Consider the following 207,387-nt stretch of genomic DNA (forward strand, 5'->3'; position numbering starts at 1 on the left):
AGAGAGATCTTGGTTACACACCAATGTCCACCACAGAACCTCATTCAAACAGTTCATTTTTCTTCTCCCTTGTTTTCAACTCTGAGTGAAGAGCAGTCCAGCAAAGCTTCACACTAGAAGGCTTCCTGTCCAAGCCCCTCTGGTACGCTCAAATTCCAATCCTTTATGCATCGTGGTGGCATTGAGAACACATTGAGGCTTGAGAAGGAATGGTTTTGTGTGAGATGGGAGAAGGTAAGGTGACACTGCCTAAATGAATGAAATAAGCCAAGCAAGGATTTGACAGACCCAAACCTTCCGTTTATCTCAGGTTAAAACACCTTTCTTTTGATTATTATTTTTTTTGGGTTCATTTCTGGATCAAAAAATGGACTCTAAAGAGTAATGTGAGTATGATCACTAGGCTGTGAAATGATCCTGTGATTATAAGGAATCATCTTAGAAAGTATACTTGTAGAGATAAACAAGACAAGGTCATGAATTTGCTTTTGCTTTTATTATAAAAGTAAAATAAAAAATAGCATTTATAAATCCAACATTTTTTCCTTTAAAGTATTTGATCTAAAAAACATATTTACAATAGCAAAATGCAGAAAAAGGGGGAAAATACCATTTTCAGCACTGATTGTAACCATGTTTAAATATTGACATGTACATGATCTTTTTTAAATCACAGAGATAACCACATTAGAAAAAGTAGTAAGCCTTTTTTTATTATACACTTAGTAACTCTCATTTTAAAATATCCCTTTTGCTAATTCTTAATCTGAATGCACACTCAGTGGACGGCCAGGAGGAATGCCAGGTGGGGCCTGTGATACCTTTTAATGACAGTGGGAATGCAGCAGAGGGACAGCAGCAATGACAGGAAGCAGCTGGTAAAGCTCAAGAAGCCATCTCACCCCCAACGAGGCATCAGCCCAGCAGAGTGCTGTGACTGCTAGACACTATCTGTAAGTGAACCGAATTAAAAATTCATTTAGGAATCAAGAAAGGAAGCCAACTTGAAAAGGCTGAATTAAATCCAGAACGATCCAGGCAGGCTGGTTTTCCTCTGAGCACCTCTGGATGCATGTTATCTTTCTTCACTTGGATAATGTGGTGGAATTTCAGAGCTTTGGTTTGCGTGGTGTTGGGAAATGCCAGTGGGCTAAATTTTGCCTTCTATAGGTCCTTCCTGCCCATACTCGTGGGGCATTTTGTTAAGAGTTAGCAATGAGCTGCCGCTGGTCAGAGACTCTGTAAAGCTGAGTTTGCGGAAGGACGTCTCCACGCCACTGTCACAGATGCTGTCATCTCGGAGCTCATCTGAGTGGGGAGCAAGCACAGAGTCACTGAGGAACAGTGGGACTAAGGTGAAGCCTTCACTCTTGTAGCGCTTTCCATTCTAGCCTGGTTCCAAGTACAGCTCTTAAAGGCTTGTGGGCTCCATCAGCTTCTACCAGTCCCACGTCCAACCTACATTGCCCTGCTAGTTGCTACTATTCAGTGGGTGGGGAGCAGAAAACACAGACTAATATAAAAGTGAAGGCATTAAAATTAACCAAAGGTTTTTCTTTGTTTAGCCTTGTGTTTATCAGGATCCTTTCTGAATTCTCTTGACTCAAGGTACCTTTTTATCTTTAGAAATCAGGTGTTCTTTTCCAACCACTGAGTTACTTGTTTAAAGTGGGGGAGATTGCTAAACCCAGGCAGAATGGAGACAGAAGTAGTAACTAAAATTGAGATATCTCTCTGGGCTGTCTATGCTATTAAACACTATATACTGCCCCAAAAACATTTTGATAGCAAAAATGTAAGATGATTTTGATGAAAATGAGTTTCTACTGGACAGTTGGGTCAAATTCTCTTTGTTGAGAAATATCTTTAGGATCTGAACAATATGAATTCTTTCTTAGAGTAACCAAGGGAAGAGAAGTCTAATACACACACATTGAAATGCTATCATCTTGTATGTTAAATTCCAATATTAAAATGTTAGGACTTTAATAGCAGTCACATAGCTATTTTCTTGTTACTGATTTATTCAGTTAACCAATCTTAATGCCAGGCATGAGCTATTATAAAAGAATTACAAATCAAGGGCTTAATGCTTTTTAAGCATTGTGTGGAAAGAGCATGAGGCCATGAGAAAGATATAGATCGTTTTCCTAGTGGGTATGTCATTCCTTTCTAAAGTGTGCATGACAGCTGTCCTTGTGCCCCTAGGAACGCCTGCCAGACAAGGGACGCTGGTGCTGAAAGTGAATGGTAAGGAGAAGCCAGCCAGGTGAGGGTCTCTGCACGGAAGGGGAAGGAAGGCTCAGAGGTACTACTGCTGAATCCCGCTGTGAGCAGGAGGAACACATGGGGGCTGCAAGGCAGAGGGGGTGGGAGGAAGGGCGAACAAAGGTGACGTGTTTAAGAGAGAGAATGAATAAAGAGGGGATATTGCCCTTCTTGGCCCCTGACCCACCTTCATGGCCTCAAACAGTGCTAGGTACCCAGGCTGACCTCAGCAGGGATTTGCTGAATGGGTGAATGAACTGGAGGGTATGTTAGTATGTACTAACAATCTCATTATTTTTTTTAAAACTGTAACACTACATGCTGTCCAGAGAATGGACTGGAGAGAGATTGGCACCGGGGAAACTGATTAGGAGCTGCTGCAGGAGTCAAGGCAAGAAATGAAGGTGGATGGACGAGAGCAGCTATCACAGAGAGGAAGGACCTGGGCTGATGAGCGGTGGTAGGAGCAGTAAGTAGTGGTGGGCAACTCGTAGGTTTTTTTCTTCACCTCCTGGTGGAAGGGCAGTATTTCTACTTATACGGCGAGCTCTGAGTGTGGGCAAGTGTCCTGTGTAAGCAGGGGGAGTCAGCGGGCCCAGGACTGGGCTCTGGGGGGCTAACACTTTACAAGGTGAGTGTGCCGTGGCAAAGGCCAGAGTGGAGCCTGTGGGAAGCGGGAGGCAGGGGCCGACCGTGATCACGCCTGGAGCAGGGAAGCAGGGTGCAGAGTGGGTCTGCCCTGATACTGCTCACCACCACAGGAGCAGCTGGGTGGGTGGTGGGCTGGAGCTGCCAGGCGTCAAGGAGAGGAGAGAAGGTGAAGAGGCAGAAAGGATAACTCTCAAAAAATTCTTATAGAAGCTCTGCTGTGTACGGGAACAGAGATACTGGGCTGTAGCTAAAGGGGATGTGGGGTAAAGGGAGCGATTTTTTTCCCATTTGTTCTATTTTGAAAAGCTGAGAGAAACTACAGCATGCTCGCTGGTGATCCCATCGGGAGGGAGACACTGCTAGTGTGGGAGAGGCCACAGTGAGAAGGGGTGGAGATGGGGCGCGGCAGGAAGGGGAGGTGGGGGGGTGGGCTGAGCTTGCCGCACACACACCATCCTCTGACGGACAGGGTGGTGCAGGCGCAGGCTGGTGACTCAGCACCAAGGTGAGAGAATTCTAGTAGTTCCTCTGTTAACAGAATGTGAAGTGAGGTGGCTGGATGTTACCCATCCAGTGAGAGGGAGGGGTTTGGGGGCCTGGGAAGAGAAAGTGGGCAATTGTTGTTTAAAGAGTGGGAGAATCCATTTAAAGGGAAATAAGGGATTTGGGGGATGTGAAGAGAGGCCACTATGTTCTATGTTTTAGGTGGGAGACAGGGTCAGGGTTAGAGTGCAGGGACAGGCGGAAGGGGGGAAGACCCCTGCAGGCAGGAGCTGGAAGGACCAAGCTCATGTGGCAGTGATCACAGCATCAGCCAGTCTGGCCCTAGTCCTGGTTCTGTAAACCTTGCTCTATGCAGTTCTCTCGTTTTTCAATTTAAGAAGTGAGAGAATTAATATTTACCTTAATCACCCACATCATGATGTTCTTAGTATTTATTGTTCATCTAAGAAACTCATGTGTCAATGTGACTGTCCCTGGGAACAGCCTCCTCTCCTTAATGGTAGTGTCAAGAGGGGCAGCAGGAGAGCTTGTGAGCCCAGGGGAGACAGACACGTGGGACAGAACATTCAGGAGACATGGTGGGAGGACCTACTACCTCCCAGGGGGCTGGGGACATTGGCCTGGGGAGCAGGAGACTATCTCAGCTGCTTTTCCTGTTTTCTCTTTACCTATTTGTTGCCTTGTGGAGGCAGGTGAGAGAGGCAGCGAGGCGGCCTGACAGGAGGTCTGGCCCGGGCTGGGGGCTGCAGTTCCAGAAGTGTGGAAGGCCGCCTGGATCACTTCAATGGCTTCAGTGTAGCCCATCTGTCTCAGGGCCTCCACCAGCTCTTTTATTGTTCCCCCAGAGACCTGCGAGAGAGAAATAATGAAGAAAGGGTATATTCTTGTGTTCAGATGTGTGCAAGGAACAGCCAGGCAGGCTGTAAACACACCAGCACACCCCTTCCCTGCTGCCTCCCCACGGTGAGGGAGCCAGGCAGTCCTGGGAAGGTCAGAGTGAAGACATTTAAGAAAATACAGTGTTTTTGAATCGAGTTTCCTGTTTCAGCTCAGAGACCACTCAGGAAATCACAGAGAAGTGGCTTCTATTAAGCCGAGAGAGTGAGGAGAGTGAGAAGGTGCTGAGCTGGTGAAACTGGCAGAGTGAAGCGACACAGTATTCCTGTTTAAGCTGAAGCTCTGAAAACCACTGAGAAATAAGGGCTAAAAACAACATTTCAGCAGCAAATAATTTCACCCCTTGTTTTTCTATCTTTTAGTTCTAGAAATGAGAGCATCGCGTCCCAGAGAGCTCCTGACACGTGGCCAAGGCCCAGTCTCAGACAGGAAGATGTGCGCCATATTGATCACAGTCTAGCGCTTGTCCCGTAACAACCCTGACCTCCCAATGACATTATTACAGGAAATCTCAAGGTATCTGAAAACAGCCTTGTTAGGAAGGTGGGTTCCATCCTGGCCTGGTGCGCCTCCAGGGTGAGGACTGATTCCTTCCTCAAGGGGGAAGAGGGAAGGGAACTGTGCCAGGTCAGTGGTATCGAATGAAGATGGTCAAGGACCTCAGGTGATGCGTTACCTCGTAGTTATCCATAAGCGTTTTAGAAGGAGCAGGACTTAGCCGGAAGGCATTATTTAGTATCCCCAGACCCAATTTTTGTGCCAGAGTAGCCCAGTTTTTGTCTGGATCAGGGATTTCTAGCAACTTGTAGAGCTGCACCTTCGCATCTTCAGTCAGCTGTTTCATGTCTCCTGAAGGAAAAGAAGAAATACAGAGTTCTAGTTGGCCACAGGCTTCAGAGGGACTGGCCACGGCCACGCTGCTTGCCCTACGGTGACTCGTGGGAGCGATCAGGTTCCTTCACTGAAGGCAGAAGTCCGGCTGAGTAACAGCAGTGTATATTCTAGCTTATGACTGGATATTCTCCTTTGCATGCTTTCACGATCTTCGGATTCTGAAATAAGCCTCTGTGCCATTCACAGGACACCCTGGGTAATGCTGGCTTCCCCCTCTCCCCGTTAAGTGACAGTGAGGAGATAACCCTGGTTAAGAGAGCCCAGTTCTGCAACTCACCTTGCGCCGGTGAGTCATCGGATGTAAACTCTGGCTCGTATGGTTTCCCATTTAATATGTCAAATACCTGTTGGGAAGAAAAACATGGGGAAACATTACACATTAAGGCATCATGAAGAGAACTTGCTTCTTTGTAATAAAGGACCATCATGTCCTTGTTAGGAGGGCCAGGACCCCCGATGGAGGATTGGGGAGGAGTCAGTACCAGTGCCCTGTGGGGCAAGGGCCCTGGCAGTTCTGGGCTTGGGAGGATGTGCGGTACAGGGGCTGCCGGGGGGGTGGGGCTCACAGACTCAGGGCTGCGGTCCTTCTAAGGCACAGGTAGTCTGGGCCACCAAATCAGTCATGTATTGGTCCAGCAGTAGCTGGTAAGTGATGCCTCCCTGAGAGCCAGGGCAAGGGCTGAGCTTACTCGGAGCTGTGAGCTTACTTCCTTGCCACCCCTCCTCCCTGGTAAAAGGCTTATGGGAATGAGTTGTATAAACTTGCTCAAACCAAGGCATATATATGGTCACAAGGCTTGGTGTTAGCTTTCTGCCACCATCTGCATTTTAACTGAGGGGCCAGAAAGTCTTAGGTTGAAAGAAAAACAGTTCCATAGCTACAGAGGCCTTTCATGTTCTCTGCAGTCACTTGGTGCTGGCCTGGGTAAGGACAACATAGGTCACTGAAGTGGGTTACTTTCTGCATTCTGTGGTGAGGCTTCTGGGAAGGATGGGTGCTTGAGGTAAAAGGAAAACTACGTGGTCTCTCTGCCAGGGTCACTTAGCTCAACCCACGCAGGCACAAATGGCAGTTTCTGGATATGGAGCAGTGCCCCTAAGAAAGTCCATTTTTGTCACGTAGGGCTCTGTAGGCTGCCCACCTCCTCCCTCTGGCTCTTCTCCCTGTCTCCAAACACCCAGCAACTGCTTGTCGCCTTCAGATCCCAGCTCACTGGAGTTCTGAGGAAAGCTTTCCATCTGTTTATTCTATGTTTATTGAGATCCTCAGAAGAACCCCAGTTTCTTTTTCTGTTCAGAAATCACTCACCAAAGTTCTAAACAAACCATAACGTTTACTCTAGCTTCGGAAATTGAGATGGGGACAATTCTGGTGTGAGTTCACAATGGGACATTCCTGCCTGAATTTTCCATTTTCTCTGGCCCAGCCCTCTCTCACAACGGAGCCCTCATCTGAGGAGGCACACGCTTTCACACTCAGAATGCTGCTGACCCAGATCTTCTATGGATAGGCTTTTCAAGTTAAATATGGCTCCTGACAAGCAGACTTTCTTAAAAATAAAAGGCATCTGCTTTGGGGAATAAATAACCAAGAAGCCCATCTGTTCTTGCATTCTGAACTGTTAGCTCCCTCAGGAGCTGCCATCAAACAGATGGGAGCCACACTCACCTGCCAGTTGGTGGCCATATCTAGTGGTGTGGTTCCAGGCACGACTCCTTCGTCCTCCCCATCCTTTTCCCAGGAGTCGTCCAGGTCATAGAGAGGCTCAAAGTTCTCCACCAGGGGATCTGCTCCTGTGAAGTCAAGTCACACAGCATTAGGTAAACCCAGGTCTTGTCAACTTCAGCTGCCTACAGGGGTCAGATTTCCCAAGGCAAAGCCCAGTAGCCACTGGAGACAGTTACCTGGATAAGTTTTAATACATAAAATATGTTTCTACTGAAATAATTCAGAGAACTTTTAAATTCTAATTAGTTTTGACTGAAAGGTGTCTGTGATACACTGTGTAGCCAAGGACACTTTTAAAAGCAAAAGACTTCGAATACGCTGACCCTCACATTTGACTCTCTAAACCAGTTTTCAACTGAATGATGCGTCATTAATCTGAGGAACATAATGACAGCCATTTACAGGGACTGGAGTGGGGTGACCCCTTAGGATTAAGGTCCTAAATGTTCAAATTTATGCCACCAGTCTGCACTTCTCAGCCTCTTCTCCCATTTGCTCAAAAGAGCAAATATGCTTGCTGTCTGATGGCAACATGTTCCATTTTATTCCTGGCTAGAGCACTGCCAGGGCCCTGATACTTAAAGAAAAACACCAAAAAAAGGAAAAAGAAAACCCACAAAAAAACACCCTGCTAGGATGTATAGTTATTGAAAAATGCAGGGTTTATCTTGGAAAATCCAGTCTGTCCCGCAGCCTGCAGCAAGAAACCACCAAAAGAGCAGGGGTTAGAGCTAGAGTCAATGTCTCAAAGGCTCGGAGACTATGTTTATGGGAGAGTGTTTAGCTGGATGCCTAGTGAATAGCAGTAAGTTCAGCACATCCTTTGGGGAAAAGAACTTATTTTTATCCTGCTAGAAGAACATTATATTTCTGCCAATTTCAATAATAAGAGGGTGTCAATGCAACTCAAAGAAGGATCTTAATGCCATTTCTCATTTCTGTCTCCCAGTCCTAGCCTGACCTGTGAAGAGGCAGGAGGTATCTCCTGACCATGAAAACACTGGAGAAACAAACTTATAATCAGTAACGTTCATTAGAGCTAATGAACAATTTACAGCCATGAAGGGAGATGCTGAGCTGTGTTCCATGAGTGACCTTCATGACTTTGAGCTCATGATTCAGCTTTCCATCTGAGTTTGTGGAGATTGTTACTTGCTACTTCTTCCATGGAATACTGAGAATTCATGAGAAAGCATTTTTTAAAGGGTTATAGCTTCTTGACTGAAGGCATTTCTTAATTATAACCAGTGAGTTCCCAAAGTATATGCAATCAGAGTCTCTTGTTTAAGAAAAAGTTCAAGTTGACAAAAGAGAAAAGGCTGCTGCTTATTTGGGATATGATTTTACTTGCCAAAAAAAATGTGCTGCCCCTAAGAAAAAAGTTCCTGTATCTTCCTGGACTCACTTTTTAAAGAAGATATTTAACCTGCTTTGTTTTCTTGAATTTATGAAGTGTTTACTTTCTAAAAATATTTTAATAACCTCTAAAATAAATCTGTTGTTGAAGAATTGTGATACTAATTTCATTAAACATTCCTGAGATTCTAAATATACAAGACAACAGAGGTATGAGGATGAGTAGGAATACTTTCCGGTACGCCTCAGGACTAGAGGATTAAATGGAATAACACCTGTGATCTTTTAGCAAAGCAGGGGAGAGAAACACAGTAGAGAGAATGTAGTCCAGAAGTTTAGAGTGATTGGGTGTGATTTACAGCTATGCGCTGCCTGGGACCCTGGTCTCTCTAGTCTGTTTCCTTGGCTGTAAGATGGGACACAATAATGGTACTTATCTCAAAGGGCTACTGTGGATTAAATGAGCCAGTGTGTGTGAAGTGCCTAGCATAGTGCCTGGTACTTGGTACACAATTTCTAGCGCCTTGCACATGGCAGTACTCAATCCATGACCCGTTTTTTCCTATTATTCTGACTTCTCAGAGACCTTTCCTACAAAAGGAAGCTTATAATTACTTCTTATACCAATAAACTTTTCTTCTGGGGAACTTTTTATGTGATCTGAGGCTGGTACTGCTCAGAGTTCTGCAAGGAATTAAATTCAACTTTAAGATCTCGTCATAAACACACACAGTCCAAAACAAACAGGTTCATTAAAGAGTGAAAACTAACCTGTCAGGAGGAAGCCTAGGACTGCTAGTTCAAACACTGCCTTTGGGGCAGTTAAAGTGTGATTTCCACAGAACTTTTATTTACTTATGCCTTTGAGCCGCAGGTCTGTGGCTTAAAGGTGACATGGCTGCTCTACTGAAGCGAGTTTGCATGCCTGAAACCTTTTCCTGTCACTATCTGCCAGGTCGCCTTACCTGCTGCTTTGAGAAGAGCTGCCAGTCTGGTGGACCCTCTCCCAGCTGCTATGTGCAGGGGTGTAGTTCCATCGTAGGTGGTACTGTCTACATGGGCATCACCCTAAACCCAGCCCACACAGAAAAGGGTTAATGGACGTGCACTCCCCTTTCTGTCCCCACCTCCCATCTGCATGGCCTCCCAGGTTATATTACTGTTCCATTGCTGTTTGGGCCAGGCTCTGCCATTGAATATATCCCGACCTGGACGTGTCTGGCAAATGGTGATAGGAATGCCCAGAGCTGCCACTCTGAAGCCTTGAGTAGATACTAAACAAAATAGAGCTGACAATAGGGAGAAATGCTATTACCGGCATTCATCTTTGAAAAGAGTTTCCTAAATCTGACTTGGGGATTTAATGCAAAGGCAAACAAGCACGCCCTTCACCTCCAGGAGCAGGCAGCCAGCCAGGGAGATGTTGTCGTGCTCCACGGCCAGGTGCAGTGCCGTGCGCCCAGACTTGCGCTCCTGGGCGTTGACGTCCGCCCCAGCGGCTACCAGCAGCAGCAGACAGGGCATGCTGTTGCTCATCGTGGCTATGTGGGTGGCGTTCAGACCTGCAGCCCAAGCAGAGACAGTCACGGGGTCGGAAGGCTCTCCCAGACGGCCCTCTGTGAAGCTGAAGGCAATGGCAAAACTGGATCACAGGGATGGGATGCTGCTGGGGTCAGCATCTAGTGCTGAGAGTCTTTGCTCCAGAGAGCCTTTAAAGGTGCTGTAAATCTGTCATTCTGCATGTAAACCCACAATCTCCTTTTATGTTCTCAGGAGACACTGGTAGCACATAAAAATTCTCCAAATAAATGATGCTTTCTACACTTCAAGATTCTGCTTTTCCCTCCTACTAGCTATTCCAAATCATCTTTAAAGGGATTAGCTACGGCAAGCAAGTTCTCATAAAAGATGATGAACTCCAGGTGACTAAGGAAAGCACTGTCGGGTGCAAACCAATAAACGCATTTATCAAACACCTACTAACTGGCTGGAAAACAGATAATGTCACACTGTGATGTGTGACTGTCTCTTACCTTCCCCATTGGGGAGGTCGATAAGTAGTGCCGCCTTTTTGTGCTTGAGTAAAATACTGAGAAGTCTGTCATGTCCTCCTTTGGCAGCTAGGTGCAAAACAGAGTTACCCAAGCGGTCCAGGAGGCTCAGGTCGGCTCCCGCTCTCAGCAAGTCCTCCACCACAGCCTCCTGCTCGGTGATCACTGCCAAGTGCAAGGGCGTCTGGGAAGCAAAGAAGAGACAGATACTGGTCAGCAGCAAACACCTGTAACCCTTCAACTTAGCAGCTGCCGCTGCAATACTGGAGTCATACTGCGGGGCCATTTCCCATTCCCAGATTAACTCCCACCTTTAAAAATAAGTTACTCTCTGTGTCACATCATGTGTCCATTAATGGACTAATATTTAGCCATTTATTTAAGATTATAATTCTTAATAGTTTTATTGTTCTTTACTACAGTCCACTGATTGTTGATATGTTAACTCAGCTAATCATAAATTTAGTTTTCTTGAATTTCTTATAGGAATCTATCTTCAGCTGATAATACCATATGTTAACAAAATCAAATCAAGGCTGTGGTTTTACTGAAGAAGTTGAAGTGAACTACTCAATAGAAAGTAGTTAACAAAAGGTGCTGGCCTTCTATATGCCATGGGAAATAAATTTGCTAAATTAAAAATACTGTTCCATGGACTGGCTTCATGAGACCAATCAGTAGAACTCTTGCACCCCCATCTTAAAAAAGGTGTCAGAAGATGCTGAAAGTCATAATCAGGACAAAAGAACCATCTCACCAAGAAGGCTCGGATGAACAAACAAGATGAGCTGCTGACACCCAATAGGAACATAAATAGTTATTTGATCACTCTGCCCGCAAAGTGGTGCCTCAGTGAATCCAAATGAGATGTTTTGAAAACTTTGTTTTTAAAATGACCAAGATAAACACAATCATGAAAGTATCTTTCAAAGAATTGAGGTTACCACCCAAGAAGAGCAATATATTTTTATACAAATCAGTCTATTTCAGAGGAGCCTGTGAAATCCAGTCTGTCTGGTGACAATTTGCCTAAACTTGCCCTCTCAGTGAGCAGTTACTGGCTGCAGCAGCGACAGCAGGTGGGCCACCCAGCATCTGGGCAGGTGCAGAGCAAGCACAGCACTTCAGAGCTGGGTGAAAGATGCGCTGGCCAGCTAAGTCTTCATTACAGTGATTGTTTAATACAGCAGAAACAAGACAAGGTTTTTTGCCAAATTTCCACTCTCATGTTTTTTCATCTTTTAGGACTATACCCCCGCTTGAAATGGAATGATGTTTTCAAACTTTACATTCTGTGGCTAAGAGGTTTCCTCTTGAAAAATTAGTAAGTAACAAAAGGCTGTATTTATTAACATGAAATTCCATTTGGGGAGATGAGGAAAGTCTGAAAAAGAATGAGATTGTAAAAAAGATCTGAAATTATAATATACTATTCAGAAATTAGGAATTACTTCTAATATAATTTTTTCAAATTACACAAATTCTCTCACCATGAGTAAGAGAAACTTTTTTAAAAAAAGTTTTCTTCCATGGTCACATCAAAGGTTTTCTGTGATATTTCAGGCTTTAGATCTTAAATCCCAGAATTATATCAAACAGTTACACAGTGTGGAGATCCAGAAACCCACATGCTATGCTTGTGAATGTGTGGACTGATACAGACACTGTGGAGAACCAGATACACAAAAGCCTCCCAGCCCAACTCATACATATATATCTGAGTGACACAATCTACAAGGGGATGTAGATGAGCATATTCTTTGCAGCATTATCTATGGAGGTGGGAAGCAAAAAGCTTACTAAGTGTCTACTGCTGGGGAACAGGTACATTATAGGTGGAAGATGTACACTATAGAATTCCCTTCAGGAATAGGAAGTGTACTAGCTGTACACACAGCTGCATAGACAGATCTATATATATCAAAGGCATATATATTGATGTGTAGAACAAAGCTACTCATGCATTAAAAAAAATGCAGAAAGAACTCTACACACACAAATGAGTGCATGTAAAATTGGTGAAGCCCAAATAAGATCTGTGGATTGTACTCATGTCAACGTCCTGGTTTTGATACCGTTTTACAGTTATGCAAGATGCTAGCACTGGGGAAACTTGGGTGAAGGGTACTTTTTGGCAACTGCTCATGAATCTATAATTATATCCAATTAAAAATTAAAAGGTTAATGTAGAGCAAGAGCACTATGTATAATATGATGTAGACTCTGTGTGAGAGGAGACTAAAATATCTATATACTTAAAGTAAATATGCTTATGTAGCTAATATCTGGAAAAATACAAATAGAATAGTTATATTTGGGAATGGGGCTGGGAGACTTGCATGCTGCCAAGGGAGGGCAACTTTGATTATCTAGTGTATTTTCTTGTGTACCACTGAAAAATGAGGAATATATATTTGCAATAAGAATATAAAAGAAAAAATACATGCACTAAAAACCCCACTAATGTTCTATATGAACATATGCATTTAAAACTACCCCTATCAAACACTGAGGTAGTTGTCTATTTTGGGGGAGGGGGCTGGGAGAGAAGAATGGGGATTAAAGGCAATAGATGTCAGAAATATTTTCAGAAAAATCCTAACTCTATGCACTTGGATTATTTTGTGTGTGGATCTAGAGGGTGGGTGGGGAGGGAGATTTGATCATGACAGATGGTCACAAAATGTACTAGAATTAGTGAGTGGTATTTTGGGAGACTGTCTAAGACAATTGCCAAATAATCCAAATTACTTAAGAGAACTGTATGATTTTTCCATTAGGTATAGTTAATAGGGAACCTTTATGACAGATAAATGAAAGTCCAAATCTTAGCCTTTTCTAGTTCAAAGTTGCCACTGGGTGGCATTTGAGACCTAAAAGGCATACAAGGGGATCCAGATCCTTGCCCACCAGTGAGAACAGTGTAAGGAGGGGAAAAATGAACCTGTATTCTCCTGAGAGTCCCCAAATCAGAAGGCACGGAAGGGCCCGAAGTGGCAGTTTCAAGTATTTTGCCTCTAGCACATGGGGGAGCCTCAATATATGTAACCAAAGATGCAGGAAGGAGTTTAGCACATCATAAATCACAACTACTAACCCTGTTGTGTGGTGTCCTCTGCAAGTCCTATTTATAAACAGAAAAACAAGTAATTCCTTGAATCTGACCTACAGGCAATGAAGTTAAGCAGTCTTTGAAATGAGAACTGAGAAGCAGCAATATCCTGTTCCTAGTTTTATTAGTACAATTGTGAGGGTTAAAAAGAAGTAATCAGTCCAAAAACCTGAAAGAATCAAGCTTTATGGGTCAAATGCCTTCACAAATACTATCAACTGCTGAGATGGTATGAAAATTTTGAGAAGATACCCTTTCAATGTCTATCTAAAATTAGACGTCACCCTAGTTATTTTATATTCTGAGTCAGTAAAGAATCCCCAACTTCATTTTTCTTTTGACATTACGCATGACAGCCAGAGGAAGAGGCCTAAAGCCTTAGATCAAATGGGAAACTTATTTTCTCTTATCAGGAAATGCCTATTCACAGATAAAAATCTCTTGAGAGCTACATATAAACATTTTAGCACTTTTGCTTTGAGAACATAAAAATGATTCACGTAGCCTACTTTTAAAATTAAGAACTAGGACTGGCACCTTTACTGTGCAAATAATTGTACATGATTGTTGTCCATATTTTGAGACAGGGAGATATGCTTATATGAGGCATCGGAACACACCATCTGGGCCGAGGAGGACTGGGGGGCAAAGTGAAGGGAACAGGAGGCTGAAGAGGGCATGAGGCCAGGAGCCAGTAGGGCAGGGGAAAGACAGCCAGGAGGGAAAGCGCCCCTCGGGGAGGAGGGGGCAGCCCTGTAGAGCGAGCCCTGCTCCCGGTGCATGTGGTAGTGTTGTCCTTTGGCCAAAGGCTGGCCCAGCTCTCCACCTCCCAACCCCTGGGATACAGGCGCTGGTTCTGCCCAAGAAGTTTCAGTATCTTTTCCTCCCCTGAAATCTGCTTGTGCCTGTCAGGCAGCCTCATTACATCTCCAGCTCCCTTCTCTCTCAGCAGTATCTGGAGACCTCTGCAACAGAGTTAGTTCCTCCAGGTGCTTTTGAGTCCACCTAATTTCTCTTTAAACCTGATTTGGGCAAAAATCTTCAGTGTTCTCCTTTTACCTCACTTTGAACTGTCTTTCTGGTTTTGAAAGACATTATCCCCTCCTCAAGCAACCTTTTACCTTTCTGTGTTTTGATTCCAGGATCCTTTATTTAATATATGTTTTAATCTTTATGTCAAAATGTGTTTCAGTAGACTTCAGGATTCTTGTATATTATTGACTCTTCAATGTTTTTCAATTTTCTTTTTCTTGACAGATGTGCCTTATTTACTCTAGGTTCTCATTCTAAAATGGCTTGGCTAGGGTTGGGAGTAGTGGGTGGATAAATGGGTGAAAGGGGTTGAAAGGTGCAAACTTCCAGTTATGAAATAAATGTCATGGAGATATAATGTACAGTGTAGTTACTAGCTAATAGTACTGCACTGCATATTTGAAAATTGCCAAGAGTAGATCTTAGAAGTTCTCATCACAAAAAAATTGATGACTTTGTGGTGACAGATGGTGACAAAACTTATTTTGGTGATCAATATCATGTCATTATGTTGTACACCTGAAACTATTATTATGTCAATTATACTTCAATAAAAAAAGAAGGGGAAAACAGTGGAGACTCTTAACAGATTTCTGAAGTTCAAAGTTTGTCTTTCCTCAACAGGATGCTGAATTTCATTGTGGGGTACTTGCTATTTATACCCACAGGTTAAAGAATCCTAATGCATAAAATAACATTCCCAAGTAATGGCCTTTTAGAGTATTAACACAAAACAAAGTATTTTGTTGAATTTTTCTCCTGTTAATATTATTAGAAATAACAGGTACAGACACACATATGTGTACGTGCAATTTATGGATTTTTCTTCAGTTCTCTCCACGGTATGTCTGCTTACCTGGTAGAGATCATTTCTCATGTTGATAATGTCATCAGAAATCAAACCAGATGTGACTTCTAGCAAGTCCCTCACAAGCTGAGCATGAAGGTGGATGATTGCTAAGTGTAAGACACTGGAATGAAAACATAGTGGCAGTAATCAGCTAAAGTTTTAATAAGAAGACAAAGATTCCCAACATATGATCAGATATGCAGACTGAACTTGACTTTCATACCTTGGCCCCCAAATGGTTTGAATGTATAAAGTGTCTTGAATATGAGGCGGGGATGTTCTGTTGCTGACCCAAGACTGCTCTCCTCATTTATGGTGCCTGCCTGGCTCTGGGGACATGCATGTTGGACTCTTTGAGGTATAAAGGCACCCAGGCTTTGAGGCGAAGAGACCTAAATTCAAATCCCAATCCTGCCACTGCACTGTGGTTTCAGGACCTTTTCTGCTCTAGCTTTTCTGACTTCCCTTGACATACAGATGATACACATAAAATGCCTGGCAGTAGGAACTGTTCCAAAAAAAATGCAGTTACATCACTTAGCCCTGCCACCCTCCTCCAAAATACAGTGTAGTGGCTTTTTAAAGATCTTCCTAGATGCCAAGAGGGAAAATGGATCCAGGCTTTTCGTTACTGAGAGAAGAGATCTGAGGCAAACTTCTGAAGGAACAATGTGATTATATTTTTCACCCTCAATTATTCCCTCTGCCTGGGCAAAGCCTACTCCATCCTTCATATTCCAATTCAAACCTTACATCTTCTCTCAGCAACTTAGGCAGAGCACGTAGAGTCCCTTCAGTTTACTGCTTGGTTATGCAAGTTTTCTGCAGGCCTCTCTGCCTCTTCGGCTGGTGACCTCCACTGGGGCTGGTTCTCTGGCTCAGCCTTATAGCCCTGGCACACAATTTAGGCTCTGAAGGTCAGTATGTTAGAATGAACCCAAGGGCTTATACGAATGAGGCCAAAAATAGTGGTGAGTACCAAGCACCACTTCCAGGGACAAAGGTTTTTTCATTGTAAAAAACCATACCTTTACAATTAATTAGAAGTGACTCAACAATAACAATAAAAGTGGTTACTATTTGTTTAGAGTGCCCATTCACCAGCTGATGCTAAGCATCTGATGTACATTATTTGCTATAACAATAATCCTGTGTGGTCGGCAATAGTATCCTCATTTTTCAGATGATAACACTGAGATTTGTAGGTATAACAGAACTCAACCCAGGTCACATAACTAGTGAGTGGCAAAACTGGGATTCAAGTCAGGTCTGTCTTGCTCCAAAGCTGTCTCTTAACTCCATAAACTATCCTGCTTGAGTACGTGTGCACTACTCTGCAGAGTTGCAGATGAATATCTAAGACGATAACTATTCCACAGTATGGACAGACTGCGAGGCAGAGCACACTTAAAAGTATAACATGGTGTCAATACATCTGGGATTTGAGGCACAGGCTGAATGTTTAATTAAAGCTATTAGGTATCATTTTATTCAGGCCACTTTCTTAGCAACAGCAAGTACATTTTACTTGGGAGTGACAACTGCACAGGAGGGCCTAGCAAACTAACATGTGACTCAATTACTTGAGACAGACTTTCAGATAGTGCTTTCAGGGTTTCACCTCGTCTCTTGAAATACGAGGCTGGAAGATGACTCCTGAGAAGTGCTTACCATCTGACACGGGCATGATGCACGTATACTAAGACAGCCCAGTACTTTGAAAACTGCCTAAAAATTTCCCTGGGCAGTTAAGCATTTCATAGCAGAAGTACATTTCCCCTCCTCCATAAATCCTCACACCCAATGGGACTTTCCCCAATACCAGAAGTTTTTATTATTTTTTTTCTTTATTGTATTTTCTGTGATGACTAATGTCCACAGGATTCAGATTAGCTGAATATGGCAAGTTCAATCCAAACATGAGGCCTGAGCTGTGAAGGCCAACAGCTATCCCTTGTCCACATTCTTAAAAGGACTCCTCTTTGGCCCCCCCCATGTCTCATCTAGCTGTCCTCTCACTTGTAGGAGTATGTTTGGGGTCCTAGGAAGGAACTCTAAGCATTCATTTTCTGCTTGGGGGGAGAAGGCCACCTCATTGGCCCCTCCATACGTGTCCAGGGACCATACATGTGTGTGTGCTTTCCCCTCAGTGCACCCACTTGCACGCATATACTTTGTAACCCTTTCAACAGTCCCTTTCTAGCTTGTATGTGCTCTTCTTTCTGAGGTTCAATTCAGCCCCTAAAAATGTCGCTTGAAACACCACTGTCTTGTCTTGGTTAACTGCTTTCTCTTGTGGCTATATGCAATTGAATGCTAATTGGATTATTTAACCCTGTAAAACACAGTTGGCTGTTCACAGCATTACACAAAGAAGGTTGTACCAGTTCCTCACATACTGCATAACAAGGCCAGTGGTTATACCACATCCTTGGTTACACTGCAAGGAATGAGAACAAAGGTCTCTGTTTGAAACCCTGAGGTTGGCACTTTCCTGAAGCATTTGATTCAAGTTTTAAACTGAGGTTTAAAACACAGCACTCAAGAGCTCTTCCATAGAAAAGGATTTCTTAGTGTTGATACTATTTTAGGAAGGTTTTAGATAAGGCACCTGACTTGAATCTGAGGGCTGCTGTCTTGGTATGTTTACAGGCTTTTGAGATCATTGCAGAAGTCTTTTTGAAAGGATTGAGAACCGTTTTAGAAGCAGACAGGTGGCTTTTCATATGTAAGCCCAGAAACAGCAGAAGTGGGAGGCACGGCGTTTGGAATGTCAGGCTGCCACATGATGGGGCCTGAGCAGCCACAGCAGTGCAGTCTGGTTACAGACTGGTGACACTGAAAGGCAGTGAGGAAGGAACCAGGGCTGGGGAGGAATGACAAGGACCCCTCAGTCACTGTGTTGCTGTTGTCACACTGTGTTTGCGGAGCTTTCTCTCAGGTACATTGGCATCACAAACGTGCAAACTGGGAATGACACGCCCTGTGGGGACCTGTTGGACCAAATGTTTGCTTACTAAATATCACTCCAATAAATAAAGCAAGGCTTTTCAAAAAGTCCCATTCCCCCCTCAGCTTAGTTTTCTTGCCCATAAGCATGTACTCTTAGATGTAGTCTCGCTGTTCTTTGTCCAATGGGCCAGAGCCACAGGACAGGGGAAGAAATTATGCTCTTCAGCCTCAGTGACACATTCCTTCCCTTGAGAGAGTGTTCCAGTCACAGGACCCAGCGGCTTTGAACAATTCTTTTTGTCTCTAGCTAGAATGCATACAACACTTTTCTCTCCTCCCTACCTAAAACAACCCTTGTTTGCCAAAGTCCCGACTTACCTGTCCCCGTTCTCATCCTGCACTGCAGTGAGATGGCGCTGGACAGCCAGCAGCATCTTCACATCTCCTGTCACTGCGTAGTCAAAAAGGGCATTGGCGTGGCGCTTGGCAAGCTGCATAGCCTTCTCTAGAAATAAGTTATCTGCAAGGTAATGACCACAAGCATAGTTGAGTTTCCTATACTTGCTCTACTGGTATGATGTGCTCGAGGCCCACACCATTGGCATCAGTGTTCTGACACCTCGACACACATTTTAGTTGGACATGCTCCTTTCAGTGCTTCTGGACTGTGTTCACTAGAAAAAGCACAATTAGAAGGTGGCTCACTGACAAATACAGAGTCTGATATGAAAAATCTTTCTACATTTTGTTAGGGGAAAAGAAGCTCAGAAATGTCTTATTTACATAGACCATTGGTGTTCTTGTCAAGTTCACTTCCCAAAAGTCAGGGGAAGGCAAATTGTAGCCCACAGACCAAATCCTGTGTGTGAGCATGATTTGTACATTTTTTAAAGAGGTATATAAAAAAAAGAGAATATGTAATAGATCATATGTGGCCACCAAGCCTAAATATTAACTATCTTTCCCTTTATAGAAAAAGTCTTCCAAGTATGATCTAGGATGACCTAGATCCATAACACATACTCTAATTGTTCAAAATACACACGAAAGTGCACTGTCCCACCTAATCTTAATTCTTCAAAGAGGGCATCAGGATAAAAGGGAAAAGTTCTTATTTGCAGGCAAAGTTCCACTTCAGTAAGACAGTCAAGCTGCAGTCTAGAGACATTAAAGTCATGGAAACTGTGCTCTATTATCGATGGTAGAGATGAATTTGATTATCTCTGAGGATACCCAACCTACATCATGCCTGGAGAATGCATATGTAAATTTCAGGACTTGTATTCAGAGTAACACTGGGAAATAAAAATCCTAGTGTGCATAAAATGACCAAACACATGCTTTTCAAAAGGCATAGAGGACTGTGAAGAGCACACCCAACCAGATATTGATATTTCCTCTTTAGATTCATAGGAAATAAACCTTCTTCTGGAAACAGCTTCTACACCTAGAACAGGCCCCTTCCCCTCACCAACCATCACAGTGTGATCACTGCTGTGCTCACTTACCTTGAAATCTGTAATTCTCTTCTTTTGCTCCAACTGTATACATCAGAGTAACCTCATCATCCCCATTGCCAGACAGCTTATCTTGTTCTGTGGTTTTAGTTAGCTTCCCAGAGAGATTTCCTGCCTGTCTGTCATCATAGCTGTCACAGCCTTCAGGGTCATCTTCAGATGGGGTGACTATGGTACCTGAGATAAAAGCAAAAACATCAGCTTGTTCTCAGGAGTATCTTTCAATTAGGTTACAGTTCACAGAGTCAATGGTGGTCAGATGAAGGAGGCAAGAGGCAAATTTACTGCAAAGGATAAAGAAAAACAATTTAAAATTCCTTTTAAAATAGCCATCTCATAAGTAACATGTTTTGGAGCTATTTTAAACTCTCACATCTAAAAAACATTTTAAAAAATGGATGTATAGATGGGAGGAGCCAAGATGGTGGCATGAATAGGGTAGCTGAAATATCCTTCCAAAACCATATATATTTTTGAAAATACAACAAATACAACTATTCCTAAAAGAAAGACCAGAAGATACAACAGTGAGGCTACATCTACATCTGTGAGAACTCAGCATCTCACGAAGGGGGTAAGATACAAGCCGCGGCCTGGCGGGACCCAAGTGCGACCCTGACACCAGCTCAACAGTGGGAGGAAAGGAGTAAGAGCAGGGAGGGAGAGGGAGCCCAGGACTGCTAAATACCCAGCCCTAGTCATCTGCACTGGGAGTGCACACAGTGCATAGTGTGCTGGATATTAGGGAAATGGAACAGTAAAACCTGCGAGCGGGTTTACACAGTTGGCACCCCTGGGACAAAAGAAAAGTCAGTGCTTTTTGAAAGTCTTAAAGGGACAGGGGCTCCACAGCTGGACGGAATCGTCCCGGCACACTCGGCCCAGCAGGCTGGGAATCCCGGGGAACTTTGAGCACCCTGACCCCCTGGGTGGCAGTGCAGCTCAGAAGCCTCTCGCGGTGATAAACAGCCTCCCATCCATTCCCCCTCTGGTGCGGCCCCACCACAGCAAGGGAGCAGCCTGAGAGTGGCCACACCCACAGCAGCTGCCCAGAGCCTCCTCCACAGCTACCTGGGCCAGACACAGAGGCCCTGTCAGTGTGTGGCTGACCGGCACAGACAGAGGAAGCTGGGACAAGGCGCGAAGGGTTGCTGTTCTTGCAGGAGAGCACAACCGGCATGCCTGCCACTTCCCGCAGGGCTCTGGGCTGCCCTGACAGCTGCCCTGCACACAGCAGTTCAGGAAATAAAACCAGAAGCTGCTCCCTGTGTGCAGGTAACCGGCACAGGCAGTGGAGAAGGGCAAAGAGACCAGCAAGCAGGAAGAGATTTTGTTCTCCCAGCTGACACATGCACTACCTGCCTACAGCAACCTCTATCACCATGAAAAGGCAGAAGAATTTTATCCAGTCCAGAATTACCCAGACAACCCACAAGAGGGAACCTGGGGAGATAGATTTAACCAATCTTCCTGAAAAAGAATTCAAAATAAAGGTCATAACCATGCTGATGGAGCAGCAGAGAAATATGCAAGAGCTAACAGATAAAGTTGGGAGGGAGAATACAGAAATAAAACAATCTCTGGAAGGACTTAAGAGCAGACTGGATGAGGTGCAAGAGGCTGTTAATGGAATAGAAATCAGAGAACAGGAACACAGAGAAGCTAAGGCAGAGAGAGATAAAAGGATCTCCAGGAATGAAAGAATATTAAGAGAACTGTGTGACCAATCCAAACAGAACAATATCCACATTATAGGGGTACCAGAAGAAGAAGAAGAGAGAGAAAAAGGGATATAGAAAGTGTCTTTGAAGAAATAATTGCTGAAAACTTCCCCAAACTGGGGGAGGAAATAGGCTCTCAGACCATGGAATCTCACAGATCTCCCAACACAAGGGACGCAAGGAGGACAACACCAAGACACATAATAATTAAAATGGCAAAGATCGAGCACAAGGACAGAGTTTTAAAGGCAGCCAGAGAGAAAAAAGGTCACCTACAAAGGAAAACCCATCAGGCTATCATCAGACTTCTCAACAGAAACCTTACAGGCCAGAAGAGAATGGCACGATGTATTTAATGCAGTGAAACAGAAGGGCCTTGAACCAAGAATACTGTATCCAGCACAATTATCATTTAAATATGAAGGAGGGATTAAACAATTTCCAGACAAGCAAAAGTTGAGGGAATTTGCCTCCCACAAACCACCTCTACAGGATATTTTAAGGGACTGCTCTAGATAGAAGCACTCCTAAGGCTAAATAGATGTCACCAGAGAAAATAAAATCACACCAAAGAAAGGAGACCAACCAAACACTAACTAAAGGCAAAAAATAAAATCAACTACTCACAAAAGCAGTCAAAGGAAACACAAAAGAGTACAGAATAAAAGACCTAACATATAAAGAATGGAGGAGGAGGTATAAAAAGAGAGAGAAATAAAGAATCATTGAACTATGTTTATAATAGCTTAATAAGCGAGTTAAGTTAGATGGTTAGATATTAAAGAAGCTACCCTTGAACCTTTGGTAACCATGAATCTAAAGCCTGCAATGGCAATAAGTACATATCTATCAATAATCACCCTAAATGTAAATGGACTGAATGCACCAATTAAAAGACACAGAGAAACAGAATGGATAAAAAAGCAAGACCCATTTATATGCTGCTTACAAGAGGCTCACCTCAAACCCAAAGACATACACAGACTAAAAGTCAAGAGAAGGAAAAAGATATTTCATACAAACAATAGGGAGAAAAAAGCAGGTGTTGCAGTACTAGTATCAGATAAAATAGACTTCAAAACAAAGAAAGTAACAAGAGATAAAGAAGGACATTACATAATGATAAAGGGCTCAGTCCAACAAGAGGATATAACCATTATAAACATATATGCACCCAATACAGGAGCACCAACAGATGTGAAACAAATACTAGAAGAATTAAAGGAGGAAATAGAATGCAATGCATTCATTTTAGGAGACTTCAACACACCACTCACTGCAAAGGACAGATCCACCAGACAGAAAATAAGTAAGGACACAGAGGCACTCAACAACACACTAGAACAGATGGACCTAACAGAAATCTACAGAACTCTACATCAAAAGCAGCAGGATACACATTCTTCTCAAGTGCACATGGAACATTTTCCAGAAGAGACCACATACTAGGCCACAAAAAGAGCCTCAGTAATTTCAAAAAGACTGAAATTCTACCAACCAATTTTTCAGACCACAAAGGCATAAAACTGTAAATAAATTGTACAAAGAAAACAAAAAGGCTCACAAACACATGGAGGCTTAACAACATGCTCCTATATAATCAATGGATCAATGACCAAATTAAAACAGAGATCAAGCAATATATGGAGACAAATGACAACAACAGCACAAAGCCCCAACTTCTGTGGGACACAGCGAAGGCAGTTCTAAGCAGAAAGTGTATAGCAATCCAGGCCTATTTAAAGAAGGAAGAACAATCCCAAATGAACAGTCTAAAGTCACAATTATTGAAATTGGAAAAAGAAGAAAAATGAGGCCAAGTCAGCAGAAGGAGGGACATAATAAAGATCAGAGAAGAAATAAATAAAATTGAGAAGAATAAAACAATAGAAAAAAATCAATGAAACCAGGAGTTGGTTCATTGAGAAAATAAACAAAGCCCCTGGCCAGACTTATGAAGAGAAAAAGAGAATCAACACACATCAACATAATCAGAAACGAGAAAGGAAAAATCATGATGGACCCCACAGAAATACAAAGAATCATTAGAGAACACTATGAGAATCTATATGCAAACAAGCTGGAAAACCTAGAAGAAATGAACAACTTCCTAGAAAAATACAACTTTCCAAGACTGACCAAGGAAGAAAGAGAAAATCTAAACAGACCAATTACCAGCAACAAAATTGAATCTGTAATCAAAAAACTCTCCAAGAGCAAAACCCATGAGCCAGTTTGATATGCCACGGAATTTTATCGGACATACAGAGAAGACATAATACCCATTCTCCTTAACGTTTCCCAAAAAATGAAAGAGGAGGGAATACTTCCAAACTCATACTATGAAGCCAGCATCTCTCTAACACCAAAACCAGGCAAAGACCCCACCAAAAAAGAAAATTACAGACCAATATCCCTGATGAACATAGATGCAAAAATACTTAACAAAATATTAGCTAAGTGAATTCAGAAATACATCAACAGGATCATACACCATGACCAAGTGGGATTCATCCCAGGGATGCAAGGATGGTACAACATTTGAAAATCCATCAACATCATCCACCATATCAACAAAAGGAAGGACAAAAACCACATGATCATCTTCATAGATGCTGAAAAAGCATTTGACAAAATTCAACATCCATTCATGATAAAAACTCTCAACAAAATGGGTATAGAGGGCAAGTACCGCAACATAATAAAGGCCATATATGAGAAACCCACAGGCAACATCATACTTAACAATGAGAAGCTAAAAGCTTTTCCTATAAGATTGGGAACAAGACAGGGATGCCCACTCTCCCCACTGTTATCCAACATAGTACTGGAGGTCCTAGCCAGAGCAATCAGACAAAACAAAGAAATGCAAGGCATCCAGATTGGCAATGAAGAAGTTAAACTGTATTGTACATAAAAAACCCTAAAGATTCCACTCTAAAACTACTACAACTAATATCGGAATGCAGCAAAGTTGCAGGATACAAAATTAATACACAGAAATCTGTTGCTTTCGTATACACTAATGATGAACTAGCAGAAAGAGAAATCCGGAAAACAATTCCATTCACAATTGCATCAAAAAGAATAAAATACCTAGGAATAAATCTAACCAAGGAAGTGAAAGAACTATACCCTGAAAACTACAAGACACTCTTAAGAGAAATTAAAGAGGACACTAACAAGTGGAAACTCATCCCATGCTCTTGGTTATGAAGAATTAATATTGTCAAAATGGCCATCCTGTCCAAAGCAATATAGAGATTTGATGCAATCCCTATCAAAGTACCAACAGCATTCTTCAACAAACTAGAACAAATAGTTCAAAAATTCATATGGAATCAGCAAAGACCCCGAATAGCCAAAGCAATCCTGAGAAGGAAGAATAAAGTCGGGGAAATCTCGCTTCCTGACTTCAAGCTCTACTACAAAGCCACAGTAATCAAGACAATTTGGTACTGGCAGAAGAAGAGAGCCACAGACTAGTGGAACAGAATAGGGAGTCCAGATATTAACCCAAACATATAATGGTCAATTAATATATGATAAAGGAGCCATGGACATACAATGCGGAAATGACAGTCTCTTCAACAGATGGTGCTGGCAAAACTGGACAGCTACATGTAAGAGAATGCAAGAAACTGGATCACTGTCTAACCACATGCACAAAAGTAAATTCGAAATGGATCAAAGACCTGAGTGTAAGTCATGAAACCATAAAACTCTTAGAAAAAAACATAGGCAACATGTCTTGGACATAAACATGAGCAACTTCTTCATGAATGTAACTTATCTCCCTGGGCAAGGGAAACAAAAGCAAAAATGAACAAGTGGGACTATATCAAGCTGAAAAGATTCTGTACAGAAAAGGACACCACCAATGGAACAAAAAGGCATCCTACAGTATGGGAGAATATATTCATAAAAGACAGATCCAATAAAGGCTTGATATCCAAAATAAATAAAGAGCTCATGCACCTCAACAGACAAAGAGCAAGTAATCCAATTAAAAAATGGGCAGAGTAGCTGAACAAACAGTTCTCCAAAGAAGAAATTCAGATGGCCAACAGACATATGAAAAGATGTTCCACATCGCTAGTCATCAGAGAAATGCAAATTAAAACCACAATGAGATATCACCTCACACCAGTAAGGATGGCCACTATCCAAAAGACAAACAACAACAAATGTTGTCGAGGCTGTGGAGAAAGGGGAACCCTCCTACACTGCTGGTGGGAATGTAAACTAGTTCAACCATTGTGGAAAGCAGTATGGAGGTTCCTCAGAAAACTAAAAATAGAAATACCATTTGACCCAGGAATTCCACTTCTAGGAATTTACCCTAAGAATGCAGCAGCCCTGTTTGAAAAAGAAAGGTGCACCCCTATGTTTATCGCTGCACTATTTACAATAGCCAAGAAATGGAAGCAACCTAAGTGTCCATCAGTAGATGAATGGATAAAGAAGATGTGGTACATATACAATGTGGAATATTATTCAGCCATAAGAATAAAACAAATCTTATCATTTGCAACAACATGGATGGTGCTAGAGGGTATTATGCTCAGTGAAATAAGCCAGGCAGAGAAAGACAAGTACCTGATTTCACTCATATGTGGAGTATAAGAACAAAGAAAAAACTGAAGGAACAAAACAGCAGCAGAATCACAGAACCCAAGAATGGACTAACAGACTGGGGAGGATGGGTGGGAAGGGTGGGATAAGGGTGGGCTAAAAAGAAAGGGGGCATTATGATTAGCATGTATAATGTGTGGTGGTGGGGGCACAGGGAGGGCTGTGCAACACAGAGAAAACAAGTAGTGATTCTACAACATCTTACATGCTGATGGATAGTGACTGTAATGGGGTTTGTGGGGGGTACTTGGTGATGGGGGGAGTCTAGTAATCAATGTTCCTCATGTAATTGTAGATTAGTGATACCAAAAAAAATGGAGGTATAATTGACAATATAATATGTGCATTTTAGGAATACATGATATATTTGTATATGTTGCAAAATGATCACCACAATAAGCCTAGTTAACATCCATCAGCATACACAGAAAATTTTTTTCTTGTGATGAGAATGTTTAAGGTCTTAAAAAACTTTTTTTTTTCACTTCTAAAAGCTTGTATCTCTTTCTCCTTATTTGTAAAGGAGAAAAATGAAGTAAAGCTCTTCTGTGAACTGCAGGGTAGTGGAAATTTTAATGTTCTTGAAAGCAGAGCAGTTATTTTTTCGTAATGCTAATTAGCCAAGCAAGTTATAAAGACATGATCTCAATTCACTTTCTTTAGTGGGGAAGCTATTCAGTGCATATTTCTAATCATGCTCTTTAGGTTTGACTATGTCATCTGACAGGTACTATGAGAGCACCTAGGATTTATGGGCAGTCTTGCTTCAAATTCTGGCTCTGCCAGTAACAGGGATGTGCCTTCAGCAAGTGCGTGAACATTTCTGAACCTTGGTGTCCTCTGTCTGTAAAATGGAGATACTAATATTTTCCTTATGGAGCAGTCATGAATATTCCAGTAAAACATGTAAAAGCATATGACATAAAAGAGGCATTCAATATTTGAGAAGAATATACTGTTTTCATGTAGTGTGACACTGCAAATGAGGGAAGGCATTTGATGGGAAAAGGCCATACCTATAAAAGTCAAAATGTCTTCAAACGTGTAGTATTTGAGAAAAAATGAGAGCAAATAGATAAGTTTGGTGACTTTTTTATGTTTGAATAGTCAAGTTTCTACATCCTCTTTTCATGTTTTCTTCCCCTGTTTATGCCACTTACAAAGTAAATATAAATATAAACAAAGCATCAGGAATAGAATTTATACTCTCCATAGTATAATAATTTTTTAGAAAAGTATCTTCTTGGTTTATTTGCATTGCACTTATTCACAATTTATTCCATGAATTTTTTTGAAGATGATAATGTGATAAGTAATGATTAAGCCCTTTTTGGCATTAATTTTTTATTCCTTTCTCAGTATTAAAAAAATTAATATATATGTGTATACACACACACACACACACACACACACACACACACACACACACACAGATCTTACCATGCTTCATCCCAGCATTAGATTTAGTGGTTCCAGGGTGGAAGGTAATTCCACCATATGTAGGAAATCCGTAGTGGGGGAAGCCATACCCTGAAATGGCAAGTAAGACAAATGAATCCTCATGATGATTTTTTTTTTTTTTTTTTTTGCGAAGACTCAACAAACCTTACTGTCCTTCTCTCAGGCAGGCAGAGGCTTTGGTGTGGGAGGGCAGGGTGCCCGATGGGGTGCTTCTGTTGAGAGTTAGTAAGACACACAGTGGGGGGCATGGGATGATCAGAATCCCACTCTGTGAAGTTTACATGCTGGCAACTCAGGCAGCTCCAGGCTGGGGGCAACGTGGAGGAGTCACTGCTGGAGAAATCTCCCAGCCCCACGTGGAGGGAATGCTACAGTGAGCAGCCACCACCCCAACTCACACTTGCCAGCACAGAAGACATTAACACACCCTCTGGAGGGAAAAACTGAACCAAACAAAATACAGAGAAATATACTGACACCTCAACGGAAACATGGCTACCACTGTTTATTCTCATGCATTTTGGTAGAAGCATAAACTGGTTAAAATTCTTTGTGGCTGTTATTAGATATCATACTCTCTGACATAGTAATTTTATTTCAAAGAACACAATTTACAAAAATAATCTGGAATAAAAGAAAAGCAATGTGGATAGAGGAGTTTGGTACAGCATTTTATGTAAAAACCAGAAAACAGCATTCAAGAAAGTTATGCTACGGTTTGTTTACTTGATAAAATAATACAAGTCATTAAAATGATGCTTAAAAAATTGTGCTAACGTAAAGTTTGTATTACCATGGGAAATGGCTTGTGTTAACTTGTTAGGGAAAGGCAGCATATCTGACCCAATATACACAGTCATGATGTGATGACAATAAATAAATAATACATGTAACTGAACTGAAATACTCTGCATAATGAGGATCAGAGCTGTATCTGGGGAAATGCAGGTATGTACTATATCGTATGCACAGAAAAAAAACTAGAAGTAGTTAAGCTTTGATGGCAGGATTTTATGTGTTTTGCAAATTTCCTACATATGTGGTATATGTAACATGAAATCGTTTCAGTGTTTCTCCAAAGAATACCTAGACAACCATGCCAAAAAGGAGAAGAGAGAATATACGGGAAAACGTTACCAGAGATGTTCTGGGCATAAGTGACCCTGAGTGACTCTTTTTCTTCTTACAGTTTTTGTTATTCTCTAAATATTATAAAATGAACATGCCCCTTTTTGAAAAAAAATGTATTTGTTGGGCATTTTAATGATCACACCCGATAATGGCAGCCACTGAGCCCACAGACGAGCTGGGAAATGGAGTAATAGGAAAGTCTGTCTCCCAAGGAGAAGAAGCTGTAGAGAAAGCAGACCTGGCTCGTACCTGGGCCCGCATTTCCGGCGCCACCGCCGCCGCCGCCGAACATGCCCCCGCCGCCGGCCCCAGCACCGCTGCCGCCGCCGAAGCTATCAGAGAAATTGGGCATGAGCTTCTGTCGCTTCCTCTGCACTTCCTCTTTATCTGTAGTTAAGGGAAGAGAAACCAGAGGAGAAAAGATTAATTCAGTTCCACCACTAGCCACAGAAAGAATATTGATTCTGACGATATTTTTAAACATCTTAAAGGGAAACAGAGAGCCCCCGAGGAGGAAGAGATGCCACATTTCAAGAAGCGTAATATTTATTCCTATGGATTCAGAGACTGAGAACCAGCCTCAGAGACCACAGAACAGTACACACCCAAATCCTCCCAGCAAGTTTCTTAAACCCCTAATGTCATTCAAATTAGTAAGAGACTCAATTGCCCATCAAAGATTAAGATGCAGAAGATACTGAATATGAAAAACATTATTAAGCATTTCACAACTATTACTAATCAGCTAACATTTATTATGCATCTACTGTGAGCTAAGTGCTAAAGTATATCAGGGAAATAGACATAATGTCTTTGCTGTCAAGAACCCTCCAATATGATTTTAAGGCTGTGGGGAAAGATTTAGAGAGAGAACACTATAATGCTATGTATGTTAAATTCTTGGTGCAAATCAGTGTTCTAGGAGTTCAAGGAAGGACTTCTAGGGAATCCTTGTGGCTGGAAACTCAGGAAAGGCTTTCCAGAACCAACTTTATATCAGGGAGAGGACAAAGGGAGGATGTTCTGGGAAAGGGACGTAGAGGAAAGTAATGAAGGAAACAATGTGCACTGCATGCTTATGAGAACAGCAGTGGATCAGCTTAGCTGAAGAGAAAGTTTAGTATGAGGAATTCTTGAGAAATGGGGCTGATGTGGGACCACATTGTGGAGCACCTGGATTATGAACCCAAGGGATTTAATTTATAGACAGAAGAGCCACTGAATGTCTTTGAACTGGGGAATGATGTTTTATTTTAGGAAGATTCATCTGTCTGTCATTGGTGATTAGGACAAAATAAAGAATCAAAGTGAGAGGCAGAGACAGTGCAGACAGAGGGTGATGGAAGTTGTTCCTGCGTGGTCCCCATGATAATACAAATGGGTGGGCCCAAAAGTACAGTGAAGGAAGGATCTGTAGCCTTTGGTGACCAATGAGATATGGGAAGCTATAAGTCTAAGACCACTACATGACTAAAAGGAGATGTCCCCTTAGATTTTTGTCCAGGTCTGGACGCTATGCAGACTTTCTCCCCCTATTCCTCATGTGGCTGTTCTGTTCCCTTTTGTGCCTCGCTATCTAGCTTCTCACCCACCCCACTGGCCCTCCAAGCTCTGTCACTGGTTTTGTGGTCTGCTATTGTATTCTTGTTTCCTGTTTCCCTTTCTTTCTCTTCTCTGATTTGCCTGCCACACATTTTTTTTCCCCTGCTCTCCTTTGGGCTGAAGGAGTGAAGAAAGTTTTTTGTTAAATACTCAATGCTGTATTCTTTTTTTCAATCATCAACCTAATACTTAACAATCATCTTATTTCTAATTCTTCAGGGTCAATTTTGATACTTGTTGATGTTCAAAAAAATCTTCACTTCTAATTCTGTGGTTGTTCCAGTCATCTGAGGGCTAGAAAGAATGCTGTTTTCTGATTATCTCTCCATCACCTAAGTGCAGTTGAAAGACTGAAGCAGGGGAAAGTAGGGTAGCAAAGTATACTTAAAAATAGTCATTTAAAAATTTATCATGTCCAGACTTGTTAGGAAGAAAAAACCAATGTGGATAAACTCTGAAGAAAATGTGCTTCCACTAGAAAGGGGTAAGTAACCTCACAGTGGAGAAACTTCAATATTTTCCTTATCAGAGGTTTTGGACAAATTTATAAAATTTCTCCATCAGTTGTACCGAAACTAATAGTCATGCTTATTACTCATCTATAAGCTATTGCCCTCATATAGATGGTTAATTCATTAGCTATATGAAACACAAGAGGGAAGCAGACATCTTCAGAAATAAATGTCACCTATTGACATGTCTTCTAGCAAAGAGATCACTTGGTATTTACTCCTTGCTATGTACTGCTTCTGACTTATAAACAGAGATGATCGCTGGTTATACTTCACTGTAGAGTGGAAATTTTGGGAGTCAATTAAAAAAATTATTCTATAGCTCTTAAGATTTCAATGACAAGAAACTGATACAGAAAATTCCATATGACAAGCTTTTTTAAAATAAAAGAAACTGCATGGAATTTCCATGAATTGAACAAGGAGGTTTTTTTAAAATTAAAATATCATTGATCACAATCTTATGAAGGTTTCATATGAACAACACTGCGGTTTCAGCATTCATTCATATTATCAAGTCCTCACACCCCCTATTGCAGCCACTGTCAGTCAGTGTAGTTTGGTGCCACAGAGTCATTACTTTGAATGTGGAGATTTTCACACTAGGTTTATCTGTCCCGTGGTCTGCTTTTGACAGTGGCACCATAGGAAGTACTTACTATGAAACATTAACCTAGAAAGGACCTAAGAGTTACCCACTATAAGCCCCCTTTCTACAGAAGAGGAAAATGAAGCGAGGATAATAAAGGGACTTACTTGTCTGAGATCAGGTCAGAGAAAAGGTCAGATCCAAAGTCTAGTGAGAGTCTCATTACATTAGGCCAGTGTGCTTTGGAAAACACTCTGAAATACCTTATCTGCCTTAAATAATAAATGACTTAATAGTTTAGTTCACGAATATAAACTTTTATCCTCTGCCACCTTTTGCTGTGCATGTGCCTTGTAAGTCTCTTATTCTCCCTTTTCAGGTTCTAGTGTGCCAGCCAGTAAAGATGCCTGCATCTATCCTGACCATACCTTTCGTAATTTAAAGATTATGATGGTTTCTAATATCCATCTTTTCAGAATGAAAAGTCACTATGGTCTTTGCTTTTGTATATAGCAGTTTCTCAAGTATCTTCTTCCCTTGCCAATCATCCCTTTCTTGATTCTCTTGTCTCCCCTGGACCCAGCCATCCCCTCTGCGTCGTAGAGGATGCAGAGCTCAGGGCTGGGAGATTCTGTACGATGAGACGGATGTGTTCTGCTTCTTTGTCTAATGCCTAACTCACTAGCACCCAACAAATTACCAGTCTTTGGATTAGGATGGTAACTGGGTTGGTCAGTCAGTAAGTTAGCTTTCAGATATTTAATAAGTATCAACTAGATGACTTATACTGTTCCAGATGCTGGAAATGTAGCGATGAACATGAAAGATCAAATTTGTGACTGAAAGTATATTCTTCCTACTGGAGGTAGAAAGAAGACAACAGACACATAAATGACACATAAATGAACAGATAAGACAACTTTAAAAATTGATAAAAATAATGAAGAAAATAAAATTAGGCAATGAAATAGGGAGTAACTACAGGGGATGGGGGAGATGGAAGTGTGTTCCATGACTTCAAGGTGTCATTGTATAATTTGGCTTGTATAATGTGCATAAAATTATACAATATACATTGCATAATTTTGGTTGTATAGTTTGGACTCACTTTCATATACTTACTCTTATGTTAAATAGTCTGCTACTTTTCTGATCAGTTATATGCCTTGTTGATTATTTCTCCTTGTGATTATTTCATCTTGGGATTTTATAATCCAGAAGGTTTTAAAGACTAATTGTTATCTTGAGTAAAACAGTTCTAATCTCACAATCAGTCAGTCACAATACATGTTGGCCATTCTTTCTGTGGAGCCCAACTCCTAACTCTTAATTTTCTAGATGGTTTTTATTACATGGTTTGTGTTGCATTGAGCTTCTTATCAATGACAGACTTAAAAGATAAGTGCTTGTGGCATATGGGTGGGATATGGAACTTTCAGGAGATCCCACTCTCTAACCCCAGCCTCTTAACCCCATATGACTGCGTAGCAATGAAAGTAATAGTCTGAACATGCCCCTGCTGTGTCATACTCTTTTGATGCACAGATACTTTTGATGAGTAGAAAGGCAGTCTACAAACCAAGCTCAGCTTTGCATGTTTCTAGGCTCATGCATGAGTAGGTAAACTGTGTTTCCTTTCTGACATGATTCTCTGTTAGAAAAATGGATATTATTTTGGAGACATCTATTAGGAGAGAAATCTATTTTTCTTTCTTTAGAAAGTCCAAAAAAGCTTGCCATATTTCTTTTCTGTGTCCTACTCTTAAAGAAGGATGTTTAATACAAAGCAGTAACTTCCAAATTTTATGCAGTCTGAAGCATTCAGAAGACCTCAGGCTGCTCCAAGTGGGGAAGTGAGTGGAGGGGAGAGCGTTTCTGTGAAGGCCAAGTGACAAGGCTTTTCACCTCGACTTTAACCAGAGCCCATCTCATTTATGTACTGGGATTTTGCATGAAATTTCATGTGGAGCAAAAGAAGGCAACTCTGCTGATGGTGTTTTCACACCACCAATAACGGAATGCACTATAAAACTGACCCATCCATGAGGAGGTCACAACCTCAGAAAAGAAATAAATACTTACGCAACCATTTCTTAATGCTCCTGCCACACCATGAATTCCAGGAAAAGCAAGCCCTCTTCAAAGAGTACCTGTCACAAGACTCAATGCCTGTGCGGATGTTCCTGTGGCCCCTCTGTGGTTTCCACCCTCAGCCAGGCCCTGGGTGCCCGTGGCGGCCATCCACCGACCTCCCTCTAGGGCCTCATTTCCCTCTAATCCAGGCGTTTCTAGTTTTGTTTGTTCCCCAGCCTCTTTTGCAGACTGGAGAAGTCTCTGGATCTCTATTTAGTATCATAGTTTTCAATATGTAGAATATAAAATAGGTTACAAAAAAAGCTAATTATATTGGAGTACATTTCTATCCACGGACCCCTTGGCGACCAGAGGACTCTAGGTCAAGAAATACGTTTGAACAATTACCAAGTTTTGGGGCCTGTTACACTCATTCTGAGGGAATTCTCAGTGCTGGATTTCCCAACCCACCCTCTGCAGTTGCAGTTCTGCCTCTTAATTGGCCTATTAGGAATGTGCCACTTGGGCATAAAATGCAACATGTTTTAAACTGAGCTCCCTCTCTGCCCATCCAAACCTACTTTTACCCCTTTGATTCTTTCATCAACTCAGTCATACCACAGGGCTCCTAAGGTGGGGATTCCTATAACCACAGGCCTCCTGAATTTCTCAATGAGCGTCGGGGTTCTCTTGAGGCCATCATGGCGCTGCTTCTCAAGTCCACCTCCTCCTTTTGTTCCCCACACTAATGCCTTCACTAGCTTACCATCTCTCACTTGGTTCTTGCATTAATTACTCTTCTGACTCATTGTCTGTGGCCAATAGCCTCCTCAGTGTGTATATGAAAAAGAGCCATCATTCCAAATCCAAAAGGCCTGGTCATTCCCATCTCCAGAATCAACGCAAACTGCCTTAGCTGCCAGTCAGAGCACCTCAGAGCCTGGCCAGGCCTCCCTTTCCTGCCAGGCTTTCAGAAGTCCATCTCAGCACTTGTAACACTCACTGTCCCCTGTCTACACACGGGCTGTTCTAGCTCCTCAGGTTTCCTAAGCCCAGAAAACCCTTTTCTTTGGTTTCACACCCGACTCCTGAAATCGACCCCCAATTTTAAGGACTGAAGACAACTTCTTCGTGGTGGCGTCTTTGGAATCAAGCGTTTTCCTCAGCATTCTCTATGTGTTTGTGGATGCTTCACTTTTGGGATTTATCAAAATCGTAATTTTCATTCTAACTATTTAAGGAGACTAATATCTCCCCTTCTCAGCATGTTGTTTGTGAGGAAAAGAATGGCACTTCATTCAGTTTTACAGTTCTGCATAGCACAGTGGCTGGGTCTTCTGTTCAACTGCCTGAGGACCGGTGACTGAGTGGCTGGTTCTCCTAAACAGCAAGCGTTCTCTCTTCATCTGAACTGCCTGAACCCCAAGCTGCTCAATAAGTGGCAGGTGCCCAAATTCAAAGACAAATTCTCCAATATCTAAATCTCATAAACTTGATGGAATAACATTATTTTAAAAGGCTGGACTTTATTTCCTGATTCCCCCAGAAAGTATATTCTCTTCTCTCTTTTCTAAAAATAAGTACCATGGACCCAGAGGCCAGTTTCCAGGAAGCTGTTCAAATGAAGTAACTAACTGATCTTTTCTGTTCAGCTTGTCCTCTTATAAGAACAAGCATGAGAGTTTAAACAACTGAGTTACCTTTGATTTCAGGGTAGTAGAGAAAAGGTTTTGGTTCGCTAGTTTCCAAATCAGATTTCCTCCGAAGTTGGACGAACACGGAGGCTGGTTTTGTAATGTTGACATCCTTATACTTTGGAGTTTTGAAGACGATGGCAAACTGCAGGATATAAAGATCCAAATGTTGGGGTAGGACTACATTTTTTTCCAGCATCGCTACTCATTAAATACATTCTTTATGCCCAATGTTTAAACACAGTGCACTAAACCATACAGCATTCTAGAAAAAGTTACACACTCAGAATTTTATCTCCATACATTTTAATTGGCACTGAATTAAATGTGAATTTGAAATGTAAGACTATGTCAATCTATTACAAATATTTATTATTTCATTTGTCTAATATTTCAAATGCCTTCCAGTAAATAACCATATGAATAAAATAGATTGCATACACCTCCTTCTCCTCTTCCAAATCAGCCTTAAAAGCTTCTAAGATTATTTACAGCACCATGAGAAAGACTGGCTGTAGAAAAGAGAGATGAGGAAAGTGGTACCATAGGTCAGTCAACAAGGAGAGGAAACTAAATTCTGCAAGGGAGACATCATAATAGAGTCCATGTATTTTGAGGTGAGGATGGCCAAGGCTGTAGGCGTCTGTGGGGCATTCTGTAACACTCTGAGACAGCCTCCTTCTTCATTCCTGGTAGTGCTACAACAGTGAGGCATTTTTATAATTTTTCAGTTTGATTTTTTGACTACGTAATATACTCACAGGGATCAAGACTTTATAAAATATAAAAGGGTGCACAATGGTGTACATTGACAATTCTTGCCACTCCTGTCTCCTATCCGGTGATCCCTAATGTGTACCTGCCTCCAGAGGTCAACACAAATAAGTTCACTTCTTTTAGATTTTTTTCAGAATTTCTTTATACATGTGCAAACATGAACATAGAATCTTTTTTACATACATTTTGTTTTACATCTATAAAAATTTTTAATATATCTTGGAGATCTTTCCATAGTAATTCATAGAGTACTCATTCTTTTTAATAACTAAAATATTCCATTACATAACTACACATAATTTATTTAACTGACCACTTATTGACGGATGTTTGTTTCCAATTTTTTTGTGTGTGAATATAGTATTCCTCAGTCACTCAGAGTAATCACTAAGATGGGGACTTAGCATTTTCATTCCTTAGTAATATACTCAGTTGTCACTGGGAAGTCTTATCATGACATCAGCTTCAACTAGAAGACTCTTCCTTTCCACATTTTTCACTAGAATACCCTTTTAACAGGTCTTACCATAATTACCTGGTGGAACATGTTACTGACTGACTGTCACCCTAAAATTTATATATTGAAGCCCTGGCCCCTACTGTGGCTCTATTTGGAGTTAGTGCTTTTGCAGAAATAATTAAGGTTAAATGAGGTCATAGGGTAGAGCTCTGATCAGACAGGACTCATGTTCTCATAAAGAGAGACACCAGAGGGTCTGCTCTCTGTCCACCACATGAGGACACAGCCAGAAGACGGCTGTCTGGAAGCCAAGAAGAGAGCTCTTACAGGGAACTGACCCTGCTAGATTTTGAATGGGACTTCTAGCCTCCAGAACTGTGAGAAATAAATTTCTGTTTTTTAATCCACCCAATGTATGATATTGTTAAGGCATCCTGAGCAGACTAATACAGACACTGAAACCACTTCCTCTGAAGGACCTGAGGGCCACTGACTTATGGCAGTGAGGCGGTCAGACACCCAGGATTCAGAGGCAGTGAACTAACAGAGCCTTGCCCATAACTCTATGGTAGGTAACTGCTGGAAGACCTGCAAGAGTCTTAAACCTAGTACTCTTTTATGAAAGTCAAATATATATGATTTTTCCTTTTTCACATATGGAAACTAAGTACTGAATTCCAACAAGGCAGAAAATATAAAATCATAACCACCATCATCTACTTACTTGTCTATGAACATCTGTGGGGGAAAAATCTCCAAATCCTTCCCAGATTCCACCATTTTCCTCCTCTTCATAAAATCGAATCTGGATGTCATCTGCAAACAGTTGTAAACAGTTGTATTCAGGTGCGTTATTTTATATAGTGTAATAATTTTTATAAACATGCTGAAAAATAAAGCTGGTTCAGGACTCTACATACTATGTACTTACATTTTTTTAAAGTAATTAATATAAAATAGATACGTGAATCATTTATGATTTTCATAAAACACTGAAGTTTTTTTATTAGTTATCACTGTAATGGGCCCCAAGCTTCATTTATGAATTAATAAATGCTAGATTTACCTATTCAGTCTGAGTTTTCTCTTAACCTTGACCTTCCCACTTCTCCATCCCCAAACCATTTCACTCCTGAGAAACATGAAAGATAGTGAGGAACATCAGAATCCTAAAAGGCGGTTCATCTTGATATAGATCTATAATAATGTTAAGAAGTTTACTATATGGTAGACACAGTTCTAAGTGATTGATATTTATATATTAACTGATTTAATCCTCACAACAACTTTGTGATACATTGTGATTTAACCCTCAACTTTATGAGGATTAATATCCTCATTTGTCAGAAGAGAAACTGGAGTCCAGAGAGGTTAAGTAACCTATCCAAAGTTTAACAGCTAGTAAATGGAGAAGCCAGGATTTGAACACAGACAATAAACTTTCAAACTCCAGGCTATTAAACATTCTACTCTGCTGCCTCCCTATGATACTTTATTAGTCCATTTTGAGAAATTGTTAAAAATATTATGTTGGTCAAACCCTTTGGATTAAATTAGAATGCCTAAATTTCATACTTCAATCATGGATTCTACCTCTGCAGATTTATGACAATGTAAGTCGGTCATGTTGGCATCTAGCTTCCCATTTCATAGGAAGGACTGAACTTTTGACTTATAAAAACTGAGTTTACATTTCTTTTTCAACAGATTAAAAAATATTAGGGTTGGATAAAACATCACTGGTCCATTCCTTTGCCTTCAGATAGGACGACTGTGGACCTATTTATTCAGATTCTTTAAGCCAGGTACAAAATTTCTCTTAATAAACTATTCTAATGTAATGATAATGATTAAGAATCACATTTAGAAATAAAGGTACTTAGATTGTGATTACTCACAGTATGCACACCCAGGAATCTAGAAATGTGCATTACTTGGATAGAATGGGTTAAGAGAAGGCTGATGCTGATAGCAGAATATGCAGAGAAAGTGTAAACATTTTTTGGATAAAGAAATATATACCTTTACTTTGAAGTCTGATCTCATTTTTCTCCTGAAGTTTTACGGCAGGACTTTTAACCTTGAATGGAAATTTTCTTTTTTTTTTAAGCCCTAATTCTTTTATTTAGGGGCTTTATTTTCAGGTATGCATCTGCTTACTTTGAAAATGCTCATTACTTTGTAGTGAGTAGATCTTTATTTTCCTATAGTTTCTATCATTTTATTTTAAATATGAGTAAAGTTTGAGAAAATAACACAATTGCCATCAACTTTTGCTAATTTATCAAACTTGTACATAATGAGAGATAAATGCCAAGAACCTTTCTGAAAGTGAAATTATGAGAGAAATATGTTCTGAGAATTTCCCTGTAGTTCTTATTCTCTTTCTTTTTCTAAACTGACATCATAATGTCATGTGAAAATATTTGGAGAAGCTCTCTCAGTGTTGCAGTGAAGCACTGTGAGATAAAAAAATAAACAATTTTATACTATGTAAAACATTATTCTGTGCAAGTGTAAGTATGAAGCATGGGCTATTACTTAGTTTAAGATCAGATACCAGAGTATAAGTATAAAAACACTGAAATGTCACTGATTAATATTATCACTATTTTCTTATTTCTGTTGAAAAATTTAAAATTAATTAGTTGGCCTAAAAAAAATAACACAGACTTCTAAATATGGGAAAGTATTATTCACAAAATTGTTTTTTCATTGCAATGTAATTAGTCAAGAAAATGTCCTGCTATAGGAAATGATTCATTAAAATGTGGCAATCCACTTGAAGAAAATTAATCATTAAAATTCTGTTTAGAGAAAAAAGTAACACAGCCAGCTTAAATTTGGAGGAGGTGAAATGTACATATTTTTTATAGAAGTTCTATGGCAGAAGAGGGATATTACTGGGTCCAGTGCCAAAAACTAACTTAGACACACTCAGAATTTTATTTCACATGATGAGCTCAGGGCATATATATTTACCTTTTTGAACCTTGTCACAAAGAAGATAAATTTCTTCCCCTCCAGTTACGCATCCAGCCGTCCTGTCCATTCTTACAATTTTCAAGTTGGACGCATTGGGGGCTTCTGTGCATGGGAGAAAAATAACATCATGATTTATCCTCAGCTTCCCAAGCCATTCTCTATGTGGGACTCTATCCTTTGTATAATTAACCGAAAGAAAGTTTGAATAGATGCTTTCACTAATGTTGCCTTAACAACAACACAAATCATATAAAAATGCCTTCTGAAGTACTTCTTGGGCATGGGTTGTTCATTATCACCAAACAGAAGAGGCAGAAAGGAGCAGTATGTATTTCTCCCACTAACAGAGCAAGAGAGGTTAACACAAAGAGAAAGAGCTTTTCTGATGTTTCAGGAAGTACCAAGCCGAAGGACTTGTGGGATTTCAAGTAGGTCGACGCTTTAACTTCAACCTTATTTCCATGATACTGATTTATTATTCACAAGTCCTAGAAATTTAAGAAAAGCATAGCTTTCTTAAATTATGCATTACTTTTTATTCTACAGAAAAGAAAAATGGAGATGTTACATTTTTTTCCCTCATGCACTAAATTAGAATTCTGTGTGGTTAGGGGGCAAAAGTTTCATGTGGCATAGTCTAAGGCTTCCCTTTTTTTTTTTTCTCTCCAACAGCTGCATTTTAAGGTGATCTTTAGCACACAAGTCTACATCATTTTATAACTCTTTCACTTCCTTTCAAACTTGTTTAAATCAGAGAAATCAGTTAGTTGTACTTGGAACATGGACTTTTCTGCTTAGACTAAACTCTATAAACTTTTAATGAGCCTAAATACTGCACTTGCAGGATTTTTAGAAATATCTGTTTAATATATCTCATGCATACCAAACAGGAAATTTGCGTGGTAAGTTCCGAAGACCACTGTAAAACTCTTAAAAAATATTCTAGGAACTATAGACAAATAGAGTTTTGAAGTCATATACTCTCCATACTGTTCAGTCAGCTAACTTGAAGTTCCTATCCTGATAAAACTATAACATGCAAAATGAAGATGGATAGGAATAGTAGTTGTTTTTTATGAACTTCTCTTCAGAGCCTCAACAGAAAGCCCAAGATACTTTTCCCACATTAAGAGTACCAACAATATATCCTTATAGCAAAAAATCCACAAATAATGAGATTTGGCATCACATGTAAGACTAAAATGCACATCTGAGGAAGGAGAACTATATTTATTTAGCAACTCAGCATTTTCACTTTTAATCTAGACATCAACTTTTTAAGCTGGATTTTAGTATTCCTATTTTGCAAATGATAAACCTGAGGCTGCAAGTGATTAAGTCATTTGTCCCAGGACTCAGAGCTAATAAGTAACTGCCAGGGCAGGGATGGGAATCTGTTCTTGACCTCATAATAAACTGCCTCCTGCTAGAAGTCAAGTACTCACTGCTGTCATAGATGGCATCTGACACCACAGGCTCGAGGCGCCTTGTGAAGCTGCCTGTGCTGTCTGGAAGAAAAGCTGTAAACATGAGCCGCACCACACTGAGGTCCATCTCCTTTGTCTGCTGAAGAGCTGCCTGGCGGATGATCTCCTTTTCCCGATCTAGGACCGCACAACAGTGCATTCGTGCCCAGGGAAAGAGTAAAGCACGAACATTTTAGACAGGATGATTTTATAAAACCCCAATAAAGATCATAAAATAAAAATGTTTTTCTTTTGCAATCCCTCATAATGCTAATAAAATTCTTATTTATGGCATCCAAAATTAAAGGCATCCAAAGAAGACCTGCATTTTCTCTGGATTACAGTTAAAACTGTCTTACGTGTATCAAACTGCCTCTCTCCTTTCCAATCTTACCCCAACCTCTCTTTCTTTCCCCCCTGCGGTAAGAGTTAAAGGAATAGACAATGTGATAGAATGGAAAGCAATAAGCCAGTTATACCTCAGTTATATTGAGAAATATGAAAATTAAGTATTCCAGAAGCTCTTTGAGCTCAGGGACTGTGTTCATTCCACAGCACCCAGCACAGTGTCTGGCACATTCTCCATACTCAGAAAGTACTTGTGAAGGAATTAAATGACTGATTTGCATTTGGCTCCTTCCTTCCTTCCTTCCTGATGGAGCTTTCAGGCTGATGGATATAGTTTTACTAACTTATAATATCATAAGAGGTGATAATTCAAGTCATAAGTATTATAGAAGAGCCACAGATGAAGAGATACGGAATTTCAACGGAGGGGATAATCCAGAGGCTTTGGAACAGAAGAGACATTTGCTCTAAATCTCAAAGGGATGGTAGAACTTGCACTTATGAAGAAAGTGAGTAAGGGCATTCCAGGAAGAGGGAATGTCAAGAACAGAAAGAATGTGTGAGCAAGGAAGTGAGAATCATGGCGCTCCTCTGGAGCAGCTCTGTCTGACATAAAGGGCATAGTGGGGAACAGCTGGAAATGCAGCTGGGGGCCAGCTCTCAGGAGATCTAAAATGCCAGCTTGAAGATTTTGTAGGCAGTGGGGAGACACTGAGTAGTGAGCTCTAGGCTTTAGTGGGATCTAGCTGGCCATAAGGTGTAAAGTGCTTTGGAAGTGGAGAGGGATAGAGACAGAGCAACAAGAAGAGTGGAGCAGCAGAGAGCACAGGATAGCTGGACCACAAACTGTAGCTGTAGCGCAGGTGACGAGGAGTCAAAGATGACATGAAGGTTTTGAGTCTGGATATCAGGGGGTGAAACATGTTTAGTGGAAAAATGATCAGCCTTGTTGCCTGAGTATGAGAAAGACAGGTGGCCATACTAAAAGAGAACACATACATGCAGAAATGGTGTATGTGGTGGGACAAGGAAAGGGGCTCAAAGAAAAGAAATGAGTGAAGGCAGGAAAACATAAAGCACAGCATTGTCATGATAAAGAGAATAGTTTATAACATGCTTGAAGAGTCCAAAGGAAGATTTCTTATAATAAGGTGAGCTGGGGAAGGTATAACAGAGGGTGTTCATTGCACCAAGTCTTGAATTATGAATTGGTTTTGACAGGTTGAAAGGGGAAAGGTAGGGTGTTTTAGGTAGAGGAAGGTACAAATATGCAGCAGTGTTCAGGTGGCAGTGATGGGGAGAGGCGGGTGCTGGGAGGACTGCGGAGGAGGTTGGGAAGGTGGCTGGGGCCACACTGAGAGGCTTTGTATGCCAGGCTACGGAATTGCAGATTTTATTCAAAAGTACCCAATGCCATCGAAGGTTTCTGAGCAGGGAAAGGGAGCAGCTTGGCAGACAGACTTGGAGAAGGAGAAACCTGGGGCACAGAGATGAGCACCTAGCCCACACACAAGAAAAGAAGAGCCTGAACTCAAAGCAGCAAGGCTAGGAGGGTGACACTCACCTGTGAGCTGCCGGTCGCCTCCACCTTCTGCTTGCAAATAGGCAAGATCAGGGTGCACCAAGAGTCCAGGATTATAACCCCTGGTACAAGCCTCTGTCATTCGTGCTTCCAGGGTTTCAAATACTTTTTTCTTTGTCACATGAAGTATACCCAGGTTTGCAAAGCTGAAGAAAAAACAATAATGGCAACAACAATCAAAAGTTAGGCAATCACTACAGAGTCCAGTTTCATTTTAGCAAAGTGGGTTTAAAAAAAAATGCACAGGCCCTCCATCTCTGGGGCCCACACAACAGTCAAACACAATACAATTTCTACAGTGAAACATATAAAATAGACCCACCAAATGGAATAATAAAGACTATAAACAACTGAACAACAGGTCAGACTGGGTTTTCCACCAAATGAGTTTGTGGTAAGCTTAGAAAAATCTTCTGTTTTTCAGAGCTTGTTAGACTTCCAAAGCACGATGACAGGAGTCGGGTATGTAAGTTTGTATGCATAGGTGTGTGTGTGTGTGTATGTGTATTTATTTATCTTTTTAAGGAAGTTTTACCCAGACTCCTTTTAAAGTATTTTCCAGGAGAGTTGTATAAAAAGAATTTTTAATTCCAAATGTAGTAATAAGTTTTCTAACTTTTTTTTAAAGGGTAAGAAGAATATTATATTTAGAAGGACTTGTGGGTTTTTTTCTGGATCACCCTTGAGTTTCTGGATGGGATTTAAAGTCTAACCAGAATCCCATCTCTTCCTGGGTTATCTATAAGGTTGGCGTTAATTATTACCACTAGAATGTCATCTAATTCTACATGTACTCAGGCCTGAAGGTATATCTGTAATCAGAGATGGAGAACCTTTTAGCTCATGAAGGTTACACACCCATAGAGACAAAATATATTAATAAGCTAAATAAACTAATGTAAGGGATTTTTAAGAAAACATATAAAATGCTCCAGCCATTCATTTTTTAAATAAAGTGCATGAAACAAATTAGTATATTCAATGAATGCATATAGCAAACAAACAAAACAGCACTTTACCAAGGAGATTCATTCATTTAACAAATGTGCCAGGCGGTGTCCTAGGCACTCTTGTCAGCAATGAGGGAATACGTACCTTCATAGAACTTATATGCAGGTGCAACCACAAAGAAGAAACAAAGAAGCAAATTTTACAGTATAATTTACAAGGTAATAATGTCACCAAGAAAAATAAAGAAGGAATGGAGGGGAGGACAGGAAAGGTAGTAACAGAAGGCATGATACTTTAAAATAGGGAGAGGCCAGAAAAGGTGACAATTGAGCAGACGTGAAGAAAGTGAGGGGGAAGATATGGATATATGGAAGAAGAGCATTCAAAGCAGAAGGAACAGCAGGTGCAGAGACCCTGAGGTAGACCATGCCTGGTGTTTCCAAAAGACAACAATGGCAAGGAGGTCAATGTGGTTGCAGGAAAATGAACAAGAGGTCAATAGTCAGTGAGTAGTTCAAAGAGGTAAGTGGGGGCACAGATATTTTTTTAAAGCCTTTTAAACTTTTGCAAAGACTCTTCTTTGATTCTTTTATACAGAAAGAGAAAGATTAATTGGAGAAAGATAGAAATATTATAACAAATGAACTGAATGAGACAAAGAAAAAGATAATATAGGAAAACAAGACAAACTAGGGAGAGAGAATACAAGAAGTAAGGCAGAATGAGATAAGCCCTCATACAGAGGCCCTGAGACAGAATGAGACATGTGTCCAGTCACTGAAAGAAAAATGTGGGACAGCTGAGAGACACACAGAAAAAAGAACACACCAATAGAATATAAGCCCCTTGAAGGCAGAGATCTCTGGTGCCTACAATAGTGCTTGACATGGGTGTCTAATATGTGTCTACTGAATGAATGTATGAATTAACATAGTCCAGAAAAATATTCAACATGGCATGCTGATGTGCATGGAGGCACAGGCAATTTTTCAGAAACAACACCTTCCACTTTTGGCCTTTTAGGCTTTAGTACCATACAGACTATCCACACAACAGGAAAGCAAGGTGATGGCAGTGACGGGCCCCTACGCAGCACTTTCCACTTTACCAGCTATAAAGTGCTTTTCTTTTATAAATATTATTTAATCTAATCCCTGTGAAAAAGGAATCATCCTTATTATTCATTTTGTGAATAATGAATTTACTTTGGTAATAAATAAAACAATACAGAGTCAGTATTCTACTTGTGGTAATAATAGAGTAACAGAGACTGGACTGAACCTCTCACCTTAAACAACAAAATCAGCATGAATAAAAAAAGGTTTTCAGACATGGAACAAGCAGCACAGAATGGTTATCCCTAAGAAAAGGGAAACAAACAAGGAGAATCCTATAACTATGCTGGCTTACTGCGTAGTTTCCGGGACAGAAACTGGCAATCCCCCTGGCTTGGGAGACAGAGGAGGCCAAAGAGGACAGAATTCACAGGCAGGGCACCAGAGAGGAAAGAAACACATACAGAGAGACCACATTCAGGAGATCCACCTCAAGCCTTCAGCTCAGCGCTGATCAGAGCATGTGTGTGAGAAAGGGACCCGAGGCTAGGAAAAGAACCAGCAGAAAGCAGCAGGCACAACACTTCCTGGAGCACACACAGGGCTGGAACCGTTCAAGGAGTCTTGTAACACATGAATCATCAGGGTGAATATTCAGAAAGGTATTGCCTTAGTAATAGCGTCAAATCAACCCTAGAAGAAAGGCTGCTCTGCTCTCCCTAACTAAGCTTAAAAGTAAGTCTAGAAAGGATCAAACTGTTTCCAAATTTAATTTTATCCCAATGTTCAAAAATATTTAAATGTACACAAAAAAGAAATCCACAATGCAAAATTCAAAATGTTTGCCATCCAACAAAAAATTACCACACATGCAAAGAAGTAGGAAAAAAACAACTCATAATGTGGATAAATAAAAATGAATAATAGAAACAAATCCAGAAATGAGATGGAACACAGAATTTGTAGATAAGTACATTGAAATAGCTATTATAGATATATTCCATATGGTCAAGAAGGTAGCTAAGTAGAAATACTTTTCTTATTTAAAATTTATTTAAAAGATAATTAACCACTTAAAGGAAACACAAAAAACAATATTAGTGGAATTTATAACATATGTAGATGTAAAATATAATATACAATGGCACAAAGGCTGAGAGAAGAGAAATGAAAGTGTACTGTTCATATACTATACATGAAGAGGTATATATAGGTAGGCTATGATTGATTAAAGATGTACAGTATCAACTGTAACACAACTGCTGAAAAACTAAACAAAAAAAAAGAAAAGAAATCATAACAAATAATCTAAAAGAAGGCAGAGAAAGAGGGAATTGGTAACAAAGAATAGATGTGACAAGCAGAAAACAAATAGCAAGATGGTAGATTTAAACATAGCCATATCAGTGATCAGATCAAGTATACATTATTTAATTACTCCAGTTAAAAGTCAGAGTGTCAGATGGCACAAAAAGGTAAGACCCAGTGCATATCGACTTTGAATATAAAGACACAAACAGGTTAAAACTAAGAAGACTGGTAAAAATATTCCAAGATAATATTAATTAAAAGAAAGCTGAAGTAGCTGTAACAGTATCAGTCAAGGTAGATTCTAGGGCAAAGAATATTACCAGGGATAGAAGAGGATCATTTAATAATAATAACAGGATCACTTAAGAGGATATAAGAATCCTAATTTTTTATGTATCTAATAAGAGAGCTTCACAATAGAAGAAGTAAAATCTTCTAGAACTGGATGCATCTATAAATACAGTCAGAGATTTTAATACCTCTCTCTCAATAATTGATAGAACAAGTAGAGAGAAAATCAGTAAGGATAAAGAAGACTAAACAACACTGTCAAACAACTTGACCTTAATGACATTTATAGAACATTCATTCATCTTGATCAGACAGGCTAATTGTTCTTTTTAAGGGCACAAGAAACATTTACCAAAACAGACCATATTCTGATCCATATTACATTTCTCAATAAATTAAAAAGTATCCATATCATACCAAGTATTCTCTTACCACAATGGAACTAAATCAGATATCAATAACTGAAAGACATCTAGGTAAAGTATATTCAAATCAAGTTTAGCTACATAACAATTGTTGAAGCTGGCTGATGGGTATAATGGGGGTTCATTATGCTATTCTTTCAACTTTGGTATATGTTTGAAAATTTCTATAATAAAATGCAAAAGAAAATTAGAGCAGACTGCAACAGAAAAAACTAAGGGTCCTAAACGTTAATACATGGAAATTAGCACATGCAATAAAAAATCTGATCATAAATGCTAATACTTGGAAATGCAAAGCCACTTTGGAAAACAATTTGGTGGTTTCTTATCAAGATAAAGCACTCTTAGCATATATTGTTGCAATTCCACTTCTCAATATATTTCGTAAGCCCAAGAGAAATGAAAACTTATGTTCACACAAAAAGTGGTTTTGTTATCAAAAACTGGAAACAAACCAAATATTCTTCAACAGGTGGATGGATAAACAAACTGTGATACATCAATACAATGCAATGAATGCTATTTAGTAACTAAAAGGAATAAATTACTGGTATACACAACCAACCTGAGGAATAGCAAATGCACTGTACTAAGTGAAAGAAGCTACACTCAGAAAGGCTACATATTGTATGATTCTATTTTCATGTAGTTCTGGAAAAGGCTAAATAGGGATAGAAAACACATCAGGGGTTCCCGGTGACTGGAATGAGAGGTGGAGTTGACTCCAAAGGGGCTCACAGGGATGTTGGTAGGGGTGAAGAACTATTCTGTACCTTGATTGTGAGGCTTATATGAGTATTTGTCAAAATTCACAGACTATGCAGATTAAAGGATTAATATTACAGTATTTAAATTATACTTCAACAAAATCTGACATAAAAAAATAAGAAAGGCTAACATAGCTAATAATAGGCCTGAAACTATAATCCTGTTTCTTACTCAAAATGCCATATTTTTCCACACCACGTTCTCGGTGTTGTTCTGCAGACCAGTAGTGTCAACATTATCTGAGAACTGACTAAAATTGCATTTCGGGGCCCACCCTAGACCTACTGAATCAGACACTCTGAGGGTGAGCTCAGCTACCTTGGGTCTGAAGAAATCCTCCAGGGGATTCCAATACACCCTGAAGTTTGAGAACCACTGCTGCACTCTATGCAAGGCCAATGCGATCAAACTCTCTAGGAGGAGGGCCTAGCATCAATATTTTGTTTTGCTTTGTTTTTTAATTAAGGTATCATTGATATACAATTTTATGAAGGTTTCACATGAGCAACGTTGTGGTTACAACATTCACCCATATTATCAAGTCCCCCCCGCTACCCCATTGCAGTCCTTGTCCATCAGTGGTAAGATGCTATAGAGTCACTACTTGCCTTCTCTGTGCTGTATTGCCTTCCCTGTGACCTACCTATATTGTGTGCCTAGCATCAGCATTTTTATGAAATGACCAAATAGCAGCCATGTTTGAAATCTTTCGCACTACTCCAGATGTTTCCATCATCACAATCATCTGGAAATCTCTGCTGCTCTCTGGGTGGGTTCAAATCCCCATGTTTGGGGATTCTAAAGTAGCCCCTCCTTCTGGCCTTTCTTCCTGTCAGGACTCAAACACTGATTTTGCAACTGGCATCGGATTTAAAAGCCACCCGATCCACAATACACACTCTAATTTGGAAGTTGGATACTTCCAGTCTAAGTCCATACTTTTTCCATTTTCCCCAAAACAGTTCCTTTTCTGCGAATTAAGTTTGAACCATACAAAACTGACAATAATCATTTGTTTGGGGACCTACAAAAACAGCAATTTAATATGGTCTACACTAGAGTGAGAACCACTGGTGTGGAGGAAAATGGCATTCTGAGTAGGAAACAGGATTGTAGTCACCGTCCCATTATTAGCTGTGTTAGCATTTCTTTAAAATTTTTTTATGTCAGATGTTATTGAAGTATAATTTAAATATTATAATATTCACCCTTTAAAGTGTACAGTTCTGTGAATTTTGACAAGTGCTCATATAGGCACCACAATCAAGGTATAGAATAGTTCACCACCACCCTGAACTGCACTCATTAAGGGAAGCCTTATTTCTCTTTTGTAGTTTTGTGTTTATAAATCTACTTCTAGCACTTAACAATTGGTATATGGCATAAATATTAGTAAAAATAAAAGACTTTACTTCTCTCTAAATCAGGGCTCCAGGAAGCAAACAGAGGGTGTGGTGATTATTGGTGAGGAAGGTGCCTTAAAGCAGAGGCAAGTAGCAGCTTCCACTGAATGAAAATTTCAAGACAATTCAAATGTTGTTAAAACAAATTGTTAATATTCTGGGTCAAAATAAAACACCAAACTAAGATTATTTTTATAAGGACAGACACTAAAAGCTAACTAAAAAAGTAAGAAATAAAAAAAACAAAATTAAAGCTAACTAAAAAAAAATTTTTAAAGCCAATCCCCAAGTTGAAGCAATATATAGTCATTCATGACTTTTTACCTAGAACATGAATATTTTAATACAGATAACAGAATATCTTTAAAAATAGAAACTAAGTTTTGTTTAGAACCCCCAAAGAAAGGTAATTCTTTGGTTTTGATAACTTTAAAGTTATTTTTCTACTCAGTGTCATTTTCTACATATCTTTTTTTATCTGTTGGATCAGTACCCTACTTGTGAGTCCATCTATATTCTTAGCCTGAACTGTACTATTGGAAACAGGTTATCTTAGTTCTATTTCTAGTACTGACAAGTCTAAGGAATAATTTTGGCCATCTTTCTAAATTTCTCTATGTATTATTCTTACCTACAAGTTAGAATTGACTAATAATAATTGATGACATACCATAAATACATATATAGAAAGTCTGCTCATGTTATTTCATATTAGCTAATATTATTTCAGTCTTGAATTTTGGAGATGTAAAGGGCCTGGAGATAAATTCTGTGCCCAACATGAATATTTTTACATGGGAAGAAATACAGTCCCCAAGAAGTCATGCAAATTGTCCCCAGTCCTATTGTTGAGATTGACAGAAATGAAAAAGGAATTCTGCTTTCCAGACTACCAGAGTGATATTCTTTCTACCAAAATGTAACAATTTCTGATACTGCAAACTTAAAAAAAATAAGAAAGACAAATGAATCATGAAAGAAATACTGTATTTTGGACAACATTGTAAGAAAAATTTCTCAGTTAAAAATCAGACTACAAAAGGATGAATTAGCAATGTTTCCTAGAACACTCTGAATAGGAAAGTTTACTGAGTCTATTGTAACTCTCAAGTGGCATCCTCTTGATTAAATGTCTTGGTGAGATTGGACAGGGTTAGAAAATCCCAGTGCTATGAGCCATCTCAATGCTCAAATTTAGGAGCTTAGATGCTCAAAATGTTTGTTGAATGAATGAATGAGTGCATGAATGAGTTCTCTCAACTTCTGAACCCCACATTTCAATATTACAAGAGACAAAACGATTTCCTCACTTTCCTTAGAAAGAGAATTACTTCGATTCTGCTGTAGGTCCCAAATTAAATAACCATTAGTTCCTTCTAAAGTCCTGAAAGATTATTAAGCCAAACCACAGAAACACCAAATTACAGACAACATACTGGAAGTTTTATAAGAATAAATATTATTAGCAGGAACTTCATCAATAATTTCCTCTAAAGGATATGATTATTACACAGATCAGGTAGGACCAAAGAGAATAAATACTTGAAACTGACAACAGCCTACTGAAGTAAATCTGCAGAAACACTAAGTGATCAATTAATCTGAAACTCTGACCATTATTGTCCCTGAATCTCAAAGTACTCCTGGATCAGTCAGGAACTGTAAGAGTTCCAACACAGGCAATGAATCACCTGTAACATACAACAGGAAACAGGCCGGTCTTTGAAGAGGATGTTGAAACAAGTTCGTATAAAGCATAGTTGAATTTTTCACATCAATTTAAGCTTCTTCCTCTAATTTATAGTCTTTTTTTCCCCTAACATCAAAAGAATCAGATTTTAGTGATTTAAAAGCTCTGTCTCTAGGTTTTTCACACTTGAATATTTTCACAGTCAAACAAAGCAATACCTAGGAACATGAAAGCTCAGCCTACCCAATAACAACCAACATGAAACTTGATCAGAATTCAGAGCCTGAAATATAATAATCAGCTTAATGACAGTTGATTTAAACAATTCCTTTCTTTTGAGTGAATAGTCGATTAATTAGGATTTTGTCATAAACTATTTAAACCAGTATTAGGAAACTCTGAAAGATATTCTTAAAAATTAAACAAAATAGGAGGATCACGGGAAGATGGCGGCGTGAGTAGTTCAGAGGAAATCTCCTCCCCAAAACATATATATTTATGAAAATACAATAAATACAACTATTCCTAAAAGAGACACCAGTGTATGTAGTACAACAGCCAGGATACATCTACATCTGTGAGAACTCAGCATCACATGAAGGGGGTAAGATACAAGTCGCGGCCAGGCGGGACCTGAATGCTCGCCCACCCCAAAACCTGGCGGGAAGAAAGGAGTCGGAACGGGGAGGGAGTGAAAGCCCAGGACTGCTAAACAACCAGCTCTAGAAATCCGCACCCGGAACGCAGACACAAGGTGCATGGGGTGCTGGATATTAGATAAACGGAAAAGCAAAACCTGTGGGCAGGTCCCCACAACCGGCAACCCTGAGACAAAAGAAAATCGAGTGCTTTCTGCAAGTCTTAAAGAGACAGGGACCCCATAGCTGGATGAAGTTGTCCCGGCAGCTGGGAATACCCGGGAAACTTAGGTGCCCTAAATGGAGGAAGTGCAGCTCTGAAGCCCCTCACAGGACTAGGCAGCCTGCCAGTCATTCCTCCAACTGGCACGGACCCCGACACATGGGCCCAGTAGCAGGAGAGTGGGTGCATGCGCCGGGGGCAGAAGCACTGGAAGGAACCAAGAAAAGATCCATGCACTGCAGGAGAGGCTTGTGCTAGCCCGCAGTGGCGTGACCAAACAGCCCGGGTGTGGCTTGCATGCACCAGTGGCAGTGAAGCCAGAGCCCGGAAGAAGCCTGCGCGGAAAAGCCCCGCATGCACCGGCAGTGGAGTCAGAGGGAGCAGGCGCGCTCCCAGGAGCCGACCGGAATCCCAGCCCAATGGACAGCTGCCCGGGCCAGATCAAAAGGCCACTGCTGTCACACAGCTGCCCGGCAGGGGTGCTGCTAGCACGGGGAGCGCACCTGGCATGCCTGCCACTCCCTGCAGGGCTCCACACTGCTCTGACAGACACCCCGCCCACAGAAGCTTAGAAGATTAACCCGGTGGCTGCTCCAGGAGTGCAGGTAGCTGTCACAGGAAGCAGAGAAGGGCAAGGCATCCAGCAAGCAGGAAAGGACTTTCTTCTCCCAGCTGACACACCCGCAACCTGCCTACAGCCACTGCTATCACCATGAAAAGGCAAAAAAAAATCTGGTCCAGTCCAAGATAGTTACACCTGAGAAAGGATCTGCAGAGGCAGACCTAACCAATCTCCCTGAAAAAGAATTCAAAATAAACATCATAAACATGCTGACAGAGCTGCAGAGAAATATGCAAGAGCTAAGGGATGAAGTCTGGAGGGAGATTACAGACGTCCAGAGGGAGATCACAGATGTATGGAGGGAGATTACAGAAGTGAAACAAACTATGGAAGGATTCATAAGCAGAATGGATAAGATGCAAGAGGCCATTGATGCAACAGAAACCAGAGAACAGGAATGCATAGAAGCTGACACAGAGAGAGATAAAAGGATCTACAGGAATGAAACAATATTAAGAGAATTGTGTGACCAATCCAAAAGGAACAATATCCGCATTATAGGGGTACCAAGGAAGAAGACAGAGAGAAAAGGGATAGAAAGTGTCTTTGAAGAAATAATTGCTGAGAATGTCCCCGAACTGGGGGAGGAAATAGTTGCTCAGACTACGAAGGCACACAGAACTCCCGAGAGACGGGATCCAAAGAGGTCAACACCAAGACACATAATAATTAAAATGGCAAAGATCAAGGACAGGGACAGAGTATTAAAGGCAGCCAGAGAGAGTAAAAAGGTCACCTATAAAGGAAAACCCATCAGACTATCATCAGACGTCTCAACAGAAACCTTACGGGCCAGAAGAGAATGGCATGATATATTTAATGCAATGAAACAGAAAGGCCTTGAACCAAGGATACTGTATCCAGCATGATTATCATTTAAATATGAAGGAGGGATTAAACAATTTCCAGACAAGCAAAAGTTGAGGGAATTTGCCTCCCACAAACCACCTCTACAGGGCATCTTACAGGGACTGCTTTGGAGGGGAGCACTCCTAAAAAGAGCACAGAACAAAACACCCAACATATGAAGAATGGAGGAGGAGGAATAAGAAGGCAGAGAAATAAAGAATCATCAGACCGTGTTTATAATAGCTCAATAAGTGAGTTAAGTTAGACAGTAAGAAAGTAAAGAAGCTAACCTTGAACCTTTGGTAACCACAAACTTAAAGCCTGCAATGGCAATAAGTACATACCTTTCAATAATCACCCTAAATGTAAATGGACTGAATGCACCAATCAAAAGACACAGAGTAATAGAATGGATAAAAAAGCAAGACCCATCTATATGCTGCTTACAAGAGACTCACCTCAAACCCAAAGATATGCAGAGATTAAAAGTCAAGGGTTGGAGAAAGATATTTCATGCAAACAACAGAGAGAAAAAAGCAGGTGTTGCTATACTAGTATCAGACAAAATAGACTTCATAATAAAGAAAGTAGCAAGAGATAAAGAAGGACATTACATAATGATAAAGGGCTCAGTCCAACAAGAGGATATAACCATTATAAACATATATGTACTCAAAACAGGAGCACCAATATATGTGAAACAAATACTAACAGAATTAAAGGAGGAAATAGAATGCAATGAATTCATTTTGGGAGACTTTAACACACCACTCACCCTAAACGACTGATCCACCAGACAGAAAATAAGTAAGGACACAGAGGCACTGAACAACACACTAGAACAGATGGACCTAATAGATATCTATAGAACTCTACATCCAAAAGCAACAGGATACACATTCTTCTCAGGCACATGGAACATTCTCCAGAATAGACCACATACTAGGCCACAAAAAGAACCTCAGTAAATTCCAAAAGATTGAAATCCTACCAGCCAACTTTTCAAACCACAAAGGTATAAAAACTAGAAAGCAAAAAGGCTCACAAACACATAGAGGCTTAACAACATGCTCCTAAATAATCAATGGATTAATGACCAAATTAAAATGGAGATCCAGCAATATATGGAAACAAATGACAACAATAACACAGAGCCCCAACTTCTGTGGGATGCAGCAAAAGCAGTCTTAAGAGGAAGGTATATAGCAATCCAGGCATATTTAAAAAAGGAAGAACAATCCCAAATGAATAGTCTAATGTCACAATTATCGAAATTGGAAAAAGAAGAACAAATGAGGCCTAAGGTCAGCAGATGGAGGGACATAATAAGATCAGAGAAGAAATAAATAAAATTGAGAATAAAACAATAGAAAAAATCAATGAAACCAAGAATTGGTTCTTCAAGAAAATAAACAAAAGAGATAAGCCTCTAGACGGAGTTATTAAGAGAAAAAGAGAGTCAACACACATCAACAGAATTAGAAACGAGAAAGGAAAACTCATGACAGAACCCACAGAAATACAAAGAATTATTAGAGAATACTATGAAAACCTATATGCTAACAAGCTGGAAAACCTAGGAAAAATGGACAGCTTCTTAGAAAAATATAACCTTCCAGGACTGACCCAGAAAGAACCAGAAAATCTAAACAGATCAATTACCAGCAATGAAATTGAATCGGTAATCAAAAAACTACCCAAGAACAAAACCCCTGGGCCAGATAAATTTACCTTGGAATTTTATCAGACATACAGAGAAGACATAACACCCATTCCCCTTAAAGTTTTCCAAAAAATAGAAGTGGAGGGAATACTCCCAAACTCATTCTATGAAGCCAACATCACCCTAATACCAAAACCAGGCAAAGACCCCACCAAAAAAGAAAACTACAGACCAATATCCCTGATGAACATAGATGCAAAAATATTCAACAAAATATTAGCAAACCAAATTCAAAAATACATCAAGAGGATCATACACCATGACCAAGTGGGATTCATCCCAGGGATGCAAGGATGGTACAACATTCGAAAATCCATTAACATCATCCACCACATCAACAAAAACAAGGACAAAAACTACATGATCATCTCCATAGATGCTGAAAAAGCAATCAACAAAATTCAACATCCATTCATGATAAAAACTCTCAGCAAAATGGGTATAGAGGGCAAGTACCTCAACATAATAAAGGCCATATATGATAAACCCACAGCTAACATCATACTGAACAGTGAGAAGCTGAAAGCTTTTCCTCTGAGATCGGGAACAAGATAGGATGCCCACTCTCCCCACTGTTATTCAACGTGGTACTGGAGGTCCTAGCCATGGAAATCAGACCAAACAAAGAAATACAAGGAATCCAGATTGGTAAAGAAGAAGTCAAACTGTCACTATTTGGAGATGACATGATATTGTACATAAAAAACCCTAAAGACTCCACTGCAAAACTACTAGAACTAATATTGGAATTAGGCAAGGTTGCAGGATACAAAATTAACACACAGAAATCTGTAGCTTTCCTAAACACTAACAATGAACTAACAGAAAGAGAAATCAGGAAGACAATTCCATTCACAATAGCATCAAAAAGAATAAAAGACCTAGGAATAAACCTAACCAAGGAAGTGAAAGACCTATACCCTGAAAACTACAAGACACTCTTAAGAGAAATTAAAGAGGTCACTAACAAATGGAAACTCATCCCATGCTCCTGGCTAGGAAGAATTAATTTAATCAAAATGGCCATCCTGCCCAAAGCAATATACAGATTTGATGCAATTTTTATCAAACTACCAACAGCATTCTTCAATGAACTGGAACAAATAGTTCAAAAATTCATATGGAATCATCAAGGACCCCGAATAGCCAACACAATCCCGAGAAGGAAGAAAAAAGTGGAGGGATCTCGCTCCCCAACTTCAAGCTCTACTACAAAGCCACAGTAATGAAGATAATTTGGTACTGGCACAAGAACAGAGCCACAGACCAGTGGAACAGAATAGAGACTCCAGACATTAACCCAAACATATATGGCCAATTAATATTTGATAAAGGAGCCATGGACATACAATGGGGAAATGACAGTCTCTTCAACAGATGGTGCTGGCAAAACTGGAGAGATACATGTAAGAGAATGAAACTGGATCACTGTCTAACCCCATACACAAAAGTAAACTCCAAATGGATCAAAGACCTGAATGTAAGTCATGAAAACTTAAAACTCTTAGAAAAAAACATAGGCAAAAATCTCTTAGACATAAACATGAGTGACCTCTTCTTGAACATATCTCCCCGGGCAAGGGGAGCAAATGCAAAAATGAACAAATGGGACTATATCAAGCTAAAAAGCTTCTGTACAGCAAAGGACACCATCAATAGAACAAAAAGGTATCCTACAGTATGGGAGAACATATTCATAAATGACAGACCCGATAAAGGACTGACATCCAAAATATATAACGAGCTCATACACCTCAACAAACTAAAAGCAAATAATCCAATTAAAAAATGGGCTGAGGAGCTGAATAGACAGTTCTCTAAAGAAGAAACCCAGATGGCCAACAGGCACATGAAAAAATGCTCCGTATCGCTAATCATCAGAGTAATGCAAATTAAAACCACAATGAGATATTACCTCACACCAGTAAGGATCGCCATCATCGAAAAGACAAACAACAACAAATGTTGGCGAGGTTGTGGAGAAAGGGGAACCCTCCCTCACTGCTGGTGGGAATGTAAACTAGTTCGACCATGTGGAAAGCAGTATGGAGGTTCCTCAAAAAACTAAAAATAGAAATACCATTTGACCCAGGAATTCCACTTCTAGGAATTTACCCTAAGAATGCAGCACTCCAGTTTGAAAAAGACAGATGCACCCCTATGTTTTTCGCTGCACTGTTTACAATAGCCAAGATATGGAAGCAACCTAAATGTCCATCAGTAGATGAATGGATAAAGAAGAGGTGGTACAGATACACAAAGGAATATTACACAGCCATAAGAAAAAAACAGATCCTACCATTCGCAACAACATGGATGGAGCTAGAGGGTATTATGCTCAGTGGAATAAGCCAAGCAGAGAAGGACAAGTACCAAATGATTTCACTCATATGCAGAGCATAAGAACAAAGGAAAACTGAAGGAACAAAACAGCAGCAGAATCACAGAACCCTAGACTGGACTAACAGTTACCAAAGGGAAAGGGACTTGGGACGATGGGCGGGAAGGGAGGGATAAGGGCAAGGAAAAAGAAAGAGGGCATTACGATTAGCATGTATAGTGCGTGGGGGGCACGGGGAGGGCTGCGCAACACAGAGAAGACAAGTAGTGATTTTACAGCCTCTTACTACGCAGATGGACAGTGACTGTGAAGGGGTATGTGGGGGGTACTTGGTGAAGGGGGGAGCTTAGTAAACATAATGTTCTTTCTGTAATTGTAGATTAATGATACCAAAATAAAATAATAAATAAAATAAAATAAATATAATAAAATAAATAAAATAAATTATCATATAACATAAGCATTCTAACCTCAAAAAAAAAAAAACAGCATCAATAAACCATAAGAAGGAAGCCTCCAAAAAAAAAATTAAAGAAAATCAATTTAAAATGTCTTACTTTTTTTGGACTGAATTTATTTTTATAACATTTAATACATTTCTGATTGCTTGTTTTCTCTGTCTGGCTAACCCTTAAATCAACACACCACTTTGTATTTACATTTAAGTCTAATGAATGTCAACACAAATTTGCATCCTTGGCTTCTTATCTGTGCATACTTTTTAAGCAGCACAGAACTGAAACAATATCTATCTATTTCATGCTCAAATTGTTCACATCATAAATCCAGTCAATAGCTCATTAAAGGAATAATCAAGAGTATAAAACTATGCATAAGTATTCATATCTGCAATAGTTACAGTTCTTCTAATTTGTCCTCATCTTTTATTTTATGAAGGAAAATATTGCTAGAATGGGCACAAATGCCTCATAGGCCAGGTGACCACATGATTTATCATCCAAACTGAGTACCTTCTGAGAAAGAAATGGGGTGCTATAAATAATTAGACCAAGACCACAGGTTCAGAGTGGGCTGTCTAAGGGAAATTCAGACATGTGGGCATCCTGTTCCTTGGCATCCAAGTGAGAGCTCATATTTTCACTTTCAGGCCCTCTGAGGCCCTGATGAAGCAGGCAAGTTCAATCAAAGTGCCTGGGTGCCCTGTTCTAGTGCTTCCCCCTTGCACCACACCCCGGCTCTCACTTACCCGACCACCATGTCCTTGGGGCCAGCGGTCACAGTGCAGATGCCATCCTCACAGTGCTTCCCCACCAGGCTGTGCGCATGAAGGTGGATGTTTTTGCCATTTGTGACCAACTGAACAATAACCTTTGCAGGTCCCACATAGTTGCAGATCTATATAAGAAGCACATGTCAGAAGTTAGTACATCTGACTATACTGCACCAGGGAACAATGCATATAACAAGCCAGTAAGGATAAACAGTAAATTACAAAATTAGGCACACCTATACATGTATGACAACAGCTGTCTTTAAAAATATGTGATAAATAACTGATGGGATGGAAATAAAATGCTACTGGTGGTTGTTTTCTATGTGGAGGATATGATTCAGAAAGCAGACCATTTCTAAACCAGTATGTATTATTAAAGTTGGAACAGCACATCTTGGAGATTTCTGTGTAGATGTGAAACATCTTCCTACTAACCAAGCAAACTTTTTTATCTGCATCCTTATCACAATGTTCAGTGAAAAAAGCTGGGCAAAAGATCTGTGAGAAGATACCTGGGGCTGATGGATTGATGAAAATCAAAGAAAGGAGAGAGGCAAGAGGAAACAGTTTACCCTAAATCTCTGCCATGAGATTAGGCAGGAGAGAGAGCCTTGCCATGGACAAGTTGAAGGCTGGCCATGGACAACCAAAAAGCCTGTGGATTTGGCCTACAGCAATCTGAGGATAATTCAACTTTTGGCAGCACTTTCTGCTATGAGCTCTGATAACTGAGTTACCCATTTTCAGGTTGTAGAAAGTTTCTTCAATTCAAGTAAGTGTTTTCCCTAAGTGCAAATCCTTGGACCCAACATGTGTTCAGCTCTTGTTTTATAAAATCAGATTTTATATTAAGGTAATTCATCTTTTCTATTGTTATACCTTTAAAGTGATGACAATAGTAATAAATAAGAAATAGCATGGAGATGATGACACCTTAAGCGGAGAGCTTGAACACCCTGTCTCCTCTAGTTTGTCCTCCAGGCCCTTATAGTGGACTACAGATTCCTTGAGAAGCTCCAACACTAAAATCACATCAATAGAGAAGACCAATAGCCTTATTTTTACCTTCCTGAATCCTGTGATAAATTCAGCCAGAATGTTGGAAATGCACTGTATCTTCTTAAAGGGTGACCAGCCATCCTGGTCTGCCTGGAACTGAGAGGGTTTCCTGGGAAACGTTCAGGCCAATTCTGGGAAGAGTTGATCCCCCTATTACCTTAATTCATATTGTCTCTTTTTTAGGAAGTGCATGACTTAAATCGAGGATTTCCCACCTATACAATTATTAGAAATATTTCAATCTGCACACGGAGCACTTAGCTGAGAAGAAAAAGAAAGGGGACAGGAATCCCATTGAGCAGTGGACCCTTCACGTAAGTCTTTGTGACAAACTCGAGGAAGAACCTACACTTGCCAATAAAATTGCCAATAAAATTTCTTGGGAACAGAACCTCTTTCCACCAGTCTACTTCCACTATAAATGTCACACTGGTGCACAGGCCACTGCAGCAGTGTTCTGGTAGGGCTTTTTAGGTACGGATTTTTTTCCTGATCCAATCTTTAAATGTACGAGTTGAGGAGAGGTTGATCAGAGCTGGGATTACTGCATGTGGGACTAGCCTCCAGGGCTTGCAGATCATGCTAATTACAAGGAACATGTAGGATTAAATGAGGTTTTGACCACCTCAGGTAACCAATACATAATTTTTAAAAGAGGTATATAGCACTTAAAAAAGCCCTTCAGGCATAAAACTAATTATCAATTTAGTGCTTTCCCTTTTACAACAAGCAGAAAGCCTTTGTCCTTCAGGGCAGGACAGGGAAAGGAAAGTTCTGGGTTTGCTCCAATGTTGGCCGGTGTCCTACAGACTCTCAGGATTGCTGATGCCAGTTCTAGGCCTTGGTGATGACACCTGATATCAGTCTTCGTTAGGATGATATATTCCACAGAGAGTTTTTCAGCAGTAAATGAACAGTGAAAGAACACTAAATAGACCATGTAATTTTAAGTGCTCTAGACATAGGAATGCAACAGTGTAAGGCATGATGTGATGCTTCACTTGGGTGAAATCAGGGAGGCTTTCCATTTGAGCAGGACACCAGAAGGAATGCAGTGGTTAAAGCCTAGTCCCTTTGGATGGCTGGACCCTTCAGGGTCACCATTATGAAGGAATCAGTCACTGACACTGAAGGCAAGAGGTAGGGTGTCCTCAAAAAGCACATCTTTTTCTTGCTATTACTTCATGATCAAAGGGTGGCAAGAATGAGGAACTGGGTAGCCTCTGAAGTAAAGGACTGAAAAATTTGCCAGTGACTAATGTGCTGCTTGATCCATTTGAAAGAGTTCAAGTCAGCATGGCATCATCTGGTTTTTACATCAACCACAGGGCAATGACACGGAGGCCCCTGGGTTTTGTGGATTTTCCAAAATACTGACTGAAAGAAGAAAGCTGCAGTGTGAAAGAAGAAAAACAGATATAATTTTGAGGTTATATGGCAAATGAAGACAATGGAATTCTAACTTAGGGGAGGGCATATTTTATAAAATGCCACTATGACTGCGAGCTATTTGCAACTGATTCAGAAATTCATTTGCTCTATGGAGAATTTGATTATTTTTATTCAGTGCCCCTCTTCTTTGAATAGTGGGTTCCCTTGAAAATTATGTTTATACAAAGCAGTGTCTTCCAGAAAAGGTGGGTTCTTTTTGAAAGAGTCTGGACATAGCAGGCTCTTAGTAAACACTTATAAACGCTAATGACTTAAACCAAATTAAGCTTTCAATTAGAGCCAAGGAAATCAAGGTGACAACTTGAGTAATCAGCTACCAAGTGATACTGTGAGAGCTTGAAGGGTAAACTAGTGAGAGTTTAAGACAGTTCCACCATTTACTAGCTGTGTGACCATGGGCAATGTTTAGTTCCCCAGCTATAAAATGGGGACAATAATATGAGCTCACAGGTTTGCTATAAAGATTAAATACATAAATGCATGTAAAATCTTTAGAACACTGCCCAGTAAATAACAGCAGTACACAAATGTTAACTATTATCTTACTTTTTATTGTAAAGTACTTTTCTACCTAGAGGTATTTTAATATAACTGTCTTACGATTTAAAAAAAAATCCTGTCTAAAGGCAGGTAGTGGGAATAATGACCATTTCAAGTCACTTTTGTTCCTCAGAGTAAGTCTTTTTTTCCCCCAGAATGCCATATTTTATTGGGGCTTATTAATTTTTAATTAGTAAATTAACTTATTAATTAGTAACAATTACATTATTTTAGTAACAGTTATCATTTTTTGGTGGTCTTAGAATTTCTTTGCTTCCCTGATGAAATTTTAAGCCTCTTTTCCAGGAGCTTTATGATTCAGTACCTACTGATGACCACAGGCTAGATCTACTTTTTGAGTAAGAAATAAAAACCAAGTGTCTCAGATAATACCAAACTTAGTCAAATCACTGCCTTTTATTTAAAACAACTCTGTCATCCTCAGCAAATTACAAACTGGTTCTTTAAAGGTGATTAAGAGAAGTAGTCTAGAATTTCCTGGGAATAAGAATTTGAAATATCCAGTTTACTTGCCGAGTAAATTTGACCAAATCACTTTGGCAGAATGTAGAACCAACATGATTAGGACCTGACACAAGAAGTTGTGCTTTTCTGCTTAGTTTTTCACACAAAGTGATGATGATGATAACTGAAAAAGAGGAGGAAGAAAAATCCACAGTTTTCAAACAGAAATTTACCCTGACTTTACTTGTGTGCCGAACTTTGTCTCCTGCTGCTAAAGCAGCAGAGCAATATGGTTCAATCTAAAAGCTCTGGGGCCAGGCTGCTGAGCTCTAACCCCTCTTTTGCCACTTACTAGCTGGGCCAGCAGGGAAAGATGCCCTGGACGTCAGTTTCTTCATCTTTAAAACAAAAGTAATAACGCACTTATTTCACAGGACTGTTTTAAGGGTTAACTAATTAACACAGTGCTTGGCATCTGAATGAGATTAGCAATCTTAAATATAAACCCTCTTTCCCATCCATGTTATAACCTCACTGATAACCAAAACATTTCCATTTATTCAATGAGTATTTATTAAGCCCTTTCTATATCCCACACACTATAGTAGGTCAGGGAGTGAAGGGATACACAGTGAGTGCAAAACAGACATAACCCCTGTTTTTATGGGAATTAAAGAGCGGGACTGATACTAATCAAACTCCTAAATGAATGTAAACATAAAACTGTGAAGCACTTACAAAGGACACAGCTAACAGGAATCTGAAATCAAGAAAGTTTCTTGAGGGAATAATGAAGGCTGTGTCTGAAAGAGGAGCAGGAAGGTAACAAGGGAAGGGCTGGGTAGGAGGCCAGGGAGTTGAGAAGAACATTCCTGGCAGGAAGAACAGCATGTACAGAGGCTCTGTGGTGAGAGTCCCACTTATTATCTCCTCAGTCAGGCTCATTACCACTTCTCAGGGTTCCCTTCAGGTGGTGCCTACCACCTGGGGGTGTCCCTTCCTTTTCTTTCTGATCTAGAACCACTCATTCTTCAAGGGTAAGACCTAAGTCTGAATCTCCCATGACACTCTCCTCACCACTTTAGCCTACAAAACTCCACTACTCTCCCTTTTTTGGGGAAAGTGACTGGAGGCAGGGACAGGTGTACTATATGCAACTTACTGCAACAAGAAGATGGTAAAATCAATTAGCAACTGAAGGGGTAGAGTCTTACCTCTCTTGCTGGTTAAATTCCCAGAGCACACACATCTTACACTTTTTAACTGTTTTTATGGTAGGGACAAGAACATGTTAACTCACCAATCTTCACATAGGCCCTGTCAATAGTGGTACCGCCTTCCAGAACTGAGGGAACTGGGACACATTAAGATGAAGCCGACTGCCATCCTTCCCATAACCGGAGTGACTGGGCAGCCCCTTGAACTTGGGTTTGCCCACCTCCAAAACCCATTCATATTTTCCAATTTACACTGGCTACCACTTGGTTTGATCACTTTTTCTCTTGTATATGCCCAACCTGCCCAGTGTTTTCTAGCTCTTTTGCTGAGCACCATGCTGGTACATGACAGTTATTCCTGAAAAACTTGCTGGTCTGGTTTGGCTGGCGTATGTTGTGAGAAAAGAGGTCTGAGAGACAGCAGTGAGGTGGCAGAAGTGCACTTGCTGTCTTGCGAGCCTCCTTCGTAAAAAAAAAATCATGCCACAGATATCATTAAACTATGTATTGATTCTTCTCTTTTAGGGTGCAATTCACATTATAAAACAGAGGAGGAGGAGCATAAGAAAAATACAGTTTTCAAAATACATCTTCTCTCAGTGATGAAAAATAGTCAGACTTGATTGTTCTTTATCATTTATTATTTGTTGAGCCCCTAAGAAGTACAGAATAACCTTTATTAAGCAAGATAGCTCAGAACCATGTCTAACAGTTTCTGACACAGAGTACAAAGATGACCAGTAAAGATAGTTCTTTCTTTTTAAGGCAGGGGGTTTTAAGTTGATCCGATCTGTGGCCAAATCCCAGCTCTTTATTCCTCCAGCTCTGTGGGTGTACACAAGTTAGATAACCTCTCTGAGCTCCACATTTCACATCTGCAAAAAGGCCAATACGGGACCTCAGGGCTGTTGTGAGAACTACACAGTGCCTGGCACATGGCAGGTGCATGGAAGCACCAGTTTCTTTCCTTATTTATAAAGGGCCTGTTTTCCACCTAGGTCTTCTAAGGACCCTGTGAGGTAGACAGGATTGGCAGTATCGTCCCCATGTTGCAGGTAAGGAAACAGAAGGCCAGACAGATTAAGGAGTGACATAGCCCAAGGTCAGTCAGTCAAGACACAGAAACCTTGGAATTCATCTTGAGTCTTCTGAATGTAAAATGCAGCGTTCTCAGTAAGGTAGGATGACATGAAAATACCCTCTTTGATCCACTCACTGTTGATGACATGGCTGTTCTTCCAATAGGGCACCTGGATTTGAGTTGATTTATTCACATTCTTTCACCTTTCTTAGCACCCTACTTGTTTGACCAAGAACACATATGGCTCAGATGTTAGGCCTGAGACTGGAAGAGCAAACTGTGCCATGAAATTCCACAAAATGGGTTAAGATGGTCTCATCATCTACACAGAGAAGAGGAATAAAATCTCTCTACATATAACTCGGCTTTGAAAGTTTTGAGTTTTCTATCATATTTTGACCTAGTGTTTCTTTTGTTTTGTTTATTTTAATTTACAGTTTCATTACAACAAATACAGTTGCTTATAAATCATGCTTTCAGAAAATCAAGTAACACACTATTGCTAAATCCAAAAATTTTGGGGGACTTGTATCTCAACAGGTGTCAATACCTTATTAATAAATTACAAATAAATCCTTACCCTTTGCATGGCTCAATTATCAATCATCCATGGTTGCAAAAGAATATGGGAAGAGTAGAGAATTTTTAACTTACAGATGAACTGTGTATGAATGTTCATTTATAAGCCAGTTTTTTGGAACTTGAGTTTACTCCTAGACAGAAAATAAACTTTACAATCATGGTATTCTGATACCATTGCTTTTCTACATCTCTTACCCTCCTTATTGCACTATGTGTATTCTTGAATTATTTTTTGAATGAAGCATAAAATATAAAATATCTAGTCAGACCTGCAAAAGATATCTCAAATCTGACCACTTTTCACCACCTCCACTGCTACGCCTTGGTTTCAAAGCCCCATGATCAGTCTCCTATGTTTCCTGTGCCTGCCCCACTTCCCAATGGCCTATTTTCCTGACTGATTCTATTCAAGTCAGGTCATGCTAAGTCATAGGACTCCTCTGCTCAAAGTCTTTCAGAAGTGACTTTCAGAAGTCTTTCAAAGTCTTGTTGAAGCTGAATGATTAGTACAAGGGGACGCATCATATTATTGTGTGTATATGTGATTAAAATTTTCCATGATATAAAGTTATCATGGAAACCTTCGAAGAGTCCAAGTCTTTACAATAGCATACAAGGCCCTGGGCAATCTGACACATCCTCCACCCCCATTTCCTCTTTGATGTTCTTTCTTACTACCGCCATGAAGCGACATCAGTCTCCTTGCCGTTCCTGATCTTGCCAGCTCAGCTCCCATCTGAGGGCTCCTTTACCTGCTGTGTCCTCTGCCTACAACATGCTTTTCCTTGATATCTCCATGTTCTCCAACCTTCCTTCAGGTTTTTCAGAAATACCATTCTCTAAGTGAGGCTTTCATTGACCACCGTAACCACTATAGAAACTTTTACCACTTAGATCCCCACTTTCCTTACTCTTTTCCCCTGTTATATTTTTTTCTCCCTGCATCACTTACCATTTAATACACTACACACTTGACTTATTTTGATTATTGCCTATCTTCCTCATTAGAATAGAGGTTTTATGGGTGGGGACACTGATTTCTTCGTTGAGATAACCCCAGTGCCTGCAATAATGTTTGTCAAATTGTGGATATTTAATAATTAATTCCTTAGTGAATGTATGCATTGAATAATTAAGACATAATTAGAGTGTTATTTATGGAAGGCAGTTTATTAAAATAAAAAAGATTGTGTTAGGTAGGGGATAGAAATAAAGTATGTTCTTTTTTCTCTTGTCTTTTTTTAAAAAATGGCTAGATCCTACTGTAGCCTCTGAGTAGGCTGTTTCTCTTAGAATGTGATTATTATACCCCAGGCCAGAACATTAGCCAAAGTTGGAAGAAGGGTGTCTGGATGGGCACTCTGGCCCCGCAGTATGGTTAGGAGGAATCTAACTGCTGAGCAGTAGGGATTCTGGCAGCTGTGAGAAAGTGACTCTAAAATCACTTCCCTTGGGAAACCAAGGTAGCAGTTCTCCTCTGAAGGTCCAAGGAACCCCCTTGTGCTTCCCTCTTCCCACCCTAACTGCTGTTGCCCAGAAGGCATTCTCCCACTGTATTGAAGAGTCTTAGCACCTGACTCAAGTATTTCCTCTATTCCTTGCTTTGTTATTGCCTGAAGGGATCCAGAATTCACATTTCTGGGTCACTCCAGTTCACAGTCCCTTACTCCTTAGATGAGAGGGCCCTTCTTTGAAAGAATTCTTTGATGTTCACTCTGGTGACTGACAGTAATAACCTCCCCACGGGATCTTATCATGACATAATGCAGGGCTGCACCTCCAAGACCTCTAACTCCTGCTGGGCTCCTCTCATACAAGCTCTGCAGTCAGATGGGCCGGCTTCTCCCATTTCTAGCTGTGCAACCCTAGGCAAGTTTACCTAGCCTTTGACTTGTTTACTCATCTATGTACTGTGAGTACAAATACATCACCTCTGAATTTTCACAAGGATTAAAGGAGATAATTTAAAATTCTTGATACCTAGTGATGCAGAATAAATGAGATCATTTGTATTTGTCTCTTCATGCCTTAAACAGATGTCTTCTGACGTTAATGAGAAGGTGGAAACCACTGCATGCAGGTCTCCTCAATTGCGGTTACCCAGGATCAGGGCGTTCTATTACTTCACAGATCCTCTCCCAGTTCAGGGAAAGGTAGGTCTGTTCCCTTTTCCAGGGATAACCACTTGGTTTTTGTCCATAATGCCATACTTATTCCAGACATAAATTATCCTCCTCCCTCCCTCTCCAAAGGAACCTTTACCTTAGTACACAAAACATGCACACTCTTCTTCCTATTCTAAAAAAAAATATCTTTCCTGATAATGATGACAACTTGGAAGTTTGGCATTTACTGAAACCTATGGGCCAGGCACTATACCCATCAATGTAGATATATAGAACAATTCTTTAATTTGATCGTCCCTAGAATCAGTGAGAATTCTTAAAAGCACTTATATCTGCTTCAGTGTCATTCTCTTTTTCCTTACCAAGTACAAAAGAAAAGCTCTAATCACCAATGCTGAGACACCTACTTAATCTGTAATCCTTTGCAAATTAACTGATCTCCCATCCCTTAAATGAAAAAGTCCTTAAAGATCATCACAGACTGCATGTTTCCAAACCCACTAGTCATTTCTAATTCCTCATCCCAACTGACCCCTCTGAAACCTGGGATTTGTTACTATTCCCAACTTCAAACTCTTCCCTCCCATTCACTGATGCTTCTGCTAAGACACACTTTTTCCTCCCCAAAGAGAAGTGTCACCAGAGATCAGTCCTTGGTCCATTTCTTTACAATTACTCCCCTGACACTCTTATCTGGTCTCCAAAATTAATTATCTGCTCCATGCAGAAGACTCCTCAATTTAAATCTCATGTGCTTACCTTCTTTTAAGCATCTGTAACATTTCCAGTGGCTTGCAGGCATCTTCCTGTCCAGAACATCTTTATAACTCAATTTGCACATGACTAAACAAATCGCCCTCCTTCTGAAACCTACTCTACCTCCTATTAAATGGAACCACCACCTTTTAAGCAATTGCACTGAAATCCTCCTATCATCCTGGATTCCTCTGTTGTCTTCTACATTTAATTGGTTGCCAAATTTTGGTCAGGTGGTACCTCCGAAACCCCTAGCATTTATCCCTTTGCTCTATTTTCACCACCTTTGTTCCCCTCTCTCAGCCTGGGCTCTGAGTTTAACTCATGAAGAATCACTGCAGTTCCTCCAGCTGGTGTCCCGGTGCCTTTCCCTTCCAAAATACCTTAGCAAATTGGTATTTTGGTTTATATCCAGGTTTATATCCCTAAAGCACAATGCTGATTAAAGCACAGTATTCCCATTGTAAAACTTACAATCTACCCATTTTCTACAAAACCCAGTCTAAATTCTTGAGTCTTGCACAATTGGTCCCCATTGTACCTCTTGCCTTATTCCCACCTTTTCCTTTCATGTAGTCTGCACTTCAGCAGAATTATTCACTATTCCCATTGAACTTCAGAGATTCCTAGTTTTGAGCCCTTGCTGCTGCCTTTTCTGCTTGTGTTATTTTCTCTAGTTAGATCTTTGCTTTCATATTTATGCTTTTCCTTCAAGATCCAGCCCAAAATGCAACCTCTGCCTTGAGTCTTTTATGACCATCCTAACCAGGTGGCCCTTATGAATTAGTCTTTAGCTTAGAGCTGTTAGGTCCCTCATTCTTTCATTTAAAGAATACTTCATTCAACAATTCCTATATAGTAGCTACAGCTGCTGGGTCTACAGTGGCGAATTAAAAAAAATACAGTATTATTATATGTCAGATATTTAAGGATGTATCTTAGTTCCATTATTAAAACGGATTGATTCTTGAAGACAAAGGTGCTAATTCTTCTATTTTCCCTACTCCTAGCACAGAACCTGTACCTAGTTAATCATTATTTGTTAAAAGAACTCGTGGCTGAATAAAGCCTTGGCTTCAGGCCACACTGAAGAAGGAGGGAGCAGTCAAGTGGCCAAGGGCAGCTGGTCAAGATGCTGATGTCAGGGCCCACCAGGCCGTCCTGCCTTAAGGGCTGCTGTCCAGTGGCCAGGCTCCTCTCACTATTGTAACTATGAGGGGTCACCTGAGGAGTTTCTGGAAAGGTTTAGCAAAAGGTGAGTACATGAAGCCAATTACTTGTGAAATTCTACAGATTCTTTGGCTTGAATTCACAGTTGGGAACACCTAACCCTGCACTATTTTTAATTCTAAGAGGATTGTTTTTAAGGCATTTGTAGTCCCTTAGGCTTTTCTACTGAGAAAAAATAGCTGCCATTTACAGATATACTGGATGCAGAGATGCTAAAACAGCTTTAATTTTTATAAATTCAATTCTTACGTAGAATTTAACCCTGATATAAAATTTCCTAATTGTGCCAGGGTTTGGACAAGATGGTTAGGATAGGTGGGCAACAATCACCAGGGGTGATTCCAGGTAAAACAGAAGTGAAACTGGGAGTTGGAGAAGCACTGTCTTGGCCACAGGCCCTGTGTAATCTGCATAGTCAACCTCACATTGACCATCCCAGCTAACCTCTGCCAGGCCAGCTGCGAGGAGAGGGCTTTCCCCACCAGAATCCCAGAGGCACACTGTTGAAAACACTCTTAACTTTGTGATGTGAGTTTACACTTCTGCGTCACTGAAAAACATCCCAGAAGTGTGAAATCAGGAAACTTGAACCTAGCCAAAGTTGTAATTTAGTTTCAAGTATGATTCCAGGTTTGGAGCAAACAATCGGATCACATGATAGCACAGTTTCTGTAGTTTGAATAAATTGTGCTTAACATAAATGAGTCACAATTCTTAAATTTGTGGAAGAATGTTCTTCTGAAGTCTGAAAATTTTCAGATAAGAACATTTAGATTAATTTGTAGTGTTCCAGTAAGCGGCCAGAGTTCTTGTCACCAGTTACCTGCTATGACCTTGCATTAGTCACCTAATCTCTTTGTGCCTCTGAATTCTTCATTTGTAGAATCATTAGATAATGTCTAATATGTCTTCCAGTTCTACAGTTCTATGATTCCTAGTCATAAGTATAGGACACAACAGGACAACACCCAAAGATCACATTTTCAAACTGGAAAAAAAAAGTTTGAAATCACAGAATTTCTGAGTTGGAAGGAACCTAATAGGTGAACTTAACTTTAAAATTGTGAACATTTTAAATACATATCACCACAATTACAAACTGAGCAAACATACAATCAACACTCAAATTACCTGTTGCAAGGGGGCCTCTGAGAGCGTGGAAAAAATCAGAATTTAAAGACAAAGAAAAATCTTTATGTTAGGCAAAGATTTTAACTTTTGTCATTAAAACTGAAATTGAGTACCCAATGTGTTTATTTTCAGTAAATTCAAGAAGGGCCCTGCCCTGGGTAGTTAAATCCTGAGAATAAAGAACTGTCTTTCCTTTGGAAATATCAGAAATGCTTCAATTACACAAGGGGGGTAAAAATTAGGCAAAACAAAAACAATGAGAAATATTAACCTATAATTGTTTAAATCTTTATAAACTACATAAAAATAATTAGAAGGATTAGCCTACAAGGTATGATTGAAATACATTCAAAATAAAATTTTTAGGTTCCTAATTCTTTGAAAATAGAAATTATTATTGTAAGTTTTTAACATTCTTTTAAAATAGTTTTAAAGTTCCTCAGCACATTGTTTTGACCCAAACTTGTGGTAAGTAAGAATATCTTCTTACTCTGTGATACTGGAATTCACTTGGGATTAAATATACCTGATTTCTTTCTTCTTAAAGGTATTTTTCTTGCTTAGAAATCCTATACAGTCACCTTCATTGAAACCCAATGGTTAGAGAAGTAAATAAATAATTTGGCTCTTCATGATTAAAAGTACTTTAGAGACATTTTATGTATAATTTAATTTTTACTATGGTAAATATAGTTGTCTATGTAAGAATCTGGACCACTTTGGGTAGAAGACAACTAACTCTTCCTTTCTTTAGAAGGAAAGTACATAAGACAAAGCATTTCAACTATTCTGTGATTTCCTGTGGAAAGCCCCTGCTAAATTAGGAGAATTACAAGTGAGAAGAACTGGGAAATTTTCTTTGTCTGATTTCTTGGTGCCACTTTATTGGTTAATTTTCATCCCAGACATTGACAGGGCAAAAGAAAAAACACAGTCTAAATATCAGACTGAGGTTAACCAACATATTATACCATCTACATACTACGATGTAAGCAAGAAGAGGAAAGGGGAAACATCAAAATTTCTAACAAGATTTAGGATGACATCAGCCAGTAATTTGGAAAAATGGCACTACTTTAAACCTGAAAAAAAAAACCTTCAGTGTGATAACCCTTCACCCTGTGAAAAAAACTAAAACACAAAGTATATGAAATAAATCATACACTTTGATGCTTGGATGAAATAGTCTCCAAGCTATTGATTTTTATCATTTTTAGCAGTTCACCAGAAAATTGTAACCACCCTATATAACCCAATCTTGATTTTTCCTTATTATGAAGTTATAATTTATCAAGTAAAAAATCTTTTTAAAGGCAAAAAAAAAAAAAAGGAATTTACTAGTTGTGAAAGATCTTAACACAAGTTAGCTTCCCTACCCTGTAGTGCTCCAGTTTATTTTTCAACCAGTCCAGGGGCAATGAACTTCAGACATTCCACCCTCAGGCAGCTCCGACTCTGAGATGACTGAAACCTCCTTCTGGGGCTTCCACTCATTGCTCCTTATCTCATCCTCTTCTGACAAACAAATACATTTCAGCTTTCTTTTCCATAACAGCCATTCAGATATTTGAAGACAACAAAATTCTAAGTGATTAATATTCTCAGGTTCAATGTCTACTCCCCTTATGAGGAATGTTTAATTTCTGTCACCATTCTCCTCTAAATGCACTCAAGCTGGTTTCTAATTCTCCACAAATGTGGTGTCTAGCCATCTACCGTATTCCTGGGTTGACCTTTCCATATAGGTTGGGGGTGAAACCATGACCTCCTGGGTCTAATGTACCACACCTCTAACAGAGTGGTGCTGAGACCACTGTCTCCTTGGTCTAATGTACCATGCCTCTAATAGAGTGGGGGTAAGACCATGGCCTCCTTGGTCTAACAGACCATACTTCTCTTAATGCAGCCTGCAATTACTTAGTTGGCAGTTACAATGCATTGTTAGCTCATGGTGAGCCCATTATTATTATTTTTTTTTATTAAGGTATCATTAATATACACTCTTATGAAGGTTTCACAAGAAAAACAATGTGGTTATTTCATTCACCCTTATTATCAAGTCCCCCCACCCATACCCCATTGCAGTCACTGTCCATCAGTGTAGTAAGATGCCACAGAGTCTCTATTTGTCTTCTCTGAGATACAGTGTCTTCCCTGTGACCACACACACACCATGTGCCCCAATCAGGATACCCCAAAATCCCCTTCTCCCTCCCTCCCCTCCCCCTCCCCTTTTGTAACTGCTAGTCCCTTCTTGGAGTCTGTGAGTCTGCTGCTATCTTGTTCCTTCAGTTTTTGCTTTGTTCTTTTACTCCACAAATGAGGGAAATCATTTGGTATTTGTCTTTCTCTGCCTGACTTATTTCACTAAGCATAATACCCTCTAGCTCTATCCATGTTGTTGCAAATGGTAGGATGTTTCTTTCTTATGGCTGAATAGTATTCCATTGTGTATATGTACATCTTCTTTATCCATTCATCTACTGATGGACACTTAGGTTGCTTCCATATCTTGGCTATTGTAAACAGTGCTGCGATAAACATAGGGGTGCATATGTCTTTTTGAATCTGAGAAGTTGTTTTCTTTGGGTTAATTCTTAGGAGTGGAATTCCTGGGTCAAATGGTATTTCTTGTTGAGTCCATTATTAACTAAAACTTATATATTTCTTTGCATGCATCTTTATCCCACCCTGTCCTTGTGATAATTTTTCTGGATGCATTCATCTCATTTAAATACCATTGCTTAAGAATTTAGCCCTTTGCTCCAGCTTTTCAAAATTAACTTGAACTCAAATTATCTTTCACTTCATGTCACTGCTAGTTTGATACAGCCTCCACTTATCAGAAGACACTGATAAAATATATAGGAATGGCTGTGGAAAGATCCTTGGGCTGAAACTATCCCTCCAGGTTGAAATCACCAGCATGAGAAATATATGATCCTCTGAAGTGCCAAACCAACATTTCACTATTTCAGCACTCTAAAAGCCCCATCAAAGAAGACAGTAAGGTACATTTGGTATGATTTATTCTAAGATGCCTGAGATGGATATCCAGCTCTCTAGTCTCTGGTTTGGAAATATACCTATCAAATACCAGAAGCATTCTGTCACAGAGAGAGGGAGTTGGGACTATCTGTCCAAGTAAGGGTACCTTTCCCTTCAGCCCTCCCAGCACGTGCGCACACACACACACACACACACACACACACACACACACAAACACTGCAAAGGCATTTGCATTTTGAAGAGGCATTCCTCCAGCAAATCCTGGGTAACACCCATATTATCATACTGCATGTATCTGTTGCCTGACTGTTCCAAGTAACCCTGGTGGCAGAGGTGACCACATTCATGTGTGCAACCATAGAGCTCAGCAACATTCTCAGCATGTAGGGTGCACTAGATAAATAAATGCTACATGAACATTAGGAAGGGAGGAGGGCCAAGAGGGCTCTGAAACCTACCAATGGAATGTTCTAGGTTTACATGGATTCAGGTTTCTGTAAAATCTGGAACACATTAAATAAATCAAGGCCCTGACTGATCCCTTTCCTGTCTATATGCATACTTTGAAAAGTAATAAAACAACTTGACTTTTTAATGACTTTTAAGGGGTCTAATTAATCACAAGCAAATGAAAGATGAGATTGATAAATATTGATATTCAAAAAATAAAATTAAATAAATAAGCATGGGAAACCCCTACAACTGAATACAAACCAAAAATTTGACTAACTACATATCCCAATGACACCATAACTACATAGAAAGAAAAAAAATAATCCAAGAAACTTTTGAACACATTGCTTTGACTGCATACACTCTCTTGAATATATCTGAAGGTCAAAAGAATTGCAAAGGAATTCTGATCTGTTTTTGGAAGTTTGTAGCTAATATTGACAGTAATTAGTATAGCAGTTCTGAAGCTACTCTGTATGTATATACTATAAGGTTGGGCAAAATGAGGAAGTACCCTGGTATGGTAACTCATTACTGGAGGAAAGGCAATACAAATGCAGAACTGGGGAAAGGAAGAAACCTGAGGGTGTCGGACTGGATTTAGAGGTATTGTATAAATTCAGAATTTAAAAAAAAATTGATTTTCTAGTTTTGCCTAATGAAAGACCCCAGAAGAAATTTCTCCAATAAAAAGAACCACGGTTTCTTGGAGAGCTGGATGACCCCAGGACTGGGGTAGCAAAAGTATAGGGTGAGCCTAGAGCATCGTATTATTCCAGAAAAAAGGAAGTGTTCAAAATTGACTGGGGCTGTGCCAAGGGGACATAGGAGCTAGCACTAAAAACTACTATTGTCCAAGCATGGGGGCAATTCAAGCATCAAAAGAGATAATGACAGTAATGGCTTATAGTACACTGAATAACAATGTAATCCATGAGTACATACTGCTTTTTTTTAACAGAAATCCAACTAACAAAAAGTAAAAGGAACAATGTAAATAGAAAACCACAAATTTGTAATCATCAGTTACTAATAATAATTGATTATGGAAAGAGTCATCCTTTGATGCTAAAACTATTAGGAGAAAGGATGGTTGCTTGTACCCGGGTAGCAGCAGTGGAGATACTAATGAGTGATTAGAGTCTAAGTTTTGAAGGCTCAGCCAATAGGATGGTCTGATAGAGCAGATGTGGGGTGTGAGAAGAAGAGAAGTTCAAGATAATCCCAAGGCTTTTGGACTGACCAACTGAAAGGATGGAGCTGCTTATTTTCTGAGAAGGGAAAGATATTAGGAGGAGCAGGTCGATGAGGAAGATTTGGAATTCAGTTTTGGGCATGGTAAATCCACCAGACATCCAAATAATAAAGTCAACCAAGCCACCGAGCCTGGAGATGAGATTTCAGAGTAGAAGTCTATGCTGGAGAAAAGAATCTGGAATTATCAGCATATATATGCTACTAAAGCCAGAAGAGGAAGGAAACAGAGAAAGAGAAACACTGTTTATCTAGTTGAACACTTCTTAAAAACCAGTTAAACAAGTTAATTTCTACTTAAATTTAAGTGTCTGTTTCTGATTGGTAAGCAAGAATTGGATTTTAATCTATTCCAATAACACTGTGAGGTAGGTGTTTTCTATTCTCCTTTTGTAGAGACACGGAGAGGTTAACCAACTTATCCAAGATTACACAGTCTATAAGGGGCAGAACTGGATTTGAACCCAGGGTTAGTGAGCTCTAGAGCTATTAATCATCTTGCTATGTCACTTGCCTAAGGTCTATAAGCTACTGAGGAATGTCGTACAAAATTCACTAAATGAGCAAAGCAAGGGGCAGAGTATTTTATAGATTAATAGAATATGTGTTTAAATGCTTTTATTATTTAGATATACAAACACATATGCTTATACACACAAACATACCTACATAGCCTTATATATGGAGTATTTCTGGAAGCCTAACCAAGACAGTGGTAATGGAGCATCTCTCTGGAGAGGATAGGGATCCTGGATAGAAGGGAAAGTTACTTTTCACTATCTATATCTTTGTATTACTTGAATTTTTATTAAATGCATGTGATACTTTGAAATAAATTTAAAAAAATAGTTTTTCCTTTTTTAAAAAATAAACAATGGGAATGACACATAGACTAGACATTCTCTGGAAAGAGTACACAGGATCATACAATTGTAGTAACAAAGGGGGTTTAGAAATCTTTGCTCACGAGTGAAGAAATTAATTGACGTTCATTACTTTTGCTCCTTCTGAATTTTACCAGCACTTATATTTTTTGTTTGGGGACCCATCTACCCCCCATTCAGTCCACATGTTTGATCCACCGACTGCCCACCCACGTACGGGAATGGCTGTTAATGTACTCTTTTCCATAGTCCTTGTCCCCAGTGTTACTCTAGGGGTGGCTGTGAAACAATGCAGACCAGTGAGGACCTAGACATCTCCAACTTGGGGCCTCTTAAGCCTCTGTTCTAGGTAAGCAGACTCCCCATGGCAGGACTTTCTACCCTGACAGGAAGAGGCTCCCCCTTCTGGAGTGGTAGGTGGAGCCTGACGCAGCAGTCAGAGCTGAGCGTCGGAGGGGCCAATGGGGTAGTGCCAGCTCTGAATCCAGGGGAGGTTAGCTTTGGACTTTTCAGCTTATTAAACAAATTATGTTTCCATTTTTTGCATACTTTAGTTGGTTTTCCTCTCAGTTGCCATAGAAAGATTTCACTGGATAGAGAAATTAAGGCAGAAAAAGTCCATTTCACCCCAGAAAATTTTGGTGACAAACCCAATGTCTAAGTTAGTGTCCCAGCTCACTGGGAATAGACATGGATCACCTGATTCCTAGTCAGGTAATGTAGGAAAGGAAAGAGAAAAGAAGGCTGGTGAGAAGAAGGTATGAAGAAGTTGATGGAACAGCAGTTGGAGGGGAGCCTTGAAGACTTGCTGTTTCCAATAACCACCTGCTATTATAGTATCGTGTTATCTGTTTCTTCTTTCACTAATAATGACAATACTACTGCTTCTTTGGGGAAGGGGAGTCTGGCATTTCTTGCACATTGGCCATTCTTTCATTATACAAATAATTACTAGCCGCCTACTACCTACTATATATTATTCCAGGTGCTACAGCTACAGCAGTAACCAAAACAGAAAAACAAACAAACAAACTCTGCCTTCATGGAGATATCATATTCCAAGCATATTTCATGATTTTTTATTAAAAACATAAACATGTCCTGAATATTTAATGCTATAGATGTGCCACTGCTTTTATGTCAATTCACTTAATCCTAATACTATTCCTGTGAGGTAGGTATTTTTATTTTTATCTTACAAATGGGGAAAATACAGTTTCAAGAGATTAAGTGACTTGCTGAAGATCATACCATCTGTAAGTGGCACAATCTTGGGTTAAGATCTAGCTTTTGCTTTCAAGTATGGTATTTTGCTCATGAAACCACAGCTCTATTTAGTTACTATATGGCAGATGTCTTCACTTTAGCAACTTAACGGGTTTACTGAGATCCTACAAAGTCCCTGGCGTTATGTAACACATGAATAAAGAACCTTATATGAAGCAATATATTATCTTCTCCTGATCTGACTTTTGCAAATTGGGTTAATATCTAGGATGTGATCTTATGTTTTCTTTACGAAAACTTGCAGTGGTTGGTTATGTTGGAGTTGACTGTTAAATTTTCAGAAATTTTGCGGCGAGTTGACTTCACATTGATGGCTTGAAATTGATGATGGTGGGAGTATTTACATCAAGAAATTGACAAATACTATAAATAAGGGGTTTGGCTCTGTTTACTGGAGAGCTAGTTAAACATATACTAGCACAATACTGTTTTTAAGGCCCATCAATCTATTCAGTGGGAAATATAAGAATTATTTTCTTAAGTAGATTATTCAAAATATCGACAAACTTCTCCAATTGAAAAGGTTTTCTAAATATACATTAAAAATATATTAAAAATTAAAGATACATGTAAATGGCTCTCCAAGGGCATCATAGGGCTAAAAAGGTCATATCCCATATTTTCAGGACCACTGGATTATAAACTTAATGACATAATATACTTCTAATGGATTGAATAGTGTCCTCCATAAATTCATGTCTATCCCAAACCTCAGAATGTGACCTTATTTGGAAATGGGGTCTTTAATATGGATGAGGTAATATTGGATTATAGTGGGCCCTAAATGCAATGGCTGGAGCTTTGTAAGCAAAAGGAGAAGGAGACTCAGATACAGAGAGACAGAGGGAAGACAGATACGGGAAGGCAGAAGCAAAACTGGAGTGATACATAGGCAAAACTCACTTGAATACAAACATGAGCAACTTTTTCATGAACGTATCTCCCTGGGCAAGGGAAACAAAAGCAAGAATGAACACATGGGACTACATCAAACTAAAAAGCTTCTGTACAGCAAAGGACACCAGCAATAGAACAAAAAGGCATCCTACGGTATGGGAGAATATATTCACAAATGACATATCCAATAAGGGGTTGACATATAGAATATATAAAGAGCTCATGTACCTCAACAAACAAAAAGCAAATAATCCAATTAAAAAATGGGCAGAGTATCTGAACAGACACTTCTCCAAAGAAGAAATTCAGATGGCCAACAGGCCCATGAAAAGATGCTCCCCATCACTAATGATCAGAGAAATGCAAATTAAAACCACAATGAGATATCACCTCACACCAGTTAGGATGGCCAACATCCAAAAGACAAACAAATGTTGGCGAGCATGTGGAGAAAGCAGAACCCTCCTACACTGCTGGTGGGAAAGTAAATTAGTTCAACCATGTGGAAAGCAGTATGGAGGTTCCTCAAAAAACTAAAAATTGAAATACCATTTGACCCAGGAATTCCACTCCTAGGAATTCACACTAGGAATGCAGGAGCCCAGTTTGAAAAAGACATATGCACTCCTATGTTTATCGCAGCACTGTTTACAATAGCCAAGAAATGGAAGCAACCTAAGTGTCCATCAGTAGATGAATGGATAAAGAAGATGTGGTACATATACAATATGGAATACTACTCAGCCATAAGAAGAAAACAAATCCTACCATTTGTAACAACATGGATGGAGCTAGAGGGTATTATGCTCAGTAAAATAAGCCAGGTGGAGAAGGACAAGTACCAAATGATTTCACTCATCTGTGGAGCATAAGAACAAAGCAAAAACTGAAGGAACAAAACAGCAGCAGTCTCACAGAATCCAAGAATGGACTAACAGTTACCAAAGGGAATGGGACTGGGGAGGCTGAGTGGGAAGGGAGGGACAAGGGGAATAAAGGGCATTATGATTAGCACACATAATGTAGTGAGAGGGCATGGGGAAGGCAGTTCAACACAGAGGAGACAATTAGTGACTCTATAGCATCTTACTATGCTGATGGACAGTGACTATAATCGGGTATGTGGTGGGCACTTGATAATGGGGGGAATCTAGTAACCACAATGTTGCTTATGTGATTGTATATTAATGATATAAAAAAAATTGGAGTGATACAGCTACAAGTCAAGAAATGTCAAGGCTTGCCAGCAACCCTCATTAGCTAGAAAAAGGCAAAGGAGGACTCTTCCTAGAGCCTTTAGAGGGAGTATGGCCCTGCTGAAAATTTGATTCTGGAGATTTAGCTTTCAGAATTATGAGAGAATAAATTTCTGTTGCTTTAAATGACCTGGTTTGTGGCAATGTGTTACAGCAGCCCTAGGAAACTAACACAGTACTCGTGCAGTTTTGTATATGCATCATGTCTAAGGAAACAGAGTTAAGGAACCTAACAGGAATTTAATAAATTCCTTTCTGGCCTGCTATCAATAATATTTTCAAAAGAAATCATGTGCTACATCTAAAAGTAAGCTTTTGGGGTGGCATCTATTTTCAATATTCTACCTTAGTAATCCCAGATAGAAGGGAGGATATGGTGTAGATAGCATGGAAGCAATACTAATTATTGCTGCGCTGAAGTTGCGCTGAAAATAAAATAGTGCACTGGTGAAGCTTTTGTGTGGCTCCATGATTCCATAAACCAATCAGCAAAGTTGCCATTCAATACTCAAATTAGTGTATCTGAGGATATAACAATAGAAGCAACTATTATTTTAAAGTGCTTACTATGTGCCATGAATTGAACAATTCAATTTATACATATCCTATGAAGTAAATGTTTTTTTATCTCAATTAAACAAATAAAGAAACTAAGGCTTGGCCAAGTTGAGTAACACTGCTGCTAAGAGGTAAAACTAGCAATCAGCATCATGCCAAGCCCTGAACTAATTAACTTTAGGGCCAATGCTTTAAACCTACAAGTGTGGTCCACAAGCTCCCTGAACCTCACCCCAGACTGAGAACCTCTAAGTGCAGAACCACAAATCTGCATCTTTACTGCCTCTTTCTAGGACTCAGTTAGACACCTGTTACCCTTTCTCTTGTACCCTGTCACTCACTCTTTCAAGTTTTCCATCTCTCTGTGCTACATTTTAGGAAATTACTTCAGATCTAGTTTTTGGCTTCATAAATTTTTCTTCTGTTGTTTCTAATCTTGATTAACTCATTCACTAAATCATTTCAATGATATTTTTAAATTTAGAATCCTACTATTTTCTTAACATTAGATCATGAGCAGTTTCCTATGTTGTCCAGAGTCTTCATAATTATTTTTTAAAACAGTGACATAATGTTCTAGTCCATGGTTACACTATGATGTACTTATTTATTCATCTGTTGTTGTATCTTGTTATTATATGACATGAGTCCTTAGAAATTATCGTAAACTTATCACAGACTCCAAGACTGGCTAAATGACCCACTGTGATTTTTCATGTGTGGAGTGGGTCCCAGGCATCTCTGTAGTTAGAATATTCTTGGGGGATTCTGATGCACATCCATGACTAAAAACCATAGGCTTGAAGGACCTCCATGAGTAGAAACAGATCCCTAATATGATAATTAATAGTACCCTATGATGGTTAAAAGTGTGGAGTTTGAAATCAACACTGCCTGCACTGAAATCTTGGGCTCTATCCCTGAAAGGCTGTGAGACCCAGGGTAAACTTCTGAACTTCTCTAGGCTTCAGTGTCTTCATTTATCAAATGAGGATCATAGAACCTACCTCAGCAGATTGCTGTGATGATTAACTGAGATGATGTACGTAGGCACAGCATGCCATGCTTATAATCATTCTGTTGGGTGGATGGGGACCTAAAGGTGAGAGGCATTGTCTGTAACAGTCTGCAAGGTACCTTCCAGTCCACCCTCACAAGACCTCAGAGAGGCGAATGCCAATGAGAGGATTCTGATCTGGAATCCATAGGAGGGCAAGGAGAGGAGACTGAGACTTTATGGTAGTTTACGGCCTCACTTCTAGACCTGCTGACAGGTTGAAAAAGAGCTTGTCTGTGGAGGAAGAAGATGTGTCACATTTGGGGGCTTCAGTACTTCTGTATGTTTTACCTTATCACAAATTACCAGTGTATGACTTTATAAGGCCCAAATTCCTGAAGAGAATGGGGAGACACTACATAATAATCAGACTGAGACCACTGTGCTTAGAAACAGTCATCTGAGATTTGCTTCAGATTGAATAATGGTCCTGGGAAAAATCATGTATTTAAAAAGAGAAGAGGGGAGAAAAATGGGAATGGCCAGCAGAGAATGGTCATCAAGCATGGACTGACAAACACAAAACAGAATTCAGACAATTTATAAATTCAAAAAGCCTATGGTTCTCCCAATACTTTGTAAGGCTTAAGTTTCACAATTATGATCTGTGCTAATGAGTAGCTTTCTTGAGTTCATAGCAGAGACTGAATACATACAGTGAATTTAGAGGGCTATTTTTAAAACATTTTAAAAGGCAATATTTTGTTCTAGGAGCCAAAGGCAAAACTTCTGAGCTACTTGAAAGAAAAACTATCTACAAGTGTAGGTTGTGGTTACATATGGGAGGGAGTTTTGTTTGTGCCTAGAGTAGGACCTGACATATGGTATTTAACGAATATTTGTTAAATGAATTGTTTTCTCTCTTTGGCTTCAACCACTAATGTTGGTTTATACACCAGTGTTTTAATTAGCTGCTGTCAAAAAGTAAAGTGGCAGTTACTCTATAACACTGGTTTTTAAGCATGTTTGAGTCCTTCCTTTGAAAATCTGATAAAAAGTTATTTATTGTCCCAGAAAAACATATTTTATACATAAAAAATCCTGCATAAAAATTCAGAAGTCCAAAATCCCTTTGAAACCACCAAAAGGGATCCAGGTTGCAAACCCTCCTCTTCCATATACAGAGCACAGGGCTCTGCACATAGAGGATATGGTTATTGTCTCTTATTAACACATATGTAAATAGTAAAGAGCTTAAGGGTGTTAATGGAAATTTTAATAAATGCTATCAGCTAGGTTCAGTATGCATGCCTAACTGATTATTGTTGATCTTCTTCCTTGTTTTCAGTAATTGAGTCAGATTATTTAAAATTAGTACTACAACTAGATCCTTAAAATGGCAAACCTCCTGAATCAGACAAGTCTATACAATGGAAAAGGAGGTTATGCAAGGATATGTGATAGCCTTAAATGCCACAGCTGATCAGCCAGTTTTTATGTGACCCTGACAGAAATTTAACATTGAGCATTTTTAAGTGAGAGGCACCAAGAATGGAGACTTTTAAAAAATCAATTGGGGTAGGGGGCAGGGGCAATAAAAAAAAACGCTATTGACTTAAACATTTCAACACAGGCCTTCTGTTCAACATAAAACACTCAGGGAAGAAAACATATGCGAGAACCAGCTTCCAGAAAACATTTGAGTAAAAGTAGTTGCACTTACATCAGCTGTGTTTCAAGTTGTAGTCCACTGCATTTGATATTTATAACTAAAGAGAAAATAAGAATACCAACTGGTAAGCTATTTGTTTTTTAGAATCAAGGTCATTGACTCTGATTTCTGTCTGGCAGAGAGTGGGCCATGCTGGAGGATGTCACATCAGTTGAGGATGGTGCTTCCTGGCTACTCTGGGGGAGAATCCGGAAGCATTCTGGGGCCCCATGGGGCTGCTCCCACTGGCACCTTTCCACCTCTGTGAAGAGGAAGGCAGATGGATTAATAAAAATCTCATGCATAACTTTCGGGAAAAAGAGGGAAATGAGCCTTCCCTGGCACTCCTTGCTGAGTCAAAAACAGGCAGGGACAAGCTTGGCCTCGAGGAAGGTTCTGTGCTCCTTTGCCAGTCTCTCCCATCAGGAGCTCTGTGATGAATTTAGAACTGAGGAAACTTTTTAAAGGGAAACTTTATGGAACACATAATAGATTACTAAATTTTAACAAGAGAGTTTTTCTTTAAAGACATAAGTCTGTATATTTACTTCACCTAGATTGTTCTCTGATTATTATTATTTTTTTACTGTAAGAGCCAAAAGAAATTGTGAGTGAATAAATTTTATCTAGATGACAAAGAAGAATCAATAGGAACACTAGTTTTAATGGAGCCCAGGCTTAACTCTTATTTGCCCTGAAAAGGAGTCATCATATAAAATAGAAAATTTAGGGTGAGGCCAGTAAAAATTAATTTTGATGAAAATGCCCATATTTATGGAAGCATGCTTATGTAGCAAAAATATTAAAACATAAAAGAGAATGAAAATTCAGAAAATGGTTTACCTATGAAGAAGGGAAAAGTGATGGATGGATGGGACTTCAGCTGTAACTATGTTTTACTTTAGAAAGAGCAGAACAAATATAGATAAATGTTAGTAATCTAAGTGGTGGTACATGGTATCTGATATCAATTTTTAAGTGTTCTGTATGCTTAGAATATTTTATAATTAAAACAATTAAAAAAATAATGCAAATGCAACAAGATTCTAGAAAGCTAAATGGGATTCTTGGACATGAAAGAAATATGCAGAGCCCCGGATGGGCCAGTAGCCCAGGTTCTAGAACAAATCTCAACATGGTAAGAGAGTATCTAAGCCTAGCCTACACCCAGCTTCTGTGAAAGAGGGTTTTAAGCATGGGACAAAATTCCAATAGAAAAAGGAAGATTGGGATAGACTCCTAGAGTTGGTTTTGATATGACTTAACTTGAGGTATCATATTTGGACAATCAGCAAGAGTCACCCCAGCAGGTTATGTGTTTACATGTTTTTTAAGGTACGTTTAGGGCCTGTAGCATCCAAACCACAGGCAGCCCCAATAGCTTTGCTCTGCTGATGCCTGCGTATGACATGACTGAGTGCACGCTGAACCACAGCCCTTGGGGCCTCTCAAAGAACTGGTTGGTGTGCTCTCCCAGGGACATCATGGGAAGACAGGGAGAGGTTGGAGAACTGTTTATAAATAAAATAACTTTAAATAAAAACAATTTGAATGCACCAAGACTCTAGAAAGTCACATGTATTCTTTGATGTGAAAAGAAACATGATGGACCAGTTGCCTGAGTTCTAGAACTAATCTCAACATGGTAAGAAAGTGTCTAGGCCTAGTCTACACCCAGCTTATCTGAAGGAGGGTTTTAAGAGAAGAACAAGAGACTGTAAGTGAGGGAATGGCAGAGTCCATACCACTTTACTGTTGAGCCTGAAACAAATGTACTTTAATAAATATATAGTGTATGTCAATCTTGGAAATATCATTTCTTCCCAGTGAATATAAACACCCTCCCTCTGAAGTTCCTGTGGGAATGCATTCTGGGAGGGAGTGGGAGCACTCTCCATTATACCTCCTTCCACCAGAAGGGAGGACGTGGACTATTGCATAGATGCTCCCATCAGTCACACACAGCAGCTCTGCAGGTTCACAGCCTTGACTGAACCCATCTCCACTTTCACTTTCTCTTCTGTAACAGTTTAACCAAGAGCCAAATGAATTTCTAGTTAACTTTTAGATATGCAGATATCACAGAATATGAAATGTTTAGGTATGCTTTTTTTCTTTTCTTTTCTATCTTTTTCCTTACTATCCAGGTATAGAGCTCAAATTCTAGAAGAAATGAAAATAAGTAACTACTAATAATCAGGAAAAGTACATATGTTTGCAAAATAATATACTTAGGCAATTGCATATAACCTATGTGTTACAGCTTCATTGTAGAAAAGTATGCAAAAGAGAAAGGTTAAGTTTGATTTGCTACTGCATCAAGATCAGGGGTTCTCAAGCAGGTGGTTTTACCACCAGGGAACATTGGGCAGTGTCTGGATGCATTTCTAACTGTTACAGTTGTGAGGATGCTATCAGTATCTAGTTGGTAGAAGCCAGAGATGCTGCTGAATTTCCTACAATGTACTGGAAAGCACCCCCACAACAGAGTTGTGTGGCCCCAAATGTCAGTAGTGCCAAGTTTGAGAAACCCTGAACTAATTTTATCTGTCCTACCACCTCCCTTAAAGCCTTACATCAAGCAGCTGCCTAGTTAACTACTGAGGAAGACATGTACAATTTTAGAAATATTACTGCTAAGAGAGATACACTGAGAACAATTCTTTCCTCTGCCTAAATTTTTTATGGAAAAAGGATTTTAAATCCCTTTGTAAACTGAAAGGTCACCCAGAGATATCCTTTACGAAAAAGACTGTAAAAAGTGATATTTGGAGAAGAATTCTGGAAAAAATACTTTGTGGTTGTCTCTTTCCCTTTTCCCCATTCTTCTAATTAAGAGCCTCTAAGACAAGTAAAATTACTTCCTTTAACTATTACAAACAGCAGACCCACTTCAACTCTCAGTGAATGATGACAGGCTAAGAGAACAATGATAGTTTGTAATGGATTCTCTGAACTGTCCTTTACTCACAACTGGATTAAATGTTTAATAAATATATGTTAAGTTAGTGAATAAAAAATAAAAGATTGGGTGAATAAAAAATAATGATGCTATAGCTGAAGTTTATTAATGACCAATCTTACAAATTTATATTTAACTTTCCTTAATATTAATTGTTTATATATCTCCATTTTCCATGAAGTATTAAACTATTTATTATAGAAACTATGATTTAATAAGAATATCTAATAACCATTAGGTTGTTTCATTTCTAAGTTATTTTGTAACTGTGGGGCAGCAACCACTATGTGAGAAGGATATATGAAGACAGAATATAAATGGATATATAAAGATTTTTATTAGGTAATAATAAATTTGCAACAAAGCTAATGCATATATTTGTTAGTATCAAGAATTGTTCTTAGTGGAATAAGTATTCCTATTCCACAACAGACCAGAGCAATAGAAGTAAACAGTCCATCAAAATACCATAATTAATATTTTTTGTACAGAGCCAGTCCAGAAAAAACTCCCAGTTTTTCTCGTACTGTTAGTCCTTACCTAGTGTAATCAGTGTCAACTCTGGTAACATGTATCTTTCAATTATCCTTACCACAGCAAATACATATAAACACATAAAATATTTATATATATATGACACACAGACACACATGTTAAAAAGGCAAGTGCTAGCTCTGACTTCCTAATGTCTAAGTACCTTTTGCCCCCAGCACCTCTCCCATTTTCCAGGGTTATAATTCTCAGTGCCTTAGTTCAGTATTGTCCTCCCATGTCCTCTCCCCAGGTCCCTGCTCCCAGGCCCACACAAACACATACTCCATGGAAGAGTTCAATGAGCAACAGTCTGCTGTCAGACAAAGAGCCACCAGGCCAGTGAGAAAGGTGAGCTAATGCCTCTCTGGGCCTCAGGTGACCCACAGGCATTATTACACTTTACACCTATGAGGGTTGTTACAAGGACTAGAAGGGAGAATGTAAGGCACTTGGCAAATCTTTGGAGCTTAATAAATGCTGATTTCCTTGTATAACTGCTGCTCCTTTTTCCTCATGCAGATTCTACAGGGTTTTTGGTCTCCTTCTATGGGCTAACACAAGAGCTAGGAGACAAAATGCAAATATGGCTGGGTGAACACGTGTGTTTCACACAAAAGGTAAGGAATAATATCACGGTATTTTGTCTTCCATTTTGGAACTGGGATAAGAAGCGGAAAGGCCTGGGCCTAGAAGTGGGTGTGAGAAGAGGCAGGAGACCAGGATGCAAGGCTGGTGAAACCAAAGGCAGATCTCCTTGACACCACGGTGTCACTGAGGGCCTGTCCTGTTGCTCTTCACCTATTGACATAAACCAACCAACAAAAAGATGGAGGCTGAACGCATGTTACATCCTGAGGGGCACACACCTTAGTGGAAACTGGTTCAATAACCTTTTGCTGAAGCCTTGAATTAATGAAAAAATAACATTTTAATAAATGATGAAATTGCAACTATTGAAGGGCTTATCTGCAAAACTATTACCAGATCATGAAACATGACACCATACTGTGAAAACAAAAAAATTTATATTAACTCAGAGAAAGATATTCTCCACTAAATTAACAAACAGAAAAAGAACCTGAAGATGTATAAAAGGCTTGACCAAGCACACCACAGGCATGTCATGAAGCAGGACATACCAAGGACCACATGTCATTACACGGTTGCTCAAGCACAGACCCTATGGTACTTCCAGGCTCTGTACAACATTTTTACACATTTTCTCATTTAATCTCTAAGAAACCCTATGAAGTATAGACCATTAACATTTCTGCACTTTACACATTAGGGTACTGAGGATTAGAAGTGTTAAACAGCCTAGATAAACTAGTCAAAGCCACACAGCTAGTAACAGTCTGGATCTGAATTCGCCATCTTAAATATAATCCATTGTCAGTCATCTGTTTTGTTTTTCACTAAATCTCCAAAGAGCTGAAGTGAGGCACTTCTTTCAAAGATCTTACTGAAGTTTTAGGAGGTACACAATTAAAAAATTCAAGACCAAGAAACAGTTGAAGTGTGTTCGTGTTGAAATAATTTCTACTAAATGGAACTACTAACAGTTTTAAAATCCGTCACTTCTATTGCTAGGAGACAAATTTCTATTTGAAAATTATAATAATCATGTGAACACTTCAGAGAAAAGGCAACTGTATTATTTAAAGCACTCCTTTCTTTTGCTCTAGAAAATAAAATCTCCCAGAATTCATAAAGAAGGACACCCCAAACTCACTTTGACCTGAGGGTAGGACTTCTTGTTCTTTTCACTGGATGCACCAGGAAGTCCACCATGGGATGGGCCTTCACACACATAACGGAAACGAAATCCTCTCTGTAAAGGTGAATGTAGAGCCAACAAGTTTGAGAAATGCTTATTAAAAATTATAGGGACAAAGTTACATACAAATTTTTAATTCTTGTGTGTATTAGAGGAGAGAGGAAAAACATAAACTGGGACAGAGGACTTTTTAAATGAGAATCACTTTTCCCATAACCTTATTATGAACATTGATATTCATTGATGTTTGTGCACTGAGTTGTGGCTTAAAAGCCAGACCCTTAACCCTGCAGAACCCTCCCACCATGCATATGTAGAAAGCAAACTATTGAAGAGTTTAAGCCTTGGACCTGATGTGCTACAGCTTGTTTGAATCAGAGTTCTCTCATCTCAAATTGCTGCTGCCAAGCTCTGAACCTGACCATATTACTCAAAGTTATCCTTCTTTGACACTTACTTAAAAGAATTCCTTTATCTACTCTGATTACAGGTGGTTCAGGAGGGAATACTGAAATGTCTTGTTAAACATATCCCATCAGTGTTGTAGAATGATGCTAGACCCTGGCATCTGGCTAGCTTCTCTCAGCATTTCAGAAGATAAGATTTTTTATTTTATGATTATTGATATTATTAAGCTCAAATTTGACATATCAACTAAACTGAATGTTTCCAAAACCAGATAGTCTCTTTTAATATTAACTCAAGAATTTTACAGATACAGTAAATCAATGAAGAGGTTAACTGGAAATCTTTACTATGTGAACTATTGTGGGATGTGATATACACCAAAATTCTATGTCTTTTAATTTGTACAAATGAGAAGATTAGACCATGTTTGTTTCTTCAGATTATAGCATTTTATGATTTACAAAGCTAACAATTATACTAGCACATATTTGTATGCAAAGAATAAAATGAGGACAATTATGGGAATGGATCTCATCATCACATTAAGGGAGTTTTCAGTGTTTTCCCTTAAAGACTCAATTTTATATTGATGCCAGTCAATCTGTGGTAGTGTTAGCAGTTTATAATTATACAATCACTTAACCAGATGGTTTTTCTTTTTTCAAAGTTATCCTTTGGTGAAAATAATATGTTAGTATACTTTAAGGGATAACCTTACCTTTCATGTATCTCTATGTGGGACTGAATATAAGCAGGGCTAGACCCCTAGGCCATCATGAGCTCCACACACCCACTCCTTGCTGGTGGGGGCTTTCTGCCTTGCATACTCATAGCCACTGTGGAACTGGCAAACACAAAGGTCTTACAGCTTTGAGCTCTGAACCAATGTAAACCCTTTGCCCTCCTTAGAGTACACTACACTTCATTATGCTTCATAGGATCTTGCAAGACAGCTGAATTGTCAGGGCCCTGAACTAATTTAAATATGGAACTGTTCCTACATTCTCTGAGAAGTTTCTGATTTCCAAACAGGATCAGTCCTGAAAAGCATATCTTATGGGGTTAGTAAGACCTGAAGTAAATTTTCTATGGTGGGAAACTTCCTCATGTCATATATGGGTCTGGAGTGTATGATCAATTCATTAAAGCAGGACCTAAAACAACTCTGGGTTATGGCTCCTCAGAAAATTCCAAACCTAAGTACTAAGGAAGCCTTTTGAGGTGAGGTTAATCATTAGGACCAATCCCTCTGTTTTCCTTCTCACAAAATTCAAGCTAAAAATGTTACAAATTCAGCTCTACACCTTTTACAAATGTAGTAACGGCTATTGGATTATTTTTAATCATTAAAGGAAATTTTAATGAAGAAGCAATAGCATGTTTAGACACTTTTAGCCTCCAGAACCAGTTAACCAAAAAGATAGAGATTTACTTGGTGGCTAGTCAATTTAAACACAACTTCAGTTTTGAAACAATATTAGATAATTAGCACTAAATAATATGTAATGGAACTGGCTATTCTAAAAGTTAGTATTCTGGGCTATGACTCATCTCTGTTAGAGCTGGGAGAAACTGTGGCAAAGAGACCCCATGGGGGATAGAAACATTTTTCAAAATTCTGTTCTTAAAAATTTTATAAGTTAAATTTATTTTATTTTTATCTTTAATAAAAAAATTTATCTAGGATACTTGGAGGAATATATGTATACATGTATACGTTTACATCTTATTGGAAGTGGTGTCCCACAGAAGATAAGTAAAGAGACATGCCTTAGTAGCCTGCTAATATTTGAAAAACAACAGATAACATTTACTGCAGAAGAGTGTCTAAACTTCAATGCAAAGGAAATTTTAATGTGAGAATGGAAATTTATTACCATTTTTCCAGGAAGATAGAATGTCTTCAAATGCACAGTCTGGATGCATTTCTGAATCTATATTTTTTATATTAAGTGTCTGCCAATCCACAGCTATTCATCTCAGTAACTCCATCTGCTTACAATGAGTCAGTCACCAACCTCAAAGACAAAGCTGAATCCATCCGATCAGAAAGTCTGACTTACATACAATCTTTTTACTTTCACTGGAGTCAGACATTGAAATAACATCAGTTGGTAAACAAACATTGTTTTACTCAGATAAGCTTTTACACATCCACATATAGAATTAAAATTTGAATCACTGAACTAAATAATCCTTCAGGTAAATCATAAATGTCAATTTTTCCTTATGACTGTTGCATCCATAATGAGGAATTGCACTTAAAAATTCTCATTGTAGTGCTATGCTTATGAAAATGGATATTTGAAAAAAACACACTTTGCTTTGTATGCACACAAATAAATTATAGTTCATTTCCCAGTTTCATGGATTACCCAGACATTACAAGCCAGAAAATTTTCAGGAAGCCAGACCACTGCATAGAATTTTAGGAGATAAACTTCCAGTGGGACAGTCTGAGAGAATCGGTGACCTCCTGTGAGATGTCACTGCTACGGAACTGGACATGAAGGTAAAACAAAGTCATGTCAGCAGTCTGTGGAGTTCAAGAGTGTGCTGCTTGCCAGTAACTAGAACCATGCCCCGAAGTCTCATGTGGGATACCTGTCCCCAAGTCAAAATCTTCTGTCTAAATTCAAGCTTATCAGGATAGTCTATTTGGTCATAGTTAAGATATTTATATCCTTTAAATTCTGGCCCAAATCCAAATACATATATTATGCCACGAGTATAGTAACCAGAGTGGATGCTTTATTTAAATTTTTGACCTAGTTAGTCATTTATTAAATGTTACACAATGCAAAAGTGTTAAACTCACTCATCACATGTGCTACTAAAAACATACAGGAAAGGTATTGGGCAATATAACTGCAAGAGAGCAGGTGTATGCATCCTCAGTCTCACACAATGTGGTAAATGCATCCAGAGATTTACTGACTTTATCCTCCTTCTCTGGAGGACTATACCATTACTTCCATCCCCTAATAATTAAAATCTTCTATAGACAGACATTAAAGATTCTTTTTCCTCTTTCATATAACTGTTTCCATCTAATTTCCAATAAATATTTATCCACAGAGTTGCGGCACAGTGAGGAGGCCACTTCAATTCCCAGGTATCCCCTACAGACCCCAGTGGTAAGAGGAAGTCGGCTCTTCTCCTGATCCAAAGAGGCTGCGTCTATAGCTAACACCAGAGGGAAGAGGACTCAAATGTCCATTCTAAAACTTTATCTACCCCATACTGAAACTTTTAGTATCTTAGGTTACATGTTACAAAAACAGAACAGAAAATACTGGAGCTACTAAAGAAAGGAGGAAAGTTAAGAAGCACTGCATGGACATGGACAGAGCTGATGGATAATTCAGTGTAAGTGAACTGCATGTACGTGTACTTCCTTATAAATGAAAATGGAGGTAGCCTATGCCTTCCCTAAGAGTGGCTGTTGAGACAGTGGGATACCAAGGATCTATAATGAACTATTTTACAGAACTATGTGCTGAGGGTCAGAACAAGATGAAGAATGACTAGGAGAAATGTAAAGTGAACAAATAAAATTGTTACACAATTTGCTAGGTTGTTGATTTCCTAGATAAGCTGCTTCCTTCATAAAATTTACTTACTATTTTATTTGGCATTTGGGATATTAATATTAGACTTACAGCTCTAACATTTAAAAAGAAAATCTCACCCCTTTAATCATCTTACCTGTTTAGGTTGCTCTAATATGTGAAGGTATGGGCCATCTGCAAAAAACAAAAAGACACCAAAAGAATCCATGAAGCTTCTCAAATTTGGTATGAAATACAATGCAAGTGAAAAACTGAAATTACATTTTTAAACAGGTTTTAAATAAACTTTTAGCTAAAATTCACAAGGATATAATTTATCTTCCTTGTTTAGATGTTAAATTTATCCTTATTTTAACAACAGTTTCATCCCTTTAAAGAACCACAATAAATAAAAGTTGATTAAATGGTGATTGCACAACTAAACCAAGGGCATGATGTCTGGCAAGGATTAAGATGCCAATAGCTTTCACAATCTTGTCTACTAACAAAGTATTTTTTTAAATAACACAAATACCAATTAAAAGCGGCAACCACTTTCTGAGCACTACAACATTTTCTTTTGCCTTCTCTTCATCATACCTTGACTTCCATTCCTCAAAGAAAATGTGCTTAATATGAAATTACAAGAGGCTGAGCTAGCATCTACATGTGTGTAATACACAGATAATGACTGCAGGCTATCTGCTTTTCATTACAGGAGTTTTTGATCCCTTTCCCTTGAACCCATAGCAGTGCTTTCACCCTCTAAGTGGCTTGCTTTGCTCCCCGCCCCTTCCCAAATTTAATTTGGTCTCTCAGACATGGTGAGCTTTTCTTATTAATCCACAGCTTTTGATATTAGTATATAATTTTTGAAAACTGTGCTCTCATATAGAAATTCTGTTCTAAAGTAGTACAAGCACTTTTTAAAACCCTGAAAATAACTAAAGATAGATGTATGCCAATTAACTATTATAAAAACATGAAGAAAACTAGTTTAATCCATACTGCAACTGTAACTGACATTGGAAATTCAAAGGAAAATTCAAAACCTCTGACAGTATAAATACAAATTTGTTCAATGTGAGAAAGTCCCTAAGCTCCCTAGTTTTTATATCAATGGTATAATAACTCATAGCTATGCAATAAATAAAGGCATATGGTAGTGTTTCTCACTTGTTGACTAAAATTAAGATGTTTGGTACTAAAAAAATTCTAGGAGAATGCTTCTGTAACCATTTCAATCTTCACAACCTCTTAGTCAGAAGTTTAAGAACTCATATTTTAGGCAAACAAATTTACAAAGAATAGCTAAACCTTCAGGTTGAAATTGAAAATAAACTATAACTTAGTAATTCATTTTTATCTTAGTATTATGATAAATCAGGATAAGGCTGGAGAACCTTAGGAAACAAAGGTATAATTATTTCCTGTTTTATTCAAGAAGTTTACAAGGAAGTCAATTGAAGAATGACGATTTGAAGTGAAATATAAACAAAGAAGGAAAAATGGGTAGTGACTGACCAATGTGGTATAATTTAGGTAAATTATCTTCTCTTGTCTGTATGAAGTTTATCCTTGGACATTTTAAACTACTTTTAGCAAAGAGATTGCAATTTAAAAATTCCAAAAAAATGTCTAGAGTTTACTTTTGATAAGAAAATATAACTGATTAAAATTAAAATATTTTCACACTACTAATAAATAGCTTGTATGACAATGTAAGAAATCTATTCTTAAAAACATTCCCTCTAGAATGTTAAATGAACATATCAAGAAGAGAGGCCTCTATTATGATTAGTATACATGGTGTGGGGGGGATCGCAGGGAAGACAGTGTAGCACAGAGAAGACAAGTAGTAACTCTGTGGCATCTTACTACACTGATGGACAGTGACTGCAACGTGGTATGGGGGGGACTCGATAATATGGGTGAATGTAGTAACCACATTGTTTTCTTATGAAACCTTCATAAGAGTGTATACCAATGATACCTTAATAAAAATAAATAAATAAAAAGAAGAGAGGCCTCTAAGGAAACATTTGGATGTCATGGAAAATGGGAGTTGGAGCATGCTTACATTAAACTTCAAGTCTTTCACTTACTAACTCTTCTAAGAATACTTGAAGTCTTGCTACTATTTTTGCTGTATGATTTAATTTCCTTTAATATGTGAAATTCCAAGGTTTGGGAATTTTACAGTGAAATAGGGCTATTTTTCTCTTTTAGGAACACACTCAAAAGTTAAATTGACTATAAAGTTAGATTTGATATGCATGCATTTGTTTGAATGCCAATTTTCTTTTGGCCACATTTCTACCATGAGATGACATCCTATGATGTAGAGAAATTTAAATGACAGCATAATGTTATAGACCTAATGGTTGTACCATATCCCATAGAGTTTTTAACAAGTAGTAGAACTAACAGTTTTAGATTTCAGGAAGATACACTAATCCATATGAAAATTACAAGTCAATATTGGTTTATTTAACCTCTCTACCCTTTGTTAACATAAACAAAACATCCATACATCTTTTTTTTATTATTCATAAATCTTGGATTATAAAAATTGGACTATGCCACTGAAAATACACCAATAAAAATGATGAGGTAATAACTGGAAATAAGGTGTATTTAAATTTTTTTCCTAATATTAAATTTGAGGTGTATTAAAATTTTTTTTCCTAATATTATAACAAAATAATCTCTACAAGATGAAGCTCTGATCACAGATTATTTACTAAGACAGTTCTTTTGATAGTCTTATTTTTATCTCCATAAATGATGAAATAAAAATGTAAGAAAGCATCGGCCTCCAGATATTGTTGGGCATCTATAAGACATGAGGTGAAAATGTGTATGTTTCCTGAGGGAAAAACTAAGTTCACATGTCTGCAATAAAGTATTAACACTAAGAAAAATACTTTGAACCCCAGAATAAAAAGCTCATAGGAAACTGATGCTACCAAGACATTTACTTGTTCACAGGAAGCTGACCTAGAGCTCAAATTGGACAGCCCTTCACAAGATCTCAGATATGGTAGCCTACAAAATATGTTTTGTGGGGTAAAGAGAGAAAGATCTCAGCAATACAAACTTGGGGAGTGAAGGTGAATGCATAGCAGATTAATTTTTTTCCCTTCCATGATCTGCTAGAAATAATACAGATAAAATGCAGAAAATAACACAGATAAAAATGATGTAAAAAAATCTAAATTATTGTTACCAGAGTAACAATAATAATTTCCTCCAAATAAAAACAAGCAAGTCCATAGTAAACAGAAGATCTGATGTCCACTTCAGTGATTATAAAACTCTGTTTATATACAACTGCCATAATTTACTCACTTTTGAGCATCTGCTAAATCCTGCTGGTGATGTCAAGAGCACATAAAAAGAGCCATCACACTGAGCTTACATATAAATCAATAAATAAAAAGAGACTACATGAGTTGGTTTTTTAAATCACTCATATGGGATTAAACAATCTGTCAATAGGGATGATTAACACAGTCACACTAGAAGGAAGGATGTGTATCATGAATTTTATCCAACTGATCAGAATGTAAAGCAAAAAGCTTTTTAAAAAGATAATGTTTCTGCTGAGATGATTTTAATGATTTCAGTATATTATGTTTCCCCAGTTTCTGGCATACTGGCTGGCACGCTATAGGAACTCAAGTGTTTTTGGAATAGATTTCAGAGTTGACACAGTTTCATGCATGTCTGGGACAAAGAAAAGATGACTTATAAAGGACCCAGAGATAATAAGATTAGGTGAAAAGGGAAATCCTTATACGGAGTGAAGAATGTCCTTCTGAACTGTCCTAGCAGTTACCAGCAACAATGACACCATGGGTAACTGAGATGAAACATTTTTGTGCCGAGTTCAAAAAAGCATATTGAAAGACTGGTTTTTAAAGCAAAAATCACCATTTCCTTTCTAGGTACATAGTGGGCTTTCTAAAAGAGGCTGTTAGCAAATCTTGGATTTTAAGACTGAAAGTAAAATGACAAGGCAGCAGGGATGTTTTCTTACCTGTTGCTAGAGGCATCTCTGATGAAAATAATTCTGGATTAAATATTGTATGAGTCAAAGGATCCAAATGAAACATCTGTATAAAAGAATATTTAAGTATTTCAGTCATTATTTTTCCACCAGAGTATTAAAAATTTGAATTTGAAACACCTGAAAACATAATTACAGGAATAAAAAGTAAAACTGAAAGCAAAAACCTGAAAATATTCCAAATCATGATTTAAAATATGCGTTCATGAGACCTAGCTAACTTCTTGTATAGATGGAACTTTACATAGGGTTGGGTTATGTTTATGTGACAGAGGAATTTGAAAAGAATGACCTAGCTATGAAGTCCACAGAAGAGAGGACCTGCTCACTTGTACAACTTCAGGGCCCAATGTATGTTTATCACACAGTGGATACTTAATAAGTATTTTGTGAATGAATGATTCAAAGCTTATACCCTCTTAGAAATATAAGCAAAGGAATATAATCCTAGAAATCTCCCTCCCTTTTATGATGGGAAATAAATTACTACTCTAACCATCCAAATTCAAGGACTGAAAGAATTACGTAGCAGCCCTGGAACAATTTACAGAAAAACTGAACCACTAACTTAGAGTCCAAGGAGCAAGCAAATACCTGAGCACTGAGTTCCCTCACTTTCTCTTTTTCACCTTTGTTTACCTAGCACAATGCAAAACATCTGGTATTTAGTGAGTATGGCAGGCTAAATAATGGCTCCCTCAGACACATCCACATCCTAACCCTCACAACGTGTGAATACTATCTCATATAGCAAAAGGGATTTTGCAGATATCATTAAGGTAAGAATACAGATACAGGGAGAGTATCCTGCATTATTCAGGGGGGCCCGATAAGAAGGATGTGGGGGATCAGAGTGCATATAGGAGATGTGGCAATGGAAGGAAGGGGATGGAGTAACAGAGGGGTCACAAGCCAAGGATCACAAGTCTCTAGAAGCTCAAAAGGCAAGGAAATAAAAGCCTTTTTATTAAAATTCCTCCAGAAGGAATGCAGTCCTGCCAACACCTTGATTTTAGACTTCTGACCTAGAGACTGCAAGGGAATGAATATATTTGTGTTGTTTTAATCTACTAAATTAGTGGTAATTTGTTACAGTAGCAATGGAAAACTAATTCAGTGGGCAAGCAGTATATTTTGATCAAATTATATTCCATTTTGTTAAGTTATTAATTATCACTTGTCTGAAGAGAAAAATTTTCTTTCCATTTATTCCATTCAAGACTTAAAATTCATATACCTCTGAACTTGGTATTTGTTTCAAACTCAACAATTCCTCTGTTTGAAATGTCTGTGGAGAGCACAGAAACCATATTTCATCATTTATGATATGCTGGTTACTAAGTATGCTCGAGCTGGTACTGTTTTTTGAAAGCCCTGATATTAATTACAATTTATGCCTTCTCTTTATTAGCATATATTGGAGGTTCTGGGGTACTTTAAGAACCTAGTATGCCTACTTAACTCAAGAGTAAGAAACAGTGTTTAAATAAGGAACACTTCAGATCTAGTTGTGAGGCATGCACATTTTCTTTTTTTTTTAATGGTAACATTTGTCAATATAAAACAGAAGTGACTAATCATAAATTTATCATCTTATCTACTTCATATTCTTTTTTTATTGAAGTATACTTGATATACAATCTTATATTGATTTTAAGTATACAACCCACTGGTTCAACAGTTATCCACATTATGCAAATTTTCATTTAAGCAACAATAAATGTGCTCCACTTGAATGCTGAAGAATAAAGTTCATCTACACTATTCATTGTTGGCTGAAAAGGAAATACAGGAATGAAAAAACACACAGTATTCACCCATGTCAGAGCAGAAAAGATGACTTAGCAGGAAAAAAATATTTCCTAGTCCCGCAGGTGGCTTAAATTACTGATTAGAGAACAAAAGTATTGATCTCAGGAGAGAGACACACTCTACTTCAGATGAAGAAGAAAGAAGCTGTGTTGTGCACTTCAGCTTGCCCTGTGTATTAGATCAGCACTGGGGAGCAATTCCAGAATACACTGAAACACTGAGGACATGTAAAACTCAGGAAATATATGCCATTAAACTCAGGACAAGGAAAAAAACCCCTAAACTTCAAGGACTTTTCCTCTCAAAAATGGAAATATCAGAACACGCTCACCCCTGTTGTTGATGATCACAAAAATGCCCACATAAGAAAAACTTTCAAAATGAATGTTTTCAGCGGATTTTATTCTCAGGTGGCATAAAGGACCATCTCTTCTTGATAAGATTTCCTGTGTATAGACAGGAAAGCATGGTGTAAAACCAAGCAGAAACAGCCCTACTGCTGGTTAGTGTTTGCCTTTAATTGTTAGAGATAGCATATTAAAAGCGAAAGGTAAAACAAGATTTTGATAATACGAGTAGCCAAATATTTTTCATGCTGTAATCAAAGAAAATGTTTCTAGATTTATCCTGTATCACCCTTTGTTAATGAAGTTCAAAAGAAGTATCTTAATGTGAAAAGCAATGCATATTCATTCTTTTTAAGTCAATCAGAGTATTATCAAGAGGAATGAATACTACATAAGTCTATTTTATTTAAAGAAACAATAAACATTCCTTAAAACGTATTTCACTTTTGGTTTTATTTTTCTGACTGGTTCCTTGAATGCATAAATTCAGGAAATCCATTTTTTACATGGTTGCCACTGAAGTTTAAGTGTGAAATGATTGTAAATATGAACGAGGGTGTCCTGGTACCTAGTGTTCCCTCTCCTTGTCTAGACTCACAAACTCCATTTTTCAAATCTCAATTTACATAGACTTTCTTTGGGAAGTCCTTCATAAACCTGGTCATTCCCCAAGACAGCATGGAGTGATCCCTATCCACATTTCTGTTCCACTTTCTTCAGACTACTACTACAGTTTTTATCACCATAAGGAAACTATTCATGTCTCTATCTCTCCTATTAGGATGGCAGCTTCCTGAAATTGGGATCTACATATCTTTTATTTTTTAAACCTTCTGTAACTGGCACATTGTAATGCCTCAATAAATAGCTGATCAATGATAATCTCAGTATTTTAAATACTTCTTAAAAATCACTAATTAAAATTTAATACTGCATTATAATTACCCCAGAAGCTGATAACTGCTTTCATATAGTTTATTTAGTATATATAAATACCAAATATTTATATTCATTATATTTGAAAAATAAAAATTTATTTTATGTATATATTAAATGTACACACACATATATATGTAAGAGAGTGAGACAGAGAGAAGAAAATATTAATAACAAAGATTTGTGGGACTAGTCAATATTTCTACAATCTTGATATTTTTCAAAGGAAAAAGTAAGAGAAAAAAGGACACTGGTATCCCTTCATAATTGCTAATATAATTACAAACAAGTTTTACGTTCCCAAAGCATGTCCGCTACTCATTAAGTATTTTCAACACCCCTGTAAGTGTGGGCCTTGCACCCCTATTTTTCAAATAAGAAAGTGAGAATCAGTGGTGCTAAATGATTCCTCGAGTTTTAAGAACTCATCAGTAGCAGCTGGCACCACATAAAGATATGTGACTTCTAAGTCCAAAGGTCATTTCACTACACCCGTATGCCTCCTCATTATATGAGTTTTAGATTCAAGTCCTAACCCCCAGCATCTGTGGATGTGACTTTACATAGAAACAAGGTCTTTGCAGATGTAATCAAGCTAAGATGAGGTCACACTGAAGGGTGGGCCCTAAATCCAATGATGATGCCTTTGTAAGAGAAAAGAGGGAGATTTGGATTCAGAGACACAAGAGACACACAGACAAGAAGGCCAATGTGTTGATGTGATGTAGGTACAAGCCAAGGGACGCCAAGAACTGCTAGCAATCACTGGAAGCTAGGAGAGAGGTGTGAACAGATTCTCCTTCAGAACTTCCAGAAGTAACCAGTCCTGTCATCCTGATTTTTGGCCATCAGCCTCTAGAACTGTGAGAGAATTTATTTTTGTTGTTTAAAGCCACCCAGTTTGTGGTAATTTGTTACAGCAGTCCTACAAAACTAATATAGTACTTATCATTTGATGTAGCACACATAATATTTATGCAACAATATGTGTGAGAGCAGAGTTTAAGTTACTGATTTGACATGACACGTTCCCTCTGACCTTACATAGAGGGATAGGGAAAACTGCAACAATTTAAAAGAAATTTCTACCAATTTTAGAGTTTTCTTGATAATTACCATTGGAGCCTATGTACATTTAAAAATATGAAAACATTTACAAAAAATATCAATGAGATTATAATACTTACTTGTTCATGCCCTCCTAAATATGGATTGTCTTCTGCCATTCTGGAGCTGTATATAAAACAGAACAAAACAAAACTGAAGACTGGACTGAACCTTAAAAATATCATCATGCAGCAGTAAATATATTATTCCAAGAAGACCAATTGTAACCCTTTTTTAAAGACCTTAGGAGGAGTACATGGTATAGTTCCTCTTTGAAATTCTAAATCTAACAGCAGAAAGATTGAATAATCAAGGAATTACCACTTACGTATAACCCAAACCCCTATGACAAGCTCACAACAGTGTCCTGGAGTTTGGTACAACTAATCTTCATCCTTTCTATAAAAATCATGGGTAACTGGATTCTTCAGAGGCCATTTCTTTTCATCACTATCTAAACTTCAAGGATTTACAGTCTTAGCTGTTTGTGTAGATTATTTTCCAATCCTGCGAATTCTGTGACAGTCCTTGAAATGTCCCCAAGCACTACATACTGCCTGGGCTGAGAAGCTCAGAGGGGGTCATTCAGAGGGCCTGGTCAGCGCTTTGCTTAGCAAGGGGAGGATGGCTATACTGTGCTCTGTCCTCTGGTGTGTTCCACTGTAGCAGGCCATTTCCTGCCAATCAGAGTGGTATAGAAACACTGCAATATTAAAAGTGCAATCAAAAGACACAAAAATAAAAGCACTTATTACCAAGGCTAGAGTCTCAAATTTAGTCAATCCCAGCCAGATATTAATATATTACAGGCCCTAGCAATCATGTATTTCCCAGAGACTCTAAGAAAGGTGAAGAACAACATGGCCAGTTAAAATAGTATCTAAAACTATGCATTATTTTGGATCTGCTTACTTAAGAAATATCCTTTTTATTTAAATTTACTTAGATAAAATTTTTGAAATATTACATGAAAAATCAGAAGATTAAAAAAACAAGGCTGTAAGCATATATGAATTCCTGAGGCAAATTTTTTTTCATGAAGTCTATATGGCACTCAACGGCACTCGGGACCAGGGCTAATAATGTCAGCTATGCACCAAAATCTGTTCTTTTCTTTCCCACAGTAAGAGAGGTGTAGTTGGAAATGTGACTGCTCAGCTGCAGTCTATGCCACACTCCCGTGAAGTTGGGGATGAAATGCTTGCTGTTGGACTGTCAGAACTGTCATGTGCCATGTCAGGTCTGCGCTTAAGGCCCTTGACATGCTTCCTCCATGTTTTTGTTTTGTCTCTTTCCTGCTGGATAAAACCTAGACATGGAGAAGACCCAGCTTCTATCACATAGATTATGATGAATGGCAACTAATAGTGGTGATGATGTGAGAAAGAAAGAAACTTGTTTGTTCTTTACCCTAGTGTACTGTGGGGTCTCTTTGTTAAAACAGTTAAGCTCTCACCCTAATGAACACATCACCTAACACTCCAGTAAGGACAAAATCCTCCAAAGAGGATCCTGATTGTCAGTGAAATCCTCTCTTGCCAGAGCCTTGTGTGACTGGTGAGGAGCCAGAAAGCCTCATGAGGATTCCCAGTGGGATAGAGTAGTGTCCAAGTTCAACACATGGGAAACAGGTAGCTTGAGTCCTAGGGAACAAGAATTCCATGCAGATTTACAAGGAAATATTTGTCTAAAGCAAGAAACTACTGAGTGAAGATTTGCAAACAGCTGAATTAAGCAGTTACAAAAGGGAAATTGACCTGATATAGTAAAGAAGAAATAAGTCATTTGAAATTCAAAAGTTCTGCCCCTGCTAGGTGTGTGACATTAGATACACAACTAAACTCACTGGTGCCTCTGTTTCCTCATCTGTAAAATGAGAGATTTTCATGGGAGGGAGTTTTGCGAAAAGTAGAATTTTGTTGAGCCCAGAAGATGTGAGCTAATAAATCCTTACTCAAAGAACAAATCACAAATTGCAACTCTTTTTTACAAACTTGGATTTTTATATGTACTTAGGTATTTATATTGAAGAATCATTAACATAATTTTCAGACTACTAGTAAAATAATAAGTAATACTATTTACAAAAGTCCATATGAAAAATCCTTATTTTTAGACCACCACAGGAACATAAACTTCTAAGAAATATATTAAGACCATTTTTTGCCTTTAGGCTTTCCATTAATTTAGGATGATCTGAATCCTCTCAAACAGTGTTAGCCCACAGTCTTCCAAAGCAGAGGTAACTCTGTTGACTTGTTAAACTGACAGAATCTCTTCAGTACCTCTATTACACCAATTGTACACACACACACATACTTAAATCTGTGGATGGTTTTCTGACCTTTGAATGCATGAATTTACTAGAGACTGGTCCTCACCCTAATTTTAAAAACTCAGCTAAATCTACCTTACTAGAACTGATGCAGGATTATTACCATGATCACTATTATAGTTAAAACCTTAATGAAGATCTCTACATTACAGGCACTACAAAACACCCAATTAAACACAATTCTCTCTCCAATGTCCCTGCTATGATTTATGCTCAAATGTGTGCCAGAACATCACAGTTTTAAAAGCCCAACAGCAGCTGAAGAGATACCTTGGGTGGTGGTTTAAATCTGAACTTCTACAGCCTTTGTAAGACAGTTGAGTTCATTGTAAAGAACTGAGTAACCCTAAAGTGATGTCACTGTTAATTCATGATTTAAAAATAAAATGTCAAAAGAAACCAAGAATTATTTGGGAAGGATGAATCACTGAGTAATATTTGCATTAATTGTAAAAGCAGGTTTTACTTCAAAATTTTGAGACACCAACTAAGCCTTTGGAACTGATGGGTTAGGAAAGACCAGGGAAAACCCCTACTGCCCCCCTGCTCCCTGAGTCCTTCCCCTCACTTTCCCTTTGCACAGTTCTGTGCTTTTGAGGAAGGACCTTGAAACAGAAAGGGAGATACTGGGTTGACTGGTGAGAAGATGGGCCTAACTCTGCATCTCTCTGTTGTTCAGTGATGAGGTTTTCAGGAAATTTTTCATACTACGGAAAGAGAAATAAAAAATGTAGCTAGCTAGCAATAAATATAATACCTTCTTCAGTGAATTTTATTTCTCACACTAGAGGCATAGTATTATAACTGGCTAAGTTCTGAATATGTGATGAATTGTACATGAAATGCCTAATAGATTATTTTCTGCACATCTGTGACAATCTCACCACCAACATCAGAGCCAGTACATTAAGGATAGAGTTGGGGCATGTCCCTCCTTGTAACTGGGGAAATTTTCTAGGATCAGATATATCTACACTTTTTGACCAGGGCCCACAGTAAGAAAACATTCTTTTCATCCTATGAGATTTCATTAGGAAAAAAAAAAAACCTCTTCAAACACACTAAAATGATTTAATGACCCATTAATGGGTTATAATCTGCAATTTGAAAAACAGAATTTTAGGTGCCATCTAGAGGGTACAGCTGGGAATCAAGAGAGAGTCTCTATTTTCAAGATTAAATTCAGCCACAACAGACACCACTTAGGTGTAATTTTAATATCTCATCTTGGATAGCAGTAAGGATGAAATTACAAGAAAAAGAGTGACTTTCACCACTTCTCTGTTGAATAATAAATTGGTAAAGACAAAGGACATGCTAGAGTCTCTTTCTATAAAGTAATTTTTGGGAGGAAACTTGCTCTAAGGAATATGCATATGTGTACTATGTATAACATGAAACATTTAAATGAGTGTAATCTTTTGACTTTTCCCTAAGTTGTATGTTCTTATGTTTTGATTTTCCAACTCAATTATGTAATTGGAAACATACATATTTAATAGAAAAAAAGAGAAAATCAAACGTTGTCCTGAATTTAAAGTTTAACTCTGATATTATCAGATAAAGAATGTTTATGATAAATTAATGTAAGAGTAACAGAGACAGTACAAGTTTTAGGCATTCTGAGAAGAATCAAGTATTTTTCTTTCTTTCGCTTCCTACATGTATTGTTACACTGTCATATTCTACCCCATCCCTATCCTTTTCACTGCTAGGAAAATGTTTGTATCTTGCCTCCAGGGGCATTTGGAAATGTCTGGAGACATTTTAGCTGTCACAACTGGGCAGGAGTTCCTACTAGCATCTAGTGTGTAGAAGACAGAAATGCTGCTAAATACCCTACAATGCACGGACATCCCTTTACAATAAAGAAATATCTGACCTCAAATGTCAATAAAGCCACGGACAAGGAACGCTTATCAATGCCATTGCACCATGACCGTGCTTTAGTTCACAGAGAGAGGGAAAAAAAACTTTATTGAAGTATACAAGAGTGATGCATTTCCTGTACTCATGGAATTCATTTTACAGTTGTGGTAGACTGAAAACAATGACAAAAAAATTATTTGCAACTCCATCCAACAAAAGGAAAAATCTATTTCTCCACCCCTTGAATCTTGGCAGGTGTGTAAATTGCTCTGACCTATAGGATGAGATAGAAGAGTGAATTTTAAATGCAAGTGTCAAGAGGCTTTGCAGTGACTATTCTTGCTCTCTTGGAACACTGTTGCCATGTGACAAGCCTGGGCTTGCGCACTGCAGGATGAGAGAACCATGTAGAGGAGAGAGAGGAGGTTCTAGCTAAGGCTCCCCTAGACTAAATAGCACCAACTGAGCAGCCGAAAGACTTCAGAGATCAGCAGAGCCAGCCCAGACCAGATGACCTAGACAGCCCACTGAACTGGGAAAAATAGCCAATGTTTGTGTTTTAATTAGCATTGTGGTGATTTTTTTAATGTGGCAAAAGTTAACTAATGCAACCGCTTAGTAAGCAGAAAGCCAAATAGGCAAAGGCAGTGCAACATGGTAAGTGCCATGGGAAATGCAACGTGTTTGGGGTAGTGTTAGCTATCTGGGTAATTCAGTAATTACATGTTCTGTCTTAGGGTCCTATTCAGACTCTCCTTTGCACTCATTTTTACTCTATCAACTTAGTTCCCAATGGAACAAAAGAAACAAGTACATTAGCCAAAAAACACTAGTGTAAACAAATAAAATCAGTACTGTTCAAACTTTCAAAATGTAAATATTAATAAATTGCTGCTTGTGAGCCAATATAAAACAAGTTGATAATGGTTTTAATGTCTTCAACTCTCTAATATCTAAAACCAAATTCATTATTCCTGGGGGCAATGGATCCCCTTCTAGATGCCCTGCCCCAGTTTCTCCCAATGTATCATTCTCTCAGGTACTCAGAGTCAAAAGTGCAGTAACCTTCTTCTCCTTTTCCCTTTCCTTATCTCACAGATACCCAGTCAATAACCAATTTCTGTGGACTGTTTCTTTGTAGTATTTCCTATATTTGTTCCTCCTTTCCATTTCTATTGTTGATCCAAGTTAAACCTTCTCTGCCTCACCTCTTGAAGACAGTAATAGCCTCCCTACTGTTTTCTCCTCCTGTGGTGATTCTTCTTCCTTTAGCATCTTTCACATCACTGTCATACTACCTATAAGATAAAGTCAAAAGCCCTCAACTGTTCAGCATATTATATTATTATTTTCAATCATATTATATCATAATCACTATTACCATGCCCTCTACCACAGGAAAACTAATCATTTAAAAAATGCTACCCACTCCTCAAGCCTTTACTCTTAGCCAACCTCTATGAAGAAATCCTATATTTTTCCTGTAACCTATAGGTCTCAGTCCATACAAGGGCTATAACACTAATGTGTATTGGTGAGTTTAACTTGACAACATACTATTCTACTGCAATCTAACTTGATCTACATATTTACCATCTTCTTAAGTGGATATAAATTACACAAAAATTATAAAAAACATTTGAAGCAATAATTAAAGACACTGGACAAGAGACAGCTTTAGGGCTGTATAATATAAGAAAATGGAAACACTTGAGGTGAGCTCTAAATTCACTTTTTGACTGAGGGCACATTCCAAATCATGACACAAGCAAGGAGAGCCCAACTAGAGAGCAGCAATTTCACTGGGCAAGATTTCAGAAAGCAGGGATTTACACAAAGAGGCTCAGAAATCTGCATAGGGGTCACCTCTGGTTCTTGGCTAAATACTAAGAGGTACTCGTGCAGGACAAGATTCTGCAAAGCCTACTAGAAAACAGCTGCTGGGAATCTAAGAGCTGAATGGAGATTTCAGAAGTTCCTGGAACTTCTGAGAACCACTGAAGTTCCAATCATCTGGGGTGAAGAAACATCACTGAACAATCTAAGCATTCAGGTGTGACCCCAAAAAAGACCATGCAATTGGGGACTAAGGGATATATACTAGATTAAGGTCCACTCTAACACATCTAATAAAACCAGATGATCCACGAGTAAATTTACTGCCTGTTATAACAAAATTTAACACTTTTTAAAGAAAGACATAAATCCACTCTTTACAATGTAGTACCCACAATGTGTAGCAAAAAAATATGACAAAACATGCAAAGAGGTAGCAAAATATGACTCACAAGATAAAACAATGACACAAATTTGGAATTAGCAACCAATGACTTTAAAACCACTAACAGTGATATATTCAATAATGTAAAGGAAACAATGTACAAAATGAATGCACAGATAGGGAATCTCAGCAGCAAAATGTAAACTATTAAAAAATAAAAGGAAAATTCTAGACCAAGATGAAAGTTCACTAGATGGACTTATCAGCATATTGAATACTGCAGAAGAAAGGATCAATAAACTTGAAGAAAGGTTAACAAAAACTATCCAATTGAAGCACAAAGGAAAAAAAGGCAGAAAGAAATTAACATACCTTCAGTGACCTATGAAACAACATCAAATGGTCTTACCTATGTGTAATTTAAAGTCCTAGAGAGAGAGAGAGGAGGGGGAAAAATATTTGAAGAAATAACAGTCAACAATTTCCCAAATGTGATTTTAAAAAAATCAAATAATAGATTCAAAAATATCAAAGATTCCCATATTGGATAAAGGCAAACACCATACTTAATCCTATTATAGCCAAACTGTTAAAAACTAATGCTAAAGAAAATATCCTAAAAGCATCCAAGGACAAGGGGGAATACTGTTAAGTATCATAGCTGACTTCTCATCAGAAACTATGAAAATGCTGAAAGGAAAGAGATCAGTGTACAGTTTTATACTGAACAAAAAAAAAAACCTTTAAAAATAAAGGTGAAATTGACATTTTTTTTCAAATAAATAAGAGGGAATTTGTTGTCAGCAGGACTGTTAAAAGATATGCTAAATAAAGTTCTTTATGCTAAAGGGAAATGATTCCAGACAGAAACTTGGAACTACATGAAAGAATGAAAAATATCAAAGATGATGAATATGTGGTAAGTATAAGATTTTTTCCTTGTTTGCTATTAAAAATACAACATATTTTGGGGCTAATAGCATATGCAGAAATAAAATATAATAACAACAGCACAGAGGAAGGAAAGAGGATGAATGAAGTACACCATTGTCAAGTTCTTATATGTTATATATGAAATGTTATAGTATTAATTCATGGTAGACTTAAGGATGCATATTATAATCCCTAAAGTTACCACCATAAAAAATAGCCAAGGAAGGAGATGAAATCCAATTTTAAAAATAAACTGATTAACTTAAAAGACGGCAGGAAAGGAGGGAAATAATGAATAAAGAATAGCTGGCACAAATAGGCAACAATGACCAAGATTGTAGGCTTAAAACCAACCAGATCAATAAGTATATTAAATGGAAATGGGACTAAACTCTCCTATAAAAAAGTAAGGATGGCCAGGTTGGACAAAAAAGCAAGACCCAAGCATGTGCTTTTCATAAGAATTACACTTTTATACTAAAGACTCAGTTTAAAAGTATAGGATGAAAAGCTATGCCAAAATATGGGTGAATGTACTAACCACATTGTTTTTCATGTGAAACATTCATAGGAGTGTATACCAATAATACCTTAATAAAAGAAAAAGAAAAAAAAAGAAAGCTATGCCAAATATACCATGGAAATACTTCAAAACATCAGATGCAGCAGACTTCAAGAGGAAGAATACTACCAGGGACAAAGAGGAACATCTCAGAAGAATAAAAGGGACAATTCATCACAGAGAAATACTTATCATAATATGTATATATGGATTAATACAGGTTCAAAATACATGAAGCAGAACTGAAGGAAGAAATGGAAATATCTATAATTAAAGTTAAGATTTTTAACACTCTTCTCTCAATAATTAATAAAAGAACTGAAAGAAAAAATGGAAATATCCACAATTAAAGTTACGATTTTTAACACTCCTCTCTCAATAATTAATAAAAGCAAATCAACAGATCAGTAAGCATACAAAAAATTTAGGAACACTACTAATCGAATCAATCTCCATGCATGTAGAGAACACTCAACCAGTGACTGCAGAATACACATTTTTTTTCAAACGTGTCTGGAACAGTCACCAAGCTAGACCGTATTTTGGACCATAAAACAAGTCTCAATTAATTTCAAATAAGTGAAAGCACATAAAAATGTTATCTAAACACAGTGAAATTAAATTAGAAACAAATGAAAGAAAGATATACAGCAAATCCTCAAATATATACAGTTAAACCAAGATAGTAAAATGTGGGAGGAAAAAGTACCTCTTATCATCAGTAAAACATAGTAAATACAACCCCATTTCCCTTATGAAAGAAGCATCTAAATTCTTGCTGTATCATGTCCACTGTGACCGTGGGGGACAGGGATTTTCTTAGAGAAGTGATTGGAATGCATTCCAGAATGTTCCATAAGAAACAAATCTTTGCCTATGGTTGTTTTCTCAATCATAGATGACTGAAATTTAAGGATTAAAAAGATGTTTTGGACATTTTTTTGAATCATATTACAGTTGTCATGTACCTCAAATAGCAGATTCCATTCTAAGTAAAACTTCTTTTTGCCAATTCCATAGCAGCACAAAATCTGGTGAATATAAATTTGTGTAGCTAGAGAAATTCTCTAAAGACCACAGTGAAGAGACAAAACCTAACGTTATAACTGAAGTGACTTGTGGGACATAGCTGCCTGCGATTTCCACATACACTCTTTTCTATGTCTGATAGGATCTGATGCGGATACTTCTTTCTCCCATGTCTCTGTCAGCGACACTGACTGGTTGTCAATAAATAAAATATTACTCAGACTCATAAATGACAGTATGAAAATGTGGAGGAAACTCTGAAATGAATTGGCCTTAGGGCTTTTAAGCATAGCAGAGTTCTTACTTGTGTGAAGCTCATTTTCAGCACCTTGAAATAATGAATTCACTCAACCAACTCTCGGTCGTGTGCAGATGAACATACATGTGGAGTTATGGAATCAACATACATGTAGTCCAACAGTCAGTAGTGAAATATTTTAAATGAAAGTGAAGGGCAGGGCTCCTGCTAAAAGGGGGAAAAAGGGAGCTTTTCTGGTGATGGTAATGTTCTATTTTTAGAACACTACTAGGTTATGTTCACTTTGAGGCAAACCATTAGAGTATACTCTTAGGATTTGCACACTTTTTTTAGTTATTAATTCTTCAATTTTAAAAAAGCTAATGTAAAAAGAAAAACTTTTAAACTGAAGACATTGATCTAAGCTCCATGACGTTATGGATTTATGCCTTGGTCAACACTGTATTGCCAGTACCTAGAACCTGGCTCACAGAAAGGACTCAATGTATATTTAAGTGAACCAATAGTTACAAAAAGAAATCCTGAGCAAAGGTAGAAGAGTTCAGATAAAAAAGCAAAGACTCCCCTGCTTGACCTCCACCAATCCTACTCTTCAGAGCAATTGACTTTTTAATACTCAACTAACTCACTTTATAGTTTTCTTGGGGGTTCTTTTCATATCTTCAAATACTTATGCTAATTTTTTTCTTAATTTATCCATTTTAGACATTGTGTTCTTACTATGACAGATAAGGGTTTGATTCTGCCACTACTGCTTCCCTATCTTCCTCCTTCAAATATAGCTATAGTGAGAACTTAAACCAAATTAGAATGAAATATTGAATTTTACCTTCATTTCTCTACCAAGTTTGTCTTCAATTTATTTGGAGAAATATGAAATGGGAGTTTCTGCTAGAGACTAATTAATAATAAATGATACAACCCCACAAACACCTGGATGTCAGGAAGAAACTAGACTGGGACCATAAATGATAACTCATAATTTGAAAACGGATAGGTCTTCATATTATCATATTGACAAGAACTGTCTTTGTACCTTCTCACATAGTTGGCCTAAGTCAACATGGCAAGAAAATCTGAAGTCTTCCAAGTAATGTTCCTATATTGAAAAAACAAATAGAGACAGATGCTCATTTAGTCTAACACTCTCATTTTTTCAGAGAATAAATGAGAATCAGAGAAATTAATCTGTCCAGAGCCACAAAGCCTAATCAATAGCACAGTCTACTGATACACTCTGCCTAGTTAGTTGTCCATTCAACAAATTTATCAGATCCTATGCAAATAAAAAGAAAGATGAAAATCCTTGCCCTTGAGACACTTTCAGTCTAGAAAACTAAGAAGCCAAGTGAACATGGTCTGGGAGGTCTTTATGGGGTGGTCAGGGAGAATTAACAGAGAAAGGAGAGAAAAATAGTGATGTCTGGATCACGCCTGGAGGTTGCGTAGTGAGCACAATGCTTAGGAAGGAAAAGGTCACTCTTCACTCAGGGAGCGCATATGCAGAGGCATTCAAAATGAGAAAACTTGGTGGATAAGGAACTGAAATTGATGGGGATGACTTGAGAAACAGGGGATGGGTGAGGAGAACGGTGGGAAGTGAGGTGTCCAGGAATCAGCTTGTGAAGACAATGGAGATTCAATTGAGAAATATAAAGACTGTGACACGATTAGATTTGCACTTTAGAAAGCTGATCTTTATGCTGGAATGAAGGATGGAACCAAAGCAGGAGATAATGCATCAGAAGACAGTGCAAAAATTAAAGCTAGAAATATACTGAGGAAGAGATGGATTCTGGAGAGGAGAAGGTGGCTGAATTTATAGAACCTGGTGATTGATTGGAGGAGATAAGTAAGTACATATGAAGAATGTGTTTCTAGATTTCTGGGGTGGGAAACCTACTGAATGGACCATAGTGGGCTAACAACTTCATTCCCTGATGTTCTGGGTGCAGCAATTTGGTGGGTGGGATGATGATAAATTTGACACTGGGGACATCTGTGTAAAGATACTTAAGTGCCTCAGAAATAAATTTTTTTCTGTAGATTGCCTTGAATGACTGCACTCCTTCAGCTTAACAGATACTAAGTAAATACAGCACAACTTCCCCTCAAATCATCCATCTATTTCAACACAGGATTGTTGAAACCTCTCAAAACAATTAAGACAATTCCTATTTGGCTATTACAGAAGACTTTCTAAGAGAGAAGAGTTTCCCTGCCTATCATTGAAAAAAAAAGAATTTCAGGGTAAATGATTGATAAGGTAATGTTTTAAAATAGTCAAGAAATATTAAAATGTTCTAAGGTGTGCTTATTAAATTTAGTTAAGTGTCTAAAATGGGAAATTGCATAAACATACAGAGAGAAACCATAAAGACATAATAACAAATGAATGCTATGATATGGCATGAGGGCAAGGAAGTACATTTAATTATTGTCACTTGCTACCATTCTTTTGATTTTAATTTCCCAGGTGTACTGAGCTTTGCTTAATCACTGACTTCTAACATGTTTTCAGAATGTGGGGAAAATAACCATTAAATGACCATCAGAAAAAATAAGATAATCGCCAGTGAAATGCCCATTATAAAGTTCTATTCAAGGGCAATTCTCACTCCTCCCATTATGACCCTCCCTTTCTCATCCAGGATATAAAGAATTTATCCTTTTGTCTGGAACTTTGATTTACTTTCTAGATTATTTTTCTGTCTCACATTCAAATCAGTAATAAAGCTCAAGGTCTAATTTTACAGACACTCTTCCTTAAACCTTTATCTGTTTTCAATATCTTTTGTCTTGACCAAAATTTTCCAAGATTCATAAGTTTACAACACACACACACGCATACACACACACACACACCTAATACTTAGCTTACATACCTTACTAGATATTAGCAACATAATAAATGAATGAATTAAATGAACCTGGTATGGGACTAGCTATACTTTTGGCTCACTTTAATCTATCTCCTACAAAAAGTATTTTCCCAGGCTTCCTGGGTGGCTTGAAATTAGCAGAGAGAGTGCATTTTTTAAAAGTAATCTTTTCTACTTCTGAGATTCTATATTCAGTTTTAATTTCATATAAACCAGGTTTTGTTACCCACTTAAGTACTTTCCTGAATATCCAATGGAATGAAAAAAAATTAAGTTTAACTTAATTTTTATTCTTTACCTTCTTCATGTTCATTCCTTTCACTTTAAATTTCCTCTCTGCAAACAGCCATTCACACTCCTTCCAACCTTCCACATTGCCTTCCCTTTAACTTCCTAAGTCATAAAGGTTAAATAGAAAGCATTATACTTGGGTGCTGTACATTATAAAGGTTTCTTTTCCTTTGATCTTTCCACCACACCTAGCCCCTTTTTAAAAGAAAAAAGACTGACATTTATAAATCAAGTATTAATGACCTAACACCAATAAATGGTTAAATCCTAGAAAATAAACTTATACCTAAGAACTGGTAGACAAGTTTTTCAAGTATCAATAACAGTTAGAAATTCATGTTAAAACGTTCAAAACTAGTCATTCTCTCCATTCCTAAAATTCTTGTCTTGGAAAGCATATTTTCTAGACAAGTAATTAATTTTCACTATTTAAATTAATGGCAGATGTGGGCACAGAACATATAAATAGGTAAATTGATTAGGGAGTCTGTCATCACTTAATTTTTCTTATTTCATGCTTGATATATGTTAAAACTGATTTTTGGAGATAAAAATGAGGACTAGGTATACCCTGACACTGAAATATATAGCATAATATGTTTACTCCAAACCACATAATGATCAATTACCAAAAAAAAATTTTTTTAACGATAACTGATATTATGACAAAGTTATTATAACAAAGTATTTTTTATTGTTAATTAAATTCTTTCTATAGAGGGCTTGACTTAATGCAGACTTTGTGTTTTTTCAGTTTGAGTTAGCAAAAAGAGAATTTCACAAACGCTAGTGAGCCTGATGTATCAACAAATTTAAATTTAAGAAATATCCAATAGCTTTATTTCCCAGTACAAAATGTATGTATTGCCCATACATTTTTAACTGGTCCAGTAAAGATTAAGACATCATAGCTTTGTGTTTTTGTTAAAGTTTCTCTTCATGGCCAGAAACTATAGATGGATCCGACTATGTAATGGAACATAGCAAAATGTATTGTTCTCTTGAGTCTTCAGGGAATAATAGTTGGACTATTTTATTATTTTAACTAACAAATGCTGCTGCTATTCACTTTCAGAGTACTTTTCAACATGACAGCTTTACAATGTGCTTGTTATGTAAGTAAACATTTAGTTTTTTCCTTCATTTGTTGGCAACAACAAAAATGATTATACATATATGTACTTGTTAAGTTTCTAAAATGAATTTTTCAAATTTGAATGTACATTTGTAAGTGATTTGGAAAGAGTGGATGGTCAGAATCAGAATTAAGTGGGCAGCAAAGTACAGTGGACTGAAGTCAGAGAAACGGCCCTGACTCTCCCTGGGGGCATGACTCCAGGACCAAGACGGCTGATACTGTGCTCTTTTCTAGTCTAGATGGTATATTTCATTTCATACATTGTGTCTGCATAGAATAAATGGTTATATTTAGTTTCAAGGACAATTTTTTGAAAATGCTACAACTGAGAAATAATCACAAAACCTTGCTATGATGAAGCTTCAGGTTTTATGTTGTTAAAAAATAATTACAATATGAAAGGGGAGAGTACAGTATACCTTGCTAACTGCTTGTTCCTGAGGTTTTCTAGCTAGTAACTCACCCACCCCAATTTTTTATAGGTGATAAACATTTAATTCTGGATGTCATGTTTTGTTTTTACTTTTTGATTAACTTAGATAAATTTTAACAATCTGGATTACAAAGCAGTGCTTGTAGCATTATTTCCTTTCTGGAGCTATTGGTATTGAAATGACAATTTCAATGCAGCTCTAAGAAATTCTAGTGTAGCCAAAAAATTACATTTTCACCTGTATGAGAACCTTTTATCACTTGAATTACTTTATTACCTTGCTTGATAAATGCCTCTGAAACTTTGAATATAGAGGCCATTATTTTTTCCAGTTCATAAACTTCTCTTTCAGACTGAAATTCTTCTCTTTTGGAAAGCACTGGGTACTTTTTAACAAAACTACTTGTTCTAGTAAACTTCAGGAGTTCTTTAGGTGAGAATATAATATCTAGGAAGCAAAAACTAGTTTTTGCCTTCATTTTCTTCCCAGAAGGCAAGGCAAAATAGTGTATTTTTTGTTCCTTACTTAAAATGACTGCCCTTTTTTCAAACAAAACAAAACTTACATCATTCCTTCATTCAACAAATAGTTACTGATTGCTTACTATACACCATCAAGCACAATGTTAAGCATCAGATATTTCTTTGTTCGTAGAGATTAGATTTGGTTTCTTTTTAGGGGAACTATAGCTCTTCTACTCTTTTTATAATTTTTATAAATAGGTTCTTAAAGAATAAGTCACAATCTTTACATTCTTTTAACTTCCATTAATCAGAATTTTTTTACATTTTAAAGAAATTGAGTCTATAAATAAGTTTATTACTATCTGTTGAAAGTACAGGTCAGAATAAAAGCTGGTTATAAGATTTTGGCTTAATTGTGAAATGTAAATGCAAAATTGTAAGCCAATTTGTAATGGGGAATTAAACCATTCATTTCATTACTGATTTCAAAAACAGGCAACAAATTCAAAGCAGATGAAATTGTACTACCAATAATTAAGTCTTACTACATAATAAACTACTTACTACAGAAAATACAAGGAGAGAGTAATAATTGACTGCTTTTTAAAACTTAAAATACAATGATGCTTTTATGATTAATACTCTCAATATTTTTATCCACACTAAAATTTTGAGAATTCTTTAGTCTTTAATAAGTCATACCTTTATTGCTTTCATGTAAAACTGTTAGGCTTTAAATTATTTACAATGAAGCAGTAGATTTTTATTTCATCATTTTTTTTCTAAACTCTTAGCTGTTCTTCAAGGATAGGTCTACCAATTTTGCCTGAAAATATGAAAGCATGTTAATTTGCGGCCAGGATCACCCTCTCTAATTCAGCAGGGCCCAAAGGTATGCAGCAATTTCATCATCATGAAAAGAATGTTACTTTTTTGTTTCTAATCTAACAGGGAAGTATTGGATATTCATTAATGAAATACTACAAAGACAGGTGTCTTGATTATGTTACCCTATTAACTCTACCAAATTATCTGGTTTCAAATATTAATCTTTTTTGATTTAAGAAAAGATGACACACAGTCAACGAGGCAAACTGAAGTCAAAACATTCCTCTCTGAGGCAGAATATCTCTGGTTCTTTAAAACCCTCAAGGTCTCCTAAAGAGTGAGTGAGTGAGTGAGTGAGTGAGTGAGTGAGTGAGTGTGTGTGTGTGTGTGTCTGGTGATTTATTTGCTCACCTCTAAGAACACTAGGGGTGAATTCAGTATTTATGGAAGATGCAAGAGTGCAAATGAGAATTAATTCCCAGAAAGCAAGCTATTGTTTCTGCGTCATTTCCTGGTCACCAAGCAGCAGCTGTCAATTAACTCTGATCAGACATATAAACGTATATGAAGAGGAGAACATTCAAAAGTGTCCTTCGGCACTAAAATCCTATTCTCCCTTCTCCTCTTCTTACGTAACAGCCACACCGCTGTATATAGCTCTTATTATAAACAAAACCAACCAAACAAAAAAACATACTAAAAATAAGGTGGATTAAAGAGAAATTTTGCATAGTAATGGATTCTTATATTCTACTTCTGCTAATGTGATTCCTGTTCAATCTGTAGATTAGAAGAGCATAATCTATTTACTCCATTGGTTAAAAACTTCTGCAATGACAGATACACTTTCTACTGCAGTCGTTTCTATGCTCAGAACAGCACAACTACTACATTCTGAAAATTAAAAAGATGGCATTTTGACTACTTTATAAAAAATCCATATGGAAACTCAGATTTTAAAAAAATGTATTGTTTTAAAATGTCAACTACTGTTCTTACTTCTCCCAAGTCTAAACTAATTGAAGGTTATGAAGTAACTACTTCCCCCCAGAAGCCAGATCTTTCACCTATTCTAAATGGGGGAATACCTCTCATAAATCAGGTGAAAAATAAGGTCTTGCTGACTGAATGATAATCCAGGGTCCTGTAGCTGACAATTCCTTATCTGGACCTTCTATCTACCACAATGAGCAATCCCTTAAAGTCAAGATAGTAACTTCATCAATTATCTGTAAGTCTGAAAGCAGTAGTAAAAACAATCTGCATAAATACTAGTTTCTCAATCTAGCTTCACTTGTTCCAAGGAACATGACAAGAGAAATGTGAGGCATTTGATGACTAAATCTAAAATTCTGCCTGTTTCACGTTGAGCTCTTACCAGCTGTGATTCAGTCTTCACAGATGATCTTGTTTAAGAGGTAGAAAAAAGAAGGAAGTGCAAAGATCAAAGTCGTGATTACAAAGGGGAACAACTATTTTTGTATGTATACTCCAGTATTTACTAACTGGGTTTGAAAAACAGGGGCATTTATTCAGCCCATGTGAATGCCAAATGAAGACCATAACATAAAACTGAAATTTGAAAATAAGATAATAGATTTTCAAATCGCCACTAACCCCTAATTGAATTACAGTGTTTTCTTTGAAGAGTCTTTCAAACAATTTTGAAGTGGTTTATTGTTTATAGCAAGAAGTATTTCACTGCCAGCATTAAATGTACACACAATGAGTCTTCCTTTGTGTTCACATTTGTCCAATAGGCTGTGGCCCAGGAAGACATTTTATCTAAACAAGCTCCAGAGGGCATTGAGGAGTTGCAGGTACATCAATATAGATTAATGATTTCAGGAGATATTCACGTGTTAATTTATTAAATGTTTTTCGCACCTTAGCAATTTAATTACATGATAAATATAAAACGGTACAAGAAACGAATCTCTTTTTATTTTCTCTCATCCCAAGTTCATAGGCTCAAAAATAAATCTTGCTTCAAATTATTTACACAATTTCTCTAGTGCATTAAACAGTAAAAGGATTCATCTCTAGAAAGCACAATAGTAAAATCAGGAAAACAACACACTTGAGCTAAGGGCTTTAATCAAGATTCCCTTTTCAATTTTTAACAAACACTATGCAATTTAAACTATTCAAGACTATTCGACTGAGGTATTTTGTTAGAAAAATAAGCACTCACCACTGATTGATCCTAAGCTTTAGCGTTTACCAAAGATCATCAGTTTGTAGAACATTTGCACGAAGAGCTCATGCTTTGGTACTACTATAGTCATTTTCTCAGATTATAGGCTTTATAGCAATTTTTTAAGGTTAAATATAGTTATTTGATCTGCAATGCTGAAAACCCTACTTAACAAAGTCTATGAAAACATCTTAAAACTTGATAATGAAATACTGTATCATTAAGTCCCACTTAAGTTTCAGGATAGACCAATACTTCAGGACAAACATCTCCATCAGTATCTATTAAAGATCGTAAGAAAACTTGTGTTTAGGATAGGCTTTCTTTATATCATTACTTTTGTTTTAGAGGTCATGCAACATACATGGTTTTGTTGTCCAAGGATTTCACATAATCAGAGTGCCTAAAAAGTGCTCAAAGTAGGTAATTTCTTTTCTCTCTCAAATACCAGGCCCTGTAGGATCAGTACCAGGCCCTCCTTATAAAGAGAGGGTGCGGGGAGAGAGCGAGCAGGAGTGGGGGCTTTTTGAAGCAGGAGGTGAAGGATAAGGCTGGCTGTCCTATTCTATCTGGGGGAGCTGGGGAGGGCTTTCCCAGTCGGTTGGACTGACATGCACTTCTGCTTTCATTTCATGGAACGCCCTTGGGCGAAATCTGGTTCAGCACTGCACCAACCACCTTCCCCTCTGTCCCCCGCGCCGAAGCGCACCTCAGCCCCCAAGCTCTCCCCCAGCAGGGGGTGGGGTGGGGATAAAAAAGTTTCCAAGAGTTCCCCTCTGGTTCCGGGTCCCGCAAGGAGAGGGAGGGCTGCCAGAGCACTTGGGGCCCTCGGGCCAACCCGCTTGCGAAGTCCAGATGTGCCTTCGCCCCGCTCTCGCCAAATCCATGTGCCTTTCAACTACTGTCAGCCTCCTCCGTCCGGCTAGCCCAGCGGTTAGCGCAGGAATGAGGAAGTCTGAGCAGGGCTGGAGGGGTGCAGGGCGGGTAGGTGGCGGGACTCGGGCCCCACGTCCCCGGCGTGGCCCCCTTGACCGGGCTGGCTTACCCTGGTGGCGAGTCCGCGCTCGGCCTCCCTGCGCCTGTGGGCTCCTGTCCCGGGCGGCGCGGCCTGCGCGCTGGCGAGGGAAGGGGCAGCGACTGGCCGGGCCGGAGCGGGTCCGGCCGCGGGGCGGGTCAGGTCCGGGCGGGCGGGCGCGCGGTCTCGCCGGGCCGGGCCAGTCAGCGCCGCGCCATGTCCGCAGCACGGGCGGAGGGAAGCGCAGGGCGCGCGGTGGCCGGGCCGCGGCGGCGCCGCCTTCCCGGCCGCGGCGGCTCCGGCCTGGGCTGCGCGGAGCTCCGGGAGCCGGGCCGGCGCGGGGCGCAGGCCGAGGGCGGCGGCGGCGAGAGGCCCGACCGACGGGAAGGGCAGGGGAAGCTGTCAGCGCGTCGCCGGGCCGCTCCGGTGGCGAAACCTCCTCTTCCTGCCCCGGCTCGCTGGTGCACTTCTCTCTCTTTCTCTCTCGCTCACTCTCTCACTTCCTGGCTGGAAATTCCCACTGACGTCGAGAGAGAAAGACAGACGGACACACGCGCTCACGCAGCGGGGGCGGGAGGTGGGGTCGCAGCCGGGGGTGGGGGAAGCCCGCACTTCGGGGGGCGCCGTGCGCCCCCGGCCGGGCCTCGGGGCGCAGCTCGGCTCCCGGCCTCGGGGCCGCTTGGGGGCGCAGGACTGGGGGCGCGCTCGGCGGCGGGGACGCCGCGTCCCTTGCGGAGCTCCCGGAGCCCTGAGGGCTGCGGCGGTCGGGGACGCCCCCGGGAAGCGGCCGTGGAGCCCAAGTGTCCCGGGAAGCAGGCGGCGCGGCCGTTAGAGTCGGGCGGTCCCTGAACCCCTAAGGACAGGCCCAAGAATCTGGAGGGCAAGATGCGTCGGCGTGGAGCCAAGCATGCTGTGCATAAAAATAAATCTCATCTCGATATCCCATTTAAATAGTCTCAGATACATTCAAATCTCTTCACAGATTAAACTGGAATTTCTGTATCAAGACTGACATCTGTCCAGTGAAGTCTGAACAACTTCTGGGTTTTGGTGAGGTCCTAAATATCTCGGTTCTGACAGTTATCCAGAACTTTCGTCTACAGGGCATTATCAGGCCTTATGATAATTACTGTAGATAGAGTTATATGTGGTAGCAATAGTTTTGGTTCATAGCTCGTAAAGAAATACTGACCCGCCAGAAGGGAGTTTTTTGTTTTTTTTTCCGGAGAGAGAGCCTGAAGAACCTGCAGACAGGCCTGCCTGTGACCACCGTTCACTGGCAATTGAGCTTCTTAATGTTCCAGGCACTATACTTGGCCCAGACTGGGGATACCTTGGGGTAGCTTAGCTCCCCAAATAAGAACCCTTGAGCTGAAAGAGATATTTTAGAGCTCGTTATCTCACTACTGGGTTCAGTGACAACCGTGTTAAATTGTGAAACATGCACTCACTAGGTGGTGTGGCTATGGCATTAGATTGCCCCTAGGGACCATATTCCTTTCATGCCCACTCCCTGCTCTCCCACCAACCTCCCTAAGATTATAAGAATCTTCTCCATGGAGTGTTTGGCAGAAGACTAGCGATCCATTTGACTGGATCAGGGGTAAATCTCTGCAGTGACTGTGGCACCAACCATATGCCTGCAGGCAATTGCCTTTAGTTCCCAGAGGCTATTTAAAGTGCTGGACTTCAGGGGATTTGTGAAGACTGAAGACAATGATGGTTTAGAAACCCTGTGTTATTATTAATGGGGCAGTATTAGAAATTGTGCCAATATTGTATTTTAGTAGATTAATACACAGTTGATATAAAATGATTTTTGCCTCTGATGTGAATATCAAGAGTACAGACTTCGATGAAACAGCCAAGTGTTAGGTGTGAGCACTGACAGTCTTCATTTGCTGGCTAGTGGAAATAACCCATTGTTGAAAGAAGGAATAGACAAAAGATTGTTACAGGAGTAGAGCCAGTATGACATATTTTGGTGACAAAAATTAAAGACTGTTAGTGAAAAAGATCAAATTAAATTTCAAATTCAAAACTATTCCATGAATGAACTTAAAAGTGAAGGTGGGGTGTTAAGCAGGGATTTTAGTTTATTTGGTCTGCCATAAACAACTGGGTGGCTTCAAACCACAGAAATCTATTCTCTTGAAGTTCTGGAGGCCAGAAGTCTGAGATCAAGTTGTTGACAGGGCTATGCTCACTCTGAAAGCTCTAGGGGAAAATCTTTCTTGTCTTTTCTGAGCCTCGGGGGGCTCCTGGCAATCTCTAGCATTCCTTGACTTTCAGCCTCATCATCACTCCAGTTTCTGCCTGTCTTCACTTAGCCTTCTTCCCTGTGTCTCCTTTGTGTCCTTATTAACCTAAGGCATCAGGAATTGTATTTAGAGGCCACCCCAATCCAGCCTGACCTCATCTTAACTTGATGGCATTTGTAAAGACCCTTATCCAAATAAAGTCATGCTCACAGGTACCTGGGGTTAGGACTTGAGGGTGTCTTTTCAGGAGGATACAAGTCAATGCATTATAGTAGGCAAAAATGTAAAAGCCCCCAGTTATGCTCTTTTTGCCTCACCAGTTAACCTTCTTGTATTCCTGCTTTGTTTCCTAACACCTACTCTACTTTCTATACATACCTGCTTTCAGGAAAGTTTCTTAGAAATTCACCCACCCTAACGTGTGAGAGAGCATTTCCCATCATCAGGCCCCAAACTAAAAAAAAAATGCCTAACTGTGGGATTTCAGGCAACAAGTTGTGGAAAGGGCAAGTCGTGTTACATTTGTCACAAAATTTGTGAAATCACATGAGTTTCCCTTTTCATGAAGCTGAGAATTGGAAATGTTGGTGTCCAGAGAATTCTAAGGGTGATATCTACATGGTGTGTATATTGACAATGCGAAACTATATAGTATGAAGGGTATTCACAAATATAGACTCGTACATCTGAGCCTTGCAAGTGCTAAGACCCATCTTGGAGATAGAACAAGAATAGAATTGTTTTCCTATAAAGGGTTCAACTTGTTTCAGGTTGTAAGCTACCTCCACATTCTTAGAAATACCCAGGTCACAGCTCTTGGCTGTGAGCACTAAGATGAAATGAAAAGGCTTCACCAGACTTGAAATCAGACCTGAGTTGGAATCCTGGCTTTGCCTTGATCTATCTGTGTAACTTTTGCCAAGTAATTGTGTGAATTTCAGTTTCTTCCCTGTACAGTAAGGATAACAGTACAGCTTATATAAGCTGTATGATAGTTTATATACTCTTTCATTATATATGTATATGTTATATTGCTATGGTCTGAATGTTTGTGTCCCTCTTAAATTCTAAGAGGAGGCAATAAGAGGAGGGGCCTCTGGGAGATGAATAAATCATGAGGACAGAGGTCTCATGATTTGGATTAGTACACTTATAAAAGAGACTCCAGAGAGCTAGCACCTCCCTTCTTCCACGTTAGGATACAACAGAAAGTCTACAACCTGAAAGAGGGTCCTGCTGTGGAATTCTGATCTCAAACTTCAGCCTCCAGAACTGTGAGAAATAAATTTTTGTTTATAAGCTGTCCAATCTGTGGTATTTTGTTATAGCAGCCCAAGTTAGTACACTAAGACATGTGTATATATATATATATATGTAACAACATATGTGTTGTTATGTGCATACACAACATGTATACTACATTGTAACAACCTTACCTAGAGACAAAGGAGACATAAAGAATGTAAAAGGCCTATACAAGCATAAACAGTTATTCTAAGAAAAAGGACTTGAAATTAATTTCCTTAAAGACTTAAGGGACATAAATGCTTATGCTGTTGTCTCCTGGGGCATACACGCATCCTTGTGGCATTCTCCGTACTGACAGTGAAGTATTTCATTATACCTCCATTCAAGTGCTTGCCATATTCTGTCTGTGCTTGCACAGTTAGCAGGTCTTATTGAGAGAGCATTCAATTAGCCAATATAGATGGTTACAAAAGAAAAAGAAAATACAATCTCTACTCATAAGATAAAGCCAGAAAGAATGACCCCAGATAGACAAATCAGGACAAAAGTAATTTGTACAATGGATTATATCACCAAGAGTAAAATCAAAAGGAGAAGGTAAAGAAATTATTTTCCTTTTAAGATTAAATAGAGAATCCATCGTTTTATTCTTTGGCAATGAAGACACACTGAAATAGAGACATCAACACATTTAAAAGAAGAATGTTAAAAGTGAAGCATCTTTACAGTAGCATCTTTTCTATTAGTTCAAATAAGTATGCATCAGCATCATGGCTTTCAAAGATTCATGAAACACAAAGGAGTACACGTAATTATAGCACTAGGCAGAGTACAGTAAATGCTTTCATGGAGGTATAATCAGATACTTAGGCACAGGTGGGGAGAGATACAAGGGTACTTGCAGTATTGCCTGGTGGTTAAGCTGTTAGGTGGTGGAATGAGGTGCTACCTTCATATTTGAAGGCAGTACTTGATTGCACCCTTTACACAAAATAATTCACTCCTCTTCTGCCTTGAGTTGCTGTGTGGCTTTGGAAGAGGAATAAAATTGTTCCAACCCTCCTTTTTCTCATCTGGAAGATAGGACAATAATTATGTCTGCCTCATGGTGGTATTGTGGGGGTCAAGTAATGCATTGTGTGTGAACCAACTAAGGTGACTGATGCTCAGGAAACTTGTATTTGTATCAGTTATTATTGTCAATACAATTGTTTCTCAGAAGAAAGACTTGAAGAAGAAAGTATTTAGTGGATATTGGAATGGTGGATAAGATATTTTGGTGTGTTAATCAATGTGGGGAATGATACTTAAAGGCTAAGGTCTATGTTTAAAACACTGTTTGTAACAAAAAGGCTTAGGAAGTGAAATTGTACTAGTTACTTAGGAATTTTCCTTAGCAAGTATGTTGTACTAGTTAATATAAAAAAGTTTGTTCCCAGATACCCACCTGCCAACATTTTTTTGTCTAATATCATTTCTCTAAAGCACATTCATAGCACTTAAAATACATTCCATCAGTAATAAAGAAATGTTCAAAAAGATGAATTATTCTTTTCTTTAAAAATGTGAACAAAGGCCTCGTGGAAGCCGGGGTAATACATATTGTTTCATCAAAGAATTGGCCATAAAAGCATATCCCATTTATAGACAGACTCAGAAAGAGAAGAGAGTATGGAAAGCTGGGATTTGAATCTAAGTCAAGTTAACATCTATATTCAGGAGGCTGAGATGCAGCTGATGAGAGAGAAGTAGTGGTTTGTGGAAGGTGTAGAAATCCTGGCATCATTTAAGGCAGTAAAGAAGGAATGGAGTAATGTTTCCTCTTTATGGAAACCACGAAATAATCATCTTCTATTGCTTCTAAACAATAATCATCCTGGAATTTACCAGTAATATAACTGGACAAAACAAAGACTTTTATAGAAAAATATATCCTATAAGTGAAATACTCAGGCCAGAAAGAGTTGACACTTTATGTGATCCTCTCATAATCTTAGTCGAAGATGATTCAGACTCAAGCTAATAAGGTAGCAGTAGAAATACAAGGCATACCTTGGAGATACTGTGGGTTCAGTTCCAAAGCACCACAATAAAGCAAGTCAAATGTATTTTTTGGGTTCCCAATGCATATAAAGTTATGATTATACTATATGGTAGCCTATTAAATATGCAATAGCATATGTCAAGAAAAACAATGTACATACCTTAATTAAAAAGTACTCTATTGCTAACCATCATCTGAGCTTTCATCAAATCATAATCTTTTTGCTAGTGGAGGGTCTTGCCTCAGTATTGATGGCTGCTGACTAGTCAGGGTGGCAGTTACTGAAGGTTGGGATGGCTGTGGCAATTTCTTAAAATGACAATGAAGTTTGCCACATTGACATTTTTCATGAATAATTTCTCTATAGCATGAGATGCTGTTTGATTTGCAGGAACTTCCTTCAAAATTGGAGACTATTCTCTCAAATCCTGCCATTGCTTTATCAGCTAAGTTTATGTAATATTCTCAATCCTTTGTTATTTCAACAATCTTAATAGTACCTTCACCAGGAGTAGATTCCATCTCAAGAAACCACTTTCTTTGCTCATCCATAAGCAACTCCTCATCCGTTAAAGTATTATCATGATAATTATAGCAATTCAGTCACATCTTCAGGCTCCACTTCCAATTACAGGTCTTTAACTATTTCCCCTGCATCTGCAGTTACTTCCATCACTGAAATCTTGAACTCCTCAAAGTCATCTGTGAGAGCTGGAATCAACTTCTTTTGAATTACTCTTCATGTCAATATTTTGACCTCTTCCTATGAATCAAAAATGTTATAAATGGCATCTAGAATGGTCAGTGCTTTCCAGAAGGTTTTCAATTTGCTTTGCTCAGATCCATCAGAGGAATCACTCTTTATGGCAGCTACAGCCTTGTGAAATGTTTTCTTAAATAGTAGGACTTGAAAGTCAAAATTGCTCCTTGATTCATGGGATATAGAATGGAATTTGTGTTAGCAGGTATGAAAATATTAATCATTGTCATCTCCATCAGAGCTCTTGGGTGACCAGGCTCACTGTCAATGAGCAGTCATATTTCAAAAGGAATCTTTTTTCTGGATAGTAGGTTTCAAGAGTGGGCTTAAAATATTCAGTAAACTGTGTTGTAAAGAGATTTGCTTTCATCCAGGCTTTGTTTTTCCATTTACAGAGCACAGACAGAGTAGATTTAGCATAATTCTTCAGGAACTAGGATTTTCATAATGGCCAATGAGCACTGGTTTCAACTACAAGTCAGCAGGTTCATGAGCCCCTAAAAGAGAGTTAGCCTGTCCTTTGAAGCTTTGACTGCTAACTTCATAGGTCAGGTACTGACTTCTCTTCTGTAGCTATGAAAGCCCTACATGGCATCATCTTCTATTATAAGACTGTTTCATCTACATTGAAAATCTGTTGTTTAGTGTAGCCCTCTTCCTGAATTATTTTAGCTAGATCTTCTGGGTAACTTGCTGCAGCTTCTACATCAGCACTCGCTGCTTCACCTTGTACTTTTATGTTATGGGAATGGCATCTTTTCTTAAATCTCATGAACTAACCTCTGTTAGATTAAAACTTTCTTCTGCAGCTTCCTCACCTTTCTCAGCCTTCACAGAATTGAAGAGATTTAGGACCTCACTCTGGATTAGGCTTTGGAGTCAGGGAACGTTGTGACTGGTTTGGTCTTCTATCCAGACCACTAAAACTTTGTCCATCTCAGCAAGAAGGCTGTTTCTGTCTCTTATCATTCATATTCATTGGAGTAGCACTTTTAATTTCCTTCAGAACTTTTCCTTTGCATTCACAACTTGGCTAACTGTTTGGCTCAAGAAGCCTAGCTTTGGTTTTATCTCAGCTTTTGGCATGCCTTCCTCACGAAGCTTAATCATTTCTAGCTTTCATTTTAAAGTGAGAGACATGTGGCTTTTCCTTTCATTTGAACACTGAGAGGCCATTGTAGGATTATTGATTGGCCTAATTTCAATTTTGTTGTGTCTCAGGGAATGGGACGCCTGAGACGGAGAGCGACCAGGGAGGGAATGGCTGGTTGCTGGGGTAGTCAGAGTACACACAACATTTATCAGTTAGGTTCACCATCTTATATGTGCACAGTTTGTGGTGCCCCCACACAGCTCACCATAACAAATGAAATAGTAATGAAAAAGTTTGAAATACTGAGAAAATTACCGAAATGTGACAGAGATACAAAGTAAGCAAATGCTATTGGAAAAATGGTGCCAATAGACTTGCTTGACTCAGAGTTTCCACAAACCTTTAATTTGTTAAAAAAAAATCAATATCTGTGAAGTCCAATAAAGGGAGGTGCAATAAAATGAGGTATGCCTGTAGTAATCTCTATCATTTATCAAGTACTTACTATTTGTGGCATTGTTTCTAGTGTATTTATATGATGTTTGGGGTAAATAAAACTAGCAACTATTTAAAAGAAAACCTAAATCCCAGTGATTTAACACAGTAAAAGTTTTAAAGTTTACTTCTTTCTCACACAAAATCCACTGCAGAAGCTCTTGGCTGGCTGGCTCATCAGGGAAGTTCTCCTCCAGATAATGACTTAATGATTCAGAATCCTTCTATCATTTAACTATACCATCATTATGTGTTGTTTCCAATACCTCAAAAAAGGAAGAAAGATATAGGAATTGTTTATCTTCTTTTTAACTGCCTGTGATGGAAAGTGACACAACACTTCTTCTAACATTCCATGGCCTCACTTAGATGTAATGGACCTAGGAAATACAATTTTTCTGGGTGTTTAGGAAGAGAAGATAAGTTTGGTGAGCCTACAATTAATATTTGCTATATGTGTATTAATTTATGTAATTCTCAAACAATCATTTAAGACTGAATCTATAGGAATATGATGCATTCCGTTTTAGATATGTTATATAGGATAGACTCAATAGATCTCCATGTAGAAATGACTGATGTTTAATTATAAATTCAACCCTGATGCTCCAAGAGACACAGAATTGGAAATCTAAATTTAGAGATAACTGCAAAAATGTAGTTGTCATGGAGTGTTTCTAAAATATTAGTGATCAAACAGAGTTGGAAGAGAGGGTGGACCAAGGACAGAAATTTGATGAATAACTATTTCTGTGATTGATGTGTGTGTGTGTGTGTGTGTGTGTGTGTGTGTGTGTGTGCGCGCGTGCGGTACAGGGGGTGGGGAGATAAAAGAGATGCTTGAAGACCCCTGAGATGCCATCAAAGACAGGCTTGGAAAACCAGAGAAGAGTTTCAAGGGTCGGAGAGGGCTCAACAGTGTCAAATAAGCTGACAGTTCTTGGAAGGGGGGGATGAGAAGGGGCAGTGGAATTGGAAACTATGAAATCCCAAGCATGACTTCAGGGGGTGGTCATGCAGCTAAGAAAAGAAACCAGCATACACTCTACCCACCTTGCTCACGCTGTTTAGAGGAAAAGGGAACTTCATCAATTCTCAAAATGGCACTGATAGCAGTGGCTGGGGTCCTAGGTTACTTTATAGAGTAGTTTCAATATAATGATAAGAGCCAAGAACCAGGTAATAGAGTCAGCAGGTGAGTGGGAAATGGAGAAGGGAAGGCAGTAAATGCAAAAAGAATCTCACAGAGTTTAGAGTTAGAAAGAAAGTTAGTGTAACTTTTCATCTATTTGACTAGCATTTATGGAGAGCTAAAGGAAGTTTAGAAGGGTTGAGAAATAGTTTAATGAGTTAGCATTAATGAGAGAAAGATTAACTGAGGAGCAAGTTGTCAGAAGAAAAGAGAAGTGGGAGCGTGGAGGCTACAATCTAGATGAAGGGATTGGAGGACAAGTTTTCCTATGTGGGAAGTGAGGAGAAAGAATGAGGGGAGGAGAAGCTCAGAGAAAGAGATGAGGCTCTAATCGGCAGCTGGAATGCACTAAGCCAAAGCCAGAAGTCACTAGTCAAGAGTGCATGAATGTGTTAGGGCTGCCAACAGAAAATACCACATGCTCGGTGGCTTAAATAAGAGGAATTAATTTTTCTCATGATTCTGGAGGCCACAAGTCCCAGAACAAGATGTCAGCGGGTCTCTGAGGCCTCTCTTCTTGGCTTGTAGATAACCATCTTCTTCTGTGTCTTCACATGTCCTAATCTCCACTTCTTATAAGGACAGCAGTCATATTGGATTAGGGCCCACTTCAGTGACCCCCATTTAACTTAATTAGCTCTCTAAAGAGTTTCTAAATACGGTCATATTCTGAGCTACAGGGAGTTAAGACTTCAACATATGAATTGGAAGTGTGTGTTGGGGGGAGGGGTCACAATTCAGTCCATAACAGAGATATCTTCTGCCAGTTTGCATGAGGATATGTAGCTAGATGGTCAACTCCTCCCAGTTTGCCAAGGACTATCCTGGTTTTAGCACACAAAGCATTTTGTGCAGGAAACCCTCAGACCAGGGTGATTAGGCAGGCAACTACTCAAACAAAACTGGTTTGAGTACAATCAGACTGATTAGTGAGCATCCCATTGAGATAGCTGACAGTACTTGTTTATGTAAGAGGTTTTTGTTTTCCAAGAGGTTCTATATCTCTTAAAGGTGTTTGTAAGTGATGGTCTGATGCTTACATATACATATATATATAAGGATAGATAAATATATCTTCATAGCCTATATTTATTAGGCTAAATCTGCCTTTGCATACATATATCTCCTGACAAGCTTTAATAGAAATCTAGAAGAAATCATTGTAATGATGTAAGTTATAATGGATTGCAATTCATCATACTGGCAATAAGACTTTTAAGGAAAACATTATCAAGATTTGTTGAAGTGCAAATTCAAACAATGCTGTTTATCTATTGACAATATCACTGCTATAACAATTTTTTAAAACTTCCTATTCAGTGTGCTTTACAACTATATTCATGTATAGAAATAATTGTTTTTACAGCACTTACATAATTTTAACAGCTAACCTTTACTAAGTCCATATGCCAATCCACACAGTTGCATGCAGATGTCATTAGACCAGCTAAAGAAGGGAAGCCCTAAAGAAAGTTTGGAGTGAGACTGTATGAGCAGCTAACCCTGGTCATTCTGAAGTTGTAGTGTGGTGAGACCAACAATATTTGAGTAGAAAGGGATGGCCTCGGTTGTGCAGTGGCCCAGTCGTACTTTTCTGTGAAGTCTTTTCTGAATGTCAAACTTCCTAGGATTCTCTCCTTACTTGCTTCTCTAGTACCTGGGCCATTGAGTTTAGTTTATCATATTGAATTGTATTATACCAAGTAAATGGTTGTTGAGTCAGTGTTTAATTTTGAATATAAAAGACATGGAAATTTCAAAATATAATGTCATAAAATAAGTAAAAAAGCTGAAGTGTATAAAAAGAAAAGTGAAGCTGATAAATATAACATATTTTGGTTGAACTTACTCTGTGTGACTGTTTGAGTTTGGACAGAAAACAGATGGCATCCTCAGCAGAGTCATTAAGGAGATTTTACTGAAGGAGTTTTTTACAAGGGTCGGGACAGAGTTAAGGGAAACTAGTGAGGGATGGTAAAGCATAGCAGGGATAACAAGAGCCGGGAGCCTTTCCACTCCTAGGCCTAAAAGGGCAAGGAGGGAGAATGGTGCCTGGAACCCAGAAAGGGTGCATACTGTAGGAAAAAACTTTTAGAAAACAGCTGGTTGCTTCATTAGAGAAGCTAGCCATAGACAACAGAGCAGGGAGGGAGCCAGTAGGATATATTACCCAACCTCCCTCTCTCCCCAATTCACATCTGCAGTGTTTCCCGTGAAGAGGACCCAAATGGAAGCCAGAGGCACAAAGCAAGATGGGAAGAAGTGGGGAGCAGGTCTGGAGCAACAAACACAGAGTATCTAGAACAGAATGCAAATCCAAAGGAGCTATTATTGAGAAAGAATTTAAGTGGTTAGTTTATAGTGGTACATTCAGGCTCATTCTGTAGATTCTGACAGGGACAAAGAGAGGCTGCAGGGCATAGAATGGTACAATGCCTAGAAACATCATTATATAATGGAAGTGCTCTAGAGAACTCTTTGCAATCAGTATCACAGATGTGACCTATAAATACTCTGCAATCCAGTTCCTTTTAAAAGCCTGCTAGATGGAAATTATAAACAGGGTAGACAGTCTACCCCAAAAGACATGTGTCTTATCTACTCCCTCTCAAATTCTATTTCTATATCAAACTGGATTAGCAGAAAGCCTCCTATGTACCAGATTCCATTAGTCCCAGGAAGAATAATTTTTGGTGATTTGAATCTGAATTATTTCTAAAATGTTTCATGCACCTGGTTAGAGCAAATTGCTTCATAGTTCAAAATCTTCCAATAACTTCATCGATCACTCAGCACAAATACCAAAGTCCTTTCAATGATCTAAAAAGGCCCTTCATAGTCTGGCTGTCTGCTGATTCTCTGATTTCATCTCTTACCCCTCTACTGGTTACTCTCTCTGTTCCTTGCTGTTCTTTGAACACACCAAGCATGCTTCCCCACGCCCCCTCAGAGCTTATGCACATGCTATTTGCATGCTTGGAATACCTTTGGAATATCCACATGGTTCACTCCCTCACTTCCTTCATGTCTCTGCTCAAATATTACTTATAAAATAGCAACCCCAGTCCTTATCTCTGGAAAGGATGTTGTATCTAAATGACAGTAACACTGTTAATTCAAGTCACTTTTTTTCATAGTGCAATCTGGTTATACTCAAGTAGCAAGTAATATACTTCAGAATTTCTTTTATGTCATTTGGTTGTAAGAATCTATTTTGTCATTGTTCTTAAATTGTTTCATTGAATATATAATTCTAGATTAGGAGCTACTTTCTCTTTACCCATTAAAGTTTTGATTCTACTCTCTTTAATTTTCATTGTTGCTTTTAAGAAGTAGCCTTGATCAACCTAATTGCTGCTCTTCTGATTTCTTTCTTTCTTTCTTTTTTATTTCCATGTGATGAATGAAGTTGTGGTTTAGATTTTATTTTTTTAAATAGAACTTCCAGGATCTCAGGATTTATTATATTTCAACAGTTCTGGAAAAATCATAGTCCATTATCTTTTCCAAAACAGATTCCATTCCATTTTCTCTTGTCTCTTCTGGAATTTTAATTAGGCTTGTTTTAGATATTACTACTATTAATAATACTATAATTACTATAATAAAAGTTAATTGTTGTAGCTTTTAGGTCTCTTAACATCTCTTTACCTCCTTGGATTGCATTCTGGATAATTTCTTTAAATTTGTCTTCCAGTTTACTAATTCTCTTTTCAGATTTATCTTCCAGTTCACCAATTCTCTCTTTAACTGAATCTCATTTGCTGTTTAATGCATCAACTTAGTTTTAAATAATTAATTGTTTATATTTCTTGAAACTGTATCTTTGAAAACTCTTTGAAGCTTGGGTTGAAATTGAACACTCCAAAGAATATTTGTGTTTCTTTTTGCCTATATTCTGGGTACTCTATTAACTTGAGATGACTTTATATAAACTTCCCTACTCAAGTGTTTTTGACCTCCATGTATATGTTATGAATTCTTAGTAGAGAATTTCTTCTCTTTTTATTCAGTGACAAGGTCTAGACAGGAATTTCTTAGCTGTTCCCTCCTGACTTCAGCTTTGAGACTGAATTCTTGACTTTCATGCAACCTCAGAAATGCATTAATTAAAAAATATGTTGATGCAGCATTTCAATTAGTTATTTCCATCAGTTATTTTGTTTTTTTCATTTCAGTCAGGAAGGAAACCCTGTGAGACACACATGGAGTTATTACATATTTTGTAAGTGATGGGTGTTTTTCCACTAGTTACAGCATCTATTACATTGAACTATTAATCTCTTAAATTTAATTATATCTTCTTGAGCTATTTATTGCTTTTTAAGAAGTTTTTATCTGACTCTTCCAACAGTTCTATTGTATAACAACATCTCTTTGAAGTGTTTATCTTCATTTTCCTCACTGGCTTGCTGGTACTACTACTAGGGCAAGCTGTTATTTTCCATTTCCTGCTCAGACTTCAGACTCTGTATACACTGACCTATAATTACAGGCCAAGTAGTTAGGGTCTTTTATGCAGGGGTAGAACCCACATTTCTGCTCTTGTGGGCTGGTGGTGAATAATTTTCAGTCTATCAATATATGTCTGAAGCTTTGGAAGGAAGTCTCTCTTTTCCCAGATTTCCCTGGATACAAGAGATGACTGTTTCCTAGCCTCAGGGGCTAGGAACAATTCATCTTATGGGTGTAGCTCTCCTTCATATTATCTGTCACCAGCTGGATTAGGTCAACTCTCACAAAAAACAAACAAGAAAACACATAAACAGTCATGTACATCTCTTTCCTAAAAGGATTCATAGATTTCTCAGTACTGGCTTTCATCAGGAACCATGAAATTCAGACCTGTGCTTTGTGCATGCCTCAAACAAAGGTGAGTGATACCATATCCTTTCAAAGACTCTGGAGCCTGTGACAGCAAATACCCTATCCTGGTGCTACCACTTAACTTGCTCCAGATATTTTCTTGTTTGGGTAAGTATCTTAGAGGGGGTTGGGAAGGCAACTCCAGGGACCTGGGCTCAGTTGCCCATCTTCTTACAATGCCCTTTGAATCACATATCCACTATCAGTCAAGGAAAGTGTCTCATCTGAAAGACATGAACTAAGAGTGCCAGAGAAGTAATTTGCTAAGGGAAGATTGGAGTGTTATTATCAAAAGAAGGAAAAAGGGATGATGGGAGAGCATAAACATCTGATATCTCCTATACTGTAGCACCTATGAGCCTTACACATGTCTAAGTTATATATAGATAGTAGTTTAAAAAAATATGTGATTTAATTAAATACCAAGTATAGAATTACATTCTAATTGCATATTACATTCTAATTGCATATTACATTGTCAAGTGAGAATATGCTTATCTTGGTTAGGATGTTTTTCACTGCAAAGTATAGAATCCTGACTCAAAATGAGTGAATGATTATAGAATATTATTTGGTCATGTAGTTGAAAATCCTTAGATAAAGGATTTCAATTTCAGTGCAATCAAGACTTTAGTTTTGTTCCTCTCAGAGGCATTTGTTTCTGCTTTTCTGTCTCTGCATTAGCAATTTCCTCATGCTGGCTTTCTTCTTGGTCAAAAGATGGCTTGCAGCTATACTGTGGACAACATATTTTATTCTTCACGTAGAGGGAGAGAGGGAGAGAAGGAAGGAGAGAGAGAAAGAGAGAGAAATCCTATGGCTCTTTTAAGATCAAAGAAAAACTTTCTCAGAAGCTTTCAGCAACCTTTTCTTTGATCCAGAATGGGGTCAGGCACACATTCTTTTTTAAATGGTTCTATTGAGTTATAACTGACATACAATAAACCACACATATTTAAGTGTACAATTTGATAAGTTTTGACATATGTATACACCATGAAATCATCACCACAATCAAGATAGTGACCACATACATCACCCACAAAAGTTTTTTTTGGCCTTCTGCAGTCCCTCATTCCCGCTCTTCCTATCCCTAAAGCAATCACTGACCTGCTTTCTGTCTCTATCGATTAGTTTGCATACATGAATTTTGTATAAATGGAATTATTCAGTATGTACTCCTTTTTATCTGGCTGCTTCATTCAGCATGATTACTTTGAGATTCATCCATGTTGTTGTGTGTATCAACAGTTCATTCTTTTATTAGCTGAGTAGGAATTAACGATATGGATATACCACAACTTATTTATTCATGCCTCTGTTGATGAGCATTTGGATTGTTTCTAGCTTGAGGATATACAAATAAAATTGCAAAAACATTTGTGTCTAACTGTGTAGACATATACTTTCTTTCCTCATGGGTAAATGCCCAGGAATGAAATGCCTGGAGCATATGGTCAGCATATGTATAACTTTTTAAGAAACAGCAACTGTTCTTTCAAAGAAGTTATTCTTTATTCCCACTAGCAGTTTATGAGTTCCAGTTCCATCATATCCTTGCAGCATTTACAATGGATGGTCTTTTTGATTTTGATCATTCTAATTGGTATGCATAGTGGTATCTTACTGTGATTTTCTTTGGTTATCCTAATGTCTAATGATGATGAGCATCTTTTCAATGCTTATTTGCCATTTGATGAAATGTATGCTCAAATATTTTGTCCATTTTTAGTGGGTTGTTTGTTTTCTTATGCTGAATTTGAGAGTTGTACATTCTGGATATAGTTCTGTTATCAGATATATGATTTGTAAATACTTTCTTCTAGTCTGTGCAGTTTGTCTTTTTATCTTCTTTTGAAGAGCAGAAAGTTCTAATTTTGAAGGAGTCTAATGTATCACCCTTTTTTTTTTTTTTACTGCATTACGGTTTCAATATTGTATCCAAAAACTCTTTGCCTAATTCAAACTCACAAAGATTTTCTTTTATGCTTTCTTCTAGAACTTTTGTAATTTGAAGCCTTAAATTTAGGTCTATGATAAATTTTGAGCTGGCTTGTCTGTATAATGGTGCAAGAGATGGATTGAAGTCCTTTTTTTAAAGTATGGGTGTCCAATTGAGCATAATAATTGAAAAATATATTTTTCCTCTACTGAATTGCCATTAACAACTTGTCAAAAATTAATTTTCCCTATATGTGTGGGTCTATTTCTGGTTTCTCTATTTTGTTTCATTGACCTTTTTGCTATCTCTTAATAATATCACATTTTTCTAATTACTTTAGCTTTTTAATTCATCTTGGTATCAGGTAGTGTTAACCTTCCAACTTTCTTTCAGTTTTTCAAAGTTGTTTTGACTATTCTAAGTCCTTTGCATTTCCATCTGAATTTTAGAACCAGCTTGTCAATTTCTATAATTACTATATGAGGGTTTTGGATTGCAATAAATCTATAGTCATTTTGGGGAGTACTGGCATCTTAATAATAATGGGTGCTCAGTTCCACAAATAGGGTATATGTCTTCTGTAGACTGTCTTTAATTTAAACACATTTCAGACAGTCTTTAATTTCAGCAAAGTTTATAGTTTTCAGTGTTTGAGACTTTGCATTTTTTGGATAAGATTTATCACTAAGTATTTATATTTTTAATGATATTTAAATGGTATTTTAAAACATTTAATGTTTAATTTCAATTTTTCTTTACTAGTATATGGAATTAAATTGATTTTTGTTTACTGATCTTGCACTGTGCCACTTTGATAAGCTCACTTTTTAGTTCTAGAAGGTTCTCTTTTATGTAGATTCCACTAGATTTTCTACATAGATGATCATGTTTTCTATTGTATAAAAATAAGTTTACTTATTTTTTAATCTAGATGACTTTTATTTACTTTTCTTACCTAATTTTACTGGCTATTATCACCAGTACAATGTCAAATAGAAGTAGTGAGAACAGACATCAGTGTCTGATTTTAAGGGGAAAGCAATTAATCTTTCCCTATTAAATATGAAGTTTACTGTAGGTTTTATAGATGCCCTATATCAGGGTAAGAAAGTTCCTTTTTATTCCAACTTTACTGGGACTTTTTCTTAATATCATGAAAGAATATTAGATTTTATCAAATGATTTTTCTATATCAATTGAGATGACCATATGGTCTTTATTTAGTTTATTAATATATTAAAACATATTAATTGATTTTTTGAATATTAAATAAACCATGCATTCCACAGATAAATCCCCTTGTGGTTATATATTGTCCTTGTTATATATTGTTGAATTCAATTTGCTAAAATTTTGTATAGAAGCTTTGCACCTATGTTCAGGAGGAATATTGGTCTGTAGTTTTGTTGTCCTGCAACGTCTTTGTCTGGTTTTGGCTTCAAGGTAATGGTTAGCATTTTAGTATGAGTAGAAAAATGTTTCCTCCTCTTCCCTTTTTTGGTATATTTATATAGAATTGCTATATTTCATAAATAAACTTTTTTCATAAATGTTTAATAGACTTTATCAGTGAAGCATTCTGGACCTGGAGTTTTCTTTATAAGAAGGTTTAAACTATAAATTAAATTTGTTTAATAAATATAGGACTCTTCAATGTATCTATTTCTCTTTGGTAGTTGGTATTATCTTACAAAGAATTTGCCACATTATCTAACTTGTTCAATTTATAATTGCAAAGTTGTTCATAATATTTCCTTATCAGCCTTCTTAAAAAATTATACTTTATATTTTGAGAAAACTGTAGATTTATATGCAGTTGTGAAAAAGAATACACAGAGATACTCTGCCCTTTGTTACCCACTTTCTCCCAAAGGTAATATCTTATAAAACTATAGTGCAATAATATAGCAGGATACTGACATTGATACAGTCAAAATACAGAACATTTCCACTACCAAAAGGATTCCTCATATTGCTCTTTAATAGCCCATCCACTTCTCTCCTTCATTCATCTCTTAGCCCCTGGCTACTAATCTGTTCTATTTCCATAATTTTGCTACATCAAAGATGTTAAATAAATGGAATCCATACAGTATGCAAACTTTGGGAATGTTTTTTTCACTGAGCCTAATTTCCTGGAAATTCATACAGGTAGTTGTGTGTATCAATAGTTAATTACTTAATTTTGCTAAGCAGTATTCTGTGGTATGGATGTTGCAGTTTGTACCCACTGAAAGGCATCTGGGTTGTTTCTGCTTTTTGGTTGTTTGCTAATAAAGCTCCTATAGACATTCTTGTATAGATATTTGTGTGAGCATACATTTGTATTTCTCTGGGTTAAATGTCAAGGAGTATAATTACTAGATCATATGGCAGTTACATGTTTATTTTTTTAAGAAACTGCTAAACTGCTTTCCAGAGTGGCTGTACCATTTTACCTTTCAACCAGTGGTATCTGAGTGATCCAATTTCTTTACATCCACATCAGCATTTGGTTGTCACTGTCTTATCTTAGCCATTCTCAGAGGTGTGTAGTGATATTTCATTGTGGGTTAGTTTATACATTCTCAACGGCTAATGAAGTTACCTTTATGTGCATACTCACTGCCTGTTTATACATTTCAATTAAGTTTCTGTTCATGTCTGTTGTCCATTTTCTAATTAAATTGTTTATTCATTTACTTTGAGTTTTAAGAGTTCTTTATATATTCTAGATACTCATCCTTTGTTGCCTGTGTGGTTTGCAAATATATTCTCGCAGGCAGTAACTTGATTTTTACTCTTAATCAAGTCTTGCAAAGCATAAGTTTTCAATTTTGATGAAGTCTAATGTATCATTTTTACTTTCATAGATAATGTTTTTGGTGTTAAGTTCAAAGACTTCTTTGCTTAGTTCTAGATTCCCTCCTATTCTTTTATATTAATACATCGATATACAATTTTATGAAGGTCTCACATGAGCAACAGTGTAGTTTCAACATTCACCCATATTATCAAGTCCCTCCACATACCCCATTGCAATCACTATCATCAGCATAGTAAGATGCTGTAGAGTCATTACTTGTCCTCTCTGTGCTAAACTGCCTTCCCTGTGACCTACCTATATTATGTGTACCAGTCATAATACCCCTCAATCCCCTTCTTCCTCCCTCCCCATCCACCCTCTCCCACCCCTCCTCTTTGGAAACTGCTAGCCCCTTCTTGGAGTCTGTGGGTTTGCTGCTGTTTCGTTCCTTCAGTTTTGCTTTGTTATACTCCACAGATGAGTGAAATTTGGTACTCGTCTTTCTCCGCCTGGCTTATTTCACTGAGCATAATATCCTCTAGCTCCATCCATGTTGCTGCAAATGATCAGATTTGTTTTCTTCTTGTGGCTGAATAATATTCCATTGTGTATATGTACCACATCTTCTTTATCCATTCGTCTACTGATGGATACTTAGGTTGCTTCCATTTCTTGGCTATTGTAAATAGTGCTGTGATAAACAGGGGTGCATATGCTTTTTGAGTCAGGGATCTTGTTTTCTTCTTGTAAATTCCCAGGAATGGAATGACTAGGTCAAGCGGTATTTCTATTTTTAATTTTTTGAGGAACCTCCCTATTGTTTTCCACAATGGTAGAACTAATTTACATTCCCACTAACAGTGTAGGAGGATTCCCCATTCTCTGCATCCTCACCACCATTTGTTGTTCCTTGTCTTTTGGATGTTGGCCATCCTAACTTCCTCCTATGTTTTTTAGAAAAGTTTTACAGTTTACATTTTACCTTTAAGTCCATGATTTATCTTGAGTTAATTTTTAACTTAAGACAAAGCTCTTTTTTTTTCTTTTTTTCTGCCCATAGGTATCTAATTGTTCCAACGCCATTAACTGAAAAGGTTATCTTTTACTCTGTTGCCTGTGCACCTTTGTCAAAAATCAGCTAGGCATATTTCTATGAGTTTATTTCTGTATTCTCTATTCTGTCCCATTGATCTGTGGCTCTATCCCATTACCAATAACTCACAATTCTGATTGCTTCAGTATAAAATATCTTGAAATTGGGTATATTGCCTCCTCCCACTTTATTTCTATTTCTCAAAATTGTTTTAACTAATATAATTCCTTTGTCTTCCCATATATATATATTTAGATTAACATTGTCCTTTTATTTTTGCTATTCTAGTTCCTTTGCTTTTCCATTACATTTTAGAATAATTTTGTCTACATCTACTAAAAGTTTTCTGAGATTTTGATAGGAATTGAATTAAACTGATATATTAATTTGGGGAGAATTGACATATTTACTATGTTGAGTCTTCCAATTCATGAACACAGTATGTCTCTACATTTATTAGCTCTTCTTTAGCTTCTATCAACAGTGTAATTTTAAGAATTCACATTTTGTACATGTTTTATTAAATTTACACCTAAATCTTTTTTTAATGTGTTCATGGCTATATATAGAAATACAATTGACTTTTCAAAATGTATTTTGTGTCTTTGACATTGTTGAACTCACTTACTAGTTCTAGAGGTTCTTTTGTAGATCATTTGTCTACCTTACCTGTCTACCTACCTTACCTGAGGTAAAAAGTCTTATCATCTTCACATAGGGACCATTTTATTTCCCCCTTTTTGGCCAATATGCCTTTTATTTGTTTTCTTGCTTTATTGTGTACAGCTACAAATTGTAGCACTATGTTTGGATAAAAGTGATGAGAATGGGGTCCTTGCCTTGCTCTCGATATTAGGAGAAAAGCATTCAATTTTTCACGATTAAGTATAATGGTAGCTGTAGGTTTCTTTTTTTAAAAAATTAATTAATTAATTTTGTTGTCATTAATCTACAATTACATGAAGAATATTATGTTTACAAGGGTCCTCCCTTCACCAAATCCCCCCCCCCAAAACCCCATTACAGTACTGTCCATCAGCATAGTAAGATGCTATAGAATCACTACTTGTCTTCTCTGTGTTGCACAGCCCTCCCCATGACCCCCCCCCACATTATACATGCTAATGGTAATGTCCCCTTTCTTTTTCCCCATCCTTATCTCTCCCTTCCATCCCTTTCTCCCCAGTCCCTTTCCCTTTGGTAACTGTTAGTCCATTCTTAGGTTCTATGAATCTGCTGCTGTTTTGTTCCTTCAGTCTTTCTTTGTTCCTATAGTGTTTGGGTTTAAGGTGAGTCTCTTGTAAGCAGCATAGAGATGGGTCTTGCTTTTTTTATCCATTCTATTATTCTGTGTCTTTTGATTAGTGCATTCAGTCCATTTACACTTAGGGTGATTATTGAAAGATATGTACTTATTGCCATTGCAGGCTTTAGATTCATGGTTGCCAAAGGTTCAAGGTTAGCTTCTTTAGTATCTTACTGTCTAACTTAACTCACTTATTGAGCTATTTTAGACACTGTCTGGTCATTATTTTTCTCCCTTCTTATTCCTCCTTCTCCATTCTTTATATGTTGGTTGTTTTATTCTGTGCTCTTTTGTGTTTCCTTTAACTGCTTTTGTGGGTAGTTGATTTATTTTTTGCCTTTAGTTAGTATTTGGTTGGTCTGCTTTCTTTGCTGTGATTTTGTTTTCTCTGGTGACATCTATTTAGTTTTAGAAGTGCTCCCATCTAGAGCAGTCTCTCTAAAAATACCCTGTAGAGGTGGTTTTTGGGAGGCAAATTCCCTCAACTTTTGCTTGTCTGGGAATTGTTTAATTCCTCCTTCATATTTAAATGATAGTCATGCTGGATACAGTATTCTTGGTTTAAGGCTCTTCTCTTTCATTGCATTAAGTATATCATGCCATTCTCTTCTGGCCTGTAAGGTTTCTGTTGAGAAGTCTGATGATAGCCTGATGGGTTTTCCTTTGTAGGTGACCTTTTTCCTCTCTCTAGCTGCCTTTAAAACTCTGTCCTTGTTTTTGATCTTTGCCATTTTAATTATTATGTGTCTTGGTGTTGTCCTCCTTGGATCCTTTCTGTTGGGAGTTCTGTTCACTTCCGTGGTCTGATCGATTATTTCCTCCCCCAGTTTGGGGAAGTTTTCAACAATTATTTCTTCAAATACTCTTTCTATTTCTTTTTCTCTCTCTTCTTCTTCTGGTACCCCTATAATGTGGATATTGTTCCTTTTGGATTGGTCACACAGTTCTCTTAATATTGTTTCATTCCTGAAGATCCTTTTATCTCTCTCTGTGTCAGCTTCTATGCGTTCCTGTTCTCTGGTTTCTATTTCATCAATGGCCTCTTGCATCTTATCCATTCTGTTTATAAATCCTTCCAGAGATTGTTGTATTTCTGTAATCTCCCTCTGGACGTCTGTAATCTCCCTCCAGACTTCATCCCTTAGCTCTTGCATATTTCTCTGCATCTCCATCAGCATGGTTATGAGCTTTATTTTTAATTCTTTTTCAGGAAGACTGGTTAGGTCTATCTCCTTCTCAGGGTTTGCCTCTGTGATCTTGGTCTGTATCAATTTCTTCTGCCTTTTCATGGTGATAAATATATTTGTGGGGAGCTGGCACATGTGTTGGATAAGAGAAAGTCCCTTCTTGCCAGTTTATGGCCTTCCTCTCCTGGGAGAACAGCGACCTCTAGTGGCTTGTGCTGGGCAGCTGCATGCAGATGAGGCTTCTGATCTTGTCCAGCCGCTATGGAGTTTATTTAGCTCTACAGTTGCTGTGGGCGTGGCTGGCCTTAGGCTGCTGTTCCAATATGGCGGAGCTGCATTGGAGGGGGAACAGGCGGGATGCTGTTTATCGCAGTGAGGAGCCTCCAAGCTGCGCTGTGGGGGTTCGGGCACCCAGAGCTCCCTGAGGTTCACAGCTGCTGGGCTAAATGTCCCAGGGTGCTTCTGTCCAGCTGTGGGGTCCCTGCCCCTTTAAGACTTTGTCCCCAGGGCACCAGCTGCGGGGATCCACTCACAGGTCTTACTGTCCTGTTTCCCTAGTATCCAGGACCCCACACATGCACTGTATCTGTGCTCTGGTGTGGATGGCTGGGGCTGTCTATTTAGAAGTCCTGATCTCCCTCTCCCTCCCCGCTCCAACTCCTCTCCTCCTGCCTGGAGCTGGGGTGTGGGGCGCTCAGGTCCCACCAGGCCGGGGCTTGTATCTTACCCCCTTCGCAAGGCACTGGGTTCTTACAGGTGTGGATGTAGTCTGGATGTTGTCCTGTATCTTCTGGTCTCTCTTTTAGGATTAGTTGTATTTGTTGAATTTTCAAAAATATATTTGGCTTTGGGAGGAGATTTCTGCTGCTCTACTCACGCCGCCATCTTGGTTCTCTCCAGCTGTAGGTTTCTTATAGGTGCTCTTTATGAATCTGAGGAAGTTCTCCTATTTCCTATTTTCCTGAGAGTCTTTTAAAAATCATGAATGGGTGTGTAACTTTGCCAAATCCTTTTGCTGCATCAACTGATATGATCATGTGATTTTTCTTTTGTCTTTTATATTACATGGATTGATTTTTAAGTATCGAAGCTGAATTAGAACCCAGGAATAAACCTCACTTCATAATAGGGCAGAAATCTTTTTAGATACTGCTGAATCTATTTGCTAAAATTTTCACATCTGTATGCATGAAAGATATTTGTCTACAGTTTTCTTTTTCATACTGTCCTTGTCTAGTTTTGGTATTGGGTTAATACTTGCTTCAGTCAGTGGATTAAGAAGCATTGCTTTTCTCTTGTAATTTCAGGAAAAAATTGTGTAGAATTGGTGCTAATTCTTTTTCCAACTTTTGATAGAATTCTCCAGAGAAATCCTCTGGGCTTGGAGACTTGGTTTTTGGAAATTTTAAAATTATGAACTGTTTCATTAGTTGTTATGGGGCTATTCTAACTATTTCATGCTGGGTGAATTGTGGTGATTTTCATTTTTCAAAGAGTTGATCTATTTCACCTAAGTTGTCAAATTTATGTGTGTAGAGCTGTTCCCTTATTACCTTGTGATGTCTTCAGGATCTGTAGTGGTATCCCCATTTTATTGCTGGTATGTCTGTTTGGCCCCTTTGGATTATAGTTTTGTGATGGGTGAAATGAGAGGTTTTAACCAGTTAAGACCCTTACGTATCTTTAAAGACCTACTATACTGTAAGCAACTGTGATTCAGTACAACATATGTTGTATTCTGGAATATTGTAACTGGAATATTTATCTTCACCTACCTTCTTATAAAGCACCAATGACATATTTGAGGTTGGAATTTAAACTTTTACAGCAATACAGTTTAGAATTTAAATTTTTAAAAACTAATAACAAAGAAGTAGTAAAGAGTTAAAGAGCTGCTCTTTTAAAATCAGTTCTTTTACAGATAATCTAATTTTAGTTTTATAGAGAGGACTCAATTATTCATTCCTGATGACTAAATCTGGGCTTTGACTGAAAGGATGTGGATAGTAAACTATACTCCCTGAAACAGTCTGCATCTTTTTATCAACAAGTTTAAATCCTGCTGAAGGAAGGAAGTTGAATACAGGAGATAATCCCTGATCTTGGGTGGGGGTCCAAAAGTCTTCAACATGAAAAGACACCCATTTAACCTTTAAGGCTCTGCAGTGCTTTCAGGAACTGTGGATGAAAATCAAATATACCTGGGAAATAAATATTTGGTTATCTGAATGATGTCATCTGAATGACCAAATATGTGTTTCTTATGACTCATTATACTGCATAGGTATAAAAGATAAACAACGAGTAATACTAAAAATTCTAGGTTTTCAGAATAGGAAATCAGAAGTAAAAATCAAAGATTAGATATTGGAAAAAAAAACCCAGCTAACCAATAAACACTTCCCTGAGCAGAAAAAAGAAACTGAAAAAAGTGTTGTGTTTGAAAGACCATATTACAAAGACAATTAATGGAGAGAAGCATATATTAGGGAAACTTCCATTTTAAGGATAAAGGAAAGGAATCTTTTAAAGTTTATTTATTTATTTATTTTTATATGTAAACTTTTTTCCTTTTATTTAAGCATAGTCGATACCCAATATTATATTGGTTGTAGGTGACAACAGTGATTTGTCTGTTATGTACATTATTAAATGCTCACCCCAATGTGTTGCTATGATCAGTCAACCTATAATGATACTGCAATATTATTGACTATATTCTCTATGTTGTACTTTCATCCTTGAGGCAAATTTATGCCATATTTGGGATGTTTTTGTTTCTTTATCTCCTACACCTATTTTACCAACCTGTCCCCCAACAGCAGCAACCAGTCTCTTTTCTGTGTCTGTGGGCCTATTTCTGTTTTGTTTATTTGTTTGTTTGTTTTTAGATTCCATATGTAAGTGAAATCACACAGTATTTGTCCTTTTCTGCCTGGCTTATTTCACTTAGCATAATTCCATCTAGGTCCATCCATGTTGTTGCATGGATAATGGCAAGATTTCATTATTTTTTATGGCTGAGTAATATTCCAGTGTGTGTGTGTGCGCGCTCATGTGTCACAACTTATTTAGCCATTCATCTATTGATGGATATTTTGGTTGCTTTTGTATCTTGGCTATTGTAAATAATGCAGCAATAAACATAGGTGTGCATATATCTTCAAATCAGGGATTTTGTTGTCTTTGGGTAAATTCCTAGAAGTCGCATTACCAGGTCATACAGTATTTCTTTTCTTAGTCTTTTAAGGAAACTCCATACTGCCTTCACAGTGGCTGGACCAATCTATAACAGTGTAGGAAGGCTCCCTTTTCTCTACTTCCTCACCAACACTTATTATGTCTTGTCTTTTGGATAGTAACCATTCTAACTGCTGTGAGGTGATAGCTCATTGTGGTTTTGCTTTGCTTTCTGAGCTGAGAAGTCCGAAGATCTGTAGTCAGCAAGCTGGAGCCCCAGAAGCTCCAGTCTAAGTTGAAAACCTGAGAAACAAGAGAACTGAAGGTGTAACTCCAAGTTCAGTTCAAGTTCCAGTCCTAAGTCAGAAGAGACTGATGTCCCAGCTTGAAGACAGTCAGGCATAGAGAACAAGTATTCCCTTACTCAATCTTTTTCTTCCATTCATCCTTCAATGCACTGGATGAGGCTCACTCACATCTCCTTTAGTCTACTGAATCAAATGTTAATTTCATCCAGAAACATCCTTATTGTCCCACCCATAATAAATTTTAATCAAATATGTGAGCACCCTGTGATCCAGTCAAGCTGACACATAGAATTAACTGTTATGGTCAGTTTAGATAATTATTATATGCCTGGTTATAAAAAATTAATGCAAATGTCAGAAATTATTCCTGAAAGAAAAAATAATGTAAAAATTATATATAAAGTGAACTCACAATAATGTAGGTCTAAATGCCTAGGTAACATGAATAAAGGCTATGAATCAGTGAGAAGAATGTTAAGTGAGAGAAAGTAAAAAGATAGCTAATTGTTTTCTTAAATCTTGCATGAAAGTTAGTAAAGCATGGAAAAGAACATTATTTAAACAGAAAATCAATAGAACTGAAAACAGGATTGAAATCTTTCAAATCAGCAGAAGATAAAAATCAATCCAAACAGCAAATGACAGAAAACAGAGGAAGTGACATAAAAGCCTTAGAAAAAAAAAAAAGAAGCACAACCCAAGATGGTAGAATATGATGAAACATACCAGTTCTGATAATAAATTTAAATAGGTTGTGCTCTTCAATTAAAACATTTTGTCAGATAAGGAGGTTAAAAAATGTTATCGCTATTCTGCTTTCAAGGGGCACTTCTGAAACAAAGCGCAAGATTTAAATATAAATATAAGAGGATGGACAATGACTTATGAAGTAAATTGAAAAAAAATATGGAGTTAGTGATTTCAAACAATATAGATATTAAAGGACCAAATATCTAAAGGATAAAAACAAGGTAATTTTTATCATGCATGCTACATTACACAATCAGGTTATAACCATCACAAATTTTCATACACTGACTAAAATAGCATCAACATATATAGTAAACAATTATTATGTAGAATAAAGATATACAGAAATTCTATGGTTGTATGAAAATTAACATCTTCATCTCAGGGTATAAAAGATAGATTGGTCCTTTTTTTTCTGCCCCATACCCTTTCCTTTGGGAATTGCTGCTACCTTAACCAGTCAGAATGTTTTGGTGGTGTTGGTCAAGAGGTTGCCTCTTAGCCACCACAGAATTGGACAAATTTAGCAGAGGCTTGATTTCTTTCCCCCAGTTCTCTGAATGAATCCCCAGCTTTCGTGCAGTAGCCACGGAGGCAGTCAGAGCCTGGCCCTTGGGCACCGAATCTGCCTTGTCCAGATGGGCGGATGAAAGGGCCTGATCATTTTATGGCCTTCCAACCTGTCCATGACTTGGCTCCTTCTCCTGAGGAGGAACACTTGGGGGTGTACTTTATGCTTCAGAACTTTTATCAGGCTTAGGGAATTGTAGGCTTCTTTCTCTTCCTATATGGCTTCCCCTGCTCCTTTATCATTTTCTCCTGAAAGGAAGCTTGTTCTCAGTAAAACACTGTCAATGGAATTCTGGACTCCAAACCTGCCTGTGCCTGTGAAACACATGCTGCCTTGGCACGTGACCCAAGCTGACCAATCAGAGTGGCTTATCTTTCTGACCCAACGATTGGTCAGAGGTGGGCAATGTATGGAAACCGGGTCAGTCAGAATCCTTTATCTGGGCCTGATGTGGTGCTGGGAGAGTGTTTCCGTTCCTGTGATTTCAACGTGCAAGGACCACGTAAACCCAGATTTCTTAAGAGCGATCTTGTTGCCATATAGATGGAGCCTGCTGGAGAAATGAAGGCAGGTGAGCAAAGCTAAAGATGAAGAAAGTACCAATTTTGTCATTTGAGCCCCTAGATCCAGCCTTTGCTGAGGAAGCTTATATTCTGGAGATCCCAGATGCATTAGCTCACTAGTTCTTTAAATGTATTATGCTAGTTTAAATTAGGATTCTATTTCTTGCAATGAAAAGATTCCTAACAACATAGCAGTTCAAGCAGGAAAAGATAAGGTTTCAGAAAATTTGAATAATATAGTTAATACTGGATGAATAGTGCATAATCTTTAGAAACAGGATGGACTGTACTTCTTTTTAAAATGGATAGTATACCAGCTACAAAAACAACTTCACTTTATTCCTCAAAACATAACTGTTAAAAACATATTCTCTAAAATGTAACCATCTTAAAAATTAATTTAAAAAAGTTAAAGAAATACAGATACCCATATAGAAATTATAAATCTTTCCCCAATAACTACAGGATAGAAAAGAGAATCTGAAGTTAACAAAAATGAAAATGAGAGTAATAAGGGGATATCATTTTAGAGATAGTTCTCTATCTGATGCATATTTCCTTTCATTTCCCTTCACTGTTCAAATATCATTTCCCTTCACATTCAAATATCTAGGCAGCCTACACTCCTTGACTCAGAAAAAGGTGTGGTAGGGTAGAAAGAAATCATAACTTATTTCTTATAGCTATGCAATTTGTCTTTGAAAAGCTTAGAGTCTTTAGGAAAATACTGAGGTATAGAGAAAATGTTTGAGCACTGGTGGTATGACATTTACTCCTATATTGCTCAGAGAATAAAAAAGTATTTCTGAAGTTGGAGAGAGAGAGAACAAATGAAGGAGACCTCAGCACTAGAGTTCTGTAGGGGCCCTTGTGTCCTGCCTTATAAGCAGAGTTCTGGGAAATGACATCTGCCCGGAGAAGTAAAGACTGACTAGGGGCCAGGCCATCAGGGATCATAGAAAGTGTGCAGAATGCTGTGCCTTAGGGTGGTATGACATCTCAATGTCTTATTTGGACTGATGACACTCAAGTACTGAGGACCTGACTGGATGATAGACGTCTCAGCTGGTGCCCATATGGCTGGTCCCTATTGAAGAGCAGATGCCCTGCCTCTCACTTTGGTGCTACATAAACAATTTTAGTTAGAGGGAGAAGGGACCCCTATACTGGTTCCTGGTGGACTGGGAACTTGAAAGAGATGCTACGATGATTTGTAGAAAAATAAACTAGATTATATTTCTGATGCATTTGAATTTGTGACTAAAATTTAACTCACCACATTTCCTATGAACTCCTGTGCCTCATGGTCCAGGGAGCTTGGGAAACAGAACTTCACATCTTCAACCCCATTGCCCCACCCCAAATTCAGTTTTTGTTCATTTTAGGGCTCATAGAGCTAGTTTAACATTTGTTTTTATTTTTAGAAAAGTGCTGATTTCAGTTTCAAGTTTTAAGCTTTTGCATTCAATTTAGTAGCCATGTTACAGTAAGGTTTACAATATAATCTTGCTCCTTTTGTCTTTCTGACCCTTTTTCCCAGGATGCAGAAGGACTTTTGTTTTTTCTGATATAAAACCATATGTAGAACTGAATTGAAATGGTATTTACTGTCTTGCTACAAAATTCTATATTTGGATTAAACAGTTACTATTACCCCAGTCTTTTTTTTTTGCGTTTGTTTTATAAATCAGGAAAATAGTTACTTAGGGGAGATAAAGTGAATCCCATGTATCCACAAGAGCAAAGCACATTGCTAATGTGAAGATGCTAATTGCCCCTGTACAGAAATTATACATTAAAATGTATAGATACAATTTGTCTTAAATACATACATTTTTATATATCACTTTTGAGCCCAATCCTGTACTGGTGGTCTAGATTGTGGTGGAAGTCATCAGACAACTCTGTTTTTATGGATTTGTGGAATGTGTACATGCTCTGTTACTACATTTTAAAAATAAGTGAAGTTAGTTGAAGTCTGAAATAGAAGGTGGGTTAAAGACTATCCCCGTCACTGTTGGGACTGTTTGTCTGGCTTTGATTCAGATGCTGGGAAAATTTGCTATATAATGCATCCATCTTCCTCGACACTATCTTTAGTGAAATTTTCACCCCGAATTTGTCATTAGGTCTGAGTTTACAGAACTATTTTGTGTCTAAAAACATAACCAGTTATATTCGTGGGTATGTTAATGAAAAGTTGATAAGGCAAATCAAACTTGCTTCCTAAAGTCCTGAAATATTCACTCCTTGATTTCGTATGGTTACCCAGAAAACAAAGAGGTTCTTTTCTCTCTCTGATTTCAAACAAGTAAGATAGGAGGGTTTTTCTTATGCTTCACATTGCCACAATAATGTATTATTCCATTTTCATCTTTTCCTCTTGTTTTTCCAAATACTTAAACTACTATAAATATTTTCTCTTTTTCCAAACTATACAGATACATAGATGTTGGTAATACTTCTTTTTAAGCTTGCTATAATAAAGTATATGCCAGGCTGAGCCAGATAGAGTCTCATGAAACAGCCATTTCAAGTAATGAAACATATGGCTGCATGTAATTCAAGTTTGCATGATTAGTAGCAATAGAACCTTTTTTCCTAAAAAGAAGGACTACTTCAAACCCAAATACTTTAAATTTCTCATATATATGGATGTAGCCATGAATATTTAAAAGACCATTCATAAAATTTTAAAATATATTCTTGATAAAATTCTTTAAATTTTGTTGCCAGTCATGTAAAACTGTTGGATAATATCATCTTATGTTACCCTCTTAACTCTAAATTTCCCTTTTGAAACCTTAGTATAGGTAAAATTTGGTAGTTTTTTTAAAAAAGTAGTTTGGGTCACAAACTTGCCTCCCCTTTTTTTTTTTCTGGGAAATAATATATAACAGCATCTCTTCTTTAGAATTTTGAGTCATTCCAAACCTCGCATGATTCAGTGTTCATTTTTAGTTCACTCTAGATGAAGAATTCACAAAGTCACAAAAGTGGACATATTACTCCAGAATTAATTTTAGTTTTTAAAGTTGTGATGTTTGTTTCCAATAATAAAAACATTACACATTAATAATAGGGTAGAATTTTGTAGGAAGAGAATAGTAGTAAGGCTTTAAAGCTACATATTCTTAAGTTTTAAAAGTGTATCTCAACAGGATAAATGTAAGTCACTTTAAAGTTAAGAAAGAATTTAGTTTTCTGAATTACCCTATTAATAACTTAGAGCAAAGATACCTATGGTGAATATCTTTCTGTATAGGAGCATAGATAGAGACTAATTAATGATAGGAAGGGAAGACTTTAAAACTGAACATTGATCTGGGGCTGTGACAACTAGAAGAATCACATTTATTGTGATTATTCTGTAGTTACTGTTAGTCTGAAACCTTGCCCAGAAAAAGCCACTTTATTCCTGATTATCTATGTGCCAAGTTTGTCTGTTGCCATTTCCCAGACATTGATGGTTTTTATATTTTCAATGACTTTCATACGGGAAAAGTATGAGAAGCAAAAATAGAACTAGGGGTTGATACATAACCGTAGCCAAGGGGCAAATCTCCCACAGTAGTGAGAATGATTAAGAAAAGGGAATGGATATTTTCTTTCTCTGTTCTTGTCACTATACAAAATCCTCCACAAATATAATGTGTGAAGCAAATAGTTCATGGAGACAGAAGTACACTTTAGTCTTGTGTCTCTCAATTAAAATGTATGTGCCTGTTGTGTCTGTCTTCCTGTCCTTTGAAAATTGCAGTAACTTCTGTTTATTCCCACTAGTCAGAAGACTTTTGTTAAAAGAACACCCTATGATACCAGGTTTAATTCACTTTCAAGTACAAAATTATGTTACAATATTGTCCCAGTGCTTTTTCAATCTAAACTGACTGTGGCGACCTTATCTTTGTCACCAGCCTACGCCCTACGAATCCGATGGCACCAGGCCTTGGTGCTGAGAACCCAGGCTTTGATGCACGAAGTCACACAAGGTGTGATGAATGCTGCCACCTCCTGGCCTTTCGGAAGTGGTGAAGTCTGTTACCAAAGATTTGGCACTTGGTTCAGATGCCCTTTGCCACTAAACTCCTCAGACATGGCCCTTCACATATTTATTCTCTTCTTCCTCCAGTTATGGGAGAACAGAAAAGCTTGGGTAGGTCATTTGTTCTTTTAGTATGTCCAGTCCGATGGAATTTAAGGACCTGCTTGGTGACTCTATTTCCATTCTATTTAATATGCAGCAGGGACTATACTTAACTCTCATGAAGAAAAAGTAAACCTTTGACGAGTACAAGCCTTCCTACTCTTTTTAGACTATGAAAAGAAGTTTGAGGCAGAAGCCATGACTTTCATCTGTAGTTCTTGGCTCTGTAAGCCAAAATTAGGTGGAAATTTTCTTGCCACTTTACTACACATATTTGGTTTAATTTTAATTGATACTACCCACCAACACTTCAAGTGATGTAGTTGCTAGTAAATCATGCCATGCATATGAAAACCTCCAAAACTTTATCACTAGTTCATACAAAATAGAACAATGCTAGTTCATTGGATTAAACTGCCAATTATTTTCAACATGCAAATAATCTGACTAGTGGTTTCCTAAAAATATTATGTCAAGAAAAAGTTAGCACAAGGAACATGGTGGATTCATTTTGATTTTGTGAATTATGAAAGGTCATTTATTTACTGATGAAAAGTCTTTCAATTCACATTCCTTTTGCTCTTTTGAGGACACAGTCAAAAGTAGATTTATCAAAGGCATTTAAACTTCAAAAAATTAAAAAAAATTGAACCCATTACACAATAGCATAAATAATATATTCATATAAAATAACTATATTTTTTAAACAATTTTTTCCCAAACAAAACATTTAGTGAGAGCAGTGGCATTATTTTACATTTCTGCATATTTCTTTTATGTCTGGCTTAACGAAGATGACTGGTTTCTCATATCTGCTTTTGCATTCAATCTGTGGAAATACAAAGTTTCAAAGGCACTTTTTGATTTAATTATTGATTAACAGCTAGTACCTGCCATTAGGCTTAAGCACATAGTAAACTCAATAATGCGGATTGAATGAGTGATTAATTCCTAACCCTTTCATTTGTAAAAATGCCTAATTCTTCAGGTTAATTTATGAAATTATTTAAACTTAACAGTGGATATGGCCATTACAAGAAGCACATGCATACTCTTTACCGGCTTCTGTTCAGCAGCACTGACATCACTGAGGAGCTTATGTGAAATTCTGAATTTCAGATGCCACTCCAGGTCTATGGGATCAGAATCTGCATTTTAACAAGATCCCCACGTGGTTCATATGCACAGAAGAGTCAGAGAAGCACTGCTTTACAGTACCTTAGCTGCTATTGTTATTTCACTGTAGCTTTAGAATCCATTCTCCCCTAGATTTCTGTGTTCCTAAGTAAAATTATACTATGACTAGATTTTGCACTGCTTTCTACTTCAGTCTATGCAAAATAAGTTTTCACATCTTTGTTTCCTTCTTTCTTTTCTAAGGGTTGCTCAAGCTTAGAAACTGTGAATTCCTACTCCTGAGCTGTGATTGGGGGGCTTTCTCTAAGGGAAACTCCCTTGAGTGCCATCTGACTGAAAATTTTAAATGATTGAGCTAATGGTTGGCTATCAAGACGTTGAAGCTTATATAGATTTCTTCTTTAAAAGCATGGTGGTGCAGACCCAACACAAATTTAAGGGAAGACTTCCTGCTCCAAAATATTTGTCACAACTCCTGAAAGAGAAAGTAATTATCACAAATTATCATGTCAGGTCTTTTATTTTTGTTGTTAATTTTTTTTTTCTGAGATTGCCCAGGTGTAAATTTATGGAGGGTGTTGGATCACTCAACTGTTAATTCAATTGTTATTTGACTTTCATTTAATTAACTCAATATCTTTAGTTTTTATTAGAAAGGCAACTTTGGCTGTTTTTAACTTGCCTAAAGTTATTAAGATTTTTAGTATAGAAAAGCACTTACCATGGTTGTTATTTCACTTTTCAGTTTAATGAAATGCCTAAGTATGTATTTTTAAAGTCAGCTGCAGCATGCAGTACCCTTGTGCTGTAGCAATAACTGGCATGTATTGTCCCACTGTTCTAACTTCTTTAAGTTTATTAACTCATCCAAAGGTTGTAACAACCATTTGATGCTTGAAAGCAGGTATTATTGTTATAATTTTCAGTTACATACGAGAAACTAAGGTGTTAAAGGGTAAGCTGCTCAAGATAATGCTCACAGAGAATAAATCTAGATTTTGAACTAGGTGGTTTTGTTAGGTAGAAAGATAGACATGAGCAGCCAGGGGAAGGGGAAGATAAAGTTCAAGGAAAAACCACCCAAACTGCCCAGGTAGGGGTCCCATGTGAAGACAACAAAGGCTTTGCAGGGAGAGAACTTCTTTGCCTATCAGGACTGGACTAAACTGGTCCCAACCTGATCCCAATGTGGGTGCAATGGAACAAAACTAAGGACCGCCCAACACATTCCTCATCAAAGGAAAGGACATGTGCACTGAGAGGGATGGCAGTACAGGTGGACCCTCAATCAAATAATCCTACCTTGTCAATTAAAGAAACACCTCCTAGCCTGCCTAATGGACTGAGGCCTTAGTCTTACCTTGACCCTGGCCCTCTCCTCCCTTGGGGTGTATTCAAATAAAACTTTCACTCTGCTTCACTATTGTCTCTAGCTTCAATTCTTTGTTGCGGTGGGGACAAGAACCGAGGAGAACAGACACAATCCTTAGCAGTTTGGCTCCAGTAACCATGCTCTGAACCACCACAATAAAGTTGCTCATCAATTTTTTCATTTTGTGAGTGAGGAAGTTGAGATTTAAATAACTTCCCCATAATCACACTTTTATATATCGCCAAAGCAGGGAATTGTTCATGAGTCCACCTATACAGGCTGGGGTTCTTTCCACTACACCACAGTTCTAGACATTTCATCATGACCCCAGAGACAGAGATTTCCAAGAAGAACCAATGTGTATCTCCACTGCCAAAAAGGTCAAGATGACTCATCATTAGAAGCACAGAAAAAACAAATAAAGCCCCCTTGCATTTCAACAAATCCTTTTATGTACAAATCTGCAATATTCTTTGTTACTAGTCAACACAGCTTAAAAACACATGTAAAGCTGTTGGGGAAAGTCCAAGACTTACTTGGAAGAGTAATGGTGGAGGTGCTGTGTAAGGGCAAATTAGCAAATGAAGATATTTCAATCTAGGAGAACAAAACTGACAATGAATTTGACTGACATCTAAGGATTACAAATGTATGACTGACTTTTATAAAAGTACTCAAATACCATTGAAACTTTAAGAATTTAAGTTTTATTTATTTATCTTGGTATCATTAATATACAATCACATGAGCAACACTGTGGTTACTAGATTCCCCACATTAACAAGTCCCTATCACATACCCATTATAGTCACTGTCCATCAGCATACTAAGATGTTAAAGAGTCACTACTTGTCTTCTCTGTGCTATCCTGCCTTCCCTGTGCACCCCCCATGTTATGTGTGCTAATTGTAATTCCCCTGTTCCCCTTCTTGCTCCCTTCCCACCCACCCTCCCCAGTCCCTTTTCCTTTGGTAACTGTTAGTCCATTCTTGGGTTTTGTGATTCTGCTACTGTTTTGTTCCTTCAGTTTTTGCTTTGTTCTTATACTCCACAGATGAGTGAAATTATTTGGTACTTGACTTTCTCTGCTTGGCTTATTTCACTGAGCATAATACCCTCTAGCTCCATCCATGTTGTTGCAAATGGTAGGATTTGTTTTCTTCTTATGGCTGAATAATATTCCATTGTGTATATGTACCACATCTTCTTTATCCATTCAGCTACTGATGGACACTTAGGTTGCTTCCATTTCTTGGCTATTGTACATAGTACTGTGATAAACATAGGGATGCATCTGTCTTTTTCAAACTGGGCTGCTGCATTCTTAGGGTAAATTCCTAGGAGTGGAATTCCTGGGTCAAATGGTATTTCTATTTTGAGTTTTCTGAGGAACCTCCATACTGCTTTCCACAATGGTTGAACTAATTTACATTCCCACCAGCAGTGTAGGAGGGTTCCCCTTTCTCTGTATCCTTGCCAACATTTGTTGTTGTTTGTCTTTTGGATGTTGGCCATCGTAACTGGTGTGAGGTGATATCTCACTGTGGTTTCAATTTGCATTTCTTTGATGATTAGTGATGTGGAGCATCTTTTCATGTGCCTGTTGGCCATCCGAATTTCTTCTTTGGAGAAGTGTCTGTTCAGATACTCCACCCATTTTTTAATCGGATTATTTGCTTTTTGTTTGTAAAGGTGTGTGAGGTCTTTATATATTTTGGATGTCAACCCCTTATCAGATATGTCATTTGTGAATATATTCTCCCATACTGTAAGATGCCTTTTTGTTCTACAGATGGTGTCCTTTGCTATACAGGAGCTTTTTAGTTTGATATAGTCCCACTTGTTCATGTTTGCTTTTGTTTCCCTTACCTAGAGAGATATGTTCATGAAAAAGTTGCTCAGGTTTATATTCAAGAGAGTTTTACCTATGTTTTCTTCTAGGAGTTTTATGGTTTCATGACTTACATTCAGGTCTTTGATCCATTACGAGTTTACTTTTGTGTATGGGATTAAACAATAATCCAGTTTCATTCTCTTGCATGTAGCTGTCCAGTTTTGCCAACACCAGCTGTAGAAGAGGCTGTCATTTCCCCATTGTATGTCCATGGCTCCTTTATTGTATATTAATTGTCCATATATGCTTGGGTTAATATCTTGACTCTTTATTCTGTTCCACTGGTCTATGGGTCTGTTCTTGTGCCAGTACTAAATTGTCTTGATTACTGTGTCTTTGTAGTGCAGCTTGAAGTTGGGAAGTGTGATCCCCTCTGCTTTATTCTTCCTTCTCAGGATTGCTTTGGCTATTCGGGGTCTTTTGTGGTTCCATATGAATTTTAGAACTATTTGTTCCAGTTTGTTGAAGAATGCTATTGGTATTTTGATAGGGATTGCATTGAATCTGTAGATTCTTTTAGGCAGTATGGCCATTTTGACAATATTAATTCTTCCTAGCCAAGAGAATGGGATGAATTTCCATTTATTAGTGTCCTCTTTAATTTCTCTCAAGAGTGGCTTGTAGTTTCCAGGATATAGGTCTTTCACTTCCTTGGTTAGGTTTATTCCTAGGTGTTTTATTCTTTTTGATGCAATTGTGAATGGAATTATTTTCAAGAATTTAAGTTTTAAGAGCTTAGTGTAAATAAAAAATTTTAGATATTGGATTCTATACCAATAGGAGTACTTAGAACAATTGGGATAAATATATGAATGTGTTTTTAAAAGTTTAAATAAGTCAATGCACATATATCCTTAATGTGTCATTGAGGAAAATTAGCTTTATTTATTCCTAATCCTTGAGATAGGCATCCTTGGTGTCTAGAATCAGACAGGTCTGGGTTTGAATCTCAGTTCTGCCTCTCTCTTGTTATATATGACCTTGGGCAATATTCTTAACCTCTTGGTTTCTCAGTTTCCTCATCTGTACAATGGGATACAAATGATCCTTACTTCATAGATTTAGAGATAATTAACTGAATTAATTTTGAATGGAATCAAAGTCATTGAATTTAAGTACATAAAAAAGTGCTTAAAACAAAGACTAGTACATTGACAGGATTCAGTAAATGTTAGCTGATGTTGTTGGCTATTGTGAATGCACAGATGGCATGAGCCACCTGCCCTTTGTCCCAGTTAGCAGTTTTCAGTTTTAGGAAGATAATGCAGATGTATTTCAGGAAAAGAACAGGATATATTGTTCTCCTATACCATAGAACTTCTCTGTGCAGCCCTCTAGTGATATGCAAGATTTTTCTGTGTAGATTAAATTGCATAGTCATAAGTGTTCCTAACTGTTTGCATTTGAACATTTGAAGATATGTGTCTGACAAAGGTACTAGAACTCCCTTATAAAACCTGAGTCTTTTGTGTTGCTTCAGCTTGATTATATAAAAGTTGGGAAGGTTTCTGAATGAAGAAAATGACTAAATACCTAGTGAATAGCTCAATGACTGGGCAGAAAACTCCCATGAACATTGTTCTTGGGCTGAGAAATTACCTTGTTCTTGATTGAGTCAGACAGAAAACAAAGTCATGCAGTGTATTAACACTAGAAGCTAATTCTTCATGTGGCAGTGGTCTAGGTTTTAACAGAACAGGTGGTTAGAAAGTAGAAATCACCTTAATCTGAAATAAATTTCAGTGTGTACTTCAAAAAGCAAGAATGTGTGACCTCTGTTATGGATGGTCACAACCCCAAAAGGGTCTCCAAAGCACTGATGGCTTAATGAGGGAAACATTCAGTTTTGTTAATAAGACATAAAGTTAGATGATTATGCTTAGGTGTTTTTCTTTCTCAGGATGATTGAGGAATTTTTGAGATTTACAGGTATCAAGAATTAGTCAAAAGAAAATGATGTTAAAAAATTGGAGAAACGTCTACACTCATCCATTTGAATGGCAAATGGGTTCAATTCTTTCAAAGAGGCATTGATACTTTGTAACAAGAACCATAAAAAATTTCATGCATTTCAACTGAATTTCATTCCAGGAATTTGTTTTAATCAAATAATTCTTGTTCTCTCTCTTGACAAAGGCTTTTTCTTTGACCAAACTTTAATCAGGCTCCTCTGGGCCCTCTTCTCAAATAGGTCCTAATCTTGGCCTTTTGTGTCTGTCCTACCTTGCAGGACCTACTTTAGCAAGAATAAACTACTTTAGTAAGAATTCCCCCCAGCCCTTGATATCTATCTGATCACCATTGATATCTGATTAAGTTCCTTACCCCCAACTTTAAAGGTTTAGTCCTTGGCCTGCTTTCAGTAAGACTCCTTCCTGTTAGGTCAGTATAGCAAGAATCTCTCTACCCATGCTGTCTCCTCTTAGTAATTATCCATCTATTGACCCCTCACCCTGCTCCTTGGCTATAAATCCCCATTTACCCTTTTTGTATTCAGAATTAAGCCTGATCTCTCTCTCCTTTTGCAATACCCATATTGCAATAATCTTGAAAAAATTCTTCCTTATTGTTTTAACAAGTGTCACAATAATTTTTTTGACTCAATCTATCCATCCATCCATTTATCTACCATCTTTGATAATGTAGAGCACTGGAAACAGCCTTAATATTTAATAGTAGGGGGTTGGCTAAATAAATTAAAAAACAAAATCTTTGGTATTGCATGCTGACATTAATAAATAAGTAGTGGCCAACATTCATAGATACCATTATTCACATTGTCCTAAGTGCTTTATCTTCCAGGCCTCCAAAAGGAACTAAAAGTCACTGGGAACCTAAACCAGCAGCACTCTCCATCTTGCATCCTTTGTGTTGTTATTCTCTTTGGCAGTGGCTTCCTCTGTTTTCCTTGAAACTCATGGCAGAAAGCATGGCTGCTGTCCAGTTGCTCATAATTTTATTAAGGAGCAGACCCTTCTCCTTTTCTCTCCAAGAGAAAACAATATTGGAGGAAGCAATTCTATCCTTTCTGCTCCTGTGGCATATTCCTCTGGAGGACTGGTCTATCTTGCTGGTGACATCGAGCAATGACTGGTATACACTGAGCTTTGTTAACCAGCAGTGAGGTCATGTCTGCAGAATGTGGCTAGCACAGTCTCCTGCCTAGTTAATTTGTGGGCCTGTGTTGCCACTTGTCCTTTGTCTCTGGATAGTAACTAGGTGAGACCAAGCATTGTTTCTGGCAGGCCCAGTTAAGTTCTAAGTTTGCTAATGGGTGAGTAGGTCAAGTGGAGCTGCTGTGGGCTCCAATTTCTTCCTTTCAGCAGAGTCTTCATTTCAGGAAAATCTTCATTTCAGGAAAGTCTTCTTTTCAGGAGAGGCCTCTAACATGTTATCAAAACTGTTGGTTTTTTGGAATTACTTGATTTTGCCTGACCTACAATGCCTGGTCCACACTTTGTTTTCTAAGTGGATCCGCATGACTCTTTTTCATGTTTTTAGAAAACAGAGGTAAGGAAGCAGTGGAATGCTGGTAAACTGGCTCTTTGGAGGGGGAGACAAAAAGGGTTAGATTTGCAGCAGTTGCTGATTTTTGTATTGTAAATACTCCCATCATGGCGTATTTCCAGCTCCCAATTGCCTGATGGATGAAATTTCTGAATGTTTAACCATTAGCTCTTGTGACCGTGTGCCAGCACACCATGGGAAGGAGGAAAGTCATTAAGTTTCAACAGATATGATTCACCACTGTGAGGAAACACATTTCTCTCGATCCATTTCCAAACTCCTGGGGAAAATTCTTGGGAAAAGCTTGTCCGTCAGGCTTCTAACCCATTTTATCGACAGTAGAAGGAAGCATCATTGTTGGAAGTCTGCTGTAAAGGATCAGAATGGCAATAGGAAATCAGCGTGTGCTGGCAGAACATGCAGTCTTAGCCTGAGTCCCTCCAGAGCAGAACCTGAGACAAAGGCTCACGTACCTGAAGTTTAGAACCTGACCACAGAAAGCAGAAGGGCAGGACTGATAGGGAGAGAAAGACAAAATAAGGTTGTATTAAATTTACAAATATTACCCTTTTATTAATATTAGGTGATTAAAGGGCAATCTTCCCAAATAGTACATAGTAAGAAATGAACTGTGGGTTGCCAGGGGCCATCACTGGAGCTCAGAATAAATCCAGTGCAGAGGAGGGTAGAGCTAAGAGAGGAGCACAAACCAGTTTTGTTCATGTCCCTTCAATCCCTGGACTGAGATGCGCTACTTGTCAGTTATGTGGACCATTTTTTCTCCTCCTGTTTTGGTTTTGTGAACCAACTCATTTTCTTATTGCTTGGGCCAGTGTGAATCATGTTTTCTGTCACCTGCAACCAAGGACTTCCAACTACTATACTTCCACAAGAACAGAGATCACACTGTGTTCTAGTTGCTTGTTAGTGTCTTCTCCAAGAGGCTGTCACCTCCTTGAGGTCAGAGTCCATGAATCTTATTCAACTTGTATCCCCAGCACCCAACAGAGCACTTGAAATATAGTAGAAGTTCTGCACATGTCGGATTGATAGAATAAATCTGTAATAGTAATTTCCATCTGTAATATTGATCCTTTCTAGTCTGTCAATGCATTCTTGAAGAACATAAGTGGGTTAGCCTTTCTTCCTGAGGGGAAGAAAAGCAGATGAAAATTTACCAAAATATTTGATGAAATACATTCATTTAGGAAAAAAAGATGGTTAGATGAAAGAGTTAACATTATTTAAAGGTATCCTATCAAAAGTACATCTTTTTAGACCTCTTTTTTCTTGTAGACTCTAATAGAGCTAAAAGGTCAATAAAGGTATAGTTATAATTGATCGCATTAAAGTATGACTAATATAATGGAGAGATATTTTTCTCTTTTATTTGTGTGGGAAAAATTTCTATGTAAAATGCAGATATGGCAAAGAGAAAATGCCATGATGTTGATATTTTATCTTGCTTAGCCCTAAAAGAGAGTTACTGTGGCTAATTATGATCCTGTTGTTTAGAAACTCACAAAAGAAAAGCTTATTGAACATTTGAAAGTTTCTAAGAGGGTAGATCTTAAAAGTTCTTACCGCTAGAAAAGAAATTTGCAACTATATATGGTGATGGATGTTAACTAGACTAACTGTGGTGATCATTTTGCAACACATATGAATATCAAATAATTATGTTGTATACCTGAAACTGATACAATGTTACGTGCCAATTATACCTCATTAAAAAAAGAGAAAATCTTATTCCATGACCTGTTTCATTCCTTTGTATCAAGACAATACTACCTCTTCCCTCTTAATTGAAAAGATTTCTGAAAGAAAACATATAAAGTGGGAAATTCAGGAAACCCATGATTTTATGCAATTATTCATCCTCTCTGTATTTCTTGTTGAAGGAGAATTAAAAGATTTCATTATATTTAACCTTAAAATTACATATGCTTTTCTACAAATTGAATCATGAAGCGATTATCTGAGACGCTCACTATATAATTGTATTATTGGCAAGAAACTCATGCAAGTAGCAAGTACTGTTGAACTGAAATATATTTCTCTAGAACCCAACATTTATGAAAACAGCATACAGATAAACAAAAGGACAATGTACCTTAATAATAACATATTGGGGACAAATCCCAACTGTTTTTATTAAGCCAAAACATGAGCAGTTAAAAGATTTCAATCCCCAAATAAACTTCCTGCCTCAGACTAATGGTAAAAATAAGTTTTTTTTAACTCAAAATTCAGACTGAATCAAAAGCAAAGGAAAAAAAAAGTCATCCTTCTTGCCTTTCAGTAAGATTCAGAAAGCAGAAGTAAATTAAGTCTGATAGAAAGGGCAGTTTAGGAACCCTTCTTCCCAGATAAGGGGCCTGCGTGTCAGCACCGGCTCCCTCCAAGCCTGACAGCAGGCCCGGCTGCCTGGGTGCGTGAGCGGCGCGTTGCGTGCGCATGCAGTCTGCAGTAAAGGCTGAGCAGATGGTTTGCAAAAGTATTTTGGACGTCTACAAAATCGGGATGCGTAAATCATGACTCTGCATTTCTATAATGTTGTCTTTATTTGTAAGTGTTCAGTCTGTACTTTAACTTCTATGAGCTTTGTAAATATAGTTTCATCTTGATGAATCCTCCTTAAAGTCCTTTATGTTAATAGGAGCAATTACTAAAATCTGAAAAAAAATCTAATACTATGATTCTTCAATGTGAAATTGAGGTTAGAATATTTTAAATTAATGAATCACTCGGGTAAAAATGAAATAATTCATTTCCCAGACCATTTTTTCTACCTGTAATTATTTTCATGATTTCAGATTATTTTTCTTGAAATTGTTAAAGCTTTAAAACATTTCTGTTTAAACGAAATAGATTCATAAACACAGAGAACAGACTGGTGGTTGCCATAGGGAAGGTTGGTGAGGGGACGGGTGAAATAGATAAAGGAGATAAAGAGGTACAAAATATCGATTATAAAATAAATTCATCATGGGGATGAAAGTACAGCATAGGAAATATAGTCAGTAATATCGTACTATCTTTGTATATTGACAGATGGTAACTACACTTAATGTGGTAAGCATCTACTAATGTATATAATTGTCAAATCACTATGTTGTATACCTGAAACCAATATAATATTGTATATCAATTATAAAATTCTTCATTTAAAAATAAATAGCAAAACCTTATATTTTGAATTTAAAATAAATGACTTATTGTTAACTCTTTGGACTACTTTTCAGATTTTTTAAACTGTTAAAAAAGTTTATTTGTACTAAAATATCCATTCTGTACTTCACAAAATATTATTATAGGAATATGTAGGTATCTGGTCAAAATGCAGAAAGGCAACCTTAAAATCTAAAATCTTCTCTTGATTTATTAAGAAATCTTCCACTCTCTGTCCCTTCCTTCCTCCTTTTTTCCTTCCTGTCCTTCCCTCCATTCTCTCTCCCCTAAACCTGCTCTGTCTGTCTCTCTTTTACTTTTTTTTAAAAGATGATCTCAGTCTGGAATAAACATTCTTGCGAAACTGGACAGGATTTTTGCCAAGCATAGTGTGTGCATGTCAGCTGTTTTCTGGAAAATAATTGTACCATGTGACAATGTCTATTATTTTAATAAGTACTGAGGAGTGCTTCCAAGATATTTCATCAGGTCAGTTTCTTACACAGGCAATGGCTTTTTATTTCCTGAAATGCTGATTAAGCAGATAGATGACGTTTGACATTTTGTATAAGTTAACAAAATAATTGTTATAATTAATAAGCCAGAGCTCATAGAAGTAATAATAAACCATTCCCAAGAATACAAAAGGATTTAGAAACTGTATTCTGAGGAGAACAGGACAATCTGTAGAGTGCAGTGTTCCAAGTACCAAAAGGAAACATCAACCAAACTCTAGCACTGTGGCAGGCCACTCTCAGGAAGGCCCTGGTGTGTCTGGGAGCTCAATGCATGTGGTTGTGCAGCTTCCAACGTTTTAGGCCGTCATCTGGGGTCTTTTGTAGTTCCAGGATACTTGCCTATGTTTGTGAGTTAAGTTCAAGTATTAATTCCAAGATCTGAAAAAAGAGCCACTTTGTGAGATGGTATTGAGAACACACATTCAGAAATTCACAAACCTGAAAACTAAGTGTGTTAATAGTGCTGGAGTGGGAAAGGGGAGCTTTGTTTCCTCTTTCCCCAGCTGTTCTGCGGACACTGCTGTAAGATGAACTAAAGATTAGGTAAAGAAGCAGTGATCTGGAAAGGAAAGCATTCTAGGGTCATTATGCAACGTCACACAGTGTCAGTGTGATTTTGCAATATAACAAAACACAATCTTGTATACTGTTTTTATATTTCTTCTGTGTGAATAAAGGCAGTTAGTCAGTTTTATTGTGAGTCTTTGAGGAGGCTGGAAGGCCACACCCCTGTGCATGGACATGATCTCCTGTCAGAGAGTTGGCAATCCCTGATATTAGTCACTCTGAGAAGAGGTTTTCAGAGTGGAACTGGACTGACATTGGTTGGAGGAAGTGATTTCCCTCCTCTTCTGGGTTGTTATCTCTCAGTCTGCATACATTAAAGGACACTGACCTGTGCTTGTGGATGGCGGGTTCTGTGATGGGGCCCATCACTTGGATACCAGAACCTGATCCAGCCAGGCTTGAAGGAGGGCACATCATAGTTTGCAAGCTTTATCATTTATGCAAAGGATGACTTTGCTCTACTGACATTTCTAAAAATTCTGTATTTCCCTATTTTCCATCTGATTTACCCCTCCATTGCTTAGTGTGGACAGGAAACTCAATATTAATAAATTATCAAGGCATGCTTTGCCTTGCCTAAGAACCTTGGTTTTACCCAGTCCAGGAAATCTAGAGGACAGTTTTCAGTCTGTGTTGTCACATAACGTGGTAGCCTCCTTTTGGGCAACTAAGCTTAATCACCTGATACACCTCCCAAACAAAGACCTACTTTCTTAGGGGGTGGTATTATTGAGGATCACGTTGACATTTTTAGTTTCAAAACACAAAAGATCTGTTCCTTGTCCCCAAGGTGCTGTCTCCAAGGTGGTGGGGAGGGAGGGAGAAGGGGATTGAGGGGTATTATGATTAGTACACATGGTGTGGGGGGGAGCATGGGGAAGACAGTGTAGCACAGAGAAGGCAAGTAGTGACTTTGGCATCTTACTACACTGATGGACAGTGACTGCAGTGGAGTATGGGGGCAGACTCAATAATATGGGCGAATGTCATAACCACATTGTTTTTCATATGAAACCTTCATAAGAGTGTATATCAATGATACCTTAATAATAAAAAAAGAGAATCCATCAGGATTTGAGATTACCAAGGTCTAGTCTGTAAGAGGGATCAGAATAAGTGTAGGATAGGACATGGTTTAATTTTTTCCTGGTGACTGCTAAAACACCAAGGGATTAGTTAAATCTTTTCACATATCCACCCTGACGGCAGTAGTATTATTCTCTGTTTCAAATCAAGTTCCCTCTAGTTATTCCTTTTCATTTAGTCAAGTGTTGTTGAAATATGCTAGCCCTGTTGTGGTTTTACTTATTGGTATTAAAGGAATGGTCTGTGTCCAAACTTGGTCCAGTATGTTAAAAGTGAAAGGGCATTCTCTTTCTCCTCATCTTAAACCAAACTAGTAGTGTCAGGTGTCAGAAATGAGATCCCAAAGGAGAAATTAATCTGTTAACTAGAGATAGGGCTTCAGGCGCTTTCCATCCTTTTTTGTGTGGCAGTCCTTTGACAACTTGGAAAGATCTGGATTTTATTTATATTAAGAAGGATACAAATTTTTATGTAAAAAGCCGTGGCTCCATTGGATTCCTGAGTTATATAACATTTATGGTTTGCAACTAGAGAAACCTCCAAAACCAGGCATCTTGTTGGTGTTTCAAGGTGGCATTATGTTTCTTTCTGATTGGTGGGAGATATTAGGAAGAATCCTTAGCTTCAGAAGCAGGATAAAAGGGAAATGGAATGATAGTCACAAGGTCCCTTTCCCCAGTATTTCTTTCTTTCCTTCTCAAGACAGTGTATGACTCAATCTATGCTAACAAGTTGGTTGCATTTTTCATAGTTTTTTCTGCCTCTATGTTTTGACTTAATAATGTTTTGTTAATTAGTAACTATAGATGAAGAGTCCATACAGGTCTTGCTATTATTATTTTTTGGTGCTGATCATGGGGCTTAGACAGAAGCAGAGAGAAAACTGGTGAGATTCTGTAGTCTAGGCTGGGCATACTAAGAAAGAAAGCAAGTAGTTACTTTGCTATTTTGTTTCAATTAAAGAACTAAATGATTAAAAGTGAAAAATAGGTCATTTAAAAGTACGACTAACCTATGTTGCAAAGAATACTGTTAAAAAAAACCCTGTAGTATTTTTTCTTTACTTTTGAACTAGGCTATAGATATCCTAATTAAAAAAAGAAAAGGATGAGTAATTGTTCTTGAATGTGAGTTAATTTCCAACTTCATCGAAGTTCTCATTCCCTTTAAAAGGAAATCTACTGCCACCTAGTGTCCAACTCCTAGAATAACTGAATTACTGCGTTTAGAATTATTTCTTAAACTGATAGTACCACTTGGTGGCACTATGTACAAAATATATTAAAGGCAAAATTCTCTATATACTACTTGGTTTACCTCTGTGCAGAGGTAAACCAAGTAGTATATATATATACTGATATATATATATATATATAGTTTTCCTTTTCAGATTAACAATATTATATTTTTCTGAGTCTACTTCCAACAGCTGCTCTTTAAATCTAGAAAGTATAGTGGTGGTGGAGTAACTTCTGTTCTAAGCATTAAATCTAGTGGGGAAAGTTTACCTCCCAACAAGAACATGTGCCTGAGATGATTATTCATTATAAAGTGATGCACAGCTTGTGTCTGAGAAATCAAGAATGCTACTAGGAAACTTTGGTAAGTTATTATGTGGGCATATTCCAGGTTTGATTTTGTTTTCAATACCATCAAATTTGGAAGTAGTAGCAATGGGGAATAAAATACATTCTATTTCTTCTAATAGGCCCTTGAAGAAATTGTTCCAATAAACTGATTTTCCTTATAGTTATGTGAGAAAGAGAAGGACAAACCAAACCAATGCTTGAAACCTATCAACTGGCTAAATAAACATTATACCTTAAGCACATCAAAACATCAAATAAAATTTTGGTGCTTAATACCACATAATACCTATCTATCTGTCATATGAATATAACATATACACCCATAATAACTACTGTAGCTTTTGCAATTTTGTAAATCTAGCATGTTATCAGTAAAGATATAATTGTAATGGTGTCATTTAAATACTGTTGCTAGTGAAACAGGAAGCCTAGTGCCAAACCACTTCTCAGGTTTGTTCTCATAATGATTACTAAAATTTTAAAGGCTTATGAGAAATGAGTTTTCACAGCTTATCACAGAGCAATAGAATTTTACTTGTTTGGATAGATTTGTTCATCCACTTTGGCTCTATTCCAAATCACCATCAGTCTCCTCAACATTGAACTCCCAGTGCTCTCAGTAGAGAGCCTTGTCTCTTACCTAACTAAGAAAGCTGCGGTCATCTGTCAAGTGCCAGCCCTCCCCCACATGTACTAAAACACAAGCAGTTCCCTACCTCCTTCCCTCGTACTCAACTCAAGGGCCGAGTCACGCCACTTAGAGCTGCTCAGAGCCAGCCCTGTCCTGGAACTCCTGGTTCCGCTCCTCCCTCGGCATCTCCACTGCCGGAATGTTGCTTCATCAATCATCCCCAGTTTGTTCTGTAGTTTCCACCTTAATCTTTCTATTGGCTCTGATCCTAAATGCATAAATTCAAAATATTTCTTATCCTTAAAACACAGATAAACAAAATATCCTCCAAAACAATTAAAAGCAAAATTCCCTTGACCAAAAAGCAAAAGAGACACAACTAACAAAAAAATCAGCCCCCGTTTTTTGGACCTGAAAATACCCTTAACTTGCATCCCATCTTTTTTTTTCCTTTTTTGAATTGTCTTTTCACCTGCTTTTCACCTCCGCTTACTAACCTGTACTTTTCCACCATTCGACTGATGCAATGGCTATTTAACTCTTTATTTTATTGGAAGGATTTGTCAGATTTGAGGGAATTTATTATAGCTTGCTTCTTGAAACCATCCAGTGTTCTCTTTGTAGTCTTGTCATCATCTCTTCTTGGTTTTCTCTTAGTACATTCATGGGTTCTTTAAGGGTCCACAGACCTCTTGAAATTGTTTATGCAGAATTTTGGGTGTTTGGTTATGTGTAATTTTCTAGTGAGAAAGTCCATATCTTGCAGCAGATTATCAACAGCATTCCTCTCTCTCAAAAGTTTAATAATCACTGTTCTATGGGGTCTTCCAAGGAGATCTTGGCAATTAATTAAGATTGAAAACAACTGACATATATCAAGTGCTAAGTAAGTATAACAATTTTCTGTAACCTTCAAAACAACTATATGAAGTAGGTATGATAATCTCCATTTTAAATATTAGGAAACTGAGGCATAGAGAGGTTAAGTGATTTGGCTAAGGAAACACAGTTGGTAGGTAGTCGTCATAGTTCTAATTCCCATTTATTTGCTGATGATTCTCAAACTTACATCTCCAGCCTGTACTCCCCAAACTTCAGATTCATGGATGACTCAATAAATCATTTCCATTCTCCTCAACATTGAACTCCCAGTGCTCTCAGTGGAGAACATTGTCTCTTACCTAACCGAGAAAGCTGCGGTCATCTGTCAAGTGCCAGCCCTCCCCCACATGTACTAAAACACAAGCAGTTTCCTACCACCTTCCCTCGTACTCAGCTCACCCTATGAGCTGTCAAACTCAACATTTCGTACTTTATGTAACAATGTCCTACCTGCCTAAAATCCCTTGCTGAAAAGGCTTTGTGTGGTAACAGGATACGTGGGACAGGCCTTCCGTGATCCAAACCCTACATCTGCACAACCATCTTCAGCCTTCCTTTTCCCATAAGGGACTCTTCAGCTACACTACATTACTCGGTGTTTTTCTGAGATATCTTGTTATTTCTCACTTTCATGCTTATGCTCATGAGGTCCTCTCTGTCTGGAATGTACTTCACTTCTTTTTTTCATCCAGCTAAGTCCTATTCATTGTCAAGTGTCGCTTCATGAAGACTTGCAGGCCTCCTTCCCTGTGCTGACACAATTTGCTTATGGAATAGATGAGAAAGGGAAGAAATGAAGATAATTTCAAGGTTTTGGGGCCAGCAAATAGAAGGATGGGATTGCCATTCTTTGAGATGGGAGCGACTGAGGCTTTACAGGTGAAGATCATGATCTGCTTTTGGAAATACGGAGTCTGAATGGCCATTAGAGTTCCACATGATGTTATTAATTAGACATTTGGCTAGAGGAGACTAGAATTCAGAGGAGAAACCCAGACCAGAGATATACATCAGCACACAGATGGTATTTAAAGACATGAGACTGAGTGGGAGTACCCAGGGAATGCATGAAGAATGGGAGAAGAGGCCCACAGATAATAACCCGTTTATGTGTCTGTGCCCCCATAAAATGAGACGGCTGAGCTCCTGGGCCATGCTTTAGTCACCCTTTTCTCTTGATTTCCTTTTTATTATGCATGTATAAGCTTTGTTTAAAATATGCTTGTTGAATAAAATGAGTGAGTGAATGAATGGATGAACTGAAATGGGTGATATTCAAACAGAGGTCACCAAGTCAGGTCTCTACAGGACTCAAGCAATAATGCAAGTAAACTGAGCAGCTTAGGCAAATATACCAGGAAACAGCATGGATCATGGGCAACTGAGTTGTCCATGCCCTGGTAAGAGGGGGGAAGCTGCGACTCGGCTTCATTTGGCTGCTACCACTCACATATGGGTCAAGCGTAGCGAATTTTTCTGATTTCAAGAGTAGCTGGAAATCTCTGATTTTTTTTTAATGCAAAAATTTCTGGGAGCCAAGATTCTGCAGGTCAAATGAAATTTGTCCTGAATCTGTTCATTATCCTGCCAGGTCATGACCTCTGATCAAGTGGTTCAACCTCATTTTTTTGATGAAGAAAAGCAGGCCTTCCTATTATCCATTGTTAGATGGGAAGCTAACCTTTACAGGCAGCAAATCACTCTTTAAGCTCTTAGCTAAGATTTAGGCTGCCTTTCAGCTTCAACAGAAATGCAGAAAAACTATAATCATGAAAGCTGCTTAATAAATATTGTTATATGTATTCTTATGCTTAAACTTGATTGTTTAAGTCACTCCCTTAATTTGGATTCCAGAGATTTAATTAGCACATGTATCAGTTTTCCCATCTGTAAAATGGGGATAATAATCTTTGCCTTAATAATCAACAGGGTTATTATGAGATTGAAATGAGATAATCTATGTTTAAGTGATTTGAAAGGCTTAAATAGAATGCAGTCGTGATGTGTTATTCTCACATCACTCCAGAGGTTAATCCAGGATAAGGCATAAATAGTTGGCTAAGATTTAATGATCTTAGCCGTTTGATATCATATAGTGGGCTCTTTCCCCAGACACTTGATTGTTTTTTCCCCTCCTGATTAAAAATTCTTACTAAACTTTGGAATTCAGAAATCATAGAATATTATAATATGGGGTGTTAATGGAAAATTTTAATTATTTCTCTGAGCAGGATATGACATCATATAAGTACTTTAGAAATTAGACAACACAATTGTGACACTTTGAGAGGAAAAAATTAAGATAAGAGATACTATAGGACTTGGACAAGTTTACACAATTCAAACCTGAAGTTCTTAGGGTACATAGCATAAAAGTGAAATTTTACAATAAAGTTTTTCTGGTAACTCATTAAGAAAATACTGTTGGCTGGAGTCTAAGGCAGCTCTACCCTGTACAGAAGTTTGCTGTATATTTCTGTGAGAATAATATACATGTATATTGTTGTGAGGTTTCACTAAGTTATTTTTAAACAAATTCCCCCTCATTTAAAAAGCATTATATGTTCCTTGTAGAATATTAGAAAAATATAGAAACAGAAAAGAGGAAAATAAAAATTACTATCAATTTCAGTAACCAGAGATGTACCTTGATACATGTTTTGGTATATTTTCCTCCAGATACACACACATATTTAAAATTATATATAAACACATAAATTAATACTTTCAGCAAAGTGGAATCATAATACAGATTTTACTTGTTTTTAAACATTGTATCATTAAATATTCTTCAAAACTGTAATTTTAATGGCCTCTTATTTTTTCCATTATAGTCTGCAACCTTGTGGAAAAATACTTAATTTAAGTTCTTTGATCATCTTTTCCTCTAATGGTAGGATTGTTTTACTGTGTTTATAAACTTATCTTGCTAAAGTAGCAGTGAGAAATTTTTTAACAAGAATAAAGGGGTTTCATACGTTGAAATCCTATCTGTACATCTCTGTTATGATTTGTTTGACTAATGAACCATATTTAATCCTCAGTAGAAACTGGTTATTTGGCTTGAACGTATGGAGCAAATTGTCACTGCAGTTGCTGATAAAGTAATTAAAATGGTGGCACCAAGCAGTGCTCTTAGTGTTAAAGATGCATTATATCTACTTAAAGGAGATGTGACACAAGATACACTTCTTAAAGCTTTACTAGTTATTCTAAGTATTATTAATTCTCTGAGGCTGATTTCATTCTTAAAGTTATATCTCAGAAACCCAGTAATACTTTACTCTTACATGACTGTGTTTCCCTGAAATTCCAGTTCATAATGTGTGTCATTCTGTGATGTTTTATTATTAATGAAAAGTTAAAATCAACGTGGTTAAAAAAATGGTAATATTTGTCACTTCAGTAATTTAGTATTGTTGAAAGTTGGTAGTGTTGTATTTTTCTTGTCAGGTTGCGAGAAGTGTATGTTGCTTCCTATTTTCCTTGCTGTCATTTTCTTCTAAAATTTCAGAGAAGGTTGCTTGACCATCAGTTTTACACGATTGAAATTATGTACAGATATGAAAAGTTTGGTGGACTTTTGGTGCAGGTTTTATTTTTATAAAAGGTGGAGCAAATCTTGAATGGTACCCCTTCCCCTTCCCCTGAGTTGGGACAAGGATCCTGGATCCTGTGACTGAAAATCTTCCTATTTCTTGCCCTCAGAGGAGTGCTTCTACCTCTTGCTTGATTGGAAGTCATGCATTTATAGAAACTAGGACACTTCTTCATTCCTAGTCCGAACTAGAAAATACCCTGGAATGTTCATAAGGAACAATAATAACATAATATGTAGAAGTTTTGTGAAATTTTAACGAATTAGAGAAATGGATTTTTACTCTTTACATAATAGAGAAAAAATACCAGGTTTTAAAATATGAACTCTCAAAGGCTCATCAATCCTCCCTATGAATAAATTTAGTGAGATATTTCTTGTCTCCTATAGTAATAGCAGAGGTGAGCAAACCAACTTTGTTCTCCCACTGGTATTTCTAGTACTGTAGGCTTTAAATTTGTATATATGAGCAAACACTTTCAACTTTTTAAACCCAAAAATTTCAATTTGCAAACAAGGAGATATTGCTAGAATGATTAAAGAAGACAGCATAGACATACATAGTTTAGTAAGTCAAATGCAAATGTATTAACAGCTTGGAAAATATTAGTGTGCTTTCCTCTCAAAAATACGTGAAGTATCCCTAATCAACTGAAATCATACACAGCTGCTCTGTTCTGTTTCTAACGTCTGGACTATGTCAGCATTACTTTTTGCTATGTCTTCCAACAATTGTGTAACCAATTCTCTACCTCAATCTCCATGTCTGAAATACCTGGTGTGTTTTCTGTTTTTCTCATGGGCACTGATTGAAACTTCTTATTTTAAACTGAATGAAGATGAAAATTTGTTTTTCTCTCCTTTTAATTAGTGGCTGGCGCAGGGTAACAAGATCATTTTAAATTGAGGCAAAATAACTGAAACACATAGTCTCTGCATATCCTATTACAGTGTGAATGACATTTGCAAGTCAACTGTACATCTCTACTTCTACTTTTTATAGCTTAAAACTTCACTTAGGATTAATGTTTCTTTGTCACAGTTCTGCTAATTAAACAACAATTTTGAGCAAGACAATCCTAAAGTCTCAGAATTTTCTTAATAGTAACTACTTAGAAGAAATGTTTCAATAGAAACATTTTCCTAAAACTGTGAATTGGCTCCTTTTTGGGATTAAGATACTATCTGTTATTTTTTTCATATAAATCAGATGTGGCTTTTAGTAATTTTCAATTTATTTAAAAATATGTGATACCTTCAGGAATTTCTATTATGACCAACCCAACAGAATCCTTACCAGCATTCACTGTGTTAGTTTTTGCACCTTGACTTTTGATAAAGATTGGTCAGTGACAGGTATTTTATTATTTGACAAATGCCTTGGAGTGATTATTTGGTGTTACTGATTGAAGTTCATGCATTTTTAAAAAGACATATACTTCAAAAAGCTTATATTTTAAAAATCAACTGAGCAGAGAATAAAGCAAATGTGCCCTGTGAATATGAAAGTGCCTAACCTAGACTTGTCTTGAGTAGACATTGGCTTACCTCTGAATGGAGGAGTCCTGGAGAGCACTGTAGACAGTGTGAAGATTTTTCTCAGAAAACAATTCCAGGTCTGCTCCAGGATAAGGGCAAATCAACAAGTAAGATTCCAAAGTTCTACACTGCAGAGTATGGCTCTGAAAATTTTAGCCTGGAAAATTTTCAAAGCAGAATTACCCATAGAAAAATTTCAGAAATCCATCTGTGAAATATCTGAGTTTGAGAAATTCCTGGTGAGCTTTCTGGGGAAAATTACTTGTGAAATGTTTCCCATACTAATGAAAGTGATTGACATGCTATTTAGAGTTGTTAGATATAAACCAATTAAACCTTAGAAGACAGTTGCCAGAAATGTGAATTTGTGTTTAGAGATCATTGACCTTAAATGAATTCTTTCTGACTGTTATGTGATAGGAATGCTGTGTAGTGAGCCCAGTGCTTCTTTTTGGTTTTCTTTGCAAGGTGAGTTATACTTGGGTTATAAAGTTGAGATTGGTTTCTTTCAATTTCTAATAGTCTTAATGAGATTTCTGTTAACTGGCAATTTGTCTGCAAGTTGTTAACAAACTATAAATGTTAGGATTTTCTGTATAACTGCCAAGAAAGGTACATAATTAAAATAAGTACTCAGAGGTCTTCTAAATTTCTACTTATTATCTACGGACCAAAACTTTGTGTGTTAGAGGAGCTGTCAGTGACTGAACTTGTGTGTAATAGATCACACTTCATTTATATAAAATAGCTCCTCTTCTGTACCAGTGACCTCCCATCTTCTCTGCTAACATTTCTAATTCTAACTTATGTGCTATAATATGTAGGATTCTGGTATAAACCAACAGACATGGTGGGGAAGGAGGAGGAAAAGTAAGTTAGCATGTTCTAAGGCTTTAAAAAATATAAACAACAACTTTTCCTCTTTAATTTCTCTTCAAAAATTGCACAAGTAATGTGAGTTTAGTGTAAGTGAAAAAGCAAAAGAGAATAAAGAAAAAAGTGAGCAATTAATAATTTTCCTCACTCTCCTCTCCCCCACAGCCACCAACTCCTAGGTCCAACAAGTGAAAGAATCTCTCACACATTTTTACATGCTCATTCATTTACAAACCTACATGTACACTTGAAATCCCATGGGTCTTAAGGTCAGTTTCTCTACCTTCTCAGTGTATCTGGACTTGGACTCTCTTTTTTCTTATGGACACCAAATAGTTGCTATTACAGTCTGGGCTGTGAAATGAGGTATGGTAAAAAAAATTTTGGGATGAGCACAGAGATGGCTCTAGGATCTCAGGGTGGCTCAAATGGATAGGGATGGCTTGAATGACTGGGGTTGGGGATCTATTTTCAAGAGAGCTTCTTCATTACATGTCTCCCCTGGGCTGAGATGACTGAGGAACCAGCTGCTGGAGCATCTGTCCATCCCCCTCCAGCACGGCAGTCTCAGGGCAGTCAGATTTTTTCTTCTATGGTGGCTTATTTAGGTTGATTCAAATCAACCTGAGCAAGGCAGAAGCTGTATGGCTTTTTGTACCTTCACCTTAGAAATCACATAGCATTGCCCTCTCTGTACAATATTAGTCAGAAAAGTCATACAGATTGAGGGCTTGGGCATAAGGGCTCCACCTCTTGATGGGAGGATGGGTACAGAATTTGTGGCCACTCCCTAAGAGTCCTCATGTGAAATATTTATCTGAGAAGCTCATATATGCATTGTATAAAAGTGGAATAAGCAAAAGTTAATAGGCCAATCATTTTGGGTTGCTCTTTAAAAATGGGGCTGATTATACTCTGAGTCTAACCAGGCAGGACCATGTTCTTTAAGATTATAAATGCCAAAGGAGATTATGAGTGTCAATGTCAGCCTGTCAGAGAAGACCTTGACTAAATCATGGCAAGGATTCTTTATAAGGAGCTTTATTTAGCCTGAGCTGTTAATCAGCTCTTCTAAAGAAGAAACTTTACTGGGACCGAGGTAGAAATAGGCCTGGATCACAAAGATCGGGGTCACTGCCCTAAAAATAAAGCTGAGAAAAGCAAATTTCTTAGGGATCATGTATGATTTGGACTTCCATTATCTCACCCAACACAGTGATACTGTTGGATTCTGCATCTCCACGTCTGCCTTCATTAATCGTTCTGAACAGTGAAACTCAGGCCCTGCTCAATCACGGGTTACAACTATGGTTTTAAAATGCAGCAAGTTTATAGTAAAACCATGGCTAAGTGGTGGGCATGGTGCCAAGTGCTCAGATATAAAGATGAATATAGGGTGGCTGCCACATAATCTGGTGAATGTTTCAGGCATGTGAGCAGATAAATTGCAACACAAGGCATACTTGTGAGTGAACCACGTGATCTCAGAGAGCGCGCTACCTGCCTGGGTGTTCCCACTGGGACTTACTCCCTTTCTGTCCACACTGGAGCCTTTGAAACTTACCGCTTATCTGGCCTTCTAGATGTCTCTTTGAATGACTTCAAACCCAGTTTTTCCCTCTGGGGAGATTTTTTGCTTTAATGACCCACTTAGGTTTTTGTCTCTTTCCCTCCCTGCCAATATCCTGTCTCCATCCTGTTTTTGTCTCTGAGCTCTAAAGCCTGAGGACAAGAGATTCATTCATTAAAAATATATAAGCTGAATAGTGATTATTGTTGGGCAAAATATTAGATGCTGGGGATACAATGGTGTATCAGTTAGGTATAGTGTATATCTGTTGCAAAGAGCTTCCTTCTAGTACGGTGCTTCCCATACTCTAGGAATTATGTGCCTGGCCTAGTCAATGTGGAGTGCTTTATGCCCTCAGAAAATCAGGGAAGCCTTCCTAGTCAGATGACATTTAATCTATTTTTTTTTTTAATGAAAAAAAGTTTTTTAATGAAGTTTTTCTAGAGGTAGCAGTAGACTGGGGAAGATTAGACATTTCATGCAAATGGCATAATGCATATAAAAAATAGGAAAGACTTGGTCATTTTGGGAGATAAAGAGAAATTTATTTGAAAATGTAGAGAGGTATACCAGAGAATGAAGCTAAACAAGTAGGTTGGGGTCATATGGGAAGGACCTTGTATGGCCTTTCTGATTAAGTTTGGACTTTGTCCTGTAGATGAGGGAGAGTCAACAAAAATTTAATAAGCAGGGCTGTGATGAAATCGGATATATTGTTCTTTAAGAGGATAAACCCAGAAGAATGGTCTCGAAGTAGGGAAAAGTCACTTAGTAGGAAGATGAGTTAGGAAACTATTGCATTAGCCTAGACTGGAGCTGCTGAGAAGCTGAGGAGGATATTGAAGAGGGAACAGAGAGCAGCGTTCAGTTCTGCAATGGAGTTTTAAGGTGGAATCCTGAACACTTGGCCACCCATTAGCATGGAACATTTGACGGATGATGTGATCATAAATAAGGCGGAAAAAGAGGGATGAGGAGGAGATTTTGTGAATAAGATGATACCAAGTTTTGTTTTGGAGACTTCGATGGTCAAGTGAAGATGAACAGGAGGCAGTTAGAGACTTTGATCTGAATCTAAGAAGAGAGAGAAGATGGGCTGGCTGGAGACCCATTTTTTGGAGGCCGTAAGAAGCGAATGGACAGAAAATTAAGCAAGCACCTGAGAAAGGAGAAAAAAGTGTGGAATCAGCAAATAAGGAGGAGAAGCAGCCAAGATTACCCTCCTGGAAGGGAGGAAAGGTTGAATTGATGAACAGTGTTGTTTTCTTGCCCCAAGTTCTGTGAGTGCCTGGGTGAAGTGCTGCCTGTGTGATGACAGAGATGCAATGTGGGTTGGCGGCTGGCCCTGTTGTGGGCATGTTGTCCCTGATGGTGGATCAAAGGTAATAACCTTGTGATTTCTTGGTTCTTGCTACTCAGGAGTTTGAATGGAGTTAAAACACTCACCAGATTGGTGTCACTCCCGATAAAGAAAGGACGTGAGAAACTTTGTACACTATGTGACAAAGGTTGAAAAACATGGAAAACATAACCTTTCCATCTTGGGAGATAATAGCATTTTAAGTCCTAACTTTAAAGCAGTTTTTCCATTTCTGTACCTGAATTTAATTTGCCTCATGCATTTGGTTGAATATCACTTTCTGTTTTCTAATGTATTAGAGTTGTTTTTGAGTAGACATGTTATGCAATTTTATGCTGGAAAATAGTTCAAACTGTTCCGATAACTTCCCAAGAAAGTGGCAAGAATTTTCTCTTTCCACAGCAAACATAAAAAGCTGACCTGAAGAGAAGGACATTTGTCCCAATGTCATTTGTTTCCATTGTTTATTAATTTAATTTACATTGGAAAGCATGTTAATTAGAAATGTTCCTACTGTTCAAGATGAATCATTAAATTTATACAGTCCCTTGTGAGTAGTGTTTGGTATCAAAAGAACTGGGCTCAGTTTAGATGCTAAGTGACACCCACTAAGGTGTGGTGGAGTTGGGTTGGAATGATGCTGGCTGAGTGCCCTGGAAGGATTCGTATCCAAACACGGGGTTATCTAGCTGGGTGAAAGCACTGCTTGTAGAACACAAGAGAGTAAAGTAGCCAGGTGGCCTGGAAGGAAAGTCACCATAAAACCAAACCAAACCAAGTCAGACAGAACAGCCTTAGAGAAGGTGACATTGGGACTAGGCCTAAGGGAGCCCTGAAATTGACTTCCAAGATTTAGTCTCCTCCCTCATTGTTAATAGTGTTTTCATTTTGGTTCCTTCTAAGTGATAGTTTTCATTTTGGTTCCTTCTAAGTGATACAATCTGTATGATGACTCCTTCCTTCTTTTTAAAAATTGGGTGTTTATCAGCAGTGTAATTGAAGCCTTTCCTGTTTGGCTTATAAATGAAAGTGCCCCATTATATGCATTTAACTAGGCTTTCTTTTAGATCAGAATCTCTGTTGTGAAATACGGTGGCAATCATGTAACATTTACTGGCTTGTATCTACTCAACTATCTGTGTACAAGTTGTATTTTTCTTGCTTGGTAATAAGTACCTTGAGGGCAGGAAACACTAGCTTTTCATCTGTGTGTCCCTCCATCTGTCCATCCATCCATTTACTGAAAAGTTGAGTATCTATGTATCAGACACTGTGATGAACTTAGGGATGAACAAGGCAATCTTTTCTCTCAAGGAGCTCGTGGGTCAGTCAGTGCAGTGGTTCCTGACATGGCTGTACAGAAGAATCACCTGAATGGCTGCCCTCATCTCAGGAAATCTGTTTTCATTTGGCTGGACTGTGACCTGGGTATTGGTATATATATTTTTTAGAGCTTTCAAGGTGATTTCAGGGACAAACAGATTGAGAACCCCTTAGGTAGGAGGCTAGCCCTATATTAACTTGTGTAATAAGAAAAGCCAGAGTTTTGTTGACGCACAGAGGAATAAAAAAGCTGTATAGTCTTTTTTTCTTTTTTACTCCTCATGCACCTACCAGAGGGCACAGGGTCTTGAGTATACTAGATTAAACATTTCTTTAATTAACAAACTTACTACCAGTAGGCTCAAACAACCCTACTTCAGTATCATTAGATGGTATTCTGCATGCAATTAAATTGGGACAATTCTTTCTTTTATTAGTTGACTTTTGTCTCAACTTTGAATTTTGTGGGGGTTTTTTTGAGAAATTATGTATTTCAATAGTTCTATATATAGTTTTATAGCTTTTGGATTCTTGATTTTATTTGATGCTATCTAATTCATCCTTTTATGGGCAAAATCTTTCTTGATTTTGAAGCACCTGACTTTTTTTTTCTTACCAGACCCACTCCTAGTTTAGTCAGATAATTTTACAGATTAATTATGATACATGTAAATTATCTACTTTAATGTACTTCATACACTTAAAATTATGATTTCAACTCTGAGAAAGTCAGTAGGAAACTGTCATACAGTAAACTCCTGACCTAAGAACATTTGGAAGTTTATGGTGGTGTGTTTCTCTTCAATAGGGAATCCCCTTCTGCTCAGACACCCAATCTGGGAATTACTCTTCTCACTCAAGTTCCAGTGAGATAAAGTCCTCCTCTCCTCACAGTAAGCATGAAACTGGAGAGCACACAGGGGTGGACTGCAGAGGGCACAGATCAGAGAGACCAACTCTAGTCATGCTGAGAGAAGCCAGTTTTGGGGAACCAGTAATTAATGGCAGACACTTTGTGGTGTGTTGAAGGTAGCCAACCTTCAAAATACTATTGATCAAACATAGTTCTTACAGCATACTTTGAGCATTTTTGGAACAAAAACATAAAAATCTTTAAGACTTTGGCATAGGAAAATGGTATCTCGACGCAGACCACATTTCTTAGGCTACCCTGCAGCTCGGTGTGTCTGTGACTAACTTCTGGATAAGAGGATATGAGTAGATGTTGTGTGTGCAACTCTGGGCTTCTGTTCTTGAAAGGAATGGGAGCTCCCTCCTTTTCCCTTTGTCCTTTTCCCACTGATTGGAAAACAGATGTGGTGGTGAGCTACCTTCGACTCTGTGGATGAAGACAAAGATAAAAGCTGCCAGAGACCTTGACAATTCTTCAGAGCAGAGGTACAAACCTGAGCAGACCTTAATGTGAGAGAGGAGTAAATGATCAGATTTCAGCCCCTGATACTTTGTGTCTCGGTCATACACTGCCTGAACCATATCCTAATTCACCATCCCTAACCTCTAGATCAATCCTGTTGAATTAGGTACAGTTCCCTGAAGTTGGAATGTGTTTTGCTAATGTCTTCTTACCTTTACCCTTACTGTTGCCTGACCCTGAACTGAATTTTCAAATCCATTTTCTCTGTGAACAAGGTAAACTCCTACTCATTTTTCAAGACTCAGATTAAATATTACTCTCTCTGGGAGGTCTTCCTCTGTATATCTGTGTACAGGTGATAATCCTTTTATGATTCTCTCAGTAGAATATACATAATTACAATAAAGACAGTATTCACACTTTATTGAGTATCTACTATGTGTCAAGTACTCTAAGTTTTCTTAAAGTAACTCATTCATTCTCATAACAGTTTTATGGGATGTGTATTAAACTCATTATACAGATGAACAAATCCAGACTTGGAGAGAGAGGTTAGGTAATTTGCCCCAGTTCATAGTGTTACAATAAATAGTAGAGCTGACATTCAAAGACAGGTTAGCCTGGTTCCAATTCCATGTTCTCTTCACTCTGCCTTTGTTACAGCCCCACTCATTTGCCATCGCATTTACTTGTTAACATGTACATCTTGTCCAATGATACCCTGGCTCATATCCAGTGCATTTTGAGTTCTCAATAAATAACAAATTAAACAACTGAGCTACCACTCAATTTTCCTCACCAAAGTCTGCTTTCCAAAATTATGGTATAAACTCCAGGAGTAGTATCCCACCCCAAGGCAATCACTATTTGATACTCTGATTTCTGTTTGGATCATGTATTTGTAATTGAGCTGACGCTTCATATCCTAGGCTGGCCTTGGTTACTGTCAGTGCATTAGTTTTCTACATAAAATACCACAGACTGTGTGGCTTAAACAAGAGACATTTATTTTCTCATAATTCTGGAGGCTGGAAGTTCCAAGATCAAGGAGCTGTGGGGTTGATTTCTGTTGAGACCTCTTTTCCTGGCTAGTAGAGAGCTGTGTTCTCACTGTGTCTTCATATGGCCCTGCCTCTGTTCTCTGCATTAGGGCTTTATCTCTCTCTCTCCTTATAAGGCCACCAATCCTATCAGATTAGAGTGTGTTACCCTTATGATCTGATTGTTGAAATACATTTCTATCCCCAAGATGGAGCCATGCCTGCCGCAGGCACCAAGTCAGCACAGTGAAACTTAGAATCTATCTTTTGTGTCCCTGTAAATGCTCTGCTTGGTCAGAAAAGCAGTATGGTTAACCCTTAAATAATGCAAGGGTTAGGAGCACCATCCCATGTGCAGTAAAAAATCCACATATAATTTTTGACTCCCCCAATTGCCTACTGTTGACCAGAAGCCTTATCAATAACATAAATGGTCAATTAACACATATTTTGTATATTGTTTATATCATATGCCATATTCTTACAACAAAGTACATTGGAGAAAAGAAAATGCTTTTTCAAATTGCTGCAAATCTCCAAAAACTTTTCTAATGTATTTATTGAAAAAAATCTGCATATAAGTGAACCCACACAATTCAAACCTGTGCTGTTCAAGGGTCAGCTGTATGTGAAATCAACCAATCCCCAAATACCAAGTCAACTCTGGGTTTTACACTTATTTTCTTGTTCTGTATTCATTTTCTGTTAGTCTCGTCCTTGTTCCTTATTCTTTACCCTTGAAAGCTCCTGCCGTCTGCCCCACTTTGCTGTTCTCTGGGGTCTTGGGAATGGAAATCACTTGCTTCATGGAGCATCAAATAAAGTTGGTTCATATCACCGAAATGGTCTTCTTTAATCTTTTTTAGCATTGCAAAAAAAAGTTTTCCTTTCCAATATGTTGCATGTATACTCCTGCTTGAATGTGGTATGAGTTCACAGCTCAGCCTACCTGATGCTCGGTTTCCTAATTTTTAAAACAGGGATAGTGATAACAGTACCACTATTTCACAAATGGCTTTTTCTCCTTTTCTTTTTTGGTATTAAATGCGATAATATTCAGAAAGTGTGTTACCAGTTGTGAGTGCTCTGTCTGAAATGTTCTTTCCCCCACTGTGTGGTGACTGTTGGCTCGTTTTTAATACTCATTAACTATCTTCTCCACTATTGAACTATTATTTTTCCTTGTCATCTTATTGATTGGTGGATGGGTAAAGTTTTTACACCCTAGGGACCAGGTCAGTATAGGTGAAATACAACAAGAGCATGAATGATTTGCTGAAGTCTTGTAAGTAACCAGCACTTGCTTCTCTACCTTTGGAACTGCTTGATCCTAAGTCCAGACACAGGACAGATGTGTCATTCCTTCCTCTCACCCCACTTCTCATCATTATCTTACGGGATAAGTGTAGGATTTCAAGTTAAATGGATCAGAGTTTAAATCTTGATTCTGCAACTATCTGCTTATTTGACCTTGGGCAGCTCACCTTACCTTTATGAGCTTCCATGTTCTGAGTCTGTCTGATACTTCAGATAGAATTGCTTGTTGTTCCTATCTCTGCGTGGGCATAAAGTGCAGAGGCTGGTGCAAAAGAGGAAAGAGAGGGGAGGGAGAGAGGGAGAGAGAGAAGTACTGAGAACTGTCAGGTCAAGTGACATGTGTGCCATTGTTGGTGTTTCTTTTTCCACATCTGTCTTCAAATTGGGATCTATCTCTAAAATCTATGGATCTTTTATGTTAATTTTCCACTAAGGAAAATCAGGCTTCTATTATTTTTTTTACAAGTGGTGCTCTTGTGTTTTAGGGAGGCAGATATCATAGTTTATGCACAGACTCCCAGGAGCTGGGGGAGGAAGCAGGGGACATGACTGGTAGAGCAGGTGGGCAGCCCATGGACACCTGTAAGGCATGTGTGAGGGGTGTTGCTTATTGCATTGGTTTGGCCTAGAGCATAGGAGAGCTTGAATTTTCCAAGAAGGAGAAAGAATTCTTTTTTTTTTTTTTTTGGCACTTCAGACTGAACAAAATAGCCATCTCTGATTGCTTTCAGATTTGCAGGTCTCTAAGGAATTTGAAAAGGGTGCGGCAATTAAGCAATAGTGGAAGCTCCACAGAGTGAATAAGTAAGTATTTTGAGACTTGCGAAAGTACTGAATATGGTCCAGGCCTTTTCAGTAAACATCTATTACATTTCTCAATATTGAGATGGCTGAAGAAAAAAAAAGGGGGAAATACCTAACAAGAAGGCAGAGCCGCGTTATGAAATGACAGGAAAGTTTTTTATTTTAAGACTCAGTAAATGCTGCTTTATTCGAAGGTGATCTGAAATGCTTAGTAGTGACTTACAGGCTGACTCTCCTCTGCCCTAACCTGTTATTACATATAAATTCATTCCTTTTTTAGAGTGATAGTTTATTCAGCAGACAAATATTTAGCCTTATGCACATCTAATGATGTATTTAAAATAGGCAGTGGAGAAGTGGGAAGTGAATTGAGAGGTACTAAAGACCAGGGTATTACAGCAATGATCGGGGTGTAACATTTGTGTCTGGGAAAGGTGTTTCGGCACCAGGAGAGAGAAGCATGGAAGAAAGTTGGAAAACGTGAGGTATAAAAGCTAAGTGTCTCCTAATACACAGAGTATTTCCCCCAGCCTATGGCCTGTCCTATTCCTTGAAACACCTTGGAAATCTTGGCTTGAAGAAGCAAAATCAAGCACATGTATATATATCAATGGAAAGGTGACTGAGCATTGAATGACTTATTTTAAATTAAGGAATCACATGATCTTGGTTTACATGCTTCTGAGCCTCAGTTTCCTTCTCTAAAAAATGAAGACAATAATAGTAGCTACATCTTAGTGAGCATGGGCCAGGTGTTTCACATTCATGATTTTTGGTCTTTGGCACTGAAAGTTTGCGCATTGTGCTATTGGCAGCATCACAGCAGACAATGTCAGTGCTGGCAGGATTTGAGCAGTGCACACACTTAGGTAAGAGAAAAAATGAATTACCTTGTCAAATCTTTGATCTCAGAGAGTGTGAATGTCATAAATTCTGGCTAAATGAAGTACCCTTTTAATTGATGAATATTTTATTGACTTTTCTTTGTGTCCGGTTCTTGCTTCTCTTTGTGTTCAAGATGTGGTTCAAGGAAGATTTGCAAATTAGCATGTTTTTTGCAACATTTGTATATAGCAGCTAAGGAATAGTCTGTAATTTAATAATTACTCAGCTAAACATCATTGTCCCATAACAGAACACCCAGACATGTGCAATAATAACCAAGTTCAGTCTCATCACTGATATTTTAGTCAAAAATTTAATCAACTTTTAGATATTCATATATATATATATGTATATTTAAAGTCAACTTTGAACATATGTGTATTTAAAGATACCTTCAGATATGCTTGTTCTGTCATTAGGAAAGTATATTTATCAAAGTGAAAGGATAGAACATTTATTTAACAATTTATCAGCCTGATTTTATAACTTGTAAATCTTTTGACATATGCAGATCTCCACCTACATTCTTGTTCCAGGCCCTGAAAATGTTATATGTGGATTTTATCCATTTATTTATTTATTTATTTGCTTAATATGTGTAGTTGTTTTATGTGCATTTTAAAAGAAAAATAATAGAAATCCTGTTGTCTTATAGACTTCATTCCTTTATTCTTTATTTTAAACACGGCTACTTGATGTAAGATCTGTCCATGTAACTGTAAATAGCACAGTCCTTCTGAATATTACATAATATTGTTTACTGTGCATCTGCTACATCATACTTAACACATCCCCTGGGGGCAGACCGTGAGATTGTTTCCAGTTTTCTTTCACTAGGAACAATGTTGTGATGAGTATCCTTGAGTATGTTCCCTATAGGCTTGTTTGATTGTTAGATTTCTTTCCAGAAAGAGCACACCAGTTTGTACTCCTGTCAGCAGGGCATGGGGTTTCCTATATCCTTATGTCATTGCTAAAACTTGGCATTATCCTTCTTGCTATTTTGACAATATAATGCATGTAAGGTGATATTGCTGTTTTAGTTAGGTTTTTTCTCTGAACTGCCTGTTCATAACTCAAGCCTTGCCTTTCTTTGTTTCTGAAAGAATTCTTACCTATGCTAGACATTAGATCCTTATAAATTTCACGTATTTCTTTCAATCTGCTACTCATTTCCTTCTTAATCACTTGTTGGGAAGACATTTTTACTTCTGATCCAAAGAAATTATTCAAATTTTACCTTATGGTTTGTACTATTGGGATTTTATTTAAGAAGTCCTGTTCATAAGGATACTTTGCTATATCAGCTTCTCTTAAAGTGTATAATTCGCTTTTGGATCTTTAATCTATCTGTAGTCCCACGTTGCATATGGTGTTAGATCTTTTTATCCATTCAATGACTCACTTTTTCACTGGTATGCACTGCAACAATTCTTCCTGTCCCCATTGATTTGTGGTGTCTTTTTCATCATTCATTAAATTCCATGAATGAGATCTGTTTCTGAACTGTCTATTCTGCTCATTGTTCCACTTGCTATTCTTGTACTAGAATGCATATTCTTTCATCGTAGTATGTTTTTATACCCAGGAAGAAGGTCTTCCTTTTTGCTTCTTTTTCCTAAATTGCTTTAATTACTTGTGGTTATTTATTCTTCCATATCAATTTTAAGATTGCTTCATTGAATTCCTAGTCAAATCTGGTTGGCATTTTTATTGGCATAATTTTAAAGTTACAGATTAATTTGATCAGAATTGGCTTAATAAACTTAAGTTATCCCATCCAATAGCATCAAATATCACTTCATTTATTCAGATCTTTTAAAATGTCTTGTCATGCAGTCTTAAAAATTTCTCCATAGGGAAGTAATTTCTCACCTGCAATTGCTATTTTCTCTTTCTGGGATGCTATTTTGAAGATGTTGGCATTCCTACTCCTGTTATCCATATCTCTTAGTTTCTCATTTGTATTTTTAATGCCATTATCATTTTCTGATAAGTTTTGGGAGATGTTCTTCAATTTATCTTCTAGATTATTTATTTATTCATTAGTACTATTCATCTTATTTATCCAATTTATTGTATTTTAGTTCAATTGTAATGTTTCTTCAACTTCTATGTCTTTTTTTTCCTGGTTCATATTACTGCCATCTTTCTGTATGTCTTTGAGCATAAATCTTATGCTTACTTTAGTTTTTCTTCATGTGATAGATTCTTTTCATTTTGATTTCCTCCCTTTATACCCATTGAATTCCTTATGTGATTAGTTTTGTAGGCAGTCAGCTTGTATTTTCCTTGGGATATCAGCTATCTGCCTGGAAACATGTATTGGGAAGGACTTGAGACCTTATGCAATTCCAAATAAATGAATAAAGAATTTCAGTGAGGGTAAATGGTGTGCAGAAATAAATCAGGCTAATGTGTTAGCATGAATGCAGGGATATTTGGTATGTTAGCATTGGCTGGTTGGTAAGGAAAGGTCTTTGTGAGGTTACAGCTGATATGGCAGTAAATTAAGAGCAGCAATGAGAAAATCTGGCTGATGAGCATTCAGGTAGGTGGAACACACATGCAGGCACTTTGAAGACAAATAAGCTTGGTGTATATTTGAAAAACAGACAAAAGACCAGAATCTTTGGAGCAGACAGGCAGAATGGTGGAGTAATGGGGGCTGAGAACAGCGAGATAGGAAGGGGCTAGATTATAGAAAGTTGTGCAGGCTGTGCATTAGGAGTCTGTGTTTTATTCAGAATGAGATGGAAGCTTCCTTAGGTTTCTATATAAGGGATGAGATGATCTTATTTTCTCTCCTGCTTAACACTTTATTATGATGATTTAAAATCATCATAGAATTTTGCAGTGAACACCTATATGTCCACAACAGATTCTCCTATTAACATTTTACCAAACTTGCTTTATTGCATACCTATTCACTTGCCCATCCATTAATCTATCACATTGCTTTAATGTATTTCATAACTATTTACAGTAAATTTACCTTTAAAAAATTCAGTATGTGTATCATTACTTAGAATTTTGGTTCTTTTTATTTTGATGAAGTTTTATATAAAATGAAATACATAAGCTGCTGACTTTTGACAAATATTTCTTCCTGTGCAACTCAAACCTCTGTCAAAATATAGGCCATTATCATTACACCAAAAACTGTATGCTCTTTCTCAGTTAATATGCATACTCACTGCCTCAGAGACAACTAATATACTCAGTTTTTCATAATGTAGATAGCAAAGCTTGTTGTAGATTTGCCTTTAAATATATTCAACCAGTATGGCTCTTTTGTGTAAGGTGTCTTTCATTTAACATATTCTTTTTCATTTAACATATTCTTTCTGAAATCCATCCATGTTGTTGTGTGTGTCAGCAACTTGTCCCTTTTTATTGTGGAGTCATTATATAAATATACCACAGTTTATCTATTCCATTGATGGACATCTGGGCTGTCTACAGTGTTTGGCAAATACAAATAAAGCTGTGATAATTCTTATATAAATCTTCTTGTAAAAATATACTTTCATTTCTCTTGGGCAAAAATCTGGTAGTAGAATTGATGGGTGATAGAGTAGGTTTCATTTTACAAGAAATTAGGAGAGCTTTTCCTGAAATTCCATACCATTCTCATTAAGCTTTTAAAGATGCTCATTTTGGTTGCAATGTGGGAAGGTTTGTAAGGAGACAGGAATAGAAGATAGGAAGCCAGTGTATTATCATAGCCTATAGCTAGAGTCTGTGTGTAGGCTCTACCCAAATCATCTGCAAAATATTTGTATGCTAATTGCTAACAAAGCTGACATCTGACTCAGAATGTGATAGCCACAGGTCCAGTTCCAGCTATGTAGTTTGGAGATAAGGGAGGAATTCAAAACTCAAGTTCTACTTACAGGAAGGAGCCCTTCATTTTAGAGAAGATAATACCTGTTAAATCACACAGAGAAGATATTCCTGTGAGCCTCTCTTGTGTTTTCCATGTGAGTGATGAGGTGTCAAATAAAGCTGTATTAGTTTTTTTCTTATATAGGCTTATATATTTTTTCTTTTCTATCATAAAATATAATATAGATCCAGAAAAATCACACACAAAACAATTGTGTGGCTTTGAATTATTATAAGGCAAATGCTCTTTTAACTTCCACCCAGACCAAACTGCAAGTTTTGCCAGCCATTCTAGAAGCTTGTCCAGGTGACCTGTTCCAGTCACACCTGCCCCTCTCTCCAAAAGTAACTACTACCTGACTTTTTCAGTAGTCACTTCCTTCTTCATGATTTTATCACTTGGGAATGCTTTGTTGGATAAATATAGTTGATGTTGCTTACTTAAAACATTTGATATGTCTTTTATTCTATAGGCTTTTATTCTCTAGGCTTATCCTCCATTTCATTCTTTGACTTAACAGTTTATCTGTTGGAGAACCTGAAATGTTTAACATGAAGTGTCTTGTACCTTTACTTTTTTGAATGCATGCTCATGGTGAAGTTCAACACACTGTTTTATCTTTTGTATTGGCAACTGGATCCAGGAGCTTGATCAGACTCAGATTTGATTCCACTGACCCATATGTCTGGCTGTTTTTCTTTTTCTTGCCTTAGTATATATTAACACTCTTTGCCTCAAATTATTCATTAGGAGTTGCAAAAGGGTGATACTCTGTCATTTAGTTTTCAATTATTAGCTGAAACACTTTTATAAAGATATGATTCTTAACCTACTTTTGTATTATCTAGTAGTGTAACTCACATAGGAAAGGCAGAATATGCTTTTGATACATGCTCTTCACTGACCTGTTTTTAGGTAAGGAATTGGAATTGGTTCCATATCATCCGCTGAAGGTGAGTGATAAATTTATATATGTATAGGGGAAGGAAGTCTGAAAAGGTTTAATAATTATTTTACCTGAAATGTTAACAATTGTACTAGTATTCAAAAGGAATGGCTCTTATATATATATTTGTATATATTTGTGTGTGTGTGTGTGTGTGTACATGCGTGTGTGCCCCAGGAAAAACAAACTGGCACAGTGAAGATGTTAATGAATAATTGTACCTTGGCTAATGCAACTAGCACTTCTCATTTTTGACAAAGTAAGTTTTCTGTAAAACAAGACAAATTACCACTCTTTGTACTGTGACATAATACACTGTATTGAATCACTATCTTTATGAATGTTTTTGTCCTATTTATACAAAAAACTTTAAAGAGCCATTTTACTTACTTCACATATTCTTTGGCAGTATAACATGATAGTATAAAGAAAAATGAGCAATCGTAGGGTTACCTAATTAAGAATTAACATGTGAGGATCCCAAGTTGACCAGACTAAAATTACATCACTTTATTTCTTTCATGAGGGAAGTAGAATTATTCCACCTTCATAAAATAAAAGGCCAGGAAAAGGCTGTGCTTTGGTGACCAGACGTTTTGGGGTGCAGAATCATAGCCCTAATCTGGGCACAGTGGCTGTGGTTCCCATGCCTGTTGGGTGACTCCTTTGCATGCGGCACCCCACTGCTCCACTTTTTTACAGAGGGACAGCCACAAGGAGTCTGCATTTACTCTCCACTGGTAAAAAGGGGTCAGGTAAATGCATGTTCTTTCAAGCCTCAGATAGACTTGGAAACATACCCAAGCCTGAAAGATCCTGTCCAGAGCCTTTTCAACGAATGTCCTCTATTTAGGTTAGTTTAACGGGGTTTGTTGAAACTTAAAATCATTGTTCTGCATGTCCTATGCAGTAATAAAAGGGTATTGGTATCCCTGGCTTTCCGTAACATGTTTCGCTACTTTGCTTTTAGGAAAGATCTCCATTAGGATGGTGTCATTTTTTTCTTTAAAGGGAAAATCTTGTTTGTGTTTCTTTCCATTAATGAAAACAGGTGCTAATGGAAGTCTTCCCTAAAAGCAAAGTGGCTCAACATGAACTTTCAGAAAGCAGGAGATATTCTTCATTGCAAACCATTTCAGCTTACAGAATCTTTTGTAGGATCATTCCCCTTTAAGATACTGGGGGATCTTATGTTTATGAAATCTGCTGTGGTGCCCTAGCCCAGTTTTTTCTGACCCTTTTTCTCAAATACCTCTCAGTAGCTTGTTTATAAAGATTTCTAGTAAGTACTTGAGTAATTGCTAACATTTCAGTTAATGGAACTTTAAAAAACATTTCTCAAATTCTCCTCCTCCTTTAAAAAAAAACCTGGGCTTATTCTTAGCAACATTAGGATGCACTCTCTATAAATAATTATATGAATTGTGTGTCAAAGTTCAACACTGAAGTTGTCATTTTAGAGCTAAAGTGGTTCTGTCTCTATTTTTGTGTTGTTTTGACTGTATGTTATTTATTTCATAAGGATGTCATCCTACTTAGTGGAGTTAAGGTATAAGCATGTGAAATGAAAAGCATAATTACCATTTAATGTAGAAAAATTATTGATATTGCTAGTATGAGCCATAGCCCTGTAGACTGCTGATTAGAAGTTGAGATGATTTTAACCAGTTTGCATTGCCTAGTTCTGAATCCAATGTCTTTTCACTGGTTATTTGAATTATTTATCACCCAAGCTGCTATCTGTAAGTAGGTTGATTAATCTAATTTAGCCAACAAAATCGATCTGTGCTATGTGAGGAGGTAAAAGGTGAATAAAACGTGCTCCCATCTTTGAAGAACACATACCTTAAGCAGTGCTACCCAAAGTGTGGGCCGTGGACCAGTGCCAGTCCACAAACTATTTCTTAGGCAGTCCATTATGGAGTACAGCAACTGAGAGTAAATGTTTAACAGAGTTATTTTATGTGTGATGATTTCATTCTGCTAATAATGTATTTTTAAAAAGTATTGGTCTGAGACAGACTGAAAAAGTAAAAAAAATTGATTGTTTGAAATTCAAAAACATTGAAGTAAAAAAAAACCTGATAGTTTGAGAAGCACCTGTTAAAGATACAGACCAGACATGTAAATAAATAACTACAGGTAACCAAAAGGTCTAATCAGGAGCCAGAAATAAATGATAAATAGGTTTCCTGTCATCAAATTTATCTCTGATTTAAGTATTTTCTTACTTAATATCATTGTACACAGTTTAATCTTTCTCTTTGATTACTTTTTATGTGTGATACATTTCACATACAAAAACATCCACACTTTTAAAATGTACAATTCAGTAGCTTTTAGTATATTTATAAGGCTGTGAACTCCTCACAGCCTATCTTAATTCCAGGACATTTTCATCATCTAAAAGAAACCTGAAACCCATAAGTAGTCACTGCTCATTTCCCCATTCTCCCAGGCCTTTAGCAAACACTAATCTCCTTTCTGTCTATGTGGATTTGCCTATTCTGGGCATTTCCCATAAATGGCATTCTATAATACATGGCCTTTTATGTCTTGTGTCTTTTACTTAGGGGTAATGTTTTTAAGATTCTTCTATGCTTTGGCTGGTATCAGTAATTAATTTCTCATTATAGTCTAGTAATATTCCAATGTATTGAGATACCACATATTGTGTATCCATTCATCTGTTAATGGGTATTTGAGTTGCTTCCACTTTTTAGCTGTTTTAAATAATGCTGCTATGAACATTCAAGTTTTTCTATGAATATATGTTTTCAAGACTTTCAGGGGAATATATCTAGGAGCAGAATTGCTGGCTTATATGGTAACTATGTTTAACTATTTGAGGAACTGCCAAACTATTTTCCAAAGTAGCTGCAATATTTTACATTTCTGCTGACAATGTATGAAGGTTACCGTTTTCAACATTCTTGTCAACACTTGTTATTGTTCATCTTTTTATTACAGCCATCCTTGTGGGTGTGAATTAATTCATTGTAGTTTGATTTGCATTTCCATAACAACTAATGATGTTGAATGTCTTTTCATGTGCTTTTGGCCATTTGTATATCTTGGATAAATATGCAATCAAATTCTTTGCCCATTTTTTAATTGAGTTCTTTATGTAGTCTGGGTTCTAGACTCTTACCAGATACATGATTTACAACTATTTTTTTTCCCATTCATGGGTTGTCTTTTCATTTTCTGGACAGTGTTTCTAAAACACACATTTAAAATTTTATGAATTCAAATGTGTCTATTTTTCCTTTCATTTCTTTTGCATCAGTAGTCAAATCTAAGAAACTATTGTCTAATCCAAGGCCACAAAATCTGCACTTACTTTTTCTGAGTATTTTACAATCTTTTAATAGGTATTTTTATACTTTTTAAAATAAAAATATAACATTATTTTTTATAAGTATTTTAATACTAGGTCTTTGATCTGTTTTGAATTAATTTTTTGTAGATGGAGTGAAGTAGGGGCCCAACTCCATTCTTTTACACGTGGATAACCAGTTGTCACAGCGCCACTGTTTGAAAAGTCTATTCTTTCCTCATTGAATTGTCATGGCAACTTCATGGGAAATTGGTTGCCTATATATGGTGTGAGTTTATTTTTGGACTCTTCAGTGTATTCCATCCATCTGTATGTTTATCTTTATGGCAGTATCACACAGGTTTAATTACTGTAGACATGTAGTAAGTTCTGAAATTGGAAAGTGTTAGCCCTGCAGGTTTGTTTTTCATTTTTGGCTGTTTTGACTCTTCTGTGTTCCTTGCATTTCCATATGAATTTTGTGGTCTGTTTGTCAATTTCTTGGGGAAAAAAAGAAGCCAACTTAAATTTTGATACAGCTTCACTGAATCTATAAATCAATTTGGAAAGTATTGCCATTTTAATAATAAAAATAATTACTTCTTTTCCAACGTAGTTGTCTTTAATTCTTTTCCTTACTTATTGCCTTGGCTAGAACCTCCATGCAATGGTGAGTAAAAGTGGTGAGAGTAGACATCCTTGTCTTGTTACTAATCTTAGTGGTAAACCTTCTGTATCTTCATTACATTTTCAACCCAATCCCTTTTGTGAGGGTTCACTTTATTATTTTTCAGACTATTCACAATCTTAACACTTTAATATTGTTAAGAATACTCCTTCATTTTATGTAAAATGTAAACAAACTTGGACTGGGATAATAAAAATTATGATATACCTAATAACCTCTTAAAAATCCAAAAGATAATCTATAGAATGTTAGACCAAAGAGCTAGTTCTCTTATCATTAGCTGTAAGTTTTATTATAGTTCCTTTAACGAACCATTGTGATGTGAATAAAATATAGGACATATTTCAGTGGTAAGGTAGGAGGGAGGGAGAAAGTAGTCCTTGGTTGCTCAGGACCTGCTGATTCGGCAAGTGGAATTTAGAATCCTAGGATTTCAAGGTTGGAACAGTAAGTTCACAGAGTTCAGCCATCATGTAATGCTTGAACTGCCCCTACAATTAGCTTTTCTAAGTATCTAACCTGTGTATGTAACTTAAGTATGTAACCTGTGGTTCAATTCCTCTAGTGAGAAGAAACTATATCATGTAAGGCCACTCGTATCACTTTGAATACTTCACATTTATTGTTTCAATGACTTAAGCATTTTGTCCTTGCTAGAGCAAGGGAAATGAGAAAAGATTTATTATTAGTAGTAGTACAGTTAGCTAGAAAGTTAAAATTAATTGCATCCATGTAATTTATGAATAACTATTAATTTCTTTTTTATTTAGAAAATGAAACTTGATGGAAAATAAAATATCAAAAATAAACAGTATTTCTCTAGATTAATGGCCAATTTTTCAACTATTATTCTTGTGATCTTAGTGTCATGTTTATTGAGGGCCTTTATTTTAGGTGCTGTGGATGTAGAAAACAACTTGAGATCCTGTCTTTTAAGGGTTTTACAATCTCTTTGAACAGGTAAGGAACAAATGGGAAAATAATCAAAACATGAGGGCACTGACAGTACACATCAGTGACAGGTTAAAAACCAGACAACTTGGGTCTCCTGGAAGGTGAGGTGTGGGCAGTCAGTGGGTGCATTACAGGAGCTGGAGGACCTGGGAACTGATGGAGGTCGTGACTTCTTATGGAGGATGGAGACCATGGGGACTGAGCTGGGCCTCAGAGGATGGTGTGATGCAGAGGCCTGACAGGGTGAGGGTGAGAACGAGGAGGCCATTTCAGGCTGAAGAGTGGGGGCTGCAGGGTGTGAGCACAGCCACAGAGGCAGAAGAGAAGAGGGCATGGAGGTGAGTCTGACAGCTGCAGGAAATAAGGTTGACAAGGTAAAAATGGGCCAGATGGTGGAGGGTGAAGCAAAGGGATGCAGATTTCTGTCCTGCAAAGGTCTGAGAGTTAAAGAATGAGGTTAAATATAGAAATGTTGCACCTCAGAAACTCTAAACACTCAGAAGAACGAAAGAGACTGTGATTATGTTGACTCTGACTATTGCAGCACTTCAGAATTGAAATGAAAAGTGTGACCTAGATTGATAGTGGTGGGAGTGGAAAAGTAGGGGTGGATATCAGTGAGGTTATTCAAGAGGAATCAAAAGAATTGAGTAACTTGACTTAGAGGTAAGGTTCAAGTAACTCAAACTTTTTGATGATCATCATCATGAAAAATGCATTTATGTATTTCATATAAAAGTACATATATATGTATATGTATATGCTGGAACAAAATAGCAGCAGACTCACAGAACCCAAGAATGGACTAACAGTTACCAAAGGGAAGGGGACTGGTGAGGGTGGGTGGGAAGGGAGGGATAAGGAGAATAGGGACATTATGATTAGCACACATAATGTAGAGGGGGGCATGGGGAAGACAGTATAGCACAGAGAAGACAAGTAGTGATTCTACAGCATCTTACTACGCTGATAGACAGTGACTTAAATGGGTATGTGGGGGGGACTTGATGATGGGGGGAGTCTAGTAACCATAATGTTGCCCATGTAATTGTATATTAATGATACCAAAATAAAAACAACATAAAAAATAAACAAATGAAAATGCTAAGAAACAATATTTATTTTTAAGTGACCCTTGATGTTTATATTTCCTTCTTTTCTATTTTATTTAAAAAAAACAGAGTTAACTCATGAATGGGTTGTTATCCCCAGTTTGAACACTATATCCTAAAGGGTATGATTTAAAGGATACCAGAGAGGTATCTTCTACTGAACTTGCATGTCTAGCATTGAAATTAACATTTTGATTCTCTGTTAAAGCAAACATCGTTGGAAAGGGGCTAAAGTTGCTAATCTCATACCTCAGAGTGGATGATTTATGAATGTTTCTGGAGTGCACGTTGTGCTAGAGGGGAGAGTAGAGAAAATGTGGAAGCCTGCAATGTGTTCCTGAAAGGGGCCAAAGTTGACAGAGGTGGGAAAAATGTTACCATCACCATTTTACCCAGAGGTTATTATGATAGGTAGAAACTAAAATGGATATTTACTGCTGAGACAAGAACTTAGCAGTACATTTTGTGAAAGAGGAAGAATCTGGGAAGAAGGTCAGACCAGGATTGGCAGACAGGACAGTGGAACACATCGTTTCTTAGTTATGCAGAGCAGGCACTGACCAGTACAGCTGGATGACTGACGGAGGGCAGGAAAGGGAGTGGTCTGGAGTTACCAGAACAGGAAAGGAGGAAGAATGTGGGGTTTACCTTTTTTAAGCAAGATGTGTCAGTGAGTCTTAGCAGAAGAGCCTCTGGTCCTCGGGTTTCAAAAGTCACAGAGTCTGGGTCCTCAGTCTTTTGTTGTCAAGATTTAGCCCCACCAGAATTATCTGCCCAAACAAATCAACATACAGAATATTAGGAGAACTGGCTACAAGGTCATCAATAGCACTCTCAGGAGAACAGAAGAGTCAGGGTGTTCTCTAACACATAGTGTGCAAAAACATCATATTGGATGGGGGATTAGGGCACAAGCCTAAATCTGTTATGTGGAGGGCTTTTCCTAGCATAATCCGAGCTTTAACTGTGTTTTGTTGGTATGTTCTGCACCCTCCTGACTTTGTCTGGGCTGAGGGGTCACTTGTTAACACTGCAGGGTTGTTCCACACCCACTCACTTCTTCAGTATGTAGGCTGTGGCAATTTCACCCTTAAACCTGAGGTGTTAATTTGGCACAGACAGCAGTCAGTGAGTGAAGTCAAATAATTTAAATGGAGCACTTGGATGCATTACATTTTTATCATAGCCCTGATCTCTACTATCAACTAGATAAGATTACTTTTCTCTGGAAGGTCCAACACCCTCAAGAGAAAGATCATTTTTCTCTTTTTTAAATAAATAGAGGCATTATACATTATTTGCAACCCAGTCCTCAAAATGTATGCCTAAAATCTGTCCTTTAATTTGGAGTAAATTCTCTGGAACTGAAATAACCAGATGAGTTCATCCTTTTTCTCTTTGTCAATTTACAAAGGAGTCAGATAAAGGAAATGACCACGCTGCTTTCTTCTAAGACTAATAATCAGTCAAGTTCCTGAGGAGAAGCCCAACACACAGTTGAAAGTCTTTATTTCTAGTCTCCGGTGAGAGTGTGAGAGGAAGAACATGGGCCAGCCCTTACCTGCCTGACACCGAACAGGAAGGAAGTGTGTGTGTGACCTGCTGCCACATCTTCAGTGAAGGCCACTAAAGCCTTGTGTTATTCCAGGAGTCCTCACTTGTCCTCACTGGTAGTGAGAGAATTTGGCTGGATGGTGGGATCGGGAATCCCCTGAATATTGTGCTCTGAAGAAAACTTTGCCATTCCCTGCAATCATGTAAAACAACCTGCAACTAACAGATGGCTTTGACCCGTGCCCTTCCACCCAGATGCTCCTCACTCTCCACTCTCAGAGACAGAAAAATTCTATCCAAGCTACACCCTGTGATGTTGCCAGCCTGGGGCAGTGATTAGAGCCTGCACAGGAAGCAGTGGACCAGAACTTTTAGTACTGGGTCTAAAAGTTCTGAGCCTCTTCTCGCTGAGGAGCAGGGAGTACCTGTTTGAGAGCTTTGGCGAGTAACACCACTGGCTCCTCTAGCAGGACTGCTTCATCGCTTCATTGGTTGTGCAGTGAACCAGCTCTAAAGGTTTTACTGGGGCTCTGGTTTGTGAATATACGCTCCCAGGTCAGTTTCACGGAACAGGTGTGAGAACTAAGGTCATAAACAACCACCTTGGAAGACTAATTCACTGTCTCCATGACGTTAGCATTTGCACGTATGGTTTCCCAATCAGGGTAAGAGACAAACGACAGCGTGGAATAGGCAAGCAGCTCACTTGTCAAGGACTGGCTTCAGGAGTGACTCTCCATTCCCTGAAAGACTAGGTTGGAGTCCTGATTTTTGTAGCAGATCCCTCTCCTTTCCTGAGTTGTAGATGGGTGAAACACTGAGCTGTCTAACTGATCCACCAGTGGTCCCCAGCCTGTGTGGAATAGCTGTTCACAAGGGCATGGGGAGAGGAGAAAAGTCACAAAATGGAGTGGGTTTTTCATAAGGCTAATTTATTACATTTAACTTAGCATTATTTTAAGATTATTTAGTTGAGTAAATGTCCTTCCCCTTTAAGGAATATTATGGAGATGGAATGTAGGAACATGTGTGTGTGTTAAATGCCACTAACAAGTACATTTAATGTGCTTACTCAGCAAAATAAAAGTGGAAAACAGTATCTCTTCCTGAATCTTTTTGGGAAATTTTACTGGTTTCTGAATTTCCAAGATCTGGAAGTACTGCTTTGTACAGTATTTCATAGACTGGGAGGTCAAAAAGATAGAGTTCATCTTAACCTCTTTTAAAAATATTAATAGAGAAATTTAGGTTTACAGAAAAATGAGCAGAAAGTACAGTTTCCTTGAGCCACCCTTACTCCCCCAGTTTTCCCCTATCATTAATATCTTACATTAGTGTGCTACATTTGTTATAACTGATGAGCCAATATTGATACATCATTATTAACTGAAGTCCGTAATTTACTTTAGGGTTCACTATTTGTATTGCAAAGTCTCTGGGTTTGAGTCTTGACCATATCTAATGACGTGTAGCCACAGTATCAGGCAGTGCAGTTTCATTGCCCTAAAAATCCGCTGTGCTCTGCCTACTCACCCTTCTCTCTTCCTGAACCAACAACCACCACGCAGCCTTTTACTGTCTCTATAGTTTTACCCTTTCCAGAGTTCTTATAGTTGGAATCATATAACATGTAGCCTTTTCAGATTGTCTTCTTTTATTTATCAATGTGTATTTATGGTTTCCCCATGTCTTTTGTGGCTGGGTAGCTGATGCCTTTTAATTGATGAACGATATTCCTTTGTTTGGATAGCACAATTTGCTTATTCATTCACCTATTGAAGAATATCTTGGTTGTCTCCACTTTAGGCAATTATGAATGAAGTTTCACCTTAGTCTATTTTTTTACATTTTAAAATACACAATGCAGTGTTTACTATATTCAAAGGTTATTCACTATGAAATTTTAGAAGTATAGATACATAAAAAAGAAAATTATTATTATTGGTAATATCACTCCAAAGATAACACTAGTGTTACTAATAACTGTTAGTATAAATCTATACTCTCTTTTCTTCCTAAATCTATATTTAGTTATATCTGGAAGCTTTATCTACATCTGCATATGCTTCAGGTAATTTTTTTATGAACTTGGGAGTCATACATATATATATTTATATATCGTATATATATGTGTGTGTATGTATATACCCTATATATGTAAAACAGTTTTATATCCTAGTTTTTGCCACTTAACACTGTGTACATATTTTCTTTCAAATCTTTAAATTTTATTCTTTGGGAGGATGATATTTAATAACTATGCAGTCACTTGCATGCTAAGTGTTTTTTAAAAATGAACAATATGTGTTGTTTCATTCCACTCCTATGAAAATATGAACTCTAAGAAGGCAAAAAATTTGGTCTGTTTTGTTCATCAAAGAACTATGAGTACATAGAAGAGTGTGTGGCAGGCATATAACAGTCACTCCAAGAACTCCTGTTGAATAAATGAAAGAATTGTATTTTTGAAACTTATATGATTCTATTAGCTACTTCTTAGAATCAACACAGAACTTACTTATGGTAAAAGTTATTGTCTGTTAAATTGAGGATCAAAATAACTGTGCAATCTCAAATATAGTGTTTTTAAAGAGCTGATTACTGGAGTGACTTTCTGGTTTACTCAGTGATGATAATGTTTGTACAACTTAGGAGTTTTTGGTGATGGGTAGTATGGTTTCTGTCTTGCTGCTTCTCTTGAGATCAGTGGCACACTATTCTAAGAGGCTGGTGAGAATCCGAGGTTTGTCTTGAGCAGAGCAACACTACCTGGATTATGCTGGGAACAGTGCTCTTGGTGACAGGGTCTCAGCTAGAAAGTGCCTCTCAAGTCTTTCTGGATGGGAACCACTTACCCAGAGTGATGGGTAAGATTCCACATATTCCCTGTAGATTGCCCAGGACACCAGCCTCTCCATCTCAGCTGACCCGAAATTCCCACTTGTACACTCAAGTGCTGGCATTTGTTTGCATCCCACAAAGTGGAGTGGCGGGCAGTCTCAATGACTACACATTGTTCAGATGGTTGATAGCTGGGAAGGGCGGTTTAGTAGGGCATCCTGGCAAGACTCTTAGATTCCCCCAAGGGGCGGGGTGGTGGGCAGACATAGGAGGCTTTTAATTTTAGGGCAAGGGCCTGAAGTGAAAGCATTGAGAGGAAAAAGGGCTCTGTGAGAGTATGAAATCATGGAGTCGAAAGCCTGGAACAGATTTTGCTTACTTCTCAGCCTTACTGAAAGGCTAGTCCTGTTTATCACCTTACTGTTCCATTGGGTAAGATAATAAAGCCATTGCATTAAAAAGTCATTTCAAAATTCATGAATTTATGGAATTGACTAAATTTTCCATTTGAAAATATCTGCTTTGTAATACAAACTTTAAAAATTGCTTTCTAAGTAATGGATTAAAAAAAATCTGAGTAGGCTTGTATCTATGGTTACAGCAGTAATGGTATCAAAGATTTCTGAAGATAGCATTTTCATCTTAGATTTTTTACAAAGATTTCTGAAGATAGCATTTTCATCTTAGATTTTTTACAGAGTTCCTATTTATTAACCTTCCTTCTGTTTTGTCTTAACCCTTTCTATGGGATTTGAAAACTTGTTTGATGGTTTTAATTCATTAAACATTTTTAGAAATATTATTTACAATTTTTCTTTCATTAATTAATTTATTTTATCAATTTTTATTGAATACCTAAAATATGAGGAGTACTTGAGACACAATAGGACATAGAAACCCTCAAAAGTGATAATCAAGTGTATGACATAAATGAATAAACAGGCAATTAAAACAGAGCACAAGATATTTTACGAACACTCCAGAGGGGCACCTAACCAGAAAATTAACATCACAGGTTTTCAAGAGTAAGTGTCCACTAAACCAGGAGTGATAAAGATGGGCAGTAGTGGTGGTGAGGAGTGGAGGAGAGCATTTCAAAAGGAGGGAGCAGCATTGGTAAAGACCCCGAGGTGAGAGATCACAAGGCTGGTAAGAGACCCGAAAATAAGTCTGCCAAGGGAGCAGTGAGAGATGAAACTGGGAAGGGAAATTAGGTCTAAAAGACCTTGCACATCATGTTAAGGACATCATACTAAAGACGATTGGGAATATTTAAATGTTTTTCCAAGTTATTAAGCAGGATTGACTAGTCCACAAACTTTTCTAAACAATAATAAAACAATTTAGTGGGGGACAAGTCACAAGGCAAAGAGATTCATTAGGAGATTGCAGTATTATCCAGGTAAGAGTTGATGGTGGCCTGAAACCAGGGTAAAGACAGTAGGCTTGGAGAGAGTACTAATATGAAAGCCATGGCAGTATCAGCAGAACTTGCTAATTGATGGTCAGATAAAGTGGATGAAGGAGAAAGCTAGGAGAATGACATTGACTGTGTTGGTATATGGGTTCCCCCTAAAAGCATATCTGTGGGTTCAGGAGGTTTATTTTAGAGATGACCCCAGGAAATCAGAGTACAGGAAGGGACAGAGTGGGTTAGGAAAGGAGAAAGCAACTTCTAGGAAGGAGGAAAGCCAGTCAAGTGTGCATTACTAAACTGTTCATTGCTGCAAAACTGGAGCACAGTCCTGTGGGAGCTCTCCTAGGGAGCCAGGCTGATGGCTCCTCAGAAATTTTCTCTGTAAGATGGGAGACTGGGCCTTTATTCCCTGACTGTCCTCTCTCTTTGGTTTGAAGTTGCCTCCAGAGATGTGGTTAAGTCCTCTGCTTTTGAAGGCTGCTGAGCAAGTTCTTAGAATTTTGGAGAAAACTCTGAGGCAGAAAACTGAGAAAACCACTTGAGGTGAAATGGGACATAGGCAGGCTGAGAGGATTTAACGTGGGGTACAAGGAGGGTCTATCATAGTGACCACATTCTGGCTCAGGCAACTAGATGTTCCACCCTATGTTGAATTCTTGAAATGTTTTTGGGACAGTAATGTGGTGAGAGCTGGCAGGTGGTTGGGTATGACCTGCTCAGAGCTGACACCACAGCACTGAGTGTAGGAGCCAAGGCCTAATCACAGGTCCTGTATTAGTTTGCTGGGGCCGAAGTTCCGTGGACTGAGCGGCTGGAATACAGAAGTACATTCCTCACAGTTCAGGATGCTGGAAATCCAAGACCAAGCTGTCTACCAGGATGATTTATTGGGAGGCCTCTCTCCTTGGCCACCTTCTCCATGTCTTCACATGGTTTTCCTCTGCGCCTTTCTGTGTCTGATGTTCCTCTTCTTAGAAGGATGTCAGTTATATTGCATTCAACTCATCCATGTGATCTCATCTTAACATAATTACCTTTGTGAAAACCCTATCTTCAAGTACAGTCACATTCTGAGGTACTGGGGGTTAGGACTTCAACATACGAATTTTGAAGGGACTCAATTCAGCCCAGACTAGGTAGTAATTGACACAAAGGGAACAGATAAGTTTGCTCAAGAAATATGTGTAGAACAAGGAGAAGAGGACCTAGAACAGGATTTGGAGGGACACCAACATAGAACAGAACTAACATGAGCACTAACAGGACTAACATTTGACACTAACAAAACAGACCAATGAGGAGGTCAGAAAAATAGAAGGAGAATGAGGAGCGTGTGGCTCCATGGAAGACAGGGCAGAATTGTTGCAAGAAGGAGGGTGGTCTACTGATGCCAAATGCTGCTGAGAGACCTAGCAGAGGAGGGAAAGCACGAGATTGTTGAGCCTGTGGGTTGATAATCGAAAAGAAGGGGGGCAAATTTGGCTGAGAGAAGAGTGAAATAGTGTAGTGGCTCCAGTGGAGTGTGGAGTAGGTGGATGGCTTTGAGAACTTCTAGGGAGAAGCCAAGGGCTAGGAAAGGGCTGTAGGTGCAGAAGGGAGAGGAGCTACTGGTCAGCAGCCTGAGGTGGAGGAAGAGAAATGGGTTCATGATTCAGGTGCAGCACTGGCCTTGGATAGGTACAGAGACACCCCTTTCATTTGTCTAGGATGGAAGGAGGAAATGATGGGGAGGATGATTGGAAAGGTAGGAGGGGTGGCTATGAGGCAAAGTTTTGGGAGAGAGAAGATAGCTGGAGTTAAACTACGGGTTAAAGTTAGCTTTCACAGAATAGCATGCAAGCATATATTCATAAATACTTTTTGTGTGAAATCCAGTATCACTTGAAATTTTCAGAATCGGGTTTCTTCATGAAATTGCTGCTTTGATGTATTTTTGAAAGATGAATTTATTGGAAATATGAAACACAGTACTCCTAAAATTATTGTTACTGTGTATGTACATGACTGATCAAAATGCTATCACTCCATTTCCGAAAAACAACTTGAATGAAATCCATAGAGCTCTTCTATGGAGGCCTTCATCGGATGGGGACAAGGGATCCCTGCTGTCTTCAGTTAGCAAAGTGTCAGCATCTTCGGCATCCTGCATAACCTTTCTGTTACTGCCATGTAGGGCAGTGAGAGAATGGAAAGACAAGTTTATGCAGCTATAGATAGTTGATTACAGTGAAACATCACATCACAGACTAATGGGATCACAGTCCTGTTCCCATTTAAATAAGGCATTTAACGAACCCGTTCAGCAGCACTCCTTAGTTTTCTCAGTTCACTGTGCTAAATGTCTGCTGCTCCTCAGAGCACTGAACTGAGCATATCTTCATTTATTGCATTTATTTGCATAATATCTCTGACTTTATATTTCCTCATCTGTAAATTGCCTTAATGTCCAGGAGGAAGTTATTTTTCCTCATTTAATATAATTAAGATAATAATCTTAAATGTCAATGAAATTATAAGGTGGGGTTGGTGATGGGGGATTTTAGTGGAAATTAAACTGATTTGATAGTGAAAAGCTTTTATCCCAGTTTTCACTGTGTCATTTACCCACTCAGATGTCACAAAAAGGCCCTTCAATTCTTAGTCATTTAGTTCCCAAATCTGTAAGATAATAGTTAAATACTTTCTTTCCCCAGTACATAAGATGAATATGAAGATTAATATCTGCTAATAGCGTTGGAAGGGACAACATAAAGACATCACAGTTTACCTTAGGGTAAAATATTGGTGAAAATGTATGCTTGCCAAACATAAAAACTTTTTATTAGTAACCTTCAAATTCCTGAAAAATTATAACTGAAAAATATAAAAATGCTCACAAAATTTATAGAGTCCATAAAGAAAGAGTGCTTAAATGCAAATGGAAATTTTACATATCACATGTAATTAATAATCTAAAAGCAAATAAACTGCATCAGTCCACAAAATTTCATTAAGGACCTACTGAGTGTCATTGCCTGCAGCATGGTAGTAAAATAATACACCAATTTCCTGTCTTTTTGGAACTTAGATTCTAGTGCAGGAGACAGACAATAGCTAAATTAAAATTAAATATAATATTTGTTTTGAGAAAAAATAAGGTATAGTAAGTTACCTTGATAAAAGTGTATTCTTTTACACTTTTTCCTTTGCATGGGGATCTTGACCAGAATGAGTGTGTTGGAGAAGGAGAGGGAGTAAGTGACGGTAGCATTACAAGGAGTTCTTAAAAGATAACTTGTATTTAAAGGAAGCAAGGAGTAGGGTGCTAGCCAAAGGAAGATTTAGAGTCAAGGGAATCTTTAAGTAATGCGAGAATGTTTTTTGCTCCTGGTAAGAGTCCAGTGCAGAGTGGGCCAAAGTATCAGTTTCCTAGGGCTGCTGCAACAAAGTGGCACACATGCTGTGGTCCACACAGCAGAAGTGTACTGTCGCACACAGTTCTGGAGGCACCAAGTCTGAAATCAAGTTATTCCTGGGTCCTGCTCACTATGCAGCTTCTAGGGGAACCTCTCCTTGCCTCTTTCTAGCTTCTGGTGGTCACTGGCAATCTTTGGTATTCTTAGGCTTGCAGCTGCACTACTCCTGTCTCTGCCTTCAGAGGCCCAGCTGTGTGTCTCTCTGTGTCTTCAAATGTCCCTCCTCTTATAAGGACACTGGCCATATTAGATCAGGGCACCCGACACCAGTATGACCTCATCTTAACTACTTCCATCTGTAATGACTATTTCAAAACAAGGTCAGTTCTGAATTACTGAGGGCTAGGGCTTCAACCTACCTTTGGAGGAACACAATTCAACCCATAAAAGAGTGATAGCTGGAGAGATGTATAGAGTGAAAGGAACTTTTAAAAAATAAGATGTTTTCTGCTCATGGGAATAATACCACTCCCGGGGGGAAAAACCGATGATGTAGAAGAGAAAGTATAATTGTGGGAACAAAGACCTTGAGTAAGCAAGAAAGGATGGGATCCATCATAGCAGTGCAGAGCTGGTCTTGGAAAAAACCTCGGAAAATTTATTTGTTTCAACAGGAGAGAAGGCAGACTTGAAGAATTCAGAAAAAGGTGGACTCTCGATATGATGGATGGGGAGATAAATTTCTCCTCTGAATGTTTATTTTTTTTCAGTGAGAAAGAAACAAATGTTTTTGATTTGAAATTCAGATCAAATGTCATAATCACAATTAGTACTGTTTCAGGGACTTGTGCTATATATGAAAGTCCAGCACATTGTTTGAGATACACACACATACCATATGCCCTTTGCTTGATAGTATACATATATTACATACTTTAATCTTCACAACTTTTGACAAAGGTATTTTTGGCAAAAGAACCTCTTTTTCTACATACCATTAAGGTTTAAGTTAAGTATTAAACATGGTCACATAGTTGTCCAGAGGTTAACTAGTACATGGTCCTGTCAATAGGTCCTTTGAAGATTGTAATTTAATTAGTACAAAGCTGAGAAGAATAGAGTTTATAATAAGAGAAATTTTAAATGAAATATTTAGGATATAGATTAAAGATCAATTAGTGAATATTTACTGAAAAACAAATCATTTTATTAATATCACTGCTTACCAATAATCAGTTATATGCTGTAAATGACAGGACCAAGAGGTGTAAATTGAGGAAAACAGAAAGTCTGTCTTTTGACATTTAAAACTTGTGGGGAACTCCGTATTATTTTTTTGTCATGTATTTTGAATAATAATTAGCTGTTAGAAGCGTCCAGGCCAAGAAAAGAAATGCCCCCCAACCACACCAAATCTCCCCAAAACAAAAAAAAACAAAACAAAACCCATTTTAACAGTTGTAAAAGAGTTGCAAGTGAAAATGCACCATGATCAAGCGCAGTCGGATTCGTCACAACTGACTTCACAAACTGATCAAACACAGCAGCCCCTTTGTACTTTGACCCGGCTTCTTGCTTCCTGGCCAGAAGCCCAGGCAGGAGACATTGTCTCTGTCTGTTTTTGTTTCTCAAATGTTGATCAATTTGTTGGTAAGTAGTGGTCTTTACCATCCTTAAAAATATTTATATCAATGTATTTTTCTGTATGTAGCCTATCTTTGATTTAAATTCACTCCTAATATTTAAGAATATAGACTATATGTCGAGCATTCTTGTCTTGTTAGGGCAATTCATTAGTTTTCTAAATGCTCACACTCTAGAATTGAAATGTCAGATAATAATTCAAGTGATGGTTATGTGAAGAAATAGCAGCTGTAGGAAAGTGATGGCATTTAGCCAACTACATATTAATCTGTATGATAGAGTGAGAAAGCTGTTATCATCATTAAAGGCCTCCACCAGACCTGCCCGGTAGACCAGATTGCCCCAGAGTGAGGATGTCTTCAGACTCACTGTGGGTTAGAGTGATTATAGATACTATTTTTGTTGATGGCACTGCAGCTATAGTCATAAGCATTTAATTCTATGGTGTTAGTAGCGACAAAGAAGAATAAAAAATAACGGTGTTACGAATGTTCTCTAACTACCTTAAAGGTGCAAGCATTTCTGAACCTACTTTAGAAACAGCTTTGGTATGGCCTGGTCTGTGATGGCACGCACCCAGCTCCATGCTTCAGTCCTGTATCTACGGCAGAACCCAGGTGCAGTGTATGAGAATGGTAGTGCTATGCATACTTTTTCCTTTCCTGATCCTGGTCATTTTGCTAATCTTACTCTGTAGCATGGCCAGGATGGATATTACAAACATCTCTCAAGATAAAATAGCAGAGAGGACACTATTTTATCAGCTTCAACTTTTTGTCCAAACTTTCAGGATGATAATTATTCTGGTTCCAAGTTTGTTCCATGATTTTCCTGAGTCTTTAAAAATTCAAATCCTAGAATCACAAAATGATGAAGCATAAAATATAAGCAGTGACTTAATAGAAATAAGTTTGCATTATAAAGATTGAAAACTTGTGCATAATATTGGTAATAATTTATTTTGTATTAACTCTCAGTGGATTAAGTAGGAAGAAACAACTTGGAGAAGTCAATTACTCCTATTTTAGATATTTTAGATGAAATATTTTAGATTCAAATTTTATTTCATTTTATTGAGATGTTTCAGCATCTAGATATTTAGTAATAGTTTAGATTAAAACTCTTTAATAATTATTCCTATAAATATTTTAGACGAAAACTTGCAAAGAGGTGGCTACCCAGAATTAACTGAATCATTTATTATACTTAATCACTTGGAACTTAAATATTAGTCTACCATTTTCCTTTGCATGTAGGAGGGTACAACTGCAGGTGGGAAATTTTATGGAGCATAAAAATTCTGGGCCATTGGGGATATTTTTTCTCCTGCTAATTATTGGGTTTGCTGATCAGTTCTTGCTCTTAATGTGAGTCTGTAATTAACCCTTGGATAAGGAGAAAGCTTGGTCCTTTCCTCAAATTAAAGGAAATCCCATAGCCATGAAATCCAGAAGAGGATAGTTTCACCCCACCTTAACATTGGTTTTTCAGTGAAAATCTGTTTATGTCCTCATTCTACTTAACTCTCTTTTAATTAATTTGTTGTTGCTTTAAAATTAATATTGAAAATTTAATTATGAAATAATTTTTGAGACATTTAGAAAATATAAAAAATCATAAAGAAAAATTGTCATGTTCCTACTATCTAGAGATGATCAGAGTCTATGGTTTTGTGCATTCTTTTCTCTGTGCATACTTACTTACTTTTTTACAAAAATGAATTGAAGCTCATTTAAAAACATTGAGACTACCTCAGCAACATTTTAAATGACATTTAAAATAATGAAAATCATCTTTAAAGAACAAGCACAGTACAGTAATAGAGTGAAAATTCATATGTATAATTAAACCTTCAAGTTAGTTTGAAAATAAAAGGAAATTATAGTTTGGAGATTACCTTCCATTTTTAATAATAAAACTAGTTGGGAAATGTCAAAGGAAATAAAAACTTAATTCAGAATATGAAACTCATATTATAAAACTCATACCAATAGAGAACATTGCTTTGGATAACCTCTTCCTTTCCCTCCCTCACAGTCACAGGTGATAGAGAACAGTATTGAAAAGAATCCATCTGTGCTCTGTATTTTTCTGGAATTAACTTAATTATAGTAATTCAATTAAATTCATTATAATAAAAATTCATAATAAAATTCTTATATGCATATAGCATATAAGTATAGATGAGGCAGCAGTTATGGAACTTCAGAATTCAGGTTTACTCCTGCTTGCAGTAACTTTAAAGACTCATGGTGCTTTTGTCTGAGTAAACATTTAGGTTTCCTTCAACATGAAAAAAGAATTCTTGTATATAATTTAGTTCTCAAACTGCAGGAGAAAATATATTTTCCACTGTGAAAAAGAATAAGCAAGTTTTGGTATTCAAATTTGAATTAAGAACCAGGCTAGGTTCCTGTAGACACCCAAAGGCCATCAGTTGTCCACAGACTTTAAGAAATACACATCCGCCAAACAAGACATTTCTAGAGATTGTGCCTGGAACATAAAACCCTGGACATTAGTAAATCTCTAATTCTCTTAGTGGCGTCAGACTTTATGTCTGCGGAATAGATTTTCTATCACAAGTTGAACACGTCCTTACTGTTCTTAAGATATTCAGATGTGTTATTTTTGGACAGTAAGTTTCCTGTGTATTCAAAACATTATCTTTTCCTGTAATATCTACCCTGCTTTTACTTAATTTTTGTGTAAATCATACTTTATTCCAAGTACATTTATCTACACTAAGACTGACATAAGAATGGATTATATTTAAGTGTAAAGCTGCAGGTACCAAAGCCTGGTTTCTTTCATTTGTGTGTGCCAAGAATAATTTCCTCCTTCTGAAACACACCAAACAAAGGTATCAAAACAGAAATAGAACTAAAAAGCATTAAAGTTTCTTTAGTACAATGACAAATTCCATCCAAGTTAAAAAAGGAAAAGAAAAAAAAAGCAAGCAGCACTTTCTACAGTGGGTCTGTGGACCATGTCCTGGCCCAATAGTGAAGCAATTTTCTGCCTAGAGAGGATGGGCCACTTTGCCTGTTTGAGGTTTTATGCATGTCAGACAAGTAGTGACCCAGTGCTGGAGGCCATGTTCAAAATGGGGTCTCAGTCTGATCTGGTTGGTTGAAATTTTAGTTTTCCTTTTCTTTTTAGGTTATAAAATTCTTTGTGTTATCTCAATTAACTCTTCTAACAGCCCAGGAGATACACAGAAGAGCTCAGGACTCAGACTACAAAGACGACAAAACTGTTCAGGTGGTCTCAGAATGAAAACTCAAGTCCTCTGATTATTCCACTTCTCTTTCTTCAGTACTGTGCTGCCTGGAGACCCTGGGTTGAAGTACTCTCCTTAGAGATCATACAGTTCTTTCAGACAGTTTTGTTACTTTACCAGGAGTCAGAGACAAATGCTTCCTAACAGAGAGTACTTCTGCAGCAAGCATGTGGTGTGAGTGAGCTTCTGGAAAAAGAATAGAAGTGAAACTGGCCAAGAGGATTCCTGTCTA

General features: G+C 38.0%; 1 protein-coding gene and 1 long non-coding RNA gene across 3 annotated transcripts; one reads left to right on the top strand and one right to left on the bottom strand.

Moving 5' to 3' along the window:
• Positions 1 to 477: 477 nt before the first annotated feature.
• On the bottom strand, positions 478 to 118,730 carry NFKB1 (nuclear factor kappa B subunit 1). Its single transcript, XM_037020165.2, has 24 exons — positions 118,312 to 118,730; positions 99,905 to 99,950; positions 95,593 to 95,668; positions 91,708 to 91,745; positions 87,547 to 87,645; positions 58,347 to 58,495; positions 42,832 to 42,995; positions 40,899 to 41,057; positions 39,451 to 39,555; positions 37,193 to 37,284; positions 35,238 to 35,376; positions 29,011 to 29,148; positions 27,610 to 27,699; positions 19,805 to 19,990; positions 18,675 to 18,816; positions 15,351 to 15,465; positions 10,333 to 10,534; positions 9,692 to 9,861; positions 9,265 to 9,367; positions 6,884 to 7,008; positions 5,492 to 5,558; positions 4,997 to 5,169; positions 4,092 to 4,272; positions 478 to 1,308 (listed from the first exon to the last, which is right to left on the bottom strand). Exons 2-24 carry the CDS (start codon positions 99,941 to 99,943, stop codon positions 1,151 to 1,153), a joined length of 2,910 nt encoding a protein of 969 aa, XP_036876060.1. The 5' UTR covers positions 99,944 to 99,950; positions 118,312 to 118,730; the 3' UTR covers positions 478 to 1,150.
• LOC118972720 (uncharacterized) lies at positions 1,224 to 4,990 on the top strand. 2 transcript variants are annotated; one of them, XR_005061794.2, is made up of 4 exons: positions 1,224 to 1,355; positions 2,209 to 2,250; positions 2,598 to 2,737; positions 4,683 to 4,990. It is a non-coding gene; the product is annotated as an uncharacterized lncRNA (long non-coding RNA). The 2 variants fall into 2 exon arrangements; XR_012131641.1 differs by having other exon boundaries at positions 2,209 to 2,737.
• Positions 118,731 to 207,387: the final 88,657 nt, after the last annotated feature.

This window comes from Manis javanica, chromosome 5 (assembly GCF_040802235.1).
Source record: "Manis javanica isolate MJ-LG chromosome 5, MJ_LKY, whole genome shotgun sequence".
NCBI lineage: Eukaryota > Metazoa > Chordata > Mammalia > Pholidota > Manidae > Manis > Manis javanica.

Bases quoted from the DNA above. Each gene is read 5' to 3' on its own strand.
- NFKB1 (XM_037020165.2), bottom strand. From the start codon at position 99,943: ATGGCAGAAGACAATCCATATTTAGGAGGGCATGAACAA. The intron at 42,996-58,346 runs GTAAGTGAGAGC...TTTTTTCTTCAG, and splicing joins CCCAAGGACATGGTGGTCGG to CTTTGCAAACCTGGGTATAC. The intron at 4,273-4,996 runs GTAACGCATCAC...TCTCTCTCGCAG, and splicing joins CGCTTATGGATAACTACGAG to GTCTCTGGGGGAACAATAAA.